This window comes from Megalobrama amblycephala, linkage group LG22 (assembly GCF_018812025.1).
Source record: "Megalobrama amblycephala isolate DHTTF-2021 linkage group LG22, ASM1881202v1, whole genome shotgun sequence".
In the NCBI taxonomy this organism is placed as follows: domain Eukaryota; kingdom Metazoa; phylum Chordata; class Actinopteri; order Cypriniformes; family Xenocyprididae; genus Megalobrama; species Megalobrama amblycephala.
In genome coordinates this window covers 22181817-22470174 of record NC_063065.1, presented here as the reverse complement: position 1 = coordinate 22470174, position 288358 = coordinate 22181817, and the positions used below count along the sequence as shown (strand labels likewise).

The 288358-nt window shown below is 37.7% G+C and overlaps 8 protein-coding genes across 17 annotated transcripts in view; 5 read left to right on the top strand and 3 right to left on the bottom strand.

The window, feature by feature from the left end:
* LOC125258304 overlaps nt 1-20949 on the top strand; it is a 725453-nt gene extending 704504 nt beyond the window's left edge. Inside the window, 6 exon segments of the mRNA XM_048175205.1 lie at nt 4682-4852; nt 9746-9916; nt 14043-14213; nt 17734-17904; nt 18438-18619; nt 20326-20949. Of these exon segments, the coding sequence (XP_048031162.1) occupies nt 4682-4852; nt 9746-9916; nt 14043-14213; nt 17734-17904; nt 18438-18619; nt 20326-20327 (868 nt within the window). The 3' untranslated portion in view covers nt 20328-20949.
* Nucleotides 20950-21952: 1003 nt separating this feature from the next.
* Nucleotides 21953-31512, top strand: pdss1 (prenyl (decaprenyl) diphosphate synthase, subunit 1). The gene is given in 14 exon segments (XM_048175211.1): nt 21953-22203; nt 22643-22698; nt 24216-24342; nt 24525-24655; nt 24745-24835; nt 24837-24887; nt 26873-26984; nt 27065-27174; nt 27263-27277; nt 27279-27344; nt 28401-28415; nt 28417-28515; nt 28691-28771; nt 30940-31512. Coding segments are annotated over 14 exon segments (1296 nt in total). The 5' UTR covers nt 21953-22002; the 3' UTR covers nt 31081-31512.
* Nucleotides 31513-42102: 10590 nt separating this feature from the next.
* ralaa (v-ral simian leukemia viral oncogene homolog Aa (ras related)) lies at nt 42103-53861 on the bottom strand. Its single transcript, XM_048174632.1, has 5 exons — nt 53587-53861; nt 51178-51442; nt 46409-46617; nt 45074-45248; nt 42103-42380 (listed from the first exon to the last, which is right to left on the bottom strand). Exons 2-5 carry the CDS (start codon nt 51289-51291, stop codon nt 42258-42260), a joined length of 621 nt encoding a protein of 206 aa, XP_048030589.1. The 5' UTR covers nt 51292-51442; nt 53587-53861; the 3' UTR covers nt 42103-42257.
* A 94-nt stretch (nt 53862-53955) lies between these two features.
* On the top strand, nt 53956-66664 carry zgc:111976 (uncharacterized protein LOC553663 homolog). 2 transcript variants are annotated; one of them, XM_048174630.1, is made up of 17 exons: nt 53956-54155; nt 54434-54534; nt 56718-56793; nt 56885-56939; nt 59811-59943; nt 60024-60052; nt 60152-60223; nt 60305-60379; nt 60461-60537; nt 60606-60671; nt 61475-61586; nt 63172-63296; nt 63402-63517; nt 63786-63984; nt 64105-64206; nt 64412-64514; nt 66225-66664. In XM_048174630.1, the coding sequence occupies exons 1-17, from the start codon at nt 54134-54136 to the stop codon at nt 66580-66582; spliced, it is 1821 nt and encodes a 606-aa protein (XP_048030587.1). In that variant the 5' UTR covers nt 53956-54133; the 3' UTR covers nt 66583-66664. The 2 variants fall into 2 exon arrangements, with proteins under 2 accessions (XP_048030587.1, XP_048030588.1); XM_048174631.1 differs by lacking the exon at nt 60606-60671.
* An 11945-nt stretch (nt 66665-78609) lies between these two features.
* Nucleotides 78610-133717, top strand: si:dkey-192l18.9 (F-box/LRR-repeat protein 7). Its single transcript, XM_048174636.1, has 4 exons — nt 78610-79109; nt 93012-93101; nt 129378-129983; nt 131323-133717. Exons 1-4 carry the CDS (start codon nt 79073-79075, stop codon nt 132057-132059), a joined length of 1470 nt encoding a protein of 489 aa, XP_048030593.1. The 5' UTR covers nt 78610-79072; the 3' UTR covers nt 132060-133717.
* A 5912-nt stretch (nt 133718-139629) lies between these two features.
* On the bottom strand, nt 139630-190720 carry itgb1a (integrin, beta 1a). 2 transcript variants are annotated; one of them, XM_048173991.1, is made up of 17 exons: nt 190441-190720; nt 163154-163220; nt 162778-162863; nt 161501-161720; nt 161177-161347; nt 153008-153246; nt 152365-152520; nt 151564-151659; nt 150804-150893; nt 147168-147308; nt 146877-147079; nt 144505-144743; nt 144128-144350; nt 143633-143865; nt 143384-143550; nt 141762-141839; nt 139630-140954 (listed from the first exon to the last, which is right to left on the bottom strand). In XM_048173991.1, the coding sequence occupies exons 2-16, from the start codon at nt 163218-163220 to the stop codon at nt 141762-141764; spliced, it is 2409 nt and encodes an 802-aa protein (XP_048029948.1). In that variant the 5' UTR covers nt 190441-190720; the 3' UTR covers nt 139630-140954. The 2 variants fall into 2 exon arrangements, with proteins under 2 accessions (XP_048029948.1, XP_048029949.1); XM_048173992.1 differs by lacking the exon at nt 141762-141839.
* Nucleotides 190721-195008: 4288 nt separating this feature from the next.
* On the top strand, nt 195009-204840 carry LOC125258476. Of its 4 annotated transcripts, none has more exons than XR_007182630.1 (6): nt 195009-195236; nt 199906-200220; nt 201985-202287; nt 202427-202732; nt 204420-204564; nt 204665-204840. XR_007182630.1 is itself a non-coding variant. In XM_048175431.1 (6 exons), the coding sequence occupies exons 1-6, from the start codon at nt 195234-195236 to the stop codon at nt 204679-204681; spliced, it is 915 nt and encodes a 304-aa protein (XP_048031388.1). In that variant the 5' UTR covers nt 195009-195233; the 3' UTR covers nt 204682-204840. The 4 variants fall into 4 exon arrangements, 3 of the variants coding, with proteins under 3 accessions (XP_048031388.1, XP_048031387.1, XP_048031386.1); XM_048175431.1 differs by having other exon boundaries at nt 200049-200220; nt 204451-204564; XM_048175430.1 differs by having other exon boundaries at nt 199928-200220; nt 204451-204564.
* A 7704-nt stretch (nt 204841-212544) lies between these two features.
* On the bottom strand, nt 212545-287056 carry nrp1a (neuropilin 1a). 5 transcript variants are annotated; one of them, XM_048173872.1, is made up of 18 exons: nt 286585-287056; nt 285212-285295; nt 283219-283393; nt 263583-263764; nt 252167-252394; nt 248213-248368; nt 243667-243833; nt 235569-235724; nt 231418-231562; nt 227525-227856; nt 226187-226331; nt 222660-222770; nt 220831-220887; nt 218136-218279; nt 217771-218048; nt 217255-217351; nt 215677-215730; nt 212545-215003 (listed from the first exon to the last, which is right to left on the bottom strand). In XM_048173872.1, exons 2-18 carry the CDS (start codon nt 285276-285278, stop codon nt 214717-214719), a joined length of 2781 nt encoding a protein of 926 aa, XP_048029829.1. In that variant the 5' UTR covers nt 285279-285295; nt 286585-287056; the 3' UTR covers nt 212545-214716. The 5 variants fall into 5 exon arrangements, with proteins under 5 accessions (XP_048029829.1, XP_048029828.1, XP_048029830.1 ...); XM_048173871.1 differs by lacking the exon at nt 286585-287056 and having other exon boundaries at nt 285212-285862; XM_048173873.1 differs by lacking the exon at nt 286585-287056 and having other exon boundaries at nt 220840-220887; nt 285212-285862.
* Nucleotides 287057-288358: the final 1302 nt, after the last annotated feature.

Here is a 288358-nt window from a genome sequence, read left to right as displayed (position 1 = left end):
AAGAGTTTATGAATGGACCCAATACTGTTACACAACATGCGTTCTCTTAGCTATTTAACGATCCAAAACTGACTGTGTTTATCTGAATAATTGCCAAGACGAGCATTTTGAAAGGGGTGAAGTTAGGCCAGTCACTCACTGTAAAACAGTTCCAGAAACTGCTGGGTCTGATGGCAGCTGTGTCCAACGTTATACCTTTTGGCCTTCTGCACATGAGACCCTTACAGTGGTGGCTCAGGACCAGGGGGTTTTCCCCGAGGGGAAATCCCTTTTGCATGATTTGCACATCTGGCCATGTGGAAAGATCCCTGGTTCCTGTCCCAGGGACCCGTGCTAGGGACTTCTGGTCGTCGTGTAATGCTTACGACAGATGCTTCCCTCACGGCTGGGGGGCGATCATGAGTGGTCGCCCAGCTCAGGGTCTATGGGAGGACCATCAGCTCTCCTGGCACATAAATTGGCTGGAGATGATGGCGGTGTTTCTGGCTTTAAAACACTTTCTCCCAGACCTGAGAGGCCACCATGTGTTGGCCCGCACGGACAACACTGCAGTGGTCGCATATATAAACCATCAGGGGGGTCTGTGGTCTCGCCAACTTTATTACTTGGCCCGTCGGATCCTCCTGTGGTCCCAAGGGAAGCTGCTCTCTCTGAGGGCAGCTTACATCCCAGGGTACCAAAATGTGGGAGCAGACGCCCTGTCGAGGCAGGGGCCGAGGCCCGGGGAGTGGAGGCTTCACCCAGAAGTGGTGGACCTCCTATGGAAAAATTTCGGTCGTGCAGAAGTTGACCTGTTTGCTTCGGGAGAGCCAACCCAGTGCCCGCTCTGGTACTCCCTAACACATCCAGCACCCTTGGGTCTGGATGCCATGGTACAGACGTGGCCAAGGCTGCGTCTGTACGCATTTCCCCCGATCGCTCTGCTCCCGGGAGTTCTGGACAAAGTACCCCGGGAAGGGGTCAGCCTAATATTGGTGGCCCCCTTCTGGCCAACCAGGATATGGTTCTCGGACTTAGTGTCCCTTCTAGACGGCTCCCCGATGGAGCTTCCCCTCAGACAGGACCTCCTGTCACAAGCGGGCGGTACGATAATACATCCCCGCCCAGAACTGTGGAAGCTATGGGCCTGGCCTCTGAGGGGACCAGGTTCATAGACGCCGGTCTCCCAACTGAGGTTGTGGAGACCATTCTTAACTCCAGAGCTCCCGCCACGAGGAAGCTGTATTCCTATAAATGGAACTTATTTGCTACTTGGTGTAGACAAAACAATACAGACCCTGTCCATTCCTCTATTAGCTCTGTGCTAAGATTTCTCCAAGAAAAGTTCTCGGAGGGTTTATCTCATTCAACCTTAAAGGTTTATGTTGCGGCTATATCAGCCTATCATGCTCCTCTTGAGGGGGATTCCTCGGTAGGACGAGACCCCCTCGTTACACGCTTCCTCCGTGGCACACTGAGGTTGAGGCCTCCAGTGCGCACAAGGGTTCCGGCCTGGGACTTGGCCGTGGTTTTACAAGGGTTGGCCGAGGCTCCCTTTGAACCACTAGAGGAGGTTCCTGAGAGGTTCCTCACTCTGAAAACTGTTCTGCTACTAGCTATCACTTCTTTGAAGAGGATAGGAGATTTACAAGCACTTTCAGTTGCTCCTTCATATCTTGAATTTGCCCCAGGAATGGTGAAGGCATTCCTGTATCCTAGAACAGGCTGTGTCCCAAAGGTCCCTACCCATGTTCCAGGTCCCATTGTGCTCCAGGCCTTTTATCCTCCTCCCTTTAAGTCTTCGGATCAGGAAAAACTGAATCTGCTCTGCCCAGTAAGGGCTTTGGATGCTTACGTCCACAGAGCTGCCCTGTGGTGTAAATCAGATCAGCTGCTTTGTCTGTTTGCCCAGCATTCAAGCAGAGGATGAGCAAGTGGGTGGTCGAGGCCATCTCACTTGCTTATGAAGTGGCCGGACAGCCTTCTCCATTAAATGTCCGTGCCCACTATATGTCAGGAGTATCCATCAATGATATATGTGATGCAGCTGGATGGTCATGCCAGCACACATTTGTTAGGTTTTACAACCTTGATGTTGGCTCCACTCCGGGGTCCTCTGTTCTGTCAAGATAACTTTGACAAGTATTTGAAGCTACGGCACAGTTGGGATAGCGTTCCCAATGCATTTCCACGCAGCGTCGACAGTTCCCACGAAAGGGAACGTCTCAGGTTACAGATGTAACCCTGGTTCCCTGAGTAGGGAACGAGACGCTGCGTCTCTTGCCGTACCCCCTGCATACTTGCGAGTGCTTGCTTCAGACTTATCCAGAAGCTAACGTTCTCTGCATCCGGGTATGCTTTATAGTTTCCTGGTCCGTGACGTCACCCGCCTCTGACGTCTCGCTACGCGATTGGTTAGATACATGAGTGCTTCAGTGACGACATCACGCAGAAGGTTCCCAATGCGTTTCCACGCAGCGTCTCGTTCCCTACTCAGGGAACCAGGGTTACTTTGAAAACAACAAAAATCATTTACAGTGTACAAAAACCAAATAAACTCAATATAACAGAGAACTGGAGAAGAGTAATGCAAGAGAACCAAGAAACATTTATACACCATTTTTGTTGTATAAACTGAATACAACAAGTTGAGAAAACACAAAAAAGTTTTCTCAACTTTTCATTTTTTACAGTGCATATGAACAGACAAAACATGACAACCTGATCCTCTCTTTGCTTATTTTGTCCTTGTTCTGAAATCATTGAAAAAAGTTGATTTTGCGTAACATTTGTTAGGTTTTACAACCTTGATGTTGGCTCCACTCCGGGGTCCTCTGTTCTGTCAAGATAACTTTGACAAGTATTTGAAGCTACGGCACAGTTGGGATAGCGTTCCCAATGCATTTCCATGCAGCGTCGACAGTTCCCACGAAAGGGAACGTCTCAGGTTACAGATGTAACCCTGGTTCCCTGAGTAGGGAACGAGACGCTGCGTCTCTTGCTGTACCCCCTGCATACTTGCAAGTGCTTGCTTCAGACTTATCCAGAAGCTAGCGTTCTCTGCATCCGGGTATGCTTTATAGTTTCCTGGTCCGTGACGTCACCCGCCTCTGACGTCTCGCTATGCGATTGGTTAGATACATGAGTGCTTCAGTGACGACATCACGCAGAAGGTTCCCAATGCGTTTCCACGCAGCGTCTCGTTCCCTACTCAGGGAACCAGGGTTACATCTGTAACCTGAGACGTTTTCTTTGTATATGCTCCCACTTGGAAATATACTTAGGAACTAGGGATGCACCGATACCAATAGTATCGGTATCAGGCCAGATACCAAACTTATGTACTTGTACTCATAAAAATACCGCCGATACCAAAGACCGATACCTCACGTGACGTCACTGACAAAATTGTCCGTGCACAGAGCTGTGGAAATACTTCAAAATTAATGATGACAACACAAACATTGCGAACTGCATGCTTTTCAATCACAATTCGTTATCGATTAGTGAAGGTGGAAATCGCGCTGAATGACACAGACCAGAAGCGCTCTCTCTCTTTCTTGCGCGCGATCCCAGTTCTCTCAGCGCGATTGGTTCTCCTTGCAGCCTGAATGGTCAAATGCACATATAGTTGTCAAAATGTCCATCATGTGGAGTATCTTACGTAAATACAGTTGGTTATGGCTTAAGTGGACGTAAACATTTGGGTGAAAACAGGATATGTGTCAGTATCCATGGATTCGGTCTTAAAGGAACCATAGCCTTTATTTGTCATTAATGTTAATAGAAACAACAAAATATGTTAAATAAATGTATACATGGTAAATAAACCTAGCCTACTGTATCTGAAAAACAAGTTTAATTTGTATCTCTATAGTATTTGCTGTATTGTTTGTAATTTGTTTCTAAATTTCTTTTTATATAACAACAGTTATATATATTGGTAATTATGCCCTTTGAAGGTTATTGGACACTGTGATATTTTTGTTCTTTAAGTTTGTTACAAGCACATAAAAATTATTACTTTTTTCATTAGAGTAATAATAAAGAAGCTGTCATTAGTCTCACTGTGTTGTGCTTGGAAAACTGCAAAAAAAAAAAGGCATCGGTATCGGCGAGTACTAGAAAAAAAGTACCCCTTTTTGCACCCCTAGTGATAATAAACAAAATGAATAAAACAAAATCTACATTAACATACTGTACACAGATTCTACAGTAAAGAACTGTTGAGAATACAGTAATATTACTTTGAAAACAACAAAAATCATTTACAGTGTACAAAAACCAAATAAACTCAATATAACAGAGAACTGGAGAAGAGTAATGCAAGAGAACCAAGAAACATTTATACACCATTTTTGTTGTATAAACTGAATACAACAAGTTGAGAAAACACAAAAAAGTTTTCTCAACTTTTCATTTTTTACAGTGCATATGAACAGACAAAACATGACAACCTGATCCTCTCTTTGCCTTATTTTGTCCTTGTTCTGAAATCATTGAAAAAAGTTGATTTTTTTTTTTTTTTTTTTTTTTTTTTTTAGCCTTCACCACAACATCAGTGGATCATACAATAATTAACAAACAACAAATTAGTATATTTAAGACATATATATTAGACATATTTAATGGTCTGTGTAGAATTGTGACTTAATCTGAATCTGAACTGAGAGAGTGAAGAGAGTGTCATTGTTCTCTACAGGTTGAGTGATTGTGGTATCACAGATGAAGGTTGTGCTGCTCTGACTTCAGCTCTGAGATCAAACCCCTCACACCTGAGAGTAATGGATCTGACTGGGAATAAACTAGGAGATTCAGTTCATCTGCTTTCTGCTGTACTGGAGGATCCTCACTGTAAACTGGAGAAACTGTGGTAAGATCATCTCTCTAATAGTCACACGTGTCTTTGTCTTTGTACTAATCTCATGATATGTTACCAGTGTTAATTTTTATATATTTTTTAAAAAATATCTTTTAAATTTAGTCAATATTTTGTCATTTTCATTTTCATTTGATGCACAGAAGCAAATACCGTATATCATGTGTCTATCTTGTTAATCTAAATCAGGGGTGTCCAATCCTGTTTTTGGAGATCTAAATAGAGGGTATGCACATATATCAATGTTATATCATCGTCCAGCCCTAAAATATATAGTTTTATAGTATAGTTTTTGTCAGTGTTTATTTTAAAACACACAATTATGCAGAATATAAGATGGAAAATATTTAATTGATGAGTTGTCAACATAATATATAACAATACAACATATACGGTATGATTTTATCTCAAAATCCAACAGTTTGACAGAAAAATGATAACTGCAAATCCATGTTTCTCTGCTGGAGTCCAGCTGTTTCTGTGAATTGCAGTGATCCATTTGCTTTTTTTTCTGTTGCTTTCTGCAGTTTTTAAATATATATCCTCAGGTTTTGTGTCAAAGCTATCTGTACAGTCAATCACAAAGCTGTGTTTTTCGCGGCATTCACGCTCAAAACCAATTCTGCAGCTCAGTCTTTTGCCACTCAGTGGGCGTGACCGCAGTCGTAAGCGGTCGACGGTGACGTCACGTGCATACCCTATTCGGTTGTTAAGTCTGACATCACGCGGCAGCGCTTCCGGGTCCTAACGCTCTATCTCATACCACAAGAAAACAACAAATGGTGCTAATATACACACACGATGTGGTGTAATACTTCCAAAAAAGTATAATCATAACCTTTATCTCCACACCAAAATTCCAGACGGCCAGACAATGATTCATCTTTTATAAATCGTTAAAATATTAATGTCTGTGACGCTGTGAGCACGGAAACTGTTGTGTAGACTGTAAGTATTTAAAATGTTTAACTTTTTAAAATGATTGATGTTTAATATGAATAAATAGCGCTCATAAACGGCCGTCGATGGCATTCTCAAGTGAAATGAGTCGAGGCTTGGACCCGGAAACGGCGTTCCTTACGTCATGACTTAACAAGCGGATATACCTGCAGAGTTCAGATTCAAACCTGATCAAACACACCTGAACCAGATAATTAAGTTCTTCAGGAGCACTTGATAATTTCAGACAGGTGTGTTGGATCAGGGTTGGATCTGAACTCTGCGGGAAAGTTGATCTCCAGGAACAGGATTGGACACCCCGATCTAAATAAATGACCTGAGCAGTGATTGTTACAGCAGTGTTTCCCAACCCTGTTCCTGGAGACACACCAACACTACACATTTTAAAACTATTACTGTCAAACACAGCATTGATTCAACTGTATATTTTCAACACATCTAACTCTCTCATTACACTTTACATATTGGCTAGATTGCACATTTTGGTCAAACGCTAGCATACAATTAGGTAGGATGTAGGGGAGAGCGGAGCACAACCTAACACTTTTTGACTTTCTCTTTGTGGAAATCTGTTTAGGGTTCAGGGAATTTATTTTTTCCACATTCATTTCACACATATCTGGTAGAAACATGTGGCTTTGTTTCAGTAGTACAGTGTATACTTTTTCTTTATTTAACCTGAAAGAAGGGAAGTGAAATGTGACAACATGCCCCATAGGTGTGGCACATTGTAACAAGACCAAATGATAGTTTGAAATGTTATCTGATTTCATTAAAAAATATACATGACAAACTAAAATATTTTGTCAATAAAAGACAACTGTTATTTTTTCAGAAAAAATAGCATTTTTTTTTTTTTAGAAATTCAAAATTACATAATTTTGGAGTTTGACAATGAACACACTGCAAAACAGCTATACTGTATTGGTCAAAAACAATACAGGCAAACGGATGAAGAAACACATTCAGACACTTTCATGTTGTTCTAATGTTTTATGTAGTAGATCAGGGTGTAGAGTTTAGCTTCAATCCTAATCAGACATGGAGTACTTAAAAATGACTCCTGTTGTAGAAAAATCAAACATTTGTTGACGTAATGAGTGCAGTAATTTTTAGGAACCGTTGTTGTCAAGTTTGATTGTTTTCCCTTTCAGTATAAAATACTGGTATCATCCCTCATAATATGGTATAACCGGTTTTCCATATCATGGTGAGCTTAGTTGTCACCCCTCATTCTGTGGATCATACAATAAATTAACTTTTCTCTGTGTCTCTCTTATTTTTAAACTTCCAATGTAAACTGGGATTTTTGAAGCTATATGCAGTGTATATGTACATATATGCTGCATATATGCACATATATGATAATATATATGCTGCATATATGCGCATATATACTGCATTTATGCTATATATATGCTGCATATATGCGTATATATGCTGCATATATGCGTATATATACTGCATATATGTGTATATATGCCACATATAGGCAAAATTGAGGTGCATATATGTGCATATACAGGAAATATAGGTCTCCTGTATTGCTTCTTCATATCCATATATATGCCCTATACATACAAGATATGTCTTCTATATAGCTAATGGCAGGATCTGGTCATTTTGTAGCTCATATCTCATTTTTGACTGTCATACATGATGCCTAGCTCATATTTTCTATTATCAAGGCAAAAACTAAGAATTAACGAAAAAAATTATGCAAGAACTTATGTATGTGCGAATGTAGCAGTTATGTATTTAGACAATTATTTTGTGATTCCACTTGCCATGACCATATTTGGGGTTTCCTGCCGCCATGCTGACTTGGGGTGTTGACGCACTTTGCTGCTTCCCAGTCTGCATGAGACATCACAGCGGTAGGTCGCACAAAGTTTTTGCGGTGATTCAATTAAGGCCATATTTCATGTAACAGCTGAATTCACATGATATATTTGTATGATTGTAATCCAAAACCCCTCTGTGATGTACATTCAGATGTTTCGTTGATTATTTTTCTTTACTTAAGTTACTTTTAATATCTCTCTTTCTCAGCGTTGTGCGTTGCTGCCGCATGCTGTTTGTATGCTGCACAAGTCCTCATATATTGCCATTTGTGTTATACAGAATAAAGTGAGGACCTGATGGCAAGATTTTTCGCAGTCTGTCTTTGATTACGACACAACGCAGAAAACACACCACTACACGAACACGTGAAATTGGTCCCACATGGAAAAAACCTATATAAACATATATGTTTCAATATAGGTTTGATATAGGTTTTTAATATATGTGACATATATAAATTGGCCGTTTTCCTATATTATGTGTACATATATGTACATATATGTGTATATATATATATATGTGTGCATATATGTGTGCATATATGTACATATATGTACATATAATATAGGAAAACGGCCAATTTTATATATGTCACATATATGTAAAACCTATATCAAACCTATATTGAAACATATATGTTTATATAGGTTTTTTCCATGTGGGGAGGCCTGTACCATGATGGAAGTTGAAGAAACTCAGTGTTACAGGATTAGTTTCGAGTTGACAAAACCAAACCACTCCAATCTGGCTTTGTTGGTACCATGATGCTGATCATCAACTTTCTCTGTCAACTCAGACTTTGATCCTGAGTTTGTGGAGCACGGGCACATGCATGTGTGACATCAGTGGCAAACAGCCAATCACATGCCTTACAACAGAGATAAACTATGATTTAGTGCTCGTGAGAGAGCCAGTGTGATTCAAAACTCTTTTGCTGAAGATTAAGAGATTGAAGAAAATGAAGAATTTAACTCATTTACACTGATGAAAATAAAAGAAATGATCTTGCTCAATCATTGCAAGTGAAACTTGTGAAGTTGGTTTATTTAGTTGATAATATATAGTGATAGAGACTCAGACATGTAAGGTCACATGAATTCATAGCTATTTAAAGTTTATTTACAGCTTATTTATATTACATATGATATGTATATATTAATATTCATTGAAACTAAATAATTAATAATAACTGTTAAACTAAAATCGCTTGTGTAATGGATTAAAAATAATTTGAATTATTATATAAATCATAACATCTAAGTAATTATCATTAAAGCCAGACAATTTCATTGTTAAATTTTTTTTTACTATATAGTGACCTTTAATTTGGAGGAAGAGAAACTGGGGGAGTGACTTTATTGCATTGGGTGTGTCAGTGTCAGTTTGCTCACATCTGATTGGCCCAAATTCGGTTTGAGATCTCTGAAACAGAACATAACCTGCCCCGGAGCAGGTCAGCCTTGGCGCGTTAGTTACTATGGTGATGAACATCGCTATCGGTCTTTTTTTTCAATTACCTATATTTATGTTTTAAAGTCATGCGCCCTCTAGCTGGCGGAAAATAATGACAGTGTCGTGTTACGTCTGTCGTCATGAAATGATGTATGACTATGGTCGTTACCAATTAAAATGTGTGTTCATTTAAATGAAATGTGTGGAGTTTTATATGGTCTCTTACCCACCATGTGTCCTATTTCCATTTACCAAAACTTTTTTTTTTTTTTTTTTTTTTTTATTAACTACTACATCAACCCTAAACCTACCCTTACAATAATGCAAATACAGTATTTATGTGCACGTGTGTTCCCTGGGATCAATCACATGATCGCACATTGTTGTTTATTGCAATGCTCTATCAATTGAGCTACATGAAACCCAAAATATGACACAGATAAAGGTTACAATGCATTAAAATGAAAGTGTCCTGTTGTCGATAGGGGTGCAACTTTAGTAAATGCTCCTATGGTCATATTTCAGTGAAGTGACAAACAACTATATGGGTGTAATAGTTGGAGAACATGTTGGACTTGAACCTGTTGATCTGAACTGAGAGAGTGAAGAGTGTGTCATTGTTCTCTACAGGTTGAGTGATTGTGGTATCACAGATGAAGGTTGTGCTGCTCTGACTTCAGCTCTGAGATCAAACCCCTCACACCTGAGAGAACTGAGTCTGTCTGGGAATAAACTAGGAGATTCAGTTCATCTGCTCTCTGCTGTACTGGAGGATCCTCACTGTAAACTGGAGAAACTGTGGTAAGATCATCTCTCTAATAGTCACACGTGTCTTTGTCTTTGTACTAATCTCATGATATGTTACCAGTGTTAATTTTTATATTTCTTTTAAAAAATATATTTTAAATTTAGTCAATATTTTGTCATTTTCATTTTCATTTGATGCACAGAAGCAAATACCGTATATCATGTGTCTATCTTGTTAATCTAAATCAGGGGCATCCAATCCTGTTTTTGGAGATCTAAATAGAGGGTATGCACATTTATCAATGTTATATCATCGTCCAGCCCTAAAATATATAGTTTTATAGTATAGTTTTTGACAGTGTTTATTTTAAAACACACAATTATGCAGAATATAAGATGGAAAATATTTAATTGATGAGTTGTCAACATAATATATAACAATACAACATATACGGTATGATTTTATCTCAAAATCCAACAGTTTGAGACAAAATGATAACTGCAAATCCATGTTTCTCTGCTGGAGTCCAGCTGTTTCTGTGAATTGCAGTGATCCATTTGCTTTTTTTTTTCTGTTGCTTTCTGCAGTTTTTAAATGTATACCTCAGGTTTTGTGTCAAAGCTATCTGTACAGTCAATCACAAAGCTCTTTCCCGTTTTGGATGTGTTTTGTGTGTTTTTTGCGGCATTCACGCTCAAAACCAATTCTGCAGCTCAGTCTTTTGCCACTCAGTGGGCGTGACCGCAGTCGTAAGGGTCGACGGTGACGTCACGTGCATACCCAATGCTATCTCACGACCAATTCGTACTTATTTTACGAGGTGGCTAATTCGTACGAATTCATACGATTTGTCTAAACCCCAGTGACGGTTAGGTTTAGGGGTGGGATTTGGGGTAGGTCACTCGTATGAAATCGTACGAATGTGTCAACTCGTAAAATACAAACGATTTAGCTAAAAACGTATGAATTCGTACGAGTGAGGTCGTATGAAATCGTACGAATTAGCCACCTCGTAAAATATGTACGAATTGCCGTGAGATCGGGTTGGCATACCCTATATACCTGCAGAGTTCAGATTCAAACCTGATCAAACACACCTGAACCAGATAATTAAGTTCTTCAGGAGCACTTGATAATTTCAGACAGGTATGTTGGATCAGGGTTGGATCTGAACTCTGCAGGAAGGTTGATCTCCAGGAACAGGATTGGACACCCCGATAAATAAATGACCTGAGCAGTGATTGTTACAGCAGTGTTTCCCAACCCTGTTCCTGGAGACACACCAACACTACACATTTTAAAACTATTACTGTCAAACACACCATTGATTCAACTGTATCTTTTCAACACAGCTAACTCTCTCATTACACTTTACATATTGGCTAGATTGCACATTTTGGTCAAACGCTAGCATACAATTAGGCACAACCGAACACTTTTTGACTTTCTCTTTGTGGAAATCTGTTTAGGGTTCAGGGAATTTATTTTTTCCACCATTCATTTCACACATATCTGGTAGAAACATGTGGATTTGTTTCAGTAGTACAGTGTATACTTTTTCTTTATTTAACCTGAAAGAAGGGAAGTGAAATGTGACAACATGCCCCATAGGTGTGGCACATTGTAACAAGACCATATGACTGTTTGAAATGTTATCTGATCTCATTAAAAAATATACATGACAAACTAAAATATTTTGTCAATAAAAGACAACTGTTACTTTTTCATAAAAAATAGCATTTTTTTTAGAAATTCAAAATTACATAATTTTGGAGTTTGACAATGAACACACTGCAAAACAGCTATACTGTATTGGTCAAAAACAATACAGGCAAACGGATGAAGAAACACATTCAGACACTTTCATGTTGTTCTAATGTTTTATGTAGTAGATCAGGGTGTAGAGTTTAGCTTCAATCCTAATCAGACATGGAGTACTTAAAAATGACTCCTGTTGTAGAAAAATCAAACATTTGTTGACGTAATGAGTGCAGTAATTTTTAGGAACCGTTGTTGTCAAGTTTGATTGTTTTCCCTGTCAGTATAAAATACTGGAATACTGGTATCATCCCTCATAATATGTTAAGTTGACAAAACCAAACCACTCCAATCCAGCTTTGTTGGTACCATGATGCTGATCATCAACTTTCTCTGTCAACTCAGACTTTGATCCTGAGTTTGTGGAGCACGGGCACATGAATGTGTGACATCAGTGGCAAACAGCCAATCACATGCTTTGCAATAGAGAGAAATGATTCACTTCTCGCGAGAGAGCCAGTGCGATTCAAAACTCTTTTGCTGAAGATTAAGAGATTGAGGAAAATGAAGAATTTAACTCATTTACACTGATGAAAATAAAAGAAATGATCTTGCTCAATCAGTGCAAGTGAAACTTGTGAAGTTGGTTTATTTAGTTGATAATATATAGTGATAGAGACTCAGACATGTAAGGTCACATGAATTCATATTTAAAGTTTATTTACAGCTTATTTATATTACATATTATCTGTATATATTAATATTCATTGAAACTAAATAATTAATAATAACTGTTAAACTAAAATCGCTTGTGTAATGGATTAATAATAATTTGAATTATTATATAAATCATAAAATCATTCTAAGTAATTATCATTAAAGCCAGACAATTTCATTGTTAAATATTTTTTTACTATATAGTGACCTTTAATTTGGAGGAAGAGAAACTGGGGGAGTGACTTTATTGCATTGGGTGTGTCAGTGTCAGTTTGCTCACATCTGATTGGCCCAAATTCGGTTTGAGATCTCTGAAACAGAACATAACCTGCCCCGGAGCAGGTTAGCCGTGGAGCGTTAGTCACTATGGTGATGAACACCGCTATCGGTCTTTTTTTTTTCAAGGACCTATATTTATGTTTTAAAGTCATGCGCCCTCTAGCTGGCGGAAAATAATGACAGTGTCGTGTTACGTCTGTCGTCATGAAATGACGTATGACTATGGTCGTTACCAATAAAGTGCCCCAGGGATGACGCGTTTTTGTAGGCCAACCCGGAAGTTAGCGGCGCACGGGTTCCCTCGGTTGAAAGCCTATGCATTTTTCCCATAGACTTTTGGAAAATCGCAGAAAAAAATCTCTGTGTTTAACAAAGGGTTATGACACTTACACATTTTGTCTATCAAGATAATCTTTACAAGTTAACACAACATTTATAGATTTTGAAGCCTAAATAAAGTCGTCAGATATAAAAGGCTAACAGTAGGCTATAAACGGACTACAGCACACCATAGTTGCGGATCAACGTCACCACCACCAAGCTTCCTCAAACTTTATTTAGAAAACAACTTTATTTAAAAACATGCTCGCTGATTATGATCTGCGCTGGTATGAATACTTATCCACTTTTTCATGAGAAATGCTGTCCAAATGTCCTGTTTTTAATGATGACGTCTAAAGTCCCCGCCAAAGGAAGTAGTCCCTTTTAGCAATTTGTTAGCAACCGCCGATTTTAAGACACAGTAAAAGTTTAAAAAATCACAAGCGGGTTATAACTGGTGTGTTTTATGTCATAGATCAAAACGTGAAAGTATTTAGAGGCTTTGTTAACCACAGACCTTATTTCAGGCGATTTAGCAAAAACCCATTCAAAAAACCCATAGACTTGACGGCATTGGAACCGGAAGTCCTAAAATGCTAACTCGCTTCCGGATTTTGCCTACAAAAATGCGTCATCCCTGAGGCACTCTATTAAAATGTGTGTTCATTTAAATGCAATGTGTGGAGTTTTATACGGTCTCTTACCCACCATTTGTCCTATTTCCATTTACCAAAACTTTTTTTTTTTATTATTATTAACTACTACACCAACCCTAAACCTACCCTTACAATAATGCAAATACAGTATTTATGAGCCCATGCGTTCCCTGAGATCGATCACATGATCACACATTGTTGTTGTTTATTGCAATGCTCTATCAATTGAGCTACATGAAACCCAAAATATGATGCAGATAAAGGTTACAATGCATTAAAATGAAAGTGTTCTGTTGTTGATAGGGGTGCAACTTTAGCAAACGCTCCTATGGTCATATTTCAGTGAAGTGACAAACATCTATATGGGCGTAATGGCTGGAGAACATGTTGGACTTGAACCTGTTGATCTGAACTGAGAGAGTGAAGAGTGTGTCATTGTTCTCTACAGGTTGAGGGATTGTGGAGTCACAGATGAAGGTTGTGCTGCTCTGGCTTCAGCTCTGAGATCAAACCCCTCACACCTGAGAGAACTGAGTCTGCCTGTGAATAAAGTAGGAGATTCAGTTCATCTGCTCTCTGCTGTACTGGAGGATCCTCGCTGTAAACTGGAGATACTGTGGTAAGATCATCTCTCTGATAGTCACAGTGTCTTTGTCCTCAGTAAGATGAATCATTTGATGAAAATTTTAAGCTAAAATATTCTGTAAACATTGAATCTCATACTCTTTATTTCGGACAGGGGCCATAGAACATCGTCTGGTCTGGATTTGTAAAATGTCCTGTGCTGGCAAACATGAACAGCAACATCTTCAGCAGATCTGAGAACAAGGACTCTGAAATGGAAGCGCTTCTTATTTCCCATTATTAATCATTAATCTGTCTCGATTTTAAGCAACGTTAAGTGTTTTCCTATAACGGTTTTATATGGGAGGAAAAGGCTTAACGTGTTATTAAACACTTTTCTGTACATAGTGTACTTTATTAAAATGATGTTTAGTGAGTTTGGTCTGTTAATATCACTGTCTCGGTACATTAAGCCACGTTAAGTGTTTTTCACGTTAAGCGTTTTGGAATATCCCCACGAGGGGAGACGCGGCACGACAAAATGTTCTACTGTAAACGATGCCTCGATCTATTTTGGATCTTTGAAATATGCATTACTGTTTTAAGCGTTTGTCACATGTTGTGCATGTAAAAATATGAATGTGAAGTAAATTTGTGGTGTCGTTTCAAATCAATATGTTTGTGTCACTTCACTGTAGCCTATATGTGCACTGGTTCGATCTTTTCCGTGTTCTGACCGGTGTCTGAATCTCAATCAAACACAAGTCCATTCATTCAAATGATTAATAATGGGAAATAAGAAGCGCTTCCATTTCAGAGTCCCTGTTCTCAGATCTGCTGAAGATGTTGCTGTTCATGTTTGCCAGCGCAGGACATTTTACAAATCCAGACCAAATGATGTTCTGCAGACCCTGTCCGAAATAAAGAGTAGCCTCCATGTCACACAGTACAGTTAGAGTGATATTCTTAACCATACTACCCATCCATATCATTCATCCCAGTATCAACGTCAGTAGGCTACACTATTTCAGGCACACCACAAGGTGTCACTGTGGCCTCAACGCTACGCTCTCGCCTACTCTGAGCTCGATTGCTATGTCTGAGGTAAACCACGCCCTCCTCATTACCCTACAGACAAAGAAATGCAAAAATACATAAATGTAAAAATAAAGAAATGTAGAAATGAATAAATGTGGAAATGAACAAATATGGAAATAAATACATAAAAAAATAAATGTGGAAAAAATAAAAATCAAAATGAATAAATGTATAAATAAATAAAAGAAAAAATAAATAAATGTGGAAAAAATAAATATATACATAAAATAAGGAAATGTATGAATAATTTTTTTTTGCTTTTCTATATATATATATATATATATATATATATATATTTATTTATTTTATTTTTTTACATTTCTTTGTATATTTATTTATGTATTTATTTATTTTTAATTTTGGCAGATTTGGGATTTCATAATCCACGAGCTGAAGTACACTAATATAAAGAAGGTGCACAGAGTCATTCACGCAAACACAAAACACCATCATGGTGACCCACAACACTTACATAATGCAATAAACATTCATTTAACAACAGAAGATGTATCACAAAACCCTAATGTACATAACTGATAACAAAAACTATTAAGAAACATGATTAAACAAAATGCTTTCAAATGTGGAGTGTCATTTGTTTGCGGGAATAGCAGTTTACTGTGAATACAGGAACTTACTGTTAACCTATTTTTTTTTTTTCTTTTTTTAATTATTTAAAAAAAAAAGTGTTTTTACAATATTTTACACATCTTACACATTCATTTTTACACAAATGACTGATCTCATGATCTGTTACCAGTGTTCATTTTCACATTTCTTTTAAATATCCTTTAAATTTTGTGAATATTTTGTCATATTAAATTATTTTAGTCTGAGAATCAAATACGGAAAAAAAATTAAAAATTATCTTAAGAAATTTTCTATTTTTTTGGTTTTGATATTGTTAAATAAATGCTCAGTAATATCTTCCAAAGATTTCTGAATTTCAGAGAATGTCTAAAAGTGTTTATGCATCAATTTCATTGTTTTAAATTATGCTCTATGATTGTTTTGTGTGCGGTAATTGTCAAACTCCAAAATTAATTTATTTTTAATTATTTAAAAAACACATTTTTATGTTATTAATGTAAATAGAGAAAAAAGTATATGCTGTAATAATGAAACAAAACTTTTACTATGCATACAAATGCAAATCTGAACAAATTATACTGAAATATACCTGCATAAATGCAATCTCCGAGAGAGAGTGAGACAGAGAAATATGTAACCTATCATGTCATACAAAGTTTAAAGCATTTTAGGCATATCAAGGCATATCAAGTATTGATTATTAGGCTACTCTTGACAGAGAGGTTTCTGAGAGACTCGCAGAGACGGAATGAGGCTGTTTGATTTGTGATCTTTCTGTGCTTATTACATTTGTGTATCATATTGTACAAGGTTTATATAATTTAAATGTACACATCAAACTAGGGCTGGGCGATATATCGCATGTGATTGTCACGCGCATTTCGTCAACGCAATATCGCGTTCATTATCGCAGATGAATCGCCTTCGATAATGAACGCGATATTGCGTAGCTTATCAGTGATCTACGGTTCTGTTTATTAAATGCCGCTCCATTTGAAAGCAGGTGATGGCGATTTAGCGGTAATCAGGGAACCGGCTTTACTGACGAAATGCGCGTGACAATCGCATGCGATGTATCGCCCAGCCCTACATCAAACAATAGAATGTGTATGATGTAGTATTTTAGTTGATTTACTTTTGCCAAGCAACACGGATAATTGATTTGTGCTCATTTCATTTATAGTGTTTACACTCATTCACTTCACTTCACTCATTCACTGTTATCCAGCAAACACGAGGAGTGACTGTGTCAGCCTCAGCTGAATATTATTCGCAGAATTATTCATTATTCGTTGTAAAGTGTTATTCGTGCCTTTCCGGGTAAGGTATTCGGCTTCGGGCACATCCCTGTACTATATAGCTCATTATTAATGTGAATAATTCATAATGTGTAATTAATTCTAAAGTGAAGATCATGGCAACCCACTAGTAATGACTTAATAGTGTTGCTAATTCTGTCAGAATGAATTACAAAACCTCACAAAAACCTCAAAAGCTTACAATGATTTCAGTCATTATTAGAGAGTTATTGTGTTTTTCACTTTAGAAATACTGATCCAAATAATTAGTAATTCCTTCTGAATGATTTGGGAATACTTGAGTCATTACTAGTGGGTTACCTTGATCTTCTCTTATAGTCTAGTTTTCACCCCTTATTCTGCCCCATCAGTGGATCATACAATAATATCAAACAACAAATGAAGATCATCTTTCCTCTGTGTCTCTCTTATTATTAAACTTCCAATGTAAACTGATTTTTGAAGCACAGGTGTTGAAAGCTTTTTGAATGTCTTTATTATTTTTTTATGAGTGATAAATCTCCAATGGAAATTTAAACCTGTTGATCTGAACTGAGAGAGTGAAGAGTGTGTCATTGTTCTCTACAGGTTGTGTGATTGTGGAGTCACAGATGAAGGTTGTGCTGCTCTGACTTCAGCTCTGAGATCAAACCCCTCACACCTGAGAGAACTAAATCTGTCTATGAATAAACTAGGAGATTCAGTTCATCTGCTCTCTGCTGTACTGGAGGATCCTCACTGTAAACTGGAGAAACTGTGGTAAGATCATTTATGACTCACACATGAAACTCAATGTAAAGTATGTTTAAGTGTTCACCCTTTTGTCTGCTGCTGTGAGTTCATCTGATTGAGCTGTGAATGACTGAACACATGAGCTGCTCCTCAGTCACATGATACTGCAGGACTGAGAGTCACTGAAATACACACTTTCACAATCAACATTTCAGTCTCTTGACTTTAAACAGACTCAATCTCAACACATTCAGAACTGAGGAATGAAGAACATGCTGGATTTATTCTCACAGTTCATCACATTCATCTTTCTGCAGGGACTGTTTTTAAAATATTGTTTACACAGTAATTTAAATAATTTACTTTAGATGTTCTTTAGATAAACTTTAGATGTTTTATGATCATGTTTTGAGATCTGTGACATTTTAGATCTCAGTCCAGTGATCCATCAAACACATTGATTTGTGCTTTTAAGTTTCTGTATTTTCTCTTTAATAATGTATTCACTGCTAAACTGATCTGAACTGAGAGAGTGAAGAGTGTGTCATTGTTCTCTACAGGTTGAGTGATTGTGGAGTCACAGATGAAGGTTGTGCTGCTCTGGCTTCAGCTCTGAGATCAAACCCCTCACACCTGAGACAACTGAGTCTGTCTGTGAATAAACTAGGAGATTCAGATGTGAAGCTTCTCTCTGATCTAAAGAATGATCCACATTATAAACTGGAGACACTATATTACAACTGTAAGTATATATATATATATATATATATATATATATATATATATATATAAAACAACTATAATAGAAATAAATGGAAATTAGCCTGGTGTTTTTAAATTGAACTAAGTCTAGTGTAACAGGCCTACTTGTGTGATGTGACTGATCTATGAATATATGAATATTTTCATCTCTTACAATGTCTCTGTGTGTAAGTCACAAAGTGAGAGTTGTTTAATATTTACTATTATTATTGATCTATCAGCAATGGAGAGTTTGTAGTCAATATAACACTTTTAACAAAACATCATTTCAAAGTTTAGAGAAAATGCATGTTTCAAATATTAAAATCAAGAAGCCAGAGGTGACTGTGTGAAAGAAAATTAAAATTAGGAATGAGAGAAAAACTCCAGACTCATCAGAGGAATCCATCCATCCTCTGAAAAAATTAATGTCTATATAGCAAAAATATACAGCTCTAAGGTAATACAAGACAGGGTTAGTTAAAGGTTAGTTTAGGGTTTATATACAGGTAGCAAAGGTAAAATTCAGATGATATGATCATATTTAGCTTGTTGGACAATCATCTAGTAGTACATATAATAATCTAGCCTTGAAGTCATGAATGCATGAAACAACTTCTCTGCATCAGAAACAATCATATGTTTCGTAACTCAATGTTTCTGAGGTGGAAGAAGGCTGTTTTTGTAACATGTGAAATATGATTTTCAAAATACAAGCAACTTTCTAATATTACATCCAGATCTGTAACTGTAGAGGATGGAGTAACAGTGCCTTACTTTATTGTTCTTCATTTAAACAATCAAAATGGCAGCAGTCAGACAGGTTTGATCTAAAACATCTTAAAGACTGATGCTGAATACCAATGGACTTTTGTAAGAGAATATCATGATCTATAGTGTCAAACGCAGCACTAAGTTCAAGTTAAACTCTCTGTTATGATGGGGCTTGAAAACTTACTGAAATTCTTCATAGATACAATTTTTCTTCAGAAAGGAGCATAATTGAGCAGACACAAAATGTTCTAATATTTTAGATAAAACTGAACATTTGAGATGGGACTGTAATTCATCAGGGTCTTATTGTGGTTTCTTAATATGAGGTTTAATAACTGCCAGCTTCAAGTGTCTCAGGATGTGATCTAGAGAAAAGGAGTTTATAATATTGAGAATAAACTCTCCTGCTACAGGGAGAAACACTTAGTTTAGTGGGGATGGGATCTAGTATACATGTGGATGGTTTTGATGCGACAATAAGTTTGATTAGCTCGTCCTTTATCAGTAAAAGAATGCAGTTGTTCCTGGAAGATGATCATTGAACCTGAAACCTGTGATGATGTCAAAACTTTTATGTTTTTAATTGTATTTCTTTACAACAGTTGTGATTTGTGTAAATTACATGATCTAGGACCTTTATACAGTACTTTCCATTGAAAAGACTAAATCTGTCCTTCACAGCCTCATTTTCACTGACGTTAATTCTAACCTGAGTATGAAACAGCTTCACAACCACAGACATGAATCTGTCTTTATTGGTAGGAATAATAGTTCTGCCCAGTCGACGTTCTGTACGATATGAATTCAGCTGCACACAGTGTGCACGAGATGAGATAGTGATCTGTGATATCGTCACTTTGACTTACTGATGTGACGTGACAGCAGTAATATCTCATTCTCCATATGTGACTGTCTGTGTGTTTTATTGTATAGGACTCTCAGTATTCAGACGTCAGTCCAGTTTCCTCAGGATCAGCTGATGGTGAATAAGGAGCCGCTACAGAGACGTCACAGTCACACAGTCAACAGAGACTGAAGACACAGAGACACACAGATCACTGTCATGTGTGTGACTTCACAGCAGTTTCTTGTTTGTATCTTTTTGTGGGTCTGATCTTTTGAATTGCAGTTGACATCAGATTTCCACAATGATCTAATAGAGTATTTGAACTCACTTATAAATAATATAAAATTCTTTTATTTGTGACCCATGAAAACAAGTGTTGAAAATTTATTTGGTTATTAGATAGTGTGCTACTTGATTACAATGTTTATTGTGTAACATCCAACACTGAAAGTGACATGAAATTACAAAATTACATTATTTTAATCAACAAGATATAGACACAGTGTATATAGTGTAAGTAATTTATTATTTAAGAAAAAATGTCAGAGTTTAGAGAGTTTATAGCTTTACAAGAGTGTAATTATAGAGTGATAGAAGTATTTTAAATATATCTGTTACCAGCAAAGAGTGACAAAGATGATTCCATCAAAAATTCATTTTTTTATTGTTTTATATGTTGATGACCTATTAAATTGTATCCTTAAATCTCATTATTTTACTGTTTTTTGTTATTTTTACTGTTTTTTTGTTGTTGTTTTTTGCTCATTGCTGTGTGACTGTTAGGATCTTTTTGGTGATTGTCGATGTTGTTGATGAGAACACTGAAGACATCAGCCTGTGGTCACTGAATGTGACACAATGACACTAGCAGCTCCATGATCTGCTTCAGCCTGAAGCAAGTAAATGAGCGGTGTTTAGTGTGAACAAACACTAACAATCTGAGCATCTTACTGTGACTAATATGCAGACTGTGTTTGGGCATGAAGAGACAAGAACAGTATTTTAACTGTAAGCAGGTAATAATGGCTGATAAATTAGTTTGTCCAGAACACTAACCACTGCCCATTTACTGACTCACATATTTCTATATTCTAGTAGTTCCATTGGTTCTGTCATAGGAAACTCCAGTGTTGTGTTTAATTCATAGTTTATAGCGCCTCCTTGTGAATACTTGTCATTAATGCAGCTGGATCTTCTTAGTGGCCTACTGTATTCTCCACTTATTTCAGTCATTTTTAGTTGGACAAATATTTTGTTAAATTTATTTAGTTAAATAAAATAGAATGATCAGGTTGGTCATAATGTCCTGTGTCTTTCACCTGGTCTGCTGTTATGACTTTGAAGGTCGTCTCCATGATTTTAGAAGATGGTTTTCGATCTTCTAAGTGGATTATATTTACATGTATTTATATTTATTGAAATTTAATATACTAATATTAATAAACATGTAACGACTCACATTATTTATTAACGTATTCAACTTTTTATAATAATTGAAATAATTATTAATAATACCAATAATAAAACTGAATATTATTATTCAGTTAATTTATGAACATATTACTTTATTTTCAGCATTTATGTATTAACATATGTAACTATAATAATTGAAAAAATAATAAACACCAATTAGAGACAAGTTGTGTAAAATACCACGCCCATTTTATAACTATTTATGTTCACTGCCTATTTTCCCCGTTTATTTTATTTCTAAAAAGGCCCTCTTCTACAGCAGCACATCACGTGACAATATCTTCCGGTTCATGCTGCGTTTGCGTAACGTGACGTCACTGTGCATGTGCCGCTCTTGTTTGGGCAGCATGGCGGTGCCGTGGAGTCGGTGCTGGAGGAGCAGTGTAGGAGCTGCTGTGTTTCTGGACTGGTGCTGTGGGTTCAGCAGAAGAGCCTTTACTCACGCGGCTTCAGCAGGCAGAAGAACAGCGTCTTCCACCGCGGCGACACAGGTAGCGCTGTCTCACCGGTGCAGAGATGATGAAGGTCACCGGTGCGAGCCAATGAATGACACATGACTGACTTATATTATCATCACAGTAGGGTTGAGATGAGTGCGAGTGTCGTGCGCTGTAATAGTGTAGAAGTCTTAGATCAGATGATTGCAGTCATGTTTGTGAAGAACTAACGTTACAGGAGTCTTGTCTTGAACTCTGTGTTAAAGGTCAAGAGCTCGTGCATTAGATAGGAGAGGTGAGACACTCACTGCTCAGTGTTGCCAATGAATGTCACTGGTGCTCAAGAATGTTGCACAGGAAGTCTTGTGTTGTGTACGTGTAAGTTGTGTAGGCAAATGTTAAGACACACTATGTCCTGAGCAAAGTTTGTACTATTGTTTTGATGGGTAGGACACCACTTTCGGCTTTATATGATCTGGTGTTTGTTTTTCAGGTTTTATTCCGGCAGGGCTCTGTACATAATTTTAACAAACCAATGATCCTTGCAAGGTATGTCATTTTCATGGATTTTTATACAAATCTGTATGGGTACACCGGGGCTAGTTGTCACACGCTAGTAGGAATTTTTAAATAGGTTTAGTTACAGTAAAGACATACAGTATTACAAAAGACTTCTGTTTCATAATGTTTCCACAAAATATGAAGCTGCACATCTGTTTTCAACATTGATAATAATAAAAAAATTCTTAAGCAGCAAATCAGCATATTAAAATGATTTCTGAAGGATCATGTGATTCTGAAGACTGGAGTAATGATGCTGAAAATTCAGCTTTGATCAAAGGAAAATATATTATAATTTATTTTAAATACATTTACATTCGAAATATATTAAAGTAGAATTAGGTTATTGTTATATACATTCAATTAACTTTATATTATTATATAAATTTTTAATAATTTTGTATAATTTTATATTTAAAAATTATAAAATGTAAGATAAAAAAATATTTGTACTATCCCTTCCAAAGTTGCAAAACTGTTAAAAAAAAAAAACAAGATGTAAAATAAATCTCTGGTGTCCCCAGAGTGTGTATGTGAAGTTTTAGCTCAAAATACCCCACAGAAATTTTTTATAGCATGCTAAATTTGTCACTTTTTGAGGGTGTGTCCCTTTAAATGCAAATGAGCTGCTGCTCTCAAGCAGAGGGCGGAGTTTCTAGAGCTGTTGTTAGCAGCTCCGAATACCTCACGCAAAACTCATTAAAAAATGTCAGAAACTGTTCAGCTTTTTATGTTCAAACCGGAGTTGGACAATGATGGAGAGACTCAAGAAGAAGTGACAACATGTAGAATGCAACAGGACGCTTCTAAACTGTTACTTGATGAATTTATGTAGCTGATGTGGAGTTAACTATCTTAAAGTCATTGATTAGCATATTCTGTCATGATAGTCTATAAATCACTCATGTGGGAACTGCTGTAAGATCCTACAGAGCCAGAGAATATATGCTGCATGAAGAATAGAACAGGTATAGTTTAGTTTAATTACGGTTATAATTTGTCATTTTGTCATCTTGCTTTTATGACATGCTATTGCATTTGTGTTACGTACAGTATTGCAATAACATGGCCTCACCCCCTTTATTATGTGTTCTCGGGGGCAGGGTTTATGTACATTTTGGGGTTTGTGATGTCACTAACCCGGGAAGAAGCTCGCTGTAGTCCCCACCAGCTGTTTGTTGTAGTAAAAGTAAATATCTCCCTTTGCAACTTTGAGCGTCATAACTTTGCAGATGTTGTTTATCAAACAGCAACATTACACACTAACTAAAGCTAAAAAGTGAAATCATAATTAACCACCCCTTTAAATACAGAATTTGAAATTGACTTTAAAAAATAAACCAAACCTAAGCATCAAGTTGTCAACTAGCCCTGATCTCCCTTATTTAGATTTATTCATACATGCACATTTTTTTTGTTAATATCTAAAAACATGTATTAATTTATAATTGTGCATATTTTTTTATTGTGTTTATTGAATATTTTTTTACATGTTTGTGTCTCAGGCACAGGTATAGATACCTGTACTCAACACCACGGGTCTGTTGCAGTATACACAGTGATGCAAAGTTAAAAGATCCTTTCTCACTTGCACAAAAGGACTTGCAAGATTTATATGAAGATATAAAAAAGGTACAGCAAAAATATTGTATAGTGTTCCATAGCATTTTACCACTTTTCTGGTTCACTGTTGTATTACATTGAGTAATTATTAATGCTCAAACACTTTCCACCTCTTTTCCAAAGAGATGCTTTATGTTATTTTATTTCCGTTATAAAGCACTGAAACTGACCTTCTCAAATTTCTGTTTCAGCAGCTGCTTGTCTCTAAAGCGGAGCTGAAAGCTCTGTGTGATTATTACTTTGATGGGAAGGGAAAAGCCTTTCGACCAATGATTGTGATCTTGATGGCTCGAGCTTGTAACGTCCACAGCAATAAAGAGGGGTGAGAAAGCACTTCAGTGCTGTGTATGTGTGTTTATTCATAATGTGCTGCATCAGTGAGTTTTAATAAGGCTCATCTGATGTTCTCAGGATTTTGCTGCCGGCCCAGCGCTCTATTGCTATGATCTCTGAGATGATCCACACTGCCAGCCTGGTGCACGATGACGTTATTGATGACTCAGGACACAAGACGTGGGAAAAACACCATTAATAAAGTGTGGGGAGAGAAAAAAGTGAGTAACTCATCTGATTATAAAACAGATCAGTGGTTTTTAGCTGGTGGGTCGCAAATTTGGTACTGTGTTGATGTTTAATTTGAAATCTGAAGGAAAATTAGTTGAGAACTATGGAAGCTTATTTCTGCCAGGCAATAAATGATAAAAAAAACAAAAAAACATTGCAGGTTTTTGACTTTCTCGCAATTGCAAGTTTATATCTCGCAATTCTGACTTTATATCTCACAGTTGCGAATTAATCTCACAATTCTCAGAAATAAAGTCGCAATTCTAAAAGTAAAAATTCTGTGATAGACTATTTTGTGATAGACTTCTGAGAAAATTAACAGAAATGCAGTTGCAGTTCTGAGAGGCGCAGTCGCAGTCCTGAGAGGCGTGGTCACAGTCCTGAGAGACACGGTTGCAATCGTGAGAGGCGCGGTCGCAGTCCTGAGAGACGCGGTTGCAAGACGCGGTCGCAATCGTGAGAGACGCAGTCGCAGTCCTCAGCAGATCGTGGTCACAGTCCTGAGACGCGGTCGCAGTCCTGAGAGACTCGGTCGCAATCGTGAGAGGCGCGGTCGCAGTCCTGAGAGACACGGTCGCAGTCCTGAGAGACACGGTCGCAGTCCTGAGAGACACGGTCGCAATCGTGAGAGACGCGGTCGCAATCGTGAGAGACGCTGTCGCAATCGTGAGAGGCGCTGTCGCAATCGTGAGAGACGCGGTCGCAATCGTGAGAGGCGCGGTCGCAGTCCTGAGAGACGCAGTCACAGTCCTGAGAGACGCGGTCGCAGTCCTGAGAGACTCGGTCGCAATCGTGAGAGGCGCGGTCAGAGACAAGTCGTGAGAAGCGCAGTCGCAGTGTCGCAATCGTGAGAGGCGCGGTCGCAGTCCTGAGAGACGCGGTTGCAATCCTGAGAGACGCGGTCGCAATTGTGAGAGACGTGAGAGGCGCGGTCGCAATCGTGAGAGACGCAGGTCGCAGTCCTGAGAGACTCGGTCGCAATCCTGAGAGACGCGGTTGCAGTCCTGAGAGACGCGGTCGCAATCGTGAGAGGTGCGGTCGCAGTCCTGAGAGACGCGGTCGCAATCGTGAGAGACGCGGTCGCAATCGTGAGAGGCGCGGTCGCAGTCCTGAGAGGTGCGGTTGCAGTCCTGAGAGGCGTGGTCGCAGTCCTGAGAGGCGTGGTCGCAGTCCTGAGAGACGCGGTCACAGTCCTGAGAAGCGTGGTCGCAATCCTGAGAGACGCGGTTGCAGTCCTGAGAGACGCGGTCGCAATCCTGAGAGGCGTGGTCGCAGTCCTGAGAGACGCGGTCACAGTCCTGAGAAGCGCGGTCACAATCCTGAGAGACGCGGTCACAGTCCTGAGAAGCGTGGTCGCAATCCTGAGAGACGCGGTTGCAGTCCTGAGAGACGCGGTCGCAATCCTGAGAGGCGCGGTCGCAGTCCTGAGAGACGCGGTCGCAATCGTGAGAGGCGCGGTCGCAGTCCTGAGAGACGCGGTCGCAATCGTGAGAGGCGCGGTCGCAGTCCTGAGAGACGCGGTCGCAATCGTGAGAGGCGCGGTCGCAGTCCTGAGAGGCGCGGTCGCAATCGTGAGAGGCGCTGTCGCAATCGTGAGAGACGCGGTCGCAATCGTGAGAGGCGCGGTCGCAGTCCTTAAAGGCGCGGTCGCAATCGTGAGAGGTGCGGTCACAGTCCTGAGAGACGCGGTTGCAGTCCTGATAGTAAAGTCAGCATTGTGAGATATAAACTTGCAATTTCTAACTTTTTTCTTGCAATTGCGAGTTGATGTCCTGCAATTCTGAATTTATATGTCGCAGCTGAATTTTTTACAATTTTGTGATTATAAGCTTGCAGTTGCGAGAAAAAGGTCAGAATTGTCTGAAAAAGTTGCGATTACCTTTACTTTCTTTCTTATACTTGGTGGAAACAAGCTTCCATAGAGAAATGATGAATGTTTTTGATATTAAATCTAATTGAAATCTGTAATTGTTAGGCTATCCTGGCTGGAGACTTCATTCTGTCTGCAGCATCCATGGCGTTAGCTCGTATTGGGAACAATACAGTAGTTTCTGTGTTGTCACAAGTTATAGAAGACCTTGTACGAGGTAAGTCACTCTAGATGTTTGTGTGACACTTGTTTTATAAAGTGGACCTGTTGTTTATATTTTTCATTGATAAATTCCAGGAGAATTCATGCAGCTGGGGTCTAAAGAGAATGAAAACGAGAGATTCAAGCACTACCTTGAGAAAACCTTTAAGAAGACTGCAAGTCTCATTGCAAACAGTTGTAAGGCAGTATGTACGTTCCGTCTTAACAATAATAAGATGAAGTTCAGAGCTGAAAGAAAAGTTGAACACCAGCATGGTTTCTTTTGAATTTTAGGTGTCAATTTTGGTGAAATTCTGATCCTGAGGTGCATGAGATAGCCTATCAATATGGACGAAACGTTGGTATTGCATTCCAGGTAATGTTTTCATTTATGTGTGAATAATTTATCTTGGGTTATATATTTAATATTGATTGTGAAATGTTGGACCTATTATTTGTATTCATTCATTCATTCATTCATTCATGCACAAACAAGTTAGTGCACAGTGGTCTATGATCACCAAGGTAATAATGGTTCTTTTGTTGCAGGTACAAATGGTTAGTAATTGTTGTTAGTTATAACCGAAATTTATACATCTGGTTAGTTATGCACCAAAATAAAAATTCTGGGCCAAAACCTAAAATTCAGGATGCAATTGTCAAAATTAAATTTTTAATTTATCCAAAAACATAATGGAAAATGAAAAATGTATTTTATTTTATAATTAATCAGGTTTATTTAATAAAAACACTCAAATAAAACTGATTTGTACAAACATTTAAATTAGGCAGTTTTTATATCAACTTTTAGGTTAAAGAATTTGTTTCTAATTCAGTTTGCGAGTGAAATATAAACATTTAAATGATGACTGTATTTTGTTCTCATGACATATTTATTCAAACATATAATAAAGACATTAGGTTATGTAAAAATATATTGAATATGTAAAGCAGTGCATATATCTCTAGAGTAAATTTTTTAGCTAACTCTTGAGCTGTGGCCAAAACATTTATTGTTTGAATTTCACTATAAAATTGACAGAATTTGAAAGTTGAGAAATAACTGTCTGGTTCTTCCAGTTAAAGCTGCATTGTGTCATTTCTCTCTCTAGCAACACTAAATAGAATTGCAGAAATAAAGGCAAATAAGTCTCAAACATTTCAGCCTAGCATTGCTCGGGCAAAAAGCTAGTCTTATAGATTTCTGTACCATTAACAGAACTACAATTATACGCTGCAACTTTAAGCAGTAAAAATATTGGCCAAACCTTTTGGTTGTGGCTGCATGTTTTACAGTAATTTGTGTTGTTATAGCTATATTCTTTCATTACAAATGATTTCTTATAGGTCACATTGGTTTTATCTTAAATTATTGTCAAATAAAAAAAAAAAAGAAAAGTCAAATAAAATTAAACTTGGTTGTCTTTTTCAGCTTGTGGATGACATTCTTGGATTTCACGTCCTGTGCAAACCGCCTGGGGAAGCCGTCAGCTGCAGATCTCAAACTGGGTCTGGCCACCGGACCCGTTCTGTTTGCCTGCCAACAGGTACGACAGCTGAACGCATCTGTTTTCTCACAATATAACGCCACTTCCCTGAAGTACAGAAAGGGAAATCATGTCTAATGGTTGACTTGGTTTATTACAGCCATAAACTTAATTGTAAACAGTTCCGATTTTCTAAAGACCTCCCAACCATATTCACTCTCCTTTCACTCTTTAGTTTCCTGAGCTGCATGCAATGATAATGAGGCGCTTCAGCTCTGATGGAGATGTGGATCGAGCCTGGCAATATGTCCTGAAGGTGAGGAGGATTTGTGTTGTATAAGGGTGAATCTCATGAAAACATGTCCAGGCTGGTTGCATAAATCACTAAGACTAGCCTTACAAGTTAGTCATCGAATTTTTTCTCTTTATGGCTGTTCATACATTTTTTTTGTCATATAAGTCATTTACATAAAAACGTAGATTGGTCTAATTTGAGACTGAAAGATTAGATTGATTACCCCTAATTAACTGCTAGTTCTTAAGACACAGTCTTAACTTAGTTAAAGGCTGTTTATGCAACTGGCCCAAGGTCACATTTCAACTCAATATTACAAGAAAAAAAGTAAATCAAACCTGTAAGAATTGTATAATATTTATTAGGGATGCACCGATACCAAGCTCATGTGCCTGTACTCGTACTCATAAAAATACCCCCGATACCAAAGACCGATACCTCACGTGACGTCACTGACAGAATTTTCCGTGCACAGAGACACCGACGGCAGCAGCAGAAACAATGTCAGCCTCCGAGGTGTGGAAATACTTCAAGATTAATGATGACGGCACACACATTGCGAACTGCATGCTTTCAATCACAATTCATTATCGATTAGTGAAGGAGGGATAGGTGGAATCACGCTGTATGACACAGACCAGAAGCGCTTTCTCTCGTGCGCGCTCTCTCTCTTTCTTGCGCGCAATCCCAGTTCTCTCAGACAGCGCGCATTCAGTTCTCCTTGCGCCTGAATGGTCAAATGCACACATAGTTGTCAAAATGTCCATCGTGTGTAGTATCTCACGTAAATACAGTCGGTTATGGCTTAAGTGGACGTGAAAACAGAATATGTGTTAGTAATCATGGATTCAGTCTTAAAGGGACCGTAGCCTATATTTGTCATTAATGTTAATAAAACAACAAAATATGTTAAATAAATGTATACATGGTAAATAAACCTACTGTATCTGAAAAACAAATTTATTTACTTTGTATCTCTATTGTATTTGTTGTATTGTTTGTAATTTGTTTGTAAATGTCTTTTTTAACAACAATTATATATATTGGTAATTATGCCCTTTAAGAATTTTTGTTCTTTAAGTTTGTGACAAGCACATAAAAATTATTACTTTTTTCATTAGAGTAATAATAAAGAAGCTGTCCTATATTCATTAGTCTCACTGTGTTGTGCTTGGAAAACTGCAACATCAAAAAAAAAAAAAAAAAGTGAGAGAAATTAATAAATGTATAGGCATTGGTATCGGTGAGTACTAGGAAAAAAAGTATCGGTACTCGTAATCGATCCTTAAAAAATGGTTTCGGTGCATTCCTAATATTTATAAATTGTGCCATTTTTGTATGACAGTTTCCCCCCAAAAGTCTCATTAATGCTAACAGATGTTTTACTTTAATGAGCTCAAAAAGAATAACAAAAACGCTAATGTAATACTGTCATTTTTACCATATTCAGAATCAGGGATGCAAACTTGTCACCGTGCCACCAAATAGGTCATTTGTGTGATTTGTGTAGATTTTTGTGTAGAAAAAAATGGGTGCTCTCTGGGGGGAAGGAATGGGTGCTCCATGAAGGGTCTGTGCCAAAGGAGAAGAGGCTTGGGGCTTCTGTTATATATTTCTTTGCATTACATCAGTGTGAATGAGATTTTCGTGCATGACATTAATACAATTTCTTTTGTATTATGGTATTGAGTTGGAAAGTTTTGGTGTGGAAATGTTCTAGGAAAGTAAAAATGTCATAATGTAAAAATAAATAAATAAAAATAATGATAATAGTAATGTTCCTGTAAAATAGGCTTCATTTTCTTTAAGTAAAATAGAATATCAATTTGATTTTTGGTGAAATATATGGATGAAGTAAAACATTTTAAATATGAATGAAATGTATTGTAAATGTCAATTTATGTTTCAATTTAGAAATACTTTTTATTAATTTAGTTTTCTTAAACAACATTTTAAAACATGAATTGAATAAGCTTTTCAAAAAGGATTTATTTCCAGATTTGTTTGAATTAATAAGTTGATGACTTATCTATTCATTTTATATTTAAGTGTTACTCCTAGTTGAAAAAAATCTGATCCAGTCAAGTTTCTTGTGATTCATACAAGCACAGTTCCAGAAAGCATTACAGAAGTTTCTATGACTAGATGGTAACACTCCTCACTCATCAATTTGTTTTCTGTGTTCTCAGAGTGACGGTGTGGAACAGACTAACTACCTCGCCCAACACTACTGCCAAGAGGCCATTCGGCAGATCAGCCGGCTGCGGCCGTCAACAGAGAGAGACGCGCTGATCCGACTGACCGAGCTGGTGCTGCGCAGAGACAAGTGAGGCTGGACGCAGAGCTCCACACTCAGGCAGCTACCACTCTGCAGGGCCCTGCTGACGCTCGGGGCTTCACAGAGATCAAAGAATACAATTTACGCTGTTGTCAATGTATGCTTTACCGTACTGTAATCGCAGAGCCCTGACCTCCGTTAACCTCTGTGTGAGGTGTTTCACTGGTACAGAAGGACAAACTCTGCAAAATCATTGTAATTCCAAGTGTAGCACAGATGGAGGTGCTACTGTCATGTGTGTGTGTGTGGATCCGTTAGACGCTCACTTAAACATCCGTCCACACTACAAAAGGCCAAACGTCTTTGATTTTACTGTAAGATGCTCTTGTTAATGTACTTTTGCAACAAGTGCTCAATAACAACCAAGGCCTTAAAACCTCACTGACTATTTACTCAAATTAAATAAGGTATTTTTTAAAGTAAACAGCCTGTTTGACTTTTTTCTCCCATCTTTTATTACATAAAATTTATATTGTACATGCTTATTTTATTGATCATTCATTTTAAAATGACAAATACAGTATAGTTCAGAAGTTTGTGGTCAGTGTGATATATATATATATATATATATATATATATATATATATATATATATATATATATATATATATCAAATGTTTTTGAATGAAGTCTCTCATGCTCATAAAGGCTGCATTTATTTGTTCAAAAATACAGTAAAAACAGTAATATTGTAAAATATTATTATAATTTAAAATAGCTATTTTTTTAATCCTTATTATAAAATGTAATTCATTCCTGTAATTAAAGCTGAATTTTCAGCATCATTATTCCAGTCTTCAGTGTCACATGATCCTTCAGAAATCATTCTAATATGCTGATTCACTGTTTAGAAAACATGTTCAAAACAATACTTTGTAACATTAAAAAAAGCTGTCACTTTTGATCAATTTAAAGTATCCTTGCTTGTTAATAGTATTAAAGTTCATTGCTATAGAAAATAAAACAGCATTGATCGAATACCTTCAAATCACATAAAAAAGCTCATACAGTAGATTTAGTTTGACCTCCTGTGGTCATGAACATTATTTGACTATTTTTGTTTGTTTTAAAGACGATTCTTGAGTTTTATTGTGTAGCTTTTTATGAAATTCTGCATGCGTAGTATGATGGTACAATGTAAATTCTAATCTGGCTCTACATTCTTCTAAAAAGTAACAAATAGCCAAAAAAAGAAAGAAATGAGCAGACTCGGGTTTTACATGGAATGATTTATTATAAAAGACTGTACAATTAAATTTCAGTGAACATTATAGATACAAATTCTGGGCTGAAACGAGCTTCAGTGCAGGTGGAATTCATTTGGAACACTTCAAATGTTTCAGTATGACAAAAAAAGTCTCAAGGCATTAGCTTTATAACTCCTGAAATGACTGACAGTGGTCAGACAGTTTAATTAAATCTCTGTAATCACATATCAGACAGTACAACTCCTAAAACAGCTCAAAGAATGGAAATAGATCAGTGTTGGGTAAATTTACATTCAAAAGTAATGTATTACAAAACTGCGTTACTCCCTAAAAAAAAAAAGGTAACTAATTGCATTACTTAGTTACTTTTTATGGAAAGTAATGTGTTAGATGGAAGCTAAATGGAATTTTATATTTATATATATATATATATATATATATATAAAATGTGTTGACTGTTGAAGATGTGTGATTGACATTCACTACTGAAACCCCACAGGCTAACTTTCATTTTATGTAAACCGACATCCTTCGAATAATCGGTCTATCCCATTTGCTCACATCCACCCATCACCACAAAGTTCATAGATTTTCATGATTGACCATCCCTTCAGTCGGCATAGTGCATGATCAACTCCACATAGTTTCCGGGAAACAGACCAGTGATGCCTTGCCTTGAGTCCCTCAAACCAGCCATCGTCATTCTTCTTGATGATGTAGATTATGGCTTCTTCCATAAAGGTCAGCTTATCATCCTTATCCTTGGTGTAGTCGTAGATGGTAATATTAGTTATTAAAACAATAAGCCACATCAGACTGTCACATCAAGGGGGTTATACAACAACAATATGATAAGACGCCAGTGTTTAATAAATAGCTGTATTGTCACTATTATTATGAACAATTGAAATATTATAAATGTTACATACATAAAATAAACAAAAAATGGTAAAAGTTAACAATTAACAATATAATAATATTAATAATAATAATTAAAATTATAAATGACATTAATATGTTAAATTATATATATATAAACTCAAAAGTTTACATACCCCTTGCAGAATCTCAAAAATGTTAATCATTTTAACAAAATAAGAAGAATCATAAAAATTGCATGTTATTTTTTAATTAGTACTGTCCTGAATAAACTATTTCACATAACAGATGTTTAGATAAAGTACACAAGACAAAAAAATAGCTGAATTTATTAAAATCATCCCATTCAAAAGTTTGCATACCCTTGATTCTTAATACTGTGTGTTTACCTGGATGATCCCCGACTGTTTTTTTGTTTTGTGATGGTTGTTCATGAGTCCCTTGTTTGTCCTGAGCAGTTAAACTGAGCTCTGTTCTTCAGAAAAATCCTCCAGGTCCTGCAGATTCTTTGATTTTCCAGCATCTTTTGCATATTTTATCCCTTTCCAGCAGTGACTGTATTTTGAGGTCCATCTTTTCACACGGAGGACAATTGAGGGACTCAAACACATCTATTGATGATGCACGATGACAACGCAGCCCTGAAGTGTCAGCAGAGATTGTGTCAACTAGATCATCCCCTGTGAAGGCCTCATCGATATGACAGCCAGTGGCACAGATCCTCAACAAACCGTCTCATATCGGCATGATGAATACGATCCTCAACTAGATGGAACTGGAATAAATACTTTGACTGTTACGATCCCAATCTGATGTACGAAAGCTGCCTGAATCATAATAAAGTTCACTGTTGTCCAGAGGAAAACTGGCCCCCCGACTGAACCTGGTTTCTCGCAAGGTTTTTTTCTCCATTTTAACACCTGTTTGCCCTGATGTCACCTGTTGGAGTTTGGGTTCCTTGCTGCTGTCGCCTTTGGCTTGCTTAGTTGGGGACACTTGATATTTAATTTGGGTTTAATTTGGATTTGTCTATGCACGTTTTTTCGACTCTTATTGTTAACTCCCATTATTTGACTGACAGACGGCAGCGGTTGGAGTTAAAAATCATCATTTGTGTTCTACTGAAGAAACAAAGTCACCTACATCTTGGATGCGCTGGGGGTAAGCAGATAAACATCAAATTTTCATTTTTGGGTGAACTATCCCTTTAAGCTGGACAATGACACAATTTTCTTTAAGAGCTGCTGTGCAGCCAAAATTATATACCAGTTATCACTGTAAAGCTGCTTTGACACAATCTTGCATTGTAAAAAGTGCTATATAAATAAAGGTGACTTGACTTGACTATTAAAAAAGGTTCAAAGATTCACTGATGCTCCAGAAGGAAACATGATGCATTAAGTTTTTTTGAATTGGATGAACAGGATAAATAGTACTTTTTTTGTTTTCTGGGAAACATGTATCTTTTGTAGCTTCCAGAGGGCAGTACTAAATGAAAAAAAAACATGATCTTTAAACAAAATAAGAAAAACTTGCACATCATCAAAAGTTTACACCCCTGACTCTTAATGCATTGTTTCCTTCTGATAATGTTTGAACCTTTTTTATTAGCTGTGTTGTCTCACATGCTCTCCCAACAAAATCAACTCTTGAAGTGCTTAGGGAAGTTTGGGAGTGTGTGTCTACAAGTGGAGTGGAACGCAGCCCAAATACCCTTGCCCTCATCAGGCTAGAGAGAAACCTCACACTCATAACTCATAACCTCGAGCGCAATATATTGAGTTCTATATTATTGCCATATGGAGATGATTTTGTCGTCACAGGATGACTTCAGGTTTTTCATCACACAGTCGCTTCTGGCTTCTTGATTGTTACATTGGAAACAAGCATTTTCCGTAAAGCTGCTTTGAAACTATGTATTGTGAAAAGTGCTATACAAATAAACATGACATGAAAAAAGGTGCATTGAAAAGCATCTTTCCCCTGAATGTTACAGAAACGACCCAAATTAGAGGAGTCTTTATTGAAACACAAAGAGAGACAGTTTTCTAGAGAATAAATCAAGATTTGGTTTAAAATAATAGGCCAGTAGGTGGTGATTGATCTCATACATATAGCTACTTAGTTGTTCTTTTATATAAAAAGCATCTTGGTGCATTTTATCTGTAGAATGCATTTGGTTGATCTGCTGGTGCATAAGGGTAAATAAATGCTTAGTTACTAATATTTGCTGATTAAATGTTTGACAAAACATTGATAACTATTGTCCACTTACTATGCAGGTTAATAAAAAATCTGTTTTCCAGTGTTTTTGCATAATAAGAAATTAATTTCAGTCAAAAGGAGTCATTTTTCAGTATGAAACTGAAACAACTACAAGATATGAGTTTAAAAAGGCATGATAGTGGTTATAACAGAAAATAATAGTTATAATAAAACAGCCTAGTAACAGATCATAATAAAAAGGAAACAAACAAAAAAAATTAGCAAGAGAAACATTTGAGAAATAGAATTAAGTTCTATAATTTAGACAAATTCCTCCTCAGAGACAGTTATACAAAATATAAATTTTGTTTTTATTTATTTATTTTGACAGTAGTGGCTAATGCCAAATTACCACAGATTTACAGAGGTTTTTTAACCATGTCATTTAGTGTTGTCCAAAGTACCGACTTCGGTACCTAGTTGGCACTGAAATTTTAAAAATGTGACGCTTTGAGCACTGTTGAGCAGATTCATAAACACCTGATTGGCCGCTGTGTTCACGCGCTCATCAGATATGTCTGTGATTGGCTACAATGATCAACGCTTCAAAAACATGTTGTAAATAGTCATCAACGAAACTCTTCACAGAGCACTTACAGAAACACACAGGAGCATTTGAAGGCAGGGTGTCTATCTGCTGATAGACGCCTGCTTTCAAACGCTCCCGCTTTCATAATGCTTTCAAATTCAAACGCTCTCATGTGTTGTTCATTGTAGCCAATCACAGACATATCTGATGAGCGTATGAACACAATGGCCAATCAGAGGTGTTTACGAATCTGCTCAACAGTGCTCAAAGCATCGCATTTTTAAAATTTCAGTACCGATTAGGACCGAAGTTGGTACTTTTGACAACTCTAAACGCCATATTTGCCAAATGAAACCAAAGCAACCTTACTTTAAGGACCACAAACTACTTATAAAAGCACAAATAATTTCAATTTATTTAAATCATTTGCTTTTCCATTGCGTCCAAATATTACTTTTACACTTTTTAAGGTTTATAGTTGACAGTGGCTAATACAAAATTACCACAGTTTTTCTGTAGTAAAACTATAGTATTTTGGCTATATGATTACCATTAAGGGTTGTTAGCAATAAAACCCAAGCAAACTGACCCCAGTTCTTAGGGAGAACAAACTATTATAAAAGCACAAATAATGCTGTCATTTTAATTTATTTAAATCATTCAATTCAGACAATTTAATTTCCATTGCTTCCAAATATTATCTTTACAGTTGGAAATGCCACTTTGGCCAGAATGCAGTTCATTTCTTTACAGTTTAGGTTCAGATATAAAACAAACCTTGAAATACTACAGACAACTGAAAATGAGCTCTACTGTATATTTTACTGTTTTACTGCACACTATTTTTTTAACAGAACACCCTGCCCTTTAAAATTTAAAACACACAAGTTCTCAACACACACAGCCCATGCTGCACACAAACACACACATACAAAGGACAAAGCCTTTGTGAGCAGAAATAGCACCATAACAGAAATGATTCATTAAAACAGGCAAGAAAACAGCTGCGTTTGCTACAAAAGTCTACCATGGGCACAGCGATACACCCTCGCATACGTTATACCGCACCTGGCCTTTGGTGTGACGTCATGTGTCAATCATAAGACAACTGCTCACAGTAAACTAGATGTTGGTTATCTTCAGAATCATTTTTCATGTTCATTACAGAACCATTGTGCTATGACAAACGGGAGAACTGATTACTTATCCCATTGCCGAAACTACCATAATGTTGTGGAAGTGTTGCAATTTAATTCAAATTTAATTTAAACCCCTCTAAAACACTAAGCCTTTACATCCACTTCACAAGAACACCTGCTTATGAATGACTTAAAGGTTGTTTACACAGTAAAGGTGGCACTGAAGCGCTATTTAAGTGGCATCTCTACACAGCCGAGTTAAGGCCATTCTGTGCCTGCTCAAAATTCAGTGAAAAGACATATTTTTGTGTGTAAATGTCTTTATGCCACCTCTGAGCAGCATTAAACTGTAAAAACATCTAAAATGCCACTTCAAAAGCGCCAACTTTGAAGTGTAAATTTGGCATAAGTGTCTTTACACAGACTGTTTAATGCTGCTCAGAGGTGGCATAAATGCATTTACACAGCAATTGCAACTGTATATTTTTAAACTAAGGCCTATGGGTGAGAGCTGGGATTATTTAGTCTAGCTTTTATGCTGCATTGCATCTTTACACTGAATTTTGAGCAGGCACTGAGCAGCCTTAACTCAGCTGTGTAAAGATGGTGTTAAGGCTGCTCTGTACCTGCTCAAAATTCAGTGTACTGACGCAATGCCACATAAAAGCCAGACTTAATTATGCCTGCTCTGACCCACCTCAACCCCTAGTATCAAAAATATATAAATGTAATTGCTGTAATGTCACATTTACATTGCAAAGGTGGCACAGAAGTGCTTCCGAAATGGCTTAACTTGGCTTGTAAAGATGCCTTAAATGCATTTATGCCACCTCTGAGCAGCATTAAACAGTAAATGCCACTTCTGAAGCACTTCTGTACCACCTTTGAAATGTAAATTTGACATAAGTTTCTTTACACAGACTGTTTAATGCTGCTCAGAGGTGGCATAAATGCATCTACACAGCAATTGCAACTGTATATTTTGAAACTAAGGCCTGAGGTGAGTCAGAGCTGGGATTATTTAGTCTAGCTTTTATGCTGCATTGCATCTTTACACTGAATTTTGTGCAGGCACTGAGCAGCCTTAACTCAGATGTGTAAAGATGCTGTTAAGGCTGCTCTGTACCTGCTCAAAATTCAGTGTACTGACGCAATGCCACATAAAAGCCAGACTTAATTATGCCTGCTCTGACCCACCTCAACCCCTAGTATCAAAAATATATAAATGTAAATGCTGTAATATCACATTCACATTGCAAAGGTGGCACAGAAGTGCTTCCGAAATGGCTTGACTTGTAAAGATGCCTTAAATGCATTCATGCCACCTCTGAGCAGCATTAAACAGTCTACGTAAAGCCGGTTCTGAAGCACTTCTGTGCCACCTTTGAAATGTAAATTTGACATAAGTGTCTTTACACAGACTGTTTAATGCTGCTCAGAGGTGGCATAAATGCATATACACAGCAATTGCAACTGTATATTTTGAAACTAAGGCCTGAGGTGAGTCAGAGCTGGGATTATTTAGTCCAGCTTTTATGCTGCATTGCATCTTTACACTGAATTTTGAGCAGGCACTGAGCAGCCTTAACTCAGCTGTGTAAAGATGCTGTTAAGTCTGCTCTGTACCTGCTCAAAATTCAGTGTACTGACGCAATGCCACATAAAAGCCAGACTTAATTATGCCTGCTCTGACCCACCTCAACCCCTAGTATCAAAAATATATAAATGTAATTGCTGTAATGTCACATTTACATTGCAAAGGTGGCACAGAAGTGCTTCCGAAATGGCTTAACTTGGCTTGTAAAGATGCCTTAAATGCATTTATGCCACCTCTGAGCAGCATTAAACAGTAAATGCCACTTCTGAAGCGCTTCTGTACCACCTTTGAAATGTAAATTTGCCATAAGTGTCTTTACACAGACTGCTCAGAGGTGGCATAAATGCATTTACACAGCAATTGCAACTGTATATTGTGAAATTAAGGTCTGAGGTGGGTCAGAGCTGGGATTATTTAGTCCAGCTTTTATGCTGCATTGCGACTTTACACTGAGTTTTGAGCAGGCACTGAGCAGCCTTAACTCAGCTTTGAAAATATGCTGTTAAGACTGCTCTGTACCTGCTCAAAATTCAACCCACCTCAACCCCAAATATAAAAATATATAGTATTGTTGTAATGTCACATTTACACTGCAAAGATGGCACAGAAGCGCTTCAAAAATGGCATTTAGGTGTTTTTACAGAGACTGTTTAATGGTGCTCAGTGGAGGCACAAATGCATTCACACAGCACTGTAACTGTACACTTTGATAATATATGATGAGGTGGACCAGAGCAGGCATAATCTAGTCTGACTTTCACGCAGCATTGCATCTTTACACTGAATTTTGAGCAGGCACTGAGCAGCCTTAACTTGGCTTGTAAAGATGCCTGTGTAAAGACACTTAAACGCCACTTCAGAAGCACTTCTGTGCCACCTTTGAAGTGTAAATTCAACATAACTGTCTTTACATAGACTGTTTAATGCTGCTCAGAGGTGGCATAAATGCATATACACAGTAATGGCAACTGCATATTTTGAAACTAAGGCCTGAGGTGGATCAGAGCTGGGATTATTGAGTCCAGCTTTTATGCAGCATTGCACCATTATACTGAATTTTGAGCAGGCACAGAGCAGCCTTAACTCAGCTGTGTAAAGAAGCCTTTAAGACTGCTCTGTGCCTGCTCAAAATTCAGTGAACAGATGCAATGCCACATAAAAGCCAGACTTAATAATGCCTGCTCGGACACAACCCCTAGTATCAAAAATATATAGTTGTAATTGCTGTAATGTCACATTTACGCTGCAAAGGTGGCACAGAACCGCTTCTGAAATGGCATTTAGGGGTCTTTACAGACTGTTTAATAATGCTCAGTGCAGGCATAAATGCATTTAAAAGGCAATTGTAACTGTGTACTTTGATAATATGGGATGAGGTGGGCCAGAGCAGGCATAATCTAGTCAGACTTTCATGCAGCATTGCATTTTCACACTGAATTTTGAGCAGGCACTGAGCAGCCTTAACTTGGCTGTGTAATGATGCTTTAAATGCATTTATGCCACCTCTGAGCAGCATTAAACAGTCTGTGTAAAGACACTTAAATCCCACTTCTGAAGCGCTTCTGTGCCACCTTTGCAGTGTAAATTTGGCTTATATCTGGCATTTACATATAACCATTTTCTTTTCACTAAAAGGCATACAGAGGTCTGGTGGAAATAGTACTGAATATAAATAAATTTCCCTGTGAATAATAAAGCACATATAAATTAGAAAAATTTATTTTTTTGAAACGGCCGAAATAAGCTTTCACATTAACAATACATATATAATAAAAGCAGAAAAGCAAAGGGGAAAAAACAACAATCACTGGACTAATTTACATTAAGATGACAATGTATGTCTCTGGTTATGACTGGAACCGTGAGTGCATGAGCTGTCCAAATCAACAAGTTTTGGATTTTCACATCACATATGAAAAGCATAAGATTGTCATCATACTCGCCCGAGCCACACCTATTTTGCATTTTCCAATAGCAAGGGTGCGAATCTCAAGTTCTAAACATGCTGCTGACGTACACTTCTTTCCTGTTCTTCTAGCTGCCTCTCTAATTCTGAAATGAACAGACACTAAAAGAAACTGGAGCTCAGTAAGTAAGGGTGCGTGTCACATTCACAACGGACATCAAGGCATCAGGAAGTCAAGTACACACGATCGCTGCAGCCAGGCTAACTTCCTGTTTGCAACTCATTTTGCCCACTGGTTCTGACAAGTTGCTTGGAATATTAAGTCATTTAAAAAAAAAAAAAAAAATTGGGTATAGCTGGTTACTAACACAAATCTCATCGCTTGTTAGTGTACTGCAATTTGTATGCATAACAATTACTAATTGCTCAGCCACAAACCAACAAATAATTGTTTTTAACAATGCATTTACCCATAAAGCTTTACATGTCTTCATTTTTTTTCAAAGCCCAATAATTAGCTCAGCTCCTGTATTTTCAGTTTTTAAGCCTCCTCAAGTCAAGACTCTTTAAATAGAGTTATGTAATGTAAATAAATGGGCTCATCCAGTGTTAAATTAATAACACTCAAACTCACTTTAGCTTTAAGGCCAGAGACCCTGTTCAAGACTATCTGACTTCAGGCTCTGTTTACACCTGCATTAACATCCTTTTCAGGTGATTCGAACCCTTGTTTTAGTGCAATGATTGATTGACATGTCAGTAGGTGGGGCTTACAAGTTGCAATGTTTTGACATGGATTTCTGACTTCACTAGCGCTCAAAAACTTTGGGTCAGTAAGATTTTATTTAATCTTTTATTAAGCAAAGATTCATTAATCTGATCAAAAATGACAGTAAAATGCTGTTCTTTTGAAATTTCTATTCATCAAAGAATCCTGAAAAATAAAATGCATGACCGTTTCCACACAAATCTGAAGCAGCACATCTGTTTTCAACATTGATAATAATCAGAAATGTTTCTTGAGCAGCAAATCCATCATATATTAGAATGATTTCTGAAGGATCATGTGACACTGAAGACTGGAGTAATGATGCTGACAATTCAGCTTTTGATCACAGAAAAAACAGCTGTTTTACATTGTAATATATATTTTTCAAAATATTACTGTATTTTTGATCAAATAAATGCAGGCTTGGTGAGCTGAACACACTTTAAACAATCTGACTGACCTCAAAGTGACTGAATCGCAACATTTCAGGCACCTTGTTCACCTGTATTTAGCGCTGTCCGTTTGAGATCGGATCACCCAAGACTGATGTTAAAACATGTGGTGGCCTGGGAACTCATAAAACAAACAAATGCTCTGAAATCGCTTAGACAGGAAGTTTTCAGAAGACCAATGTCGTCCTGTGCTTTTGGACAATATGACTGATATGACACTAAAGAGATTTCAGTTGGACACTACCGCATGAATCTAAGAAATCGACTGTATCAGACTGTCCTGGTCCTTTATCTAAGCAACAACCCCACATCTGACACACAATCACCAGGAAACATTGCAGATGAGGATTAGTTATCAACAGGGCAAAAATACAGAACATACAGGTACATATATGCAAAAGAGGAAGAGTAAGTGAACACAGAGACTATAAAATGCAACATCTTTCGCGGATTCGTTTGGCCAGACTTTTCCTCTTCTTCTTTCCGTTCTTTTCCTTGCTGTCCTCCATCTTCCTAGCACGAATTTCCCTCATGAGGTCAAAGAAAACCTGCAGTCAAGACAGCACAGCATCTTGGAAAATGTATCACTTAAAATAAATTCAAAATTGCTTGTATTATCAAAAAAATAAAAATAAAAAATCAATAAAAATAGTTTGAAGTCAACATAAAATGCTCTTCACAACCATCTACAACATGACAAATTTCAAAGTACAACGGAATATTTTACCAGAGTAAGACATTAATAATATTATATTAATAATATATTGTTTTATTAAATTTATAGCAATTGTAGCCCAAAAATTAGACAAGTAGGTTTAGAATACAACAGATTTGTGAGATTTGTATTGTCAACGATAATATTGTAATTATTGTTTTAATGATGTGCGATCTGACATTTGAGTATGTCACTCGCTTTACAAAACCAAACAAACGCACACCTTGAGAGAGTGAACGCTTTCACTGCATGATGTATTTTAGCCTATTTTAATGTCCCCAAATTCAATGTATAGGCTAACAGGGTCATTTCCCCCCATGAGTGTCATCTTATGTTTATATCAAATGATAAAGTTAAAGGGTTAGTTCACCCAAAATTGAAAATTACCCCATGATTTACTTACCTCAAGCCATCCAAGGTGTATATGACTTTATTCTTGTTCAAAAAATATCCTGGCTCTTCCAAGCTATGTATTATATATGAATGAGGGGCCCAATTTTGAAGATTAAAAAAGTGCATCCATCCATCATAAAAGTGCTCCACACAGCTCAAGGGGGTTAATAAAGGCCTTCTGAAGCAAAGCAATGGGTTTTGTAAGAAAAATATCCATATTTAAAACTTTATAATCTAAAATAACTAGCCTCTGGCAGACGACCGTACGCATACTGCGCAAGTCCACTTGCACCACAAGAGTAACCCGTGATGCGATGTATGACGCAGGATGTAGGAGTATCGTAAGCTTAGATGCCTCTCACGGTTAAAACAAATACGGCTGGGCAACAAACTCAAGCTCCTCTTCTCTTATATCGAAATCCTCCGGCATTTCTCTTTAAAATTTCTCATTTTAAACTTCTAATTCATGACCGGTGTTTTGTTTTGCTCTATCCTCTGAGCTTCCACGTTCGTCATTACGTGTGCATCAGGTCAGAGGTTACTCTTCCACTGTAAATCGATGAGTACAGCCGCCTGCCGGAAGTTAGTTATTATAGTAAATAATGTTTTAAATATGGCTATTTTTTTTTTTTTTTTTTTTACAAAAACCCATCGCTTCACTTCAGAAGGCCTTTATTAACCCCCTGGAGCAGTATAGACTACTTTTATGATGGATGGATGGACTTTTTTTGGCTTCAATCAATCTGGCCACCCATGTGCTCCCATTATAAAGTTTGGAAGAGCCAGGATATTTTATCTCTGATTGTGTTCGTCTGACACCTAGGATGGCTTGAGGGTGAGTAAATCATGGGACAATTTTAATTTTTGGGTGAACTATCTCTTTAAACAATATCATGCAAACAAGAGTGCTGTTATTCCTGAAACATCAGCACATTGCAAATGTCATATTGATTTTTAAAAAAAACAGTTTAATAAACAATAAGTTAACATTTTGAATTACATTTCAGACACAGTACTGTCAATATGTTATGTTTTTGGTTTATTTTGTCAAATTTCCAAATGAAACCACAGCAGAAATGTTTTGCGTCATAAATGTGCTTTGTTACTGAATGAATTTGCGTTTGGAATGAATCAGTTTAATGAATGATTCAATGAGCGAATGAATCAGCCGTTTGAACTAATCATTTGAATGAATGGCTCAACTCAGTAAGACAATCCCGGGTCTGAATATGCTAGTAGTCGAAAACTCTACGTGAGTCAAGTGGTATGTCCAAAATCACAGTAGGTGAAAAGTACCTGGATGACCTCTTACTTCTGGTGCGATTCTGAAGTGCACATTTACTACACCATGAGGCTACGGGACTAGATTTGTGAATGACAGTGAAGCAGTGCAACAGACACCACAGGTCACACGACAGTGAACACATGGCAGATGTAGTACGTCTGGATTTCATTCGAACTAAACACATTCATACTATGTTGAATGTACTTTATTAGCAACAGTGAAGCAAGTTTTATCTAAAGTATGATTTATATAATATCTAAAGTATTCATATTCATATTCATTTATTTTTTTTAAATTGTAAATACAGTATAAGTTCAAGCCACCTCTGAGCTGCATTAATCATTCTGTGTACATCTAAATGTACCACTGTGCCATTTCAGCAGTGCAAAGATTGATTTTGTTGATACTGATTTGATTTGATTGGTAACAGTGCTATTATTCTAATTGAATTTATTGATTAATGTAAGTCTGACATTAATGATGATGCATACATCTAATAAAGTTATAAAAAAAATTGCCATTATAAAAGTTGAAAATACCCTGGAAAACAGTTTAGGAGAAATATTATCTAAAAATGTATTTCTAACCACTGCACAGCATATGAAGAATATGAAATCAGAATATGAGTCAGCTGTCCATGACAGGCCTAAACCAGTCAAGATACCAGGACTCAGCAAAATAATGTCTAATTATTGTTTTCAACAAAATCCCTCTATTACTTTTTTGTCAATATCACACACCCTTGGTTTACAGGATGTTGTTTCAATAGCATTTACCCAGTAACTGCCCACCTCTACACTAGTACACCATCAATTTCAGATTTACAGAGCCTGTTTTGTAGCACTGACCTTGTCTACGTTGGCACGGGTCTTAGCAGACGTCTCCACGTAGCACACGCCCCACTGATCTGCTCTGGCTTTGGCCTCGTCGGCGCTAACCTGTCTCCGGTCCTCCAGATCCGACTTATTTCCCACCAACAGGAAGGGGACGTTCTCGTCTTCCTTCACCCGCAGAATCTGCTCTCTGAGTAGGGAGTATTTTTGCTATGTCAAATGTAACTCTAATGGAAATCAATATCCATAAAAGCAAAACAGGGAAATATCCATCAAACCAAAACAGGGAAATAAATATAAAAAATGGGAACAAGAAACTAAAACGAGAATACTTTTTGTGCACTACAAAAAAACAAAATAACGACTTTATTCCACAATATCTAGTGATGGGCGATTTCTAAACACAGCTTCATGAAGCTTCGAAGCTTTAAGAATCTTTCTTTTTGAATCAGTAGCTCGGAGTGTGAATCAAATTGCCAAAGTTTCGAAACTGACATTTCGAAAAACACATGACATAACGAAGCCTCATTTACTGAAATCACGTGATTTTGGCAGTTTGATTCACGCTCTGAACCACTGATTCGAAACAAAAGATTCATAAAGCTTCGAAGCTTCATGAAGCAATGTTTTGAAATCGTCCATCACTAGATATTGTTGAATTCATTTAGTTTTTTTTGGCACACAAAAAGTATTCTCGTCACTTCATAACATTAAGGTTGAACCACTGTAGTCACATGAACTGTTTTAAATACGTCTTTAGTTGCTTTCTGGGCACTGAAAGTGTTAATTATCTTGCTGGCAATGGAGGCCTCACTGAGCCATCAGATTTTATCAAAAATATCTTAATTTGTGTTCCGAAGATGAACAAAGGTCTTAAGGGTGTGGAATGACATGAGGGTGAGTAATTAATGACAGAATTGTCATTTCTGGGTGAACTAACCCTTTAATCTCAACATTTACTCAAACATTTTAGGGTAAAAAGTTGCATCCGTTAATATTAGTTAATGCACTGTGAACTAACATGAACATTTTTAACGAACATTAACAAAGGTTAATAAATGCTGAAAAAATATATTGCTCAGTGTTGGTTTATACAAGTTAATACATTAACTAATGTTAACAAATGAGACCTTATTGTAAAGTGTTACCATTAAACCTTATTGTAAAATGTTACAGATAAACTAGACTAGTCACTTGTTGGACAACTACCATAATCCACCACAGTGACCCAACCTTAATACAACCAGACAAAAAAGGTCAGTGCATAAACAAGATCATCAATTCAAGAGCAACAGTTTAAGTCTAAAATCAATACGGCTCTTTTAAATAAGCTCAAGAGCTGTAAATCACCTGAAATCAGCAGTCGCTGCAAACGATTCTAATTCAGTGATGGAGAAGACACAGAGGAACCCCTCCCCGCTGCGGAAGTAGTTATCCCGGATAGCCGCATAGTCCTCCTGACCGGCTGTGTCCAGAATATCTATCTGCACTTCCTCCCCATCCAGAACCACCTTCTTCCTGTAGCTGTCAGCTTTCGTGGGCTCATAGTCTTCCACAAACTAAGGAAAAGAAGGTGGGAGGTGCGTAAATGTGTTTACATTGGGACCGAAATCCAGGGCGATGGCCAAACATTGACCGGCATATGCCGATAGGGTTTTATTTAAAGAGTTTATGACTTTCAACCGATAAAAAAAAAAAAATTAAAAGGTCTCAGCAAACATTCAAGGAGGCCTGAAGTAGGGCTTGGCAATAAACTATATGTGACCCTGGACCACAAAACCAGTCATAAGTCACACAGGGTATATTTGTAGCAATAGCCAACAATACACTTGTATGGGTCAAAATGATCGATTTTTTTTTTTTTATGCCAAAAAATCATTAGGGTATTAGGTAAAGATCATGTTCCATATATTATATATATATATATATATATATATATATATATATATATACACATATATATTGTACATTTCCTAGCGTAAATATATCAAAAATGTATTTTTGTGAGTAGATATGCATTGATAAGCACTTAATTTGGACAACTTTAACAGCGATTTTCTCAATATTTTTTTGCACCCTCAGATTCCAGATTTTCAAATAGTTTTCTCGGCCAAATATTGTCCTATCCTAACAAACCATACATTCAATGGAAAGCTTATTTATTTAGATGATGTATAAATCTCAATTTCAAAAATTGACATTGATAACGATGATAAGTTGTGGACATTTTTACTTGATGTGTCAGTGCATGTCACTAATAAGTGATTTCTGCGCGATCTGTGTAAATGAACGCAGCAGTTTCGTCTGATCCATGAACTCACACACACATGTGACACTCATGGTGTTTTCAGTGTCTGCTGACTCATTATAATGAGGACATGAACACATGAACTTCATCTCCAGAGAGTCACTTCACAAGCTTTTCACTGTTCAATTTGAAAAAAAAAAAAAAAAACTTCGACAAATACACAATGAAACTGAAACTAAAACTGAAAGATCTTCATGACAAACCATTAAAATAAAAGTTTGGTTTATGATGACAGAAATATATCACTACTGTATACTAAAATGTATAATATTATTATTATTTCTAAGGAATATCATACAACCAAAATATTGTTTTCATCCATGTTTTAAATGTATACAGTTCTGTTGTGCAGCATCTTATTTGACAAAAAATAAAAATGTAATGTTTTTTTGTTGTCATTTGATTAGATTTTAAAAGCTTAATTGTTAAAGTTCATATATTAAATCATAAAACACAGAATCACAAAAAATAAAAAAGGAAAACAGGGGCCCTGTATTAAAAGTTTGCTACTCTGTGGAGTTAATATAGGTTTACATTCATTCTCAAGGTCTAACAAATATGTGGAAAGCATTTCCTTCCCCATTAATGGTAAATGAATACAGAGATAAATATCGATATCGTATGATATGGAAAAAAAACCTTAATATTTTTGGCCATATCGTCCAGCCCTAGCCTGAAGAAAACAACTAAAATTTTTAATATAATTAAATAACTTAACTGTAATTTTGCATTAAGAGCTGCCAGATTCTGTTCTCAAACTAACTAGAAACATGCAAGCTGTTCTGTTGCTGGTACCTGCTTTAACCAGTCTTAACCAAGATTAGGGTTGCAAAATCCCGGGAATTATCAAGGCTGGAAACTTTCCATGAGAATTAACGGGAATATACGGGAATTAACGGCAATATATGGGAATTAACGGGAATTAATGGGAATAAACAGGGAATTAATAACATGGGATTAGCCTATAACAGGGAATTTAAATATAGTTGAAAAAATATCTTGCAGCATAATCTTGGTTAAAACAATGAGATTTAATACAGTCATTTGAGTTTTTAATTTTTTACTCTGCACATTTCTCAATCACATTCACACAGCACACTACTTACTGCAGGGTTACTGAGGCCACACCCCCTGCATGCACTGTGCATTCCTCCATAACATGCATATTTGATCAAAAATACAGAGGGGAAAAAAAAAGTAATTTTTGTGAAATATTATTACAATTTAAAATAATGGTTTTCAATTTTAATATATATTAAAATATAATTTATTTCTGTGATGCAAAGCTGAATTTTCAGTGTCATTACTCCAGTCTTCAGTGTCACATGATCCTTCAGAAATCATTCTAATATGATGATTTGATATTCAATTAACAATGTTGGAAACAGTTGTGCTGCTTAACATTTTTTATAACCCGTGATATTTTTTTTTAGGATTATTTGATGAATAAAACCTTAAAGAATAGCATTTATTCAAAATAGAAATCTTTTGTAACAATATACACTACCGTTTGGGGTAAGTTTGGGGTCAGCAATTTTTGTTTCTTTCTTTTTTTTGAAAGAAATTAATACTTTTATTCAGCAAGGATGTGTGAAATTGATAAAAAGTTATATTAATGATATTAAGTGATATTAAACACTAAACTATTAAACTATTGTTAGAAAAGATTTCTATTTTGAATAAATGCTGTTCTTTTTTAATTTTTTTATTCATCCATGAATCCTGAAAAAAGTATAACAGGTACCAAAAAAATATTAAGCAACTGTTTCAATCATTGATAAATGAGTATCAAATCAGAATATTAGAATGATTTCTGAAGCATCATGTGACACTGAATAAATAACACAGGCATTAGTGTTGTCACGGTACCAAAATTCCAGTAGTCGGTACCGATACCATGAAAATTTTACGGTTCTCGGTACCAATTTCGGTACCACAGTAAAATCTATTGGAACTATTTTACTATTTTATATAGCCTATTTTAAAAACATTAAATATGATTTGGAGTGTGTGTGTTTGTGTGTGTATATATAGGCTACCTCAATGAAATAAATTTTGAAATATAAAAAAAATAAATAATTAATTAAATGCTCAAACATCCATTGTGTACTGTTGAAAAAACCAGCATATGCTGGTAAGGTAGGTGCTGCTGGTCCATACTAGTCCTAAGCTGGTCCTGGACCAGCATAAACCAGCTCAAACCAGCATACCAGCTTCAAAACCTACTTTACCAGCATATGCTCGTTTTTTCAACAGGGGTAACAGACGTGCGTGTTTATTTGAGCTATTCCGTCAGAGAAACAACACACTACAGCCTGTAAAACTATGAAATAAATATCGGTAAATAATGGTAACCTAAATAATAAGAAAGTTAAATATTATTTTAAAAAGCATTCGTTTTTTATTTCCACACAAAGACGCGTCATATAGCCAAAGTCCCGTTATTACTTTGATATAGCCGCTTTGCGCTTTGAGAGGGATGTGGGACACGAGCAGGAATGAGACCATTTCTCTTTAATAATATCTTCGTTATCTCCTGATGTTACAAACAACTGACACTTGTTGTAAAAGGTCTGAAGAGCGAGTTTTATCCTCCACAGGGGCAAGACATTCAGGCTATGTTTGATTTAGCGCTGCCAGAGAAAACGAAAGTAAAAATCACCAGCGTATGAAACGCGATATATACAAATAAACTTGACGCGCCTTATAAAGTCTAATAACAAGCACAAACTCTGTTAAATAGAAACTGACGTGCAAGCAAAAAGGTTTCTGCCCTACGGTGTTTTTTCTACTTTACCACAGTAAAGAATATAATAGGCCTAAATGCGAACGTTATAATCCCCTGCGTGAGTGAAGATTTGGGAAAAGAAACAGATTCCATGTTCAGTGGAATAACTAATGGAATATTGGTAAATTCTCTGCTAATCAGGTGACCAGATCGCGATTCGGAAAAGAGAATACGAAGCTTAAATGTATGGACTCATTACGCACCTCTCTTATTCGGCATTAACCAAAATGTTTCCATGGCTGCGACGTCACATTTAATTGCTAACCTATTATTTCTTTTGTAAACAAAGCTTTGTGCTTCGTGTCATATTCACGTAAATCTGCCAACAGCCTTATTAGCGGGTACCGAATATACACGGATTCTCGGTACTACCGGTACTACAGAAATGCTGGTATCGTCACATTTTCAAAATTTTAGTACCGACTTGGTACCGAAGTACCGGTACTTTTGACAACACTAACAGGCATAATTGCATAATTGCTTCAATAAAAATATATATTTACTAAATTAGAATTAATTGGATGTAAAAAAGAAGTAACTATGTTATTTCATGTTATGACCAAACAAAATGTTTATATTTATGTTTATATATGATACATTTTATATAAAATTTATATAGAAATGTATATAAATTTACCAAAATTTTCAATTAATTCCCATAAATTCTCATACATTTCTGTTAAGTTTCCAAATCGGAATATTTCCAAAATTCCACAGGTTCAGTTCACGTGGAAATTTTCAGAAAATTTACTGGAAACTTTCCGCCCCTTTGCAACCCTAACCAACATGCTCTACAAAAGGTCAAAACCAGATCATCCATCTGATACTGCCATCTGGACCAGCTATAAACTGTTTAAAACCAGCAAGCATCAGCATCAGATTTTTCATAAGGGCAAAATATAATGCCGAGTGCTGATTCATAATACATGAACAAAACAAAATAAACTAATTAAAATATAATTGCACTTTCATGATGTCTGTGGGGGGGGAAGCATTTTTGTAATATGCGGAAAGCATCCTCACCTCATCGTACATGAACTGCAAAGTTAAAGCAGACTTTCCCACACCGCCGCTCCCAACCATGATCACCTTGTGAAGCGCCAGCGAGTTCTGTCCTTTGGGCTTGGCTGCTGCCATGGTGAGGGTTGCTATGGGTTTGGACTGAGAGGAGATTCGTGAGGTTTATAGGATGGGTCGGGTCGGGTCAGGGAGGTGCTGAAGGTCACTGAAGTGAAGGGTCAGGGTGGGATTGTGTTCGAGAGACGACCATGTACCGCCCTGTGTGCACCTGGACGAGAACAAAAAGATTTACAGTTCTTTCTGTAATATTCTACTCACTGTCTAACCATGACAACTCATATAAAACCAGAAAAGAAGATGCTAATCTTACAGGCCTGTTTTAAGCATTTTAATATTATTCACATATTATTATAACAGAATGTAATGCATCACACCACGCATATCCTGAAATCATATCCTGTTGAACTTCCTCCTCCTGTAATCCAGAATGGCAGCACAGCTGAAAGGTTTGTTTGAGCTGCGCCCTCTACTGTACAGGTGTAAGTATGCATTTCCTTCAGCCTGAGGCTTATTCATTTCAATTTTGGTGTGAAAGGGCCTTTACATTTGCCAAAAATATAACTTTTTTTTGTTGTTTTAAAAACAAACAAACAAGCAAGCCCAGCCCAAAAGTAGTGTAACACATTACTTTTCATAAAAAGTAACTAAGTAATGCAATTAGTTACTTTTGTAGGGAGTATATTGTATATTGTAATGCAATATTTTAAAATTAACTTCCCCAACACTGCTAAATATATGGTCTGGGTTACTGACTGACGGCTGACATGTCAACATACATCAAAGCAAAACATCTCCTTAAAGTCGGCATGAAAGGGAAGTTGTGCTAGTCTTTTCTTCCCTATTGTGACGTATATATCCAAGCACAATGGCTTCAGGAAAAAGAACAAATGTAGGCTTGATTGGATGGTTGTGGTTTGCTATTGGTGGATCTCATGTGAGTGACAGGTTGCCCCGCCCTCGTCATCAGAGAATGATGTTGCTGCAAGAGGGAGGGGAAGGTTTTTTTTTTTTAAAGCATTTTGCATTGTGATGACTGCAGATCTAACTAAATTAAGGAGAAATACGCAATGGTGAAACTTCAATAAATCTGACCAACCGAGGGACATATTGACATTAGTGATGATGACTGCAAAGCTGATCTAAGTAAAGGAATGAATGATTCATAACACATGTGGTGTAATATGACTGTGAGCGTATGCATTGGTACATATGAGCACATTATATATGCGTAAGTATAGAGAGAGAGAGGCCAGGGTTGGGTCTGCTGAACACAACAACAGCTTCAACTCTCAGACAGACAGTCACAGTCTGCAGGCTTCAGTACAGTACATATACAAAGACATGGGAGATATGAAAGGATCTGTATGGCTGTCTGTGATTTTACCCCACTAATCACTGTTCTGCTGACAATTACCATGTTTTTTGAGACATTGCAATTTGATGGTTCTATTTAGCAGCATTTTATGCTATGGCAGGGGTTTTCAAACTGGGTAGTGTTGAGAAAAACAGCGTAAAAACATAGTAAAGATTGTTTAAAAAAATGCAAAAAAAAAGAATAAAAAAAAATGCAGTAAATAAATAAATAATAACATGATTAAAATGAATGAATATATTAAATATAATTAAATAAAATAAATAAAAAAATATGCTTAACCAAAAAAATAATAAAAATAAATACAAATTGGAAATAAATAATACAATTTATTAATAATACAAGAAATAATAAATACTAATTAGATTAATATAGATTAGATGAACAAGTAAACAATAAGAATGTTTAAAATAAATAAACAATTAGAGTAAACAATCAAAATTTGCTTTAAATAAATACATTTAACAGTACAGTACTATAGTGAGTAATAGAAAGAAACTTAAATGCAACTTAAACTAAATATTTTCCAAACAATACTTTAAATTGGCTTTAAATTAGTATAAATTGTACATGAACCTATATATCTGCCTTTTCAATTTTAGGATGATCATATTTGGTGGTCTGTGGCCTCTGAAATTTTGAAAACCACTGTGTTAATGTATCTTAGCCATGCAAATACTATGGTAATCATTCAATACCATGGTGTATATCAAAATACCATAGTATTACCATCTGTTACTATGGTATCACAGTGCTTTGGTAAGGGTCATTTGTATAGTCTGCTCTCACAGACAGACACACACACACACACACACACACACACACACACACACTAGCTGTCCGGCTAGCCATCACACACACACACACACAGAGACTCAAGGGTTCATTAGCTCTGATCTATTAGCACCAGTCTGGATTTGATATTATATTCATAACGACACTGGCTACAAATATGCCTTAATACCTGTGCTAGGTCTTACCTTTGTGTCTGCTCGTTCAGCTAAAGGTAATCCAGAGACACACGGACTCTTGGGAAGGGTAAGATTCCTCTTCCCTGGTCTCTCTGTCTGTCTCTCCTGTTACTGCAGCTTCCACATCCCGAATAATGCCATCAGAATCGGACCGGATCCCTCAAACTTCACTTCCGTCTGTATTTACAGCGAGTGCAAGCCGGTTGATGTGATCTTTGGTGTGGCAGCAGTCAGTCATGGGTGTGTAGCGCCGATGATGATCCCGATAGGCGGGTCACATGGATCCGCTTCAGTTTTCCATGCAGGGAAGCGCACGGCGGCTGTTTGCGCATGCGCATGCGCACGCAATCCCCCCTCCCTCCTTCGACGCCCGCCTCCAGATTCGGCGCTGATTAGAGTCGCGCGGGAACTTAATTAGCAGCCAGAAGACTAGTAGAAAGTCTTTTTGAAGTTTGAACGTTCATGTTTATACTTATCTTGGAGTAATATGTTCTTAATTTTGAGACTAATCTGTTGAACAGCAGTGTAAACGTAATTAACAAGTGTCCTGGCCAAAATGGAGTCCAAGAGCGAACGTGGTAAAGTGAAATCTCATATATTCGTTTAGACACAATCTTAAACCAGCATAAATTGCCTTGCTGGTCATAGTTGGTTTAAGCCGCTCTAAACTATTACTATTCAGCTGACAAGTTCCCAAATCCATAAACAAGCTGAAAGACCAGAAAACAAACGGCTTAGGCTGGTTTAGGATATGTTGTTGTTTGTTGTTGTTTCTTATGAAGAAGGCTATACAACAACAATTCTCAGAATAATCTCAATTAAAAACATGAAGTTGTTCACTGCTGGTCTTTCATAGGTCCTGCAAGTATGAAGACCAGAACCTTAATGTCTAACTTGAAGTCCAAATATGCTGATAAATCTTGGAATGAGACCATTCAACTGGTCCGAAGATGCATGGTAAGACATTTTGAGAAATACTACATCCAAGAATGAAAATTCTGTAATACATTCATTCGTCATTTCAGACCCATATGTCTTTTTTTCTGTGGAGCAGAAAAGGAGATATTTGTCAGAGCTGCTCTTTTCCATTCAGAATTTTCAGTCATGTGACTGGTGTGGAGACCTTGAGGACAAACCATTCATAGAACTGCAGCACGGGTTATTAAAGGATTGGTTTACTTTCAAATGAAGATTAGTCCAAGCTTTACTCACCCACAAGCTTTACTCACCCTCACTCACCTTAAACACAATCAGAGAAATATTAATAAATATCCTGACGCATCCAAGCTTTATAATGGCAGTGAATGGGACAAATGAGTATGAACTGTGCTTCCATCCACATCCATCCATCATAAACATACTCCATATGACTCTGGGGGGGTTAAAGGATTAGTTAACTTTTAAATAAAATTTTCCTGATAATTTACTCACCCCCATGTCATCCAAGATGTTCATGTCTGTCTGTCTTCGGTCAAAAAGAAATTAAGGTTTTTGATGAAATCATTTCAGGGTTATTCTCCTTACAGTGGACTTCAATGGCCTCCAGACGGTTGAAGGTCAAAATTACGGTTTCAGTGCAGCTTCAATAAGCTTTCAATGATGGCAGACGAGGAATAAGGGTATATGCTTTATAAACACAAAATATCGCCTTGCACGTACTTCCACTTTCCGTACTCTTCAAAAAGCTAATACTGTACTTCCTACACCTTTCCTATTCTACTTATGGAAAAAAACTAAACTGGCATCACGTTCGTTCCATAAGTAGAATAGGGAAGGCGTAGGACATACAGCGCAAGCGTTTTGAAGAATGCGGAAAGCGGAAGTACGTGAAAGGCGATATTTTGTGTTTATAAAGCGTATAGTTGTATTTTTTACGAAAGATAAAAGACCCTTATTCCTTGTCTGGTATCGTTTAAAGTCCTTTAAAGCTGCACTGAAACTGTAATTTTGACCTTCAACCATCTGGAGGCCATTGAAGTCCACTATATGGAGAAAAATCCTGGAATGTTTTCATCAAAAACTTTAATTTATTTTCGATTGATGAAAGAAAGACATGAACATCTTGGATGACATGGGGTGAGTAAATTATCAGGAAAATTTTATTTAAAAGTGGACTAATCCTTTAATAAAGGCCTTCTGAAATGATGCATTTGTGTTTTAAAAGTTATGAAGTAAAATAACTAGCTTCTGCCAGACCACCTTCCATATTTAATGTATGAAAAAAGTGTAAAACAGTTCAAAAAAACTTATGCTACGTCCTACACCTTCCCTATTTAACTTACGGAAAAAGTGTAACTGACGCAAAGCCAGTTTACACTTTCTTCATAACTTGAATACAGAAGGTATGACGGAAGCTAGATATTTTACTTCATAACTTGTTAAATATGGATTTATTTTTATTTTTTTTACACAAACCCATTGCTTCACTTCAGAAGGCCTTTAATAATATAAAAAAGGATAAAGAATATTAAGATTTCTCCAATTGTGTTCATCAGAAAGAAGAAAGTCCTATACATTTGAAAGTGAGCTAATCCTTTAAGGTTATTACGCTAATTGGTGCTTGCATTGTAAATGACCATCCAGCAGCTTTGACATTCTTCAAAACATCTCTTTTTGTGTTTCATGAAAGAAAGACAATCAAACAAGTTTGGAATGATGTGAGTGAGTAAATTAAGTCAGAAATTGTTTATATTACTTAAGTTCACATTACCCATCAAGCCAGATAACATGTATGCATGTTAAAGCAGAATGATGTCATGTGGAAGAGGTCGAGGTTGGGTCATTTATTGCGCATTAGCCAAATAGAGTCCTATCTTGGGTCTCGCAGTCATCACCCTCAGACGTTTGCCATTATGTGTGCACACAACCTTCCAAATCCATTCCAGATGTGGAGCTTAAGACTATTGTGGGTTGCCAAAATACTATGCTAACAGCAGGTCCCGCTCCAGAAATATGATTTAATCTGCGTTCTCTCTGAGCAGCTGTAAGGTGCATAATGGTATTTGTTGGTTGGAAAGTCGCTGCGTGTTACACTTGGGGTTGTATATTTGTCTGAGAAGGTCATTCCTTTAGGGCTTTTCAACATTTCTCAGTTTTTCTGTGGTGAGCAACAAGCAGCTGAGGAATATTTTTCATTGTAGGAAAAAACAAAAGGAGATGGGAGAGTTTGTGAGCCAATCGCAAAATGTCTTGAGAAGATCAATGAGGCACTCAATGGTGAGGATGTCCTTGAATTAAATTAATATAGTTCTTTGAATAACAAAAATTTATTTTTCTCTTTATGATTGTTTGTGTGTTTTGTCTGCAGTGTCTTCCTTGACAGCCATGGTGTCCAGACTAGAAATGATTGCCAAACAAAAAGGGTTTGAACTTTTCCTGGACATATTGCACTCAGATTACAACATTTTTATGCATTAACTCAGATAATTTGCAGGGAAAATGTTGCAGCGATATACTGTTTTCGAACATCTGACGCTGCCCCCACACTGCTGAGAGCAACGTTTAGATGAATATGTAAATATGTGCTGTGTGCTTTCCACTCAGTAACGAAATAAACACAACAAAAATGAGAGAACAGCAAGTCTTTTTCATAGAAAGCATAAAAGCAACAGATCATAATATCATGGGTATGTTAGTGCAAGCTAATTAGCACTCCGCTAAGTCACTTCTTGTTAATTTATATGGCATTTTATTCAATATATTGCCTACTGCCTTACGATCTCAAACATGAAATGAGTGCCTCATTTCAACAGAAATACAACTTCATTTTTTACTATAAAGCGGCTATCCAGTGTATTTGTTTTCACCCGTGGAGATCTTACCTCAACGGATGGATTTCCTCGTGAAAGGCGGAGCCTCAGCGCACTCCTCCTGTTACGTTATTGTTATGGACCAATGGTAGTACGAAGGTGTTTTGCAGCTGGTGCGAACTTTTCTTGTGAGTTCGCTTTGGCAAACCGTTTCGAACTTCCAAAACGAACTTCGTTTTGGCCTGATTTTGTTTGAAATTACATCACATCAGTTCGTTCTTCAATTTCATTTGAAGTATATCGACGTCTTTAAGCTGCAAATTTTGAGTTTGAGGCAGTATTTGTGTAAAACTATTGGTAGGAGGAAGGAATATTCGGGAAAACCTGTTTGAATACGATAATTTTCGCGATATGTTGATATAGAACATACACCTTTAAAGAATTGGTTCACTTCAGAATTAAAATTTCCTGATAATTTACTCACCCCCATGTCATCCAAGATGTTTGTTTTTCTTTGGGGATTTAGAGGAAAACATTCCAAGATTTTTCTCCATATAGTGGACTTCACCAGTTTCAGTGCAGCTTCAAATGGCTCTACACGATCCCAGCCAAGGAATAAGGGTCTTATCTAGTGAAACGATCGGTAATTTTCAAAAAAAAAAATAAATAAATAAATTATATCGATTTAACCACAAATGCTTATCTTGCACTAGTTGTGTGATACACCACGCATTACGTAATCACGTTGGAAAGTCACGCGTGATGTAGGTGGAAGTACCGATCCAATGTCTACAAAGCGAACATGCAAAGACTAGGTGAAACACCCTTTCCAAAAAAAAAAAAAAATAGGTAAAACAACAATATCGGACGATTTTGAAGTTGGAGGAAAAAATAAGATGGAGTTTTTCTTTCTGGTACTTTCCAGTAGTGATGGGAAGTTCGGATAATTTTACCGACTCGGACTTTTGAGTCTCGTTCAGCAAAATGAGCGAATCTTTTTTGTCATTTCGTTCATTGTTCATTTTAGCAAAATGTAATTAAAATGTTACGTGTTACTTCCCCAACACATCTACTACTTACGCAAACGTTGATCACACTACAAACAATACAAAACTACAATGCTATAAGATACAGAAAAGATTAATTCATTCTTTACCTGGGTCTTCAGTTTATGATAAGCTCACCTCACCTCTTCTCTGACAAGTCTTCGTGTTTAAGTCATTCCTTAATCACGTGGCAGACCCATAAGCTAAACCAATGCAGTCTGAGCCGGAAAGAGAATTGACTAGTTCTTTTCATGAGTCTTTCGGGTTTTGAGTCATTCCTTAATCACGTGACAGACCCATAAGCTATTTCTGACATTTTTGTCACTATGTTTTTGTTACTGTTTCTTGAAGATCTGTGGTGTTATTATTTTATAAATAAATATAACCCTGTTATAAATAAAATATTGATTAATTTGTCTTTTTGACTGTCTATTTGTACATAAACACTAGGCTATATAATAATTCAAGCCTACAATACAAAGTATATATAGCCTAGTTTGTTCATTTTTACTCCTATTTTGAGTTTGCTGGTGTAATAATTGCTTTTCCTAGGCAGTCTTGACATATTGGTCTAATATATGTATAAGAAGATTGCTCAAAAAGGACATAATGACACATTAAATGACATTGGTTTAGCGTATGGGTCTGTCACGTGATTAAGGAACGACTCAAAAACCCGAAAGACTCATGAGATGAACTAATCAATTCTCTTTCTGGCTCAGACTGCATTGACTGAAACAGGTGAACTACTACTAGCAGTACAGAACCTATAGAATATTGTGCATGCGCGACTGAACGAATCACCCCTCTAGACAACTCGTTCTTCCAGAGTTACATTAAAGATTTGTTCAAAATGAACGAATCATTTAAGAACTACACATCACTACTTTCCAGCGTGATTACGTAATGTGTGGTGCATCGCAGAGCTGTGCGAGACAAGCATTTGTGGTTAAAAAAATATATATATACACAATTTTTTTTTTTTCCCCCCCTTATTTCTTGGCTGGGATTGTGTAGAGTCCTTTGAAGCTGCACTGAAACTGCAGTTTGGACTTTCAACCCATTGCACCATAGAGAAGTCCACTATATGGAGAAAAATCCTGGAATGTTTTCCTCAAAAACCCTAATATCTTTTCGAGTGAAGAAAGAAAGACAAACATCTTGGATGACATGGGGGTGAGTAAATCATCAGGAAATTTGAATTCTGAAGTGAACTAATCCTTTAAGCTGTGTTGAATTGATTGTTCATATTAAGTTTCAGTGTTTGATTGTTTTTCAGACTGTATTGGCATAATCATCTTTGTTTCCATGCCTCCCAGTTTGATACTTTGTCAATATTGAATTAGATCACTATCATATTTCATTGCTTTTACTTCCTTAAAACTCGTTGTGCAGCTGGTTCTTGTCATTGAAGCTGACAGACTCCTGGTCTTTGTAGATTGGGGTCACATTTGAGCCCCACAGAGACGGTGTGTTATCTGACAGCAGACATGTTTTACATCGAGGTGGTGCTGCTGCCGGGAGGAAGGGTGGAAGATGTGAGGGCAGCACATCACGGTGAAGCTCCTGTGGTGAGACAAAGTGCTTTTAAATGTGTGGAAAAGATTCTGTGAGCTGCATTAATTTGTTTTGTATGTGTTTTTTTTTTAAGTCCAGCCCATCACTCCTTCAGTTGCTAAGGTAAATAGAAATGTTCTTTATTTCATAAGAAACATGCAGTATATTAAAATAAAGTTAGCCTATTTAGAATTGGAGAAAAAAGTAATCGTATTCCAACAGGATGAAGAAATTTCAAGAGTTCTCTCTAAAGTTGGATGACCTTGTCTCCTTTTACAACATCCAAGGAGAAAGGTATTGCCTTCTGCTATCTGATCAAGAGGTAACAATTGATATTATTTGTATATTTCTCTAAACATGAGTGTGCTCTGGCAGTGATGTCAAGGTTAAAGTCTACACTGCTCTTCGGCACCTGGAAACTGATCTCTTCAAAATATCCCATTTACCAAGGTGTGGGAAACTAGCATTAACAAGTTACATGTTTCAAGATGAATGTATCATATAATGTGATAATGCCTCTTATACTTGCAGATCTTTGAGAGAAAGTGACCTTCACATTGACCTCATTATGAATGGCAGGATTGGGAACGTCCAGCCTGGCAGAGATGGTACGTGAGGGAAAAACAGTGCTGTATCATGTTTTATGTATCATTCTTTCACGCCACTTTTCTCACAGGAAGTCCAATGACAATCGAGTACTACATAAGTCCATTAGATGTTCTCATGGGGTTGTCGGGCACAGGTATTAAAACATTACTTGTAACTTCTAATGCAGTGTTTATTATTATTTATATACTGTTATAGTACTTATTAACTTTTCAAAGTAGCTTATATTTTAACATTTTCATTATTATAAATCAATTCGCATAAAGGTGCTCTAAGTGATCCTGGGTGGAGTAACTTCCTGTTGACGTTCGAAGTGTTGTCAAACAAAACAGAGGCTAGCTAGACCCTCCCTCCTCCTCCTCCTCCTCCTCCCCCTCCCCTCTGTGCTTCCTGAAACAGTCATGAACGTGCATTTAAAATCATTCTTGTCGGTTATTGGCTGGAGCATGTTTATGTTTCGTGGTCCAGGCTGCACCAGTTTGTTTTTATTGCCGTTTTCGGAGCTTGTGGCGACTACAGAGACCGCGTTTTTTTTTTTTTTTTTTTTTACAGTGTGTTCAGGGGACAGGCAGCTAGCAGATAGTGAGATGTTTGCTGTATGTGACAACAAATGTTTTGGCCTAAAAACGCATGACATCACTTAGAGCACCTTTAAAGAGTTAGTTCACCCAAAAATGAAAATTCTGTCATTAAGAACTCACCATCATTTCTCACAGATTTCATCAAAAATGTCTTAATTTGTGTTCTGAAGATGAACAAAGGTCTTACAGATTTGGAACATGAGGGTGAGTAATAACAGAAATAACATTTTTGGGTGAACTAACCCTTTAATGTAATGTTCAGATGAAATGCAGAGCAACAAGTAAAATAATTTCCATGCTACTCTTACGATTCCAGTGTGGAAGCCTTGTGCTCATATTGTTATTGTATTCAATATAGGTGAGGTTAGTGGTGGCCGGGTGGCTTTGGTAACGGTGGGAAGCAGTGACGTCTCACACAGGCTGCAGATGCAATCGCTGATCTCTTCTCCACCCCAGGTCGACTCTTTTGGGTGAGTAGTGGAGTGTTTCTCACCAATCAGAAATGAGAGCCAGCAGCACTACAGATCATGTAAATAAGTAGTAAGCCATTATCACTTAATGCTTAGAGATTTTGCTGCTAACACAAGGGTTGCAGTTTCAAGTAGAGTCTGCCAAGGAACTGGTAAGTTGAAGTCAGGGTCCTGTTTACATCTGGTCACCTCATGTGTTTTTACTGTTTGGATAGCTATTCAATTTGTTAAAATGGTTTTTACACTTGGCCACATGAACGTGTGAAATCTAATCTTCAGTTCACATGTTATATGCAAATTCAACAGAATTCACGTCAACGAAAGCAACAGATAGGAGATTTTGTCATCAGCTAATTTCAAGGTTAAAGACCGCAATAGGAGAGAGCGCGGCATCAGCAATGCTAAGATCATTATCACTAATTTTAAAGGCACAATATGTAAGAGTTTTGGAATAAAATATCCAGAAACCACTAGAACAATGTTATATATTTTGTTGACTTGTGTATTTACATTATCCCAAATGTTTCAAAGAATGTTTAAATCCAGAGAAATAAGCATTTTTAACCAGGACACGGACCGTGTCCGTGCGTCGCCTATCAATCACATCATACCTGCATTACCCTCGGTTTCCGGTTTTATTTTGTAGAAACCATAGAAACACCAAAGACGCTTTTATATATTGTTTTATTAGACAGGTGAGCAACTGTTTGGATACATTCATTGACAGAAAACTAACCATGTTATATAACTCAACACAGTAAGTCTTATTGTTTAAATCTAGTTTTCTTTATTTACAGCGAGTACCATGTTTTACCATGGCTAATATTGATCTAGCTTACTGACGCCGAGCGAACGCACAGAGTAGCATTATAACAACTTTCAACACACAAATGTATCTAAAATGATCAACAGCACTGCTTTACCCCACATACGCTTGACCGGAAGAAGTGGAAGCGGTCGGCGGCGGCATAATAAAAGCTCCACTGCTCTTGAGCCATGTGTCACACTCGTTTCTTATTAGCAGTCGCACCAGCGGCCTTGTTCAGCTCCAGCAGCTTTCAGCCACACCCTGCTTCCTACTACAGTAATGTTAATTCTTTAATATATTTGCTCATCCATTAATGATTTCTGCCCGTGTCCTGTCAGATTCTTCTCCACTGGCTGTCGACGTAGTAAAAACACCTCCCATGATTCTTGAAATCAAGGCGTCATCAATCTATGCCTTTGTTTTGAATAAGCGACCTCTAGCGGCGAATATTACATATTGTGCCTTTAATGAAGATGATTGTGTATTGAGCATCTACGACACCAAACTTTCGGTTTAATTTATGACAGTTTGCACGGCGGCTCGGATTTAAATCCATCCCGAAAGCATTTTGGGTTTTTTTTACTCATGGACTTTTCATGATCAGATAGTTATCCAATCAGAGAAAACGCATGAAGTGACCAGGTGTAAAGAGGCCTCACTCTTTTAAACCTTCCCAGTTCTCTTTAACTGTAGTTTAACTCTATAGAGAGAAGAACGAATGGTACAATATTGTTTTTCTGACCCTTTATATCAGCCGAAATCTTTATTTTTCTGTAGGTTTCCAGTGTTTCAGCCGCTCACTGAATCCTGCTCAGAATTTCTCCCTGCTACCTTTCTTCTCAAACTACAGCCACCGTTACCCATGCTTAATTCCTTCATAGAGAAAATGGGCAAAATCACAGGTGCATTATACACTGGGACACTTAAAGATTTGTTCTATAAAAAAAATAGTTTTTGAACAATATCATGTATCTTTGCCAAGTAACCAGTCTCCTAACATTACTCAGATGGCGTTATGTCTGAGAAACACCTGCAGGTGGAGCCTCTACCCCAACTTCTCCTGAAGACCAACAAAAAGCAGAACTCCAAGATATCCTGGACAGACTGGGTTCAGTTTGTTGTGGTCTGTTTGCAACCCGAGCCACTATACTTTACATAAACAACTATGTTAGCCATGATATAACTATTTATTACACAGAGACATATTCAGAGCTGTTGTTTTGTTCATTACTGGCTACTGTTGCAGAGCGTTGTTTGCATTGAATTGTACTTGTCATTCTTTGATGCTAGAAGAGTGTTTACTTTGGGACAGCAGAAGCAGCCCTTCATTGATTTTGCTCTTCTCCGTTTCGGTCTTATTTTCCTTGGTTACCGTCTTTCACATTTCTCAGCCATTGCCTGCCTCTGAGTACCACAGTTATGTGTTCCCTGGGGCCGAATGGGGCCGCGAGTCATGCAAAGGAGCCTTAATTCACACAGTCCCCTTCGATCACCCCGGCCACGTCCCTGCCTTACTGGATGTCCTTCGCCATCAGGCTGCCATCAATGTCCTACTGGCAAGCTGTTTCAGTAACCACAACCAACTCATAGGTTATTAATACAACTTATTCATGCATTCAGCTGGCAGTGGCCAGGCAACATGTTCTCTTGCCAATCGGTCTCATTTGCCATAATATAAGCTTTTCCCTTCTCACTTTTCTTATACTGTAGATGCTGGCTTACAGTATGACCTGAGATGTGAGGTCCTTCCAGAATCAGACCACTGCCTTTCTGTTACATTCAGCCTTGATGATGGCAACCACCTGGCTGTTCGTAAGGACCCATTCACACTCTGTGCTATATTGGGGGGTTATGCATGATGTACAATGGATTCGCTATACAGTATAGTCTATAATATTAAAACTTTAAGGGAATTCATTGCATGCTAACTGAACTGTTTTGCATCATATTTTGGCACATCTGTGGAAACTATCAGCATATGTTCAGTACTGAAAATGTCATGTTTCCTGTACTATAGTTCAGGTGATGGTGGTGGACTCTAATCAGGTGAGCTGCAGACTTCTGATGCCTGATTTTGTGGATCATAAATTGGATGACTATATATCCAGAGTCCTTATGCGGTACGTCCAACATTTTGCTGTTTGCAACACCACTCCACATGCTCACAGATTATGGTAATGTCATTTTGCATTTGGAGATGGTTAAAATGAATGTGAAAAACTTACTTGATACTTAAAGAGTTAGTTCACCAAAAAATCAAAATTATTCCATAATTTACTCACCCTCAAGCCATCCTAGGTGTATATGACTTTCTTCTGTCAGCCAAACACAATCTGAGTTATTTAAAAAAAAAAAAATATCCTGGCTCTTCCAAGCTTTATAATGGGAGTGAATAGTAACTTAGATTTTGAAGCCCAAAAAAGAGCAACCGTCCATCATAAAAGTAACCCATACGACTCGAGGGACTTAATAAAGGCCTTCTGGTGCGAAGCGATGCATTTTTGTAAGAAAAATATCCATATTTATAACTTTATAAACTATAATGACCATATGAAAGTCTAGTTCCGGCGGAAGAGTGGACGTATTGACGAACACAGAAGCGCAGAGGATGAATTAGAAGTCTAAAATGAGAATTTTAATTTTATCGATACACCGGAACTCGACTCTCTCAGATGGCTGTTACCAAAAAGCTAGTGATTTACAAGTTGTTTATATGGATTTTAAATGAATTAAATTATATGGATTTTTCTTACAAAAATGCATTGCTTCAGAAGGCCTTTATTAACCCCCTGGAGTCATAAGGATGACTTTTATGATGGATGGAGGTACTTTTTTGGGCTTCAAAATCTTAAGTTACTATTCACTCCCATTATAAAGCTTGGAAGAGCCAGGATATTTTTTTAAAATAACTCTTATTGTGTTTGGCTGACAGAAGAAAGTCATATACACCTAGGGTGGCTTGAGGGTGAGTAAATGATGGGATAATTTGAACCCTTTACAGGGATAGTTCACCCAAAAATGAAAATTGTCATCAGGTACTTAGAGCGAGGCGTCAAGGGGCATGTTTTATTCATATACACGTTATGTAGGTAGCTATAAAGTTCATTCTATTCTTCTCCTAGTTCAACAGCGACTTATGTATTTCGGGAGAAATTTGTGGATTTACGTAATGTTGATCCAAAGATCCGATTGTTTTTTTTTCAAAAAGTTCATAAAGAAATCCATACGAGTGGAGCAGTTTAATACCATCTTCTGAAGAGACACGATCACTGTTTTTTTTTTTATATATGATGAACACATTTATTTTAGGATTTTTTTTTGCACATACAGTAAACATTGATAAGTGCACATAAATGGAGCACATCAGAAATGATCAATGGAAGCACAAAAGAGTTTGGGGACAGAAATCTCAGGATTGATTAAAAATATTTTTGTGTTTTGAAGATGAACAAAGTCTTAATGGTTTAATGGCAGAATCATTTCTGAGGGGGAATCTATTCCTTTATAGCAAAATGAGATGCTTTCCAAAATGAAGCTTATGGACAGACCCACATGTAATCCTCAGAAAGATTAAACACCCTCTTATTCAAAACTTTCTTTACATCCTGACCGTCCAGACCTTCCATGTTTACTAAATATTTGGGCTAATTTGATTGCTTTCACCTACCTGTAATGGTGTAGTTGTCACAGATTTTGATGTTTGAAACAAACTACAACAAAAAACAGTGCTTTTAAAATTGAGCCTTGTCCTGAACTGCAGCTTGTAGAAACTTTCTCTGTTAATGAATCCTCATTCATCCAAGTTTGAATTTTTTTTTTTTTTTCTACAGATGCATGTCCATCCCCATCACAATGAGGGCCATACGCAGGAAAGTGTCCAGCCTGACAACCCATCCCTTACCTGCAGCTGACCCAGAGCTCACCACTGCAATGGAGAGCACATCAACTCCTCACTCGGGCGAATCTGTTCCAGAGATCATCAGTGCTGTCTATCCATCTGCCTCAGTCTCCCGTGAGGCCGTTGAGGAGGAGAGGATGGCCTCTTCTCCAGGCTACTATGTTATGTCTGTTGCTTCCCCAGTGGCTGATAATGTGAATACAGATGCTGTTGCTAACCCTTCCCCCTGTGCCTCTCTGGGTGTCTATTCACACTGGGTGACTAGTGGACTTCCTGCAGAGCTTCTATAGTAGGAGCGATTTTACTAAAGAGAATATTTTAAGAGATTTCTATTTTAGACAAATCTTAAATAAAGGTGTTATTTTAAAGTCACCATGAAATCAAAATTAACTTTTTATTTTTTTGGAATACTGCAGTATTCATTATAAATTATCTATACACATCATTGTTTTTAAGTCATGTGCCTCATAATATTTCATCAAAATAACTTCCCCTCCCTTTTGCAGTGACTTATCTTCTGTAAAGAAAAGGGTGGGGCAACCTGTCACTCACACCCAAATCCACCAATAGCAAACCACAACCATCCGATCAATCCCCGCCCTACATTCTTATTTCAGAAGCCGTTTCACCTGGATATACATCACAAAAAGGGAGAAAAGAATAAGAGCTTATAGACCTTATGCGGCCGAGAAACAAGCGCGCAGCCATCTTTAAAATTTGGTCTTTGAACTTCTGTATTTGCGGTAGCTCTGTGTAATTCTATTGCATTGCTGTTGAAGAGTAATTAGCTGGTGAAGTGGGTTTATTTATTGTAATGTTAACGAAAGTCGTCATGAGCATTGTAATGTTTGTCATAACAAATGTCAGTAGACTGGGAAGATTTTAAAATGAGTAGTTCATTCATAAATCTGTAAGACCTTACCTTCATGCTGTGGAAATACAAACTAGAGGACAGAACATATGTTGCTCAGCCCATTTTCAGTGCTGCACTTAAGCTCTACAAAATGTGGTTTTCTATCATGAATTGAGGTCTGAATTTCTTTAGTCAACAAGAAATCATAGCTGTTCCTGGTCATATTGTATAAGCGGCTGTGTATGGGACACCCTTAGTATTTCAGCAAGGGTCTGAAATTAACACTTGCCAAGTAGCAAATGTGAGTAAAGATTGTGTGAATTTGAAAACACAACATGTGCCAAACCATCTTCTCAAATTGTAATGAGAATAGTTTATAAATCTGTGGTCAACAAGAGAAGCTTTGCAAGGAAATTGCAAGGAAAAATGTGCAATTTTTTATGTCAGAAATAAGCTTCCATAAATATTAGAACTGTAATGTTCTGTACAATTTTTCAACCACTGCTGAGGAAACAAAGTCAAACTGCCATATATTTAAGAGAGTCATGTGTGAAGCCATTTTATATTTTGAGCCTAACCAAAGTTTAAGTAAAATCTCCTTGTTTTAATTTATGTTAGCGATTGTAACTTAACTAAATTAAAGTGCACAAGTTACCAAATTTTATTTGGGAACTGCAATATTAAAACACGTCTGCTTGTAGGCTGCTATGTGGTCCTGAATATCTTGCTCCAGGAATTTTAGAGCCATATGCCTACATTTCAACATTTAAGCATACTTAAAAATGAGTGTAACTACGCCTACACTATATTTTTTTACCTAAGAATTGTATTTAAAAAAATAAAAGTAGTTTCAAAGAATATTTTCTGTATGATAATGTGAAGCACATGCAGAACATCCAAAGTTCAGTTAATACAGGCACACAACCAATACAATAATCCACATCCTGCTTCAAATGTCACATCTGTGGTGAGATTAAAATTCAAGGCCATGGAAAAGTATTTGACAGCATGAGACCCTCTGCTTGACAAAATCATAAGTGGTCACATTTATTGTTAAAAGCATTGCATATAGCCTAGTATTGTTGCTTTTTTGACAGCTGTATTACTGCATCATACTATGCTAATAAATAGGGACACATTAAGTATTGTTTGGCAGTGATACAGTCTACTTCAAAACAACTAACGTTATGAAATACTGTTAAATAGAAATTATTTGACAGCATTCATGTTTTTGTATGATATAGGCTATTCAGTGAATGAACAAACTATATGAGATCATATAAACGCGATTGTAACACTTTTACGAAGAAGAGCTTGATTAATAGTTCATGCAATGTTTAAATGATCTTTTAATAAGCCTACCCATGTGTACACGTTAATTCATGCTATTCATCTCACATTTATACCGCAAATTAAGCCACTCTTACCGGGAAAGAACGTGAATCGACACCGTGGATGACAAGGCATTGATTCGTCAACCAGAGATCACGATACGACGCTTTCCCGAATGCTAAAAGTACAGTAAAAAACCGCATACGCAGAAGCCACGCCCACAGACCGAAATCACCCCAAGCAGCAGACGCCGTGACGTCACAGTTCGATTTTAGAACGCGACGCCACACTGTTATAAAGCTCTATAATGATTCAGTTTGCTCATTCTGCATCACTTTGCCTTTGTTCACATTTCACCGATTCTGGATTTCAGTTACCTTCAGCATGGGACAACACATTTCTTGTTGTTGTACAGTTGACACTGTCAGTGTGAACAGTTTACAGGACTGTACACTGCAACAATCAAACACTAATACAGTGGAAACCCATCCACATCCAATTGGTGGCGAAAAAGTGAAAGAGAGGAAAACGAGATCTTGTAAGTTTCTCTCTTTACTTCGGAGAGCTGGAAAAAAATTCAAGACCAGCTCAGGTCAGGGTGAAAAAGAGGAGAAGGATGCTGATGCGACTGTCGTACCAGCTGCAAGAAGTACTGATGGTAAATGTCATGTCCATGTGGCAGGGCTCTACACTTTTTTGTATGTTTTTGGGGGTACATCAAAGTCTGTAACTTAAAATGTGTTGCAATACAACAGGGGTGCCCAATCCTGTTCCTGGAGATCTACCTACCTGCAAAGTTTAGCTCCAACGCTGATAAAACACACCTGAATCAGTTAATTAAGATCTTCAGGAGCACTTGATAATTACAGACAGGTGTGTTGAGCAAGGCTGGACCTAAACTTTGCCGGTAGGTAGATCTCCAGGAACAGGATTGGGCACTCCTGCAATACAAGATAGATATATGCTTTTATATAAATGTAGCATGGTGGCATGAGACTTGGCAACCTTGATTGAGAAATGGGCATTATAATTGATGAACTTTAATTAAATATTTTCATCAATAAATAGATGTATTTAGAAATAAATTTTTAATTTTTACCTCACATTTTTATTGGTGTTATGTGCTGCCATTTGTGAATTTAACATTAATGATGTTCTCCTTTAGATCAGACTTCTCAGCATATCACTAACAGTGACCCCGAGGACGATGATTACTGGTGTGACACCGGCTTCCAAGACTTAGTCGGCGATTTGTCCGAATGTAGTCATGCCGTTCAAGTTACAGACCGTACCACGTCCGACTGTGGTGTCACCAGCAGTGTTGCCGCAATGAAGTCATTTACTGGTCACTCTGAAGACGATGATTACTGGTGTGATGGCAGCTTCCAAGATTTATTGGGCGATTACTTGCCCGAATGGAGTGCTGCCAACCTCCAGGATTTTCATCTGTCCAGCCCTCTACAACCTTTATTTTGCACCTGACTCCAGTCCTCAACCTCCATGTTGCAACTGACTCCAGTGCGGTGACTTGTGAAGTGGGGCTGTTGAAGTAAACAATAGGGCGCCTGACTCCCATGTTGGAGACCACGGTTCGAATCCCGCTCTGGGGTGCGTTTCCCAAAGCGAACTATGGTCGCAAGTTCCGTCGTTACCAATAGAGTTCAATGGGACTTACGACCATGGTTCACCAACGATGCTTTCGGGAAACGCACCCCTGAGCGGGACCTGGATGGGAGTGAGGTTCAGGGGGGTGAGTGTAACAGACGTAAGCTAGTAATAGCTGTGCATGGAAACCTCACTCCCCTGAACTCAAGAGGCGCTCTGGCGACGGATGCTAGAGGCTGCTGTCTTTAGCTTCCTTATAGAGCGTCCGACTCCCATACCAGAGACCACGCTCGGAGCGGGTCCAGTAGAACCGGTTACACACTGGCATATCTTATCAGTGCCATTGTTTTGTCTCAAAATGCCCACCAGTAATATTTAAAAGGCATGTTAAAAAGCTACTTAAATGTCCATATTGAACTACGGCCTAATCCTGGCTTAATATAAGCCCTGTTTGTGAAACCAGGCCATAATGTAGTCATTTAGAGTGTACTTGGTGAAGTTTTCCTCATTATCTTCACTTGGAATGTTTTCATGACCACACTCCGTGGTGTCCACCAGCTCATTAGCTGTTTTCTTAATAAGTTCTTATTATTGCTATATAATTAATATAATATAATTAATATAATTGTTACAAATAAATATAATTTTTTTAATAATTGTTTGTGTTTGTGTGTGTGTTTCCTTTCTGCTATCAACTGTCTTGTTTGGACACTTTAAGTAGCCAGAGTAATAACTGATTACATGTAATCTGGATTATGTAATCAAATTAAGTACTTGTAATTAAAGTATATTATATTTTAAAATACTCGTATTCAGACTACAGTTATTTTTTATTGATTACATGGTTACAACAATGGCAGTTAAATATTCATAATTCATTGATTCTCCATACTACTACTTTTTTATCTATTAAAATTTCCTTTCTAAAACGTCTACTGCTTAAATACGTTCAGAAGGTTGTCCAGGTTTGTGGAATTGACCCTTCGCTGGGAGTCTGATTGACAAGTAATCTAACCAATCATAACACCTAATCCGCCATTTTGTCTGACAAAGCAATCAGGAGTTAGAAGATTAACCTCGGTGGACTTGAACTTGAAAAATGGTTTGTACTGACGTCTTTCTGTGTTTGAAACAACATTCCTTCTGATGTCCATTCATGTTTATTTGATGCTATAAATTGAGATGATCGGTTCACGAGCTGCTTGAGCTGAGGCGCTACAGCGATCTGTCACGACACATTAAAGAGCCACAAAACGTTTTTTATTGTTTGAATTTCTTAAAAAAGCTGGGACTTTGTTTAATATCATAAGTAACCTGCTCTGTCTTGTCTGTCGACATGTTGTCAGTGTCCTCTTTGCTCCACAATGTATTTTTCACTGTTTGTGGCATGACAGCACCATGGCTTGTTGGACAAAGCAACAGTAACTAATCGGGGTGGGTCTTTGCGAAGGGTCAATTGCACCCACAGACCAGCCACTAGTCATGTGACTATCAATGAATACTGAGACCCACACAGCATTTGATCACTGGGTTTACAGAAAGCATTTCACTTTTAACAAATGTTTTCCCAACATCGCAACACTGCATATCTAATCAATTTCTGATTAACACATTAATTAATATTTGAATTATCACTCAGTGTCATTGAGTCATTTAACCATGCATTAATGTCTTTGGAAGGCTTTTGTCTTTCAAACACATTAAAATGTACAAATTCACGTCATTTCATATTTACATGCAATGCAGGGATTCCCCAACTTTTTTTGTCAGCTAAATTTTTTTGACCCAAATATATGTACTTGTACCCCCTGAGATTTTACTTGGTAAGTCAGATCAATAAATAATAAAACTGTCAATAAAAATAATAATAATAAAAAATAATAATAAAATTAAGTTACTGGTTCTCTGGTGGTATCAACAAAATAACGACTTATTTAGTGATGGCCGATTTCAAAACACTGCTTCAGGAAGCATCGGATCATAAATGAATCAGTGTATCGAATCTGCTGTTCGGAGCGCCAAAGTCACATGATTTCAGCCGTTGGCAGTTTGACACGCAATCTGAATCATGATTCGATACACTGATTCATTGCTCCGATGCTTCATGAAGCAGTGTTTTATCACTATATAAGTCGTTATTTTGTTTTTTTTGGTGCACCAAAAATATTCTCGTCGCTTTATAATATTAATATTGAGCCACTGTACTCACATGAACCGATTTAAATATGTTCTTAGTACCTTTATGGATCTTGAGAGAGGAAATGTCATTGCTCCCTATGAAGGCCTCACGGAGCCACAAAAAATATCTTAATTTGTGTTCCGAAGATTAACGAAGATCTTACGGGTGTGGAACGGCATGAGGGTGAACTAACCCTTTAAAGTAATCCAAAAGTAGTCAGAATATATTACCTTAAATATGTAATGTAATGGATTACGTTACTAACTACATTTTTTGTCATGTAATTTCCAATCAGTAACCGATTACAATTTGTAAGTAATCTACCCAACTCTGCTAGTCACTTACTCAATGTATCTACTATTAAACACATTTCTTACCAATAAAAAACATAAAAAACAAACTTTATGAAATGTATGAAAACAATGCGTGTTTACACGTTAACTCAAAACTCTCCTGCCATCTAGCTTTAAAATGAATCACGAGGACTCAATTTTGTTAAATTTTATTTGGAATGCCCCTACAAAAGACTTCACCTTCCAAACTGCAGATGCTGCGTTTTAAAATACACATTTTTGTGCATAGATTGCTTCTAACAGCACTGCAAGAGGTCTGAAATAACAGTAACTCGCTGAGCGCCAAATGCAAGTAAAAGTACTGGCGAGAATATGAAACTCTTACTCGCCAGTTGTTGTACCTAAATGGCAAACGCTGCGATTTAATTATAATGACGTGTTGAGCGTTTCAGAGTGAAGAGCGGCACTGTGTTCATTTACACACTAGCAGCTCATGATCTAGTGTTTTCAGTGTCTCAGGTATATAAGAGGTCATCATACTATAAGAATATCCTGTTAAGTTTCAGAACTGAAAACTTCCATGTTAGTCCAATAAAAGCTTTTATTGACACCAGGCCCAGCGAACAAATCGTCCTGGAATGTGCTTATATAGGTGAAACGCCGCCTCCGCAGAACAAATCAACGCCTACTTCATCATTGTGATGTAAGCCCTGCCCACTGCCATGTTAGTGAGATGAGGAGGAGAGAAGAGAGGTAAAGGACTAAAAATAACATTACCTTTCAAAGAATTCTAATACTAGGAATATGGTTATGTGAATGTCTCTTAAGCTTTATTTATTTGTATTTAGTATTTCACTGTGGATTATTTGGTAAATCAATCGCATTTCGGCGCAGGCTTTGCAAACAGACTTTTACGATATGGACTCGACAGTAATGCAACAACATGTAAGTAACTGTGTTAATTCTAATGCCTGATCTGATATGTTATGTTTGACATACAGTCAGATGTTCTTTGTCTATTTAATTAAATTAAATATAGAAAGCGAATCAAAGAACACTCCCTTTACAATCACTGGAGCTGTCAATCAAACACAGCGAGTTTATCAGTGATTGAGTTCTGGACTCGTGCCAGAACTCCCGTTTTATTCAACAAACTCTTAGTTACATCGCGTTTGCACTGTTAGTTATGATGAAAGCATTCGTTAGTGTGCAGAAATTGAGTTGCAATGATTTGCGTTGAGTTGTACATTATAAAACAATAAAACAACGCAGTTCATGACCCCTTTAATAAATACTTATTTTTTACAGTACAATATTGTCATTGAAATTGTAATATATTTATTAGAAAAATGTAGTCCATTAACGCTACTTGCAGTAAAGGTTTCAGAAATCACAACTGAATTGTTACAAATGTTACCTTTGGGAACCTGGGTGTCAAAACAGTGGGTGTTTTTGTTGACTGCAATGTTTTGCATCTCATTGTACAAAAGGAACATATAACTAAACCTCAAATTTCGCAACTTTAATATCTGACCTTTAATCGCTGCAAGTTCTCTCCAAGTCTCAAGTTTCACAGCCATTTTCAAAACCACATATTAAGCAGCTGGCTCAAGGTTTTCTTCCTGTTGTTTTGGTATCACATCTGCACATGTGTGTCTGTGTGTGCCAGCCTGCATCAACAGAGCCCCAGAGACAGGAAGTAGATAGCGTTCTTGGGCTGCATACCGTCGAGGCAGAGCGTTTGGCTGTAAAGGCTTTCTCTGGCTTGGCATTTGACCCTCGTCCAGACAGCCAACAGACCGCTGATTGGTACCATGAAAGCCAAACAGACCAGTCAAAAATGGACGCTAAAAGTTCTCAAACTCAGTTCCAAGAAAAATAACTTTTGTGCAATTCAACATGTTTTACAGACTCTGCTCAGATCTGTGTTTGATAGATGGATAATAAATGAATACATAATTAACAACAAGAAAGGTATTTAGAAAGACCTTTTTAAAAATGTGTGGTCCGGACATTTGGGCATGTTTATTGTCCAAGAATGAAGTAGTAAGATCTTGTGATAATTTGGCATCAGTCTATTCGCCTTTGTCATAATAGGAATTTGATAAAGAGAGAGATGTTGACTTCTAAAACAATAAATGTCCACCCAGCACAAAAAGGAACCCAGGCCTTGCAAACAATAAGGAACTTTGTATCGTCGCTACAATATAAAGGTCAAGGGCATTTACTGATTTATGGGAGCTTCATGGAAGTAATTCCTAGACAAAAATACCCTTGTGTATGATTCCTGTTTTGTTCAGAGTAAAAGGCTTCCGTTAATAGTCCTAAATGGCTTTATTCTGCACAGGAAGTCTCTAACTAACAATAGAACACACAGTAAGGATGCATTTTGGTACAGAGACGAGGAAACAGGTCCAGCCACTGATATTAATATTTATATTATTAATGGCCCCACATTTAAAACACAATTCTGAAATGTAACAATACTCAATTCAGTTTATATTAATCAAAATACTGTACATTGCCGTGTCCATTGGATTCCTTTGTCTCATCATTACTCTTCATTTTCACAGAACTAGCTTCACTTTTCTGAGCTATTTTTGCATTGTTTTTTTCATCAGCCTGTGTGGCTGTGATTTTTAGTGGACGTGAAGTCAGTTTCCCACAAAATCACACATGTTACTACTATAGGAACTATGAACATGCTCACTAGAATTTGACAACCACAAAGTGGTTATGATAATGCAATGGCATTCATACATTTTAAAGTTCTTTTTTAAGAGTCTGTAACACAGTTCGTATATACGGGAAGAAGGAGGCGGGAACCGGCGAATTCAACAAAACTTTAATACCAAAATAAACAAAACGAAAGTAATGCCGGCAGACCCTCACGGACGTCTGCCGGCCACACAAACATAATAAAACATAAAATAATATCCAGGCCTGGTCTTCTCTCGTCCTTCACTGTCGTCGCTCCTCCTTTTATGCTCCCGGAGCTCCTCCGTGAGAGACTCAAGGCCGGTGCGCCTCCCAGGTGGGGCTCATTAACTCTCGCGCCGTTCCCTCATGGCTCTCGCCCGCCCTGGTCGCCACAGAGTCCAATACACTTTATATTTATTTTATTATATTATATTATATTATATTATCCCTTTCATGCATAGAGTGGACAGCTTTTCAAAAAGCATTTTCTTGCATATGCATGGGTTTTGATGGCATCATCCTATACATTGCCACCAAGTAGCATCAAGCAATATATAATGAGTCATATAACAGTTCAATTTTCCAAATATTGATTTTAGGATTGGGAGAAAATTCTGATTAATCATCTGTCCACTATAGTGGACATCATGCATCAATAGCTATATTTCAGCTACAATTCATACTATTATTGTGTCTGTTGTTTTTGAAAATACTTAATCTACAGTAACTTTTTTTTAATGTAAATAAATGTATTTGTGTTATTAGAATGTAATTTGCATTAACATAAAAAGGTAATCTAATTATGTAATGTATGTGACTTGTAATGCATTATTTTACTCATTACATCAAAAAAGTAATCTGATTACGCAATGCAAGTTACTAATGCATTACTTTACTCGTAACATCAAAAAGTAATCTGATTACGTAATGCACGTAACTTGTAATGCATGACTTTACTTGTAACATCAGAAAGTAATCTGATTATGTAATACACATTACTTGTAATGTGTTACTTTACTCATAACTTCAGAGAGCAATCTGATTATGTAATGCATGTTACTTGTAATGTGTTACTTTGCTTGTTAGAACAAAAAGTAATCTGATTACATAATGCACATTACTTTTAATGTATTACTTTACTAGTAAGATCAAAAAGTAATCTGATTATGTAATGCACATTACTTGTAATGTGTTACTTTACTCATAACTTCAGAGAGTAATCTGATTATGTAATGCATGTTACTTGTAATGCGTTACTTTGCTTGTTAGAACAAAAAGTAATCTGATTACATAATGCACATTACTTTTAATGTATTACTTTACTAGTAAGATCAAAAAGTAATCTGATTATGTAATGCACATTACTTGTAATGTGTTACTTTACTCATAACTTCAGAGAGTAATCTGATTATGTAATGCATGTTACTTGTAATGCGTTACTTTGCTTGTTAGAACAAAAAGTAATCTGATTACATAATGCACATTACTTTTAATGCATTACTTTACTAGTAAGATCAAAAAGTAATCTGATTATGTAATGCACATTTCTTGTAATGCGTTACTTTACTCATAACTTCAGAGAGTAATCTGATTATGTAATGCATGTTACTTGTAATGCGTTACTTTGCTTGTTAGAACAAAAAGTAATCTGATTACATAATGCACATTACTTTTAATGCATTACTTTACTAGTAAGATCAAAAAGTAATCTGATTATGTAATGCGCATTACTTGTAATGCGTTACTTTACTCATAACTTCAGAGAGTAATCTGATTATGTAATGCATGTTACTTGTAATGCGTTACTTTGCTTGTTAGAACAAAAAGTAATCTGATTACATAATGCACATTACTTTTAATGCATTACTTTACTAGTAAGATCAAAAAGTAATCTGATTATGTAATGCACATTACTTATAATGCGTTACTTTACTCATAACTTCAGAGAGTAATCTGATTATGTAATGAATGTTACTTGTAATGCGTTACTTTGCTTGTTAGAACAAAAAGTAATCTGATTATATAATGCACATTACTTTTAATGCATTACTTTACTAGTAAGATCAAAAAGTAATCTGATTATGTATTGCATATTACTTGTAATGCGTTACTTTACTCATAACTTCAGAGAGTAATCTGATTATGTAATGCATGTTACTTGTAATGCGTTACTTTGCTTGTTAGAACAAAAAGTAATCGGATTATGTAATGCACATTACTTGTAATGCGTTACTTTACTCATAACTTCAGAGAGTAATCTGATTATGTAATGCATGTTACTTGTAATGCGTTACTTTGCTTGTTAGAACAAAAAGTAATCTGATTACATAATGCACATTACTTTTAATGCATTACTTTACTAGTAAGATCAAAAAGTAATCTGATTATGTAATACACATTACTTGTAATGCGTTACTTTACTCATAACTTCAGAGAGTAATCTGATTATGTAATGCATGTTACTTGTAATGCGTTACTTTGCTTGTTAGAACAAAAAGTAATCTGATTACATAATGCACATTACTTTTAATGCATTACTTTACTAGCAAGATCAAAAAGTAATCTGATTACGTAATGCATGTTACTTGTAATGCATTACTTTACTTGGTAGAACCAAAAGTAATATGATTACGTAATGTATGTTACTTTTAATGCATTACTGTTAGATCAAAAAGTAATGATTATGTAATACTTGTTACTTGTAATGCATTACTTTACCCAACATCAAAAAAAATCATCTGATTACATAATGCACATAATGTGTTACTTTACTCCTTATCAAAAAGTAATCTGATTACATTATGCATGTTACTTGTAATGTGTTACCCTCAACACTGCTCATTTCAGATGAGATTGAAATACCTAATCGCTATAGGTTTTTTCAGAGGAGAGCTACCGTATGTTAGAAATATGTCCCTCTTGAACATAATCAGAATTATCAGCTAATAAGGGTAAATTGACATCTGGTACACTGGAGGGAACATCTGAATTGGGTTTCCACAGTTTTTCCTATGACAGGTTGTAAAGATCTCTGAAATTAGAACATGAGGATGTGATTCCATCAAAGATACCCGAACTTCAACTTGTATAAATTCAATTGCGTTTGCAATATTCCACATTTATTTATTTTTTGCTTATATTTTATAGTTTTCACATGATTTTATATCAATTTTATTGATTGGTTTGTTAAATACACACAAAATTGCTGTGTTATGTTTAATAGCCTACCTATCGTTTATGTTTAGACCATAAACACATGCTTTCCACGCAAGTCACTCATCTGGAAATCTCTTTGAAAAAACGAAAAAACATTTCAAATCTTGCTTTTCATGCTCCAAGAGCAATATAAACTCATAGGGGAAAACAAACAAAATCCTGACTGAGGTTGTCATAATTCATGCATGAAAAGGGTTAAATTATATTTATAGCCTATTATATACCCCAAACACTACTTTAGGTCTGTGGCATTTTAAATTGAGGGTCTCTTTAAAGATGGTTCAGCCCCTCCATCACATTCTCGTATGCTCATAGTGGAAGTGAGTTCATGTGGTTAGTTTCTCTTCACACATCTGTCGGAACCGCCCGCTCGAGACCAGCGCAACTTCTTTCCGATAATGGACATTTTTCTCCGCGAGAAAGATTGTCAACCTTTGCCAGGACAGCTGGAAACAGCGCTGCGCACGTTCTGCTTTCTGAATACTGTATTATAAAGAAGACTTTGACCGTTCCCATAATGGAGCTATATTGTGTCTGCTCGAGGACTTTCCCCGTGTAATCTTAGAGATGTCATTGTGAGGAGAGACTATGTGTTCTTCAGGATGGGTGCAAACAATGGCAAACAGTATGGAAGTGAAGGTATGTGATCTTTTAAGGGCTAAAACATTATTTTTTTCTGAGAACTTTTATGCGATAAATACAGATCTGTTCTATGTGAACTGAAATTGAGTATTTCAAATCGTTATTTTTTTTAGCAACTGTCATGAACTGGTGTCTTTTGGCGATAGCCATAGCCTAATTTATTTATAAAATTAGAAATATCCATGAAAGATACTGCTTCTGATGAAATTAAGACAATTTTGATCGTTGGATGTCTAATTTCTCTCAACTAAAATGGAGCAGGATTGTGCAGCTTTGTTCATTTTTGTATTATTATTTTGTAACGGTCAAAAGTAAAATTCATGAATGCTACAAGGTGTAGCCTATTATAACACGGCTAAATTCATGAGATGTGGCTAGTGGTTGAAGCTGCATATGTAATTTTAGTAACACCCTTAAAATGTGGTAGCCTATTTAAAAAAAATAATAATCCTATAATATAGCCTACTACCTAACAGATACCACAGAAGTCATCCTGAATGTGACACCTGTCTCCGAGAGCAGCTGTAAAACAGCCAAAAACAAGCTGTAGTCCGCGGCTGCGCATGTGTGTGAGTGTTAGGGGGCGGTGTTACCTGCTAAATATACCTGCGTATAACTTAAGCCACGCCCACAACAAGTTATATCTACTACCAACCACGCCCACCACCACTGGAAAGAACGCCTGATACAGACCACACCCACTATTACATGAAATACAACCGCGACACAGGATTGCCCTATTTCTTGGAGTCAAGTCAATAATTTAATTATTAAACTCTTCAGTACTTGTTGAAGCCTCTTAAACATTGTTCTTCCAACAAGCCTCTTATTATAAAATGTCATATCCTGAAGTTTGCTAAAGGTTAGGCAGTGATATTTTTGTACCATTGAGATATTATAGTTTTAATTCATATTTTTGAATTAGTTTTTATTTTTATATTCTCCATTTTCATTTTGGTTAAAATTTTAGTTATTTTGTTTTGTTTGTGACATTTTGTATTCGTTTTTATTTCAGTTTTAGTTATTTTAGTAAATAAAATGAAACTAAATGAAAATGAGAAATGTTATGTTGGCAACTAGCTGAAATAAAATAAGTTTTAAATTTTATTTTTATTTCCGTTAATGTTAGATATTGTATTTCAAGTAACGAAAATGTTTTTATGATTTCAGTTATAGGGCACGCTTAAACGACAATGATTTACTAAAAATGGAAAAGATTTTCCTTTGCATTCACGTACAGACGTCAAAACGATCTTTGTTTCACATGGTTCAGCAAAAATAACTAAAATCGCTGTATTCTGCTGCCAGGCCAGTAGATGGCGATGTCACTTTGTAAAGAAACACTACGCGCTTATAGAATGAACATGTAATACGCATGTGAATGATGTCACCGGTTTCACATGTTTACATGGAGACTATAATAGTATTGTTTTCAAAAAAATTTGCACTTTGTTTTCAAAAGTTTGCATTTTCAGGCCTCCCAATTCGCCTACGTCTACTACTCTCTAAAAGTATGTACTCTTTTTGTGAACTAAAAGTATATACTTTTGAGTGTGTAGCAAAATATTAGACAAGCTTTGGGACATATCACGTCATACAACTGTGTCTTTCCTCTCTGTCGCATCCTGTCACCGTAAACTGGCCTGTCAATCATCTTACATCCTCCACCACATTTCATTTAGTTAATTTCCTACCGTATCGGAGAGAAATGCAGTAGCACATTGATCTGCAGTCACGGGTCTTTCATGTGGAGAACTCTCTTCATATGCATAATGATGCATTTAAAAGTTAATGGCCAATCGGATCTTTATAAAAGTCCACATTGGTATTTGCAGATTAAATATAACACGGATAACATTAAATAAATATTTTCTATCAGTTTAAACTGATTATTAGTCACTCAAACCTCTCACCATCGGTCGTGCATATCCACCATGTTTTGTAGTTTTTTAACACTTTTTACTCATGTTTGTAGTTCTAAACTGAATCCTCATCCAAAGCGCAATGGGTTGTGGGCAATATTAGCCTTTATAGTTTGCACAGATCCACACTTCGAAAATCTACCAGAAATAATAGACCATCCCTGGGACTTTTGGCATACTCTTTTCAACATACTATGCTTTGGGACACACTTATTTTAAAGGGTTAGTTCACCCAAAAATGAAAATTCTGTCATTTATTACTCACCCTCATGCCGTTCCACACCCGTAAGACCTTTGTTAATCTTCAGAACACAAATTAAGATATTTTAGATGAAATCCGATGGCTCCATGAGGCCTGCATAGGGAGCAATGACATTTCCTCTCTCAAGATCCATAAAGGTACTAAAAACATATTTAAATCAGTTCATGTGAGTACAGTGGTTCAATATTAATATTATAAAGCGACGAGAATATTTTTGGTGCGCCAAAAAAAACTAAATAATGACTTATATAGTGATGGCCGATTTTAAAACACTGCTTCAGGAAGCTTTGGAGCGTTATGCTGATTGCATGTCGAATCAGTGGTTCGGAGTGCCAAAGTCACGTGATTTCAGCAGTTTGGCGGTTTGACACGCGATCCGAATCATGATTCGACACGCTGATTCATAATGGTCCGAAGCTTCATGAAGCAGTGTTTTGAAATCGGCCATCAATAAATAAGTCGTTATTTTGTTTTTTTGGCACACCAAAAATATTCTCGTCGCTTTATAATATTAATATTGAGCCACTGTACTCACATGAACTGATTTAAATATGTTTTTAGTACATTTATGGATCTTGAGAGAGGAAATGTCATTGCTGGCTATGGAGGCCTCACTGAGTCATCGGATTTCAACAAAAATATCTTAATTTGTGTTCCGAAGATTAACAAAGGTCTTACAGGTGTGGAACGACATGAGGGTGAGTTTTAAATGACAGAATTTTCATTTTTGGGTGAACTAACCCTTTAATCTCACATACTATTTAGGATGGATAGTATGGACATTGGGAGAGTCTCTGATTCAGTTTCCAGTAGGTGGCGGTAATGTACTATATAGTATGCAACCCGCCATTTAATAAAGAAAGAAGAAGAAGCAAAGATGGCATCTGGGTCGCAACTGCCCCTGAGATGAATGGAAATGCTAATGGATAACTTTTTCCAGGTAGAATATAGACTTCCTTGGTCTGAACCATGGGAAATAAGGGGAGAGTTTGGGAAACCTGTTTGGAAACAGTAATTATTTGTGCAATTTCATATGGTGTGTTTTTGTGCAGTTCTGATCCCAGAAGTAACAGCGGATATTTACAAACAGTCAGGTTTTTGAGCTCCGCCGCCCCTGTATGATGCAGATGTTTATGCAGCTTTAAAAACTCAACACATGTGGGTGTGTGAAAAGGTTCACAGTCAGGTCTTTCTGGCCTCGTTTACATCTGCCATTAGCATCTCTCTTGAGGGATTTGATCATTGCTTACCTGATCATGTGTCTCCTGTGAACAACTTGTAATTGGATTTATTGGAGAGGATGTCTCACTACTGCACATCAGTGTTGGGAAAAAAAAAAGAAATATGTTTTAAATTTTACCTCACCATGAACATGATGATTCAAGCTGAATATAATTTGAATCAAGCTCTTGTATTAACTGAGAGCAGTACCTGTTTTTCTCTGATTTTAATAGACCATTTAATTGATCTACTTGTGGTTCACTATACAAGTGCTTGTGTGTTCACCCAACATGTTGGCATTTCCTTTTAAAGAGTGTGAAGCAATTACAGAATTTTGGGACAGAGTTTGAATCCACAGATTTTTTTTTTTTTCTTTTTTCTTCAGGACCACCATGATCTAAGCAGGTGCAAAGTATTTTTTGGAAAACAGATGCATGTTTAAGCTTCGAAATTCACTTCTCGCTCATTGCAGCTGTTTAAATGCAATACCACACTCTCTTTCCTGTAAGTGTACTGAATGTTATATGGTATTTAGTGCACAAAAGTGAAGTTGAGAGTGCTTAATTGTCTAAACAAACGGCAAATGAAACTTTTCGGCTTTGTAACACTATTTACCGCATATGAAATTCATAAATATATTTGCATCGAGGACTCTGTTCTTGAGTTCGATCTTGATTTTGAATTTCTCTTCAGGCCTAGCAAAATTCTCCTTGTGCTTTGCATAAGCACAGGACAGGAAACATATGAAAGCTTTTGAGAAGTTGTTTTCCAGACCAGAAAACAATTATGTCTCCCCTCAGCCTTGGCTCTTTTGATAACTCAATTTCTACTGCAAGGCTCAGCAGCTCATGGTGATTTGAGCTCAGTGGAGGGTCAAGTAATGTGTTCATTAAACTCCCTGCCCTTCTGTTTCTCCCTCTGGAATCAACAAGTGCATATGTACTGAAGGTTTAGGATAAGGACATGGATCCTTGGGAAAGTATGACGTTCCGATGAAGACACATCTGGACATCAAGAACAATGAAACAGAACAACTAAAATATTGGACCCATAGTTGCCGCCATTCCAAACAGTATTTTGCAATGTTAAAATAGTAAAAACAAGCACCTGTTATTTGATTCTTTCTACACGCTTTAGGTTCCAAAAGGTTTTTTTCACAGCAACCATTTAGAACCTTTCAGTAAACAGTTCTTAAAAGAACCATTTTTTTCTACATGTGAAGAACATATAAATAATCTAAATAACCTTTTTTGCCCACTATAAAGAAACTTTTGTGCAGTGGAAAGGTTCACTGTAAAACTCAATAAGTTCAGAATACTCAAAACATTTGAGGAAACTATTACCTCAAAACAGTTAAAGGTGCCCTCGAATGAAAAATTGAATTTATCTTGGCATAGTTGAAATAACAAGAGTTCAGTACATGGAAATGACATACAGTGAGTCTCAAACTCCATTGTTTCCTCCTTTTTATATAAATCTCATTTGTTTAAAAGACCCCCGAAGAACAGGCGAATCTCAACATAACACCGACTGTTACGTAACAGTCGGGGTGTACGCCCCCAATATTTGCATATGCCAGCCCACGTTTCCAACATTATAAAAGGCATTACACAAGGGCAGCCAGTATTAACGTCTGGATGTGCACAACCAAATCATCAGACTAGGTAAGCAAGCAAGAACAATAGTGAAAAATGGCAGATGGAGCAATAATAACTGACATGATCCATGATAACATGATATTTTTAGTGATATTTGTAAATTGTCTTTCTAAATGTTTCGTTAGCATGTTTGCTAATGTACTGTTAAATGTGGTTAAAGTTACCATCGGTTATTACTGTATTCACGGAGACAAGAGAGCCGTCGCTATTTTCATTTTTAAACACTTGCAGTCTGTATAATGCATAAACACAACTTCATTCTTTATAAATCTCTCCAACAGTGTAGCATTAGCCGTTAGCCACGGAGCACTATCAAACTCATTCAAAATCAGAAGTAAACAATATAACAGTATACAATACTCACATAATCCGCCGCATGCATGCCGCATGCATGACGAACACTTTGTAAAGATCCATTTTGAGGGTTATATTAGCTGTGTAAACTTTGTTAAGACACTGTTCAAGGCAAGCGCGAGCTCTGTGGGCGGAGAGCACGGGATTTAAAGGGGCCGCAGCTAGGGCTGGGCGATATATCGCATGCGATTCTCACGCGCATTTCGTCAGTAAAGCCGGTTCCCTGATTACCGCTAAATCGCCATCACCTGCTTTCAAATGGAGTGCCATTTAACAGACAGAGCCGTAGTTCACTGATAAGCCACGCAAATATCGCGTTCATTATCGAAGGCGATTCATCTGCGATATGAACGTGATATTGCGTGGCTTATCAGTGAACTACGGCTCTGTCTGTTAAATGGCGCTCCATTTGAAAGCAGGTGATGGCGATTTAGCGGTAATCAGGGAACCGGCTTTACTGACGAAATGCGCGTGAGAATCGCATGCGATATATCGCCCAGCCCTAGCCGCAGCATTTATAATGATGCCCCAAAATAGGCAGTTAAAAAAATTAATTAAAAAAAATCTATGGGGTATTTTGAGCTGAAACTTCACAGACACATTCAGGGGACACCTTAGACTTATATTACATCTTTTAAAAACATAATCTAGGGCACCTTTAAGTAAACCAACTATTTTTTTAAAGTTAGTAGAACTTAAAATTGTTGTGACAAGTGGGGCAGGGCCAAGAGCCGTGGAAGCGGAGCACAGGTGTCTCTCATTAACAATCTCATCCCCCTTCACTCCCACAGTTCTCAGCCTCTCCCAAATCATCATAATGTTAATTGCATACAATTTATTTACATAAATATCACATTCAGATCTTGGTTAAATGTTAGTTAGCAAATAACACATGTTATTATAACAATCAAAGAGACTGTCATTATATACTTGCATGTATATAATCAAACAACCTACAGTATATGTGGTCTTAAAAGTTTTGCAGCCCATCCTCAACCTAACCACAGACTCTACTCTTCACCACAATGGTGATCTTACTAAACTAACATTACAGAACCCCTTGTAAATCCCAACATAACACAACTTTAAACACTAACTTATGTCTCCCTATGTTAATCTTGTGCAAGAATAACACTTAAAGGATTAGTTCACTTTCAAATAAAATGTTCCTGATAATTTACTCACCCCCATGTCATCCAAGATGTCCATGTCCTTCTTTCTTCAGTCGTTTTTGATGAAAACATTCCAGGATTATTCTCCTTATAGTGGACTTCAATGGACTCCACTGTTGAAGGTCAAAATTACAGTTTCAGTGCAGCTTCAAAGGGCTTTAAACGATACCAGACGAGGAATAAGGGCCTTGTCTAGCGAAACAATCGGTCATTTTCGAAAAAAATGTTATATGTATATGCTTTACATAAACAAATGATCGTCTTCCAAGTGGTTCTGCCAAAACTTCGTATGCTTCAAAAAGCTTATGATGTACTTCCTATGCGTTCCCTATTCTACTTACGGAAAAAACAGAACTGGCGCTGCGTTTGTTCCGTAAGTAGAATAGGGAAGGCGTAGGAAGTACAGCATAAGCTTTTTGAAGAATACGAAAGTGCGGTTTTGGCGGAACCACTTGGAAGGCGATCATTTGTTTATATAAAGCATATACATTTACATTTTTTTTATTTTTTTTCGAAAATGACCGATTGTTTCGCTTTAAAGCCCTTTGAAGCTGCACTGAAACTGTAATTTTGACTGTTTTCAACTGTTTGGAGGCCATTGAAGTCCATTATAAGGAGAACGATCCTGGAATGTTTTCATCAAAAGCCTTAATTTCTTTTTGACTGAAGAAAGAAAGACATGGACATCTTGGATGACATGGGGGTGAGTAAATTATCAGGAAAATTTTATTTGAAAGTGAACTAATCCTTTAATTTCAACATTTATTTTCCTTATACAGTCTGACGCAAAGAATGCTGGGAATTAGAAATCTGCTGCAACTCAATCATTTTAAGTTCGCTTACTACAATCAAATTTTGAGTTCACACAACTTTTTGCTATTAAGTACAATTAACTTTCATTATTATTTGAGTGAAACAAACTCATTTCATTTATTAATTTCACTGTTTGGTTTTACAGTGTTTCAAGGATGTTAAAAGTTCTTCATGGAACCATCAGTAAAGGAGCTTTATTTTTAAGAGTGTCGACTCCCTCAGACTCCTCCAAAAAAATATTTGGACAAAATCACTTGCATCATTACTATCATTTGCTTTGCAGATGCTACTTTTGTTTGATATCTTTTCTGTGCATTGACACTCACTTAAGAGTCCAAATACATGTTGTGGCCACTGGGTAGATTGTCTTTTATAAATTTAGAGTCTGTACTGTACTTGAATGGGTATAAATCAAGACAAATGTGGGAATGTTTACTTAGGATAGTCCTACTCATTTAGTCTCCATCTGGAATACTTAAAAAGAGGGTTTTTTTAAAATCTCCATCAAGGTGGAAAAGAGCTCTTATATGACTTATGGAATAGGGTCATTGGATCAAAAGCAGAAATGGCCACTCCGTTTGTGAACATTGGAAGGAAATCTCCTTTGCAGTGCTTTGTAATTTCTCCCTTTACGTGATGGGAAATGGCTGCATTCGGGATGGCAAAGGACTGACAGCTTAATGATTCAAATTTATTTTCAAAGTCGGGCGGAGCACTTTTGTTCCTAGTTTAGTAGGAGAGAATGGAGACTTTTGGATTTTCCAGTCGTCATTTTTACAGGTCAGAGTTCAGTCGTAGTTCAGAACCGGTCTAAGAGCAAAGAAGGATCTCAAAGCAAAGGTCTATTCATCTACATCAGGCACTCTTAAAGGATGTTCACACTGACAGATCGACAAAGTTGCTCTGCTGTTGGTTGCTATTTGGAGTTCCAGCTGAATCTCATTGTATCAGGTGATGCATTTTGAGAATGACCCATCTCTGTGTTCACGCCTATTTTAAAGAAAGTGTGTTAATTGGCACAATAAACGTGATTGTTGACTACTTCATTTTCCTGTATTTTGTCACGCTTATATCATACATTTTAGGCCACATTTGTTTGCCATACGTCATTATTTGGTATTGAGTTGAGAAAATTGGCAGTAAAACTGTACAAAAGCAGATCTTTCAGCAAATATCTGTGGTTTGAGCTCTTGATTCTGACTAAGAACAGTGCTGCGTCTCTTTTAGCAGCAAAGTAATACAGTTTCCTCATCCATTTTGATTAAGCTGAAGACTTTAAGCTTTGTGAAAGCTTTCCCTAGCAACATAATAATAACAGCGTTCGTATCTGGTCGTAAGTTAAGGCGTGCGAAGCACATGGGGTCCACTTGACTGATGAGTCACATTCTGCGGACTACAATAGGAACTGAAGCAGATGTTCTGGCTCAGTGATGTCACTGCAACATGTCGTCGCAGTGGTAACAATGCGTTCAGTGTGGGTCACGTCATTCTGCTTTGGAAATCGTTGTTTTTCCGTTATGACCGAGGTGATAAGAGTTCATTGGGTCATTCAATGCATCAGCTGTAATCTGACAGCTTGTTTGAAAGATCTTCACACAACAGCTTTCCTGCGGCAGCAGGGTGGACGTATGTTGGCAACATTTCACCAGAGACGTGTAAAGGGGCGCTCAGACTTATAGCAACATATATGATCAACAATACTGCAACTGTGACCTGTGAACAGTGTTTCTAAGTGTTTATTCCTGCATAGATGCATGATAAGAGCGAGAAGGGGAACTTGTTTACAGAGAAAATGTGTTTGTGGGATGAATGCTGAGCTGTACTCACATGGAGCCACTTGTGGTTCAAGTTTATGACCTGACAGAGGATGAAGTGCCATAAACGAACCTTTCCAAATTAACACGCATGCACACACTCACATCTCCTCCTACAGAAAGTAAGACATTATCCAAGGGCCTTGGCTTCATTATGGTCTGTTTCATCTTGTCAAGTGAAATATAGGTAAAAATAAAATTAAATCAGTTCATGTGAGTACAGTGGTTCAATATTAATATTATAAAGCGACAAGAATATTTTTGGTGCACCAAAAAAAACTAAATAACGACTTATATAGTGATGGGCGATTTCAAAACACTGCTTCAGGAAGCATCGGAGCGTTATGAATCAGCGTGTCAGATCAGCTGTTCAGAGCGCCAAAGTCACGTGATTTCAGCAGTTTGGCTGTTTGACACGCGATCTGAATCATGATTCGACACCGAAGAATCATAACGGTCCGAAGCTTCCTGAAGCAGTGTTTTGAAATCAGCCATCACTATATAAGTCATTATTTTTTTTTTTTTTGGCGCACCAGAAAAATTCTCGTGTTTTTTTAATACTGAACCACTGCTCACATGAACTGATTTAAATATGTTTTTAGTAGGGATGTCCAGATCCGATCACGTGATCAAATCGGGCCCGATCTGGTTTCAGACCGATCAGACTCGGATATATATGTATTAGGGGTGCAACGGTTCTCAAAAAAATCGAACCCTACGGTTCTCCAACGGTTAGCAGGAGGTACGACTTGCACCGCGGTCCATCTCGAATGACGACGCATCTATTGGTTAATATGGTTTGTTTAAAATAGCAACGTGGAAAACAAAACAGAGTCATAATGATGTTTCAACGCAAAACGTTACAACAACGTAATCAGGCGTGGACATGAGACCAACAGCACACGTCTGTCTGTGTTTAACTTCATTTAAGCCTTGCTGAACCTTCAAGAACAAGACGCGAAAGAGAACTCGCACGCGCTGGAGAAGATTCGCTCATCCGACGCGCAGTATAGGCGCGCAACTGTTCTCTTTCAAGTTTGCGCTTCAATTCATTCAAAATTATGATAGCGAGTCAGCAAACATGTCGGTTAGGTGGAGTAAAAGACAGCGCATAACTTCTGCGAAGGGAAAAAAAAAAATTTCCTGCTGCCTGTTTTTAATTTAAATCAAACAACAAATAACAAAGGTTTGAGATTGAATTCAGAGAGAATTGCTTTATCCATTTTCTGTAAAAACGATAACCTGAAAAACCTAAAAGACTGTTCCTGGATCTGTTTTTTTCGCTCTTCTGTATTCTTTTTCATTATCGGATCGGGACTCGGTATCGGTAGATACTCAAAATCAAATGACTGACTCGGACTCGAGGGCAAAAAAACGTGATCGGGACATCCCTAGTTTTTAGTACTTTTGGATCTTGAGAGAGGAAATTCTTGCTGGCTATGCAGGCCTCACTGAGCCACGGATTTCAACTAAAATATCTTAATTTGTGTTCCAAAGATTAACAAAGTCTTACGGGTGTGGAACGGCATGAGGGTGAGTAATAAATGACAGAATTTTCATTTTTGGGTGAACTAACCCTTTAACTTGCTAGACACGACTTTTTCCCAAAATCATAGAAACTTAGTCGCACATCCATCATTCGAACCACATTGGTTCAACAGTATAGGAACTGTTGTTAATGATATCATGTAGGTGGAGTAATAACTTCTGCCAATTAATTGGTTTGAGATTGAATTCAGAGAGAATTGCTGTAAATAACAAAATAGAGGTATTCATTCAGAGCACTTTTGAAATTTTTCTTTTCATTCTCTTGACAAACTAAAAGACAATGACATTTGTATAGAATGAAAGATATATATTAGCTTGATTATTTTGCTCAAGAGGATGATCAGATTGAGAACAAGTTTGATTTAAAGGGGTCATGAATTGAGAAATCAAATTTTCCTTGAGCTTTAGGCATGTAAGAGGTCATCATACTATAAGAATATCCTGTAAGTTTCAGAACTTAAAACTTCTTTATTAGTCCAAAAACAGCCTTTGAGAAAGCCTATAATGACTTGTTGAGGAATGTGCTTCTTTATTATGTAATAGTGCGACAAAAGACACCTCTGCATATAAAAATCAACGTCTACTTCATTATTGCAACATTAGCTCCACTCACTGGCGTGTTAGTGAGATGACAAGGGAGAGAAGAGTGATACAGGACTAAAAATAACATTACATTTCAAAGGATCCTAATGCTAGGAATATGATTATTTATTTTCAACAATGTTAATGTCTCAATTGAGCATTATTTATTTGTATTCGGTACATTTCACTGTGGATTCTTTGGTAAATCAATTGCATTTCAGCCCAGGCTTTGTCGAGTGATATGGACTTGACAGTAATGCAACAACATGTAAGTAACTGTGTTCATTCTAATGCCTGATCTGTGACCAGTTGATTTCTGAAATGTAATGATTCATGAATAGTCAGATGTTCTTTGTCTATGTGTCAGTAAATCAAACCAGTGTCTAAACGGTCAACTTCACATTGTTTCTAAACTGTGATTAAATTATATATAGAAAGTGATCAAAGAACGCTCCCTTCACAGTTGCTGGAGCTGTCAATCAAACAGCACAAGTTAATCAGTCACTCTTGCAAAAAAACTCCTGTTTTATTTAACGAATCTCTTATTTACATTGTGTTTGCACTGTAATGATGAAAGCATACGTTAGTGTGCAGATGAGATCACTGCTTTCATGAGCTCAACATCATGTCTGTGATCAGCTACAATGTTCATCACTGCAACCTTTCATGCCACAATCTAAATATATAATGCCATAGATTCAAATGTAATGCTATAATCAACACTTTTCATGATTAGTTAACCTTGAAAGCTGTAATAGTAAAAACATGCTAAAAGTTTTTGAGAGAGTTCCACATAGAGAGTAATCCTTAACTATTTCATATGCAAAGATGTCAGCCAATCACAGTAGTGGGCATTTACACTGAAGTCTCACAGCAGACACGCCCCTTAAAACAGAGCGTTCAAATCAGAGGGCTGAAATCAGGGTAGGAAAAAGGCCTTTTATTTCTAAATTATAACACTTTTTAATGTAAAAATCATACTAACATAAGTGCACCTCAGGAAACTTTATAAAACAATAAAACATTGCAGTTTTATGACCCCTTTAAGTCAACGTCAAACTAACAAGAAACTATGCTGCTATTCACAGGTCAAGAGCTGTTGCGATACTGTTTGCGAATGTTAATTGGAACTATGGTTTCAGGGGTCATTAAATTATGTTGATAACAATGGAACTTGAGACCTAGGGCCAGATTTACTAAACAATCCCATAAAAGCACCTATGGGAGAGGAAATTTCTGTGTGTTATCTACTGACGATGCGCACATTAAAGAACACAGACGCAGCCGGATCATTTCCATAATGACCAACACAATGTACTAAGAGCAGCGCAAATTAGCGTCTGGTTTAAGACATGCTTTTTTGGGGCGGTAAATAATGGCGCAAATACCAGTAAATTGACTAGCGCAAACCTTAGTAAATGACCTTGTATGATTCATTTAAATACTCTCTCCTCCCATAAATGTTGTGCCTGAAAGGGAAACTCCTACAAATGCATATGCAATAAGGTTAGCCACAAAAATAACTGTGTCCACACCTTTTCAGCACTGATTTTTCACTGCGTGTAAAACAGTAGTTTTTATCGCCAAAAGAGTGTTTGCGTTGGTGTAAGCTGTTAGTAAATCTGGCCCCTAGTTGGCTAACAATGCTTTTGGGTAACACACCCCTGGTTGGTTAAGCTTTACTGGTGAGCAGCATGGCTATTGTGATCTACCAGCTAAGCACTTTACCAAATAAACCAGCATGGAAATTCATGCTTTTCGTCAATGAAAATCAGGCTCTTAACACTGGCTTGTCCCTGCGAGTGGGGGACAATAATTTTGAGGGTTGTGGTGGTGTCGCTGATTTATGTCTGAAGCACTGCATCTCCGTTCCAGGCAATGAATGACCACATTTTTATTACAACACCAATCCAACATTCAAATACACAAATGTGAACTAATGTGCATGTATTGAACTTATTCACCCTCTTATAAATCCTCAACCAAATGCAGGAAACAGAACGTCATGATTGGTGCACAGTGGCCAAATAATGTCCTAATGTATGATAGATAAATCTGTCTTGGAGGATCATAGCGAAACTGCAAACTCTGCCAGTATTGGAGATACTAATACTTCTTCCATCTATTGTTCCAGTCACGGATATTGTCTTTTTCTTTACTTGGCAGGAAGGCATAAACCGAAGGGTTTTGCTCAGCTTCAGCGCATTCCTGATGAGTACTGAGTAATGAGTTCCTCTCAAAATCTTTAATCATGAAAACCTCAGACCTCTCTTTGGATTAGGAACAAGAGGAGTTTCCTTGCTTTCAGTAATGGTTGAGCGAGTGAATGAGTGATGGGGCCAAAATGTTCGATCGTACTTTTATTGCATCTGTTATAATATTGACTTACAGTGGGAAGCGTTGCACCCCACCCTTCTGTGAAACTGCACACCAGCGTTCCCACAGCTGGCCAATGGGGCTAAATGCATGCAGTCAAGTATGATCTCAGAAACAAGCTCAAGAAGGTGTGAGTGCCCTCACAAAATGTTGTTTCCTTCTTTCCTTTTGTCCCAGGCAAGGGTAGTTCCAGTCTCTCCTCCGATGTGAGCTCCAGCACTGATCATACACCCACCAAAGCTCCCAAGAATGTGGCAACCAGTGAAGGTAAACCATCTGGTCTTCATTATGAGCCAAAACGCCTGCTTAACTCCCATTGGCTCTTCCTCTTTGCCCTCTCTCTCTTTATGAAATGCTTAACATTTTGGAGCAAACTTATTTGCTTGTAGGATAACCTGGAAATTGAAAACAAACTCGATGTTCCCATCAGAACTAACCACAGTGTGTGTGGTTGTTTTTCTTAGAGGTTCTCTTGAAATTAGGAAAACATCATCTAGATGTTTTTACATTACAGTGGTGTGGACATTACCCATCGCATCTCCGCACTGTACTGTAAAAACAGCTAATAAAAAAAGACAGTAAATCTGGTAATCCCTGTGTGAGTTTCCCTTGGCCTTATGCATCATAGATTCTCATATACTACGATCTGTGCTGGTCCAGGACCTCCCCAGTAGACATATTCCACATATTAGATTACTCTATATTAGAGATGTTTTGTAACATGATAGGACTAACACTTACAACGTTCTTTTGCATTCCTTTCCATTACGGCTAACCCATTTTACCCAAGTTATTATATTTATCAGTACATGTTTAAACAAACTTGTTCATTTATTGGTTCCATAGACTTTTTGGTTTCATTACTGTAAATCTTGTCTGCAAAAAGCTTGTAAATATTTTTATTGTGAATTTGGCATGGGATCTCCATCTGCTGGGTGCTGAGAACTGAGCTAAACCATCACCTCGTCGCCAATCGCATGCGTATACTGACGAAACGATTATGCAATGCTTTAGACCAGTGGTTCTCAAACTTTTTTCCCAGTGGGCCGCACAATGGTCCAAGTGCAAGTCTCACGGTCCGCATATAATTTACATATGACGTCACCAATGCAAACCAATCAGATTTAATGTTATGGTATTAGCAGATAATACTATTATTATACCAAGATGTTGCACACAATAAATAACAAATAAAAACTAACTTACTGACATTAGCTTAACAATAATAATCAGTAATGCTCAATGAACACACAAACTGTATATACAATCACTTTAAGTTGCTATTTAATTCTGTATGACTTTATGACTCTCTTCTTCAACATCATCGCAATAGTCACCAAACAATCACATAAATGCCTTAATAAGCAAATGTTACTCAGCTCTTTTTACAAACAACACTGAGCGCACTGTAGGCTAATTACAATCTCTGACGATATCAAGCATTCTGTCATGTCGCAATCCCTCGCGCAGCATCGGAGAGTTGGGCTCATCCAGCCGCGGGTGCGCTGATGCGGTTATTTTACTGATTTAAAATACATCAAACAAACACATCGAATTCACAGTTCAGTCTTTTGAAATTGTAGGTTTTGCTTGTCAAGTACTTTGCTACAGAGCAAACAGGAAGGCTGCCCATCTCGCTCATTAACAGCAAACTGATTCTTCCATTCTTCTTACCTTTGCTGCTTGATGCTGCGACTCTTCTTGTTTGCATGTGTTCCTTCATTTTATCTTCCACACATTTAGTTTTTCTCCTTTAATAACAAATTTGACCATTTTGAGGCTTAAATTTACAAAATTAATGGCTACTGTTTGAATTCTTCCTAAGCGCACACTTGTGTTTATTTCGTTAACTGAGTGATTGCGTCATTAGCCTACATTGCCTGATGTCTGAAAATAATAAATGAATAAATCAATTATTTTATATGACAAATAAAGCATTATAGCTCATTTATATTTTTTTAATTCACTTTAATTTAAATTTTAAAACAAAAATAAATTGTATGCTAATTTTTTTTTATTATTAGGCTATTATTATTATTGTGGTCGGCATATCGCGGGCCGCATTTACATTTGTGACGGGCCGCAGGTTGAGAACCACTGCTCCACACCCATTCAAACGCTTACTGCGCGTGAAGTGTCGCGTCGCGCGACTCGCGCCCAATTACATCAAAAGTATATGCTCACTGGATGTCATGGCAACTGAATCACGAAGGAAAACTTTAAATATCTCGCCTTCGCTTTAATTTCGGACCATCTCCAAAAAGACATAAAACACTAAACAAATGATTTTGACATGCGTTTATCAAAGTAGGAAATCCAGATTTTTAATCCCTTACACACAATTACTGCTGTTGAAATACGAAATGGAGGCGGGTCCGGATTGAATTCCCTCTGGGTCCGGATCCGGACCGGAGTCCGGACTTTGAGAAGTGCTGCTTTAGACCAAGTATGTGACACAGATGCTTCTTGCTTCTTATTTCAAGTCATTGCATTACAAAATGTGTCAGAGCAGAATCTAATTGATAATGCAATGCAAATACATAAGAGGTGCATTAGTGGTCATTAGCATAAGCCGTCTTCATCTATGGTCTGTTTTCACTTGCATGCCAACTACTGCCATATAGCAACAGTTTGCAAATAATGCTGTTACTAAAAGTTAAACTGTCAACATTTTTATAGCTAGTTAAACTTAATTAAACTGTTGACATGTTAAAGGTACTTACACTGTCTACATGCTTATAGCTAGATAAAGTTAATTAAACTACATGTTTATAGCAAAAAGTTAAGTTCTAAGTTAAACTGTCGACATTTTTATAGCTAGTTATAGTTAACTGTTGAGATGTTTATAGTTAAAGTTCAACCATCAACAGGAAGTTTCTTGTTAGTTAAACTGTCTTCATGTTTACAGCTAGTTAGTTAGTTAAAATGTTAGCATGTTTATAGCTAAACTTAGTTTAACTGTTGACATGTGATAGCTAAAGTTAGCTGTTAACATAGTTAAAGTTAGTCCAACTGTCAACAAGTGTGAAGTTAAAGTTAAAATGTTGACATGTTTATAGCTAACTAATGTTAGTTAAACTTTTGATGTTTACAGCTAAAGTTATCCAAATGTTGATTTGTTATACCTAAAGTTAGTTAAATTGTAAACAAGTTTATAGTTAGTTATTTAAACTGTCTTCATATCTATAAATGGTTAAAGTTTGTTAAACTGTCTTCATGTTTACAGCTAGTTAAAGTTAAACTGTTAGCATGTTTATAGCTAAACTTAGTTTAACTGCTGACATGTTAACTAAAGTTAGATAATGTTATCATGTTTATAGTTAAATTTAATTCAACTGTCAAAAAGTGTATAGTTAAATTTAAACTGTTGACATGCTTATAGCTAGTTAACTTAAACTGTTGACATTTTATAACTAGTTAAGTTAGTTAAACTGTCAACATTTTTATAACTAGTTATAGTTATCTGTTGACATGTTTATAGTGAAAGTTATTCAAATGTTGATTTGTTATAGCTAAAGTTAGTTAAACTTTCAAAAGGTTATAGCTAGTTCAGGTTAGTTAAACTGTCTTCATGTTTACAGCTATTTAAAGTCAGTTAAACTGTTAGCATGTTTATAAGAAAAAAATATTTAAACTGTTGACATGTTATAGCTAATGTTAGTTTAACTGTTAACATGTTTATAAAGTTAAACTGTTGACATGTTTACAGCTGGTTAAAGTTATCCAAATGTTGATTTGTTAAAGTTAGTTAAATTGTAAACATGTTTATACTGTACATTAGTTAGTTTAACTGTCTTTGTTTATAGCTAGTTAAAGTTAGTTAAATTGTCTTTATGTTTACAGCTAAAGTTTGTTAAACTGTTAGCATGTTTATGGCTAAACATGTTTATAGTTAAATTTAGTTCAACTGTCAACAAGTTTATAGTTAAAGTTAAACTGTTGACATGTTTATAGTTAGTTAAACTGTTGACGTGTTTATAGTTAGTTAAACTGTTGACATGTCAACAGTTAAACTGTTAAATGCTTTGCATGTTTATAGGTAGTTAGCAGTACTCAGATAAACTAAAAATAGCTATCTTAATAACATGTGGCACAGTGTTTGTTAATGGCACAAACATTTCAAAGTATCTCTATCGCCCTCTTGAGTACTGGAGGCTTCTTACAGGTTTTTGCAATACGTCATGAAGATATCTAAACTTTAGAAATTACATACATTTCCATGAATCCATTCTATTTAACTTATCTTTATACTGCATTGATTTGCATGTTTAAATCTGACTGTTTCAGTTTAAAGTCAGTATGTGGTTGGGCACCACCACAGCTCCCTGGGAAACTGTTTTCCAGGTTGGCACGGTTCTTGTTACACTGTGGTACCCACCCTACTCGGGCTTTATGCCAGAGAAGTCGGGTCCAACTCCATATTGTCCCCAAAATGGGGCATCTGGTGTGTGTGTGTGTGTGTGTGTGTGTGTGTGTGTGTGTGTGTGTGTGTGTGTGTGTGAAAAAGAGCGAGCCAGGTGCTAATTGAGTGTGACCTGCGATTATGGTCGTAGTTGTAGTATTTCATAGTTTTCTTGGCTCAGACAGGGGGAACAATGAATATCAACAGACATTTCACTAAGCAACGCCCAGCATTAATGAGGGCAACATAGTGTGCGTGTAAAGCAGCCAATATGTGTGGTTCAGTAAGGGTAGCTCAAAACATTAGGTAAATGAAAATGAGGTTAAAGTCAATATTAAAGCTATGATTAGATGTTTAAGCTGTGTGAAGAACTTGGAAACTCTTCCCCCCTAAATTTAACAAAGACATAATGTGATCACATAAAAGTTTAAATGTTAAACACACTGTACTGGCCTTTATAAATGACAGGGATCCAGTAAGGGAGTTGAGCTAGTTGCTAAGAAACAATAGCCGCTGTTTAAAGTCAATATGAAGCAGCGTTCGCAACCCATTTTAATTCCATAATGTAAAGTTTTTACACGTGAAACGGAATATTCAAAGGGGAAAAGTTGGGACTTTTATTCTTCAGGAATTGATTGGATTGTAAAAGATGCGTGTTGAGCTAGACCTATATGTTAAAGTCGGCATGAAACGGAAGTTGCAAAAGTCTTTTCTTCTCTATTGTGTCATATATCTGGCTTCTGGAACAAGAACAAATGTAGGGTGGGGCTTGATTTTGTCCATTAGGAATTGATTGGATGGTTGTGGTTTGCTATTGGTGGATCTCATGTGAGTGACAGGTTGCCCCGCCCTCGTCATCAGAGAAGAGATGTTGCGGCAAAAGAGGGAGGGGAAGTTATTCTGATTCAAGATTACGAGTCACATGAATGTAAAACAATAATGATGTGCACAGATAAATCGTTTATAATAAATACTGAAATTTTCCATTAAAAAAAAAAACAAGATTTTGTTCAAATCCATTTTGATTTCATGGTGACTTTAAAGGGTTAGTTCACCCAAAAAAAACAAAAATACAGTCATTAATTACTCACCCTCAAGTCGTTCCACACCCGCAAGACCTTCGGAACACAAATTAAGATATTTTTGATCAAATCTGATGGCTCAGTGAGGCCTACATTACCAGCAAGATAATTAACACTTTAAAATGCCCCGAAAGCTACTAAAGACATATTTAAAACAGTTCATGTGACTACAGTGGTTCAACCTTAATGTTATGAAGCAATGAGAATACTTTTTGTGCGCCAAAAAAACAAAATAACGACTTTATTCAACAATATCTAGTGATGGGCGATTTCAAAGTTTTACAAATCTTTTGTTTCGAATCAGTGGTTCGGAGTGTGTATCAAACTGCCAAAGTCATGTGATTTCAGTAAATGAGGCTTCGTTACGTCATAAGTTTTTTTTAAATTTCAATGATTCACCACTGGGGGGCGTGACTTTGGAAGTTTGACAGATTGTTAAAATAGAGCCCCCTCTCTCTCTCACACACACACACACACACACACACACACACACACACACACACACACACACACACACACACACACACACACACATAATGTAAAGACCTTGATTCCCTCTATATTTATGCCTTCAGGGAAGGATGAAATCCACTTGTGTGGGACGGCGCTTCCCACAGGATAAACACATGCGAGTGTGTCTGAAATGTCAGGATAATTCATATTGTCAGTCAGGAGACTGTTTGACCACAGTGATGTGTACTTTCTCCAAGTATGGATATGCCACAAACACACACAATGCCTGGAGGACTGACAAAGGCTTGGCATTGTGAATGTCCAATTCTGTAAGAAATCATATACAGTATGCGTAAATTGTGGAGGCAGTTCACCATATTTTTGGGTGTGGTAATTTTAGCAAAACATATGTCTTCATTAATTGAGACAGGACTTACTTTTATGGGTTTTACTTTAAACATAATAAACATAAATCATATGATTGCTTTATGTTTAAACATGATCCTACAGGGTCCAAAATTAACACTCACACACATAAAAATCTCAATAGCAACAAAATGGGAATACAAGAAAATAAAATGTAGGCCGATTGGTAAAGTAAATAACATGGAGCAACTAGCCCTATAAAAGTCAGAAGTTTATAGCCAGAGTATGGGAAAGTCTTGAACCAAACCATAAAATGCCCAAAGACAACCATTAAATTGCTCTAAATGCCTTCTGCCAACCATCTTACCGTCATTCATGTAATTCTGGATTTGTGATACATCAATTTTTTTTTTACTTCTTGTCGAATGTAAAAATGCTCCTAATGAGAGATGATGCTCCTCTCTATGATATTGGTTGATTTTGAAAGACACAGCGCTTCTCAGATCCAGCGCTGTAGAGGTTTTCTAGCGAACACACATTTCGAACACCTGCAGCCTTCGTCTGTTTTCCACAATCTCTGAGGCATCTGGTTGTTCAGCTGGAAAAAGGAACAGTAGATAGACCACCCTCGTTCATCTAAACTTCAGGGGATATTTGAGAGTTTATTTCAAAGAACACCATGACGCTAATAAAACCTCTTTAAGCCTAAAAGATAATGCTCAGTGGAACATCTCAAATATCTTCCCATTATATGGAAAACATCTAAAAGTGGGACAATTTTCAAGTGGAGCATGAAAGCCACTGCTTTGCCATCTTAAAAAGAATCGTCTGTCTCTCTTTTTCGAGACAAATACAACACAGATTTCTCAGCTTATGAATAGCTAAATTTAGCTCTACTTCATCCTTACAAATGGCCATACAATATAAGAGAGAATATCATGAGGTGCTTAGCTAAAGCAGTTAAAATGCTCACAGTCTCCCTTATTTGGGATGTGGTTCAAAATATACACTATAAGTTCAGGCCTGGCCTAGAAATGGTTGTCCCTGGATAGTTTTCTTTGGCTACCCTTGTGTTTGAGGTGTGGTTTCACTACAAATTGTTCAAGGGCGAATAACAAATTATGAGACCAGAGCTGTTAGCACAGGAGGATTATTAACCCTGTTTGTGGTACTACTTGGTCAGTTCTTATGTAAAAAATATTAAATATTTTCCTCAATTTTTAAAGGTTTAGTCAAACTTGTAGGGTCATTAAAAACAAATAAAACTTTTGGCCAATACTGTATATTGATTGGTCCAGAGTACTTTTATAATGGTCCAATTGTTTCCATTTCCAAGTTCCAAGGTCATCTTAAAAGGGGACCTATTATGCCCCTTTTCACAAGATGTAATATTGGTTTCTGGTGTCCCCAGAATGTGTCTGTGAAGTTTCAGCTCAAAATACCTCACAGATCATTTATTATTATATCTTGTCAAATTTGGATGTGAGCAAAAACATGACGTTTTTGTTTGTCCCTTTAAATACAAATGAGCTGCTGCTTTCCAAAAGAGGGTGGAGCTTTAACAGCTTGAGCTTCAGTTGCTCAACAACAACAAAACTGGAGAATCTCATGCAGCCAAAATGAGAATTGTGTAACGGTGTTCAGCCTTACATTGTTCAAACCGGAGTCGGACACTGATGGAGAGACTAAGTTACAACTTTTAGAATGAAACTGGATGTTTCTGAACAGTTAGTGGATAAATTTATGTAGTTGCTGTGGAGTTGATTCAACTCATCAACTAGCATGTGCCGTCATGTTAATCTTTTGTGCAAATCCAGTGTTGAATTGACCCTTGTTTGTGAAGCAGTCCGGTGTAAAATGACGGCATGGTAACATCACTGTACTACAACAACTCTTCCTCTTCTCTAAAGCAGCCCAACATGGCCACACCCCCTTTGTTGCGTGTTCCTGGGGGTGGGGTTTATGTAAATTTTGGGGTTTGTGATGTCACCAACTTGGGAAGAAGCTAACCATTTGCTGTAGTCCTTAAAAATCGATTTCGGTAAAATAAAACATCTCCCTTTGCATTGAACTTTGAGCGCCGTAACTTTGCAGATGTTTATGCTCAAACAGCAACATTACACACTAACTAAAATAATAAAAAAAAAAATGAAACCATAATCAAGGACCTCTTTAATGCATTAGAACCACCATTACACAGAGGGAGTAAAGTGTAAATCTATTTTGTAAATCATATATTGGAGTTTATTTTAACAAATGCATGGGAGAATTCCCAGCAGGAGTTATCCTCACCCTCCTACTGTCTTGCTTCTGCAAGAGTGTTATGTGAACTCGTGTTTCTATCTCACTGCCCACGCTGTGAGGTCAGTGGAGGTGAAGTTTAACAGTCTAAGCACGGCAATGCAGTCAGCCTTTGCTGTATTCAAGCTTTCCCTCTCCTCATGGGTGGACAAGTGCTCCTGTCATTAACAGTTGTTTGTAAACTTCTTGATTACTAACATTCCCTCTTCATATTTGTTTTCATCATTCAGATTTGCACAATGTGTGGGGTGTCAGTGTGGATCGTCTCTTGTGTGAGTACGAGTGGAAGTTTGTTATACTGGGCCTCAGAGACCTGCACTAAGGAGTAATGGGGTTTTAAGTAAGGCCAAGTGACAGTACTGATTACTTATGGTGAGCACTAAATAACAGCAGATTGGACAGTTCAGCCCTAGTAAAACCTATTAATCAACTTCTCCCGATTCAGACCGATTGTGTTGCCAAAGACTTTCAGCTTCAGTAAATAGCCTATTGCATAAACAGAGATGTGGGGGAGTATACAGCAGATTTATTTTGTTATGGATTAAACTGTACAATACCAAAGTCAAATGTCATAATTTAAACATGGCATGCTGGAGTGTGCGGTTTCTGCAGATGCAGTTTGATCCGTTTCTTTGTGACATTTCCATATTATTTCATTGGGAAACTGTGTTCTATGAAGCAAAAATTTACAGAAACTACCCTCGATGGTTTACTGCTTATCTTTCAAATACTAATGAATGATTTCAGTGTCTTCAAAACAGTTAAATGAATTAGTGAACTGAGGGAACGAAATAATAAATTGTCTTCACAAATTAACGAATCGAGGGAACGAAATAGTAAAGCGTCCACACAGATTAGTGAATTGAGGGACGAAATAGTAAATCGTCCGCACGGATTAGCGAGTCGAGGGAACGAAATAGTAAATCGTCCGCATGGATTAGTGAATCGAGGGAACAAAAATAGTAAATCGTCCTCATGATTTAACAATTCGAGGGAACGAATTAGTAAATCGCCCTCACGAATTAGCGAATTGAGGGAACAAAATAGTAAATCGTCCACATGATTTAACGATTCGAGGGAACAAATTAGTAAATCGGCCTCACAAATTAGCGAATCGAGGGAATGAAATAGTAAATCGCCCTCACGAATTAGCGAATCGAGGGAACAGAATAGTAAATCATCAGCGCAAAGTAGCGAATCGAGGGAACTAAATAGTAAATTGTGTGCACGACTTAGTGAATCGAGGGAACGAAATAGTAAATCCTGTGCTTGATATAGGAAATCGAGGGAACTTGGTCATGGTTTACTTTATGTAGGAGCTCTGTAAGAATCAGCTGTTCTGAATGAATATCTGAATTTTTTTGTTTCAAACTAATCAAGCAAATTATTCAGTGACTTGCTCACAGAGACAGTCACTCAATTAATTCCTGAATGAACCAGTGGTTTTGAACAAATTGGTTGAGTCAATGATTCAATAACTCATTCGTAAAGACACTTGTCCCCACCTACTGGTGTGATGTTCCAAAATGCCATGCACAGATTGAAGACACCCTGCCAATACTGTCAAATGTAAAATCAGGCTTGAATGGAGTGCTTAGCATGCAGCCTTACTAGCCTAACTTCTAACGTCTAATGTTTCTTGTTTAAATCTCATTTGTTCAGATGAAAAGAACAACAATTAGCCATATATTTAATTATACCCTTATGTTTGTAGTATACGATTTTTTTTTTTTTTGTAGAATAATTTCTGTGCATTCTTAAATTCTCTTTCTGCTGAATTTACCCTGACAAACTCGACGTCATAATTCAAATTCTGCAAACATGTTCACTGAAGTTGATGGAAAACAGATATTGAGGTTTCAGTCATGTTTACGTAAGACAGTGAAAGACCACTCAATTATGGCTTCTTTTTTCAGAAAATGTTGAGCTGGATGTATTAGATTATGTACATGGATGAATGAGCCATAAATGCAATATGACTAATTACTCTGGAGCTGCAGGAAAATGATGTCATAGCAATGCTGAGTGGCTGATGTTACTACAAAAACAGCATGTTCTTAAACCATTCACTAGTGACTATCCCTAGCAGTGACATGGAAGGCAGTAGATGGAAAGAAATATTCAGTTTCATTGTTTTAAGAGTCTATCAAAATCTGTCACTGGCAAAACATCTACTATACTATAAAGAAATATTAGCTCACCATGCTGCAGCTTAAGCACCACTTTTGTAGTCTCCTTAATTTGTTTCTTATGGGCTGCAGGTGTTGCCGATTCAATTACTCCACCCAGACTCATGACCAAGATGTTTTCATTTCCCAGGGCAATGCTGACATGTGTGCAGAGGGTAAACCTGACATAGTATTGCACAATAACATATTATTGGGTTGAGCAGCCCCATTTTTAAACACCACCCAGAACATGACAACAAAGACTCATTGGAATAACATAAAAAAAAAACCTACCTACAATTTTACAGATCTCAAAAAACATACCAATACACAAGTTTCCAGCTGAAATGAACCCTAGATGAAGTATAAAACAGCAAAAACTTTTATTCCTTTTTTACACAAAATTATGATTACACAGGCAGTTTATTATATGTTTGGCTTTTTTGATGTAGTAAACTTGCTTGGTAGCTCATTGATACAGCACTGCCCTTGTGTTGTGAAGTGCTTGTTTAGGAGTTCCGTGGAACACGAGTTACAATAAAAGAACTCAAAGACTTGTAGAAGCAGCTAAAAAAAGCATGGTTGCTTCAGCATGTGTTTTTATGTCACGTTTGTTTTTGTTCAGTATGGTGACCAGGGGTGTATTCCAGAAAGCAGGGTTAACTTACTGTCACATATACCCTGAACTCTCGGTTGATTAACCCAAACCTTGCTTACTCGTGGTATGCTGGTTCCAGAAATGCGTCCGGGATTAAGTTCAGCCAACCCAGAGTATGTTCCCGGTTAACACACAAGACATTCTCAACAGAGCGACGAATTGATGATTCACCATAGAAACAGATGCTAAGAAAAAGCACGCCATTCTACTTCATTCTTCTTCTTTTGTTTAATGGCGATTTACATAACCTACTTGGTGCACATCACCACCTATTGGGTGGTTATGCAATCATTTTTTATTCTTAATATTGTTTGATGCTAATTATTAAATAAGATATCACATATATGATATGTATTTTATTATAGAAATTATAGCATAGAAAATGTCCTGTTATAAAGGATAAAAAGCAGATCCATGTCTGAGATGACAATAAAATACATTCATATATTAGAATTGAATAAACAGTGATATATTGTATAATATAACATTGTGTATATAACTGTAACTCTGTAACTATATAACAAATTTAGATACATTAATATAACCATATTGATAATATAACATGCGACAAAATTAAGTGAACCGAACATGTCCCTTCCCAGTCACCATAGTTCAGAACTGCCATACGTAACAACAAATGTAATAAAATGTTGCCATTCATGTTCATCTGTTTTGGATAAAACTACGCTTTTAGTGCCACTCACACAAGTGTCATAAAATGTGCAAGACTCAACATAATTCTGATTTAATGACATTCAGTGCAAACAACACAGCAAAATCAACTTAAATCAACTCTGCTCAGAGAACATATGGTCCCTCTCTACATAGAGTTAAAATATCACTGAAGCATAGTTAAAGTTAATGAAATAATATGCTGTTTGTGGAGTTGTTTAATCAGATCTTCAGAGATTTAATGTCTTTCATCTTCAGTTGATTTCATCTAAGGCTGTGGCTGGAAGTCCTTTGTAGTTATTGTGTTTTTCTTCAGTGATTATGCTTGTTAACAGCAGGTGTTCATCACTAATGCTCAATCATAACTTAATCACTTAATTATCTCATTAACTTTAACTCTGCTTCAGTGTTACTTTAACACTATATAGAGAGGGACCATATGTAATCTGAGCAGAGTTTATTTAACTCTGGGGATTTTGCTGTGAACCATTGATAATAGATAGTGTTTTTCTAGTAACAAGTTAACACTGTTGAGGCTTGATTTCATGGAGAAATCAAAACAAATGAGTGTAATAGCACACATACTGTAAAAGAAACATACTGAGGTAAAAATTCAAAATGTTGAGTTTTTTTATTTATAACATAAAATATAGTTAATTAAGCTACGCAGCTCTTCACTAAATCCCGCCTGTAACACACCTCTCTGGAACAATGTCACACATACCCATCATTTCACCAACAAATGGAAGTGTTATCAGAAAACTAACCAGAAAGAAATCACTGGAAACTAGCGATATCACAAAATGAACATGATAAATGCGGCCGTTTGTTGGGATTTTTGTTGTTTACTTAAAGATTTACAATCCAAGAATCAATGTTTTACCACAGTTTTACAAAAATAAGTGATACATTGATCATAATGAATTAATTTGTGTCAAGATTGCACATTACCCTAGTGAAAAAATAGTATACTTAAGCACAATTTATTTCTATGTACTTTAGTATAACTAAATGTATTTGTGGCACGCTATAAATTGGTATACTTAAAGTCTGCTAAATTGGAACAACTAATTTTGTACTAAATGCATTTTAGTTGTCCAAAAGCAGTGCTGAAGTTCAACTAAAGTTGTATTAAATATACTTGTTTTGCTAAAGTGGAACTATTCCAAGTATAATTTAGTACACTTTAAATATACTCTTGTATTTAAGTTTTGAAATGCAGAATTCACTCAGCATAAGCTTCAGATGTATTTTGGTGACATTAGAATTGCAATTCAATTACACTGTAAGAGTTCTGAACATATTAATAGTATACTGATAACAAACTTTTAGTGATTTTAAAACACATTGCAATGGCATTCCAAGTTAACTTGAAGTGTGCTAATGGCATCATTATAGTTAGCATCGAATAGACTACAATAAAGTAATCTTTATAAATAAAGTCACAGCTTAAGAATTTGCCTTTTACAGACGCCCCTAGTATACCAGTAACTTACTTAACCAGTGAAGATCAGTGAGATAATGGGAACAGATATATATATTTGTATATTGAATGTAGGAACCAGTACAGGCTGGATTCAAACTTGGGTCGCTGTCGCACAAGAGCACTCACTTTACCTGTTGCGCCACAACGCAAAACTGGGTGTACTTTGTGTTCTCTCTATACTGTTACAAGTACAGCTATAAGTAAACAGATTTTCAGATTATCAGATTAATGACAGCACAAATTATATGGATTAAAAGACTGCGAATTGCTGAGAAAAGTCTCAATAAAGGCACAGTAAGTGGTGCGTGAAAATAAACGTGAAACAGCCTGTATATAACACGAAAGCTGTTGAAGAAATAAAACCAGCAAATGCAACATTAAATATCAAGAATGTTTTGCTTCCCTTTTACTTGACATGATCTGTCATTAATGCAACATGAAGCAATTGCTTAAACCGGCATAACATTAGTTTTATTCTTGTGTGCGCACTAAAACACAGACAGTTCCGTATTATATTAAAGTAGCATTAATGGAAAAAGGGTATTACACTAAAGTAATAAAACTTCTGATCAGGTAGGTGAATTTCTTTCACCATTTCAAACTGACTGATGTTGTTTTCTTTATTTGTCATAATTACAAATATTTACTTTTGTAACTACTTTTTATATGTATATTTGCTTTATAACCATACAAAATTGTGAAAAGTGCTATAGAAATAAATTTGAATTGAATGAAACAATAGCCTACCTAATATTCAAAGTGTGGGCAAAGGTAAAGGTCATAATTATAAAACTTACTTCATGATTATTTTTTTGCAACTCAAAACACATTTCCTGTCAACTTTTATCTAGACCAATACTTTTTTTACACTCAACAAGTAGAACTCAAATACAGTTAATTGAATTGTACATTAATCATAACAGGTCAACATAGGATTCAACAAAAATAAATTACTGAAGTAGTACTTAAATATTTAACAAATTAAATCATTTTATTTGCAAATTGCTTGTTACATTTGAGCTGTAGGCAAAAGTTTGAAAATTCTGCCTTTACAGCACCTGTTTGCAGAACAAACTAGATGTTTCACTTCATACCTCACGTTTTCTTTGGTTTGCACAAAAAGAATGTCTCATCTAAAAAATGACATAGCATCATCTAAAAATAATTTCTTCTCAGATTTGAGATACATGGTGAGACTTGTGTCTTTAGCTACAATGAGATTCTAGACTCTAAATGTTTCCTTCAGACAAATGTGCCAAAATCTGCAATACAGATTTCCAATACTGTGCATTCCACAGAGTTCTGTTTTTTAGCAAAAGTACAGCAAAACTGATTGTTGGTGAGTGTGTTGGCATTGGCTTTATGGCGTGTTTGAAACATGATCAATCAATGCGGTCTATATGTGTCAACTTCTGGTTCAACCAATGGTAGGGACGATTGGGGCAGGCCAATGGGGTCAAGGTTTAGCTTCAGCAGTTACGGTGTTTTCAAGTCATGTCAGAAAGAGTGTATTTATGAGATAAAACTCATTTTCTCAAGTTTTGGTAACTTTGAATTTTCGTAAGAGTTTCCGAGTTAGGTGCATGACCGGTGAGAAAACGTCAGAGGCAATGGATGCAAAGTCTGCCCTAGAGAAAAAAAACCTACCAAAATGTATTTAAAATAGGCCTACATTCATACTAACTACAAACCCATTAATATATTTACTGACATACTGACATAAATATTCCAATTAAACTTTATTTGGAGTTCTTCTTTATATTGCACAATATCAACTCTGCTCATATTACATATGGTTCCTCTCTATATAGTGTTAAAGTAACACTGAAGCAGAGTTAAAGTTAATGAGATAATTAAGTGATTAAGTTATAATTGAGCATTAGTGATGAACACCTGCTGTTAACAAGCATAACCACTGAAGAGAAACACAACAACTACAAAGGACTTCCAGCCACAGCCTTAGATGAAATCAACTGAAGATAAAATACATCAAATCTCTCAAGTTCTGATTAAACAACTCCACAAACAGCATATTATCTCGTTAACTTTAACTCTGCTTCAGTGTTATTTTAATTCTATGTAGAGAGGGACCATGTGTTCTCTGAGCAGAGTTGATTTAACTCTGGGGATTTTGCTGTGTATTTCTTAATATTAAGCCTAAAATATTTAATATCACTATTAGTAAGTATAGTATGATCACTGTATAATTTGAATGCAAGATATTTAAAGTGTACCTAAAGTATACTTGCAATAGTTCCACTTTAACACAATGAAAAAGTATATCTTTAGTTGGACCTCAACACAAAAATACTTGTTCCAATTTAGCAGACTTTAAGTATACCAATTCAGCATACTAAAAGTACAATTGCAGGGTATTTATATTAAGTACATAAATATGTAAATGCATTTGTAGTATACTTAGCATAAAATAAATCTATTTAAAATACATTTTAGTATATTTATTTTTCACTAGGGTAGTCACTGATATAAAGTAGTATTTACAGTTATTTCACAAAAGAAAGAGGGCACGTACTCAGTCACGTCTGTTTCTGTTTGTTTGCATCACATTTAGAAAGAATTATCCTTTCTACATATTTTCCACCAAAAATATGACCTGAGGAACTTTAGCACTCTCTCCAGTGACATTCCCAATGCAGTTATATTTTCCTGTCAGAGAAACTGAGGAAGCTCCCGAAAAAACAGAGTTGCTTTATTTTATGACACATGTGGAGCTAAATATGAATATCAGACAGTCTGGTAAGAGACGAGACGTACTGACAGATAAAATAAATACCTACTGTATATGATTTGTCTGATTTCTTCAAGCGGTCGTATTTACCATGTTACTATGGTAATGGTTAGTGCACATAGTCTTTTGAATCGCATATAAATATTTCTGTCTTCTACGGTGATCAGAATCCACATCGGATCACAAACAGAAGTTATTTCAAACGATCGCTGCTGTCTGAAAGTGAGTTTTGAGCTAAAATATTTTTAAAAGTCTTTAATGTTGTTGTTGATGTTATCTTCTGCGGTGCTGCCGTTTCCAGACTCAGATAAACTCCGCCTTTGTTCGTAATCACTCCCTCAAGCCCGCTTTGGACCAAGGAATTCGGCAGGCCCAAAAACCCTGGCCGTTGGAAGCCCCGACGATGCCTGATCAAGCCCCGGAAGTGGAAACGCGAATGACCCTGGCACACACTAGCACGCCCGCTTTTGGCCTGACAGTGGAAACGCGGCTATTGACTTTCATTGTATGGACAAAAAAAACAAAAATTGGGTGAACTATTCCTCTACCTGTCTCCAGACAGCTTTACCCCCAACTGTCAAATTTGACATATTTGTATTATAAATGCACTGGGCAAGGAAAAGTAAAGGCTTCATTCAGTCAAAATTGTGGTTTGGCTCTTGTGCACCTGGTTCAGTCGAGAATGGTTGCCTTAATGTTTCTCCTAGACCTGTCTCATCACGTTAGATGGAGTTGCGTTTGGGCTCTCCTCAAAGGAGGCACCCTGTTGGTATGAACTTCTCAATCATTAAAAACACAACTGTGAAAATATGCAAGTCCTTACCCTCTGACTGAACCATTACACGAGCCGGAGCTGGGTTTTGATGGAGCCAAAGTTTTGGTAGAACCTCGCAGCTCCTAACCCCTTCACGACGTATGATCCGACACCTCTCCATAGAGGGACGCAATTTAAACAGCGAGGTTCCTAAACAACAAACTTTTATGATGTGCTTGGGGATAATAGTTCATGGAATGTTGGAGCATGGCTTTCTTTCTGGTTAAAGCTGAATATGGACTGAATCTGGACAGCATAACATTACCTCATGAATGGCTCTCTTTCCAGATCAGGGGGTTAGTCAGTCAGCTCTCCAGATGTCCATGACCACATTACAGCAGTTACCACAATTTGCTTCTTGTCATAACTATATAGTGCAGGGGGCCTTCCCAGAACATCTTGCAACCCATTATGACTGTTTGTCTGTGATTTGTGTGATCTGCGAGAGTTTGAGCATGTCTGCTGTGCACATGTTTGGGTAGATATCATTAAGTTTCAATCTTTGATATTCCAGGCAAGATTCCACAGGAACTTTTGATAGCCGTATTTCAAGGTGCTAAATGATACTGCAGTGCCATGATGGAAATCGGATGGTGTCTGAGGTGTTAAGCCAATGATTAGGTGTAAAACAGAGCTGATCTGCGGGAATGGGTGTTGACTGGTGAAATACTGCTTGGGAGGGAAGTAAAACACAATAGTCTGCCTGTAGTGTTGCTTTTGCCCTTATATCTCTGCAGCATGTTAAGATCTATGAGCTGTGGAGAGCAGAAGGGGACGGATCGTATGTCCTTGCAGCAGGTTTTGTAGGCCTTGGAGGGGGTCCTTTGGGTATTTTTGTTTTTCTTGGTGAACTCTCCAGAAGGAGGACAAGCCCTGGTTGCACATGCTCAGTAAAGACCCATTTCCCCTTGAGTCTCCTCCAATGAGGATGTGAAGGGAGATGTTTTACTATATTGTGCTTCAGTGAAGACCTGGGTGGTGGGCAACTGCTTTTCTATGTTCTTGTCTGAGTGTCCAATAATTAGCTCATACTTATGGTTAGCAGTTTAAAGGATTAGTTCACTTTAAAATGAAACTCATATATACCTAGGATGGCTTGAGGGTGAGTAAAGCTTGGGGTAGATTTACTCACCCTCAACCCTCACCATCAAGCCATCCTAGGTGTATATGACTTTCTTCTTTCAGATGAACACAATCAGAGTTATATTAATAAATATCCTGATGCATCCAAGCTTAATAATTCCACATCAGCAGTACCTATCCTTTAAGCCCTGTTGAGGTGAGGGTTGCTATATCTTCTTACCAATTTTGCCAGGTGTACCATATAATAGGCAGAAAAATCCCATAGACTTACACTGAAGAAGGTACCCAAGCCATAAAGACCAGAATATCCTAGGGAATTGGTGTAGACCAAAACACAACCTCATAGCAACACACTAAATAACATTCAGAACACCTTAGAAACTGCATTGGTGTGAGAATTCTTTGAGATACACATTTTAATTTGAATGAAAAGCTACGTAGAACGTAGAAGAGTTCTAATCTCTTTTACATTGTACTGCGAAGAAACTGGCCAACCAGTAAGATTTGCGCTTTTGGACATTATGCCACAAATGCTGTTGATTTAAGTTTAACTTACTATAAAAACAATTTGTTCTGAACCTGTAATTTTCCTTTAATGAGTTCATTATCTGTAAAAAAGATTTTCAATCACTGCTACACCTTCCATTTATGTCCCAGACAATGTACTTCCCATTTTTTGAATAAGTGGTGTGTCATTGCCAATGTCAATTGAGTAAAGAATAGTAGAGTGTTTCTCACATTCTCCCAGCAGTTTTCATTTGGAAGCACTGCACATGTGGAAAGATCTGATGGAAAGGAACTCATCAAAAGGGCACTTGAACGGTACTGCTGATGTGGACTATAAAGCCAAGCACCGTTGCATTAAGCTACTGGCAGGAATAACACTGACTGCTCTTCACACACTTGAGTCATCTTGGCTCAAAAGGTTTAACTCATCACCAGACTCCCTGAAGAATAACTTAACAGATTTTTTACTGCTGCCTGGACCTTGGGAAAATTAGTTTTGTAGTGCCAAATTTAACCTCCCCCACTCTCTCTCCTTCATCATCTGTGTTTCTTAATAATTACCACTGACTTATTCTATTCCCTGCTCTATCATTCAATTTCGCCCTCCCTGTATTTCCTCACAGCATGTGCAGTAAGTTTCACAGAGTATATTTAGTGGTGTTTGCAAAGGCAGAATCACTATTATTATTGCTCATATTTAAGGTTAGGGGTTTGTTATAAACCTTAATCTTAGGTATTAAACCTCAACTTATCCTGCCCACAATGTTTGTGATACTGACATGAATGATATGAGAAGTCTGCAATTGCTTTTCTAAACAGTCAGACCAATAGTTTTTGCCTGGACAATGATAAAATGGCTGAAAGATCCATAGAGGTACTCTTAAAATATTAGTTCACTTCAGAATTCAAATTTTCTGATAGTTTACTCACCCCCGTGTCATCCAAGATGTTCATGTCTTTCTTTCTTCAGTTGAAAAGAAATGAAGGTTTTTGAGGAAAACATTCCAGGATTTTTCTCCATACTGTATAGTGGACTTCAGTGGGGTACAATGGGTGAAAGGTCCAAATTGCAGATTCAATGCAGCTTCAAAGAGCTCTACACGATTCCAGCTGAGTAATAAGGGTCTTGTCTAGCGAAACGATTGTTCATTTTCTAAAAAAAATAAAAATGTATATACTTTTTAACCACAAATGCTCATCTTGAACTGCTATGCGATGCGCCACGCATGACGTAATCATGTTAGAAAGGTCATGTGTGACGTAGATGAAAGTACCGATCTAGTGTCTACAAAGCGAACGTGCAAAGACTAAGTCAAACGCCCTTTATGATGATTTTGAAGTTTGAGGAGAAAAAGAGATGGAGTTTTTTTGGCCTACCGTGGTACTTCCGCCTACGTCACGCGTGACCTTTCCAACTTGATTACGTCATGCGTGGCGCAGAGCTAGTGCAAGATGAGCATTTGTGGGTTTTTTTTTTATAAAATGAACAATCATTTCACTAGATAAGACCCTTATTTCTTGTCTGGGATTGTGTAGAGCTCTTTGAAGCTGCACTGAAACTGCAATTTGGACCTTACACCCGTTGAACCCCAGTGAAGTCCACTATATGGAGAAAAATCCTGGAATGTTTTCCTCAAAAACCTTAATTTCATTTCTGAAATTTCATCAACTGAAGAAAGAAAGACATGAACATCTTGGTGAGTAAATTATCAGGAAATTTGAATTCTGAAGTGAACTAAGGGTTAGTTCACCCAAAAATGAAAATGATCCCATAATTTGCACCCTCAAGCCATTTTATAGCCCAAAAAAGTGCATCCATTGATCATAAAACATACTCCACGTGGCTCCGTGGGGTTAACAAAGGCCTTCTGAAGCGGGAGATCATAGCATTGTACGTCATGTCATTGTGTGCTATGTCGTGGAAGTTAACGCTTTTTAGACGTAAATCCAAAGCGTTTAGCTGTCGCGCTGGAAGCTCGCTATTTTACTTTATAAAGTTTAAAAATAAGGATATTTGTCTTGCACAAATGCATCGATTTGCTTCAGAAGGCCTTTATTAATCCCCCAGAGCCATGTGGAGTATGTTTTATGAGCAATGGATGCACTTTTTTAGGCTTCTCATCCTCCAATCACTCCCATTATAAAGCTTGGACAAGCCAGGATATTTTTAATATAACTCTGAGTGTGTTGCATTTTTTCAAAGTCTTGATTTTGTTTTGGGCTCTACTAGAACAGGTTTTCATGCTTGAATGATCCTTATCTTCCCCATATTCCCTATTGTTGCATTGAGGCAGCTCCTGTCTTCCCAGTCTGTCAGTAATACTGTTTAGTTCCTGTGTCTATGAAGCCCCTCCTTCTGAAAAGCACAAAGTGCTCTGATTGGTCGGCTGGACCAGTGTGTTATGATTGGTCAAGCGCTTCAAGTGTGTTTGGCAAATGTCCCGCCTTTTACCATAACCGCTAGTTTTAAGACACTACTAACTAACTCAACCAGACCAATTATTCTGCGTATGCCTTGGGCAGGACTTATTTAAATGAAGAATATTGTGACATGTTCGTTTTTGGAAGAAAACTCAAAACTACAATGTAGGCGTTTCAGGGAGTTCAGAAACAGTGTGCACTGATATAACTCCTGCTGGAGGGACTTTGTGTTTTGGAACTATCCCATTGCTGTTCAGTGGATGTTCTATTCAAGAACACGCAAAAGCACAGATGTTCATTATCTTCAGTGCTGTATGGCACGTCAAAGCATTGCCTTGCATCCAGTGATTAGCTAATGACTGATCACTTCTTTTTGATCAGTCCTGTTTTGTCCATCACTGGGAAATATCTTCAGCCAAAAGGCCTCGCTGTGGTTTCCCACTTGAAATGCGCATGCTTTGCTTTCATATGCTTTGTCCAAGTTGAAGAGCAGATGTTTAACCTGTTTCTCTGATATCTCAAGCCTGTGGATTCCTCCACCATATGCAGACTTTGGCAGTTCACGTCAGGGTCAGGCAGCTGGAAGAGATACAAGTCTAATTATACATTCAAAAACAGATTGGAAAAAGTGGAGAAATTCGCCAAATATGAAACATCACACATGCTTCCGAAAACTCACCTACAGAGGAGAAAAGTTTATGGTCAGATAGCATTGCACCAACTTACTTCCCGTAATGTTTTGACTGTGCAAATCACTAGCTAAATATATAACACTTTTTCCGAGCCTGAAATATGTTTTGTCTGAATTGTTTTGGCTGTTCCTCTGTGTTTTGTCTAGCGAGTGTGTATTTGTTTTAGTTCAAAGTTTGGTCTACGGTTCACAGTCGGAATTAAACAGATAGTTCAGCTTTGATTCCGATTCCAAATCCACTACATGAGCCCACAAGTGATCTTAGTTTCTTGCCTCTAGGCCTTGGATCAAACAGGCAAAAGAATGTAAGGGCAACCACAATTCAATTGAAATTCACTTGAGAAATGGAAGTTAATTAACTCTGTCTGTTTTGATTTATACGGAACATTCCCTTGATCAGTGACACATGTAGTTATAGCTTATTAACTGCTTATTGGCAATCAACAGCTAGCAGTGGGTCTTGTATTCAGATGCTTTGTGCTCATTAAGAAATGTGAGAAACATTGCAAAACTTTTTTTTTCTTCTTTGTTCGAGTGTAGCTAGTGTACCTTCTTATTAAGCTTTATAAATTTTGGGAAGTTGAAAGTAGTGATGCTAAGACAAAACTAACCAACTAAGCAGTTTTTACTAGGGCTGGGACAATATATATATATATATATATATATATATGCATCATGATTCGTGGATCGATTCTGATATTAACCCAAATGCATCGTGATTCTGAGCTTACTTTTTAACAGCAGATGGCACTATAACATGTTCACTCAAATGTTCACGAAGAAGACTGCTTGTGCGTTCGGCTGATGCTGACAAAGTATTTGCACCTCAGAATGCTTTTATGACACGAGATTAATGTAAACAGCCCACTGCAAACACGCTGTAATTCTCTTCAGCCTTTTCAAACTTTATGAATGAGTATTTTATAGAAGGTTCAAGTGGTGTGTGTAAGGAAGCAGAGTACGAACAGAATCATTTCTCGATTCGCGATGCATCGATATATTGTCCCAGCCCTAGTTTTTACTCTCTCTTGATGTCTGTCTCTTCCTCTCAAATGTAGTGTTGAAAAGACAGATTCTAGTGAATCAGTTCTTTTGGATGATTCATGTAATGATTTAGCTACCTTCTAAAGTCCCAGCACTGCATTTTAGGTGTTATTTATCTTGTTTTTATAGAAAAATATTTAGTTTTGCTCTTTATTACTGTTTTGTCTAGTTAATGGTCCTTTCTTTTATCTGAAGCATTAGAATGAATGATTCATTCTAGCGAATCAGTTAGTTTAGGATGGTTCATTTAAATGAACTGATTAAAAAAATGTTCACGGAATCAAGTTTCTGAGCTGCATTTTAGGTATTATTTTTTATAGCAAAATATTTAGTTAAATGCTCTGTTTATTACGGTGTTTTTTTGTTGTTGTTTTTTTTTGTTGTTGTTTTTACTATTTATTACAATTTAGATATACAGTATATTGGGTTAATTTATAAAATAAGCTCAATTAAATTATTCTAGTTTCTATTTAAAAAATATTTCTATTAGTATACCATACATTTTATAAAAGTTTAATGCTCTCACCTTAATTGACATAGTTGTAAGTAGTGTACTTTACTGTCCTTTATTGCATTTAAAAAAATATATATATTATTATTATTATTATTTTGGGGGAATAGACACTAATATTATATATTTTGCATATTGTTTATTGAAATAAAGCTGAAATAAAATAAAATACAATTTTAGATGAACAAATAACTTTAAAAAAATAAATAAATACTGAAAATGTTTGTTGAAGTACTAAAAAAATTGCTAAAACTGAAATTAAAAATAAATAAAAGCTAATTAGAAATATAAAAATGTCAAAACCATAACATAATTACTTAAAGTAAAATTAAAGTAAAATATAAATATAAAAGCTAATTCACTAATACAGGGTTATTGAAGTGAACTAAAACTGAAACTAAAACCATAAAAATACAGTTTTGTTTGATATATCCTGCCTTGTCGTCCTGTTTCAGTTGAAATTTCATTGAATAATGCTGCGCGTTCCAAGACACTTCAGTGGGTCTTTAAAAATGACAAAAACACAATACAGAATAACTGATTGAGCTGATTCACTGACAAAATTCAAAATGATTCATAAAAACTACATTAGTGTATCAGTGATACTAAAATAACACTGATTCAAATATGAATAACTACTGTAGTAGTATATAAATAATACTAAAGTAACACTGGAACAGATTGTTGTACTAGTGAAGGCATTAAAATATAGAAATACCTGTTAATAGTTAGATACCTTTTAAAACTAATATACCAAATTATTGCCAACTTTAAAGATCAAAATGTCTAGTAAACAAAACATTCAATCATATATGATGAATCGTGATGTAAAGCTCATTGCGACATGCTTCTGTGACAGACCTGGGTTGAATTGCCCAAATGGCCCGTGGCATAAGAGCACTGGAAGGCTGTGCATTGTGTCTTATATGCTGGTTTTATAAAGAGCAGTTCATTTAGGATCAGCGGTCCATGGTCAGGCCAAATAAGCTAGGGGTCGATATATTGCCTAAACAAAAGACACATCCATAAACACTGGATATTAGCCAAAGTCTGCTCCATTATTTACGGAGTGCTTGAATAAACACAAGGGCCTCAGGGATCAATGGTCATCATCATGTTTCTTGCCCAGGAATCTCAAGTATGAAAGCCAATGTTCTGCAATGAGTCCCAGTCCCTTGAGCGGTAGTGATATTTGATGGGTAGTTTGGTAATGACCCAGGAACAAAACCTCCCGGGACTCATTCCAGCTGTGCGCACCAAATCCATAGATACTGAGTGTATTGCACGCTACGTGTCCTCGGGGAACCACAATATGAATGGACCACCCACAATTTGACGGTTTGTTGCAGAGGCTAGACTAGCTGTGGCGCAAAGCAGGGGATCTAGCGAATTCCCTTGGTGCCGTTCTTGAATCCTTAATCTTTCATGGTGTTTTCCTCTTTAAGCCTGGAGCTGATTGAATCTGTAAGCCACTGCTGCTCAGAAAGCTTGTATTGAAGGTCACAGGAGAAGTAATTCAGAACCCCTTCTGTAAAATTTGTTTACTTGGTCTGTCAACTTGTCCTGGCAGTGGATATTTAATGCAGTTAGACAGCCAGCAGTTGCACAATCAAAACAGGCTATGTTTTAATATATTGATATTATGCAAACAGCTCCGTCTGAGTGTATTTATAGAGCAAAAGTGGGAGCCGTTCCACAAATACCACAGTTGTCACAGACACAGTACTGGAATAATAATCATAAGAAATGAATACATCAGTATCATTGTGCCAGATGCTATAGTCACCATTTATTTAGCCTTTCCAAAGGAACGTTAATATGAACTAATAGATGAGACAATTATTTCCATCGGAAAAGATTGTGATGGTCAGCATGTTAAAACTGGGCCTAGATTAGGACATTTTTAAGGTTTAGTTTGTGCTGCATTCTCAGTATTGCCACAGGGGGTGTTGTAGTGAACATTAGTGTTTACTGACTTCTTCTATGGTCAATGGGAATTGATATTTGATTATAATTGTGTATAGAGTACCTCAGTGATGATGTGTTTTTGTAGGCCAACATGGAAGTTAGCGGCGCACGGGTTCCCTCGATCGAAAGCCTATGCATTTTTCCCATAGACTTTTGGAAAGTCGCAAAAAATAAGCTCTGTGTTTAACAAAGGGTTATGATACTTACACATTTTGTCTATCAAGATAATCTTTACAAGTTAACACAACATTTATACATTTTGAAGCTTAAATAAAGTCATCAGATATAAAAAGCTAACAGTAGGCTATAAACGGACTACAGCACACCATGGTCATGAATCAACGTCACCACCACCAAGCTTCCTCAAACTTTATTTAAAAAACAACTTTATTTAAAAACATGCTCGCTGATTATGATCTGCGCTGTGTATCAATACTTATCCACTTTTTCATAAGAAATGCTGTCCAAATGTCCTGTTTGTCATGATGACGTCTAAAGTCCACGCCAAAGGAAGTAGTCCCTTTTAGCAACTTGTTAGCAACCGCCGTTTTTAAGACACAATAAAGGTTTAAAAGATCACAAGCAGGTTATAACTGGTGTGTTTTATGTCATAGATCAAAATGTAAAAATATTTAGAGGCTTTGTTAACCACAGACCTTATTTCAGGCAATTTTAGGAAAAAAAACATTCAAAAAACCCATAGACTTTAGGGCGATGGAACCGGAAGTCCTAAAATGCTAACTCGCTTCCAGGTTTTGCCTACAAAAACACGTCATCTCTGAGGTACTCTATTTCTTTCTAATAAAAATACCCTTAAAGTGATGAAAAAGAAAAATGCAATAAAACTTTTTAAAGGTGCCATCGAATTGAAAATTGAATTTATCTTGGCATAGTTGAATAACAAGAGTTCAGTACATGGAAATTACATACAGTGAGTCTCAAACTCCATTGTTTCCTCCTTATTATATAAATCTCATTTGTTTAAAAGACCTCTGAAGAACAGGCGAATCTCAACATAACACCGACTGTTACGTAACAGTCGGGATCATTAATACATTAATATGTACGCCCCCAATATTTGCATATGCCAGCCCATATGGCGTTATTTTACTGTCAATTGTCGAGAGCACATTATTGTGACGCGAGAGTATATCAATGTATGTTGTATCAGCTGTTTGTTGGTTGTTTACTTCACAGTGCATTTAATAATGTTAACAAATACAACATTTGATTTTAATAACGTATTAGTAAATGTTGAAATTAACATTAACAAATTTTAATAAATGCTGAAGAAGAGCAATTCATTATTAGTTAATGTTAACTAATGCAGTTAAATAATGTTAACGCAACCTTATTGTAAAGTATTACCAACAAATATCTTCTGATTTAAGACCGAACAAGATCAGGGTCAAATCGTCATTCCCTTAATACTTAATGTGGAGATCACATACCACCATAGTCAATTTCTTTTGAGGTCTGGAATTAATGATTCTGATACATCAAATACATTCTGATACATCAAATACATTTTAACAGTCACTGGTCACCACCTACTGGCAGAACAGTGTAACAACATTAGTTTCAACATTCATTTAGCTACTTATTTTAATTGCTGAAATCAGTGTATATTCAGACTATAAATTGTTATTGCAATACTTGCATTATTATTTAATGTTTGCAACACAGATGTAGCAATAGTATGTTGTTGAAAACACTTTGTGAAGCTGTTTAAAACATATAGCTTACATGACCACTGCTTTCAGCAGCAATGCAAAAGCAGGTTTAAATATTCTGGTATGATTGTAATTTCAAAAGGTTTAATAGACATAACCGAATCGTTGTCATTTAGGAATAAGATCGCGTTCTTTTGCTTAATCGTGCATACACAAGAGCTTAGGTATTTTTGTATGTCATGTTTTATACCAGACCTCAAAAGAAATTGACTATGGTGGTATGTGATCTCCACATTAAGTATTAAGGGAATGACGATTTGACCCTGATCTTGTTCGGTCTTAAATCAGAAGATGTTTGTTGGTAATACTTTACAATAAGGTTGCGTTAACATTATTTAACTGCATTAGTTAACATTAACTAATAATGAATTGCTCTTCTTCAGCATTTATTAATATTTGTTAATGTTAATTTCAACATTTACTAATACGTTATTAAAATCAAATGTTGTATTTGTTAACATTATTAAATGCACTGTGAAGTAAACAACCAACAAACAGCTGTATTTTTAATGTTAACAAAGATTAATAATTACAGTAATGTATTGCACATTGTTAGTTCATATTAGATAATACATTAACTAATGTTAACAAATAAAAACCTTATTGTAAAATGTTACCTTTTTTTTTTTTTTTTAATTTCAACACAAAACGTATGACCACAATAACTTTAAGAAACATTTTTTGTTTGTTTGTTTAGATAAATAGGGGTTTGACCTGTAATGTGATGCAGTTAGACTAGGTTACATTTGATAAATATTATTAAATTGTAAAGAAATAAAATATATATTTTTGTCGAAAGAATTCCAGGCGCAGTTCACTCTCAGCCAATAAGATTCCACGTAGCATTTTCATGGATCAGTCGTCTCTTCTGATTGGTTTATAACTTTTGACAGCGTTTAATCCAAAAGCAAATTAATTTCTGCAAGAGCACGGAGAGATTCGTGAGCGCACATGTGCAGTTTGAGCGCGCAGGACACGTTTGAGCACGCAGGAAACAGTTTGAGCGTGCACACGCAATATCTGAGCGAGAGGAGAGGCAGTTCATAAGAGAGCACTGTATATTTGAGTGCGCGCGTCCAGATTTGCGCGAGAGCAAAGGAAATCCGCGCGCGAGCGGACAGATTTGCGCTCGCGCATTACATTGATATGCTCTCGCGTCACAATAATGTGCTCTCGACAATTGACAGTAAAATAACGCCATAAGCCCATGTTCAAGGCATTACACAAGGGCAGCCAGTAATAACGTCTGGATGTGCACAGCTGAATCATCAGACTAGGTAAGCAAGCAAGGACAACAGAGGAAAATGGCAGATGGAGCAATAATAACTGACATGATCCATGATAACATGATATTTTTAGTGATATTTGTAAATTGTCTTTCTAAATGTTTTGTTAGCATGTTGCTAATGTACTGTTAAATGTGGTTAAAGTTACCATCGTTTCTTACTGTATTCACGGAGACAAGAGCCGTCGCTATTTTCATTATTAAACACTTGCAGTCTGTATAATGCATAAACACAACTTCATTCTTTATAAATCTCTCCAACAGTGTAGCATTAGCCGTTAGCCACGGAGCACTATCAAACTCATTCAGAATCAAATGTAAACATTCAAATAAATACTATACTTACGCGATTAGACATGCTGCATGATGAACACTTTGTAAAGATCCATTTTGAGGGTTATATTAGCTGTGTGAACTTTGTTTATGCAATGATAGAGTCGAGAGCTCGGGAGGGGGCAGAAAGCGTGAGCAATTAAAGGGGCCGCAGCCTGAATCGGCGCATTTCTAATTATGCCTCCAAATAGGCAGTTAAAAAAATTTATCAAAAAAATCTATGGGGTATTTTGAGCTGCAACTTCACAGACACATTCAGGGGACACCTTAGACTTATATTACATCTTGTAAAAAAACGTTCGATGGCACCTTTAATATAATAGAAAAACATACAAGAAAAGCCCTTGCCTTGTAATCTTAGCTTATTTTTTGTATTCTTGTATTTCTATTTTATGCACTTGATACCACTGTTCTAATGCAGATATGTATTGTTGTTGTTTGTACATGACAAGCTGTTCAAAATAATTTTTTTTTAAAGGGTTACTTCACCAAAAAAAACCAAAATAACGGCTTTATTCAACAATATCTAGTGATGGACGATTTCAAAACACTGCTTCATAAAGCTTCGAAGCTTTACAAATCTTTTGTTTCGAATCAGTGGTTCGGAGCGTGTATCAAACTGCCAAAATCACGCCCCCCAGTGGTGAATCATTGAAATTTAAAAACACTTATCTCGTAACAAAGCCTCGTTTATTGAAATCACATGACTTTGGCAGTTTGATACATGCTCCGAACCACTGATTCGAAACAAATGATTCGTAAAGCTTCGAAGCTTCATGAAGCAGTGTTTTGAAATCGCCCATCACTAGATATTGTTGAATAAAGTCTTATTTTGTTTTTTGGCATACAAAAAAGTATTCTCGTCACTTAATAACATTAAGGTTGAACCACTGTAGTCACACAAGTTGTTTTAAATACGTCTTTAGTAGCTTTCTGGGCACTGAAAGTGTTAATTATCTTGCTGGCAATGGAGGCCTCACTGAGCCATCAGAACTTCATCAAAATATCTTAATTTGTGTTCCGGAGATGAACAAAGGTATTATGAGTGTGGAACGACATGAGGGTGAGTAATGACAGAATTGTCATTTTTGGGTGAACTAACCCTTTAAGTAAATGAGGTCTTAAATTCATTGTTCTCCACTCCAATATTGTATGACTCAAAATATAGAAATATGGAAAGTGTTGTTTTTAGTTATTTGAATTATAACACATCTACTTTAATGACAGACATTTAAAATTAATTTTATCAACCCTTTAGAAGGTCCAGTGTGTAATATTTAGGAGGATCTATTGACAGAAATGCAATATAATATACATGACTACGTTTTCAATGGTGTATAAAGACCTTACATGTGAACCATCATGTTTTTATTACCTTAGAATGAGTCATTTCTATCTACATACACCATGGGTCCCCTTACATCGAAGTTGCCATTTTGCACCACAGTAGAAACTGTAGAAATGCTGTGGTTATTTTGTTCTTAAGAGGAAAGCATGCAGCACATATTTACAAATTCATCTAAACGTCGCTCCTATCAGCGTGGGCACCGTCGGAATGTTTGCTAACAGTATATCGCTGCAAAAGTATTTCAAACTTCTTTTTATCCCTAAGCAAAGAAGAAAAAGAACTTTGTTGTGAGTATATAAATAGATTGGCAATAGATTATACCGTGATTGTGTACAGAATGCAACAACGTTGCCTTGTTGAACTGGCAGAGAAGAACGCATTAACCTTGACGAGGCTTAATGGATTGATTCTGTCACTTGAACCCAAATTGTTTTTATTTGTCTTGGATCATTCTCGTAATGGTGAATGTCTCTGAGCGGTCTGGAGGGGTTTCATGTAGCTGTATACTGTTATGAGAAGACATTTTTCTCCCTTGAGAGGCAGTGTCTGTGTCTGTGTATGTCATCATGACCTGGCCATGAGTCAATCTGATCTCAGGTCAAGCCTGGAATACAAATCTCCTTGACTTACTGCACTTGCACATACACACACACATACACACATGTAAAAAACAGTAACGCACAAATCTACACAGCAGAGGGCTTTGTGTGTCATTCATTCTCACATGAAGAAGAAGGGAAGGAGTCTGTCGGTCCCTACTGTCATGTAGACGGCATGTAGACGGCCAATGTCTCACTGTCTGGAGCAAAAGCATATAGAGTGAATTACAGTCATACTGTAATTGATCTGAAGACCAGCCCTGGGTACACTAAACTCACCTTTTATTATTACAGATGCATCTGATTGGCTGAACCAAAGCCAATAAGTTAATAGATCCGGACAAAATAATATGAAGGTCATGCCATTGACTGGTAATTTATTATCAACTTGTGTGTGTGTGTGTGTGTGTGTGTGTACACATATGTTTTCATTTTTGTAAGGGGAAAAAAAGTTATTTCTTTTTACATTTCTTTTAACTTAATGAATATTGAACAGTGGGTTCTTTCATCATATTTCTGTTGATGCTATTTTGCAAATAAACCATTTTGCTGGTGGCTACCTACCCTTACAAAACATAAGTATACTTCAGTTTCATATTTTTAAGTATACTTTATATAGTAAGTATACTAATATCAATGTACTAGAAGTATACTTGTAAGTGTACTGTTTCAATACTACTTGAGACTAAATTGGCCCACTTTTTAGTGTAAAAAGTATACTTTAAGTGTAACAGTAGTAAACTTTGAGTACACAACTAGTTTACAACTAAGTTTTTCTTTTGCACTGCAACTATACTACAAGTTAACTTATTGGTATACTGATAATTTACTAGTCAAATACTTGTAGCGCATTTTTTTGTTTATGAAAGTACACTTTGAAGTGTACTCTCAGTAAACTACTTGTTTAGTAGTTTTATACTGCAAGTATACTTGTAAGTTTTCTTTAAATGATGTTTTATAAACGTAGTTCAGGAGGAACAAGTCAAATAAGATACCCAATCATTACAACATCTTAATCATTACGTCATCTCAACCAGCTGTCAACAATCTGTAATCAACATGTCTACCCAATCGGCATGAGTTCAGGCCTGTATATAATCACAGTCAAACTCACCCAAGGATCCTCGACAGTTTCCAGAATCCCTCCACCACCCCGTCTCCTCACACTCTCTGGATTACTTCATATAATCTAAAAGGAGGGGGGGGGTACTCTGTGTTCGGGCCGATTACCGAGCTCGGAGCCCTCTCCCCGGACAGCACGCCAAATACGTTTACCAATTAATTTACTTGACTTATTTGTAAGTGTGAACTCGTGAAGTGAACATAAAATCATACTTATTGTTAGTGTTGGGGGTAATGCCTTTCAAGTAACTTGAGTTACGTAATCAGATTACTTTATTCAAGTAACTAGTAAAGTAACTAATTGCTTTTTCAATTTACAGCAAAATATCCAAGTTACTTTTTCAAATAAGTAATGCAAGTTACTGACTGACAGCTCTCCTGTCCCCATCTTGAGAGAAATAAAGTGCAGAGGTGTTGTGTGTGCTGTGTGAACATGATGGGTATTGTAGTTAAATGTGAACATGCATTTACTCATCTCACTTGCACGAAAACATTCAGTATTCCTCAAAATGAATAAAAACAGTGAAATGCAATCCTGTAATTTACACAAACCTGTAATAATTAACTATATTAAATTACACAAATATACTTTGTTTTTAATCTCACTTTATTAACCAATGTCTTTGCTGCTGACCTTCAATGATCCAATTCAAAAAATACTAACAAGCAAAAATAACTTTAAATTAGATTTAGAAATAAGAGTGTTGAACTTCCTCCTCCTGTATCCTCTTCTTCAATCCAGAATGGCAGCACAGCTGAAAGGCTTGTTTGAGCTGCGCCCTCTGCTGTACAGGCAGAAATATGCATTTCCTTCAGCCTGAGGCTTATTCATTTCACTTTTGGTGTGAAAGGGCCTTAACATTTGCCAAAGATAGGACTTTTTTTGTTTATTTAAAAAAAAAACACAATAAAGCAAACCCAGCCATGTGAGAAAAAGTTACGCAAAGGAAATGTAACTCATTACTTTTCATAAAAAGTAACTAACGCAATTAGTTTCTTTTTTAGGGAGTAACGCAATATTGTAATGCAATAACTCTCCCCAGCACTTCTTGTAGTTTACCATTTATATATTATTTTTGCACTTTAAGTATACTAGTTCCTATTTAGGTATTCATTGTTTTATATGCTACTTGAAATATACCTTTTAAGTGTACTCGAAAAAAAAAAAAAAAATTCTAGCTTCATGCATCCCTTTTATGAACACTTGAATGTGGGTAAGTTTGATAAAAAAGCAACATTTTAAACAAAAAGCTGAGAAAATTGCATTTTTGTCAAAGACTTCATCCGGATTGGATTCGGAGCGATTATCAAAACACAGATGCAGTAGATCGAGTCCATCAACACCCCAAAGCTTCACAGTCAGACACCTCTTGCTGGGTCGACATTTCCTTTGGTAAAGTTAGGTTTTGAACTTCTATGCTGTTTAATATTTGATGATCACATAATTTTACACTCTTCTATCGCTTGTTTCTGCTTCTTCTTCACCTGTGTGTTGATTTGGAGATTCTGTACTCTTTCAGTATCAGATGCGTAATAGCGCCCCCTACCATATAACAGTGAAAACATGGATTGCTGGAAAATTCAGTCAGTGGTCGGGAAAGAGTAATGTAAACTTGAAGTAAATTCCTATGTACAAGTGGACTACACAAAAATTCAGATACTCAGAATTAGGAACATATCTGTTTTATTTATAAATCAATATTTTAATTAAGACAGTATGTAAAACTATGTGAAAAAAGTATTTAAAGGCGCTAAAGAGGATGTTTTGTTTTATATATTTTTGCAATATTACTTGAAACTGTCTTTACTAACTGATAAAAGACTATTTATTAGGTGCACTGAAAGGAATAATATTAATATACATCATCTGTGCACGAAGTAGGGCCTTAAAAACATCAGCCAATCGTTTACGAGATCATTGCGTAAACGATTGGCCCTCTGGCTTGTCAATCACTGCCATGATGTTCCTTGTGCGAGACGTGTGCGGCTGCGCGCTCCAGTAACTTTCCACACTCTACAGGCGCTGCATGCAATGTTGTTGTCAGGAGACAGGAGTAACAACTGCAGATTATGAGTTACCTGTGGTGAGTCCGACATAATGAATCCACTAACACGACACAGCGGATGCCGGTGGTAAACACTCGTGTTCCAATACTCATGCACGAGTTTTGGGAGGCGTTCCCTCGAAATGAGCTGTGAAGGAGGGGGGTTGTTCTTACGCATGCGCTCATTTCAAAAACTCAGTAACAGTCTTCGGTTTCTCAGTCAACGAAATGATCCTCTTTAATATTAGACTGGGTAAACCCAGCCTGATCTGCCGGCGATTTGATTTCGCCCGGCAACTCAGTCTGGAAACCCGTACATTCATTTCTACTGCTTCTGTTACACTTTTGCGGGAACCAATCACAGACTGGCTTATCCACATTGCTCGCTATTGGTGGGTATAACACGATGACGATAGAGAAGCGACAGCAAGCACGACTGTCAATCCAATTCCTTTTAACCTCTCGACGATGCTGAAAGACTTCTTTAGTTTAGCAAACAAATCGATTGGTTGAAGGACTATCCAATTGCGTGAATAATGCTCATTGATCATGCCTTTTGTGCAGTAGAAAATACATACAGACTCCCCAGACCAATGTTCAATTTTAAATTGAGCTTGGTCTGGTGATAGCTACTCAATCAAAAGTGTAAACACAATTACAAGCCAAGTATACTTAGGAATACTTAATTATAGCAAGCCAAGTATACTTAGAGTACTTAAGTATATCTCCATCAAAAGATGAGTATAGGCCAAATATACTTAGACTTTTCTGTCAGTATAAGTCAAATACACTTAAGTGCAATTTTAAGTATAATTTTGAGAAGTACATAAAAAGTACACTGAAGGTATTGTTTAAAAGAAGTATACCAATAGCACACTTGAATAAGCTTCTTTTTCGTAAGGGTAGTGCTGCATTGGTAGTCACTGATCTACAGTAGATGTTTGTGTAAGGAGACTGTGTGGCTCTATGCTTGATTTTATGCACCTGTTGGTAATAGGTGTAGCTAAAGCCAAACCCGTAAATTAGAAGGGGTTGTCCACATACTTTTGGCCATATTGTGTATATTAAATTCTTCTTGCAGCGCTTCATTTGGAATGAAAAATATACACCGAAGACTGTTAATGTAGCGTTTGTAAATGCAATTTCACATGCAAAAAGTGGCTTGCAGAGGAAAATTCTGCCTAAGCTTATCCATCATGTCAGAGGCATCTGAGCCGCCCAAGTTCCTTGCTAAAGAAAATTTCCTGTACAGAAAGCATCATTGCACATAAACCCTCACTTCCTCAGCAGGACCATTTTGAAGCTTAGCAAAGAGCTATTAATCGAGAGTTTAGGGATGGAATCCATGAATCCAACAGGCAGACTTTGGAAATGTTTTGCTCTCGTTCTCTCATCCTTTGAGCTCATTTTTGTGGAGGAGGCTTGACAAGGACATGAAATAGAGAGGAAGGGAAGACAAGAGCTCATTATAAACTGTTTTTCCCCTAAATATTTCTCCTCATTATCTTTCAGTTTATGACTGGCTTATGAACCAGTTTCCTAAACGGAAATCTAGACAGTAAAACTGTTCGTCACCTCACTAACCTATAGGGAAAAACTGGAATTAAAGTCAGTGGCAACTGTAACTGTTGCTGTATGATTTTTTAGGTTTAACAACTGATGTAATATATTTTATTCCAATGGAAATGACTGGATTTTGTTCATGAAAATTCACCAAACAATGATAAATTTGATAATCTTGTAAGTAAAAACTATCATTTTGTATACTGGAAGTGTAATGTTTAATTTGTGAATATAAGTTAAGAAATTGTGGTTGAAATAGAATTGGGAATGGAAGGTTGCATTGTGGGATATATTAAATCTTGCAGACTCTTTCATACAAAACAGTTGCAGCACATTCAATTTATGTGTTCCTTAGGAATCAAACCCATAACCTTGGTGTTGGTTGTGTCTTGCTTGGTGAAGCTACAAGAACAAATCAGAAACGTTTTGAGCTAAAGATTTTTGCAACATTTTGTGTGAAATAGAAAACAAAACTACAGGAAAGGAGTTCTGTAGTGGCAAGCCACTGTTTTGATGAGATCTAGAACTCTCAAACTATCTGTACCACCCAGTCTATTTCTTGATCTAAATCAGCGAACCATCTGTGAAGAATGAAAACTTCACCATTAATGGAGACTCAAGCATGGCAAGCACTTCAAGTGCATTTGAGATAAACTTGACACTTTTATCAGCGTCCAATAACAAGATATCAAAAACACATCTCTGCAGTTTTGAGATCAAAGAACCCAAGAGCGTCGGTTGAGTTAACACCATTTGTGCTAAATGTGTTTCTTAAAGAAACTGATGGCTTCCATATTTGAGGTCCTTTGTGCTTCTTGACGTTTAATGTGATATCAGATTCTCTCCAAATGAGAATCAGGTTCTGTTTTCTTATTAATACAGTAAATCATATTATGTTCATTTTTTATTTTGGATTTCATTGGGAATACTCTAGTGGGGACATACATATGCTAAATGTTTGAATAATATCAATCCACAAATCTGACTTGTGATGCAGCCTGGATTCAAAAATAACACCATGTTCATTTATTTAGCCAAAGGTAAACTGAGCCTGGTTTCTGCTTAGGTTTTTCCTTCATTTCAGGAGTTTGGGTTCCTTCCTTTCCTCTATGTAATTCTGTCTCTCTCTTCTCTTTCAGATTCAGACCTGAGCATGAGGACACTTAGTACTCCCAGTCCCGCCCTCCTTCTGAACCCAAACCCTTCCTGTGTGTCCCCTCAAACCGTCCCCAATGGCCATGAAACGTCTTCCACTTCCTTTAATGTCCCGGGGGAAACAGTCGCTATGGTTCACCCACCTCCAGGCATTCGCTCACGGCCTTTAAAAGTCCCTCACACCGCCCTCATTGATATCCTGCCCGATCCCGTTTTACTGCACGTCCTGTCTTACCTGTCCACCCCTCAGCTGTGCCGCTGCGCTCGAGTGTGTCGCCGCTGGTATAACCTGGCCTGGGACCCACGGCTCTGGAGTAGCATTCGTCTAACTGGAGAGCTGCTGAACGCTGACCGGGCCCTCAAAGTGCTCACTCATCGGTTATGTCAGGACACTCCCAATGTCTGTCTGACCCTGGAGACGGTCGTGGCCAGTGGCTGCCGGAGGCTGTCTGATCGCGGGCTACATGTGATAGCACAGTGCTGTCCAGAACTGCGGTGTTTGGAGGTTGCAGGCTGCTATAATGTGTCCAATGATGCAGTGTTTGATGTGGTATCCAAGTGTCCCAATCTGGAGCATTTAGACGTATCAGGTAATATTGGCGGAAATTGCAATTGGTGATGCCATATGCCATTGGGTGAATCTCATGAAACCTGTCAAGAACCTACGAGAAAAGAAAATAATTACTCCAGTTTTAAAAGAGAAAATGAGAAATTATATTTTTAAAGAAATTTAGCCAATTTGGGTGTCAATTGGAATGAAAAAAAAAAAAAATGGCACAAACAAATAACAAAAATTACTTAATGGTCTTTAATGGTCTTAAAATGACCTCTGAACATTTCTTCATAAAATTCCCCTAATTGCAATATTTATTTATTTTTAATAAATTACAAATTATATACCACTATGTGATGCATTGTTGTGGATTTTTATCAGATTTTCAAAATTCTATTGCGCCACAGGTGTGCTGCAAACATATTTATTTGTATGACACATCCATTATGCATGAGATCTGGGCAACAAGTAAAACATATTAAGTCTTGATTATTTTTAAGAGCTCTTGTGATGGATTAGCCGACTTTATGCATCAGAATAGCATGTTTGGTTGTGGATTTATTCAGGGAGTAATTCATAGTGGTGAAGTTTTTCTGGGAAGGCTGGGAAAAACATTATGGGATCTAGGAATCACTGCCAGTCTTTCAGTCTTTCTCTGGGGGAAGGTGAGGTCTGCTCGGTTTTGAAAGATGGACTGCTAACCTCAACCAAAGTGTAAGAGTCCGTCTGCTGAGTTCATTGTACAAGTCACACACTGTACAGTTATTCATCATGCAGAGGGCACAGCATGCGTTCTGCTATCCACAAGTAATACGCCCTTTGTTGCAAAAGTATCCTAAATTTCTTGTGGTTACATTTACTTTTAAAAGCAGGTAGTATAACTGTAACAGGAGCAAAAACAGATACTGCCTGGATTTGGTTCCATATGGGGTTTCTGGATTTTATTTCTTTATTATTTTTCACTGTTTTGCCTTATTTTCTCTGGCCTTTATTCACACACATTTCATTCATTCACCTCGATCTGAAAACCAGATGTAGACTTTAAATTTTAGAATTTTAAAGTAATTTAAAAAGTAATTTCCATAAAAATCACGAAATAATCGCAGTATACACTACAGCCTCCATGCTTACAGTGTCCCAGACATCAGTATTTTAACTACTTAGAAACGATGAATCGCTGTTTTCCAGTAGTACTAGTAATTGTATATTAGCACCGTTTGTTGTTTGCTTTTAGAATCTTATAGAATCGTTTGGACCTGTAATCGGTGGCGTGTGACGCCAGACTTAACAACTAGATATTTAAAGTTAGTTGTGATGAAATTGACTTCTCTATTCATAAACCACAATAATGATAATATTCACTCCCTTTCCCTCAGGCTGCCCTAAAGTGACCTGTATCAGCCTGACAGAGGAGGCATCTCTCCAGCTTACACCACTACATGGACAGCAGATTGGCCTGCGATACCTGGACATGACGGACTGTGTATCACTAGAGGATGAAGGCTTAAGGACCATTGCATTTCATTGTCCACGCCTCACACACCTCTACCTGCGGCGCTGCAGCCGCCTAACAGATGAGTCCCTAAGACAACTAGCACTGCGCTGCACCGCTTTACGTGAGCTTAGCCTTAGCGATTGCCATCTGGTGGGAGACTTTGGCTTGCGTGAGGTGGCTCGTCTGGAGGGCCGCCTACGCTATCTAAGTGTAGCACATTGTATGCGCATAACAGACGTTGGACTGCGTTATGTAGCACGTTACTGTCCGCGGCTCCGCTACCTGAATGCGCGGGGCTGCGAGGGGCTAACGGACCAGGGTTTGAGCCATTTAGCTCGCAACTGCCCCCGACTGCGGTCTGTTGATGTTGGTCGCTGCCCGCTGGTGTCAGACGCTGGGCTGGAAGTGTTAGCACGCTGTTGTGAAGGGCTACGAAGGCTGAGTTTGAGGGGCTGTGAGAGTTTGACAGGGAGAGGGCTAATGGCGCTAGCAGCGGGATGCCCCGAGCTGCAGTTACTAAACGTACAAGAGTGCGATGTGCCACCTGAGGCGCTTCGACTAGTCCGACAGCACTGCAGACGCTGTGTGATCGAGCACACCATACCTGCTTTCTACTGAGGGGACAGGTTGGGGACACAAGGGGTATTGACCTCTGAAAAACAGATGTTTATATTTTGTGCATTCCTACGACTGCCTGAGAAGATGCAACATGGTGGATGTGTCTCAAAACCTAGTGCAGGGGTGCTCAGTCCTGATCTTGGAGAGCCACTGTCCTGCAGAGTTTAGCTCAAAGACCTTCATTGGCTGGTTCAAATGTGTTTAATTGAGGATGAAGCTAAAATTTGCAGGGCAGGATTGGACGCCCTTGGCCTAGTGAGTCGATTCGATGTCTACTGCAGTGTTTCTCTACCCTGTTCCTGGAGGCACACCAACAGTATTCATTTAGGATGTCTACCTTATTTGACCCATCCATTTCAGGTTTAGGAGTCTCTAATGAGCTGTTGAGTTGAATCAGGTGTGTTTGATTAGGAAGAATTTGAAAATGTATATTGTGTCTCCAGGAACAGGCTTGGGAAACACTGGTTTCTGCATTCTGCAGGGGTTCTGAACTCTGGCCTTCGAGAGACACTTTCCTGCAGAGTTTAGCTCCAACTCTAAACCTAATTAAACCCATCTGAACCAGGTCTTCAGGATTACTGGGAATTTCTGGGCAAGCATGTTGCAGCAGTTTGGAACTAAAGGCCTGCAGGATGGAGGCCTTCTAAGACTAGTTTTGACATTAACATCTTAAAGCAAAATTGTAACTGATTTGAGATGGCCTTCATAGACAACAACATCAGTAACAGTTATGTGTCAAGCAAATAATGCTCTGCACATTAGACTCAACACTCACAATTTTGACATTTATAGGCAGTTCCTTTTTGAGGTTTTGAGACACATCGGGTGAGTCATTTTGCTTCTTACAGAGCTGTACCATTTGCCAATTAAAGAACTATATGACATATATCATAATATTTATCACATGAAAAAGATGGATTATTGCTACTGTAACAACAGTAATCTGGTGTTTTACTAGGTGTCTGAAAGATGTTTGTTTAGGTTGATTTATGTTTTATTTCTACAAAAGCTCTTTAGCTGGTTGTCTATGTCTAGAGTTTGTCCATTACATGGTTACATTTAAAACATTTGAACTTTGAATGATATACTGGTTGCTTTTTTCCACAGAAGTAAGAAAAGGGGCTTTCGCACTGGGTAGTTCTAGGAACTTAGTTCTTGGAACTAGCCACCAGGGTGGTTCCCCGGGAACTTAAAGTTCCCCTAGGGCCGTTTTCTGGCTGCATTCGCACCATCAGTAGGAACTAAGCAGTGACATAAGCTGCGCTTGTTGTTGTTGTGACTTTTATTTTGACAGGGCTGAGAACACCAGAGCCTTATCACATGGCGCTCACATTCTGCATCTTCATTAGTTTACGATTTGTTTAACAACCTATCTAATATGTTATTAGATAGAACTGTTATACAAAAAAAGACAGTATATGAAAAAGTATTAGCGTTTGCCGTGTGGTTGGTGGTTGATGTCCAATGTCACTACCTGAGAAGAAATACATAATCATGTTTTGCCTGGTCCAATGTTGCGTTGGATTTTCTCCTTAACTCGAGAGGTCCATCTAGCATTGTCTTTCATGTTTGTAGAGATACACTATATTGCCAAAAGTATTGGGACACCCCTCCAAATCATTGAATTCAAGTGTTCCAATCAGTTCCATGGCCACAGGTATGTAAAATCAAGCACCTAGGCATGCAGACTGCTTCTACAAACATTTGTGAAAGAATGGGTCGCTCTGAGGAGCTCAGTGAATTCAAGCGTGGTACCGTGATAGGTTGCCACCTGTGCAATAAGTCCATTCGTGAAATTTCCTCACTTCTAAATATTCCACAGTCAACTGTTAGTGGTATCAAAACAAAGTGGAAGCAATTGGGAACAACAGCAACTCAGCCACAAAGTGGTAGGCCACACAAAATCATAGAGCGGGGTCAGCGCATGCTGAGGCGCACAGTGCACAGAAGTCACCTACTTTCTGCAGAGTCAATAGCTACAGACCTCCAAACTTCGTGTGGCCTTCAGATTAGCTCAAGAACAGTGCGTAGAGAGCTTCATGGAATGGGTTTCCATGGCCGAGCAGCTGCATCCAAGCCTTACATCACCAAGTGCAATGCAAAACGTCGGATGCAGTGGTGTAAAGCACGCCGCCACCGGACTCTAGAGCAGTGGAGACGTGTTCTCTGGAGTGACCAATCACGCTTCTCTGTCTGGTAATCCGATGGACGAGTCTCGGTTTGGCTGTTGCCAGGAGAATGGTACTTGCCTGACTGCATTGTGCCAAGTGTAAAGTTTGGTGGAGGGGGGATTATGGTGTGGGGTTGTTTTTCAGGGGTTGGGCTTGGCCCCTTAGTTCCAGTGAAAGGAACTCTTAATGCTTCAGCATACCAAGACATTTCATGCTCCCAACTTTGTGGGAACATTTTGGGGATGGCCCATGGATGAGCGAGTTTGGTGTGGAGGAACTTGACTGGCCTGCACAGAGTCCTGACCTCAACCCCATAGAACACCTTTGGGATGAATTAGAGCGGAGACTGTGAGCCAGGCCTTCTCGTCCAACATCAGTGCCTGACCTCACAAATGTGCTTCTAGAAGAATGGTCAAAAAATTCCCATAAACATACTCTTAAACCTTGTGGAAAGCCTTCCCAGAAAAGTTGAAGCTGTTATAGCTGCAAAGGGTGGGCCAACTCCATATTAAACCCTACGGATTAAGAATGAGATGTCATTAAATTTCATGTGCACATAAAGGCAGGTGTCCCAAAACATTTGGCAATATAGTGTAGTTTGTGGAGTAAAAATATAGGCTATAAACTGTGTGTGTACACAGCTTTTTTGAAAAATGGCGGGTGCTGGTGTTTCGCGTATGTTCGGCCAATCAATGTACACTTATGTCACTAGTAGTTTCTATACTGGTTTAGACCCTACTCTGAAGTAGGCGCTAATTTAGTTCCCCCAAAAGAAGTTCCTAGAACTAAAATTGTTCCTAGTTCCTGTGATGTGAATGCGGCAAAATCCAGGTACTTCGGCCAATAGTTCTAGGAACTATGAAAAGGTTCCTCAGGTACGAAAGCCCCTAAAGTCATACAGGTTTGAAAGAAGATGATGGTGAATAAGGTGACACAATTTTCTTTGTGGGTGAACTGTCCTTGTAAATATATAAAATTGACCCAGTCTCCTTCAGAAAACCGACATCTGATTTCAAGAGACCATCTTGGTTCAATAAAACTACGAAAAGTATGGGCATTTGCACTTTAAAGGGCATTAATGACAATCACAGAATGACTTCTCAAGATCTAAAAGTCTTTAACCCCTGATTTCACAGACAAGGCTAGTCCCAGACTAAAATGCATGTTTAAGCTGTTTTAACTGAAAGCAACTTGCACTGACATTTCTTAAAATATGTCTGTGCCATTCTTTTGTCCCAAGATGCACACCAGTAAAATGTTTTTTCTAGGCCACGTTTATAAAATCTACTTAAATGCCCTAATTGAACTAAGGCCTAATCCTAGCTTAGTCTAAACCCTGTCTGTGAAACCGGGCCTAAGTCTTTTATTTGATATCCCAGATAATGCTATTCAAGGATTAAAAGATTTGTAAAGGTTTCATTTTGTGAAAGCAATATGTTGCTGCTAAAAACACTCAATAAAGGGCTACTTATTTAAAATGAAATGTTTTCTGTAATTTGTTGTATCTGTGAACAATTGGAAATTAATTGCAGAGTGACAAGTGTGCATACAGACCTGTAAACATGCAAAGGAAAGCTACTTTGTTCAGTGTAGTATAGTAGATAGTAAGATTATCCATAGGGGAAGATAACTACTTCCAGCAAGGAAGGTGAAGGGCCTGTGGCAGGCATCCAGTTGTCAGTTAGAACCTCCTTTGCACTTCTTTTTAGAGATGACCTATATTTGAATAAGATACACCTTTTAAATTGATCCAAACTCTTGCTTGTTCACACCAGTGCTCTTGGGACACTTATGGATTCCCCCCTATAAATCCTTAGTAAGAACCATCAACAGCTGAACCTAAGAACATCTTGAGTCACATGTGCATTACCCTCATGATAACCATAATCATAACTTATTTCAATTGTTAGTGCATGAATCACGACTATACAAACAATTGAGCACAAAATAGCAAAGATGAAATCAATTACTCAGCAAGATGGATGGTAAATATGTGGTTGTTGTTGCAGCTGAGTCATTTGAGGCACTTGTCCTCTACACGTGACATCAGCTGAACACACATTTTCATTTTGCTTGCATGGGTAAGAAAGAACAAACAATCTGTATGTAAAAAAAAAAGTAATTGCTGAATGCTGACATAACATGTAATACAACGCATATACCGCTTGTTCATTGAGGATTAGTATGATTACTATTGTAAAGCTAATAAATTTGATGTAATGTTGCTACCAGCAAGTTTGGGCAAAAATACATCAAAATGTATTTTAAAATAAAATACCAAATACCTTAATTTTAAGTGTATCAAAATAAACTACTGTATTTTTGTATTTTAAAAATACTAAAAAATACTTTTACAAGGGAGCATGAAATTTCCTGGCAAACCTTCCATCAATAGGCCTATTTGACCGATCCCTTCACCATTACACTGACTCAGTTGATTAAGTAAACAATGTTTGATAGCTTTTCTCTGCCTGAGTCATGCAATAAATCTGACATATGCAAACCAGTTAAAGACACAATATGTACAGCAGGATTTTTGGATTAAAATATCTAAAAACCACTAGAACAATATATTTTGTTGACTTGTGTACTTACATTATCCCAAATGTTTCCAAGAATGTTTAAATCCAGAGAAATAAGCACTTTTAACCAGGACACGGGCTGTGCCCGTGCATCGCTTATCAATGACATCATACCAGCGTTACCCTCAGTTTCTGGTTTTATTTTATAGAAACAACACCAAAGACATATTATATTCCTCATCTGTCTAATAAAATATATTATATGTAATATATTATATGTTTTATCAGACAGATGAGGAACTGTTTGGATTCATTCATCAACAGAAAACTGTTATATAGCTTCTTGTGTAAATCTCGTTTTCTTGATTTACCGCGAGTACCATGTTTTACCATGACTAATGTCGATCTAGCTTACTGCAGTGTGCAAAAAGTGTCTCATAGCAGCCGCCAAGCAAACGCAGAATAGCATTATAACAACTGTCAACTCAAATGTATCTAATATGATAAACAGCGCTGCGTTACCCCACATTCGTTAGACCGAAAAAAGCAGAAGCGACAACTGTGGCATAATAAAAGTTCCGCTGCTCTCGAGACGTGTCGCATTTGTCTCTCATTAGCAATCACTCCAGCGGTCTCGTTCAACTCCAACATCACTCGGCCCTGCTCTGCTTCATACTAGAGTAACATTAAAGGATTAGTCCACTTTCAAATAAAAATATTCCTGATAATTTACTCACCCCCATGTCATCTGTATTCTTCAAAATTCTTCATACAACTTATGCTGTATGTCCTATGCCTTCCCTATTCAACTTACGGAAAAAACAGAACTGGCGTCGCGTTCGTTCCGTAAGTTGAATAGTGAAGGCGTAGGACATACAGCGTAAGCTTTTTGAAGAATACGGAAGGCGGAATGGCAAAGCACTTGCAAAGCGATCATTTGTGTTTATAAATCATATACATTTGAAACTGTAATTTTGACCTTCAACCGTTTGGAGTCCACTGAAGTCCACTATAAGGAGAATAATCCTGGAATGTTTTCATCAAAAACCTTAATTTCTTTTCGACTGAAGAAAGAAGGACATGGACATATTGGATGACATGGGGGTGAGTATCAGGAAAATTTTATTTGAAATAATACTCACTTAAATCTCTCATTCATAAACATGATTTCTGACCGAGTCCTGTCCCGATTCTTTTCCACTGGCTGTAGACATAAAGACAACACATCCCATGATTCCACAAAATCAAGGATAAGCGACTGAATAAGTAACCTCTAGTGGCAAAAATTTACATATTGTGGCTTTAACAGATCAAATATTCACATATCCCTGTGATCTCCCAGATGAAGGTTAGTTTTAAAAGTAACCAACAGTTTAATGTTTAACAGTTTACAAATGACTCATAATTGTATCCTAATTTAGTTATTTGGTGTTTGGTAACAAAGGGCCTACTTTGCATCAGCAACACTGACTCAATGACAAACAAGTCATTCATAAGAAGACAACTGATGGCTCCTGTATTCAAAGCAACTAGTTTATAACTAATTAATTGATTGTTAATAATAAATATAGGGGGCTGCTGCTCGGTATAATAGTTTTCAAGAACATTATGTAAATTGGTAAACTATTTAGCCTAAGCTATTAAAACGAACACCAAAACTTAACATCTGTTCTGATCTCAACAAGTCTGGGCAAACCACTGAGCAGGCACTTCTTACAAAGTATTTTACAGTATTTTAAAACTACAAAAATACAAAACACTAAAGTATTTTGATACAAAATACAAAGCCATTTTCATCAACCCTATCAAATACAAATTACAAAATACTATTTTGTATTTGAAATACATGTATCATAAATACTGCCCATCCCTGGCTATCAGGGCAAATCTGTAAATGATGAGCCATCACAATGTTATCTGTAAATAAATAGAACAAACTTACACTTCTCAGTGTGTTGTGGACGTTAGCTGTCAGTCACTGTTCTGTGGCCATAGTCTACAATGTATTATAAATGAATCTGTGCAATAAGCCCAAGTGAGTCAGTGGTGTTTAAACTGTCCACTGGCTCGTGGTGTTGTTTCTGTGAGAAACGAGTCTTTATTTTCTTTCTCTCTACGACTGCAATTGATTATCTCCAACAAAATAAACATATATTGTGTCCCCTTAACAACACTCACTTTATTTAGATATTCAGTTTAAATTCGCTTTTGTAGGAAACTATAGGCTTGTTATCTTCTGCCCTCTGGTGGTTAACGGCTGTTTCTGCACTTAATTTACAGAACGTTTTGAATCGAGTATTCTACAAATATGTTACTATTTTGCTTGTAAAACGGCCTACAGCATGGAGTGATAAACGTAAAAATAATATTATGATACATTGTAGCCATTAAACCTCTTTATGTTGCAGTTTCATGCAAGTGGTTATAATCTCAGAAATTGAATATTGATATTTTGTATTTTAATTCCAAATTGAAATCAAAATGTAAAAATGTCTTGAAACTGTGAATCTAGTCCAAAAATGAGTCGGGAAGGAGATGTTTGATATTTCTTCAGGTTCATTCATAACACTGGAAATGCAAAGTTGTGATCATGTGTGGGAGATGGAGTAGTAAGCAGTTTGCATACTGAAAAAAATAGTATAGAATGACAGTATTATATTCTGGAGTTATACTGTATTAGAGAATAAACTAACATAATGATAATAAAACATAGCAGTCATGTTTTTTTCATAAATATAAGGGTTTATTTAGACATCACGTGTCTCAAAGATTATGATTCTTGATAGTATTGTTATAAGCGCATATATCAGTAACCCTAAAATAATGCTGAAATGTGTTTACCACTTTGAAAGATTTGAAAAGAAAGACACGATCACAATCACTTAGATTTTGTTTTAATAAATAAATTCAAAATTGCAATATTGAGAAAACCAGAAAAAGGCACTTAAAAAAACAAGCTGCATTGGGTGTTGTGGCAGTAACTATCTGGTTATCATCCTTCAGCTTAATATTTATTATTTTGTCAAGCATTCCAGTAGCTTTAAATGACTGAAACTGCTTATTATATCCAAATAAAATAAGTAAAAATACAGGGTTGTTGTACCTTTGAGCATATGATATAAACTTTTGAAAACAAAACTATACACTCTAATTCATTTTCTCCATGTAACTCTCATTTTTTTTTTTGTATGTAGCAAAGAGCTTTATCTATTATTATTATTCTAATGTGTGAATTACAACTTTTTTTATTTTAAATATACTATCTGAAAACATTTGAAATTTCAATTGTAGGTATCAATAATTATACTCATTTGTAATGAGCGGTTTAAGGACATTTGGCTTTCTACACCGATTGACTACAAACTACAAGATTTCACCTGAATATGCAGATACTCGTCAAGAGCCACATGATAATTCAACATAATCCTTCATAACACATAAAATACACAGACATTTCCAGCTGACCACAAGACACGTGTCATAATGAGTTTCTAAGAGCAAGAATAAGTGGGAAATAATTGTTTTCACTTTCTAAAAACAAAGACATGAAATGCAAGATGTAAATGAATATGCATAGATTATCAGCATATCAAACCAAACTTTCATCACCGCACAACCCAAAAAAAAAAAAAAAAAAAAAAAAATCACATATACACCGGTCACATATTTTTCTTATGCCAACATATGACTTATAGCATCAATGATAAAGCAGTATGAATGCAGATAGAATATATATGTAAAAATAAAATCATATGTTTTAAAATGGCATTTGATGAGTTTTTGCAATCTTTTGGGTGGGATTCATGGTTCCCTTTACACCGCAATTTAAAGTGAAACACTTAAAACTTTATGCAAAAGCAACAAAGATCTGTTCTGTTTGAAAAGGGAGAATGTGTGAATGTACACAGGGTTAAAAAAGAAGAAACACTGGTGTAAATAAAAAGACTATACAACCTGTACACGTTTGCAAGGGACGAGAGGCAGTCAGTTCTTAATAAAATATTACTTCCTTAAAACATCGCTACAATACTGATCTAAAAGAATGACATTACAATGAGACAATAAATCAAAGGAAAATTGAGGAATTCTGCACAATCATCCCTTCCAAAACATTCTTGCATGTGAAACCAATGTCATTATTTGCCTTCATATTTAGGGTTGATCACAGTTGTGACAGCGCTCTTGTAGATGGGGTTCTCGCCCTGTGAAACAAACAAAATTATATTTTACAAACATACAGAGCAATTCAACCTCAAAATGTCATCTAAATTCATTTACACCCCAAGAAAGTGCAATAATTCTTTGATTAAAAAGATAAAACTTTAAAACAATGCATGCATCTACTGTATATAACATTTAGTTACAGCATTTTTTGATGAACATTAAAATCCAGTGAAAATATTAAGTCAAACTGATTAAATATTGCACAACACTGCTCATGCTGTAGTTGATTAGTGATTTTTACCCAATGCTTAAACCTTTTGTATCAAGATTGGAAAATAATGACAACTCTCAAAATAGTTTTAGCATGTTATTGATATGGCAATGTCAATGTATTTGGTCTTGGCAGACTAGATCTGCTGCTGCTGCAGAGTAAGTATGGACTTGCTACTGCTAATAGATCCACAGGCACACTGCTGTGAGCATGTAAGATAAGCTGCTGCATTAACAGACATACATAAATCCTGTAGCAGATCTAGGCAGGTGGAGCTGGGGGAGGTGGAGGGTTTCAGAGGAACTCTGATAGCGCACTACAGGAAACACTGAACCAGACTATTTAAATGTTGAGTAAGCAATCTCATTGGCTGCAGGATCAATCAGCTTGTGCCATGCCGTAATGTTGTGACCACTTGCAGACGGCATGCAAAGGACCGATCAGTCTGTGCCATCTAGAGTTTCATGACTGAACTGGATATAAATAATATACGGACAAATGGTGATCTGGTACAGAAACTCACACACGCACACTGAAAAAAGGCCATGCAGAAAGAGGATTGAGATATACAAACTTATAGAGCCACAGCTTTACGTCCATAGTTTGGGTTGCTGAATTTATTAATAGGGCTCTTGTAAATTGGATTCTCTGTCTGAGAGTGGAAAGGGACAGACAACAGATCAAGGACAGATGAAGCAACAGAAGAGCTGAAATGATAGACAACATATGGAGAGAGTACAAAGGATGGTGATCATAGGGAGAAAAGAAAGAAGATTTCATGACAGATTTTATGAGCATGAATAAAAAAGGAGGAAAGCATGCATGATGACCTCAGCAACAGAATGCAGTATAAATAAAGATGCAATGAAAAGATGGTAAAAGCATAAAACATGAAAAGGTCTTTTATCCAATTATTTGCTCTTAAATCTAAGTCTGAAGCTCCATTTCACTTTGTTTAACTTAATACTGAAAGTAACATTAAGTTAACATTTTAATTTTTTTTTTTTTTTTTTTTGTGAATGTGAATCTAATGAATAAATAAATTAGAGCTGTTAAACAATTAATTGCGATTAATTGCATCCAAAATAAAAGTTTACATAATATTATATATATATATATATATATATATATATATATATATATATATATATATATATATATATATATATAATACACACATGTATATATTTAGGAAATATATACATGTATACGTGTGTGTGTGTGTGTGTGATTTATGTTATGTTATATATATTTTTGTTAAATATACATGTGCATGTACATATGCATATGTGTGTATTTACATAATAAATATACATAGTACACACATTGGATGTGATTAATTGCAATTAATTGTTTGACAGCACTAAAATAGATATATAAATAAATGCATATTTACATGAATTAGACTATTTCTAATTCTAAAGATTTTTCCCAAATACTAAAACACACTTTTAAAGAAATTTCTGTTGAAATTTGAATGTATTTGTAATGAAGAAGATGCAATTTAGTACATTTAATATATATATATATATATATATATATATATATATATATATACTTTCAAAAGTAATATAGAAAAAAACACTTTAGTTAAAATTATAATCAAGTACTTTACATGTTCTTTAGCATGTTAGTCAAAATAAATGTATTTCTTTAAAGCATGACAAAAGATTATTAAAAAATAATAATTTAAAATGTCTTTAATTTGACATTATCACAGTGTTAAGAAACAAAGCCATGAAAGTGTACTCTATTTAATTGCACTTAAGTGGTATATTATTTAATATTATATTATCTGCAAGTACAGATAATACTTGCAGATAATACAGATTTTTAAAAATAAACTTCCAAGTACTCATTCTACAAGTGCACACTCAATTCAGTGAAGCGCACTTCTGTTTCACAAGGGTGATGCATATTCACAGTGAACCAGCAGAGGGCAGCAGTGAAACATCCACACTGACCTCAACTGGCCTCGACACACCCAGAAAAATGAGGCCTTGAAAATACAAAGCCTTTCCTTTCAGTTCCACAGCTGCCTTAAAGTCAGGACAGCTTTCGTAAAAACGGCACGTTCTTGAAGAGGAAACCGACACTGATGAAATGGTCTCGGAATTTTGGACAGATTAAAAACTTGAAGGAACTTGAAGCATCTTGGTCCAGTTTTAAGAGAGTTAAAACGTATTTTTTTCCTACCGTGTCCCACTTGGCGTTCATCTTCTCCTTCTCAAACTTGGCGAACTCGCGGCGGTCGTGAATGATCATGAGCAGCTTCCAGATCAGCAGCAGGGCTAGACCAATCAGAACGATGCCTGCGACCACACCCGCCACGATGGGAATGATGTCAGGACCTGCCGGACACTCTGCCAAACAAAGCACACATTGGTACTGAATGATAAAGTAACAATACAAGTTAGGTGTTAAACCTTCAATATAGAGCCTTACCTAAAGTCTCCACCACATGGACCTCCTTCTCTGTGTTGTTGTTGACGGCGTAAGTGTAGTAGAACCAGCAGTCGTTGGCGTCTCTCTCCTTACAGTGCATGAGAGGGAAGGCCTGCACCGGCTGAGGGAGTTTATCTCTGTCCTTCACCTTGATGAGGTTAAAGTAGCTACAGTCTCTTTCGCACGTGTCTTTCTTCTCTCCTGTGCCAAACGCCCGGCACTGCACACACTCCCTGTGACAGAAAAAGAGTCATGAGCGTGTTCAGTTGGCAACCTTTTACGGACACCAAAGGAGAAAGCAAATATATTTATCACTGAGAGTTTTGCTTTGCTTACAGTCTCTGCAAAGAAATAGAGCTAATCTTGACATTTTGTCATATTGATATTTTTTGGTCACCAGCATATGTTGTGCTACACTTCAGCATTTAAATTGTACATGTACCGAATGAAGCATGTCACAGATTCATGTACACAGATGTCATGTGTTTCACTGACTTGTGCTCAGTACAGACTCCAGGGCAGGTGGGGCAGATCTCACAGGTGGGCCCCTGGAACTTGGGGTCGGTGCACCTGCAGGTCCCGCACTCGCAATTCCCTCTGCCGTTACAGATCTGCTTGTTGGAGGCTAAGCAGGTGGAGGTGTCCAGAGAGCAGTCGCACGCGCTTCCGGTGTAGTTAGCGTCACAGATGCACACCCTACATTCACAGCGGCCGTGTCCTACAGGAAAAAGATCATCAACTACCTTTATCTGCTGATTTTGTCTGTCTGAGCTCTTCCTCTACTACCCTTTTACAACTCCTTTTCCTCTATTAATAGTCTGCTGAGTGATGCATTGGTGATCTAAAAAGGATAAAGCTTCCTGTTTCAGTACCTCCACAGAGTTTATTATTGGAGCGGTCGCAGTTGAAGTTGTCACACTCGCAGAATTTTCCGCTGTAGCGTTCTTCAGGATTTTCCCTCTTCTTGCACTCACAAGTGCCACACACGCACTCGCCGTTATTGCTGCAGATGTCTGTGCCGTTGTCCTTGCGGCAGTTCTTGTCCAGGTCCTCGGTGGACACCTCATCTTTCCGGCATTCACACTGCCTGCCAACACGTCCCTTATTGCACCTAAAGGGCACAATGAGAACTTAGAAGATGTAGAGATTAAAGCTCACACTCATATAGATAGACCTTTCTGACTTACATGTTTATGCACTTAATATCCAAACAAATACATGTCATATTTAACCCTAAAATAAAAAAAAATTCTCAACTTATATTTGTTTTGCATTGACATTATTTTCTCTGACTTTGTCTTGTATTTAATGTATGCTGATTAAAATAAATCACTGTACTATATTTTTACAGTAAAACAGTAAATTATGGTATTGTGTGAATAATGAGAATTGCAACAAAACTCAATAATAAAATTATCTGGACTGTCATGATCATGTTTTTTTTATGTAATGCGATTTATTCACGATATAGCACTAGCCTCGAGTGCTTTATTGCTTTTATAAAACGGTTACCACACAATACAAATATTAAAGCCAGAAATATGTATCAATGCAACTTTCATGAAGTAAACTTTCAGTAAAAGCCTTCCTTCCACCAGAAAAAAATAGTCCCTGACCGTGAACAGCAACAGAAGTTACATTTTCACGCCATTAGATGGCGGCAAAGACTGCCTTTATGAGTGTGTCAGTCAGTAGCGAAGACTTTTACATTGAAAAGACTGAATTGTTGTGAACACGGAACAAGACACAACTGACAAATGCTTTGACTAGGGCTGTTAGTCATGTGAAAACCCCTTAACTGTTAAAAGGACAAGATGATGCATCGGACATTTAAACTGATTTTTTTAGGCAAGAATGTAGTTGTTTAGACCTAAAATATGTGACTCATATTTAATCATAATGCCTATTTTACAATTTGTTTAGACATTTTCTGGAGAAGCGAGCTCCAGGCCGGCGGCGGCCATTCAGTGCTCGTGTACCCGCCGAGAACAGCTTTATCTCGGCCAGTGCTTTGGGGGTTTGCCGTTGGCTCTTATAGTGGTTAAACATGAGATATAATTCATTTTGGGTACATAAAACGGGCAATCTTTGGTCTTATTAATCTGTTACTTGTTCCTTAGCAAATTGAATTGGGCTGTGTTGAATTTAATAATTTAATATTAAGGCTATATTTAACTTACATCCTGGAGAGCAGTGGTTCACAACCACGTTCCTGGAGCCCCCACAACACTTGCACATTTTGCATGTCTCCTTTGTCTGGCACACCCATATCAGGTCTTGGAATCTTGACTAATAAGCTGATGATCTGAATCAGGTGTGTTTAATCAAGAAGACATCGAAAATATGCAGTGTTAGGGGGGCTCCTGCTTTTGAACATTTGACTGAATTGTACAATTTCTGTCATTTATAGGCTATTGTTGTTAATTTAAAATTTTGTTGTTCAATACATTTTTTTTTATATACATAATATGTTGTGTTTGTTATTGAGAAGGGGTCCATTAGTGCGCAATATCGATTGAGTGAAATTTATAAGAATACGCAGTTAGGTGGTCACTTTTACGAGTGAGTCGCAAGAGACTTTTAAATTTAAATTGAAAGACATTTTTTGTAAACAAAGGACATTGTTTTAGCGCTGTTATGGAAAATTCCCTGTAAAAAGGACAAATACAAAGATCGCTTTCCTCAGCGGACATTCAAATGGATTTTTATAATGGATATAATATTATGGACATCGACCTGAAGAATGAATGTTATATCAGACACAGGTAATGCTCGCTCAGGCGATCTCTCTCTCTTTCTCTCTCTAATACGGCACAAAATACAATTGAGTTTCAATGGAGGGACTCAACATTCATTCTTTACTAGTTCTAAAATTATGTTTTAGAAGTAGTAATGGAGGCTTGGTCAAACTGTCAACTTGAGATTTGTGTCCGTGGCGGAAGTAGTTCTGCACAAAAGAGGGTTTTAAACACTGCTCGTAGCCGAGCGATATGGCTGTATATCAGCACGCTGCGATTACCTGCGGCCTCGTACCTACGGCCGAATCACAGCGCGCTGATATATAGCCATATTGCACAGCTACGAGTGTGATATTGCTCATATATAAGCATAGCATTTGCAGTTTGCTTCACCTTCCAGGAAACATCGTTATCAATTTAACAATTAAACACATTTAACAATTAAAAAAGACATGCATTTTTATAAGCCTAAGCAAATCCAGGATAGTTATTTGAGGACGTCTCACCTGCAGGCTCCGCACTCAAACGTTCCATTGCCGTTATGGCACAAGTCACTGTTCTTGATGCCGTGTTTGTGACATTCACACTCGCAAATAAAGTTGAGTACGATCTCGACCTCCTCAGTAAAGCCCAAGGGCTTGATCTTAATGGTTTCCGATTTCCCTTGCTTGGGGCAGCCTTGAGCTGTGATATTAATGTTGAACGACACCTGGGAATTTATTCCAAACAGAAAAAGACTCAGAAACAACAGGCTACAGGTTTCTAATGCATATTACATCATGCTGATTTGACCTTACCTCGTCTCCGATTGAGATGTTAGAGCACCTGCGCCCATTTTCTCCCTCATTCACAATTCCATTTTTACAGTGTGATTGATAGGTGATAGTCACTCCCTCAGGAAGCTTACTGTTCTCAAGGATCACCTCGGAGGAAAGAGACTGAGAGGGACAAAGAAAACATAAATCAGTCCAGTTCTTTTATAGACTGTAGATGTTAACAGTAGTGGCCATAAGTGAGAAAATTAACATCTCAACCTTTCATTCAAATATTATTAAAGATTTGTTAAAGACATTGTAGGGCTGTGCGATTCAACATAATTGATTTTCCAACGATTATAAAAACAAGATAACTGAGGTAAAACAATTATTTTGCCGCTGCTGCATTCCGTCTTTTCCTTCACAGCGGTGCGCTTTGGTTTCTCCCTAAAATCCCAAACTTAACATCCAACTCAGCCAATTAAGTGAATGTTGTAAAATGCAGTCTACTGTTGCTAAACTGCAGGATGAGTTTGATATTAAACAGTAATATTAAAGGTGCATTAAGCCGCAAAAGAGACAAAAGTTCCCCAGGCGGCTTTCTGTGTGCATGCTCCGAGTCGAAGCCGAGCACGGATAGGCAAATGGGCTTCACACAAAAATGTCAAAATGCCTTTTTGGAGAGTATTTATGTTATGCCTTAAGTAAAAGTTTACAGTTGAGAAAGGAAATGCATGTGTAATTAGGGCTCGAGCACCGATGGTGTGAGGACCCTATTGGAATTGCTCAGCCAAAATTTTCTTCTTCTCCAAAATGAATCACATTTTTGAGGGCCTAAATGTTCTCAAAAACTCATGAAACTTTGCACATGCGTCAGAAGTGGTGAAAATTTACATCTGATATGGGTTTCAGAATTAGGTGTGGCAAAATGGCTCGATAGCGCCACCTACAAAATTTCAATTAAGCGCCCTTCGTGCTACGTTTCACGTACAGTTATGAAATTCGGTAGACAGATGTAACAGCCCAATACCTACAAAAAAGCCCCTGGGTGCAAAGTTTGTAAACCCAACAGGAAGTGAGATATTTTGAATTTTCTCTACAAAATTTTGGCAGTTTTTGCCATTTCCACATGTTGTACTTTAACGAACTCCTCCTAGAGCTTTAATCAGATCAACATCATATTTGGTCAGTCTAATCTAAAGGCCTTTGAGACGTTAAATTGCGAAGATCTAGAGTTTTCGCTGAAGGGCGTGTTTGTGGCGGCCTGGCAAAGTTCGATGTTTCGCCATTGAAACAGGAAGTTGTTGTAACTCGGGCATACAATGTCTGATCTGCCCCAAACTTCACATGTTTTATTAGAGTCCTGACCTGAAGACATCTATATGACAATATTCAGTTACAGTCATAGCGCCACCTGGGGCCAACAGGAAATGACGTTTTACATTGTGATTAACTCCACATAGAGATTGAACCAGATCAACATCATATATGGCCAGTCTAATCTTAAGGCCTTTGAGATGTTAAATTGCAAAGATCTTGAGTTTTTCGTTGAAGGGCGTGTCCGTGGTGACCGACAAAGTCTGATGTTTCGCCATGTAAGGTGAATCACTTTTTTGAGGGCCGAAACATACTCGAAAACTCATGAAACTTTGCAGATACGTCAGAAGTGGTGAAAATTTACGTCTGATATGGGTTTCAGAATTAAGTGTGGCAAAATGGCTCGATAGCGCCACCTAAAAAATTTCAACGAAGTGCCCCTGACACTACGTTTCACGTACAGGTATGAAATTTGGTACACACATCTAACAGCCCAATACTTACAAAAAAAGTCTCTTGGAGTGAAATCTGAAAACCAACAGGAAGTGAGATATTTTGAATTTTCTTTGCAAAATTTGTGCAGTTTTTGCCATTTCCAGGCGTTGTACTTTAATGAACTCCTCCTAGAGCTTTAATCAGATCAACATCATATTTGGTCAGTCTAATCTAAAGGCCTTTGAGACGTTAAATTGCGAAGATCTAGAGTTTTCGCTGAAGGGCGTGTTTGTGGCGGCCTGGCAAAGTTCGATGTTTCGCCATTGAAACAGGAAGTTGTTGTAACTCGGGCATACAATGTCTGATCTGCCCCAAACTTCACATGTTTTATTAGAGTCCTGACCTGAAGACATCTTCATAACAATATTCAGTTACAGTCATAGCGCCACCTGGGGGCAACAGGAAATGACATGTTTTACACTGTGATTAACTCCTCCTAGAGATTTAATCAGATCAATGTCATTTTTTGTCAGTCTAATCTAAAGGCCTTTGTGACGTTAAATTGCGAAGATCTAGAGTTTTCGTTGAAGGGCGTGCCCGTGGCGGCATGACAAAGTCTGTTGTTCCGCCATGGAAAAGGAAGCCGTTGTAACTCAGGCATACAATGTCTGATCTGCCCCAAACTTCACATGTGTGATAAGAGTCCTGGCCTGAACATATCTATATGCCAATATTCAGTTAGTCATAGCGCCACCTGCTGGCAACAGGAAATGGCATGCTTTACACTGTAATTCCCTCCCAGAACCACATTTCAATATGCCACAAAGTACCAAACATACTAGAAACACGTTAAATCATGCAACATTTGGCTAAGTGCTAATGTATGCGATTAACGCCATGAAACAGGAAGTTGTTGTAACTCAGGCATATGATGTCCGATCTGCTCCAAGCTTCACGTGTTTGATAACAGTCCTGGCCTGAACACATCTATATTGCAATATTTGGTTATGGTCAAAGCGCCACCTGTTGGCAGCAGGAAGTGTGGCAATTCGAAATGACTTAATGGCATAATTCTCCTGTATTAATTTGCTTACATGCATGTCGACCACTGTTCACTGTTTTCCTAAGGCCAACGGGTGGCGGTGAGCCCGGGTGCGAGGGCCCTTTCATCGCTGCTTGCAGCTTTAATTGTATATTGGATCCATGCAGTAGCTCTTAAAGTGACAGCAGCCTAATAAACCTGCTGCTGTCCATCATTAATGATAACCAAACAACAACTGACAAAGGAAAATCACTCACTGATCTTGACTGAATAACTTAAGTAGCTTTAATAAGGTTACTTACAGTAAGACTATGCAGTGTTATTTTACATTTGATTATTCATTTTTTTTTTTGTTGTAGGCTATTACTTATCTGAATACCATTAAATTACAACACTGTTTATTGCATTTGTATTTTCGCTCTGTTGTATTTATTTGTCCATTTTTTGTAATTAGTTTTTTTGTTCTTGATTGTCTTGGTTATGATTTTTGCCATAATCAAACAGCCCTAAGATTTTGTAAGAATTGCGTAGCTGTGCTTGGAGTCGATTGTTTTATTTGTGATAATAACGCAATAAAACATGCCAAATTGTACGGCATCATTTCCAGCCAGGCTATGAAGAAATTATGAACACATGCAAAAACAAGAGAGAACCAATGAAATGAATTACTGATTACTGATTGGTTTTAAATGCACATAGAAACCTGTAGTTTGAGCTTTTTTTTTTTTTTTTTTTTTGACTAAGAGTAGTGTTTTGTTCTTCCCTAAAGAATATTTTCCTTATATTTTGATGGTTTAATCAAACTTGTGGGGTCATTAAAAACAAATATCCCCTCCGGACATGACATTTGGCCACTACTGTATAAAGAAACTTTATCTACTCACGTTGTAGGCATCAACAATAAGATTGATAACATTGCTGGAGTTTGCTGAGAGCGTTCCCACTGCAGACTTTGGAATCAGATTTTTAAGTTCCTGTGGAAAGGGGAAAAAACAGAAAAAAACATCCATGGATCTTAAGCACAGGGACACAGGGTGTTTGTTTTACAACAGAGCATTTAAACAGCAGACAGGAACTCTGAATTATGACTTTGGCGTCTGGATCCAAGCCGGGAAACTGAGGTTGTGGCTTTCCAAATACAGAGAATACAGAGAAGTTGGATTCAAACTGTTCAGATGCTTGAGAGTTTCAGGCTCTTGGTAGTGATATATTTGAGATGGTATTACAATTCATCCATCTGTAACACAGTCTTGTCTCTAGATATAGCTTTTTTTATCTGTTTTATCATTCAACAGTTGAATATTGTAAGTCTGATCACTTAGAAAAGTAATAACATGCCTCCCCTCAACAAGCCACATGATTTGAGGAATAATTCTTGCAACAATGGCATGTTATGTGCTTAAATTTAACCCTTAGCATTTAGTGTTTAATCAAATCCAGCAAGCACCACAAAGTTTTGACTAGTGTGAAAAGAGACTACAGACCAAGTGAAAACATTAAGATATCAAAAAGTTGGCTTCTCTTTGACAAAGTACAAAAAAATTCGATCAGGGAAAGAAACGACAAGCTCCAGACAGACAAAAATACAAGTGTTCCTGTTCATGCTTTCATACACATCATTAAGATAATCAACTATGGACCTACTTTGTAAACAGGCTGAAACTCCTCTGTAACTGCAAAGATGGTCTGGATGTTATTTTCGCTCAGTTTTTGAACCAAGTGGGCGATGGAGGGGTAATCCTAGTCAGGAAAGGAAGGAAAGAAATCAGTCAACATCAAAATCTGTCAAACATCAAATAGTCTGGTCTGAAAATCACCAGAAAACAGGGCTGTAACCACTATAGACATTGAGGGGGACAAGCTCACCCCAATTATCACACAAAGTCAAACTATTAAATTTTTTTTGCCAAATCTCACCATTTTGAATTGAAAATTGACCATTTAATTTAACTTTCATACATTTTATATGAAATATACTGTATCCTTTATAGATATTATAGATTTGTTAATCATTACATATATATTACACATATATAACAATGTTATTACATGTTTAATCATTTGATATGCAAAATGATATCAATGTGATCCAAACTTTGCTGAAAAACCTGCCGCACACAATCTACTACATGTCTACTGTCATCTGATTGATAGTTTAGAATTTTTTTAGCAAGTAAAAGCCCTTTTAGTATAATTGTACAAACGTCCACCTTCAGCTTGTGGTTCATCAGGAAACAGGGCCGTAAGTTCTTTTACTACTATCGTTCTTTTTTTTTGTTTATTCCCTTTAAATCCTTTATTTCTTAAATTTCTTTTAAACAAAAGGACTGTTACATTTGTGACAGCAGCTCCCTCCAATCCCCAAAAAATCTAGCAAAATTTCATTTGTCCACCCCAATGTTTAAGACATGGTTACGGCCTTGCCAGAAAATGTGATATGCATACATAATAATGGCTCATGGTGTACATGTTGTTTTCTAAGTGGCATTTCCCATCATTGGGAAGCACGATTCCACCGAGTTTGCCATCTCCGGCAAAATGAAAACCTGCGTCAGTAGAGAACACCAACAAACGGGTGACGTTTCTCCAGCCAATGTGGTCCTGGGAGAGAGAAAAAAAAAAAAAAAAAAAACACAGGAAGAAGGAGAGAAATGAGGCCAAGGGATACAAAGAGTGAGCTGAAAGTACAAAAACAGATTGGGAACACAATTGAATTAAAGATGCCATATTACTGTAGCATTTCGATTTTTCCACTAATAAAGGAAGTCAGAAAATAATCAAATTAGGACATATAATACTGCCAGTTGCATAAACTTAGCCTCTATGTTAAGACTGTTTCTTAAGAACTAGTTTGACCAACTAGCAGTTAGACAAGAGGTAATCAGTCTTACTTTTCCTATTCAAATTAGAACAATCTACCTTTTTTATGTAACTGACTTTACATTAAAAAGGTTAGGACCAGTCTTGAACAAAATTAGATGACTAACAGCAGATTGTGCAACTGGCCAAGCTTCTCGGTGCATAGTAAATCAACTTTATATATAATGTAAAAACAGAGCAAACCCTCCCCAAGCTGTTTTATACTCACTCCACAGACAGCAACCTGCATGATAGCATCAAATCCTCCCTCAGGCGAGTCGAGGTTGCCAGATATCTGCTGTTGCCCCACCAGACTGTTGAACTGCTGCCCATTGCTGGTGAGTTTCAGCACATTTTTGTAGCTGAAGGGGCTGGTGCAGTTTTGGTCCCCTGTGCAGGGGTTCAGGAGCTTGGCTGGAGTTGTGCTGATATACGGCATAACTGTCTTCTCCACAAAAGAGCCAAAACCTGTCAGAAAATGAGCGAAGCAGCATCTTAGCTTTAAATTCATGCCTACTCGTGTCTCTAATGGTTTAGGCAGTGCAATGAAAGTTTTGAATTAGGTCTTATTTTACCATTCAATTATTTTTATAGTAATTATTATTAATCTGTTTTAATAATAATATTAACAAACTTAAGTGTAATTAATTTAACTTTCATACATATATATTATATGAAATATACTGTATTCTTGATAGATATTATAGGTTTGTTAATCATTACATATATATTACACATATATGATTGTTGTTATTACATGTTTAATCCTATAATGCTTTCTGTATCATATTTGATAGACAAAATTTACATCAACGTGATCCAAACTTTGCTGAAAAACCTGTCGCACACAATCTACTACATGCCTTCTGTTGTATGATTGATAGTTTAGACTTTTTTTTAGCAAGTAAAAGGCCTTTTAGTATAATTGTACAAACATCCACCTTAAGCTTGTGGTTCACCAATCTTTTTGCTGTGAAATCTTTACTGATTTTTATAAAGGTAAGAATCACTTTTATACTGGACTGAAGCAACTTAGGTTCAATTGATTATCCATACATCATTTTATAGAAAAATTGGTAACACTTTAGGATAGGGAACACACATAAACTATTAACTGACTTTTCCCTAAATAAAATGTTCTGCTTATTAATAGTTAAGGTAGTTGTTAAGTTTAGGTATTGGGTAGGATTAGGAATGTAGAATAAGGTCATACAGAATAATGCATTAATATGTGCTTAATAAGTACTAATAAATAGCCAATATTCTAGTTATATGCATGCTAATAAGCAACTAAAAAACCCTAAAATAAAGTGTTACCGATAAATCATGTTAAAATGCGATCAAATATAATCCATCAGGCTTTTGAGGAACGTTTATTTGCTCATAGTCAGTTTATATTTCATGCTCATTTAATTATTTTTTAAATGTTTGTTAAAGATCTTTTAATTTGAAACTACTTGGTAAAGAGCAGTTTTAATGGGTGACTTTTATTATGAAAGCACAGAGTGAATCAGGAAAAAAAAAGATGTCTGCACCACATGGAAAGATGAAGCATTTTCCACATTTGTAAATGTTTATATCTATTCATCTGGAGTTAAAAGGACATCAGATGCAAGATTAAGTTCTCCTTTGGTAATAAGCAGCCAATGAAGTAAGTTTTTCATGTCATTTTTTCATTTCATTTATGTGATTGATGTGGATTGTGTTGCTAAGTGGAAAAAAGCAATATCTGTGCAAAGACTATAGTTATGCTGTTAAAGTGAATTTAACTCTGTTTAAAAGGTTTACAAAGACAATGTTTATTTATTTTATTTATGTATGTCCTTTATATTCTTTATTTTAACTTTATTTTTGTGTATTTAGTTCTCACGGCATCTTAAGTTGGAAGCAGTCAATAAATCGCCAGTCATCAGAGAATCCTTGTGCTCGTGAAATTACTGGGGGGAGCTACAGTGAGAATTCATCTGCTCTTCACGGGTAGAAGAAGGAACGTTTCCAACCAGCAGTCTACAGAGGTTCAAGTTTGTCTTCTGCTAAGAAACAAGAGGCTGCTGCAGAAATTGCTGCAACTGAAGCAACTTTAGAAATATTAAAGCAACAAGAGCATGAACTTGAAGAACTTCAAAGACTTGAGGCTGAAGATAAAAAGAGAATAGCAGAACAAGAAGCTGAAGCATTGAAGCGACAACTAGAAAGAGAAGAAGAAGCTCGGCTACGTGTTAAGATTGAAACTGAGAATGCTGCTAGATGGAAAGCATTGGAAGATAAGCGCAGAGAGCTTGAGCGCTTGGAGACTCTAAAAAGGTTAAATGCTGCAAAGGCGCGAATGCAGGTTTACGAGCAGAACGAAGACTCAAAGGAAAAAACAAGAGAACTACTTCGTGACTGCACATCTGTAAAAAAGAAGCATGTACCAAAGTTAAGCAGCTCCATGTTACAGAGTATACCACCACAGGAAAGTGTGACAAAATCGCACCAAGAAGACAGCACTGCAGACCTTGTTAGGGTGTTAGCAGAATCTATTAGTTCAAGTCGTCTTCCTATACCCAAGCCTGCAACATTCTATGGAGACCCTCTCAGATTTAGTGATTGGAAAATCTCGTTTCAAACTTTGATCGACAGAAAAAACATACCAGCGAATGAGAAGCTCTACTACTTATGCAAGTATGTGGAAGGACCAGCAAAGAAGGCCATTGCAAGTTACTTCCTGCTAGGCACAGAGTTGGCATATCATGCAGCATGGGGCATACTAGAAGAAAGGTATGGAAACCCTTTGGTCATTGCTAAAGCCTTCAGAGACAAGCTTAATTCATGGCCAAAGATTGGTTCCAAGGATTGTTCCAGTGTTGAGCTGAGAGAAACTTCCTCAGAGGCTGTGAAGCAGCTATGTCTCAGATAAAAGGTCTTGAAGTCCTTAATGATTGTAACAAGAACCAGAAAATCCTTTCCAAGCTTCCTGATTGGTTGGCCTCGATGTGGAATCGTCAGGTCATAGAAATTGAAGAAGAAACTAAGACATTTTCTACCTTCGGTCAGTTTGTAAAGTTTCTAACACGAGAAGCTAAAATTGCTTGCAACCCAGTTACATCACTTTATTCACTGAAGTCTAATGAGGTTGGAAAAGAAAAGGTATCAAGAAATCAAGACACTCTAGCAAAGGTGTTAGCAGTACAGTCCAGTGAGAAAGCAGATGCAGCTAAATGTGCCTTCTGTGAGAGAAACAGGACATGGTATTCACAAATGTCGTAAGTTTATAGAGAAGAATGTTGCAGAGCGAATCAAATTTGTTCAAATGAACAAGTTATGTTTTGGATGTTTAAAACCTGGTCATCGCTCAAAGAACTGTGAAGATAGAAGTGTATGTGACAAGTGTCAGAAGAAACACCCATCATGTCTACATGAGGATCGTACCAAAGAAGCAAAGAGGACTCTACAATTGGATCAGTCAAGGGACAAGTTGAAGGAAAGAAAACCAGAGTTGATGCGGAATAAAGAGACCACAAGTGGAGCAACATCCAACCGAGTAATACAGGATGAGAATAATACTCAAACCTCTACAATTGTACCAGTATGGGTCTCAACTATCAGTAAACCAAATCATGAAGTTCTGGTATACGCACATCTTGACACCCAGAGCAATACTACCTTCATCCTGGAAGAGATAGCTGAAGCTCTTGACACGAAGAAGGAATCTATGCAGCTGAAGCTCTCAACGATGGTATCCAAAAGTACAATTGTTCCCTGCCAGAAGGTAACTGGTTTAATGGTAAGAGGATTTTATTCAGATAAGAAAATCTCTCTGCCAGTAACCTATTAAAGAGAGTTCATCCCTGCAAACAGAACTCACATTCCTACACCCAAAGGTGCAAGAGCGTGGCCTCATCTAATGCATATAGCTGAGAAGATTGCTCCTCAACAAGTTTGTGATATTGGCCTTCTGATTGGCTACAACTGCCCTCAAGCTCTTCTTCCTAGAGAAATTGTTTCTGGTAAAGAAAATCAGCCTTTTGCTCAAAGAACGGATCTAGGCTGGAGCATTGTTGGCTGTGGAAATTCATCTGTTGACTACGGAGATGCCATTGGAGTGAGTCATCGCATCATAGTGAAACAAGTAATGCCAAGTCTGCCGTATTCTTTCAATCTCACAAGTGAAGTTCAGTACATCTGTAGAACACAGATCAAGGAAATCATCACTCCACCAAATGTCATCAAACTCTTGAGTCTGACTTCAATGAAAAGACAACAGAGGACAGTCGAATTTCCCAAGAAGACCTACGTTTTCTGTCAAAAATGGAAACGGCCATCAGACACAAAGAAGATGGTCATTATGAAATGCCTTTGCCTTTCAAAGAAGACAGACCAAACTTGACCAATAATAAGGGATGTGCTTTTCATCGTCTCTCAAATGCTTAGAAAAAAGACTTAAAAGAGATGAGAAATACTATAGCGACTATGTGGACTTTATGAATGAGACAATTACTTGAGGAGATGCTGAGAAGGTCCCAGCTGAAGAAACTGACAAGAACCCTGCTTGGTACATTCCCCATCATGGGGTTTATCATCCTCAAAAACCTGGGAAGATCCGTGTAGTCTTTGATTGCTCAGCAAAGTTCCAAGGTACATCCCTTAATGACCATTTGCTAATTGGTCCAGAGTTAACAAACACCCTTGTAGGTGTTCTCTATCGTTTTCGCAAGGGTCCGGTGGCAATCATGTGTGACAAAGAGTGCATGTTTCACCAATTCCATATGAAGGAAGAAGATCAAGACTACTTACGGTTCCTCTGGTGGGAGAAAGGAAATCTAGAATCCCAGCCACAGGTCTATAGGATGAAAGTACACCTCTTCGGTGCAGCCTCATCACCTGGGTGTGCCAACTACGGCCTCAAGCATATCGCCGCTCAAGGTCATGGTTGCTTCAGTGAAACCTCCATTCGATTCATAGAAAGGAATTTCTATGTCGATGATGGGTTAACAAGTGTCTCAACTGTAGATGAAGCTATCAAGCTGATAAAGGAAGCAAGAGAACTTTGTAGCACAGGAAAGCTTTGTTTGCATAAATTTGTATCAAACAGTCAAGAAGTGAAAGCATCGATTCCTCATGAAGAATGTGCTCAGAGTGCTGTAGATCATGACTTAGCTTTGGGTGAGCTTCACATGGAAAGAGCACTTGGTGTGAAATGGTGCATCAAATCTGACAGCTTCCAGTTCAGAGTATTCGTTAAGGAACAACCACTCACTAGAAGAGGTGTCCTGTCCACGGTGGCTTCTATATATGACCCACTTGGTATTGCAGCACCCTTCATTCTTGTTGGTAAGCAAATACTACAGCAGATGTGTCAAGATAAAGCTGGTTGGGATGAACCACTTAAAGATGAATTGCGACCAAAGTGGGAAGCATGGCTTTCAGATCTGCGACACTTGGCTGATGTGAAGATTCTGCGATGTTATCTCCCGTCGACCTTTAAGGAAGTTTAGCGTTATGAGCTTCATCATTTCTCTGACACTAGTGCATCAGGATATGGAGAATGCACATATCTCAGAGCCATTGACGCATCAGGAGATGTTCATTGTTCCTTGGTTATGGGCAAAGCCAGAGTTGCTCCTACTAAGGTTACAACCATACCAAGGCTGGAGTTATCAACGGCAGTAGTTGCTGTACAAACAAGTGACTTGCTCAGAAAAGAGCTAGAGATAGAGGACCTAGATGAGTACTTCTGGACAGACTCAAAGGTTGTCCTTGGGTACATTAATAATGATGCAAAGAGATTTCATGTCTTTGTAGCAAACCATGTTCAACGCATCAAACAAAGTACAGATGCTAAACAATGGAGATATGTGACCTCTGAAGAGAACCCTGCTGATTATGCATCCAGAGGCCTTACAGCAGAAGAGCTCATATCCTCCAACTGGTTTACAGGACCAAAGTTTCTGTGGCAGGATGAACTGCCCAGAGATGTTAAGGTGGGAGAGATCATAGACAATGACCCAGAGTTGCGAAAAGCTCAAGTTCATAAAACTCAAACGAAGGAAGAAAACTCATTGCTTGATTGACTTCACAAGTTTTCAGATTGGTCAAGAGTGGTAAAAGCCATTGCAAGACTTCAGCGACGTGCCAAGGAAGTCAAAGATCTAAGTCCAAGGGTCAATGAAGCCACTAGCATTGAAGAAAGAAAGGATGCTGAACTTACCATTATCAAAATGATCCAACAATCGGCTTTTTGTGATGAGATCCAGAGACTCCAGCAACAGAAGGAGATTGAGTCCAACAACAGCTCAAATAAACTGCATTGCCTGAATCCCTTCTTAGATGAGCATGGTATCCTCAGGGTGGGACGTCACTTAGTACATGCTGCATTACACACTCATGTGAAACATCCAGCAATTCTCCCACAACATAGTCATGTATCATTGTTACTCATCAAACATTATCATGAACAAGTATATCACCAAGGGAGAGGAATGACTATAAATGAGCTGCAATCAAATGGTTTCTGGATTTTGGGATGTAGCAAAGCAGTGTCTTCATATATCTACACATGCACTAGGTGCAGGAAACTCAGAAGATGCACGGAAGAGCAAAGGATGGCAAATCTTCCTCAGGAACGCATGGAAACAACCCCTCATTTCACATATTGTGGGATGGACTGTTTTGGTCCTTTCTACGTCAAAGAAGGAAGAAAGGAGTTGAAGCCGCATCAGCCAGTCACGTGGGTGGCATTTGGGAGAGGCAAATTCGAACAATAAGAAGCGTCTCGACATCCATTTTGGATCAATCAACTCAAAGACTTGATAGTGCCTCTCTAAGAACATTTCTCTATGAAGTCATGGCTATCGTGAATAGCAGACCTTTAACCACAGAGCACCTGAATGATCCATCTGGTCCAGAGCCACTTACACCTAACCATATCTTGACGATGAAGTCTTCAATAATTTTGCCACCACCTGTAGAGTTTGTCAAGGAAGACCTTTATCTTCGCAAGAGATGGCGTAAGGTGCAATATTTAGCAAATGTGTTCTGGTCACAATGGAGAAAAGAATATCTTCTAAACCTGCAACACAGGCAGAAATGGCACAAACGTTGTAGAAATGCAAAGGTCAATGACATTGTCATTCTGAAAGATGACACTGCTCCACGCAGTCAATGGAAGTTAGCAAAGGTAACGGAAGTACACAGTGGTAAGGATGGCTGTGTGAGAACAGTGAAGTTATTGATCAGTGATTCGACTCTGGATAAAAAGTGCAAACGTGTTACTAAACCAACTTACCTCGAAAGGCCCATCCAGGAAGTAGTTACCCTGATTGAAGCAGATTGAGAGCTTACCTTGTGTCTACCATTCCTTGGGTTAGTTCATAATAATTTGATAGTTATGTTACTGAGTTAAAAAAAAAAAAAAAAAAAAAAAAAAATCACTAGAAAGTGCTTTGGTGGGAGTGTAACTGACAGAGAAGTCAGTTTATATTTCATGCTCATTTAATTATTTTTTTAAATGTTTGTTAAAGATCTTTTAATTTGAAACTACTTGGTAAAGAGCGGTTTTAAGGGAGACTTTTATTATGAAAGCACAGAGTGAATCAGGAAAAAAAAGATGTCTGCACCGCATGGAAAGATGAAGCGTTTTCCACATTTGTAAATGTTTATATCCATCATACTATATAAGAAATAAATGCCTGATGTATCAAATATGATACTCAACTAAAAACAAATATGTTGTACACATCATACTTTTTTTCAACATTAAACTGTTTTCTGACTTATTATGTCAGGCTTTACAGGGTTAAAGGTGCCATCGAATTGAAAATTTAATTTACCTCGGCATAGTTGAATAACAAGAGTTCAGTACATGGAAATTACATACAGTGAGTCTCAAACTCCATTGTTTCCTCCTCCTTATATATATCTCAAGACCTACGGAAAACAGACGAATCTCAATATAACACCGACTGTTACATAAGCCGTTAGCCACGGAGCACTATCAAACTCATTCAGAATCAAATGTAAACATCCAAATAAATACCATACTTACGCGATTAGACATGCTGCATGACGAACACTTTGTAAAGATCCATTTTGAGGGTTATATTAGCTGTGTGAACGTTTATGCAGTGATAGAGTCAAGAGCTCGGGAGGGGGCGGAGAGCGCGCGATTTAAAGGGGCCGCAGCATGAATCGGCGCATTTCTAATTATGCCTCAAAATAGGCAGTTAAAAAAATTAATTAAAAAACATCTATGGGGTATTTTGAGCTGCAACTTCACAGACACATTCAGGGGACACCTTAGACTTATATTACATCTTATAAAAAAAACGTTTGATGGCACCTTTAAAACTAGTATATAGTAGAACCAAGGTTTCAAAGCAAAACTACTGAGACCAGTATGATTTTATAAGACTCTCACCTATCCTGAAATCTGAGGTGATCTTGGACATTTCCTTCATCAAACTAGTCCCTAGATTCTTGACATTCTCCAAGTCATCCTTCATGGAGTAGGACAGGTCCATCAGGTAGTACAGGTCTATGGGATAGTCTTCAGCCCTCTTGAACTTTAGCTTGATATTTTGAGGTTCCCCTACAGAAATAATTCATTCACACAAACACACACACACACACACACACACACACACACACACACACACACACACAAAAAAAAAAAACTGTGTTAGTATTCCCACAATTACTTGAGCAGATCAATAAAAACCAATGATTTTAAGTTTGCAGGCACCAGATCTAAGGTTGAGGCTGAGTTTCTGAGGCTGGATCTGTGTTATGTCCTCGGGTCGAAGTTTATCTGCGCCTTTCTTGCGGTTGGTCACTGGTTTGTTCTTGAGGGTCCTTTGGCTCCCGTGAGGGTTTTCGATCTTGGTTGCCGAACAGCCTCTTTTCTTGAGTGACTCGAGCTCATCGCAGCGCGCTGATGTCGGTTCTCCCTGTTTTAGAAAATCCTGTTGGGGAGAAAATATTAAGGCTGTTGCTGTTGTTTGTGATTGTGTTGTGTGAATTTAGCTTGTCAGATTATTTAAATTTGCTCAAAAGTATGGGGTCTGTAAGATTATTTAAATGTTTTTGAAAGAAGTCTATTCTGCTCACCAAAGCTGCATTTATTTGATCAAAAATACAGTAAAAACAGTGAAATATTGTTACAGTTTAAAATAACTGTTTTCTATGAGAATACACAGTAAAATGTAATTTATTACTGTGATCAAAGCTGAATTTTCAGCATAATTTCTCCAGGCTTCAGTGTCACATGATCCTTCAGAAATCATTCTAATATGCTGATATTTGCTGCTCAAGAAACATTTCTGATTATTATCAATGTTGAAAATAGTTGTGCTGCTTCACATTTTTGTGGAAACTGTCATTCATTTTATTTTTTAGGATTCATTAATGAAAATGAAGTTCAAAAGAACAGCAGAAGAACATTTCAAAAGAACATTTATTTAAAACATTTGAAAATGTAAATGTCTTTACTGCCATTGTTGATTAATTGAATGCATCCTTGCTGAATAAAAGTATTAATTTCTTAAAAAAGCAAAAACATTTTAATGGTAGTGTACATTTCTCATACAAAACATGAAATTAAGCATACAGTACTAAAAATAATAATAAAAAGAACATTTTAGAAAAGAAAATCCTCTTATAAGACTCCTTATAAGCACAAACTCAAGCATCACCACAATGTTTCCATGTGGAATGAGATTTCCTAGCATGAATGGAATGACAACACTTATCCGCCATTACTGTTCCTGGCAAATCTGCCATAGCTATTAATATCAAATGGCTTAGTTTGAGTCATTTTGTTTGCCATTATGTCTGTTTGGTCCAGCAGCACTGGCAAGTTTCTCAATATTAACCTCTCATTTATTGAACTGTTGTATAAAAGCAATGTCATAATCATGCTGGTCTGAATATCAGGCTGTGATTATAAGTGTAATGAATGTGTTTATTTCAACAATGGAGAGTTAAAGAAAAGAACGAGCATGGCATTTGAACGCTACTCACGGTATCAGTGCACCATCCACATTTAGCCCCCACTTGTATGCACTCGCCACAGGATAAAGCATTGGCTTTGATGCACTCGTTGCCCTCTGCAGAACACAAGAGACAGAGAGCGTTTCAAATCTGTCCAAAGAGTCGATTCATTTACATCGCTCTGGCTTACTGTAATTGGAGCCAGAGATGACTACTCTATGTTTTCCATTATGGATAATGCTCCGACCGTGCTGGGTGGAGCGACCTCTGAGTAATGACAGCAGTATTTAACTGCTGAACGAGAACCCCAGTTAGTTATCCTCAATAGAAACGCAGCAGTTATTAATTCTTATGGAGTCGGACAGAGTTACAGTACACTGGACAGAATGAGCAAAGTTCACATTACCTTGCTGTGCACGGCTGCAACAAATGATCCCTAATAATGTTGATATGAAAAGTAGCTTCAGGTCCATCTACAACAAAAAGACAAAAACCATAAGCAGTGGATTCACTTTCAAAACAAGCACCAGTGGGAAAACAATGAATGTGGTAACATCCAAGCTATTTATTTCAATATATTATATCAATTATAATATATACATATCTGGTTATAAAAATATTATTTAATATGACTGAATGAAACTGTCATCATTGGGCTATGACAATAAAACTCATATTTTAAGGGTTAAAATAGAAAAAAAGGTATAAATGACAGTTTCACTTTTTACAGTGACCATGGTCTTTGAAATAACTTTGACTACCATATTAATAGCATATATCAATCAATGCCATGTTATATATAAGGGACACTGGAAAGAGTAAAAATGTGCAATTTTAAAAGTGATAGTTCACTCAAAAATGAAAATTATCCCATGATTTACTCACCCTTTAATCCATCCTACATGGGTCTATGACTATCTTCTTTCAGACTAACACAATCAGAGATATATTTAAAAATATCCTGGCTCTACCAAGCTTTATAATAATAGTGAACAGGGGGGCTGTTTTGAAGCCCCCCAAAAATGCATCCACCAACATTTCTCTTTAAAATTTCTCATTTAGACGTATAATTCATGACCGGTGTTTTGTTTTGCTCTATCCTCTAAGCTTCCGGTTTGTCATTACAAACTGGCTTCAAAACTGGCCACCCATTCACTCCCATTAAAACTTGGGAGAGCCAGGATTTTTTTAAATATATCTCAGATTGTATTAGTCTATAAGAAGATAGACATAAACACCTAGGATGGCTTGAAGGTGAGTAAATAAAGAGACAATTTTCATTTTTGGGTGAACTATCCCTTTAAATAAAAAAAAAAAAAAGGTTTCAAAGGGGGGGTTTCACAGCATACCATAGAAGAACCATTTTTGGATTCCCAAATGAACTTTTCAGTGACCAGTTTTTAAAAAGAACCATTTAATCAAAAATTATACAGTGTAAAGGTTATTTAAGAACATACAAGAAATGCAAAGAGTGCTACTGGGGTAAAAATCCAAAGGTTCTTTATTGGCATCTATGGTTCCATGAAGAACATACATCACTCTTAAAAATAAAGATTTCAAATTCTTTATAGTGGAAAAGGTTCTTTAGATTTTGAAATGAAGAATTCTTCAAACTAAGAAGAAAAAAAAGGTTCTTTCAAGAACTGTTCACTGAAAGTTTATTTGGGGAACCAAAAATGGTTCTTCTATGGCATCGCAGCAAAAAAAAACAAAAAAAAAACTTTAAACTTTTAAGAGTTTAAAGAACCTTGTGTCCAATTGAAAGGATGTTAAAGGTTTTTCATGGAATGGTAAATGTCAATAAAGAACCTATTTTTAAGAGTGCATCTCTACTTGATCTGACCTTGAAATGTTGAAAAAGATGTTTTATTGCTCATATTTTCAGAGTGATGACCTTGAGTTCACTGGAGGTCATAAACCTTCATTACCCAACAGAGCTCATCTATTCTCAGCTCCTGAAAGAGGAACCACTGGGCTAATATAAATACCACCTCTCAGATGCCATTCTCGGGTAGAAGTAACCATAATTCACCGGTCGAACCCTTTCCTAGTGGCTCCTTCGCCTGCCAGAAATAGTGCCGACTTCTTTTGGCAAAGGGTGTTTCTCGAGTGGACAAACAATATCCTCAACAGTATACTAGAGGAGTGCACTATAAAAAAATATTAGGAAAAATCCAACATAATGTGTAATAGCTGTAGAAAAACACACACACACACAAAATAACTTTGTTTTGTTTTAATATTTGTTCATTCTGATTTATGCATTTTAACCATATAGGCCTATCTTTTTATTCAAAGTTCATGGTGCAACACTATATGTTGATCACAAAATGACTCGTTATGGGATTGTATCAGGCATAACATTATGACCACCTTTCTAATATTGTGTTGGTCCCCCTTTAGCTGCCAAAACAGCCCTGAGCCGGAGGCATGGACTCCACTAGACCCCTGAAGGTGTGCTGTGGTATCTGGCACCAAGATGTTAGCAGCAGATCCTTTAAATAATGTAAGTTGTGAGGTGGAGCCTCCATGGATCGGACATGTTTGTTCAGCACATCCCACAGATGCTCGATTGGATTGAGATCTGGGGAATTTGGAGGCCAAGTCAACACCTCAAACCCGTTGTTGTGCTCCTCAAACCATTCCTGAACCATTTTTGCTTTGTGGCAGGAGCATTATCCTGCTGAAAGAGGCCACAGCCACCAGGGAATACCGTTTCCATGAAAGGGTGTACATGGTCTGCAACAATGCTTAGGTATGTGGGACATATCAAAGTAACATCCACATGGACGGCAGGACCCTAGGTTTCCCAGCAGAACATTGCCCAAAACATCACACTGTCTCCCCCAGATTGCCTTCTTCCCATAGTGCATCCTGGTGCCATGTGTTCCCCAGGTAAGTGGCACACACGCACCCGGCCATCCATGTGATGTAAAAGAAAACATGATTCATTAGACCAGGCCACCTTTTTCCATTGCTCCGTGGTCCAGCTCTGATGCTCACGTGTCCACTGTTGGTTCTTTCAGCGGTGGACAGGGGTCAGCATGGGCACCCTGACTGGTCTGCAGCTATGCAGCCCCATACGCAACAAACTGAGATGCACTGTGTATTCTGACACCTTTCTATCAGAACAAGCATTAACTTCTTGTGCAATTTGAGCTACAGTAGCTTGCCTGTTGGATCGGACCATACGCGCCAGCCTTTGCTCCCCACGTTAATCAGTGAGCTTTGGCCGCCCATGACCCTGTCGCCAGTTCACCACTGGTTCTTCCTTGGAGCACTTTTAATAGATACTGACCACTGCAGACCAGGAACACCCCACAAGAGTTTTGGAGATGCTCTGACGTAATCGTCTAACCATCACAATTCGGCCCTTGTCAAACTCGCTCAAATTCTTACACTCGCCCATTTTTCCTGCTTCTAACACATCAACTTTGAGGACAAAATGTTCGCTTGCTGCTTAATATATCCCACCCGCTAGTGTTATTCACTTCACCTGTCAGTGCTCATAATGTTTGGCCTGATCAGTGTATATATTATGATTATAAAAATTCAGGTGCATGTGTACCCTAGTCATCTGTTCAATAGTCTCTTTATTTCCTGTAACACTGGCTCACATTGATCTCTCATTAGATTCAGAGCACTTCTGCCTGCTGAAAGCATAAATGGCTGTTGTCTGCAGGTAAAGCATTATTGATTAGTGTGTCCCATGAGACTTTGTGTTGAGTCTGGTTAATAAATGATTCTCTGTTTGGCTCCACGTCGGTGAAGGGCTCAAAAGCGCATTGCATGTCTTCAGTAGAGTGAAATCTATTAAAAAGTATGAGTGGTTAACTATATTGTGTGATAAAAGAATTTTCCTTAATTTGAAGTCAAAGGTTTGACAAATGCTGTTTTCTTTCCTGCTCTGACATATCTCTTAACAAAACAGGATATTAAATTATTAAATAAAAACTTCCTGCAGCGGGACGTACCAACCTTGTGAAAAAACAAGCACACTTTAGCATACTTTTATTACAGAAATAATATACTTTAAAAGAATATACTGAATGCAAAATTGTCAGACACATTAACTGCAATGAAAAGAAAATGTTTTATAGTTTAAATTTATATTAAATGCAATAAGTTGAACTTTAGAGTGTTTTTGACCATGCACGTGAGTAGAACGTAAGCACATCTTTATATGTCATTTCATAATTACTTCTACATCATTTAAATATGGTACTGCCGAATGTACTCACAAGCATTTATGGTAAACTAAAATATACTTTAATGTCATTTCTACTGAAACTTGTATGTCATGTATTTAAATCCATTTGAAATTACACAATTGTAATGATGAAGCTGCAATTTACATATTTACAATATATGAACTTTAAATGTAATATCGTATTTAACACACTACAGTTAAAATTAAGTTAGTCAACACATCAAAATAAGCATACTTATTTAAAACATGACAAAATACTAAAATGTAATGATATAATGAATATAATGTAATAAAAAGATAAAATATAATCATTTAAAATGTACTTTGAAGTAAAAATTTTACTATGACTTTTACAAAGTGCATTTTTTTTAAAGTATACTTAACACAATTAAGAAACAGTCATGAAAGTGTACTCGTTTTAAGTGCACTTGTGTGCTAAGAAACATTCATGAGTGTACTCGCTTTAAGTGCACTTAAGTGTTTTAAGAAACAGTCATGAAAGTGTACTAGCTTTATGTGCACTTATGGGTGCTAAGAAACATTTGCTTTAAGTGCACTTAAGTGTGCTAAGAAACAGTCGCTTAAAGTGCACTTAAGTGTGCTAAGAAACAGTTGCTTTAAGTGCACTTAAGTGTGCTAAGAAACAGTTGCTTTAAGTGCACTTAAGTGTGCTAAGAAACAATCATGAAAGTGTACTTGCTTTAAGTGCACTTAAGTGTGCTAAGAAGCAGTTGCTTTAAGTGCACTTAAGTGTGCTAAGAAGCAGTCGCTTTAAGTGCACTTAAGTGTGCTAAGAAACAGTCAAGAAAGTGTACTTGCTTTAAGTACACTTAAGTGTGCTAAGAAACAGTTGCTTTAAGTGCACTTGAATGTGCTAAGAAACAGTCATGAAAGTGTACTTGCTTTAAGTGCACTTAAGTGTGCTAAGAAGCAGTTGCTTTAAGTGCACTTAAGTGTGCTAAGAAGCAGTCGCTTTAAGTGCACTTAAGTGTGCTAAGAAACAGTTGCTTTAAGTGCACTTAAATGTGCTAAGAAACAGTCATGAAAGTGTACTCGCTTTAAGTGCACTTCAGTGTGCTAAGAAACAGTCTCTTTAAGTGCACTTAAGTGTGCTAAGATACAATCACTTTAGGTTCACTTAAGTGTGCAAAGAAACAGTAATGAAAGTGTCCTCGCTTTAAGTGCACTTCATTGAGCTAAGAAACAGTCGCTTTAAGTGCACTTAAATGTGCTAACAGTCATGAAAGTGTACTCACTTTAAGTGCACTTAAGTGTGCTAAGAAACAGTTTTTTTTTTAAAATACATATAACAATACAATACATTTAAGATTTGAAGTACACAACAAGTGCACATTGAAAACAATAGAGCACACTTCTTTTTCACAAGGGAAAGGGATCATCTCTTTTTATTAAGCTAGCCAGTAGTATCTAGTTTACGCCACAGTCGCCAACCTTCTTTGACAGCTTATATCATAGATAATAACAATTAAAACACTTTGTCCTCCAGTTCAAACATTTGGTCAGGTTTTAGATGTATCCTAGCATAACTTCCTTAAAGGGATAGTTCACCCAAAAATGAAAATTTGATGTTTATCTGCTTACCCCCAAAGCATCCGAGATGTAGGTGTCTTTGTTTCTTCAGTAGAACACAAATGATGATTTTTAACTGCAACCGCTGCCGTCTGTCAGTGGTATAATGCAAGTCAGCGGGAACTTGGACTATAAGAGTAAATAAAACATTTTTTAAAAAATCATTTTTTTACCTCTAATACACCACTATGTCCAACTGCATTCATCACTCGATTCGTTTGGTCTGATCATGCTCTGACAATGGCAGTGATGTCTTGCGCTCATTGAAGTATATATGCGAGACATCACTGTCGTTGTCAGAGCGCGATCAGACCTCACGAATCGAGTGATGAATGCAGTTGGACATAGTGGTGTATTAGAGGTAAAAAAAATATAACTACTGTTCAGTTTCTCGCACAAACCGATCGTTTCATGTCTAAGGACATCTATGTGTCGTCACGAGCCGCAGGGTTTAATTTGGATTTGTCTGTCGTGTTTTATTTACTCTTATAGTCCAAGTTCCCGCTGACTTGCATTATACCACTGACAGACAGCAGCGGTTGCAGTTAAAAATCATCATTTGTGTTCTACTGAAGAAACAAAGTCACCTACATCTTGGATGCGCTGGGGGTAAGCAGATAAACATCAAATTTTCATTTTTGGGTGAACTATCCCTTTAATATCCTCATAATCATTAGCTTTAGCATTACAAAATTCCCCCACAAAAAGCTTCATGAGTTCATTAATATATGGCCAAATGAGTGACTTATGCAAGAGTTTAACATACACAACCAATGATTTTGAAATGATTTGAAAGACGTTCTGGCTGCCACCATAATCTACAAATAGTATATCATTATCCAAAAGTGTTGACAGATACACTTAACGTGATACTGGCTTGATGTAAGAAATGTCTGATGCAAGTACGCTGCCTCTAAATTACATAGGACGTCAATGATAGTTCCAAAGAAATCTCAAAATATAACCAGTGCTGTTACGACATGACTGGAAACAAAAACAGCCTCAGCCCATGTGGGGCGTCCAGGGTGAAGCTGAAAATGCCTTTTACTTCCCTGCTGAATGTAATGCATGTGGTTTCCATTAAACTCAATGGGCAGCGATGAGGTGGCTTAGAAGAATTCCACCCTTTAAACGCTCAAGCGAGCCACTGTGGGACCTGCGGTGGCCGAGATTAAATCATAAGTAACTTGGTAACACCTCTGAAAGTTGTTATGCTGTGAGTCTTTTCTATAGTAAAGTAAACTAAGTACTGGGTAATTCAGTCAGTGTGAGTAAGCGTGTGTGTGTGTGCTAAAAACTGTTCCTCTCAGTGTGCCTTTTATACACACAGTGTGCAGACAGCATGTCGGGCAGAGCGACCAGATTAGACTGTGTGTCACTTTGAGTTTAACGCTGTGAAGTCACACCAAAGCTTCTCATTACAATGACTGAAAAAATGCTTTAAAAGGTATTTCATACCTCAAAAAAAAACCAACAACAACAAAACATTATTCTCAAATCAGCTTCAATAAACAGCAGATTCCAATTGTGACAACATTGAAAAAAATTATACTTTGGAACTTTTTTTTTTTTACAGCCAAATGTATTAGTTTTTCTCAAATTATATTTATTGATTAAATTTCATTTTATTGAAGGGTTACATCTTAAATTTTTATATTAATCAAACTGCTACAGTCACGTGATTTCAGTAAACAAGGCTTTGTTCCATCATAAGTGTTTCGAAATTTCAATGGTTCACCACTGGGGGGCGTGACTTTGGCAGTTTGATACATGAACCACTGATTCGAAACAAATGATTTATAAAGCTTCGAAGCTTCATGAAGCATAGATATTGTTGAATAAAGCCTTTATTTAGATTTTTTTGGCGCACAAAAGTATTCTCGTTGCTTCATAACATTAAGGTTGAACCACTGTAGTCACATGAACTGTTCTGGCCCTCGAAAAATTTAATATTTTTAAATGTTAAAAATCATAATTCATTGGAATGAGATGACACTTGGTGACTTTTGTCGCATTAGCAATATGAACACAAAAAAATCAAGGATATGATTCGGACATGTTAAAGGGTCAAAAAAAAAAAAAAAAAGAAAAAAAAAAAAGTCGCACTTACCTTCTTTGTGGTCAAAAATGACTGACATAGGAAATGAATGGGAAATACGAAAAAAAAAAATTGAAAATTTAGAGAATCTTTTGTTGGTACAAACTACAAATCAGCCACTGTGCAGAAAAAAAGTGCACAGCAATGAAGGGGTGACACACTCGTAAATGCCAAGAGTGAAAAACAGACACAACCAACCCCCCTCCCCCCTCCCCACACACACATATATATGAACTAGCACGACTATAACACAGAGCAAGTTTATACAAATATGTGAAATAAAATCCATAATTCAGCCATAAAGCAGTAAAAGAATGAGCAGTAAAAAAGACATTACATTAAAAAACATCAAAAGTACAAAACAAAAACACCCACTCAAACACACACTCACTTACACACATTCACAGACACACACACACAACACACCATTATACACACACAAATGAACCGGTGTGGCTGTAACAATATGGTAAAATTGTTATATTTTTTTATTTTTGTTATATTTTTTTATTGAATTTTACTAAATGTCCTCCTCTGTGTTCAGGTTTGACTGTAGTAAAATTAATGCAAAAACCGACACTTCAAATCAACATTTCAAACCAAAAAAATCTAAACCTTGACAAATAGTCTTTGAGAATGTCTAAATATAAATCTTAATAAAAAAGTACTTGTGTCTAAAAACCAATAGAGAATTTATAAGCCACTTTATATAGAACTATATAGTAATCTAGTGGTTGCATAATGGCATTACATAAGTTTCTTTTTTTACTCCCACCAGATGGCACTACTCTACCTTCAAAAAAAAAAAAAAAAAAAAAAAAAATTTTTTAAATGCCTTGTCTCTATTTTAACATAGAATACTGCTTTAATTGAAAAATATTTTTAAAAAATATTAGAAAAAAAGTTTATTTTTTCAATGGGAAAAAATAGCTAATAAAAATTGCATAAATATTGCATAGTATCATAATATACCCTCAAAATTTTACATAATAATCAAATAATATTTTAGAACAAAAATATATTACTTTGGTTTTCCTGAAAAGCAAAAAAGTTAAATTTCAAGGCTTTGGTCACTTTTGACCGTAAAGAAAGCAAGTGTGATTCCTTAAAGAAGAGAACCACTGGTTCTGAACCAGAGGGTTAAAATATGTCTTTAGTACCTTTCTGGGCATCTGAAAGTGTTAATTATCTTGCTAGCAATGGAGGCCTCACTGAGCCATCGGATTTTATCAAAAATATCTTAATTTGTGTTTCGAAGATGAACGAAGGTCTTATAGGTTTGGAACGACATGATGATTAATTAATTAATGACAGAATTTTCATTTTTGGGTGAACTAACACTTGAAAGCCAGCCAGTAATGTGTTCTGCACATCAAGCGAAAATACTATTTATAAAAAAAAAAAAAAATCAAAAAAAAAAAAATCTTTTAATTAGTTTTCTATGGGGAGTTAAGACAAACTCGTCAAAAAAGGTTTAAACCGAAAACCATGATTATGATTATTGATTAAACCAATATAAAAATGACTTTTTCAGTGTAGCCCCATTGTCCTTTAATACAAAAATAATGTGCACATAAGCATTATTCTGTACTTTTTTGACTTGTTAAATTCAATGGAAACAAATGCATTCACTCATTTTTTAATTAATCTAGCCAAGAAAAACATATTTTTAGGCCCTAATTAAGAGTGTGAATGTAAACCATCTTGATAAACACCATTAAGGTGTCAAACCCTAAAAAAACAACAAAAACAAACAACCAACATGGCTGTTGCTGTGTTTCTGTTCAGTGAGGTTTCACAGCTGGACTCAGGAACGCTGGGGAGAGGCTGAACAGAAAACATCATCGGAATGATATCTCTATCTATACAATGCTGTGGTAAAAAGCCTGGTACAACTCTGAGACCGATAGTTTCACAACAAAACTCAGCAGTTGGTGAAAGTTTGTTCTTTTTCATAATTTACTTTCTTCTGATCCCAGTGTAATTTTCTTCAGCACATTAAGATAACACAAAGATAAATGCAAATGCAAATACAAATGCAAAAGAAATGAAGGGAAAAAAAAAAAAAAGGGAGCAAAGAGAAAAACAGGGAAGGACAACCCTTCTCTCCAGGACACTGAAATCCAGACAGAAACTTCAAACCCTTCGACTGCTGCATGGAAAGACCACCTCTCTCTTCTCTGGTCTCTCTTTTCCATTCTGGACTGGGAAAGAGGGATCAGAATAAATGCCCACAAATGCCTCGTCCTGAAATGAAGGCCAAACACAACCATGACATAATATCCCTTTAAATGGGGGAGCGTGTAATGAGGTCCAGCTTTAACAATCCGCCAGAAGAAAGTCTCTCTTGACTCCTTCTGTTGCTCATTTAAAGACATATATATTTTTTTGGTTTTCTCAAGCACTCAACAACCTCAAAATGCTTTTTCCATCAGAAGGTTTCGTTTGTGTTCTTTACTGTTTTAGTCTGTATGTCCACAGGGAATAAAACTCATAATCGCTGGTTCTGAAAATCAACAGATTAGTATTTTTCCCTGAAAGAAGTAGCTTGATTAAAAAGAGCACTTATTACACAAATTATATACTTTAAAAGAATGCTTAAGTGCAAACTGAATGTAATGTTTTCAGACACTTAATTGCATGTTATCTTAAATGTATTATGAATTAACTTTTAAGTGCTTTTTTTATCCACTTAAGTGCATCTTTATATGCATCTTAAGTGCATCTTTATTACTTCTACCCCCAGTTTAACAGACAAGGCTTAGACTAAAATGCATGTTTGAGCTGTTTTAACTGAAAGTAACATATCTTAAAATATGCCATTGTTTTGTGTGAAGATGCACATCAGTAATGTGTTTTTACTTAAATGCCCTAATTGAACTAAGGCATAATCCTGGCTTAGTCTAAGCCCTGTCTGTGAAACCGGGCCCTACTGTCTTTAAAATCTGGTTAAAGTGCCAAATGTACTTTATTGGTAAACTAATTTCTGTTGAAACTTGAGTTACATGCCATTTTAAGATGTTATTGATACAGTGTAATTATACAATTAAGAACTGATTAATAAGTAAGGGATAACGTACATCCAACCGGTTGTTATCTCAGAATAAACCCAGACAAGGTAATCAGGCTGAAGGGGTTTATTCTGAGATAACAACCGGCTGGATGTACATTATCCCACTTATTACACATCTACTTGCCACATAAGTAAATAATTAGATGTGAAATATTGATCTAAGTCAAAATATTTTATTAGCTCTTTAAATGCAAAGCTTCCGTGGAGAGCGCAGTTGCTAATGCGGCAAGTTCAAACTAGATGGACATTTAAGGGATATGGTACAGTCACACCACTTATTAAACGGCATTTAGCCACTTAAATAATTATGGGGATAAGAGATACTGATCTGAGATGAAACTGTTTGAAAATCGTACCTGTTTGTTATCTTATAATTCAACAGTGTACAAAAAAAAGTCACAAAATGGCAGCAGACCTTTGTCAAATGGTGCTATAGAACGCATAAGAGGTGCCATATCGCATTTTATTTCTTCAACAAAAATGGTGCTAAACAGCACCAACAGTGGTTCTTTGGCTCTTAAAGAACCTTTAAAGGGGCTTAACAGGTTCTTTGTATGGCAGTGGTGCTATATAGCACCTTAACCACCCCAAAGAACCACTGAAGAACCATACAGGGGCTTAACAGATTCTGTATATGGAAGCGGTGCTATATAGCACCTCAGTCATCTCAAAGAACCAGTGAAGAGCACTGAAGCACCAAGATTTGGTGCTATAGAGCACTTAAAGGGGTTCCCCTATGATTATGAGCCAAAGAACTACTTTTAGTATTATATAGCACCATTTCTTTTTCTTTTAGGTCAAAGAAGTTCGTCTGACAAAAACTTTTCTGTAAACAATGCATTTGCAAAAAAAATATATATATTTTTTTCTTGACTTTCAAACTACAAAATCAAATTGTGAATATGGCTAAATATCAAAGAGTAATGCTCTTTCTATGAAATGGACCTTTAGGGAAATATTGACCATGCTAATGCTTGAGTTCAACCCCATCCTTCACAGTCATACTGGATCAATACCACTTTCTGCTGTACTGGACATTACTTAGCCAACCACAATTCAACAACGACACAAATAGAACAAGATGCATGTAATCACCAAGCAGCAGAGAAAAAGTCAATGCCATGACACTATAGGGAGATTTGGGCGTTGCTAAAAGTGTTCTGAGTTATTTAGTATGTTGCTATATGGTTACTAGGGTGTTTTGAGTGCTACTGGCACAAGTCTGTTAAGTCTTTAGAAAAGGCTTGGGTTCCTCCCTCAATGCAAGACTTTTCGGTCCTACTTTATATTACACTGTTGACCCAACCCTTACACCCACCTTTAAACCTAAGTGGCCTTAACTACTGTGTACTTACATCAAAAATATGTACAACATACTTATTTTGTTCATATTGTATTGCAAAACACTTTTGCTGCTATTGAGGTGGTATACGGGTAAGGTTAGGGACCTGGAAACTGAACTATATACATTTTTGAAGTTTTGCAAAAATGTAGGTAGAAGCACATTTTCCAGTGAGCCTGTGTTGAATATATGGCTAAACTCATCTATCTTGGTTCCACCCTAAGGCCAACCCCTTCATTTCATCTTCTCCACCCTCTGTAGTCAACCACAAACTCTACCATCCTCTTTAAAAGCATCCCAGGAATCCCTGAGATGTGTTTTCCCTATGGCCAGAACAAAGGCTTTTATACCCTATTCCCAGCATCTCCTCTAGTATCAGTCAAATGCAACCCAAATGAATCAAACTGAAGGCTGGGTGAGAGTTCAATAAAAGCTAGCACACATATAATGCATAGACTACACTGAGCAAGATATATTACGCCTCTGAGACCCGTAGCTGACATTACAGGGTTCAGGACGTCATAATGTTACTGCTTCTGCCTGACTAGTCCTTTTTAACCGTTGAGTTGGCTTTCTCTCCCTCGCTTTACAGGAATCTCCCCCTATCACACAGGAAACCTGCAGGCAGTCTGGCCAACAGCCAGAAACCCCTCGCTGTGAACCTCTGGCCATAAAAACGAGAACCCAACAGTTTGTTCAAGACCTTTCATCCAATGTAAGGCCTATATGTTTGTGATACCTAACATTTAGATGACGAGATGGTGGTTTGTATTGAACATATATGAGCCTGTTAATGGGACTATTAAGAAATGTACAATAAAATAATAAATGTCCAATAATTCTAGATCTGCTGTTTAAAGTCACCATGAAATCAAAATAGACAATTCTTATTTTTTTTTATTATAAATGATTTATGGGTGCACATCATATTTTTGTAAATTCATGTGCCTTGTAATCTTGAATCAAAATAACTCCCCCTCCCTCTTGCAGCGACTTCTCTTCTCTTTTCTGATGACGAGGGCGGGGCAACCTGTCACTCGCTTGAGATCCACCAATAGCAAACCACAACCATCCAATCAATTCCCCACGTGCAAAATCAAGCCCCACCCAATATTTGCTCCACTTGTATCTTTTTATGATCTGATTCATATTCTTCCTGGTGTAACTGTGGCTGATGCATCACTGAAGTCTTCTGTATGATTTAAGATAGAAAAATGACACAGTCACATGCTCATCTATCACTTTTATTATTGGACCTAACTGATTCATTCACTGTAATGGAGGGGCTGACTCAGAGGACAATAACACTGTTGAACAAGACTCCTCAGTCTCGCAAGGGTAAACCAGCTCAACAGCAGGCCGATATGTTACAGCGCTAATGTAACTCGGGTTGATTCAGAGAACACATAGAATAGGATCCAAATGTAGCATTAAAGGTGCCGTAGAACGCGTTTTCCAAAGATGTAATATAAGTCTAAGGTGTCCCCTGAATGTGTCTGTGAAGTTTCAGCTCATAATACTCCATAGGTTTTTTTTTAATTAATTTTTTTTTGGGGCATCATTAAATATGCGCCGATTCAAGCTGCGGCCCCTTTAAATTCTCGTGCTCCCCGCCCCCGAGCTTGCGACTGCCTTAAACAGCATAAACAAAGTTCACACAGCTAATATAACCCTCAAAATGGATCTTTACAAAGTGTTCGTCATGCAGCATGTCTAATCGTGTAAGTACAGTATTTATTTGGATGTTTACATTTGATTCTGAATGAGTTTGATAGTGCTCCGTGGCTAAAGCTAACATTACACACTGTTGGAGAGATTTATGAAGAATGAAGTTGCATTTATGAATTATACAGACTGCAAGTGTTTAATAATGAAAATAATGACGGCTCTTGTCTCCGTGAATACAGTAAGAAACTATGGTAACTTTAACCACATTTAACAGTACATTAGCAACATGCTAACGAAACATTTAGAAAGACAATTTACAAATATCACTAAAAATATCATGATATCATGGATCATGTCAGTTATTTTTGCTCCATCTGCCATTTTTCGCTATTGTTCTTGCTTGCTTACCTAGTCTGATGATTCAGCTGTGCACAGATCCAGACGTTAATACTGGCTGCCCTTGTGTAATGCCTTGAACATGCGCTGGCATATGCAAATATTGGGGGCATACATATTAATGATCCCGACTGTTACGTAACAGTCAGTGTTATGTTGAGATTTGCCTGTTCTTCTGAGGTCTTTTAAACAAATGAGATTTATATAAGAAGGAGGAAACAATGGTGTTTGAGACTCACTGTATGTAATTTCCATGTACTGAACTCTTGTTATTCAACTATGCCAAGAAAAATCAATTTTCCATTCTACGGCACCTTTAAACTTTTAATAAATAACAAAAGTAAATCCATACACAGAGAAACAGAGACAAAAAATAGGTTAAATCCAGGCAAAAACCAAACTGAAAACAACAACACACATGATACATCCACAAAGCACCACACCAAACGGAACAGAAACCAAGGAGTAAATACTACAAACTGACTACAAACAGAAACAGGGAACTATGGTATCAAGAAAACAAGCTTACTATCTGGCCTCCATTACACTCACCCCCCATACCTCACTCCCACCTGGGTCACGGCACCAATGTAGCTCCTCCAGTTCTCCTTGCACTGCTCTGAGTGGGACTCGAACCAGCGTTAATGGCATGAGAGGCAGGAGCACTAACAAGGACGCTAAAGACCACAGCCAACAGCATCAGTCACTAGTGTGCCTCTTGAGGCCAGTGGAGTGAGGTTTACACATATAGCTCTTACTAGCTGGCAACCGTTACATGAGTGTAACAGCTAATTTAAGGTTCAGTTTGTTAACATTCATTTAAGAAATTAAGTATCAGAATTTATTAATGGAGGTTAATGTTTATTTCTAAATATACTACTGTTCATTGTACATTTATGTTGGTACACAAATTTACTGTTAATTTATACAACTTGAAATGTTAATGTATACATTAGGCAAAAGGTCAATAAATGGTGTAAAAGTGTTGTTGAGGTTAGTTCTTTTTATCTGAGCAATAATTAATGTTAGCGCAATGTTGAAGTCTTTGTAGATAAGGAGGGCTGTAACAGTTTTGAGGAAATGAAAGATTTTATCTGAGATTTGTGTTGGTCTCTTGGTTGGACCTATTTTTGGCAGAGAACCAAAACAAGAACAAGTAAGGGTGGAGTCAGCTGGTCATTATCACAAAATAAACCCAACAGGGAGATCAGGAATGTGACATGACATATATACACGTTATCTATATTTTAGCACAAATAAACAGGATACAAGATGCGATAACAAACTAGAACTATAGGGAAATGCTTCCCTGGGACAACAGCAATAACTATATTTATTTATTTAGATCAATATTCAACATATTCCAAAAACTGAAACCACAAGTGCATTTACTTATGTTAGCATAGACACTAAAACATACAATATTGACATTTTGAAATAATCTAAAATGTAAATCATTTATGTATAAACAACTTTACACATGTACAAATGATGTGCATCCTTTATTTGAATTCATGCAATAAATCACTTGATGCTATTGTATTTATGATAACTGAGATTATGTTTTCAATCACATTTATTGAACGCAGTTGAATAATTTGTGTGGCGAGCAGGGCAGGCGAGAGCCGTGAGGGAACGGCACGAGGCCGGTGACGCGAGAAATAATGAGCTCCACCTGCGAGGCGCACCAGCCTTGAGTCTCTCACGGAGGAGCTCCGGAAGCATAAAAGGATGAGCGACGACAGTGAAGGATGAGAGAGGATTGGATATTATTTTATGTTTTATTATGTTTGTGTGGCCGGCAGACGTTCGCAAGGGTCTGCCGGCATTACTTTCATTTTGTATCTGTTTATTTTGAATCAAAGTTATGTTTAACGTTCGCCGGTTCCCGCCTCCTTCTTCCTTATCTACGAACTTTGTTACATTGGTGCCGAAACCCGGGAGGAAGGAGGGACATGCTGTCGAAGAACCCTCGCTGCTGAGGGGGATCGCGGTGCTGCGGAGGTCGGGCAGCGCGGGAGTGAAGACCGTGAGAGGCTGCCCGAGGCAGTGGTGCTGGAGCCTAGTGAAAGGTGGGACGGAGAGCTCGATGCCGTGCTCCTGGGACGAGGTGGGGTGGCTGCCGTCCAGGAGGGAGTGGAGGAGTCGCCGCCGTCCGCCGTGGGCCGGAGCCTACTACCATCTGCCATGAAAGGGAGGAGCAGGGGACGGCGGACTCGCTGCCGGCTGCCCTCAGCCGGAGGAGCCATCGCCGGCCGCCAGGAGGCGGAGGAGGATCGAGCCGTCCACCGAGCGTCCAGTACCATCGCATGGCACCGCGAGGAAGAGCCTCTCGGCTGGCTGAGGACCGAGTGGCAGTGTGTCTGGGAACCGGACCAAGAATTTTTTTTTCTCTCTTTTTCCTCTCTTCCCTCTCTCGTTCTGTTGCTCCCTGTGTTTCCGTTTACTTTCTCTCGTCTCATCTGTCCTTACCCCCAGGTGCTGCGGCTGCCGAGACAGGCCCCGGGGGGGAGTAAGCACCGTCTCAGGGGTACCCCCCCGGCCTGCGATGGGGGTATGTGACGAGCAGGGCGGGCGAGAGCCATGAGGGAATGGCGCGAGGCCGGTGATGCGAGAGATAATGAGCTCCACCTGCGAGGTGCACCGGCCTTGAGTTTCTCACGGAGGAGCTCCGTAAGCATAAAAGGAGGAGCGATGACAGTGAAGGACAAGAGAGGACCAGGCCTGGATATTATTTTATGTTTTATTATGTTTGTGTAGCCAGCAGACGTCCATGAGGGTCTGCCGGTATTACTTTCACTTTGTATTTGTTTATTTTGAATTAAAGTTATGTTTACACTGAAAAAAATGCTGTTCTTACTTAGAGTTTTTGTCTTGTTTCTAGTCAAATTTTGATTTATTTTTCCTGAAAACAAGAAAATAATTTGTTCTTGTCAAGAAAATGCTTCTTGATTTAAGAACTTTAAGATATTTTGACTAAAAACAAGACAAAAATTCTAAGTAAGAACAGCGTTTTTTGCAGTGTAATGTTCACCGGTTCCCGTCTCCTCCTTCCTTATCTAAGAACTTTGTTACAATTTGTAAGTTACTATAATATTTAAAGGTGCCCTAGAACTTTTTAAAAAAAGATGTAATATAAGTCTAAGGTGTCCCCTGAATGTGTCTGTGAAGTTTCAGCTCAAAATACCCCATAGATTTTTTTAAATTCATTTTTTTAACTGCCTATTTTGGGGCATCGTTATAAATGAGCCGATTCAGGGTACGTGGCCCCTTTAAATCTGGTGCTCCACGACCCAAGAGCTCGCACTTGCCTTAACATAAAAAAAGTTCAAACAGCTAATATAACCCTCAAAATGGATCTTTACAAAGTGTTCGTCATGCAGCATGTCTAATCGCGTAAGTACAGTGTTTATTTGAATGTTTACATTTGGTTATGAATGAGTTTGATAGTGCACCGTGGCTAACGGCTAATTCTACACTGTTGGATTGATTTATAAAGAATTAAGTTGTGTTTATGCATTATACAGACTGCAAGTGTTTAAAAATGAAAATAGCGACGGTTCTTGTCTCCGCGAATACAGTCAGAAATGATGGTAACTTTAACCACATTTAACAGTACATTAGCAACATGCTAACGAAACATTTAGAAAGACAATTTACAAATATCACTAAAAATATCATGATATCATGGATCATGTCAGTTATTATTGCTCCATCTGCCATTTTTCGCTATTGTCCTTGCTTGCTTACCTAGTCTGATGTTTCAGCTGTGCAGATCCAGACGTGTAATCCCTTTCATAATGTTGGGAACATGGGCTGGCATATGCAAATATTGGGGGCGTACACCCCAACTGTTACGTAACAGTCGGTGTTATGTTGAGATTCGCCTGTTCTTCGGAGGTCTTTTAAACAAATGAGATTTATATAAGAAGGAGGAAACAATGGAGTTTGAGACTCACTGTATGTCTTTTCCATGTACTGAACTATTGTTATTTAACTATGCCGAGGTAAATTCAATTTTTGAATCAAGGGCACCTTTAATTTTGTTCTGTATGACTTCTGATGCAAGTTTGTTTAAAGGATTACATAACTTTAAATAAGACACAACTTTAAAATCGTTAAAATGAATACAGTTTCTGTAATAATTTAACCATTCTTTATTATGTTATATTTATTTTATTATTCACAGAAGTGAATCAGAGTCTGAATGTGCTTTAACTAAAAAAAGGCCATAAAATACACCAAAAACTCAACATAAGACAATAAACGTAATCCATTTATTGAGCTGCAATCCAAATTTTCAGAATCCACATCAAGTCTTTATTCAACGAACTTCAAGTCAGTAGTGACCGTAACCATCAAATTGCGTACTTATTCAAAATTTAATTTTTGCCGCCTTAAGAAGTGTTACGACAAAGGTTTTGTGTCAGTGATACCAAATGCTCATTGGCTCTCGTCTGCTTTGTCACTGATTGCAATATGCCATGTTTTGGGTGATGAGGGTGCATTTGAATGAGATTTGCATCATGGAGTGGATCAAGACAAGATGTTCAGTGATTAACAACTAAAATTATACTCTGTACCTCACACAAAACTATTAGCGGCTCAAAAATATTGATATAATGATATATTGTAACTAAAATGGTCATTTTTTGTACTCTATAAGGATCTGATGTTTCTGGTTTGTATTCATTTTTTTTTTTGACAGATCAGTTCTGCATTTCTAACTACAGCTGCACAACACCAGCTGTTCACTGTGCAGAATTGATTCAAAACTTTCCCAAACTGACAACACTACAGGCAAATTAACAAATTAATTCATGCTCAAGTATGAAGCAAGTACAAGGTGAATAATATAGCTGTTAACAGAAATCATTTGCATCTGCATTTAATGCATTAGATTTATGGCAAGCATTAAATATTAACTGCATTTTTCTGGTATAACAGCAGCTTTCTCTTCACTTTTTTTTTTTTTCATGTATAACAACAACTGTTTGTTTTCAGCACTTTTAGTCAGGTTCCTCTATGACAGATTGGCAAGAAAAACACTTAAAACAGATGAGAGACCAGCTACACAATACTGCACTGACTACATGCCATTCCAGGTCAATTTCAAGCTAATTTACTGTGTGACCTTCGTTGGCTAACACGAATACTGCTTACATTGTACACCGGCAAAAAAAAAAGGATCTTTCTCATGGGCTGACCAGTAAGAGCAATGAGAACTGAGATCAGAAAAGAGTGGACTGCTCCAAGAAAATAGGGAGGGGACAAAACAAAGATCAGATTAGACAGACGCCTGTTTTCCAGACCAACATCAAACAAGAGATATTACCAGAGCAACAGAGATATATACACATACATCCTTTATCGCAACATGAAAACATAAAAGGGTTTAGAGTCTAAAGGGAGTTTACAGCCTTACATTTTGAAAAAAAGAAAGAAAGATTAAATTAAAAAAGATTCAATGCTTTATAAGCCAAATTTTGAATATTGAAGGGTAATTCTTTTGAGAAGAAAAGTTGGGACATTTAGCGAATCAAGTTCCTCCAGACACGTGTTATATGCTTTAAAGGGATAGTTCACCCAAAAATGAAAAAAATTGTCATAAATGACTCACCCTCACGCCGTTCCGAACCCGGAAGACTTTCGTTCATCTTCGGAACACAAATGAAGATCTTTTTAATAAAATCTGAGAGCTTTCTGTCCCTCCATTGACAGTCTATGCAACTACCACTTTGACACTTCAAAAAGTTCATAAAGAGATTGTAATAATAATCCATATGAATCAAGCGGTTTAATCCAAATTTTCTGAAGAGAATCGATCATTTTTTATGATGAAAAGATTGAATTTAGGCTTTTATTCACATATAAACATTGATGAGCGAGAAGCTCAATCATGCTTGATGCATAAGAACAAACCTCATTGGTTCAAATGTGCTGCGACACACGAGAATGAACCTCATTGGTTCTAATTAGCTTCCATAATATGGATTATTTTTACGATCTCTTTATGAACTTTTTGAAATGTCAAAGTGGTAGTTGCGTGGACTGTCAACAGAGGGACAGAAAGCTCTCAGATTTCATTAAAAATATCTTTATTTGTGTTTCGAAGATGAACAATAGTCTTATGGGTTTGGAACAACAAGGGTGAGTAAATGATGACAGAATTTTCATTTTTGGTTCAACTAACCCTTTAAGTCTGACAGCTTCACAACAACCTAATAATAAATAAAAAGACACTCAGAACAACATGATGTGGAAAAAACACAGCATAATATGATCTTCAAGACAAATCCATTAAAAAAAAGTGGGTAGAGATGCTAAAATACCTCCAAAATGTCCAGTTTGCTTCCATAAAAGGATGGTGATCTGGATGTCAAAAATGTCCAAAATTACAAAAAGTAACACAAATATGATTTTGTGGGAAACTTAAGAAATGTATCACTGATCATCTCCCCCACTATTGTTCTCAAATCTCAAATCTCATTCACATTTTTGTTTATTCTAATAAGAAGCTTTAAGAACGTAACACCAGGTTTGATGTCATGATGCCAAATGTCATTAATTACTTTGTGTCTTGTAACTAACTGTAGTGTGTCGAATTTGAATATGAGCGTATTTATTCAATAATATTTTTGAGCTACAATGGAAGGGAAGATTTACAGTGGCTTAAACCAAAGTCCCTTTAAGACAAGTCATTTTCACTCGGCGGCCATCTTTGAAACGCCTCTCGGGCATCCTGGGCATCATGCAGCTACTATCTCTTTGAATGGGGAAACATCAGATTCTCCAAAACTGTTCGCCAACCTTACGATTAAATTTCAGATTTGAAATCACCAATGAAATCTAACAACAACCAACTTATACATTTAGTTTCTAAACGCTCAAATCATGACAAAAAAACTGTATTTTTTCAGGCTGGATCAAGCTAATGCGCATGCGCAGACCTAAATGCGCGTCTCTTCGGAGGCGCGCGTCTGTTTCTATAAAAACCGGTGATTCTAACGGCCGCTGAAGTGACGCGATGACTTTACCAGTCGGTGATTGGCACTTGGCTTTAGAAGGCAGGACTTATTCCGCCATATTGCGCGTTACACTTTCTCCCATTCAAAACAATACGAGTGACACGTCTTGTGTTATTCTATAGTCTTTGCTTAAACTTACATTTCGGTGTGTTGCTCACTCACAGCTTCTGTATGAAACTTGTATTACAGTGCACGGGTCATATGGACTACTTTTATGGTCCTTTTTTTTTTTTTTTTTTGGGCAGCCATTCACTTTCACTGAATAGAACAGAGCAACATGAAAATTCTTTTTAAAAAAAAAAATTAAAAAATAAAAGGACGAATGATGATAGAATTTGCATTTTAGTCTGGATTTTACAATTTTAGACTTCTTTGTGATGAGATCTCGCAAAATTAAAATGTGATGAGATTTCTTGTCGAGGTGAAAAGCTGTCTTGTGATATTGCCATGATGGAGTGTGAAGGGTGAAATTAGAATAGAATATGCCACCGCTATGTTTATATTATGCCTCCACTTGTTGTGTTTGCATTTTATAGAGAATAAAAATCCAATTTTAATTCAGTTGGATAACAGTCACTTCAATCCCATCCAGCTCATCCAACATTAGCAGCAGAGTAGTTGTACGTAGTGCAGCAGGAATCAGAGTTCACTGATCACGTGACGAAGAGTAGGTGAACGAGATGACTGACAAGACCATAGCGGAGGATTCGTTGCACAACAGAGCCTAAGCGTCTGACAAACGTCTTATCTGGCAGAATGCGCACTCAGCACCGCCGTTCCCTATTCACAGAATATGCATGATTGTGAAATCAAAAGCGAAACAAAAAAATGTGAGTGCTCATTCAAACACAATTTCAATACCCCGCATTTTGAAAGCGGCTCCCTGATGCATGCAAATATCTCCCAATATGAAAGCTATCTTAGGCTGGGCTGTGTAATTGTAATCATCTCTTAGCTCTGTATCATGCTTGAAGAAAAATGTGGTCTCTATTTGCACTTTGAATATTGAGAGAGTATTTCATTTGTGTTATTCATTTTTATTTATACTGTTTTTATTTCTATGATTAATTTGTGGAAAGAAGAATTTAGTTAGGAGGTCAAAAGTTGTAGAAGCTCATAAATCATGTACAGTAAGGTCTGAAGAGACTCATATGAAATCCATACAGGAGAGAAGCCAGTCAGTTGAGTTTGAGCAAAACCTTTAACAGCGCTTGAGTATTGCTGTCTTTCACTGCATATGATAATTCATACTCAGAAAGCAGAACTGAAATGACATTCATTACAAGATGATTAGTTAAAACATTTCAAATGCAACTGCACATAGACTTGTGCCGATATTCGGTAATGCGATAAATCGCGATAATGAATATGCACGATATTGTAGTCGTGGGCACTTCAGAATACCGTAAATAATCATTTATTACCAATTATTATTTTTTTATAAGGCAATTAAGAATACTTTACCCATCAATCGTATAAAATGCACAACACCGCTGTATTCTGCGTCAAAAGGATACGCGCTCAGATGTAAACAATCCCAACGTGCATGTGGCACATGGCGGGGACGAGTGAAGGAGACGAGCTGAATGAAAGTGCGCGTTCACTCTCTGACAGCAGAGGGCGCTGATGGAACAGCAGCATGCAGCGGTTACCACGGAAACCGTGCAAACAAAGTAACTGCGCTAGTGAAGTTTTTAAAATGCTTCAAACAGCCATTCATTTTTTGTAATCGTGTTGTTCATCACAGCACCAAATACTGAATACTTAAAAAAGACTTAAAAGGATATTTATTTTCAAACCTAAACATTTTTATATTTTAATCTGGACTACAACATGCCCTAATGATTAGAAATGTTCTGATTATTTGTTATTGTTCAGTAAAACTTTGAAAACATACAGCTTCATTAGTTCACATGTTCATTCATTATCACTAAACTGACAATAAAAATACTTATAAAGTATTAATTATTATTAATTAATGTTAATTTCTTAGTTACTGTTTAATAACATTACTAAAATCAAAATAACTTATTTAATGGACCTGAGATAAAACTAACAATGATCAGTTGTGTTTCTAAACTAACGTTAACAAAAAATAACACTTTCTGTAACAAATGTAGCTATTGCTCAATCTTAGTTAATGCATTAAATAGAGTAAAGTGTTATCTGTTGTTCTTTATAATAAAATTTCAGTCAGTTGTTTTTGTTTTATTACAAAAAGAGTTCTTAAACCTGTTAAACTATGGCAAAAATTGTTTTTAATATCGTGATAATACCGTACACCGTGATAAAAGTTTCATCAATTAATCGCAACATGAAAATTTGATACCGTCACATGCCTAACTGCACTATTTTTCATGTATTTTGTCATTGAGAATTTTTTTTTTTTAAATACTGTGAAAAAAATCTCATCTCGTGAACCCAATATCGTGTCTCATCTCATGAGCTAACAGTTTCATCACAACCCTACTGAATATATTAGGAATGCATAGACGTACAGAGAATCAAACTGTCAAAGGTATGGAGTTAATATTGTGCCATAATTAAACAAACAAATCCAGCATATTGCAAACAAACATGATCTGCTTTGCAAAGGAAAACTCGACTCGCAAACAAACAGAAAGTGATGTGCAAATACAAAGGTCAGTTTGAGCGAAAACGCAGAGGAGTAACACATATATGTATTGTTTTACAAATATAAATAAATGTGCCTACTTCATATTTCACAAATACAAACCATCCTACAAATGGCATGTAACCTTTGAACAAATACCAAATCTAGTGCATGCAAACACACAACTGTCTGTTACAATTGTAAGACGCTTGCTTTTTTATGAGATCTCTTCGCTTGATTTTGTCACAAATGTGTGCAGGCAGTTTTTCTCACAAATGCAGTTGAGCAACTTCCTCTTCCAAAACAGCAGATGGCACTTTGCGCTAGTCTCTCTCAGGACACATTTAATATATTTTCATTTAAACATATTAATAATAGCCATACAAATTTGGTTCAGGCAACACTTACTTTGATTATCTTCGCTGCATGTACAGTATTGGTCAAAAGTTTGTAAACATTATGGTTTTTTGAATGTTTTGAAAGTAGTCTTTCAAAACATTCAAAATTTAAAGAAAACCAGTTTTTTTTAAAATTGGTAATACTTCACAGTATTAGTTTTTATTGTATTTTTGATCAAATAAATACAGCATTGGTAAGATTAAGAGACTACTTTCAAAACATTCAAAAAACCTTAATGTTTATAAACTTTTGACCAATACTGTACATGCAGTGAAGATAATCAAAGTAAGTGTTGCATGAACCAAATTTGTATGGCTATTATTAATATGTTTAAATGAAAATGAAAAGAGGCAGACTGGTGTTTTGTACAACATGTTGCTGGCGGTTATACATACAGAGATAAGCGGAGTAGCCAGAGAGAGCCGAGTGATGTTATCAAGATTGCTGCTGTTGCATTTTGCAGATAATGTAGAATTACCAAACTTTGCGTACTTGGTATTGAGAAACGCCCAACTCACCTGTTCACCACTCATTTTCGCCAGCTGTAAACTCCCTGTAAAGCGCTTTAAGGTGCAACTTTTAAAGGTCCCGTTTTTCGTGGTTTTTTGAAGCTTTGATTGTGTTTATAGTGTGCAATATAACATGTGTTCATGTTTCGTGTGTAAAAAAACACAGTATTTTTCACATAATTTACTTATCTGTATACCGCTGTTTCCACTGTCATAAAAACGGGCTGATGACTTCCGTGTTCTATGAAGTCCCTCCTTCAGAAATACGTAACGAAGTTCTGATTGTGCCAGCGGTTCCTGTGTTGTGATTCGACAGCAGCTTTAGCGCATCTTGCCCGGAAAGGTCACGCCTCTTACCATAACGTGGAGATGCACGCGCTCAGTGTTATTGTAAACATGTCTTTAATTTTACCCTATCAATTTGAGCCGGAATCAGACCCAGTGATTGGACTGCGGGATGAAAATAACAGCGTTTCGACGACATGGCGACAAACACACTCTACAAACGCAACTCTTGTGTATTCCTGTGGGCGGAGGTTAGTCAAAAAACTGTTTTAGTGACGTCATTAAAGAAGGAAGTAGAGGGATGTAGTCCAAACTGGCCGTTCGATGTAGGCGACTTCTGTTAAATAAAATATCTCGCTTGGCATTGAACTTTGAGCTTTAATATTTTACAGATTTTATTTATACTCTAACAACAACATTACACACTAACTAAAGTTTGAAACATGGGATCACGAAGAACATGGACCTTTAAAGGTGCTATAAAATAACGTTTATTATTATTATTATTATTATTATTATTATTATAAACGCATGTTTCGGGGGGGCTTCTCTCGGGAGACTAGCGTATAATTTTTGTGAAATATGAAGTAGGCTAATTTATTTATATTAACAATACATATATTTGTTACTCCTCTGCGTTTTCGCTCAAACTGAACTTTGTATTTGCACATCACTTTCTGTTTGTTTGCGAGTCGAAGTTTTCCTTTGCACGGCAGATCGCGTTTGTTTGCAAAATGCTGTATTTGTTTGTTTAATTATGGCACAACATAGAAAGTGGACCCTCCTCTTCTTGATGCAGAATCAAAGCCCAGTTCTGAATGACTTGCCAAACAAGGTCTGGAAAACAATGACTGGATTCGCTTCCTATAAATATTTTTGCTAAGATTTCAATTGACAAGAGTGCATAGAAAATAAATAAAGCACATGTAGAGTACCAATAAGTTTGGACACACTTGACTAACTTTATGTTTTGCATGATCTTCAAAGAGCTTTTGATCCAAAGGCTTATACTTAAATACTTGAAATTAGTTTTTTGTGGAAAAATATTAAGTGTATATATGCATTTTAATGTGTTGGACAAGAGATAAATGGGATAAATGGGAACTCTTTTCTTTGCAGTCGCACAAACAAATTATAATCATTACTGATAGGCTACCTTATATATAAAACTCTTTTAAGCTAACCAACAAAGCAGAAACACACCACAGGATTGTGACACACCTGCTTGAAAGACAGCACTTATCTGTCAAAAGATGTCGCTTTTAAAGGTTCCAACAACAAGTTTTTTTTCTGTCCAGCAGCTGTTGCGAAGGTTAGAGGTCATGTACTGTCAGCGAACAGATGCAACTGACCACACACACGATTTATACTGGAATTGTACATTTCCTTGATTAAAAAAGCTCCTCTGCTGTCAGGCGCAAGGTTGTTCTAAAGGACAGAAGAGCCAGACGTCCTCTTCAGATTAAAATGGGTACAAGGGTGTCACTGCATCCAATTAATCAATGTAGTCTTTTTCCTACTGTATTGACATTTCAAAGGAACATGTCAGCTTTAGGAAGCAGACTTGCTCTTGGTCATATTTGAGAAATTGATTGTAAACAGAAACCAACAAAGATGTTTTTTTCCCCTCTCTCTCTCACTCATGTTTTCCATTTGTGTCCAATATGTACTGAATCCTATTACTAGTAATACAGTAAAAGGAGAAACATCTGTAGACATGTCATTCTGTACTGTAGGCTATAGTTAGTCCAGACCAATAGGTGTGTTTAAACACTGGATAGCGGTTAGTTGCATTTACCTAGGAAAACAGATGAGCAAATTCATTATGAAAGCAATTTATTACAATTCATTGTTTATTTCTTATTCAATTGCTTATTATATGATTTGAATTTGTTTTTTTTTTTGAAGAATCATATTTTCCACAGAAACCTGCAGCCTGAAATAAGCGAATGTCAAATGACATCATACACTTCGAACATTCTATACGTCATCGTTCCATTCTTTCTTTAAGAAATACAACTGTGAAAAATACATAAATGTTGATTAATAATAATAATATTCCACTTTAAACGAAAAGCTTTGCCAGTTAAATAAACATAGGTGCTCAGAAAAATGATTCTCCCTAGCAACAAGTGTAGATGTGCTGCATTTATATTGATAGAGAAAACAGATGGAATATGGGGTCAAACCTTTTTTTTTCCCTGTTGTGTGCTAAAAATCACACACAAAAACAAGTAAACTGCCAACGAGGCGTCTGTGAGAGGCTTTACTTCTAAACTAACAGAAGTAAACAACATCTTTTTATAAACCACCCAAAATATCAGCGAGAGAAGGACCGTTACTCAAACCGCACAAGCAACTTTACCACACATTTCTCACTTTACATCACACTCACATCTGATTTAAAAACCACTTCACCATTTTCTAAAATAAAACCAGTGTCCCTTCATGCGGCGGACAGCATATGCACGGTAACTTTACCTTATGGCTTTTATTACTAGTTTTCTCTCCTCACTTTCGAAGCCTCATAGGGGTCTTTTGTCAACGTGTATCCTTCTGTGTCTCTTTTAACCCTTAAAAAGCTTCTCTTAAATCCTTCTGTCAAAACAAATCACACAAAACAATCCATTCCGCGTCCGTTCGCTGTGAAATAAAGTATTCCACAAAGTCCACCGGTCGCGTTTATCGTCTACGCGTTTGCGTCGGAAAGAAGAGCTGATGAACGTTTCATGAAAAAGTATGAGGTCAGCAGACCCTCCGACAGACCCCGCCCCTACAGGAAATACCTCTCGACGTCATCAGAGCTGCCTTATGACGCCATAAACCGTCTTAGTCCAACACTAAATAGAAAAGATGGGTTTGCCTCAGTAATTTTGTCTTTAAATATTGAATAACAAAAACTGTAAGCCTACGGTTAAAACCTTTATATTAGGAATTAGAGGTATTCTTTTCTGTATTGATTGATTGATTAATTGATTGTGTAATCTCTCTATATTGTATATGTACTGTTATTATTTTATTTATTTTATTTATTTATTATTTTATTATTTTATTAAAACTCATAATTTATCTAAAAGTAACAAGACAGCATGCTATGAGAAGGTAAATCTAATTTAATTGTCATTAGCCATATGTTCCTAACTTTCATAAAGGTCATATACTAAAATATTTTTAAAATATATATATAAAAAAAAAAAAAAGCACAATAGTTATTTATGTATTTAGTTTTATTTTTAATTTTTTTGCTCTGGCTCTTGCCAAGCAAACGTTTAAATCTCTAAAATCTAAAAAAAAAAAAAAAAAAAAAAAAAAAAGAGCTATAATTAAACTATACATTGCAAAGAGGAACACTTAAGAGAAATGAAAGACAAAGAGAAATGACGCAGATAGACATTTAAATAAGAATTACATCAGATCCGGTGCTAAATCAGAAACTATATATATTTTAAAGGGGGAAACCAGGCTATGTTGAAAGTATTGGGTGGGTTCATACAAAAAGGAATGATGGAAAAAGATCCTGTATCATGTGCAAAAAAAAGACCAAGAAAACCTCAGTTGCTATGATTACATAAACACAAGAAAATGAGACGCCCAAAAGAGGCAATGCAGCTTTCGAAATGAATTCCTGCCTGAATACTGAAATACTTCAGCATCTGGTATGAAGGAGTAACTCTAGAAACAGTGTAAAAATGTTGAAACACCATAATGTTGGTGTTTATTATTTGGGCTGATATATATATATATATATATATATATATATATATATATATATATATATATATATATATATATATATATATATATATATATATATATATATATACATACATACATACATACATACATACACATACACACACACTGATCAGGCATAACATTTTGACCACCTTCCTAATATTGTGTCGGTCCCCCTTTTGACCCATCGAGGCATGGACTCCACTAGACCCCTGAAGGTGTGCTGTGGTATCTGGCACCAAGATGTTAGCAGCAGATCCTTTATGTCCTGTAAGTTGTGAGGTGGATCCTCCATGGATCAGACTTGTTTGTTCAGCACATCCCACAGATGCTCGATTGGATTGAGATCTGGGGAATTTGGAGGCCAAGTCAACACCTCAAACTCGTTGTTGTGCTCCTCAAACCATTCCTGAACCATTTTTGCTTTGTGGCAGGAGCATTAACCTGCTGAAAGAGGCCACAGCCACCAGGGAATACCGTTTCAATGAAAGGGTGTACATGGTCTGCAACAATGCTTAGGTAGGTGGTACGTGTCAAAGTAACATCCACATGGATGGCAGGACCCAAGGTTTCACAGCAGAACATTGTCCAAAGCATCACGCTGCCTCCGACGGCTTGCATTCATCCCATAGTGCATCCTGGTGTCATGTGTTCCCCAGGTAAGCGCCGCACCCACACCTGGCCATCCACGTGATGTAAAAGAAAACATGATTCATCACCGTGGTCCAGTTCTGATGCTCACGTGTTCACTGTTGGTTCTTTCAGCAGGTAGACAAGGGTCAGCATGGGCACCCTGACTGGTCTGCAGCTATGCAGCTCCATACGCAACAAACTGTGATGCACTGTGTATTCTGACACCTTTCTATCAGAACCAGCATTAACTTCTTGAGCAATCTTGAGCTACAGTAGCTCGTCTGTTGGATTGGACCACATGGGCCAGCCTTCGCTCACCACGTGCAACAAAGAGCTTTGGCCGCCCATGACCCTGTCGCCGGTTCACCACTGTTCCTTCCTTGGAGCACTTTTGATAGATACTGACCACTGTAGACCGGGAACACCCAACAAGAGCTGCAGTTTTGGAGATGCTCTGACCCAGTCGTCAAGCCATCACAATTTGGTCCCTTGTCAAACTCGCTCAAATCCTAAACGCTTTCCCAATTTTCCTGCTTCAAACACAAAATGTTCACTTCCTGCCTAATATATCCCACCCACTAACAGGTGCCTGTGATGAAGAGATAATCAGTGTTATTCACTTCACCTGTCAGTGCTCATATATAGATATTCACTTTTTTATATTTATATTTACCTTTATTCATATTATAAAAGCGCTCTTTTCAGGGTTAGTACCTCCTAGTTTCAGATCATTCATGTAGTTTGATTGTAATGTTATTGCATATACAACACTGCCCTCTTGTGATCCTTTATATGCACTACATAGGCTGATAAAAGCAGTTCCATAAGGAGCTGCCATATGTGACTTAACCCTCCACAGCACAGAAAGTTTTCTTAAGCCCTATGTTTTGTACATTTTTCTTTAAATGATTACAACCAATTAGAAAGGTTGAGAAAGTAACAAAGAATAGTTCAGTAAAGTGTGGGACTCACTATTAAGCAACCATTTAAAGGGTTAGTTCACTAGTTGGTTAAAATTCTGTCATTTATTACTTACCCTCATGTTGTTCCACACCCGTAAGACCTTCGTTAATCTTCAGAACACAAATTAAGATATTTTAGTTGAAATCCGATGGCTCAGTGAGGCCTCCATAGGGAGCAATGACATTTCCTCTCTCAAGATCCATAAAGGTACTAAAAACATATTTAAATCGGTTCATGTGAGTACAGTGGTTCAATATTAATATTATAAAGCGACGAGAATATTTTTTGGAGCGCCCAAAAAACAAAATAACGACTTATTTAGTGATGGCAGATTTCAAAACACTGCTTCATAAGCATCGGAGCATAAATGAATCAGTGTGTCGAATCATGATTCAGATCGCGTGTCTGCCAACGGCTGAAATCACGTGACTTTAGCGCTCCGAACAGCAGATTCGATACACTGATTCACTGTGCTCCGATGCTTCCTGAAGCAGTGTTTTGAAATCGGCCATCAATAAATAAGTCGTTATTTAGTTTTTTTTTGGCGCTCCAAAAATATTCTCGTCACTTTATAATATTTTTTATTTTGATGATAATTTTCTGTATGATTCTGTACCATTGTTGCACAACGTTGTCCTGAGGCAACGAAAACATATTTTGGGGTTGGTGGAGGGTGGGGGGCAAACTTTTTTTTTTTTTTTTTTTAATCAATAAAATGTTCCCAAATGAACCAAGAAATGATGTGGAATATTTTTTTTTCATGTGCCATTAACATGTGTGCAGTAGAGGGTTAAAATATAATACTTATTTTGACTGATAGAAAAAAAACCTTTCACATTTCTTCTGTAGATAAGGAATTCAGCAGCACTTGTAATAATCAGTCTGGCATATCATCTGGAATAAATGAAATGATTGATAATAAGTTTCACTTTATAGCTAGTCACTTTATAACTAAAGCTTCCCATGATTTTTCTGTTGGAGAATCAACTCAGCAAGTCTTTTGTGTAATTTTGTGTAGTTACCCAGTAGTTTTATGTTTAGTCGATCTGTACATGGCCTGTTCCCAGTCGAGTCAATCCATCTGAGCTACTTGTACTGTAAGTGTTTTAATATGGGCACATCACATCACCTCACCTTTCGCCTGTGACCATTTTGGTGATTCCTTCACATGTAGAATGACATTTGCTTCAGAGAACTGTTGAAACTGATCAGATATGAACTGTGCACCTGATCTGATGGTAAGGGTCAGACCATGACAACTGAAAACTTCCTCCAAGCTGACAATGACTTGATCAGCTGTAGTGGATTTGAGTATTGCATACTCATTATAGCGGCTGTAAGGACTAATGCGGTGTTCACTTTGAACAAAGTAAGCCTTTAGAGCGTAACATCGGTTGAATATCAATCCTATGAAAATATGAGAAAACATTTTCATACACACAGTTATAGCAGGTGATCTGTTCCTGCTCCATAAAGTCATTAGAGAAACTCTGAAATGAGTCTTGAGAGGAGAAACTATTGAGAAATTTGATAAGAAATGAACAACAAATGACCTGAAGACAGTTACAGGAGAGAGCAGAGCCAAACACTCGCAGGATCTCATGACAAGATGAAACAGTTGCTTTAAGATATTTTTAACATGTTATGGGTTGGTTAATTTCTGTTGAAAATTACATCATTGTTCTACAGGAAGTTGAGGCCTACAAAAGCTCAAACTGACCAAAGAGCTAGATGGTCACATGCATTAACACTTAAAGATGTGCAGTTAGTTTAAGGTTAAGGTAAAGTTTCGCTTTACTTTACTACAGAGCAGCTTCACATCAGCTTCATCTGACATTTTATTACTGAAGCAGTTTTGAAAAGTTTGTCTTTTCATATTTGTGGACTGAAACTGTTGAAGATGTTTTGGACTGTTTTTTTCTGTTTGTGTTTGTGGCGTCTGGATGGTGAGTTTTATATGTGTTTTTATGGCTTCAGTTGCTTCTGTTCTGGTACCATGTAATAATGTTTAAATTAGTTGGAGAGGATCAGCATTCACTGTTACAGGGCAGTACTGATGAGGGGCATTCAAACCATTTCTCCACTCAAAGCCTCAACCACGCTTTTTTTAACTCAATCATCTGCGCTATTTACAATCTTAATGGCTGGAAGTAAATCAGTGTTTTTTGCTTAAAGTATTTGCACACTGTAAAACATTTGCTGTAAAAAATGACCAAATTCTGACCATAACATACCATTTTCAATTAAAACAGTAATATACCTTAAAAAACAATGCATTATTGATAATATTTGTTGTTTTCAAGTAAGTAGCCTACAGGAATATACTGTGAATTAACATCGTTCAAAGTCGACATTCAGAGGCTGTGTTCCAAATCACAACCTAGATCCTTATTCATTATTCCCTACTTTAGTTCACTAATACAGTCCACTGATGAACACCCAATAAGCAGAATCACTGAAGGACAGAGAAACAAAACCAGAAAAAAGAGAAGAGATGAGCAGAAACACAAGAACTACCACTGACTTCCAGCCACACTGAGTGTGAAAGTTAAAGGGTTAGTTCACCCAAAAATGAAAATAATGCCATTAATTACTCACCGTCATGTCATTCTACACCCGTAAGATCTTTGTTAATCTTTGTAACACAAATTAAGATATTTCTGATGAAATCCGATGGCTCAGTGAGGCCTTTATTGAGAGCAAAGCCACTGAATTTCTCAAGGTCCATAAAGGTACTAACAACATTTTTAAAACAGTTTATTTGAGTGCAGTGGTTCTACCTTAATATTATAAAGCGACGAGAATAATTTTTGCGTGCAAAAAAACCCAAAATAACGACTTCTCAACAAAATAGTGATGGTTAGTCACTAAAAATAATTAGTTTTCTCTGACTGCTGTAACTGAGTGTTTATAAAGCACATTTGTTATGGCAAGAAAAAGCCAAGAAGAAGCTGGTCAGGTGTTTTTGGTTGTTGTGATGATGCCATAATCATTTTGGACATGTCTGATTCACAGATCTCTTTCTGTTTCTAATCTTTGATTTTATGGGTATTTTAATTTTATATTTATTGATTATAGTATCTCTGAGATTCAAAAGCATGAGATCCAGCAATGTTTCAAGAATCAGTTATTTTGAAGAATATTGAAGTCATATAGTGCATAAAACATTTTAAGCTCCTGCATAACTTAGACAGTCATCAACATTCAGCATATGAATCACAACAATGGTGACATTCAAAAGTTTAATGTCGCAATGCATGATGGGTGCCAGCATAGTACAAAACTCCCAGTATGCACTGCAGCATGAATAAATTATGCAGCTGAATGGTCTTTTTTATTGCCATCACTGTTGAGATTCATGTGCTGATTTTTGATATCTGTGTGTGTCTAAATGATGCTGTAGCTGTTTTTGTTTTGTTTTTTTTTTGAGCATGATCTGTTTAAAAAAATCTTCATAGTAACTGATTGTTGTTAGAACTCTTGCTGTAGTTTCACAGTGGATGTAATGTAAAATTTAAGTCTGCTAATAATGTAACACAAGGGATTAAACACAGTATAAGATCAGTGAATCAAGAGACTATATGATGATTATATCATCATCAGTACATAACTATCAGCATTCAATGATCTTTTTTCCATTAAAAATGTGGCTTGCAAAAACAGTTAAAGCAGCCAGAGAAAAAGAAAAGTGATGATAAAAAGAGCTAGACTAAAGCAAATCTATGATGGTGACCAAAAACCAAACTTTAACACAGTTCGTAAATACGGGAAGAAGGAGGCGGAAACAAAGAACAAAACGAAAGTAATGCCGGCAGACCCTCATGGACGTCTGCCGGCAACACAAACATAACCAAACATAAAATAAAGTCCAGGCCTGGTCCTCTCTCGTCCTTCACTATCGTCGTTCCTCCTTTTATGCTTCCGGAGCTCCTCCGTGAGAGACTGCCGCTCGGTCCTCAACCAGCTGAGAGGCTATTCCTCGCGGTGCCATGCGATGGTACTGGATGCTCGGTGGACAGCTCGATCCTCCTCCGCCCCCTGGAGGACGGCAATGGCTCCTCCGACTGAGGGCAGCCGGCAGCGAGTCCGCCGTTCCCTGCTCGTCCCCTTCATGGCGGACGGCAGCAGGCTCCGGCCCACGGCAAACAGCAGCGACTCCTCCGCTCCCTCTTGGACGGCAGCCACCCCACCCCGTCACCAGGAGCACGGCAGCGAGCTCTCCGTCCCACCTGTTGATAGGCTCCAGCACCACCGACCTCCACAGCACTGCGATCCCCCTCAGCAGCGAGGGCTCTCCGACAGCATGTCCCTCCTTCCTCCCGGGTTTTGGCACCAATGTAACACAGTTCGTAAATACGGTAAGAAGGAGGCGGGAACCAGCGAACGTTTAAACAAAACTTTAATCCAAAATAAACAAAGAACAAAACGAAAGAAAACACAAACATAACCAAACATAAAATAAAGTCCAGGCCTGGTCCTCTCTCGTCCGTCACTGTCATCGCTCCTCCTTTTATGCTTCCAGAGCTCCTCCGTGAGAGACTTGAGGCCGGTGCGACTCGCAGGTGAAGATCGTTAACACTTGCGCCTCGCGCTGTTCCCTCACGGCTCTCGCCTGCCCTGCTCGTCACATACTCCCATCGCCCCTCGCAGGCTGGGGGGTACTCCCGAGACTGCACTCTACTCCCCCCCCCGGGGAGTACCCCCTGTCTCGGCGGCCGCAGCACCTGGGGGTAAGGACAGACGAGACGGGAGAAAAGGAGACAGAAGCACAGGGAGCGACAGAACGAGAGTGGGAAGAGAGGAAAAAAAATTCTTTGTCCGGTTCCCAGACACACTGCTGCTCGGACCTCAACCAGCCGAGAGGCTCTTCCTTGTGGTGCCATGCGATGGTACTGGATGCTCGGTGGATGGTTCGATCCTCCTCCACCCCCTGGAGGACGGCAATGGCTCCTCCGACTGAGGGCAGCTGGCAGCGAGTCCGGCGTTCCCTGCTCGTCCCCTTCATGGCGGACGGCAGCAGGCTCCGGCCCACGGCAAAACAGCAGCGACTCCTCCGCTCCCTCTTGGACGGCAGCCACCCCACCCCATCCCAGGAGCACGGCAGCGAGCTCTCCGTCCCACCTGTTGATAGGCTCCAGCACCACCGACCTCCGCAGCACCGCAATCCCCCTCAGCAGCGAGGGCTCTCCGACAGCATGTCCCTCCTTCCTCCCGGGTTTTGGCACCAATGTAACACAGTTCGTAAATACGAACACAGTTCGTAAATACTGTGTTACATTTTGGCACCAATGTAACACAGTTCGTAAATACGCAGTAAATCGTAAATAGGAGGCGGGAACCGGCGAACGTTTAAACAAAACTTTAATCCAAAATAAACAAAGAACAAAACGAAAGAACACACAAACATAACCAAACATAAAATAAAGTCTAGGCCTGGTCCTCTCTCATCCTTCACTGTCGTCGCTCCTCCTTTTATGCTTCCGGAGCTCCTCCGTGAGAGACTCGAGGCCGGTGCAACTCGCAGGTGAAGATCATTAACACTCGCGTCACCGGCCTCGCGCCGTTCCCTCACGGCTCTCGCCCACCCTGCTCGTCACACAAACATTTTCAATTAAACATCAACATCTTCTGTTAATTCTCAATAAGATCTTCTGTAGAAATAAAGTCAATCTGGTTAGTAATAAGTGTAATATGGAATGGCTGGAAATCAGTTGTAGTTCTTGTGTTTCTGCTCATCTTGTCTCTTTAGTTGTTGTTGTTCCTCTTCCCTTCAGTGATTCTGCTTGTTAACAGCAGGTGTTCATCACTAAAGCTCAATCATCACTTACATATTCACTTATTTATCTCACTACAACACAGTGTTAATGTTACTTTTACTCTTTGTAGTGTGGACACTAGAGGATGTCCCTGTGGGGTTGAAAGGGTTAAAGGTGAAAGATAAAAAGACACACCCACGAAATGTATTTTAACAGTAACAAACTGTAAGTTAAAAAGCAATTATATGCTGGCAAACACTGTTGCCAGTAGTTTACAGTAAAAGTGAGTTTTGCGTGTCACCATTGTGCTGAAGTGTAGAGCCTGTGCTTCAGTCCAGGAAAAGATCAAGAAACATTGATGATATGCTGCATGTTGCTTTATATAAGAGGTGGTGACTGTGTAGTTGCTGATCCAGTGAAAATCTCTTTATTTAAAATATTTTTAGTGGACTCAAATTAAATAAATTCACAGTAATAATATGCACACATTATTGGCATATTATAAATATTAGTTTATAAATTTAAATGGAAGTCGGAGAATTTAGTCTGAGTCGGTTAACTCAAGTTTTAATTTAGTGCATGGTATCTTGACAGTAACATACTGTAGATTACAGTAAAAAAAAAACTACAATCAGCAGTAAATTACTGGTGACAATGTTGCCAGTATTTTACTGTAAAAAAGCCTGGTAAGGTCTAATAGTGTAGTTTCTTTTTATTTAGTTTCTTTTTATTTACCATCTTTGTATTGTTGCTGAATATTATAAACATTACATTAAAATAATTAAAAGTATTTTAGTGAAGCTTCATCAAACCAACATCAAGTGATTTTTTTAATCTGTGAATAATTTCTGTTCTTCAGATGCGTTTGGTGATGAATTAAGGTCAGTGATTGAGGGATTTTCAGTCACTTTAAACTCTGGTCTTACTGAAATTAAGGATGATGATGTAATTCAGTGGATGTTGGTAAATGAAAACACTGTAATAGCTGAAATCAACAAACAGGCTGACAGAATCACTGTATATGATGATGTTCTTGATGGGAGATTCAGAGACAGACTGAAGCTAAACAAACAAACTGGATCTCTGACCATCACAAACACCACAATGAAACATGCTGAACATTATGAACTACAGATCAACAGTAGGAGACAGTATTTCTTTCTTACTGTTTGTGGTGAGTTAAATATTTGTTTAATCTGTTTTATATTTTAATCAACACAAAGATACAATTAATAATCCAAACTCCATCTTGCTTCTGTTGTTTGATGATATTTATTTAAAATTTAAATTTCAAACTACAACCCGAATTCTGGAAATGTAGGGACGTTCTTTTTAAATTTGAATAAAATGAAAAATTTCAAATCACATAAGCCTATATTTTATTCACAATAGAACATAGACAACATAACAAATGTTTAAACAGAGAAATTTTACACTTTTATCCACTAAATGAGTTCATTTCAAATTTAATGCCTGCTACAGGTCTCAAAAAAGTTGGCACGGGGGTAACAAATGGCTGAAAAAGCAAGAATTTTTTAAAAGATTCTGGTGTGAGAACATCTAGCAACTAATTAAGTTAATTGATATCAGGTCTGTAACATGATTAGCTATAAAAGGGATGTCTTAGAGAGGTAGAGACTCTCAGAAGTCAAAATGGGCAGAGCTATGAAAGAGTGCGTAAAAAGATTGTGGAATACTTTAAAAACAATGTTCCGCAACGTCAAATTCCAAAGGCTTTGCAAATCTCATCATCTACAGTGCATAACATCATCAAAAGATTCAGAGAAACTGGAGAAATCTCTGTGCATAAAGGACAAGGCCGAAGACCTTTATTGGATGCCCGTGGTCTTCAGGCACCCAGACAACACTGCATCACTTATCGGCATGATTGTGTCAATGACATTACTAAATGGGCCCAGGAGTACTTCAAGAAACTACTGTCGGTAAACACAATCTGCCGTGCCATCTGCAGATGCCAACTAAAGCTCTATCATGCAAAAAGGAAGCCATATGTGAACATGGTCCAGAAGCGCCGTCGTGTCCTGTGGGCCAGGGCTCATTTAAAATGGACTGTTTCAAAGTGGAAAAGTGTTCTATGGCCAAATTTGACATTCTTGTTGGAAATCATGGACGGCGTGTCCTCCGGGCTAAAGAGGAGGGAGACCTTCAGCGTGTCATCAGCGTTCAGTTGAAAAGCCAACATCTCTAAAGGAATGGGGGTGCATAAGTGCATATGGTATGGGCAGCTTGCATGTTTTGGAAGGCACCATGAATGCTGAAAGGTATATAAAGGTTTTAGAGCAACATATGCTCCCCTCCAGATGACGTCTATTTCAGGGAAGGCCTTGTGTATTTCAGCAGGACAATGCAAAACCACTTACTGCAGCTATTACAACAACATGGATTCGTCGTAGAAGAGTCCGGGAGCTGAATGGGCCTGCCTGCAGTCCAGACCTTTCACCTATAGAGAAAAATATGTCATATCTCTTCAGCAGCTGGAAACCTATATCAGGCAAGAATGGGACCAAATTTCAACACCAAAACTCCAGAAACTCATAACCTCGATGCCCAGTTGTCTTCACACTGTTTTGAAAAGAAGAGGAGATGCTACACCATGATAAACATGCCCCGTCCCAACTATTTTGACACCCCATCAAATTTCAAATGAGCTCATTTTGTGCATAAAATTGTAAAATTTCTCAGTTTAAACATTTGTTATGTTATCTATGTTCTGTTGGGAATAAAATATTGGCTCATGTGATTTTAAAGTCTTTTAGTTAGTCTTAGTTTAGTTTTCATTTTATTCATATTTAAAAAACGTCCCAACATTTCCGGAATTCGGGTTGTATTGACTTTTTTGTAAACCATCAATTGACTACCAGTATTAATCTGTGATAAACCCTGATTCTGTTTGTTCACTCTATGTTTAATGATACAGTTGAAATATCAGTGAAGGAGGGAGATTCAGTCACGCTAAACTCTCGTCTTACTGAAATGAAGGATGATGATGTGATTCAATGGAAGTTTGGAAATTATAAAAACAGTTTAATAGCTGAAATCAATAAATGGGCCAACAACATCACTGTATATGATGATGTTCTTGATGGGAGATTCAGAGACAGACTGAAGCTGGACAAACAAACTGGATCTCTGACCATCACAAACATCACAGCTGAACATACTGGACGTTATACAATATATAAGAAGTATATGGGCATGACTTTCATTCTTGCTCTCTATGGTGAATTAAACATTTTCTGATATATTGCTTTATTCATTTTTAAACTTAAAAATGTTTATTCATAAACAAAAAAAGTTATATGAAAATATTAATTTGTGTTGAACCCTGTTTCTGTTTCTTCTCTGTGTGTTTGATACAGATGAAATATCAGTGAAGGAGGGAGATTCAGTCACTCTAAACTCTGCTCTTACTGAAATGAAGTTGGATCGGATTCTCTGGACGTTTGGACCTGAAATCACTAAAATAGCTGAAATCAACAAACAGGCTGACAGAATCACTGTATATGATGATGTTCTTGATGGGAGATTCATAGACAGACTGAAGCTGGACAATCAAACTGGATCTCTGACCATCACAAACATCACAGCTGAACATACTGGATATTATCTACTACACATAACTGGAGCAAAAGAATCGTTAAAAGCGATCAGAGTTTCTATCTATGGTGAGTAGAAATAATTTTTTCTTTAAATATTCTTGATGTTAGCGTTTATTGACTGAGCTGGGTGGTAACTTACCGTCTCATACCCTGAACTCTCGGTTGATTAACTTACCGTCACATCGAGTGTGCCTGAAAAAAAAACACATCTGGGAGTAAGTTCAGCCAACTCAGAGTATGTTCCCGGTTAAAGGATTAGTTCCACTTTCAAATAAAATTTTCCTTGATATTTTACTCACCCCCATGTCATCCAAGATGTTCATGTCCTTCTTTCTTCAGTCAAAAAGAAATTAAGGTTTTTGATGAAAACATTCCAGGATTATTCTCCTTATAGTGGACTTCAATGCACTCCACTGTTGAAGGTCAAAATTACAGTTTCAGTGCAGCTTCAAAGGGCTAAACGATACCAGATGAGGAATAAGGGTCTTATCTAGCGAAATGTTTGGTCATTTTCTAAAAAAATACTGTAAAAAACTGTATATGCTTTAACTATATATGACCTTCAACAGTGGATTCCATTGAAGTCCACTATAAGGAGATTAATCCTGGAATGTTTTCATCAAAAACTTTAATTTCTTTTCAGCTGAAGAAAGAAGGACATGGACATCTTGGATGACATGGGGGTGAGTAAATTATCAGGAAAATTTTATTTGAAAGTGGACTCATCGTTTAACACATAAGACATTCTCAACAGAGCGATGAATCGATGATTGACCATGGAAACAGACACTAAAAGAAAAAGCGCGCCATTCTACTTCCCTCTTCTTTTGTTTAATGGTGATTTAAAAAACCTGCTTAGTGCACATTGCCACCTATGGGTGTTTGTGCAATAATTTTTTTTTTAAAACTTTTTATTTAATAAGTAATCTTTATTCACTGAGAATAAGAATTATATAGTTTTTTTAGATGATAATTTTTTAATAAGATATCACATATTTATTTTATTATAGAAATTTTTGTATAGAAAACGTCCTGTTATAAAAAGGGAAAAAAGCAGATCCATGTGTAAGATGACAATAAAATAAATACATATTAGAAGTGAATAAACATTTAAACATTATTGCTTTATAATAGTGCATTATTATATATAATTGTGGCGACCAGGGCGGGCGAGAGCCGTGAGGGAACGGCGCGAGGCCGGTGGCGCGAGTGTTAATGAGCTTCACCTGGGAGGCGCACCGGCCTTGAGTCCCTCACGGAGGAGCTCCGGGAGCATAAAAGGAGGAGCGACTACAGTGAAGGACGAGAGAGGACCAGGCCTGGACTTTATTTGACGTTTTATTATGTTTGTGTGGCCGGCAGACGTCCGCGAGGGTCTGCCGGCATTACTTTCGTTTTGTTCTTTGTTTATTTTATATTAAAGTTTGGTTGAATGTTCGCCGGTTCCCGCCTCCTTCTTCCCACATCTATGAACCACGTTACAATAATATTATATGTTGCACATATAATTGTAACTATATAGCTATATATATTAATATAACTATATTAATTATATAACACGCATCTGAATACCTCTTAAGCAAACTAACCCTGACCCCGCCGGAGCAGGTTATATTTAGAGAGCAAGTTGCTATGGCTACTTACATACCCTGAAAGTTACCTCCGCTTTTGGAACCAAACGTTGAGGTTATTTTACATAACATGCTTTCTTGAAATACCTTCCTGATCTCAGTTTGATGTTTTTATTCCTCAGACTCTGTCCACTGTTGTTGTTCTACTGCAAGCTGTGATCCGATTGGTCCTCTCTGCTCTGGTGGGCGTGGCTACTGTCATTATTCTGGTTTATGACATCAGATCCAGAAGAGCTGAACAAGATCGAGCACATATTCACACATCAGGTACATGATTGATGATGTCATTTCTCACAAAACTGATTTTGCATATATTAATATTTGTGAGATTTATTAATTTATGGCTGTATATGTTCATCTTTTTCAGGAAGTATTGAAATCTAAAGCAGAACGCTTTAAGTCTGTTAAAGTTCTTCAAGGTGCCGTAGAACGACTTTTCAAAAGATGTAATATAAGTCTAAGGTGTCCCCTGAATGTGTCTGTGAAGTTTCAGCTCAAAATACCCCATAGATTTTTTTTTAATAATTAATTTTTTTTAACTGCCTATTTTGGAGCATCATTAACTATGCACCGATTCAGGCTGCGCGGCCCCTTTAAATCTCTCGCTCCCTGCCCTCCGAGCTCTCGACTATAAGTGCAGTTATATAGTGCATAAACAAAGTTCACACAGCTAATATAACCCTCAAATGGATCTTTACAAGATGTCCGTCATTCATGCTGCATGCATGCATCGATTCCTGTGAGTATAGTATTTATTTGGATGTTTACATTTGATTCTGAATGAGTTTGAGGCTATATGCTCTGTGGCTAACGGGCTAATGCTACACTGTTGGAGAGATTTATAAAGAATGAAGTTGTGTTTATGAATTATACAGACTGCAAGTGTTTAACAAATGAAAATAGCGAGAGAATACAGTAAGAAATGATGGTAACTTTAACCACATTTAACAGTACATTAGCAACATGCTAACGAAACATTTAGAAAGACAATTTACAAATATCACAAAAAATATCATGATATCATGGATCATGTCAGTCATTATCGCTCCATCTGCCGTTTTTCGCTATAGACCTTTTTCACAAGAATCGGAAATCACGTGACGCAGGGTAAAGTTAGTTCCGCTATGCGTCTACGGCTATTAGATTGATATGCTCTTTTCTCAAATATCGCTTCTTACCTTTTCTGTTTTGTCTGTTTTCCAAATAGCTTTTCTATAATCTACAAAGAAATTATTTTCTACTTGTTTGTAGCTTATACAGCCACTCAGACCGTTGATCGAATTTACCGGCAGGTGGATTTATTACGAGCCGTAAGCTACTGTAAAGGCTACGCAGCTACTCATTCAGCAATTTCCCAGATCGTATTACGTACGACGAACATTATTTATATAATTTATTAATTTAAAAAAAAAATTAACTCCCAATATATACTTTAATGTGGGATATAAAGTCGTGAGATACATATATTGTCGTGAGTTTAATACGTTTTAAAAATATATAGTATGTTAATCTCATATGGTATCACATCCCACATTCAAGCATGTTATAATTAATCCTGATCGATTAAAATGATTAAACTAAGACAATTTCCAACACCACACTGTACACAACTATCAGTCTTTGCATGTTGCAACAGCACAACAATACTGTGCATAATACACACTTTAAGATGATGACGACAGGAAAATGAGTGAGAGATGACTTAAGTGTTTATATCCAGAAATATCCAGGGTGCGAGCGGTCCTGCTTCATGAATCAGAGGATCAGGCTTGTGTGATAAGGATCTGCCAGTCGATCATTTCCCCAGCACGTCGCTAAAAACACTCTATACATCCCAATATGTGCATACTATCCACCCTAAATAGTACTGAATATTACTAATGTCACATAGTATGCACGTTGAACGCAGACACTGTCTTTACAGACATGGAGCGCGATAATGCACAGCCGCGCCAAACAGACACAAAGAATATAACCAGTTTAACCGCCATCACTTCGAATGATTTATTAAATGTAGCTCTTAATGAGAGCGCTGTAGTCTCACCAATAATTCACCAAGACCGTTCAAACATTTTCATGACATTTAATTCGTAAAACGACTTTGATTCCCGAACTGGTTCTGATCGAGGCTATCTATCACTGTAACCGGAAAAACTTTTACACTGCGTGGCTCATTCCAGAAGCCAAAAACCCGGAAGTGTGAAAAAGGTCTATTGTTCTTGCTTGCTTACCTAGTCTGATGATTCAGCTGTGCACAGATCCAGACGTTAATACTGGCTGCCCTTGTCTAATGCCTTGAACATGGGCTGGCAATGTAAATTTGGGGGCGTACATTTAATGATCCTGACTGTTACGTAACAGTCGGTGTTATGTTGAGATTCACCTTTCTTCAAGTTTTTAAACAAGTGAGATTTATATAAGAAGGAGGAAACATGGTTTTGAGACTCACTGTATGTCATTTCCATGTACTGAACTCTTGTTATTCAACTATGCCGAGGTAAATTCAATTTTTGATTCTATGGCACTTTCAAGTTTGCATTTGTTCTACTAGTGTTTTTTTTTTAATAAATACTGATGATTTTTTTATAAATACTGATGATTATTTGAGTTTGCGCTTGCAGTGTCAGATTTTTAAAAATCTTATTTCTAAGGCTTTGTTTATTTTTCTCTCAGATAAAAAAAAAATGAATAAAGAGACACACAGATCTCACTTTACTACTACTACTGTATATTTGCTGTATGTATTTGCTTGCCTTTATCAATAAAGTTTTCTCACTCTTGAGATTCATCTCTCTCCATGTTTTATTATGTCACATTTATTATGTCGAGCACCTTAGGAATACTAACTTTGTGTATTTTAACAATTTCAGCAGTGTGGCACATATAAAACTTATCATATTAAAACGCTATTTGTAAATGTTTACATATAATTAAGCTCATTAGTTTTCCTTTTGTTTTTCTATCCACAATAAGAAACAAACAGCCTATGCATTTTTCCCATAGACTTTTGGAAAATCGCAAAAAATAAGCTCTGTGTTTAACAAAGGGTTATGACACTTACACATTTTGTCTATCAAGATAATCTTTAAAGTTAACACAACATTTATAGATTTTGAAGCCTAAATAAAGTCATCAGATATAAAAAGCTAACAGTAGGCTATAAACGGACTACAGCCCACCATGGTCATGAATCAACGTCACCACCACCAAGCTTCCTCAAACTTTATTTAGAAAACGACTTTATTTAAAAACATGCTCGCTGATTATGATCTGCGCTGTGTATCAATACTTATCCACTTTTTCATAAGAAATGCTGTCCAAATGTCCTGTTTGTCATGATGATGTCTAAAGTCCCCGCCAAAGGAAGTAGTCCCTTTTAGCAACTTGTTAGCAACCGCCGTTTTTTAGATAAAGGTTTAAAAGATCACAAGCGGGTTATAACTGGTGTGTTTTATGTCATAGATCAAAACGTGAAAATATTTAGAGGCTTTGTTAACCACAGACATTATTTCAGGCGAATTAGCAAAAACCCATTCAAAAAACCCATTGACTTTAAGGCGATGGAACCTGAAGTCCTAAAATGCTAACTCGCTTCCAGGGTTTGCATACAAAAACACATCATCTCTGAGGTACTCTATTTCAGATCAAGCTTACTGAACACAGTTGAGCCATTTATATCTTGAAGGAGCTCAAATTGGGCACCAGCCCCGAATTATTGCTTTATTTGTCCGTCTCATACCCAAATATCACAGTCTTTAGCAGCTTGTCTAAAACATGTGATAATTTGTTGCACAGTCTCACAGTGCTTTTGAATGACCGTCTCACTAATGCGTTGTTCACTCTGAATAATGTTAGCATTTAGAGCAGTGGTTCTCCACTAGGGGGCTCGATAGATAATGAATATTTATTAATTTATTTTATCACAGGTACAAAGTTTTGTTTGGATTGATGCTGAAATGTACAACATACACAGCAATATCCTCAGTGAACATGATTAGTGAAGTATAACACACCCACCATACCACATAAAATAGACATAAACAATGTTAGTTTTCTACTACTTTATGGAAGAGTCACATGATAGACCTTTATATGCTAACGCTGACCTTGATAACAGGGTGATCGGCAGCCATTTCGGTTTGAGATGTTCAGCTGCATCACTGTCACAGAATGCTGTTTATTAGCATGTGAAGTCATTCTTTGTCTGTTGAAAATCTTACAGTAATGTCTTCAAAACTCTCCTTTTCAAAATAATTATTTTGCTAAATGTTATATTTGCAATGTTGTACTTGAAACAGCTTATAATTTGAGGAGATTTCTTATAATATCCATGTATTTCCCATCCTTCTGTGCGTGTGTCTGTTGGTTTGGTTTGGTTTGTCACCCTTGAGAAAAGAACTAATAGATTTTAAAGCAAAGCAGTCCTTTGAGACAGAGGTGGTTTATATATGTTTTTTGTTGATTAAAGCTGTTTTAACTGAAAGATTGCATTGATTTTCAGCTCAACCCTCTTCATGTTGTATATTCTGGGAATTGGTTTTGTTTTGATCGATAAACTCGAGCCTTGAGGAGTAGAAGGTAATGAAAGAAAGCTTGCGTTACTCTTTCCTGGTGTTTTAATGCTGGACTCAGCGGCACATGAGCAAACATTCACCTGCAGGCGTCGCAGTCAGAGAAAGATAACGAAATATATTTGCTTTTTTAAATAAGACCAATATCACATTTTCTGTCTGTTTTCAAATGTTTAAAGAGTTTAAATACAGAGACTGGGCTAGTTGTCACAAAGACTATATCTCAGTAACTATAAAAGTTTGAGATCAATCAAAGTCCCTTTAAGGCAAGCCATTTCACTCGGCGGCCAATTTTTGTTTTGTGCATCTCCAATTTTATTTGAAACATCAAATTCTCCAAAGCTTATGATTAAATTTCATATTTGAAACCACCAATGAAATCTGAACAACAACTGTCTCAAAAACTTTGTTTCTAAATGCTCAAATCATGACTGCATTTATAGTAGAGAAGTATAGTAGTATAGTACTATAGTACTATATATAAGTATGTACAAATTCAAAGTACTTATAAAAGAGTAGGCAAAAAGTACCCGGATGACCTACTTCTGGCAAGGTTCTGAAGTGTGCATACGATGGACACTTTACTATCCCATTAGGATAGGCCACGGGAGAGGATTTGTAAATGGTAGTGAAGTGACGAAACTGGCGCTGGTAGGTCACATGATAATGACAATATGGCGAATTCAAAAGTACCTATTTATGACATTTCGGACACAGCCATCATCTCAGAACACTGACTGAAGCACACTTTAGCATATTTAAAAATAAGAGTATGCCTACTCATAACAGAAATAATATAGCTACTTGTAATGTTTATTATGGAAGCTTGTTTACGCCACTAAAATAATAATTGCAACTAATAATAATAATTGATAATAAAAAATAATAATTGCAACTTATCTCAAAATCCTGACAATTGCGAGTTTAAATCTAGCAATTCTGAGAAATAAAGTCTTTAATAAAGAATTCAAAGTCAGAATTGCATGATATAAATTATCAGTTAAAGTCCAAATTGCGTGATATAGTCGCAATTCTGACTTTTTTTCTTGCATTTGCGAATTTTTATTATGCAGTTCTGACTATATCTTCCAATTCTGACTTCATATCACACAATTCTGACTTTATATCTCCCAATTCTGACTTCATATCTCCCAATTCTGACTTTATATCACACAATTCTGACTTTATATCACGCAATTCTGACTTTGTAACTCGAAATTCTGACTTTATATCACACAATTCTGACTTTATATCACGCAATTCTGACTTTGTAACTCGAAATTCTGACTTTATATCACACAATTCTGACTTTATATCACACAATTCTGACTTCATATCTCCCAATTCTGACTTTATATCTCCCAATTCTGACTTTATATCACACAATTCTGACTTTATATCACGCAATTCTGACTTTATAACTCGAAATTCTGACTTTATATCACACAATTCTGACTTTATATCAAACAATTCTGACTTCATATCTCCCAATTCTGACTTTATATCACACAATTCTGACTTTATATCTCGCAATTCTGACTTTATAACTTGAAATTTCGACTTTATATCACACAATTCTGACTTTATATCTCTCAATTCTGACTTTATATCACACAATTCTGACTTTATATCACACAATTCTGACTTATATCTCGCAATTCTGACTTTATAACTTGAAATTCTGACTTTATATCTCTCAATTCTGACTTTATATCACACAATTCTGACTTTATATCTCTCAATTCTGACTTTATATCACACAATTCTGACTTTATATCTCGCAATTCTGACTTTACATCACGCAATTCTGACTTTATAACTTGAAATTCTGACTTTATATCACACAATTCTGACTTCATATCTCCCAATTCTGACTTTATATCACACAATTCTGACTTTATATCACACAATTCTGACTTCATATCTCCCAATTCTGACTTTATAACTCGAAATTCTGACTTTATATCAAACAATTCTGACTTCATATCTCCCAATTCTGACTTTATATCACACAATTCTGACTTTATATCACACAATTCTGACTTTATATCTCGCAATTCTGACTTTATAACTTGAAATTCTGACTTTATATCACACAATTCTGACTTTATATCTCTCAATTCTGACTTTATATCACACAATTCTGACTTTATATCTCGCAATTCTGACTTTACATCATGCAATTCTGACTTTATAACTTGAAATTCTGACTTTATATCACACAATTCTGACTTCATATCTCCCAATTCTGACTTTATATCACACAATTCTGACTTTATATCACACAATTCTGACTTCATATCTCCCAATTCTGACTTTATATCTCCCAATTCTGGCTTTATATCACACAATTCTGACTTTATATCACGCAATTCTGACTTTATAACTCGAAATTCTGACTTTATATCACACAATTCTGACTTTATATCAAACAATTCTGACTTCATATCTCCCAATTCTGACTTTATATCACACAATTCTGACTTTATATCTCGCAATTCTGACTTTATAACTTGAAATTTCGACTTTATATCACACAATTCTGACTTTATATCTCTCAATTCTGACTTTATATCACACAATTCTGACTTTATATCACACAATTCTGACTTTATATCTCGCAATTCTGACTTTATATCTCGCAATTCTGACTTTATATCACTCAATTCTGACTTTATATCACACAATTCTGACTTTATATCATTAAATTCTGACTTTATATCACAATTCTGACTTTATATCTCGCAATTCTGACTTTATAACTTGAAATTCTGACTTTATATCACACAATTCTGACTTTATATCTCTCAATTCTGACTTTATATCACACAATTCTGACTTCATATCTCCCAATTCTGACTTTATATCTCCCAATTCTGACTTTATATCTCGCAATTCTGACTTTATAACTTGATTTCGACTTATATCACACAATTCTGACTTTATATCTCTCAATTCTGACTTTATATCACACAATTCTGACTTTATATCACACAATTCTGACTTTATATCTCGCAATTCTGACTTTATAACTTAAAATTCTGACTTTATATCACACAATTCTGACTTTATATCTCTCAATTCTGACTTTATATCTCACAATTCTGACTTTACATCACGCAATTCTGACTTTATAACTCGAAATTCTGATTTTATATCACACAATTCTGACTTTATAACTCCCAACTCTGACTTTATTTCTCACAATTCAGACTTTATAACTCACAATTCTGACTTTATGTCACGTGATTCTGACTTTATATCACACAATTCTGACTTTATATCACACAATTCTGATGTTATAACTCCCAATTCTGACTTTGTGGAACAAACTATGGAATATGGAATATGGAAAATATGGAAATATTATTGACACTAAATTGTATGTTAATTACTTAATTACTTATTCTGTTGTCAGTGAAATACAGTCGAAGAGTACTGCCGAATTTATTGACAAACATTTGTGGTAAACTAAAACATATGTAATTTCTATTGAAACTGTTTGCAATAACACATTTGAAAACACTTCTCGTCACCAAGTTGCTCAACAGCACCCTCTGCCGTCCAGCATGCATATCTTTCTGCTTCCAATGTTTTAAATTATTAAAACTAAAAAAAATAAAAATAAATAAATAAATAAATTAAAGAAAGAAAAATAAACTATAAAAGAGAAAAATAGTTTCAGAAACATTTATTGGAGATGAATCTTTGGAATGTCAGTTGATCTGATTTGATCAGAGACAGTTTTTTCTTTTGTGATGCAGATGTTCAAATACAAAACATTGAAATCCATTTTAAGGCCTTGCTGTTTTTATTCATTTTTTTCCTTCCTACAACAGCAAATTACAGAGGCAGTATTGAAAATAAAAGATTTTTCTTTGCTTCCGCATCTTCTCGTAAAAAAAGAAAAGAAAAGAAAATCAGCACAAAATTTAAACGACAGTACAAAAACGAAAAGATAATCGGGTCAGGTAAATGGGAACTTTACTATAGGAAATCTGTATACCTTTTTCAATAATGAAAACATCTCGATAATTGACCATTTCAGAATCGTATTACATATTCTGAAACTATATTAAAAAAAATGAACACTGTCTTTTTTCATTTCCGTTGTCTTTTGTACAAATGAATGCTATAAACACATAAACTTCATCAAATATATTGATCAGTGCAACATTGTTTCTTTTTAGTTAATGCTACAGTATGCTTTCTCACAGAATCCCGACTGAAGCCAGTCACCGTTAACACACACGTAGCACGTGGATTCAGGTCATCGGAAAGAGATGGGAAAAGAAGTGTTTGCCACAGTATACAACACATTACATGAACATACCAAGAAACCTGTAGAAAACATTAGTATTGTCAGCAGTGAAGCCCTGTTATAGGTTAAACCATATGTGGGTGTCATTGCTAAAGTCAGATTCCATCCGCCAGTCCAGAACGGAATGATAATGAGCGACGAAACCAGCATCGTAAGAACCAATGAGATGACGCCTTAGCCGAGGTCTCGAGATGCCACGTGACAATGGGTTGTTGTGATTGGACCCTGCAGTTTGAGGCAACAGTCCTTTGGTACAGACACAAGGCCAATGACAGAACTCCACTATGACATCATCACGCAACCAGGATGTGACATCAAACTTTAATAGCACCACTCTTAAAATGACAGTTCCCCCTGATAAGAGAGTTTTATTCAAGACCACATGCATTCAAGCTCGACGGATGGTGAAATAAGCACTTTTGGGGCCGCACACTTCAAATCAAAGCAAGGCAATGATGATCATTCTTTTTTTTTTTTTTTTTTTTTTTTTGGTATGCTGGATAGACAGACATTCTGAATGTGATATGATGATGTAATAACCCAAACTCAACCGAGCCACTGCGGATGCCCATGATGAAATGTGCACTGGATTTGTATGAACATCTGTTCTGAACAAGGGCTGCATCTTTTGGGAGCGTAGCAAAATAACCAAACAGGAGGGAAAAAGCACACGTTTCACTTTCACAATACAGTCAGACGATTGTATTTACAACATACAACCCAAGAAAAAAGGGATACTGCAGCTTTCTTTTTTGTCCTTTTACTTGTTTCTTTGAAAAGGGCATTAAAATATATTAAAACTTATGTACAATATGCAGGATTTCAACATTAAAGCGCTATGAATTCACCGGGTTTTGTTTTGCAGATTCGACCGACAGCCTTTTTTGAGAACTAAAGGGTTGAAAACAACAGAGGAGGCCAAAAAAGATGTACCAAAGGCACTGACTGAACCATACCCAGAATGCAACAGGGCTGGATGATATTCCACCCCCTTTGATCTTTTGCCGTATCGTGGGGTAATTACCTTCCCTTGGTCGTATATGGTTCACTTGGGTTTTTATTTTTTTTTACACATCTCCTTAAAGCGCAAAACAATCTGTTAAAATAAAAATAAATGATTTTTTCCTCCTAGAAAAAAAAAAAAAGATAAATACTTTATAACATTATTATATATTGGTCTCAACACCAGCATCCGATTGTAAAAATGATCAACTAAAAATAATACAAAACAATAAAATAAAAAATTAAAATAATAATTTCAATCATCTGTACATATTCTTATTTTTCATTTTGTTTTGTTTTTTTGTTTTGTTTCTTTTAAATCCTTGTATTCAATGTTTTGTACACAGTGTCCCCTACTGGTAGGTTCCTTTCACTGCAGCTCCTGAGAAAAGCATGGCTCAGTCCCTCGTCCTCCCATTGGTTCACTGAACCACAGAGCCTTGTCCTCCTCCAACCGGATGGCATAGGCAGTCCGTTTTAGCCCCGCCCTCCCTGAGGAGAGGTTCCCTCTCATTGGTTGGCGCCTCACGCTTCTGAGTACGAGTTCTGTGAGCTGAGCTTGTCCTTCTTTAACTTGACACCGTCCACTAGCTCAAAGTTATAGTTTTCCAGGGCGGATAAGTTCCTGTCGGACATGCCGCTGTGGGAGCAGGCGCAGTAGAGAACCACACCGCAGATGGCGCCGAGGAAGACTCCCAGCGCGCTCATGGCGATGATGGTGATGAGGATGGGGTCCAGCGTCTTCAGCATGTTTCCGGCTCCGCTGATCTCATGGTTCTCCACAATCTCAGGGAAGTCTGTGATGTCCACAACTACAAAGAACAGGGAAGCCATGATGTATTAAAACAAGCCTGTTTGAGAGTGTTTTTGGATTGCATGTGCACTGTAAAAAGTGATCACCTGCAATTGTTATCTTAAAGAGCTATTTCTACCTGATTTAACCCATAAGAATTAGTTTGGGTGGTGTAAATTTTAATGTATATAGGTTGGCAGTGTTGAGGGTAACACATTACAATTAACTTGAGTTACAAAATCAGATTACTTTTTCAAGTAACTAGTAAAGTAACGCATTACTTTTTCAATTTACAACAAAATATCTAAGTTACTTTTTCACATTTATTGACTGACAGCTCTCCTGTCCTCATGTTGAGAGAAATAAAGTGCAGAGGTGTTGTGTGCGCTGTGTGAACATGATGGTTATTGTAGTTCTAGATTAAATGTAATCATGCATTTGCTCATCTCACTTTCACAAACACAACGCAAATGTAATCTAACGCAATTAGTTACTTTTTTAGGGATTAATGCAATATTGTAATGCATTACTTTTAAAAGTAACTTTCCCCAACACTGTAGGTTGGTTCAGAGATGTTAAATAACATTATTTTACTACATACTGTAACATAAGCTTTCTTTAGTCACTAATATTGAGAGTGATCCAACATTTATTCAGCATTTGTGTGCCTCAGATTTAAAAAAGCCACTTACTGATTTCATTGAAGTTGTCCTCAGGTAGAATCGGCTCTGCTGGGACATCTGGGTCTGCAAAAGGGCGACATAAAACAGTCAGGAAATGTATATAGTCCAATATTGTCATCTAAGTCAGCAGTTCTCAACTGCACAATGGCTTAAAATAATTTAAAATAAGATCTTGTTTTTAGCTTTAAAAGCTACAAAAGCTAAAAATATCAAGGTGTAAGCAGATTTTTTTTTATTTTTTTATTTGTTCCCTCAACAATTGCCATTTTTATTTAAGAACCATGGTTTTCACTATCTTGGAAAACCTGGATATATAAAGGAATTTTAAAAGTGCAATTTCTGGACCTGGAAATGTATTTAATCAGGTTAAAATTGCTATTTATGAGTGTGTGGTGTGTGTGTGTGTGTATATATATATATATATATATATATATATATATATATATATAAATAATGTATGTAAACTGTAATCACAATCGACTAGAAAAAATATTTTAAGGATTAGTTCACTTTCAAAAAATGTTTTCCTGATAATTTACTCACCTCCATGTCATCCAAGATGTTCATGTCTTTTTTTCTTCAGTCGAAAAGAAAACATTTTTGATGAAAACATTCCAGGATTATTCTCCTTATAGTGGACTTCAATGGCCTCCAATGTTGAAGGTCAAAATTACAGTTTCAGTGCAGCTTCAAAGGGCTTTAAATGATACCAGACGAGGAATAAGGGTCTTATCTAGTGAAACAATTGGTCATTTTCTAAAAAAAAAATGTAAATGTATATGCTTTATATAAACAAATGATCGCCTTACGAGTGCTTCCGCCAAAACCACACTTTTGTATTCTTCAAAAAGCTTACGCTGTATGTCCTACGCCTTTCCTATTCTACTTACGGAACGAACGCAGCGGCAGTTCTGTTTTTTCCATAAGTAGAATAGGAAAGGCGTAGGACATACAGCGTAAACTTTTTGAAGAATATGAAAATGCGGTTTTGGCGGAAGCATGTGCAAGGCGATCATTTGTTTATATAAAGCATATACAGTTGTATTTTTTTTTTAAACGACCGATCGTTTCACTAGATAAGACCCTTATTCTTCGTCTGGTATCGTTTAAAGCCCTTTGAAGCTGCACTGAAACTGTAATTTTGACCTTCAACCGTTTGGTGCCCATTGAAGTCCACTATAAGGAGAATAATCCTGGAATGTTTTCATTAAAAACCTTAATTTCTTTTCGACTGAAGAAAGAAAGACATGAACATCTTGGATGACATGGGGGTGAGTAAATTATCAGGAAATTTTTTTGAAAGTGAACTAATCCTTTAATCAATCTTGATTTGTCTCAGCTTTGGGTTACACTTTATTTTAAGTGTCTTTGTTACAGTGTAATTACACATTTACGTAGTGAGTAATATTAAGCAACTACATGTACTTACTATAAGGTTGAGGACTAGAGTTATGGTTTGGTTTAGGGTTAGCTGCATGTACTGTAATTATGCATAATTTATAGTTATTACTATAGTAACTACATGTAACGTGTAACAAGGACACTTTAAAATAAAGTGTTTGTACTGTAATGGGCTTATTGACTCACCCTTGCAGTCAGCCATGTTCAGATTGTCTAAGATTTTGATGTCGTCCACCGCAATGTCTCCCCAACTTTTTCTCTCCACTACGCTTTCAATTACCACCTGAAGTAAATAAAAACACAAAAATAGTTTTTAAATCTGTTTAAAATGCAATTAGTTTAAAAAATAACAGCATACAGGTTTGGAGCAACATGAGGGTGACTAAATAACAACAGTATTTTCAACAAGCTACTAACCAGCCAATCATCTTTTACATTCACTAATGACATACAGGGCTTGACATTAACTTTTTTGCTCACCAGCCACTGTGGTTAGTAGTTTTCCAAAATAACTAGCCACTCAGAATTTTCACTCAATACCATGGGGAAAATCTGCCATATAAATATTTTTAATATTATCTCATAAATTGGCAGCAGGTGTATTAGGCTGCTGTCACTTTAAGATCTGATGCACTGATCCATTATACTGTTACACATGTTTTCTTTCTCAACTGTTTACGTTCACTTTTATCATTTTAATACCTGGTAGGGTTTGTTGGAGTGTGGTATCAGCACACGACCCTCCCTCCACCGGTTGCCTTGATGACCGCTGACAGTCCAGAGCAGGACATCAGCTGAGCCCTGGCTGCTCTCCCTGCGCTGTTTGATGTGTAGCGTGCCGATGTGGGAGCCAAACATGTGGTACCAGAAAGACAAGCACAGGTCAGAGTCCTGCCCCGACACTGACGGACTCACTAACCGAGCCACTTCTGTCTCCTGAGCACCTGTCGCCAGTGTGTAGATGAAGTTCCCTGATCCACCTACGGCAGAAGGAAACACAGGATGTGAGGTTTGGAAGATTCACACTTTCTGTGCTGTAAGACCTATGCGTACATTTGTTCTCTTACCAGTGTGGTCCATGTTTGGGCCGGTGTTTAGAGTGGGGGTGCCGCTGGACTGGATCTGCCACCTGAAACCACTGTCCTCTGACATCCAGCCGCAGAATGAAGGATCACTGGCCCAGCCGAAGTCACAGGCAAACCACAGGAACGCTAAACACAGAATACACACACACATAGGGAAAAATTATTAACATTTGTGTTTTATGTGAAGATTGTTTTAGGTTCGCTTAAATTTAAAGTTTATATTATTTAAAGCCTAATAAATGTGTAGCTTTCAGTTATACTGTAATGCTGAATGCCTACAATTAATGGCTAAAATTGAGGGGGAAAAAATCTATTTCATATAGACAAAAGTAAAAAGATGCCATTGAACAAATATTAAAAATATAGGCTACTGTCTGTATGTTGTTTCTACATTAATTTGGAGATTAAATGTGAAATTATTACAGCATAATAATACATTAAAAACTTTAATGTTAGGTTTTATTAATTGACACCACTAGAATAAATATGATCAAAAATAACATTTATGTACAGTTAGGGTTCGTTAGGAAGTCTCTTCTGCTCACCAAGGCTGCATTTATTTGATCAAAAATACCAATATTGTGAAATATTATTACAGTTTAAAATGACATATTCTAAGTGAATATATAATAAAACATAATTTATTCATGTGATCAAATCTGAATTTTCAGCATCATTACTCCAGTCTTCAGTGTCACATGATCCTTCAGAAATCATTCTAATATGCTGATTTGCTGCTCAAGAAACATTTCTGATTATTATCAATGTTGGAAACATTTGTGCTGCATCAGATTTTTTGTGGAAACTGTGATACATTTTTTTTTTTCAGGATTCTTTGATGAATAGGAAGTTCAAAAGAACAGTATTTATTTGAAATAGAATCTTTTGTAATAACTTTACTGTCACTTTTGATCAATTTAATGCATCCTTGCTTAATAAAAGTATTAATTTTTTGAAAATATATAATAATAATAATAATAATAATAATGAAAGTTGTGTATATAACAAAATTATAATTTTTTGAAAAACACCAGAGTGTGGTTGATTAGGCTCTACACTGTAAAAAAGATTTGTTAGTTAAAAAAAGTAAGTATGATTGCCTTAAAATTTTAAGTTCATTGAAATTAAAAATTTGAGTTAATACAATGAAGGTGATTGGTTTAATCAACAGAAACTCAAAATATTATGTTATCTGAACCACATTAATTATCAAAGTTGATTTGACAAAAGATGTTGCAATAACAAATTATGAAAATATTTTTTTTTTTACAGTGCATAGAGGGACACAACAACAAGTTTTATATCTATTGTCCACTTGATGGCAATAGAGAGTTATTTTACAATTAGAAAATCCCAAGATTTAAGCATGAACATTTTCAAATCCATTACAATTTATTTTATGCCTAAGCCAAATCCACATTTATACAGCAAATATATCTAGATCTTGAGCAAGAAAACAGACCATACGAAACAATGAAGCTTTGAAATTGAGATTGACGTGACAAAACGAGGGAGGGATTTAACGATGCAAGATTGAGTGAGAGATACAGAGCCAAAGAGAGAGAGAGAGAGCCTGAGAAGCAGAGAGAATTGAGACAGAAGCACGTCTAGGATGTCAGCTCTGCCGGTGCCTGCACAGCCTCAGTGCTGCTTTTCTAGACAGTTTAATAAAGCCAAGCGCTCCGCTCCCTTAATAATGCCAGGATTCTCTGCGAGTTTCGGAGGGTATTTGCTCACTGCATGCGGAGGAAAGAATTTCCCATTAAAAGCCGCAGCTCAGGCACGCAGCCACTGCCGCTACAAAAAATGCCAGTTTCCAATTAAAAGTTATTTCTTCTTTTCCATCTTTAAATGGACTGGGGCTGTAGCAGTGGAGGACAGTGCACCGTTTTCACCGCAGTCCAGAACGTTCTACCAGTTTTGAATGCTTGTCATAGCAAATAAACCACATCCAATAATAGAAAGCGCACACATCTACTCAATGTTAACCAAACCAAGACCACACACACACACATACACTCACGCACAAGGACACATGCTTATTAGGACCTTCATTCTATTCAGTTGTTTTGCTGTTGTGATGAGGCTCAGACAGGGCCAAACAGACACACACACAAATACTGGCTAATTAGGCAAGGTCAGTTAAGGGGCATTTCTCATTTGCCCATTAGTGAGGAGTCTTGAATGGCTAATCAGTCATTATGCTGAATGAGCAAATCAAAGGGGCTCTTTATAGATTTTTTCACAAGAACACTTCAGAAACAAGATTACGTACTCATCTTTGAGTTTACGCACTTATAATCAAATAGCCTAAACAACCAAACAGAACAAAGAAAACATACGATAAGAATTTTCTTTCTTAAAGGTGCGGTGTGTAATTTCTGTTCTGCTGGCGACAAGTGTTTTTTGTTATGTTACCATCTCAAACTCATGCTGGACCACATACATAATTAATCATTTTAAATAGTGTCGTTTACACTATTCATGGAAGTGAGCTACGATTGGCTTACTTATAGTGTGGTCTCTGCAAATTGGACTGGGATTTAAGGAAGTTTGCTAACATAGCAAAAATGGTACGCCGCACCTTTAAGGGAGTTTGCATTAGCAAAATCCAGGATAATTAAAGAAATTATAGATAGCAATTGCACAGAGAAGGAAAGTACTATAAGATAAGTACCTTTCTCACCTGGAATGGTGGTCATCTCTGTGGTTGTCTCTGGCGCAGCGGTTATACCTGTAGTGTGAACACAGTAAAGGCCATTAGATGAAATTTAAAGGGAGATGATTTAAAGTAATGTTTTATTTGGGTATTATCTGGAGGTACGGATCTGACTGTGCTAATTCCCCTCTTTGTGTGTGCTTAGCATTTTTAAAATGAGCTTTGCCGGATGAGACATGCAAATACATTTTTGTTCATGTGGAACCTTTACTTTTAGCATTTAGCAGAGGGGAATGTAATTCTGTGCAACACACACTCTGTGAGACTGCACTGATGTGAACACAGAGGAGATTAGAGGCAGAATTTTAAATCTAGTGTTAGTATTAGCAGCTGGAGAGCAGAAGGAAATTTAGTAGTCAAACATGGGCACCGAGGATAAGTGCGGACTATTGCTGAATTCAGAACCGCATACTAGTATACTACTCGTACTAATTTTACCACATCATTCTATGGCAAAAATACGTGTACGTGAGGGTCAGCGTACAGTGCGATTACATCATCAGAAGAGTATGTGTATGCTCAGGTTGCACATGTGCATATTTTTTTTTTTTGCAGTAATTAGTTTATCCACAAGGTGGCAACCGTGCCCTTGGGCCGTCGGTTCACAAGGTAGTTGAAGAAAAGCTGCATAAACAGAACACACCCGATCACATGCAAGCTACAGCGACGATGGAGGCTAGATTGTGCGAAGAGGTTAGAAAGTACCCTCATTTTTGCAACTCTAGCATGAAAGAATACAAAGATGTTTACATGGGTTGTAACTCGTTGTGAGTGATTGCTCAAAACTGCGCATGCGTCGAACATCTGTGTATGTGTGCTAGTCAACCGAAGTATACTTTCCAAGGCTGTGTGTTCAACTGTTTGTGTACACTAGCGTACGTGTAAAAAAAACAAAGTATACCCAGGGCTTTAAGAGTAGTATGCGGTTCTAAATTCAGCATATGGCTATGTTGGAATGGAATACTATCGTAGTGTATACTGCATACTGTTTTATGTTTTATTTTATGAGAAACAGTATTAATTATGAATGGAATGAATTGGAATGGAATTATAACGTACTGAAAGCTACCTACTACACTGTATACTGCATACTGTTTCCTTAATATTAAATAAAGCAGTATGTACGAACAGACAGTAAATTTTGCATTTTAAGAAGCAGTATGCTCAATTGATGTTATGTACATGACTTTAGTATGTACATGTTATTCTACATACTACAAAGTATATATATTGTATACTGTTTTTAAACATACATGAAGCAGTACAAACCATTTAAACTGAGAATGCTACATTGTTGTGAAATAACTAGTGAAACATGTGATAATAAATGCAGTGAATTTGCATTTTTAATCCAATTTTGTATAAAACAGTCCTAACTTTTGGCAGTCCATGAAGTCACAAAGTAGAAGTTGAGATTGCATTTGATATCGCTCGCCATTCATTCATCACTGTCTGGATTTTATAATGTAATGGAAGGTCAAGTGGAGTGCATTTGGCAAATGTAGTAGGATATTTCAATATTAGATGCATACAGAAAATTTGCATACCATGCACAGTATACTTAATTTCTAGTAGGAGTAGTATGGTAAGTTTGGTTATGGGGGAAGCGATGATTAGGGTCGCTGGTGTGAAGAGTGATTAGTGCAGAAGCATTCCCAAAAAAGGCTGATGCTTGCAGAAGCAAGGTGGACAATTAGTCTAGTGGGATTAGCATAGTGTTATTAGCATAGAAAAAGGTGCAAGATGCAGTAAGTAAGGGTGCAGTCTCTGCAGGCGGGTGTTAGCACCTGTCTGGTCGTAGTCATCACCTGTTCCGCTATGGCAGTTGGCCTGGTCATCATCACACTCGTCTGATGGTGTGGTGGAGGAAGCGGGCGTAGTAGGAATCACTGTAGGCACTACAGAGAGAAAGAGAGATAAAGATACTCATGATATTACACAGGGCCAAATGCATGATTTCATAATTACCAAGGTTATAAAATGTAGTTGGCTAAGGGGCAAGCTTTAAAATCACGTAAGTAACATACATTATTTGTCAAGCACAGCCTGATAAATGATACTTAAACATGAGAATCAGGTTAAATGTTGCAATGAATGATACACAATGCAAAATGGAAATACAGAAGAGACTACGTTTAATGCTACTGATAATGTTGAAATATCAGCATTCTTGGAACTATAATGACCAATTGGTTACACTTTACAATAAGGTCCCTTTAGTTTATGTATTAACTAACATTAACAGTGAGCAATACATTTTTTACATTGTTAGCTGAGGTCCATTAAATAGCCTAATATTAACAGGTACAACTTTTGATTTTAATAATATATTAGTAAATGTTGAAATGAACATAAACTAAGATTAACAAATGCTTTAGAAGTATTGTTGTGGAGAAAAAAATAAATAAATAGCCTATTAAGTATTTGGTGCTGTGATGAACACCAAAGCGAATACAAAAACTTTAATGGCGGTTTGAATAATACTGTTCCATAAGCGCCATCTACTGTCAGAAAGTGAATGTGCATTTTGCTTATCCGTGTTGGGCTTTGTTTTAGAGTGTGCATTCATTATTACGCATTACTTTTTCAAGTAACTACACTGTAAAAAAGAATTGTTGGTTTAACTTAAAGTTACCTGGTTGCCTTAAAATTTTGAGTTAATTGAAATTAAAAATTTGAGTTAATACAATAAAGGCGATTTGTTTAATCAACATAAACTCAAAATATTATGTTATCTGAACCACATTAATTATTTAAGTTGATTTGACAAAGGAAAAAAAAAATTGTGATCAATTTCATTTCACTTTTGGTGTGAAAGGGCCTTAACATTTGCCAAAAAATATTTTTTTTTTGTTATTTAAAAAACAAATAAGCAAGCCGAGCCCAGGTGAGAAAAAGTAACACAAAAGTACTTTTCATAAAAAGTTAATAGTAATGCAATTAGTTACTTTTTTAGGGAGTAACGCAATATTGTAATGCATTATTTTTAAAAGTAACTTTTCCCAACACTGGCTATGAATTACAATGAAAAGTGTAAAATATAGCCTATATATTTCAATACAAATAGCGAAATTAAACAAAAGTTTATTAGTTTGCATCCCTAAATATTTTTGTCAGTCGTTTATCATTTCTATTGTAAAACAACTGACAAATATTAAATCTTGATTTTAGCTACTTACATCTTATCTTGCACTTTACTACCGTTTACTGAAGTGATCCAGCTGGAATTCATGATCAACATTCAGCAGATTATGTGAGATTATGTGGATTTGATTGGTCATGTCAAACATTTTGACATTGATGAGCATTGTCTGACCGCTGACAGCTCAGATGAGAAGGTCAGTTATCGTGCTGTTTGGCAATATCTGTGCAGTTAATACTAGGCATTTATTACACAACCTTCATTATATACACCGCAGAAAATCGGGGACCTCAATGGTGGGTATAGCCCTGCTCTTACACAAGTGTCACACAAAGCGACAAGTGATGAATCACCTCTCATCCCAAAAACCATGGCATATCAGTGATTACTGAATGCCCAAAAAGCATTTAAAACCATGGTATTTTTTGTAGGTCACTCCACAAATCATCTTAATGATTATGCTCCTTCTGTAGTCTTTCCAAGTCTTTAGCCCTTTGATGGAGTCCTGTGCGTGACTCTGGCTGCTGGGGTTTAGGCTGCAGGGTTGAGGATGTTATGCTCCACCCTGGGCCTGTACAGCTCCCTGAAACTGCTGTGTCCTCTCATTATGGCTGCCTGTGCCCCTTTGGATGTGGCCTTTGCCTACATCTGCCTAAAGCCCTGTGTTTACTCTCAGCTTGTAATGAGCTGCCCATAAGCCTGTAGGGCTTTCCCGGGATAGAAGGAGGAAAAAAATGAGCAGGGAGGGAGAGGGGGAAACGAAGCTGTAGTGTAAGTTGTGTGGGTGAACTGAGGGCATTTTAAAGATAGTTTCTAAAGCCAAGGGGTCGCAGAGAGGTCATCATGCTGGCTCTGGACAGCATTGTTGATCGCACACTCCTGCTAGGACTTGGCGCCCTGCTGTTAGGAGAGTGTATGTGTATGTGTGGGGTCACTTGTTTGAGTGTGAGAGTTTTAGCTAAGACACTGGGTAAATTTATATACAGAGTGTTGGACTGCATGCACATGTGCTGGCATTAAAAGTGAAAACAAGCATTATCATCTGACTAAAGCTCCCGGTGGGATGCTGTGGCTTACACAAGCAAGTCTCACAGTCTCTCAGAAATCCAATATGTAAATCCACTTAACGCTGCCTCAACAGAAAACACACACACACACACCCCATCAGAGCTAAGCTAATTCAGAAAGAAAGACAGAGGGAAAGACATCAAGGACCTTTCCGTAATCCTTCAAGGCAGGTGGACCAAAGATTATCTCCAGCTGTGAGGGGCCCTGTTATTTAGGAGTGTCACAGGCCCCTGCTTTTCTGGGTAGGAGACATCCTTTGATGCCGCATCGAAGGGACAAGTAATTATGCAGAAAGCTAAACCATAGCCTATCCTGTTCTCCTGAGTGGATAAGTCCAAATTTAATGAAATAGCATCTGTACTATAAGACCACATACTCGAGGACCTTCAAAACTCTATAATTTTGTCTTTTGTTCACTTGCTTAAGACAGTATGTCTTCTCAGTGCAGCGGGTCTGTCCATTATGTGTATGAATCACTGTTGAGGAAGCTATTTGGAAAATGCTACATATAAAGCTACGCATAATTGCCGTTAGTTAAGCTAGTCATGCTAAAAGCAGCAAGTTATACAAAATCACCAGCAAACTGGGTTTCTCAGCAGGATATAAGGTATTAGCAAAGAGTAGCTAAAGCCCTATTTGGACAGTAGTTGTTTCTCATGGGGACGTAAGGTATTTTCAGCATTTACAGGGGCTAGTCTGTGATTTCATTGCTGTCGGAATCCAGAATGTCAATGTTTTTTAATACGGTTTAGGGAAACAGCTGTGACCAACTAGTTGATGCATCATACTATGGTAGTTAAGCAGCGAGTTACAGTGTTGTACAGGAAATGCACCCCAAATTATGATTCACTTCCTAATGGTATAAACGAGATTATTGTCTTGGCTTGCTTCACTACAAAGCTGCGTGTGCAATGCAATGAGACAAAAAAAATTTGCTGTGCAAAGTGCTACAAATAATTAACTCACTACACTATCTTGAAAACAACTGAGCAACTGTTATGCGAGTGAAAAATGTACTTAAGTTAGTAGCGTCACTACTATTACTCAGCAGTGGTATGAATGAGTGGTTATGTGTGTGTGTCTGTGAATGAGTTTTCAACTTACCTTCCATTTCACAGCCCAGGAGTTCCAGTCTAAGTCCCATCCCAGCAGGAGTGGCTCTGTCTGGGTACACCCTAACAAAGCGTGTCAATATAGGCTCCACCGTCCTCAATGCTGGTGTGTCATAGTTCAAATTCCCCTCAAAAATCTGCCAAGAACAATGACAGAGTCCAAGACAATAGTAAGCAGTCAAGCAGAGAATGAGAACTTGGAAAGATAAAAATGGAAAAAGATAAAGGGGAAAGATTTATTAAGAGTAGTCTGACAGGGAAAGCAAAGAACAGAGATTTAATGAAAGAGAACGAGTGAGAGGGCACACAGCTCACACCTCTCTTAACTTTAGCACTGCTGTATGTCTAATTCAACAAAGCACTAGAGAAAAGAAACTCTTCAACTTTACTTCTGACACTGTACGGCTGAGCTAGCTCAAAAAATAAAGGCTGCAGGCTAACACTGCAGTCTACGACAGCAAGATGCACAGCCTTTCAAAAGCATCCGCCTTTGACTTCACACTTCTGAAGTCTTACAACCCAGACACAAAGTACCACAGGAGATAGACAGAAAAAAAGGAAGGAAAGACAGAAAGACACTCGCCAGAGGTAACAAAGGTACAGAACAAGATGAGGAGTCATGAAAGAACATTAATGGCCATCATGTCTCCTTTTGTCCTTCAAGCTAAAGAAGAGATATAAGGGTTTTGAAAGGGGCCTTCTAAGACTGATACTGGGGATAAGGCACATAGTCCATGCTCCACAAAAAAGACAAATTTTATGTGATTCATGCTGTCAATTCTTTTCCGAAATTTGCCGGTTTCATGCATGATGACCATGATTGTTAATATGCACTATACTATATACTTAATCATTGTTCTAGTTATCTGATTTCCTACTAGTTTTCTGCTAGTTTTTATGATTCTAATATCACTCCATGCTCTCTTCTTCTCGTTTAATAACTTTAACTTGTTTATTTGTGGTTTAAAACCAAACAGGATAATGTACAGTTGCCTGATGGTACATTATCCGTTACATACAGTAACATTATTTTGTGTTGTTTTATGACTGTTGTTAGGGTTAAATGTATTGGTAGTATTGTTGAATGCATTTGGGACGTTTCCCCAATATTGTGCTCACAGCATTAGTCTAATAATTGTCATTCTCTCCTCGGTCCATCTAAAGGCTTTGGGAAGAATGGAAAGAATACATTATAGCTCCACATTCAACTTTCTTAAACTTTCTTATTTCCTAAAAGTCAATCTCAGTCTAGCACCCATAGTGATTCACAACCATTCTAAATGAGCATCCAGTTTATGTCCAACTACCTTCCAGCTTCCTCATATCTTACCTTGGGCTTGTTGCCAGTAGCATCCATCACCATTTTCCAGTCGGATCCATTGTTGCTGTAGCCCAGCCGAAACTTCTTCATGAAGACCTTGTTATCACGATGTTTGCCACCCTGGATGATCAAACCTCTGACCAGTTTTTCCTCGCTCAAATCAATCTGTAGCCACTCGTCCACGTACGGCTGGGACTGTGACAACAACGTCCATCCCGAACGGCTGGTCAGCAGACGAGCATTCTCTGACACCCAGGTGCGCTCGGTGTGAGAGGAGACTGTGATCTGAGAGTCTGCGATGAGGCCTGAGACCATTCCCAACATTCCTGAACATGGGTACTCTGTTGAGGGAAAAAGAGAGTGTTAGATTGAAGAAAGTTTTAAACCCTTCACTAGTGACTATCCCAAGTACATTTCATGTTTTTAAGAGCCTTAAAAAACCTTTGAATAGCGATCAATGGAGATGCATTTGGACCCAGATTGTGTAGTTATGGCACCGACCAGCAGGGGCTAACAGAGCCAAGCTAACCAGCCATATCCTGATCCCTTGGTTAGGCTGTTTTCTAACCTGCCACTGCTGTGGCAAAACAAATGTACCATTATTTGTCATGCCAATAAATCACATGGGCACGGAGAAAGAGAGAGTTGTTTGAGAACACATAGAGTGGAATACTTGAATGATAATTGAGGGAAGTATCTATGAAAGATTCGATTAGCTGTGAGTGGATGAGTATGAGTGGAAGAGAAAGAAAAGAGAAGAAAAAATGACGTTGGCTGATAAACATGGTAGAAATGGTCACGTCTCAGTGAACTTGAAAACATTCTTACCAACAACCTAAAGAGGTCACAGGCCATAAAGAGGCCGAACAAAGAGAGAAGGAAAGACATTCATTGCACAGGAAAGACAGATGAAGTGGACAGAAGAGATAAGAAACCTCTTGTTCTCTTTGTTTCTCTCTCTCCATCTTCCTTTCACCAATGACCTTGTGCATTCACTCTTCTGCCTCTTTTTTTCTCAAGCTACCTAATTAAAACCTTTCTCTCGAGCTTCTACCTTTCATTTCTGAACAGTTTCTTGCTCTCATCCTTAGTCCTGCTCCACTCCTACCTTCCTTTTCTTTTGTTTTTCACCTGCTTTCTAATTCAAACCTACCCCTTCATCTCTCTTGCAATCTGTCTTCATCTCTCCAAACTGACTTTCTTTGTTCCTGCGTTGATAATAAGATTTTTCACGCATTGCTACTTTTAGGTAAAGGCATGTTGAGTTTGAGGAAAATTATCAGACACGCAGCGCCGACCGACTGACTGTCTGTGAGTTGCCTGTCACGACTTTCATACCTTCTCTGACGCTGTGGGATTTGTGACCTGCCAGCGATACCATAATCTACGATCAGCACCCGTGGAGCAGGAAAGCGTCAGAGACAATCTTGGACTAGTCACAGATGGACCTAATGTCCCGTGAAATACCATCAGAACAGAGTTTTCATTCACAACACTGCCTTTGTACTGATGTAGGGAAGTTCCTCTGTAGTTCTGGAACGGAAAGAGCACTTGTCTGTGACCCCTTCAGGAGTTGCACAGAGTCCAAATGTAAGTTCCAGGCTCCTAAAACAACAAATGCATGGGACTTTGATTTTCCTTTTGTTTGTTTGTGGATGTACAGCCAGGGTTGGGTTTCTCATACCCTTGCCAGATTTTGAAGATGTCTCTGTGAATAATTTCTGATATATGCGTGCCAAATTGTTTCGGGACCTGAATGAAAAAGATCTGCACTGGCGTGGTTGGACTTCAAAGTTTGGAAGACAACCAAGTTTATTTTCTATCTGCAGGCTGGCACTATTTTCCGGACCAGTTTATGGATCTCAGATGGGGATGCTTGGTAGGTCCTGGTGTGGTAGACCCTGACAGACACACCCTGAGGGTGGACTGGTTCATATGTATCACGTGTATCATCTGTTGGTTTGGTCTGTGCACAGCGCATAAAGGCTGGATGACCACACACACAGATGGTTTTATTTACAAACAGCGGGAGGAAGTTTATTAATGGCTGTGTGGATGTGGAAAGCCCATCAGACCTGAACTGTGCACAAGACCACCTTCTAACTGCCAGCCGGCATCCTCCATGGGTACCGTCAAGGTACAGAGTTTACAATCATAGTGCCCAGGAGTAGTGTCTGCGAGGGTAAAGTGAAGGTAATACCATGGTACTTTAATACTTACTATGGTAATGAATGGTTATCATATTGGTATATATTAATCTAACAAGTACATTTCCTTGGTATATGCCCAGCTAATGGTTAGAGAATCGGGCTGGTAACCCAGCCGGGTTTGAGCCTCAGTACCAGCAGGAAATGCCTGAGGTGCCCTTGAGCAAGGCACCTAACCCCCAATTGCTCCCTGGGCACCACAGCAAAAATGGCCCCTTGAGCCCCTGCCCCTTTGGTCGTGAAAGTGAAAGTGCCCTTTGCGGTCATATCACAGAGCCCCAGCGTTCCCATTCCCGGAATGCAATTTCTACCGAGGGTGAACACTTTTGCAACCGAGGGCCCCCTCCCCCTGCAGCCCCCCGAGTTGTTTACTACTTATTACTGCTAATGCGTGTGCACTAACTAGATGGGTTACATGCAGAGGACAAATTCTGAGTATGGATTACCATACTTGGCCTTCATATGTCATGTACTTACTTACTTCAAATAATGGCATCACATAGTAATACTATGGTATTTTGACCTGTTTACCTTGGTACTAAAATAATGGTGTTTATATGGTACTCTAGGGTACTTTCATGGCTTTTGGACATGCACCATGGTATTCTTGGCATATCCTGGTAAATATCCAAAAACATGGTATTTTTAAAGTATATCTTCAAAAAATACACTTTTAACATAGTACCTTGAACTAGTAATACCATGGTTCTTGATAGTAAGTGAAACTAGGGGAACATTCTTTTCTAATCAGTCACCCAGCTTGGCCGCATCATAACAAGGGAGCCCGATGCTCACTGATGATGTCACTGGGAGGCCTCCGCTCTTGTGATGTGTTTAGAATGCGGTCTGTTCACCCATCCAAAACATGACTGCAACAGCTGCGCTCCAGAACTGTGGTGAACCGCACACATACAGTACACGCACAAATATACAACCAGTGCGAAATCTGTGTACACACACACAGTCTAAAAATAAGCCCCCCATGCATGTTGAATGTAAAGCTGATAGACGTTGCATGATGGCAAACACACTCGCCCTCCTCCTACACATATGAGGAAATGTTCTCAGCAGGGAGGCACTGATGATATGAAAGCCTTTGCAATCAAGGCTCTGTAGGGTGGAGCCATGCCAAAACATGCAGATGAGTATGCAAATGAGGCCAGGGCCAGCTGGGCCTGACTGTGGCTGGTGGGTGTAGATCTCGGCGTGCACAATTGCATGTGCAATATGTACATCTGTGTGTGTGAGAGGCTGAGAGGTTAAAGCTCAGGGGAGGAGGGTAGAGGCAGAATTGGGGTAGAAGTGAAGAGGCTGCAACAGCAGCCGTGCATGCTGTGCACGCCATTCATTTTGAATGAAGTACATCCAAACGTGGGGAAACATGAATACACGGTCCTTTTCGTTGACGTGAACACTTGTCTTTAATGCAATAGCTCATTGACTATTGCACACGCGCGGTTCACACATGGCTTTCAGAGGCATGAATAAACACTTTTCTGTATGCCTGCCTCTAAAGCAAGCAAAATGTAAACCATCTAATTGAAAGATCATGATGGAGTGGTGTGTTGACAAAACACTGCTTCTAAATCTGAATTAACACTCTGCTTCTAAACAGAATTTTTGATATATCCCAGTTGTGCTGTTGACAGTTTGTTTTGAGGCCTGTGAAAAGAACCAGATTCTTTTGGAACCAACCTGAAATTTTGCATCCATACACCTCGAACCGCAGGGCGATGCCGGTCTCCCATGAGTAAGGTCGAATCCGGAGGTATCGCGTCAACGTGGGCTTGGGGAACGCGGCTTTCGCTACGTCGGTAGGGTTGGTGTTACCCTGGAAAATCTGACAAACGAAGAACAAACACATTAATTATTAACATTGTTTGTTTAAGGGAACCACCAAGGACAGACCGTTGTGGCCTGGGACTCACCTAACATTCTGCCCCAGAAACAGAGAGAAATGATAGGAATGCGTTTAGATCAGCATCTTCAAATGTGACAACCTAAATAGAGCCTGAATTGAATTATCTCTGGAGCCAACTGTGTAGCAATACAAAAGCTACTTTGTGATGTCAGAGTCTGGGTTACAACTAGCGCTGAATGTTTTGGACGCTTCAGTTACACAATGGTCTCTGTTGTTGTTTCAACAGACATAGCGATGAATCAAATTGTGTTTTGTTTATGGGCACTGATACTTGCTGACAGCTAGCACATGTTCTCTGTGAAGGGAGGATCTGGACATTGTGTTACAAGAAAGACAAATGAAAGCAAAGGCGACTTTGTTGGACATAGCATCTTGGCACTGTATAAAGGTCAGCAGATTTTTTTAAGTACATCTTGAAGTTTCTCTCTTTCACTTCCTCAAATCACGACTTTTTGCTTTCAAGATGAGACAAACTCAGAGGAGAGTTAAGAGTGAAATGCAATTGCTGATGTCTTCACACCTGATTACCTAAAGGGAATATGGAAATTTGACTAAAGCCACTGACCTGTAAAAAAGTTTTATAGCTGACAAAAATGATAAAGCTGATTTTCCAGTAATCCTGTAATTAAATTTCTAAAAATTACATTTAAGTTATCTGTGGGAACTCTATTCATAATGCTGTTGCCACCATTTTCTATGCAAGAAGTCAATCTAGGCAACCTTAAAGGATTAGTCCACTTTCAAATAAAATTTTCCTGATAATTTACTCACCCCCATGCCATCCAAGATGTTCATGTCTTTCTTTCTTCAGTAGAAAAGAAATTAAGGATTATTCTCCTTATAGTGGACTTCATTGGCCTCCAGACGGCTGAAGGTCAAAATTACAGTTTCAGTGCAGCTTCAAAGGGCTTTAAACGATACCAGATGAGGAATAAGCGTCTTATCTAGCGAAACGATTGGTCATTTTTTAAAAAAAAAATACAACTGTATATGCTTTATAAACACAAATGATCGCCTTGTACGTGCTTCTGCTTTCCGTATTCTTCAAAAAGCTTATGCTGTATGTCCTACGCCTTCCCTATTCTACTTATGGAAAAAAACTAAACTGGTGCCGTTCGTTCCGTAAGTTGAATATGGAAAGCGGAAGCACGTACAAGGCGATCATTTGTGTTTAAACATATACAGTTGTATTTTTTTCGAAAATGACCAGTTTCACTAGATAGACCCTTATTCCTCGTCTGGTATCGTTTAAAGCCATTTGAAGCTGCACTGAAACTGTAATTTTGACCTTCAACCTGGAGGCCATTGAAGTCCACTATAAGGAGAATAATCCAGGAATGTTTTCATCAAAAACCTTAATTTCGAAATGACGAAAGAAAGACATTTTGGATGACATGGGGGTGAGTAAATTATAAGGAACACTTTATTTGAAAGTGGAATAATCCTTGTGCAGTGTGCAACCTCTCTCTCTCTCAGTGTATTGCTTTAATATCAGTACATTCAACACAATTCTAAACAAGACAAGGTCAAATAGGCCTTACAGGATAGCCAAGTCAGGGTATACAGCCAATCCGTCTATCCCAGAATCCATGCTGCTAATCGTGTCCCTGGGCACTGCTTTTCAAAACGTGTGTCTGGGAGGGAGACACATGAGGAGCCATCCGCTATCTTTAAATGTCACGCCAATGCTCTGCCCTACTGCTCTAAGTAGTAAAAAGGCTTTCCTTTGTGCAACAACCCCACAGTCGAACTGCTGTTTCAGCAGTCTGTAAATGGGCCCTCACCTCACAAAAGCACTTTAGAGCCAAGCAGACAGAAACAAGGCACCGCACCTTAAAAATGCACACTCTAAAAAGAGAACAGTGTACTTTAGTTGAGGGTCGACATAGAAATTGGGCCTTTGGGTATATTTAAGCTCACTGTTACTTCCAAGCATGAAGATGTATACGCACACACACGCACACACACACACACACACTCACACGTACGTAACCATCTAATTGGTTTGCTGAGCTTGACAGGTCTATTTCAAAACTTGTATTGTTAGAGCAAGTCTGCCAAGCAGACATAAACATGCATATGAACACGTCCTGCACTCACAAATGAGTAAAACAAACTGCACACACTGTGTCTCAAAACCTACAAAGCTGCATACAGAGGCCGAATCTTTGGATCATTCAGCAGCCAAATCTAGTTATATACACTTAAAATTTAAACATATGTAATAGGCTACATCATGTTTTCACATTACACTTGAGTTGTTTGGTTTAAGGTAAAATTTGATTCTGGGGAAAACATGTTTTTGACAATAATATGCGTTTTCTTGTTCTATCTGAACCTGTCTTAGATCTAGATCTATGATCCCCAAAATGATGTCTAGGTTGGTAGCTCACAAGGTTTCGAGAGTCAGCCAATGTGTCAAATGTAATAGGCATGTCTTCCTGTAGTTAACTGTTCTGTGTTGAGGGACACATTAGAGTCAGCTCACCCGATGGCTAATCGATCAGCCTCTCCTTGGCCCTCATTCTATGAGTCACATGCTCAATTGCATCCAACCAGCTGTTCAAACACTCTAAACCTGGTAAACCTTCCCAGAATGCCTCCTCCTCTCACGCTCTCAATTAGCCACTGTGTTTATTAACTCTTTTGTTCTTTCCTTTCAAAGAAAAAAAAAAAAAAGCCCTACCACAAATGTTGACATCATTCCTTTAAGGGAAAAAGAAAAGTAGTCAGACTACTGTGGTGGCTTTGGAGTTGGAGTTTTTACAGTGCTTGCAAGTTCAGTCTTTTAAGAGGGCGGATTAACATACCACACTGGGCACATAATGGAGTCAGAGAAACACAACCCCTGCAGAACACATGAGCGTGGCATTCCCGTCTAGAGCTGGAGCATGGATTGGTGTAACGAATGCACACGGTGACAGCGCTACAATGCAAGAAGATGTTTACAGGGCTTCCTGCCAGGGAGCTCTGGAAACATACCTAGTTACGGATTACTTCCATGTTAGGCTGAGAAAATAAAAGACCTCTTTATCGTTTAGTGGAAAATGAGCTGTACGGAACCAAACCTGAGCTCTTACCAGGACATTCTAACACTATTTCATTGTTATATGAATATGTTTAACGGTCACGGAATGTTCTAGGTTCAAAATGAGTAAAGCGTTATCGACCGCTCTATTACCACAGAAGAAAATCCTTTTGACCTTTTGCTTAGTTTCTAAAAACAAACAGTAACAAATTTACAGTGGAAGTCAGTGTAGATAGTTTAAAAGCAGAAACTGTTCATCGTGGATAGTTTAAGAGCAGAAACTATATTTCATATAGTAGTTCTTACATAAAACTTTTTGTTTCTGTGGCCCGAGAGATTTTTCTCCATATAATGGCCCTATTGGGGTAAAAACGGGTTGAAGGCCCAAATTGCAGTTTCAATGGGGTTCAACACGATCTCAGATGAGGAATAAGGGACTTGTCTAGTGAAATGATTGGTATTTTCTAAAAAAATAAAATAAAATTTATATACTTTTTAACCACAAATGCTTGTACTTCTGCCTACATCAGGCGTGACCTTTCCAACGTGATTACATAATGCGTGGTGCATAGCAGAGCAGTGCAAGATTTTTTTAATTTTTAATTTTTTTTTTTTAAATGACCAATCGTTTCACTAGACAAGACCCTCATTCCTCAGCTGGGATCGTGTAGAGCCCTTTGAAGCTACATTGAAACTGCAATTTGGACCTTTGTACACCAGTGAAGTCCACTATATGGAGAAAAATCCTGGAATGTTTTCCTTTCTTTTCTTTTTGACTGAAGAAAGAAAGACATAAACATCTTGGATGACATGGGGGTGACTAAATAATCAGGAAATTTTAATTCTGAAGTGAAATAATCCTTTAAGAATGAGCATGAAAATAATCAAATAAGTCACCTTCTGTTTTGGGCCATCCTTAATAGTTATCCAGTCTTCTCCGTTTGAGCTCACATCCACCTTGTAGGACTTCACATAGTACTTCTTCCTGGTCTCTTGAGAGATGGCTCCCTGCATGCCGATTGCCGAGACAAAGCGCAGGAATCCAAGATCAACCTGAGGAGAGAGAACCATATTACTTCTATATTGCTCAGAACAGAGGGAGTATCACTTTAAAAGTGGCTTATCGTGTGTCACATATTGAGCTCATAAGACCCCAGGTGAATATTAGAATGAAAGATTAATTTTAATGAATCCCAATTTAATAAAGCAAAGTCAATGTGACGATTTAATTTCCTGAACGGGAGACAAGAGCTTATTGGATGAGGAAGGATATTTAACTTCATAGAGTCTGTGCAGGGGAAAAAAATCATTTGAAAGGAAACGTGTATTTCAGACGTGTGCTGTACTGAAAAATGAATGCTTCATAAAGAAGTCATGAGTTCTGATGTCATTCCCGTGAGCTTGCGGAGAGTGTGCCTGAGAGGTGGTCAGGAGGAAGGATGGGAGAAAGCGGTCAGGGGTTACTGGAAGAGAAAACAATGGACAGAGCTGTTTGTGATTTGGTCACATCCAGGAATATCAGAGCTGTAATAAACATGATGGGATGTAGAAGCACTAACATAATGGTTGTCTCAAACTCATTTAGCATAGAAAGAGCTCATTGCAAACTCAGTCTGTTCCCTATTGTGCAGCATTTATAAGACATAGTCCTCACTCAGTTTAATGGTATTAAAAAATATGGTCTTTGTTTCTGAGGTCTGCTGAATGAGTGCGGATCTGATTTTCTGGCTATGCTAAAATATACATGGCAGGAAGATAAGAGAGCTGTGGAGCAGCCAGCGAACTGAGATCAGAAAGCTTGGCTGGAGAAAAGACAGTCTGGATCAGTTTCCCTCACACCAGCTGATCACAGATCAGAACTAATGAGCACCTCGTGGGTTTATTAACCTTTTTTTTTTTTTTTTTTTCAAAAATGGAAAAATGATGATTGTTTTCCAATAGGTTTCCTGAATACACTCCCTGGCTGCCATTGGTCAGCCAATCAGTTAGTTCCGCCTCAAAGTGACATCATGGTTGAGTTGTTGCTGTGTCAGGCTGGTCAGGATTCTTAAATTGAGCAATGTTTTTTAAAACCACAACAGAATAGCAGAGTGTATACTCTCCAGGGAAATCAAACTACAAATGGTTTGCTTATTGATGTCTCTGCTTATTAAGCTGGTATAGGAGACGATATTTTAACATCAAGAAACAAATACACACTTCACCTCTAAAAGCAATACAGTGCAAACAGGAGATTAAGGGAAAACCCCAGTTGCTCATGGGAATTCCCTGGCTGAGAAACTCCACTTTCTGGCTTCCAGAAAAAAACCTGTTCCAAAATTGAATTACATTTCCTTATAAGGAAACAAGCCGGACTCGACTGTAGCCATTTCATTTGAAATATCATGACCACAGAAGAAAAAACAATGATGAATTAAATAATTTTTGGTAACAGTTGAAACCACACAGACATTTGAAGACAAACCAGGCCAGCTGAGTACTTGTCACTAGTGTGAATATGCAGTTTTATAACGGTCAATCCAATTTGAAGTCTGTGAGAAAGAGTCCGAACTTGTATCCAAATGTCTCTGGAGGAAAATGTGTCCTCAAGCCAGCTGACTCTGCAAATCATATTGTTTTATATTTCTTCACTATTTCTACTCTGTTTGTTTGGATGTTGTGGGTTATGTAAGAGGATGGGTCTACAGAGATCCCACTCAATACACAAATCAAATAATGCTTTTCTCATGATATCACGCCCAATGATCTAAAATGTGAAATTGAATAAAAACATATCATTAATATATCTTGCTGGCAAGAACCCAAGTGTAACTACTTCTTATAATTCAGTCATGGGAAAGTCCTGGCATGTTAAAACCTGCTCGTTTTGCCCAGAGTCCATCTGTGAAGTATGGACCTCAGCTTAGATTTTTCACAGCTAATTAAATTTACAAAGAGTGTGTGTTTTATTACATCAGAGCCTGAGTGTGTGTGTAGTGGAAGGGACAGTTCTTGTCTTGGCCTCGACCTGCATCTAAGGAAGCGGCAGAAATCTAATCTGCCTAAACCCAGCTCACACTCACTGAAGCTTCCAATGCTAATTGCGTTGAATTAAACAAGCGTCAAACATGTCTGCTCGCTTCCTAAAGCTGTGACAGTTGTGCTCATCCTGGCATGGGCTCATAATGGTGTTTATTTTGTTCAGCGTGCTTGTAGGAAGTTGATTACATGCGATTTTTTCAATGTTTTTCCCATTTGAGGTTCTTCAAATTCTGCTCTGTAAAAAAAAAAGTGACGAATAAGAATATTTTTCTTCATTCTGTCTATTTTTTTTGTGTCTTTCACCCTTGTCTTGCATGTTAGAGGACAACAAAAATCCACAAATTGGTCAATCATTAAAAGCACAACTGCTCTTGTGTATTTAAGGCTCAAGCACCATCTGGTGTGGGTTAGCCAGGAGGAACTAAGACGTTGAGCAGACAGATGCGCGATGGCCCAGTCAAAGCAAACACAAATGTGGGACGGCAGGTTTCGCAGGGCAAAGTTCTACTTCATCCATCAAATCACGGCTTCCTCCCACCATCCCATCCCACGACACCTGGTTGCTCCGAAAGCTCCTCTAAAATTCCATTAACCACAGGTATAATTAATTCACATTTTCATGAAAATTGTATTACTGCCAGCTGAGAGATCTATAGGCTCCTCGAAGACCTCACATTCATCACCCAATTTACCTGGCAGAATTAGCTAGCGTTATTTTTAGAACTTCAAGATTTTTTTAATTTTTAAAATTATGCATGTGCCTGAGTGGTGATCATCTACTTCTCTTCAAGAGAAAAAATGACCCAAACCAGTCTAATGGGGAGGATGGTATGTAAGTGGAGCGAATATATTAAAAACAAAAGACACAAAAATTAATATAATTTTCCCACAGTTGAGAAGATTAAAGGATTAGTTCACTTTTAAATAAAATTTTCCTGATAATTTACTCACCCCTATGTCATCCAAGATGTTCATGTCTTTCTTTCTTCAGTCGAAAAGAAATTAAGGTTTCTGATGAAAACATTCCAGGATTATTCTCCTTATAGTGGACTTCAATGGCCTCCAGATGGTTGAAGGTCAAAATGACAGTTTCAGTGCAGCTTCAAAGGGCTTTAAACGATACCAGATGAGGAATAAGGGTCTTATCTAGCGAAATGATCAGTCATTTTAAAAAAAAATGTAAATGTATATGCTTTATATTAACAAATGATCGCCTTCCAAGTGCTTCCGCCAAAACGGCACTTTCGTATTCTTCAAAAAGTTTACGCTGCATGTCCTACGCCTTCCCTATTCAACTTACGGAACAAACGCGGCGCCAGTTCCATTTTTTCCGTAAGTAGAATAGGAAAGGCGTAGGACATACAGCGTAAACTTTTTGAAGAATACAAAATGCGGTTTTGGTGGAAGCACTTGGAAGGTGATCGTTTGTTTATTCCTCGTCTGGTATCATTTAAAGCCCTTTGAAGCTGCACTGAAACTGTAATTTTGACCTTCAACCGTTTGGAGGCAATTGATGTCCATTACAAGTTTTCATCAAAAACCTTAATTTCTTTTCGACTGAAGTAAGAAGGACATGGACATCTTGGATGACATGGGGGTGAGTAAATTATCAAGAAAATTTAATTTGAAAGTGAACTAATCCTTTAACCCTAACCTAATAACTCATCTAAAAAAGTCTAAAAAGAGCTCCTTTCCTTCAAACACCTGTGATATATTGGTCACTTTTAACAATCCAATCAATTGCAAATGGATAAAACTAACACTCTTGCAATATGTAACATTATGCAAATAAAATAGTTTCCAAAAGTTGTTTCATCTGTTGCACTGTGTGACTGGATTTTGGACTATATTTCCAGTATGAGTCAGGCTAGAGGTCTGTTATCATAAAGTTCATGGTCATTGTTGTTATTACAAACCCAACACAATAAGACAACAATAAGCTCACTGATGACAATAGAATATCCTGCCTGTCTTAGAAATGAACTTCCTCTGACATGAATTTATTATGAATGCAATGTTGCTTGGGCCTTTTTCACAGTAGCAGAAGAGCTTATGTATCTAGCATCCACCTGGATTCATATTTAATTGCTAGAAAATTATATCAAAGATGATATTTTAAGCGCTTCAAGCTAATTACATGTAGGCACTGAAGATGGTTTAAAATCTAAACCATAAGAATGTACCTAGCGCAGGTGTGATGCTAGCAGGGTGGCCTAGCTTGACACCAGCTCTGCAGGCTTTGTCAGTAGAGACTCTCATGTTAATTACAGTCCCACTGTCTAATTACTCATCAGCTGGCAGGAGAACAGCACCCGTCTCAAAATAGCAGCAGCTAATCCTTTAATTGAAGAGAGAAAAAAAATCTAAGCAAAACAATGGAGAGCGGACATAGCTGCGTCTACATGACCATCGCTAATAGAAAACACATGTAGATGACATGCGAAGCCAAACAGGATACGGCCGAACGCGTTGATTCGGGAGTGACATTTCGCCCCTAATTCTCCCTCTTTCATGCCATTTCCTTCGTTACATTCAACCTTCCTAGAAAATCGTACACTCGAGAGCCTGAGAGGAATGTTTTTCTCAGAGGAAGTCTGTAATTAGTGCCTACTTGATGGGAATTCCGACCTGTTTTTGTGACAAAATGGGTCGGCGACTCAAGGCTTTGGCACAGCGGATAAGAATAAGAGGTTGGGGTGGTGTCTCAATCATTGTTTCCATCTACGGACCTGGCACATTCCCTCCTCACCTCCATCAATCAAGCTGACGGCTTCCTCTTGAACTGGCTGACACAAAACTAGGTTGGCATTCTACAGTTCCAGACTCGAAAACATCGCTTTGTTGTTTTGAACGCTCTGCCCTCTTGTCAGAGATGCTTTAATGAACAAGATGAAGGTACACATCCTCTCCAGTGACGCTAAGGAGAAAAGCCTTCGCATCCCTGTGAATCAAGCCCTGATCAAACCATTTAGCTGAACAGCAGGACAGGCGTATGCAGCAGGTTCATAAATGAACAACTGTGTATTCAAAGCATAAATGCAACAGCTGACGCGTTTCGGCAGACCTGTGGATGAGAATGAATGCGAGGCTAAGATTAATGAAACAGAACATGATCTATAATGAGCAACTTCTATTCAACCATTAGCAGAGCTAGACAGGAGCTTTCAACTATTGACAGTTGACTTTTTCCCAGATCAAAATGCATAATTCATATAAGTGCTTTGATGCTGCTGGAGTGGATGAGCGTGCATTTATTGCATCACTTGCAGTACGCCGCATTGATGTTCAAATATCTCAGTCTGTCTATAAAACAGGATCTGTTTTTTGTTGTGCCAGGCTCTCCACGGGATTGAAAATCTGCCATCCATAAGACCCTTCAGAGTGTCTTTGTTTTAGGTTACGGTATTCTATAAATCGGAAGTCTTTCCCTGTGAGAGTCAAAATGTGTTGTACAGATGTAGGTATCTTGGCTTGTCACGCTTTAACGTAGTCTTCCGATTGAAACCAGGCTGTATCCATAAACATAGCACACTGGAAGTCTTCAGTGCCAGAATCCCATGTTCTGGAAGACTTTGCCCCATGTTTCATCCATCAAATCTGATAAAGACCTTAACAGACATTTGTTTGTCAGCATGGCACAAACCATTGTAAATGGACATAAAGAATAGTAGCCTCTGTAGCTTACTGGCTTAGCTGAAGATCTCCTGACCCTTGACTAATTATCAGGAGTGGCAAGCTGGGAGCATTAGACCCCGAATCTAATTTGAAGCTGCATTAAGATGCATGACAATCGCTGTCTTTTTGACACCTTCTGGGTGGAAAAAAAAAAACCTGCTAGAATTGGGGATTTTTTAACAAGGAAGAACAGGGCTTCTATGAATAATATAAGTGTCTGCTGTAAATTACATTTGAGAGTGTAAATGTAATAAATAATGAACTGATAACATGCGTTGGAGGATACAGGAGTGAGAGAGTTGTTGGACTGCACTATTAGACTGAGAAATACTGTTGTGGTGGGTCGTTTTGCTTAATGGAAGCGAAATGAAGAATTCCACTCTTTTAATAACGCTTGTTATAATTAAACTCCTCCACAAGTGCTGGGCACGAGAGAGAGAGAATGAGCGCAGGACGTCTCCAAATTATAAATCATTCATCCTCGGCAGGGTTCCGCCTTTGTTCCCTTGGAAACAGATGTGCGGGGTTCAACTTTGACATCTGATTGGCGGAAAGGGATTTACAGGGCACTGCACACGAGGGCTGAAACAGAATACGTTTGATTTGCTGAAATTTCTCCTACCGAAAAGAGTACCCTTCCTCTAATCAATACCCTTTAGAGAATTCCAAGCGCCTGCAAAATTGTGCTCTCTTCAGCTCGATACTGCACTGTGGGAGGCGAGTCATTTAGGGTTTCATTAATATCTGAAATGACTAAACAAGTTTAGCAAGCCAAGAGGGCGAACATTTGCAAAGTCTACTTAATTATCCTGAATAAAATATGAAGTGGCAACTGTGAAATGATGTGGAACCGATTGGTTTAGGAGCTAGAATATACATTTTCTCTTCATTTGATCTTTGAGACTCATTTGAGTCACAAATGGAGAATGTTTCACTTTTTTTTTAAGACTTCCCATTGGTTTGATGCAAAATAAAGCTCAGTGGTGCAACAGCACGTCAAAACCACATACCAAACAATGACAAATATACTGTCATCTGACGAACATGAGAATCCTTCAGTTGAAGTGATGGTCTGTAAAACGAGTAGAGGCTAATTATCGACTGCTTCTCAGAGAACATCCTGGTAGAGTGTTAGTATAGTTCATTGTGCTTAGTACAAGGGTCCCAAATCAATACCATATTGACAGAGACCGGTAATCTATAAGCATAATGAGGCCATCTAAACAAAGAAGAACTTTGAAATATCATGATGATCAACAACACAGATAAAACGGCAACAATCACAATCCTCATATTGATCAGTCTCAACATTGTATCCTCAGGGCTCTGCTCTGCTAAGCTATGGAACTTCTTCCTAAAAATATGGGGCAAAATTTGCAGCCACAGGGGGAGTACCTTGGGACATCCATACGTCTTGCTTCCGCAATTAAATGAATTAAACATCACAGTTCCTCTTCTCTGATACACTGAGGTACCTTCCCCTTAATTCAATTAGTCTCTAGTTCAGAACAAGGGTTTTCATAGACAATATTTTGATAGCAATAAGGAAAATCTGCTTAACAGACCTCCCCTAGCAAATATTTGGCCGCGGGTCACGTCTGTTATTAGCCTCCTGAGGAGTTTCTTTGGCCCAAACTTTCCAGTCAGGCAAACAAGTCTGGGATTTCAGGGTACCCTTGGGGTTTGGGTCACAGAAAAGCTCCTAAGTGCAAGAAAAGGCCTGTAATCAACACAATAACTGCTGCCAATTTTTTTTTTTTTTTACTACAGATTCATGTGTCCAAAATAGACATGCAGAAATAATCTGTTGTCTAAGAACGTGTAACTGTCCTTGTGTGTGGCCACATTCCTTAGAACAAGTTTCAGGTTTCTTATTGCCTCTCGGACATTAAGATTATGTTAGATACCAAATGCATCTCATAGACAGATTTTGTTGAGGTTACAAGCATTTGTTGGCTGGGAGCAAACCAGTACATTTGGGTTTTAACATTCCATGGCTGTTGACCAAAGGGCAGAATTCAACAGATGTTGCTGTTGGTCTTCAATAGACAGCAGCAAGCCAGTGGCAAATGCATCTGCAAGGCTGCCTGTTAGAGCTGAAGTTGAATTCAGCTAGACTCAAAAATCATAAAAGTGTGGGGGAGTTTCAGAGTTTCAAACTTTTCTTCTGTAGACTCAGCTTCTCTATTCTTCAAAAAATCACAGCAGTGTCTATTCTCTGCCAAGGACAAATCCCTCCTCCATTACTCATTCATAATAGACTGCTATCTACAGTATATGCATGTGAATCGTGCACTACCTGAATCCATTCTTTGTTTGAGTCCTCTGCAGGGGTCCAACCATTCTCTGGGTTGTTGAGTCTAGAGCGTTCCGGAGACCAGCTGGGGTTGTACTGGGATGAGGCCGTGATTTGGTCAGAATGGATTTCCCCAGTTTCCATACCCAAAGGCTCGGTACAGTCAAAGTCTGAAGAAACAGAGAGAAAGAGGGGCGGGGGAGTTGTTAAAATGTCATTTCACGATCTAAATAAAGAATACATCAGATCACGACCCAAACTAAGGCCTGCCTCTTGGGAATGGGCCACTCAGCAGCAAAGTACCATAGGTTTTCATCTCTTTGCACCAGAATAAAACATACGCACTCCTCTTTCCCTCTCACTCCTTGCTAAAAAAGCACAATTTAATGGAAGCACGGTGGGAAGCATACCACATTAAGACGCAAACCTTTATTCATAAAACATTCAGTTTAAGCTCTTAAGTCCAGCAACAAGTCATGAGGTCCATAAAAGAAAAGCCTCTGGAAGGTGCACAGTTAAATGGCACATGGGAAGGCCATTTCCCCAGCGTCAGCGTTTGGAGGAATGGAAAGTCACAGACGGCCCTAGTGTGTCTGTGTTTTTAGATGCCAGGAGAGCAGGTTGTATATCACTCCACATGCCATGCCACCCAGGATAAGGGCATTGCTGATTGTTTTTTGATGTTATGGTGCATGCTGACCGTGTGTTGGAGACAAGCAAAGTTCATGCTTTGACCCCTGAGGGTCTTTATCCAGACACATCGGCCCAGAATTTAGGACTGCGGAGGATGGGGAAATGTTGAGGCTGAGGTGGGAGACACGCTAATTTATTTACGAGAGGTCACAGACACCAAACAAACACATATTGGAGTCCTCAATGTAGGGAAATACATGTTGAGCTCATGTTCCCTAATATAACAGCGAAAGGTGCAAGCAGGTCAGATACACACATACTCAAACAACACAGGCCTAAACACATGTAGCAGATGGAGAAGGCATGTGTGTTAAATGGACAGTAGTTTTATTTGTTCACTCACACTGAGCCACTAGCCCTGCTTTGAAAACACAGTGAGTCGCCTGCTCAGACAGCACTTGAAGGCATCAAATTTATGCAACTATACCTATACCAAATTGTAAGCATCAAATTTATTCTTTGTAAATTAGCCAACCCGAGAGTGCCTTTTGAAAAGCTCGGTGAAAAAACCTGTCCAAGGTGGCAGCTGCATGGGGTTGAGAGAAATGTTAATATACTATATATAACTATAAATTTAATTCAATACGGTATCATGGAAAAATGCTTAATATCTAAATAACAGACAATTTTATCCATACAATCTCAAAAAAAAAATGGTACAAAAGCTGTCACCGGGCCATCAACCTTTAAAGAGGTTCTAATATGTACTATTTAGGTACTTATATGTACACTTTTGGTACCAATACGTACCTCTGAGGTACTAATATCCACTCTTTAGGTACAATGGTTAGTAACTGAAAAGGTACCATCCAGTGACAGCTTCTGTAGCTTTTTTTCTGAAAGTGTAGAAAAATATACCATAGTAATCATAGATTTTGTCTTAATATTAACTTACTGTAGCAACTATGATTATCATTGTCAATTTGTAGAAGTGTGCTATGTATTATTACAGAATAACATTATTAGCTTAGCAACGTGTTAGCGCCAAACTCTATTAAAATCAAAAGGGAGTCTTTTATGTGCTTCTCATGAATTTCTCTCTTTTACCCTTGAAACTACAGCTCAACTTAATCTTAACATGATTACTCATTCTCTTGTGCTCTGTTTTATCTCTCTATCTCTTCAAGCCATCTATTCTCTTTCCACCCTTTCATTCTTTAGAACAATGACTGAAAACAACCAGATCGCTCGTCTGATTACATCTAGCATCCGTCACTGTTTGGTCCCACTTGGCAGAGACCATAAATCTATGACGGTTCTCTGACAAAATCTTCACATAAAGACTTATTGCCAATGGCGATCTCCTTCCTTCCTGCAAAGCACAATATACTGGTAAACATGTCGAACTGCGAGAGAAGCTGCCACAGAATGTAAATTTATGGAGCCAATAAATAATTGATAGACTGCGACTGTTCAGCAAAGCCCCTGCTGAGAACACACCGAATGTATTCTTGAGCATGAGCCGGGATGGTTTAGATGTAGCAAGCTGAAATATAACATGGTACATCAGTTCACAGCATTAATGAAGATATGTACTTTATAACACATACTATATGTATAAATAACAGCTTGACAATCTGGTATGACCTGTGATTAGCTTTACTGTTCATGTTGATTCACAAGCATCACTATACTGTGGTAATGTTGAAAAGGTATATTCTCAAGAGAAGGTGACAAAAAGACAGATAGTGAAGGAGTAAGAGAGAAAAGTGCCTAGGGATAGATTTGCATGCATAGCATGATGAGGGTTGAGGGTTGATGGTGTGTTCTGAAATTAAATGTTTAGTCGGAGCATTTCTCAAATTGGGGTGAAGAGGTGAACCCTCTGGGTGAGCTGGTTTGGGGGAAAAAAAAAAAAAAAAGAAAGAAGAGTAATCCAACCTCCAAAAAGCAGGGCAGATGGGTCATGACTCTTAACACAATCACTTAATGAAAGAGGGCCACAGCTGAGCGGGACATGGTGATTTAATAGCTTCCCATGTTACATCATGTTGAATGTGTGTGTGGGTGCTTCTCAATATCCCTCCTCGTTTCCTCGCTCCTCCATCCTATGACCCGGAAACCGATCGAGCTCAGCCATCTTGAAGGACATCTCAATTCTCTAATTGCACAGCAAGGAGGTGAGGAACGAGGAGTGAGGAGGCTTTCCCAGGAGTTATGAGCGAGGATACACAGGTGCATCCTTTGCGGAAGTCCGAGAAACCTGATGCATGCATAAATTCTCCTCCCCTTTCATATATGTCACAATAATTTAAATGTATGCATGCTTTAATTTATGCAGTTTAAATAAACTTTACATCTCATATATTTTAACGGGGCATCTTGCTTTATTAATATTTATTATATTTTTTTTAAATAACCAAACTTTAATAACGTGTGGGTAGATCCCTTGAGTGCAACTGATGACGCTTTGAAGTGACGCTAAAGGGAGCGAGGATATCTCATTTCACTTGATTCAATTCCTCTGTTCTCGCTTCTTTTCCTTGTGTCCTTCCCTCGCATCCTGAAGGGGTGGAGCTAAGACGCGAGGAAAGGAAGCGAGGAAAGGAAACAGGGATGCACAAATAAGAATTGAGAAGCACCCTGTGAATGCGTGTAACGCTCTCTATCCAAACCAACAGGAAATGTTTCAATAACTTTGGCTAACGTTATGTAAAGGCTGTGCAAACGTTAGGAACAAACATTCTCATAATAAAGTTCTCATGTTTTTTTTTGTTTTTTTTTAAATAGTATTTTCTACATTCTAATAAATGCTGGGTTGTTTCAACCCTTGTTTGGGTCAGATATGGACAAACCAAACTGTTGGGTTTAAAATTTTATTTAAAAATTTAAACCAACGGTTGGGTTTGTCCATATTTGACCCAAACATGGGTTGAAACAACCCGGCATTTTTTAGTGTAGAGTCAGATTTTTCAGGTTATGCTAACTTCATTTTTGCTAAATATATATTCCAAACATGGTTAAGAAAACTGGACATTTTGACTGTTTGTAAAAAATAATGTTTTTATTAATATTTTTGTCAATTCTAGAGGTTCTCTAAGTACACTAAAAAATACTGGGTTAAAAACAACTCAAGCTGGGCTGAAAATGGACAAACCCAGCAACCCAGTTGCTTTAACCCAGCGTATGGGTTAAATGTTTGCCCAACTTGCTGGGTAGTTTTATTTAACTCAACTATTGTTTAAAATTACTGTATTGCTTGCTTAAAATTAACCCAAAATATGTTGGAAATTAACATTTATTAATATGTTTAATAATTGGACATTTCTTAACAAGTTCAACGAATAATAAAACAATAAACATTTATCATATTAATTGCTTATTAATAAATGCTCACCTTTTGATTATTATTGTTGCCTCTAGTAATTATGTGTATGATTTCCAACCTATTTGGGGTTCATTTTAAGCCAGCATGAAGTAATTTTTAAACAGCAGCATGTTGGGCAAACATTTAACCCAACTGCTGAGTTAAAGCAACCCAATTGCTGGGTTTGTCCATTTTCAACCCAACTTGTTTTTAATCCAGCACTTTTTAGAGTGTAATTACATGTTTTGCTTGCCCTCTTCGATGTACTGCCCCACCAGCTCTGGTGTTTATGTGCAAATTGAAAAGTTTGCAGTATAACAATTTGACGTTCTATGTGAGATAAGTCTATATGAAATTTGTGTTTATTAACTATTAAATCTTAAATATTGAACATAAGCCTGACATACTTTATTCGCAAAACAAGACTGATTGTGTGATCTCAACATGGCGACCACCATATGACTGAAGACTTCATCTCATGAGTGTAAAAAATGTATATTAATTTCATGAACTACTTTGTGCACTTTAAACATTACAGTATTGACTTACCATCTGGGACTGTCCTTTCCAGCACAGTAAAATTAGCTGAGAATCCCTCTTTTGCAATAGCACTATCAGTGTTGATTGTCAAAGCCAAGATTCCAGTGTAGGATATGATCCGTCCTGGAGTATTCTGTCCACAGTATCTGCCAATGTATGGACCAACTGTAAAAAGAAATGAGAAGGCTTGATTAGAAGCATTCAATAATCCACTATTCAAGCCATTCTATCACAGCTGATACTGTATTGTGTCAACGTCAAGGACAGTGACATTGGTTGACTGTGTTGATTGAACAAAACATTCTCTCTAAACCTTACTCTTGATGGAAATGAAAAGGGCAGTGTCTGTTTTGTAAGTGCCTATGACCTTGGTTTTCTGTTTTCAGTGGCGATCATAAATTCCTGCACGTATTGTTCGTTCCAGGGCCACTCTGATGTGACTTCCCAGAAGCCACTTTAAAAGAAAAAAATGTGTAGGAGTTGGAGGGGACAGGAAAAAAGGAACTGAACACAACTGAGGCTGTAAATGGAGAGGTATGCAGTACATTCAGTTGCGAGAAGTAAATATTTTGAAGCTCTACTGGAAAATAAGAAACAAAAGGCTCTCCAGGTTAAGGCCACTTTTAAACTCTAGGCTAAGCAACATTTCAAACTTGCTAGACTGTGGTGCTAGAATGTAACGGTAAGTTGTTTGACAACAGGCAACCAATCATAAATGGTCCCATTGCTTGCCTTATTAATTATTCATCAGCCTTGTACAGCCACAGAAACTTACTGGAATGTCTAATCAAAAATATTAACTTTGTAAAATTGTAAATAGCACAATTAACTCTGTGTTTAAAATTATACAGTGTCAAATCTAAAATCGCAAATAAAAGGACTAATTATGGACTATGAAAGATCAAGGATTATGTTAATCCAGGGTTAAAATTTACTACTGGCTTTAGTTATGACACAGGAGGAGCAATAAAAATATCTAAAAGAGGAAGAAGTGAAAGAAATCAAATAGTTCCTTGGTCAAGGTTTGCAGTTTCTCTCAAGCCTTGTGATTGGCTCTAAGAAGATGCCCATTACAGTCCAACAGAGATTAAACAGAACTGCCAGCTTTGTGTGTGTGTGATTACATAAAACAGATCTAGGGGTTTAACATTGCTCTTAATCTTCATAAGAATTCATAGAATGGAGAAACAGGTGCATCCAAGTGTGTATAAATGTGTGTGTGCGCTTTGTGTGTGTTGAGATGACTCTGGGTGTGGTGAAGCATCCGGATTATCTGCATGACTCAACAGGGCTATGAAATTTTAAAGAGCTTCTCCATGAATCCATCCAGCATGTCTGCTCTGGTGGAGGAGGAGGGGGTTTCGTACACCCTCTGCCACTGCCTCAAAGTGGGCGGCCAGTGGGTGATGAAGGGGTGGGCCGGGGGCTTGAAGTCATAGAAGCTTCTGTCTCATGCCTTGCAGTCTTTCCACACTAATGCACATATTGATTGGTGTGGCTCCACAGGTAATGCAGCTTGTGTCTGAACTGTAGAGAGGAGTTACACTGAGGCCCTAAGGCACCAGGGACTCCCCTTTAAAGTCTTGTCTTCAACCTCCCTCTTGGCTCTTTCTCTGCGACTGTGCACTTGTGGGACACCGTTTTATTGTAGATTTTTCAACAGAGGCTGTCGAGTCTAAAATAAAGCATGCAACCTTTGTCTCAGGTTCTACACTTCCCTCAGGCCTACATGGAATTTACACTCACAAAAAGCTCTGAAGATCTTTACAGAAGTAGTGTAACCTTTCAAAAACACTTCATTTTTTCATAATTGTTGAGCTATAGGTTCACAACCTATCCTTGGATAAGATGCTGAAACTAATTTAAAAAAAAATATAACTCATGAGAAATCTCAAAAGGCTCGGCCTCAGATCAAAGGTGCCATTTGTTCACGGCTTCTCTCTTCCGTTAAGATGGAAAAAAGTCAATAATGAAGTGGAAACTGAATAAGACCTCTGGTCCTCACAGACTTCCTTCCCGCTTTGAGCTGGAATCTTCCTGTTGGGCTTCTGGGTGTGTTTATGCAGTTCAAATACACACAAATAAAAACTGTAATTATCTAGAAGAACAAAATATTTTTGGTGTTATGACAACAGTCTACATTCCAGAGTCCCTCACCCCGAACTGCCCGAGACAAACCACAGTCTAATGTCCAGAGAGACAGCTATTAACGTTATAAAGAGATCTTACTGACATGTTCTCAGATACAGCAAATTGTGAATGTAAGATTATGTGTGCAGATCCAAATATCTATCTAGACAATTGGCCATGCTTATGAGAGTTTTGTTTAGCTTGTGAAACATAGCAAATGGATCAGGGCCAGGCATCTGTTCTCACCTAGAGATCTATGGCATCTGACTTCTCTGTTAAAGGTCAAAGATGAGACCCTTCCATTGACCACTACTTAGTTTAATTTTCCAGACCCCCTTATTAAGTATTGAACTTCAGCACTGTTTGAAGATGTATGATATCTCAAATCATATGGCTTGTTGAAGCAAGGTCTGCTAATACTTTCAACATATACAGTTTTCACCTGGCAGATAAAACTGCTGCAATCTCAGAAAAATGTGGAGAAATTTTACGTTTAGTTGTACAACACTTAAAGGGACAACTTTTTACCTTATTTACCCATAAAAGGTTAGTACCCATAGTAGTACCTTAAAGGGTTAATTCACCCAAAAATGAAATTGCTGTCATTGAGTACTCACCCTCATGTCGTTCCAAACCCGCAAGACCTTTGTTCATCTTCGGAACACAAATTAAGATATTTTTGATGAAATCTAAGAGGTTTTTTATCTCCCATGGAAAGCAACAAAATTACCACATTCAAGGTCCAGAGAAGTAGTAAAGATATCATTAAAACAGTTCATGTGACTACAGTGGTTCAACCTTAATGTTATGACGAGACGAGAATACTTTTTGTGTGCAAAAACAAAACAAAAATAACGACTTTATTCAACAATTTCTTCTCTACCCTGTCAGTCTCCTATGCAGTTGACGCAGTTCAGAATTCCGTGTTTACATACGAACACCAGCTCAGTATTGGCTGATGTTGTTCTCGTGAGCACCACAACGGATGCGTGTGATGCTGACGCAGGGGCCGGGCCAATAGTCAGTTGGCGTTCTGACGTAGAACACGGAAGCTCTGCAATGTGTCTTCAGCGTAAACTGCGTAGGAGAATGATAGTGTAGAGAAGAAATTGTTGAATGAAGTCGTTATTTTTGTTTTGTTTTGGCACATAAAAAGTATTTTCGTAGTCATGTTGACTGTTTTAACCATATCTTTACCACTTTTATGGACCTTGAATGTGGTAGTTTCATTGCTTTCTATGGGAGATAAAAAAAAAAAACTCTCGGATTTCATCAAAAATATCTTAATTTGTGTTCTGAAGATGAACAGAAGAAGGTCTTACGGGTTTGAAACGACACAAGGGTGAGTACTTAATGACAGAAATTTCATTTTTGGGTGAACTAACCCTTTGAGGTACATAGTACATACTACTCTAAGGTACAAACATGCACCTTTTAGAGATAAATAAGGTACAAAGTTGTCCCTTTAACTTGCTCCACTGCTCCAGTGGAAAGCTGTTGTACCCCTAAAGGTAAATATTTTGCACATTTTTTTGACAGTGTGAAAAATCACTGAAGGAGGGAGCCGAGCCCACACCCTCCCAATGCGTTTTGCATAGGCCACTCACATTTTCCTTATAAAATGTAAAATATATTTTACATTGTAAATATAGTATACATTCTTGTTATTTGATGTCATGTCCTTCTATATTGATTTATCCAAGTTTATTATTGCCGGTCCATTGAAGTGTGAGTGTGTGACATAAATGGGCAAACCTAATCCAACTAAATCATATTTTGTTTCAAACATTCTGATTGTCCTGTTTGGAGCAACAGATCTCTCCAATGACTCACCTCCAGGGAAACCGTCCCAAATCTCCAGGCGGTCGTAACGGCAGAACACTCCAGTGGGTGGCTGCGTGTCTGGCTCCAGTTCAAAGCTCTCGAACTCCAGAACGATCTCCGACATTTTAGGAGCAAAGATCATGAATGTGCAGTCCAGGTTGTTGGGGTACTTCTCTGGAAATCCAGGTGACTTGATGACTCCGCTGCTGGAGGTGAAGTTCCTGGAGCATTCTGGACCTTAGGTGGACACAGAGAGGAAGGAAAAAGTTGGGATTTTTTGTTTGTTCACTGAGGCAGATGGAGTAGGGGGAAAAAAACAAACATCGAAGGAGGAACACGGTGGTCTATGTTGTTTTGCTCGATGATTGCATGGTTTATGGGCCGTGGTGGAGGCCCACCCTGCTCGGGATATGGCTGCTGCCTCATTTCTTGGGTGTGTGGGCTAATGATGAAGACGAAACGAGACCAAAAAGAAAGTACAAGCACATATGAGCCTGTACTTATTAAATGTTTCATAGGCAGTACGGTTGGTGCTTACATCAGCACAATTAAGAAATAGCAAAATATGTCCATCATGCTTTATAAAACCACCCTTTAGAAATGTGCACACACACTTTTATATCGGCAAGTCAAAACAGTTTTCCCAGAACTCCCTAGTGGACTAGCTTTGTTGATGCAGTGTGTTGTTGAAGTTCACACATACATCACTACTTTGCACTTACATGACGGCCGCTCGACTAAAGCTGTTGTGTGATGAATAAGCTCAGAGCTCTAAGAGTAAATACACTCTTGTTACAGAGTGATGCATATCGGATCACCTCTGGATCATCAACATCGAAATGTCAACATTACGTTAGCACTGTACCTAATGTAGTGTGGAATCTTATGATTATGACTGCGGGTGCAAAAGTTTAAAGATCCTGAACCAGAACAGAGATGACAAATAATGATGTCACTGTGGCTAATAACCCTCATGTGCTTCCAAACTCATATTACTTAGTTTCTTAAAGGGGACCTATTATGCCCCTTTTCACAAGATGTAATATAAGCCTCTGGTGTCCCCAGAATGTGTCTGTGAAGATTCAGCTAAAACTACACCACAGATCATTTTTTTATAGCTTGTCAAATTTGCCCCTATTGGGTGTGAGCAAAAACACGCAATTTGTGTGATCACTTTCAGGTCTCCCTTTAGTGCAAACAAACCCAGCAAAGTGTCATAGATTTAATCCTCATGTTCTGTTGAGATTAACTGTTACTGTTGTTACGGTTTGGTTCCCAGAGACCCCAATGATGAAGGCTATATCTAACAATAACAAAACAATGTCTAAACAGTACTGTCATTTTGAAATGAGCCTTTTATTTTCAGTTTCAATAACAAGTTCTTCTCAGCTAAACAAATTCAGATATTATGCCCCTTTTCACAAGATGTAAAATAAGTTTCTGGTGTCCCCAGAATGTGTCTGTGAAGTTTCAGGTCAAAATACCCCACAGATCATTTATTATAGCTTGTCAAATTTGCCCCTATTTGGGTGTGAGCAAAAACATGCCGTTTTTTGTATGTTCCTTTTAAATGCAAATGAGTTGCTGCTCCCAGCCCCCTTTCCAAAAGAGGTGGAGCTTTAACAGTTCGCGTTTCGGTTGCTCAACAACAACAAAGCTGGAGAATCTCACGCAGCCAAAATGAGGATTGTCAGTAACGGTGTTCAGCCTTACATTGTTCAAACCGGAGTCGACACGGATGGAGAGACTCAGGAAGAAGTTACAACTTTTAGAATGAAACTGGACGTTTCTGAACGGTTAGTGGATAAATATATGTAGTTGCTGTGGAGATGATTCAACTCATCGACTAGCATGTGCCGTCATGTTAATCTTTTGTGCAAAACCCATATTCTACTATACATAGCGTACCTGTTTGCCAAACGTAGCCATACACAACAACAGGCTAACGTTTTAACAGATCAAGGGCCGGTAATATTATAAATATTATAATAAGATCCTCTTCCTACGTCACAAGGGGAGATAAATCTGAGCGGCTCATTTTTTCACATGCTAGCAGAGAAAGGCTTACCAAAACAAAATTACTTGGATTGTCCTTGTTCACATTTTCCAGGTTTGTAGATGCACCGGGAACCCGATTATAGCACTTAAACATGGAAAAAGTCAGATTTTCATGATATGTCCCCTTTAAGTGGAAGCACAAAAGGATAAGATGAAGCTGCTTTCTTGCATAAAAACTGAATGGGGGCCAGGACTGCATCATAAAAGTGGTTCACACAAGTTGTGCACTATATTCTTCTGAAGCCATAGATCCAAATGTCACTGTTTGGGCAGATCACCAAGATAACCTCTTACTTCCATTAGCCTGTTTAAAAGAGCAGCATGGACATTCTAATACATATCTCCTAAATTGTTCTATAAGTCAAATGGGTTTTGGCATGATGGTATGTACTAAATGATAACAGAATTTTTCGACGTGAAGAACTTTTTCTGTTATTTTGTATCTGTGAACATTATTGGGTGCAATTTAATCTCATCAAAACCTCTCTTCACTACCACATTCTACCAAAAAAAATGTTAACTGCTTCTTTTTTCATTCTTTTTATTTCTTTTCCATTTTTCCTGAAAGTGCTCTAAAGAAAATGACCAGCACGGGAATTTGAAGCTAAAGTGAGTTGACATTTAGTGAACTACTTGGTTGGTTTTTAAACAGCAGGACATAAATTCCACACTTTTAGTCCTTTCATTACACAGAGCTTTAAAATTCCAGACATTTAATATTACATTTTTTTTTTTTTTTTTCAAAAATAAAAATAAAGCTTGATGTGGCCTTCAGAACTCTACAGGACTCTAATCTATTGAAAACTGAGGTGTCAGCAATTACTCATGGGGAGAAGGTGTCACACGAATAGGACAGAGTAATTGCACAAAAACTTTGGGGTTTGGAGTTGAAAGCTGTCAGCTGAATGGTCAGCAATCAGTGTCTCTAAAATTTTCCAACTTGAAATAAAAGTTACTAGGCTTAACAGGCTTGCAGAGAAATTCAAAGGAACTATTTGATGATGGAGCCAAAAACGTTCAACTTTCATCTTTATTTTCTGATAGTTCCAGCACTAGCAGATAGACACACAAAACACTGTAGACTATTCTTAAGATAATCTTCTGACAGAGGAAAAAGTTCTGTGGCTGTTCCACGGGCAAGAAGGAATTACATTTTCCTCTCGTAAGATAAGAACACATTTCTTCAGCACTACATATAAAGTGCATATTATATATATATATATTTTTTTTAGTAAAACAACCCAGAGCATACTCAAAGCAAGGACATGAAAGCAAAAGTTCTACATTGATTTCACGCATTGCTGATTTACGAAATGTATCAGAATAAAATTCATGTTACATTCTTAGCATTGCCAAAAAGGGGCGCTATAATGGGAATTAGTCCTAACTGTCGTCTTTATGAAAATTTTTCTTGTTTAGGTTTCTGAAGCCCAAAGTATAGTTCACTTTTTACGCATATGTGAGGTTCACCATCAGAAGAGTATGTGCGTACTGTATGCGCACCGCAGGATTTTTGTAACCACGCGTACTTGTACGCACAGGTCGCATATGCACATTGAGTTTTTTTTTTTTGCAGTTATTAGTTTATCCACAAGGTGGCAACCATGCCCTGGGGGCGTTGATTCACAAGGTAGTCAAAAAGAAAAACAGCGAAAACAGAACTGATTGCTGCAGCGGTGATTGAGGCCTACATAGACAAGATTATGCGAAGAGGTTAGAAAGTACCCTCATTTGTACAACTCTAGCATGAAAGAATACAAAGGGTTGTAACTCGTGGCGAGAGATTGCTTAAAATGGCACATATGTTGAATGCCTGTGTATGTGTATGAGTCAAATATACTTTCCAAGCAACAATTTAAAATAATCTGGCTGAGTAAATTGGTTAAAGTTAGCTAAATTGTCAACATGTACCTCTATGTAGATGTCTAGAATATAGAGTGCAAAATATAGAGAATTGTGGGTCCGCTAGTATATTTATCCATCTAGCTGGAACTGTGTATCTTCGCTGCTCTTCACTGTGACTGGCTTTGTAACGCACCACTGCTGTTTACAGATTGCTGTGGGATTCTAGGATTTGTGTAATACAGTATGTGTGCCCGCGTTTGTGATTATGCGTGTCTCATAAGCATACAGAGACATGTCGGTATTGTCGCTAACCACAAATGCTCAAAACCTCCACACATTCCCATGTCTCTTGGTTTGTTTCTGCAGTTATTTGCAAATAGTTGGGAAAACCTTTACAAGAGAAAGACTGGGGAAAGCTGAGATGAGAAACGGGAGGCTATAAACTCAAGCCAAACAAATAAAGCTTTGTGAGAGCCGTCCAGCTTTCTCTCTCTCTCTCTCTCCCCTCTTGGTTTCTTTCCCTCTCACAGCCACAAATACTTTCAAGTCGTTTTGAACTAAATTTACACTTAAACACCAGAATTTATGGGAGACTAGTGAAGTGGTATTGAAATAACAACACAGGGTTGATTCATAGCAGCTAAGCGCTAATCTTGACATTAACGGTTAGCTTTTGTACGATTTATTTTGCTTTTCCGCACTAACGTATATACACAGGGCTTATCTATTCAATGTGGTGAAGTGGCCGAAGCCTTCGGCCTCTGTGGAATATGCTCAGTTTATTTAACAAGCCAGAGGCAATGCTTGCTAAAAGATCACTTTCAGGTCTCCCTTTAGTGCAAACAAACCCAGCAAAGTGTCATAGATTTAATCCTCATGTTCTGTTGAGATTAACTGTTACTGTTGTTACGGTTTGGTTCCCAGAGACCCCAATGATGAAGGCTATATCTAACAATAACAAAACAATGTCTAAACAGTACTGTCATTTTGAAATGAGCCTTTTATTTTCAGTTTCAATAATAAGTTCTTCTCAGCTAAACAAATTCAGATATTATGCCCCTTTTCACAAGATGTAAAATAAGTCTCTGGTGTCCCCAGAATGTGTCTGTGAAGTTTCAGGTCAAAATACCCCACAGATCATTTATTATAGCTTGTCAAATTTGCCCCTATTTGGGTGTGAGCAAAAACATGCCGTTTTTTGTATGTTCCTTTTAAATGCAAATGAGCTGCTGCTCTCGGCCCCCTTTCCAGAAGAGGGCGGAGCTTTAACAGCTCGCGCTTCGGTTGCTCAACAACAACAAAGCTGGAGACTCTCACGCAGACAAAATCACGATTGCAAAAACAGCATGGACGCCTACTATACATAGCGTACCTGTTTCCAAACAAAGCCATACACACCAGGCTAATGTTTCTGATTGCTATGAAATGCTGTGAAAGGTCTAATACTTTTTTTTCCAAAATATCAGACAGAAAAGCTCTTTTTTTAGCAATCAAGCTTGCCAGGGTCAACTTGCATGCTATCCAAGCTAATAAGACTCTAAATAGTGTTCTGTGCTCAAACTTTTGCCATGGCCTTAGAACTAATACACAGTTTTCACTTGCGAAAACAAAATGACGGTGCCATGGGTGGAAACCTGCAGATTAATGGTCGGTAATATTATAATAAGATCCCCTTCCTACATCATGAGGGGAATGAAATCTGAGCTTATTGTAACTGTTTTCTATGGGTTCTCTGTAAATGTTAAAGGCCTGGTTTCACAGACAGGGTTCACATCAAGCCAGGATTAGGCCTTAGTTCAATTAGGACATTTAAGTAGCTTTTATAAACGTGCCCTAGAAAGAAAAAAAAAAACATTACTGGTGTGCATCTTGAGACAAAACAACTATTTTAAAATATGCCAATGCAAGTTGCTTTCGGTTAAAACAGCTTAAACATGCATTTTAGTTTGGGACTAGGCTTACACCTCGTCTTTGAAACCAGGGGAAAGTTTTGTTTGTTAGCTACACGGCATACAGTTTGGGAAAACCTGAGCTGACACAGCTATGCTAACGCGAAGACATTTGTGTCACTAGATCCCTGTGCATATGACAAAGTTTATGTAACGCTGAAGCAGAAATGAAATGGCTTAAGGTGTTCTGGGTCTAGTGAACTAATCGCTGTTGTTTATATTCCATATATCTGCAGGGAGAATAATTAATCTGGACACACATACATTTCCTTGCCGTTTACCCCCGTGGCTACACTAAGACAGGTTAATGGGCGCGATGAGAGTTTGAGAAGCAAAATTCAGCCACACTTTCCAACAAACATTAATCTGGAGTCACAGCTGTGGGGTTACCCAGAACACACAAACACACATACACTTACAATCTACAGTTGCTGACACATAATTTAGCCAGCCAGCCAGCACTGCTGATGGGTCCCCTTGAGAACCAGAATGGGCAACACACAGAAAGACAGTTTCTGCCTTGGATTTCATTAGCTCTGTGTGTTAATGTAGGGGGGTTTATTTAAAAGACGGGCTCGTAGAAAGATATGCTTGCTGTGCCAGATGTGACCTATGCCACTGGCCTGTAAAAAGCAACTAAACTTGTAAAAGACAACTAAACTGGACACAATGAACAAGCTGCCCTCCTCACGCAATCCTTGTCCTACTATGTTGACACAGGTGCCATCGTAAAGACGTTCAGATAGCATCTCCGTGATGAATGGCCTAGCTAGATGTGATGATGACGCAGATTTTCGCATTACTTTAAGGCACTCGGTGGCCTTCTTGGTAAAGACCATGCAGCTATTTAAGAACACACAACATTTTTGCAAAACTCTAAAAACATACATATACATACAATTCACTGCAGTTTTCAGCTGAAATGACCACTAGTGGTAGTAAAACCACAACAAATTTGATTCATTTTCAGACAAATCAGGATTACAGGGAAAGATTATTGAATAATAAAAACTTTTTTCATGCAATTCCTTTCATGCAATTTCACAACACTATGTTATGACCTTGAAACACTTTTACCATAGTAAATGATTTGTAAACTAATGCATTTTGAGGTTTGCATCACATAACCAGCTCTATACGTTTGGCTTTTCTGATGTAGTAAACTTGCTCATTAGCTCACCTGATACAGCATTGCACTTGTGACGTGAAGCGCTCAGGTACGAGTCCCGTGAAACACGTGTCACGATAAAAGAGCTTTAATAAGTGGCTAAAATGGCACGGTTGTTTCAGCAAATGTGTTTTTCTCTCACGTTTGTTTTTGTGAATAAATTCGGTTAGTATAACCGGTACGTTATTTTCTAATGTGATAGAGCATTATCCCTTAGCTCCAATACAAACTATAACCAGCATTATTCATAGTCAGTAGAATTTATCAAAATAAAGTGTTAGCAAATATTAAGCAGACAGTCTATTAATACTCTAATGACTGCTAGTTGACAAGTAGTTGCAAAGTTACTTATAGTTAGTAGAATGTCTAAAGTGTACTTAACAATTAGTTCAAACTTTGACCAGTGGAGGGCAGTAATAAGTTAGCAGTGTCTACACTGCCGGAATTCTAATAGAGAAGAAGAAGAAGAGAGCTAGTTCAAGATGAGCATTTATGGTTAAAATGTATATAATTATTATTATTTTATTTTTTTTAGAAAATGAGCGATGGTTTCTTTAGATAAGACCCTTATTCCTCGTCTGGGATCATGTAGAGCCCTTTGAAGCTGCACTGAAACTGTAATTTTGACCTTCAACCGTTTGGGGTCCATTGAAGTCCACTATATGGAGAAAAATCCTGGAATGTTTTCATCAAAACCCTTCATGACTGAAGAAAGAAGGACATGAACATCTTGGATGACATGGGGGTGAGTAAATTATCAGAAAATTTTAATTTGAAAGTGAACTAATCCTTTAATGTGTTACCACAGCTGCCATTTTGAACGTTACAATTTCTCCCATTCCTCTTTCTATAAGTAGTCCATCTCACACAGAAGCCCATTTGTCACAAGGTAATCGTGACTTTATCTCTCAAAATTGTGAATTTAATCCTAGCAATTGCGATTTTGTATCTCATAATGTCACTTTATTTCTCGCAATTTGAGTCAATTTACTATTGCACAATTACCTTTTTTTGTACTCTGATTTGGAATGAGACTACCATAGTCCCATACTACTACTCTGAGCGAATGTAACTTACTTATCCATGCTTCTATCCCACACCCACGCCTTCCACTCCACCGGCCTCTCTTCACACTTGCTGTGGCTCTGAAAATTGCAGAGCTGTTAACTAAAAACGTATGTCCCCTTCCACCCTAAGAAAGGCCTTTTTGGGGATGCCACGGCAAGGCAGGGTGACATGATAACTACAGACTCCTCTTTTTTTACGGAAGTTTCTAAAAATCATCTAAAAGCCCCTTGTTAAGGATGGTTTTGAGGGAACTCTGAGAGAAAGAACATGGTGCCTGTGAAACCATAGCGGTCTGAAAGCCCCTGAGGACAGCTCTTCGTTAGATATCCATGCTGTCCAGTGTGGGTTAGTGCTTGGGTCAGGCTTGATTGCATTCATAGATAGCTGCGGCGGAGAGATTCTCATCTCTTATCTTTCCTGTGTGTGTGTGTGTGTGTGTGTGTGTGTAGCTCCCAGCTTTTCTCGCCCTCTCTTCACATCATCTTCTCTCCCTCGCTTTCTTTGTCACCTTCACACTTTTTTCCTGAATAGATTCTTCTCTCCTTGTGTGTTCTCTGTTTATTCTCTCCTTCTTTTATAGTCTATCTATCTATCTATCTATCTATCTATCTATCTATCTATCTATCCATCCATCCATCCATCGCTACACTAATGCTTGCCAGAAATATAGTTTATTTAGTCAGTACTGCGGTCTTTTATCATATTGCTGTTGCTGACATTTTACAAAAGCAATAAGCCACTTGAAATACCTGTTAAAGTGCTTTAACCATGGTTAAGTGGTGTTCTTAAGGACAGGGTGGAGTAAAATCCCTGTAAAGCACATTCTCTCATGGCTAATTGCTTTAAAAACATATAGAAGTAGCTGAAGTTGAAGATACCTGTTCTAAAATCATTTTAGCCATCTGAGAGCACACAAAATACATTGTGTACCTTTAATTAGATATTCTGCTGTACTGCTGCTTCAAGCAATGCAGCCCACACACTGTGGATGTGTGTGAAACCTGCTCTAATCCACAGCTTACCTCTCTAAATGTAGCGGCAGCAGCTTGAAATGAGTATAATCTTATTTTAAATGGTTACATTCTTATAATCATCTCTCATTTCAATACCTGCACACCTGTTTCAACACCTGTGCATAATCACTGAGTTTACTTGTATGTCATACACACAGAGATCAGATGTTGTTGACAAGGCTTTCAAATCAATTTCCCTTTGTTTATTCACTGTCCGTCACTTTTTTCACATTCTTTCCTTTACTTTCTCGCTGCCCTTCTCTGTCTTTAATTGATAAGGTTGCTGTACGCTTTGTAGAGTTGCGTAGTCACAACAAATTCCCATGCCCTGGACTGCAAACATAACAGTATTTGTTGTTCACACAGGATCTCGTGGCCCACCCATGCTGATAAACTAAGAGGGTTTTCTGGAGGAACACACCCAGCACTGGCCGAGAGCGTCTGGTAGAACCCTTGACTGCACAGAGTCGATATGTTTCAGACGTCTTTGGTCTCTCCAGAGGAACCTGATTTCCAATCAGACACATCAAGAAGATGAGTTTAAGAAAACCAGCACTGAGATAATGGAATACTGTGGGAGACTTATTGATGTTATTGATGAGCCAAAGTGTGTGGGGGTGCTATGGGGGATGGCAAGCCAGAAGAAAATGTATTGCTCCGAGGTTGCTCTTTTAGCTCAGAAGAATCCGTTTTGTGAAGTATCAACTTTGTCTCAAATGTTTCATCTGAAATTCCTTAAGGGATTTTTTTTTTTTTTTTTTTTTTTTTTTTAATATTTATATAAATTAAGTAGATCAAAACCTAATATATATACACACACAAACACAAACACACACACACACACACACACACACACACATATATATATATATATATATATAAGGTTTAGAGAAGAAGAAGAGTTGTTGTTATAGAGTGTTATTGCCATGCCGTCATTTTACGCCGGACTGCTTCACAAACGAGGGTCAATTCAATGCTGGATTTGCACAAAAGATTAACATGACGGCACATGTCGATGAGTTGAATCAACTCCACAGCAACTACATAAATTTATCCACTAACCATTCAGAAATGTTCAAATGCAATCTAAAAGTTGTAACTTCTTCCTGAGTCTCTCCATCAGTGTCGACTCCGGTTTGAACAATGTAAGGCTGAACACCGTTACTGACAATCCTCATTTTGGCTGCGTGAGATTCTCCAGCTTTGTTGTTGTTGAGCAACTGAAGCACGAGTTGTTAAAGCTCCGCCCTCCTCTGGAAAGCGGGCCGGGAGCTGCAGCTTATTTGCATTTAAAGAGACACACACAAAAACGGAGTGTTTTTGCTCACGCAAATAGGGCAAATTTGCTTATTGCTTTTGTAAAATGTCAGCAACAGCAATATGATAAAAGACCGCAGTATTGACTAAATTAACTATATTTCTGGCAAGCATTAGTGTAGCGATGGATGGATGGATGTGAAAGACTGGAGTAATGATGCTAAAAATTCAGCTTTGATCACAGGAATAAAATATATTACAATAGAAAACAGTTCATTTAAATTGTAATAATATATTACAAAATTAATGTTTTTACTGTATTTTTTGATCAAATAAATGCAGTCTTGGCAAGCAGAAATATAAGAAAAAATGAAGCAGATTTTTCTATCTTCACTTCTACAAAATTATCCATTTGCTCTCCTTATAATCTCATTGCTAGGAATAGCAATTGTGACAGATCTTTTCTATGGGAATGACTCCACAAAAACAGACAATAAAGATGAAAATAACCCCCCGAGGAACATCCATCTCATCCTGAGGTCACGATCGGGGCAACCCAGGGTCAATATTCGGCCATGATGTGTACCGCACCTGTTGTTACGCATACACACATTCTCTTTCGCTTCTCTGAGTCTCTAGCTCTACCTCAAACACAGGAAACAGATTTGAACAACAGGAAATTTCTGCCTATTGCCATGACATCTCCAGATAAGACCATCGGTCCCTTATTGTGTATCTGTGTGTCTCTGTGGGCCAGACAATGTCAGAGAGACCCTGAAGGTCTGCGTTAACTGATCTCTTCTCCTCAGGCAACTCTCCCACTGGGACTGACAATGAGAAAACAGAAAGTGGTCTCCCTTGCTTACATCTGTCCTTATAAGGTTGTTGTATTCAGCTACTGTAAATTCCTTCCTTGTACGCATCTTTCTTAAATACTTATTTATTAAACAAACAGTTATGGATGTTGAACTAATATGGTAAATCTGATCAGATGATCCACTGTGGGGCTGTTGAAGCTGACATTCACCTAGGAGTTCTCATCCCTTTCTTATTTTCCTTCTACTCACCCGTTTTGAAGATCTCGTAGCGGATGGAGAAGCCAGCGCCATGAGTCTCGTAGTCAGACACAAACTTGATGAAGAGCTGGTTCCCAGAGGAGACCACTGGAGAGGGGGCGATCTTCCCGCAATACTTCCCGACCAGCTGCCCGCTCTCATCCACTCCATCTCTCACTTCCACATAGTCATATCTGCACAGAGAGAAAAACACAAAGATTTGTTAATCTAAGCTGTTAACAATATACACTTTTTGTATATATTTTAGCAAGTCGGTTCATTTAGACAGTTTTTCATTTATCTGGTTATGAATTTTTACTTACGTTTATAAAGATATTTACTTTCAAAAATTTGAAAAACACAGTTAAAAACAATGACTAGGTAGAGAGAGAAAGAGTGTGTGTGAGAGAGTGTGTATGTGTGTGAGAGAGTGTGTATGTGTGTGTGTGTGTGTGTGTGTGTGTTAGAAAGCTAAAAAGTGGCATATAAATTGCTGCATATGAATGATAGAAGACAGTCATACTCTTAGTTGACTTTGCATGTCGGTTTCACATATACATGAGTGGGACAACAGTTATAGTATGAGAAGACACAGGTGTCGCCTACACACACACGCTCCAGTTGTCCTCAAAATAGAATTTCAACCCTAAAGCTATTGGTTTGTGCCGCCACATAATTGAGTCGGCGACAGTTTGGAAGACTGTTGCACAAATGGCAGCACGTGCACACACACAAACCCACGTGCACACACATACGCACGCTAATATTGTGTCTGTAATACAAGATGAGTGAGAGTGGGTGGGTGGTCCTGCCTCAAGTAGCGAGTGAGCGAGAAGGGATGAAAAACTAAAGCTGATGTGAATTCTCTCTTGTTTTAAGTCTGTTTGTACAATACACTCTGCATACTGATATAATCATGGCGAATTTCAATTGGGGGAAGGCTCAGCGTGGAATATGATTGACAGCAGGGTCTTGTTTCCATGGCGTTTAATCACCCCTGACACCCGTAACCGCGGGAACGGCGGGAGGAAAGGAGAGCAAAGCATCATGGGGAGTAGAACGGTCTATTTCTTTTCAAAGAATTTCAGTTTGGTTTCTCAAAGCATATTAGGGATGCAGAACCAAAATCTTGCCTGTGCATAATATCATTTCATTATGTGAAGAGGAGTATTAAAATACTGATACATACATATATATTATTCATGTGCATAATAGCCTAGATATGCAACAGAAGATCTCCCTGCTCAAGAAAATGGTCTAATCCACCTGCCACACATTACGGGAGGAAATGTGTGAAAATTTAACGAAGGTATCGCAGACAGCAGAATGTGTGTCTGTGTGTTAGTGTGTCCAGGGGGGTTACGGGAGGCGTAAAAATCGGGGCGCGTCTCATACTGTGCGTTCAGTGATATAAAGGTTGGTTTGTTTCACACCGTTGGGGGTGGCATGATACCGTATGTGTGCGAATGGAAGGGACGGAATATGAGAAGCGTGCCGCTCTCTGAAATTGGGTCCCCTGAGGGGGCAGTAATGTAGAGATGACTTCACCCGTGTCTCTCCGCTTGGCTGGCCTGATGGAAGAGGCCTAGAACTCCATCAGTCACAGCAGAAGAGAGTGCCACGGCTCTAATGCTACATATACAATGAAAACGCATTTAAACTGGCAGGTAAAGAAAGTCCACCTTCTCTGCAAAAATGCCACACAACGTACAATACATTCTTGCAAATAGGAGAATGACATAACTTGTACAAAAATACTATTTATTAACAAATGGGACAATATATAGAGACCCCTATGGACCCTCATGAGTGTTTGTGTAGGTAATTAAGTAAAAAAAAAAAAAAGCTTTTTAAAGGGAAATTAAAAATAAAAATTAAGTTCCAAACCTGTAAGACATTTGTTCATCTTTGAAACAAAAATGAACATCTTTCTGTCTCTCCATTGTCCATGCAACTACTGCTTTGACGCTTCAGAAAGTTCATAAAGAGATCGTAAAACGAATCCGTCTGAATTGAGTGGTTTAGTCTAAATTTTCTGAAAAGACACGATCGCTTTGTGTTATGTCTCATGTTACGCAGCACGTTTGAGCTTCAGTGAGAACCAATGAGATTCATTCTTGTGTTACGCAGCACATTTGAGCTTCTGCAAGAACTAGTGAGGTTCAATCTCATGTTAGGGGCCGTTCACATATCTTTTCCGCGCGCAAATTTCAAATGTAACCGCGCGGTAGGCGTGCTCATAATGAAAGCAACGCGGTAGCGATGCACATGCAGTGTGTTTTCCAGGTGCATCGAGATAAAAAATTCTCAACTTTTCAGAATGCCGCAAGTGCACCGCAGGTCATGTGACAAGAACCAACCAATCAGCTTCAGTCTTTCCATAACAAAACATCAAAAGCTCAGCCGAACAGCTGATCATAGCTGTACAGGGTGGTTTTTATATCTCATCTCCATAAATATATCTAGTAGTAAAGCTAATGCAAGGGCTAGAAATCAATTTTTCCATTGCGAAACTTCCTACTCCTCGTGGAGAGTGCAGTTCATGGTTGCATAGCAATGACAGACGCCACAGGAGCGCAAGCACTTTTGAAAGGAGGAGAAAGCGGTGCGGCCATGCTTTCCACGCGTTTTTAGATGCAATATGTGAACGGCCCCTTACGCAACATGCTTAAATTTCCGCAAGAACCAATGAGGTTCGTTCTTGTGGTACGCAGCACGTTTGAACTTCCGCGAGAACCAATGAGATTCATTCTGGTGTTACGCAGAACGTTTGAACTTCCGCGAGAACCAATGAGGTTCGTTCTTGTGTTACGCAGCACGTTTGAACTTCCGCGAGAACCAATGAGATTCATTCTGGTGTTACGCAGCATGTTTGAGCTTCAGCAAGAGTTTTGTTCTCACGTGTCAAGCAAGTTCAGTTGACCTTCTGTTTATGTTCACTGATCAATGTTTATATGTGAATAAAAGTCTAAATTAAATCTGTTCATCGTATAATGTGATTGAGTCTCTTCAGAAAATTTGGATTAAACCCCTCGATTCATATGGATTATTTTTACGATCTCGACATGAGGGTAAGTAATTAATGACAGAATTTAAATTTTTGGGTGAAGCAAAAGAACTTGATGTGTGAATTTTCTTTGATTTTTAAAGTATTTTCCCTTTCTTATTGTGCAAACAGACTGCTCTTTTCAGACAGCTTTACCCAAGCCTTTGCTGCTCACATGACGTTTGCAGAGCTATGACCTCACTCTGTTTGGCTTGGGTCTACTGTTTTGTGCTTGCTGCCATTTTTTAGCACGCTGTTCTGTTTTTCAATCCCTGCCCTCTTCCTCTTAAGGCCAGCTGTGGAAACAGCACTCCTGCACCCACACAAACAAGCTCTGTTCTCCTCTTCTCCTTTATCAGTCTGAGCAGGAGAACTCAGTCTACCTTTAGCCCCATCATGGTACATTTACACAGGAATTCAGCCAATGCACTTATGCTTTTACTCACTGCCTTTACGGCACAGTGGCCATAAAAAGCAGTCATTAACTTTCCCAAAGACTTCTTTTGTTTTCTCTCATCATTCTGGCTTGCCATTCTGGTGAGCCTGACTTATAAGTAAGGTCAAATGATTCAGAGCTCTGAGTAAATGATAAGAGAAGATGAAGAGAAGGAAAGCTTAGATTGATGGTTATGTTGATCATCAACATCATTATTTTAGTGCGGACGTAGATCCCTGTATTCAAGTCTAAACATGTCCCTGGAGCAATATTTGTCCTCAAACAAACATAGACCTACCCGGTCACTAAAACCAGAAGGGAATCATTGTTTGGTAAGAAACTTGTCCAAGGCTCTAGCCCTAACTCTAACCCAAGAATCTGATTGGTGGATTGGACTACTTTCCTTGTTGGTGCCAGAACAAAATTCCAAACCGATCTGAGAATTAGGTTTAATGAGCTTGATTTTTAGGCCCTGTCATAAATGGTGCATTTCATTGTACCTGTGATCTTGTGAATTTGTGATGACCTTGAGAATGTAAGGTGTCGCATTTGTCATAGGTTTCATTTCACTCTCTTAACAGCCACCACAAGACATTGCAGTCTTTTGCAGAGACAACACAAATCTGCACTGCCCAAAGTGTGGATATAAAAGACTACTGAAAGGGCTTAAGCAAATGGCCTTTGTTTGGGATAGGTTGGGTTAAGACTAGGATTTGGGGCTTCAACATTTTTATCAACTAAACTGTTGAGCCCTACCAAATTATTACCCCCTTTGTTGAAGTCGCTACCTGATTGCCTAATCTTAACCCCACCCCAATCCTAACCCCTCCCCCACACCTACTCCTAAACCTACCAATAAGGGGTAATTATCTGGCAAGGGGTAGAGGTAGCTTATTGCTAGGGTAAGTTTGGCTTATATTTGTTTGATAGGGATGTTGTTCCAGCTCCAACAAGTATATTGATTCAGGAGCATGTCTTACTTGACTAATTTGCATTGCGACTGCAAGCACATGCAAGAATGCACACCAAGTTGCTGTAAAATCCTAACCAAATTCACTCATTGAAAAGTGCATCAGAGATTGGTCTGAATACAGCTTGGGAAGAGTTTTAGTGCAGTAATGTGTGAAGATCTTTGACAGTATGTCCTAGCTCAAGATAGAGAGCATCAGTCTTGTTCAGATCTGTCTGTTCTGCTCTCTACTTCCTCTTTCAACCGGTAATTTCTCCCTGCTCTTATGGCTAGCTGAATGATACCTCTACCTTGATGTATCATTCAGCTATGCATGCACACACAGATTTTCTTTTTACTTTAAATCCCAACCAGGTAAACTCGAGCGTGACCAGACCTTTGAAAAATTGATGCAGGCGTTATCCAGCAAAAGATTTTGGGGTTTAAGAAGTCGTTTCTTCCTCAGTGGTGCTGTGTGAATCAAAGGTGTGTTATCGGATTTCAGCAGTCTGTCACAGAATCACAGTCACCGTTGCACAACCGTAGTCACAGCAGAGGTAACATTATACTGTACTACAAGCTCTCCTCAACACATCCTTTTTGCTATGGCTTTGAAAAACAGCAGGCTTCTCCTGCTTGCCTGCATGTAAAGTCTTAGCACCTTCAGAAATCTTGTTTATGGCATTTTTTAGTCAGGCGCGGCACTTGTTCCCTAACACAGATGGACCTTGTAAAGCTGGAGTGGGAGGTATTAGAATAAGATGCAGATGGAACTGCAGTAGTCGCCTCAAGGCCAGTGCTGCTTATGAAAAAAAAAAAAGAAGAAATGTCTATAAGCATTCTAACCACATTCTCATTTCTGTTTTTAAAGACTACTCGGCACAGGCTGCACACAGTTTCTTCCCATTCCGCAAGCTCAGTGGATCCGGAGTGCCAACTTGGCCCTGCTAATCATATGCAGGGCATTATGGGATTGACTGCAGAGGCCATTTTACATTCAGAGAAAGACTTTTTCCAAGAGTGGTCTGTGTAGAACAGTATTTGCTAATCTATTTCTTCTGGAACGTGCAGGGGTCTGAGGCTACAAGATGGAGTTTGCCGTTAACAGAGCAAGAAAAAACAGCAGGGACCGATTTTAAAATGAAGTTTTGCCCCTGAAGCTAAGAAGAGAGGTGTAAAGCATTCTCATCAAGTACAGAGACCCAATTTCTCAGACCAGACACCTCTCCACCTGCCCCAGGTCTTAAACCACCCCCTCGCTCCACCCGGTCTCCGCCTGCTTCATTTTTACGACCCCAGAATAGACAGCAGACAGATTCTTTTTAATGCATTTCCCCTCTCTATATCTTGCTGCTCTACCTTTGCCCTTTTTGATTGTTCAAAATCTTTGGGCATATACCACTGGACTGTTGTTAGGATTGTGATCCAGTCTCTAAAGCCTCTTCATACACACACACATTCAACCATAATAGTAGGTGAAAATAGCCTGCCAATCCAAAGGGGAAATTAAAACAAAAAGGATGAACCTATATCTCAGAGACATTCACTTTGCTGCCTTGCAATACTAGCAGACAATCCTGTCTACAGGGATAGTAATGGCTAGGCAATCCAGAGCAGTCAGATGGGAAAAGTAGCAAGCCTAAATTTTGCACGCCTAGGGTTAAGACGATCAACCACAACCTAACAATTTTTCATTGACTCAAAGACTTAGGGCTGTTACCTTCACCCCCCATAAGCATTCACAGAAACAAAATATGACCAGCATGATCTTACAATACAGCGGAACATTTTATCCATCACCTTAGGGAAAGATTAGGCTCGACGTGCCCTTTTCAAAACAATCACTCTTTTCTCACATTTTCTTTTGGCTTGGAGAAGGCTGAGGGGATGTACAAGTCGTCATTGTCCTAAAGAAAGTGTAAACATCTAGGCCCAGTTTCACAGACAGGGCTTAGGCTAAACCAGGATTAGGCCTTAGTTAAATTAGGATATTTAAGTAGTTTTTATAAACATACCCTAGAAAAAGACATTGCTGGTGTGTATCTTAAGACAAAACAGTGGCAGTGACATATTTTAAGATATGTCAGTACAAGTTGCTTTCAGTTAAAACAGCTTAAACATGCATTTTAGTCTAGGACTAGCTTAAGCCTTGTCTGTGAAACCGGGGGGTAGAGCTGTAAACTGTTGAGGGACTCTGACCGAAACATCATGTGCAAAAAAAACAAAACAAAAAAACACCAACATGCAACTGTCACTTAGACACCCATGCTGAACAAGGTTAACATTTCAACGAAGCAAGCTGGACTTTTCTTTCTGTTTTAACAGCTAAAGCCTTTAGGGGACAAGGTAGCAGCTCGCTCACCAAAACTGTCTACCATTCTCCATAGTATGTGACAAGTGTTAACCAAGCCTACTGTAATAGGCTCCTGCAGCTGCAAGCTGTATTTGGAACGATAATAACCTCTCCGCTGTCACTCAAAATGTTGGCAAAACAGGCAAAAAAAGGAGTTGGGGTTGGGACCAGAGTCCGTTACAACAGTACAGAGAATGAAAACACTCCCTGATGGAGTTATTAGCTTACATGCGACTGCTGAAGAGTGTAGAGGGAGGGGCCATGACTTGAGGCTATGGCTATGAAGTTAGACCTGTGTTTTCATGATAACTGAGTAACGGCTTAGGGGTGCTTTATTTTGTTTATGTTTTTTTTTACTATACCTTTTGAAATGACTGGTTGAGACTGGTTGGTTCTATAAGGTAAAGGGACATTCTTTTTGTCTCAAGAGGATTGAATATTGTTTATTCAAAGGAAAATTAGAAATTCAAGTTTGGGTGTGAAAGTACCTTTACACACTGCATGTGTGCTGTTGACCTCAAATAGACTTTCTTGCCAACATCAGAAAATAATTTAAAAATGGGTGCAAATCATGTTTCATGTTGCCCATTGAGTGATGTGTCTATCCAAACGACCACCCAGTGGTTTAACCATCCTTCCTAAACACAAATGATTAGAGCAGTACCATTTAGAAATGGGTGGCACAGAGCAAATGTGGTGCAGGGCTGGCGAAGGGTGTGGACATGTCAAGTGGTTCAATACTTTTCAATTCCGTGAGAGTAAATTACATCAACCCAGCCCCAGTAGCCACAATCGCAGAGAGGTCTTGAGCATCATGCTTAATCTTTGAGACATATTTTTAGATGCTAATTTATTTTGAATGGGCGCGGTGCAGGAGACCACGCCACACGCTTTCATAAATGGCAATTATGATTAACATTGATGGATTTAGCGTGTCCGCTTTCATTAGCACTGCTAATTAGGCTGTTCAGAGAGACACGGATTCCCAACAATCACATTAATGAATTCCAGTATTTTGAGGGAATTATTGCGTACTGCACTACTAACAGTTTATAGTCTTTAATAGGCAAATAACCCAATGAAAGAGGTAGCAGTAAAAGCTGAGAAAGAATGCAAAAGAGAAAATGTGCAATCACATGTGAAACACTGATAGCAAGCAATCCATTTTTTGGTTTACACCTCTGAGACAACTCCTTGTCCTTCCTCTTAACCACATCCAAACTTGTTGGATGTTAATTTTTGTCAAGGGAAAAGCAGAGAGGGCCACAAGACAAAGAGGGCACTGTGCTACCACTACAATATTAATTCCCCTCTACAATGGTGCACGTCAGCAAACGATTCTGTTTCTCCTCAATCCATCATCTGTCATTATCCATTAAAGCAATTTTGTTGTAAAACAGAAAGCATTATAGTTTGGAATTCGAAGAAACACAGACTATATTAGACCACAAAATGCCCTTATTTATAAATCTAACATCCTGTTCTAGTTGGAGGAAGGAGCAAGAGCAATTAATTAGAGTTCTGCCCAGGGGGCAAAATGGCTAATATGCATTTACTGATTAAGTGAAACGCGTACACTAAGTGAGCTATGGCATAGAGCTCGGTTAGGCCATTTTAGAGTGCCACACTTCTTCGCTAATGTACAATTCCCAAATGATCCAATATAAACACAGCTGAAGGAACTTGAGGAAGTTCTGTCATCAGCCAGCAGGGCAGGATGGATATCTGTGTATCATCCACTGACAGGATATGAATGAGGAACTGCACTAAATTGGCTTAACTTTACCTCAGAGATTTAGTCTCAGTGTAGCAATGACATGAAGGAAGCTGCTGCAAACTTGCTGCAATTTAGGAAAAAAAATATGTTATGAACTGGGCAAGAGTTAAACCCTGTGGACTTTCACAAAAATGTGCAAAATGTATAAACATACAGCAAGAAAAACACAGAGACAATGGTTATGTTGTGTGTTGGTTCGCCACTTGAGTTCTCAAGTTGATGTCCAATGTGAAGCTAAACCATTAGAGTGCAATACGATATTAAATGTTAATATAGGATTCAGCTAAAAATACATTTTATAGGCCTATAAGTAATATATATTCACTGTTGTTGTACATAAGAGAGAAAGAGAGAACAAAAATCCATTTTAGTCCACGAATAGGACAATGGAAAAAGAAATTGCACTATATGGTGTATAAGGGACACAGGTCTTCATTCGGTCTCTGTCAGGAGCCCATTTCACTGGCTATTACTAAGAGAATAGCCACCATTTGTCCCACCTTGACATCTGATAGGGGGTATTATTACTGAGCCAGAGTGGCCACTGCCCTTTGGAGAAGGGTGCATGGTTAAGAAGATGAAAAGTCAAGCTATAGAAAAGAACGTGGATTGAGTATGAGGGAAGGAGGTGGCTGACTGGGGTCAGAGGGTAGATGTGCACGGTCTTCCATTAAAAATTCTATGCATCCCCCCTACCACCCAGTAACCCCGGTGTGTCCCACCCTTGGGCTGACACTGATTCTGCAGTGGTAGAAGGTGGCATGTGAGCCTCTCCTCTAATGAGGACTAAATTCATTCCTACTATGCGCAGAGAGAAATAGGGTCAGCTTAAAGGTAATACCTTTTGCTATGCTAATTACAGTACTAATTATTTGGAGATACTGTATATAAAAAGATCCCACAGGCTAGAATGTCTGACACTGCACTAGTCCGACAACAAAAAAGGAAAAGACAGTTATTATAGATGTGTATCTAAGTGCATTATTAAATAAAACAAACCCACAAATCCAATTTAGCATTGCCAGGACAAGCTGATGATGAAGATATGACCTACTGACTTTCTGAGAATGGTTAAAAGTAGACCCAAATGATGACTGTTAATGTACAGTATGAGACAACGAGCTTGCATAAAGAAAACAAGACCACTGCTTAACTATCTGGCCCATCTACATACTGCAGTCTAATAAGTGCTCTCTTGTTGATAATGAACAGAATGCTTAGGGAGGTCAACTAGAGGTAAACCAATGGGTGGCGTCCATGAGGAAAGAGAGAGGTAGACAGAAAGAGAAAGATTGAGAGAGAATGTGCATGGATGAGAGCATGAGGTCCCTCTGGGCTATGTCCTGGGTCACTTGAAGTTTCCCCATAATGTCTCATGTCCAGCTTATTCTTTCTTTCAACTGCACTGAGAGTAATTCAATTAACTTGCTTTCCTTGCGTGCCTTGCCCCCTCTCCTTCCTTTCACTCCCTCGCCTTCCTCCTCATCCAGGCTAGTACAATGACGGCGGCAAATGGGGGTAGGGAAGGGATAGAAATTGATGCCTTTGACCAAGTCTGCATCATATCTCATGGGAACAGTGTCATGGTCAACAGTGACACACGGAATTGGGACACTCACACCCTTCAGATGCTGATTTTTTATTACATAAGCGGAAGATGGAGAACAAAAGAGAAATGTTTGCTTTGTCAATTCTCTGACATTCGTTTCAACATCTTGGCATTTGACTAGTTTCCTTATTCTTCGTGTGTCCTTATTTCATTATCATGTACATTCTCACTTTATCTCTTTCCTTTCCCAACAGGTTATCCTTTCACTTCAAAAAAGAAATCAAGTTCCTGGAATTACGCACTTTAGAGGGCACACACTGAGACAACCAGGTGGTGTGTTGTTTTCTTTCTATCGCAATTCCGGTGCATTCTGTTGTGGCCCGGGCAATGTGCTCGTGTCAAAGTGTGTGCACACATATGTGTGGTGTCTTGTCGTGCAGCAGTTTGATCAAAGCACCGATGCCAAAGATGATGCCAAAGTTTGGAGGGCAAAATGACCTCTCCATTCACAAACCCACACTGCTGCTGCCAACTTGGAGATGTCGTGAAAGATAATTAGCTCATGCTATGACCAGCAGACCTGCTGGAAACTGGAGGAAAGGATAGGAGAGGAGGGGCTGACAGACTTAAGCTGGCATTGAGTCTGAAACATTACAAGACCACGAACATCCCACCAAGGGGTTGATTTACTCACAGGTCAGTTTGCAGCTTTTGAGACGTGCTATTTAATGGCAAATTATAGTGTGAGAAAAATGCCACATTCACACACAATCAAACCGCCCAAAACGAACACCAATCCTCTGAAAGACAAGTCTAAGAGAAAAGCAAACAAAGGGGTGGGCGAGCGGAGTGTGAACTGCTTCAACTCAATCAGAGAGCCTTTGCCCCATTCATCACTGTCTCTTTCCAGCCATCAAACTTACTACCAACACTGTCGCAGAGAAAACAAAGAAGGACAGCCCTCGGCTACACTCAATCTAGAGCGAACGAATGAGAATGAGATGAAAGTTAAGTTCTCAACAAACAGATCTCACAGCCTTAAATTTACAAGAAAAAAAAAAAAAAAACATTCAAAAATGCAACCTGAAAAATTCAATTTGCCATCTTAGCAAGGGGCCCAAGTGGAGCTGAACCTTATCAAACCCAAATCCCCATCCAACTGGTCCCTTAAGCTCAGAGCAGTGTGGGCTGAACCATAGCTGGGCAGGAGCCCCATCAATCAAAAATAAAGGGCCATTTGCAGCTCTGGCGGCAAACTAAACAAGGCCAGCATGTGCAGACATGGTGCATTAGCTCTCCAACAGGACCACATCAATTAAAGCTTAGGCACTTCTGATGTTCTCCAGGGGAGTTTAAAAACCAGGTTGGCTTGAATCAGATCTTTAACCAATCTTGCTGAGAACCTTAACTCTTGGTTCCTAAGCAGTGGTAAATTCCCCCCATTCATCTCTCTCTTTCTCTCTCTTTCTCTCTCTGTGTTCTCGTAAGTTCTCGGATTCCATATTTGGGCCTCTACATGGAAACACTGTTGCTAATGAGCTTCATCTAAACAAACTCAGAGATTTATGTTCCACTGCATTTTTACATGCATAATTAAATTACAGCAGTTTAGACAACGAGAACTTTTACTTTTTGTAGATGACCCTGTTTTCCTGTGCTGATTTCATATTGCTATTGCTAGACGCCAGGGACATTTCAGACTTTATGGTACATTTTATTAGACAAAATATATATGCCTATGTAAGCAAGATAAGTCCTATTTTTGGTCTTCCTAAAAGATAAAGACTTTACATTTAAATTTTTAGGTGTAGATTAGCACATAGATGGCTTCAAAGCTAATCAACATGGACTAAATGCCAAGGGATATCTTAACAACAGTTTTCCTATGACAACAATGTTGGTAATACTTTACAATAAGGTTCATTAGTTAACATTAGTTATCTACATTAGTTAACATGAACTAATAATGAACTGCACTTCTACAGCATTTATTAGTATTTGTTAATGTTAATTTCAACATTTGCTAATACATTATTAAAATATTGTTAACATTAGTTAATGCACTGTGAACTAACATGAACAAGCAATGAACAACTGCATTTTTATTAACTTACGTTAACGCAGATTTGTAAATACAGTAACAAATGTAATGCTCATGGTTAGTTCATGTTAGTTAATACATTAACTAATGAACCTTAACAATTTTTTATACACTTTTTTATCATTTCACTAAGTCATATCTTTAAATCGGTAACACTTTACTTGAAGGGGTGTGCATAAGACTGACATGACACCTTCATAATCTTGACATGACACGTGTCATGAATATGAAGGAGGTTTTATGCATGTTTATGACAACTGTCATTAAATGTCATTCGCTCAATTATGTCATTTTTAATGCAAAGATGACATTGTTTGAGATGTCTTTGTTACGACAACTTGACATAAACCAACACATCATAACCTGTCAGTGTCTTTGTCATGACAACGTGACATTAGCAAAACATCATAACCTGTCATAAACATGACATAGCAGATTAATTATCAAACTTAAAAAACTACTTAGCTTTATGGGTTAACATTACATTACATTATTTTGGTAACACTTCAGTATAGGGAACACATATATAAACGATTAACTATGACTTTTCCCTCAATAAACTCTGAATTTACTGCTTATTATAGTTAATTGTTAAGTTTAGGTATTGGGTAGGATTAAGAATGTAGAATAAGATCATGCAGAATAAGGCATTAATATGTGCTTTATAAGTACTAATAAACAGCCAATATTTTAGCCATATGAATGCTAATAGTAATAAGCAACTAGTTAAAAGACCCTAAAATAAAGTGTTACCATTATTTTATAACAGTGTCATCTTTTTTACGAAATTTGAAATTGTCTATTATCTGACCTTCTGTTGGAGGAAACTTAAAAAAACAAAAAACAAAAACAAAAAAAAACATGAAATGAAAAATAGTCATGACGCTGTTATAAAATTATTTGTCAGAGTATTGTCACTTAATGACATTTTAATGACAAGTTCAATTTGTACCACTGTACTTGAGCTCAAGATACATATTTATGACACTATTATAATGGCCTCATGTCAAAACCAACCACATGACAGTTTAATGCAATGTTAACCCATAAAGCTAAATGATGTCAAGTTGTCATGACAAAGACACTGACAGGTTACGATGTATTGGTTTATGTCAAGTTGTCATAACTCGGACATCTCAAACAATGTCATCTTTGCATTAAAAATGACATAATTGAGCGAATGACACTTAATGACAGTTGTCATAAACATTCATAAAACCTCCTTCATATTCATGACACGTGTCATGTCATGATTATGAAGGTGTCATGTCAGTCTTATGCACACCCCTTCAAGTAAAGTGTTACCTTTAAATCTTAATCCAGTGGTGAGATAAACAAATTGTTCTTTAATCACGCAACTAAAGGTATTCTTAAGAACATCTGAGCTGGAACATAAAGGAAATGAGCAACAGGATTTTCTCAGCTGTGACGGCTCACAGCGGAGAACAGAAACTTCCATATTGGGAAACCTGTTCTGTGTGGAAAGCTGGAGAGGCCTTTGCCAAATTCTCTTTAGAAGCTTCATCATTCTTTTGTCAGAGGTGGAATTTTGAGATTTCTAATGTCTTCTGTGCTCTACTGGGACAAGGGAGGAGGTTTGCTACTACTTTGTTAAATCCTAATTGATTTTTCTCACTCCTCACTCCCTTCTCTCTCATTTATCCAACTATAACTTGTATATCCTGTAGGGTTTTGTATTTGAATCTTTCCCTTTTTTCATCCTATCTGCCTTCTGCCTCCTCCTCTTCATCTACTCACTTTCTAACACTCTCTTCCTTTTCTTCCCCACTTCCCTACTTCATCACTCTCTCCTCCCCTCATAGATAAGCTCACGCTGAGTGGCGAAGTGCCTAGGCTTTCTGAGAGAGAGACAGAGAGCGAGAGAACGAGGAGGACATGAATCAAGCCAGTGACAGAACAGCAGGGAGGACAGCAGATGTCACAGAGAGAGAGAGCTTTTCAATCAGCCTGTCCTTCCAACACACAGGCCAAGGTGAAGCGCTTTAGCGGCGGAAACCCCTTGCCCTGACACACACATACCGAAAGATACACACAATTTAATCTTTCTCATTAGTCAGACCGCTTTACAACCTCAAGTTGCCCAGTGTCATGTGAGGGGGTTAAAGGGCCAAAGAGTAAATGTGGTGATGAAATGAATACCATAGAGTGAAAAAGGCATGACTGTGGAAAATAAAGAACAAACTAGTGTTGTCAAAAGTACTGACTTCGATACCAAGTCAGTAGTGAAATTTTAAAAAATGTGATGCTTTGAGCACTGTTGAGCAGATTTGCAAACACCTCTGATTGGCCATTGTGTTCACGCGCTCAACATATATGTCTGAAAGCGCTTTGAAAGCGTTTGAAAGAGCGGTCCACTGAGAGAGGCCTGCTTTCAAACTCTCCCGTGTATATCCGTGTAAGCACTCGGTGAAGAGAGTCAAAGTCTATTTACAACATGTTTTGAAGTGTTGATCATTGTAGCCAATCACAGACATATCTGATGAGCGTGTGAACACAATGGCCAATCAGAGGTGTTTACAAATCGGCTCAACAGCGCTCAAAGCGTCACATTTTTAAAATTTTATTTCACTTCGATACTAAGTCGGTACTTTTGACAACACTACAACAAACAACAATCGTTTTAGAGCTATGAAATGAATCTGGCTAGCGTAGCTCAGATAACATGCTACTGGATGAATTTGTTAGAAAAGTTTGAGTTCACACTTGAAAGTCTTATTGTATCTCTGAGCACACTATGAAACATTGTTAAGACCTAATAATGATTGTTTTTAAACACGTTTTACAGAAATACTCCCCCTGGCTTTCACTGGTCGAACAGACAAATAGCCACACCCCAGACTCATGCCATTGCTTGAACTGTTACTGTGTTAGGCTGGTCACGATTCTCAAACAAACAACAATGGTTTGAAAGCACCACAGAGTTTAAACTTTTCAGGGGAATCAACCTCCTGTTCTGAACAGCCTATGTGGGCACTTTTGTGTATGTTTTTTTCCTATGTTTATGCCTCATTTTCCATCTGGACTGGCTTTAGTAACACCACCTCGCTCTTGCTCCATATGACAGCTGCTGCCTCCTTTCCCTGTACCCAGAATTCAGTGCAGAGCCAGAACAAATGTGATTTAGAGGCAGTCTAGGGACAAGAAACAACCTCCCAACACAGCAAAAGGCTCAGCGCAGTAGCAAAAATCCTTGCTTTGCGGTCTGCTTTCTGTCTGCTCTGCGACACAAAGCACATCAACCGTAAAGAGAAAAAATGGCATCTTCGTGAAATGAAACAGGAGTGGTACACCTGTTTTAGGAGCTCGGATGGAGTCAGGCACGGATCTCTGCCTTTCATCAACAGCTCACGAATGGCCCGGTACTGCTTTTGATCCTACGATTGCTTCCCTGACCCTCCCTGAGAATAGATCGCTGTGCTCATGTTTGTTAACAGGGGCCATAAGTATTTAAAACAATCTCTGTCAGGCCAAGCCTCCTCCACTGCCCAGAGGTCAAAGCATTCCCTGCCTTTAAAAACCTTCATCATTGAGGATGAAAGGAGGTCCGTTGCATTCCATACTTCTTTGGTTTTCCCTTCCGTGACAACCGCTGATGAATGTTCATGCCATACGTCTCCCTCACTGTGTTTATTCGTTGTGGAGGAGTGGAGAGGGCCAGTGTTAGGTGTCTGGAGGAAGCAGGGAGAGTTACGGCCATTCCCAGCCTGGCTATGGTGCCTCTCAGTGGGGGAGAGGAGACTCACGGGGCCCCTACTGCACTGGAGCACACAAACAATGGATCGAGACCCTGCCTGAGTGGAAGAGCTGTGTTGATATTTAAACACCAGTGAGATCTACTGTTTTACCCTTTCTCTTCTCAGCCACAACACTAATTCACATCAACAGCAGGGCATCTGAGCAACTGAATGAGTGTGTTTCTATATGAATTAAACCTAAAACTTCTTTATGAAACAAACCATCACTAAATCAAAGGCATCTACTGTTAGTGTCTCCATGACTAATCAGCTTTATCCAAGTCTCCGAGCAACACAGATACAGGATGTGTGGTTTGTTTGGCAAGCCAAAAGTGTATTTGCTTTCTCTGCAGGACATGTGGCACTTTGCGGGCTGACCCAGCAGGGCGGCGCTGAAGGTTGGTCACTGTAAAGCTGCGCTTTCAGGCTTAAGTTTACTGCGGAGACATAGGGCCTTTTAGCGACCTCCTTTGGGACCATTCTTGAGCAAGCATTCTCTGAATGCCATCTTGACTATTCGCAAGTGCACACACATGCACAAATCCAAACCGACCGGCCATTGTTGCACATTCTCTGACTAAGTACAAAGAATACTGCTTTAAGCAGCAAAGCTTTCGAGAGCAAAGCTACACTCTGTCCTTTACCACGTTTCAACAATTCCGCCATCCAACACATCCCCTCACGGCTTCAAGACAGGAATCTAACAATCGGGAGGAAATGTTTCCAGTTTTTGTTGGGTCAGCGGATTGGGGCGCATCAATGATTCATAATGCTGTCAGAGGAATGTGTTATCTGCAGAGGGCGGCCTCTGACACAACACAGTACAGACACAGAGACACACTATGACCTCACTGAAGTCCATCTGCTTTAAGAACACTAAATACACCCGTGTGACACATATTCAACAACGCTGTCAGCCTTTTTTCTTCAAAAATGTTCTTGCAGTAAAACCAGTTTATTTTATCATAAAATAAAATGTTAAACATATAAGTTTAAATAATAAAGAATTCAAATATATACAAATATAATTAAAAAAATGTTCATATGAATATATCCATTGGCTCCAATCACAAACAAAACATGCCTGACATCATTCTCGTGCAACACCCAGTGTCGACTCTGATCCGGCAGCTGTTTTTTGTTCACAAGTGGACATGAAGCATTTCTTGTTTGCTTTGTTGATAACGGACATGTTATGCTGAGCATGTGCGTTCCATTTGTTGCTAATTAGATTGCGAGCGGCGCACTGAAGCGTGTGTTGTAGTTTCCCTCGCTCGGCAGTCCATCTGATAAAGAAGCCATTTCGGCCATCAACAGTTTCCATTATGCAAGAGGCCCTTAATGTGTGTCCAGCTGAATCTGGGAGTCAAGAAAACACCGCCTAATCTATAGAAACCAGATCCACCAAACAGATGTCTATCTGGTCATAGAATTGAATTAGAGATAGAGGTAGTGGTGGTGGTGGGGGGTGTCAGTCTCTGTCGCTCATAACTTTCAGCCAGTCACAACGAAAATTACTAAACAACTTCGAATTTGTTTGAATGGCTGTCCTCTACAGCAATTTAAAATGATAGATTGAAGTGGAAAGATTATAGAGCGGTACTGAACCCCAGTGAACGGCATATGTTGCCTTGGAGGGGAAATACAACCGCAGCACGCTTTAGGATTGGGAAAAAAGCCCTGGAGCAGAGTTCCCGCAGAAAACGCAGCACGGAGGGCATGAGTGTGTCTTCAAGTTAGCACTTAAATGGTTCTGCTATTTTATGAACCGCGACCACATGCAAAGGCATAATGCAAAACCAAGCATGGACATTTGGCATATGGTACAAAGAGCATTTTTGAGTAACGGATGAAGCAAGGCCATAATCATGTATTGAACATTGGGGGGCACCATATTTTGTGTTAAGAACGGAAAAAAGTTCCAGGTCTATTGTAATTATTAAATAATCAATTTAAACATATATATATATATATATATATATATATATATATATATATATATATATATATATCATAAAAATGTTGAGTAGTTTGCATCATTGGATATTACCTTCGGTCGCTGAATTTTTAAATCATAAACAGTCGTCAAATATTAAATGTTTAGCTACTTGCCACATACTCTTTCACTGCTAAAACGAAAGTGTCAAATTGAAATTCGCGAAGTTCATCTTTTGCGAACCGTAAGCCCCGCCTTCTTTGTTTTGATTGGCCATCTCAGTCATTCTGACAGTGATGTTAGACCGCTGAGGCAGACCAGTCTATAAATGTAACTTTTAAAACCTTTTTTGTCATCCTAACAACAAACAGAGCGGTGAATAATGGAGTACAGCAGAGCAGCATCAGTCATAGTAAATATTGGGGGGGACAATTTGGCCATTTCTAATTATTGGGGTGGACTTGTCCCCCTCAATGTCTATGGTGGTTACAGCACTGCAATGAAGCCAATCAGATTAAAAAAAAATAAAATAAATGACTTCTGAACAATTTACTGTAAACACGAAATGACGTCCGCAATCCACTGCTGTTTTGAATTAGGCGATTTGATGGGAGGGGCTAAAAAAGAGTGGTATTGATGATGTCAGCTGAAAAGGACATTTGTTTTAGAGGCGGAGAAAGTTATACTTTGATAGATTTTGAAGTCTTTTGGAATAAAGCACTTGTGTATCATGGACAAAAAGAAAACAATTAAGCTACTATCCAGTTTGTGTGCAAATTACATAAAATCAGAAAGCACTAATCCTAAATTTTGATTATGAAGTCTATTTCGAACGACTTCATAATCCTAAATAGTTCCATAAAAAAATCCCAGCACACTTTAAAGAGCTCACGTTAAACTCATTTATATCCACTGACTGCCTCGGGAGCTAAACTTGCAATTCTTTAACTTGGCTTGTTCGAACACAGGCTGGATAATTTCATTAGGAGGGCTCATTATGTCCTCACCATGTGTGTATCCACACTCCATTCACTCTAAGTATCCCCTGGTTGGAGATTTGTGTGTGTGTGTGTGTGACTGGAGGGGGGTCTGGTCGTTTCTGGGCAGCGAAACCTGAACTCTCAGAAGAGACGGACCCCCTATGAGCAGACAGTGCGGGGTCATCTGGGGCTGTAAATCTCTGTAGGTTTACAGAGCCATAAAAAGGTAAAGATCCTGATAAACGGTGCCATTAATACAAGGCATTCAGTGAAAACAAAGGACTCCAGGCGGAAGACTATCTGGGTGGAGGGGATACAGTAACAGAGTCGGTCACACTCTGACAGTACAATGACGTCCCTCAGACCCGCCAGCGCAAACAAAGGAAACAGACGGAATGAGAAGGAGAAAGAGTGAGAGAAGACGGTGGAAACAAGCTACACCAACCAAACCACATGTGAACTATTGAATCATGATGTAAAAAAAAAAAAAAAAAAAAAAAAGCTTTCAATACCTTATTGTTTTACCTTTTGGCACGACAAAAGACAGTGTGTAAAAAGAAACTCCAACACACAAGTATACACAATATGTGTTATTTTTAACACATTTACAGAAAAAAAAAATGGTTTTGGAAAATCTTAGTGAAATCAGCACTAAAAGAAGCCAAGCACACGTGTGGCCCTCTGCTCTACACCAGATGAACGTCTTGCACATACTCAAACAGCACCAGCAGGTGGCGCACCTCCACACCAAATACTGAACACTTACTTGCACTCTCTGTCTTCCAGGTCAAAGTGAGGGTTGAAGTTGATCAAAATCCTCTGGTTCGGTCCTGGAGCTGTAATCACCCATATGCATTTCTGAGATGGGTAGTAAGACACCGGATAACCGGGTGAAGTGAGGTAATTTGCGCTACTGATTTTGATATTGTCCCCACATTTGTCTGAAAGAACAGAAAAAAAAAGAAAAAAAAAAAATCATTCATACTGAAAATACATTGCTGGTCACCAACATTCAATATCGCATGTTGTGTTTTGGATGCTGCGAACCAAACTTTTTAACTAGCTAAACCAGGTTTATCAGAGAGATCATACTGATCGACCAGCTTCACCTTTTCTGTTGGTTTACCAACCAATAATCCATACGTAAAATAAAGAATATCTACAGTAATATGAAATAAAAAATGAGTTTTAACAGTGCCTTTTGTTTCAGTAACGCTTTCCATACTACGAACACATTCTTTATTCAGTGTGACGTTGCTTTATTTTAGAATATCTAATACAATAACACCACTGTAGTTTGACATAAGAATGACTATGCCGTTTCACTCCAAATATTCAGAGAAAATCTCCTCTAGTCATTTCTGACCTATTTCTATGCACTAAATAAAGGCTTGATATTTTCGCCTACATTTAATGTCATTATGTGGGAGGGGAAGCATGACCTTTGTCTCTTCCATAATTTATTTATTTGCTCTTTCAACAACTCTACAACTGATCAACACTGAATTTCATCATATCCATCAACAACAAACAAACTCATGGAGCACCACATGGTTTAACAGAGATGTTTACCTATAAACACTAACTTTTTATTGAACAAAACAGGGTTTTAATGTAAAATTGTTTACATAGGAATACAAGTAAGTATACAAAAACAACTTAAGATATTTGAGCATGCTTCATGTTTTAAATAAGGTCCAGTAAAGTTTAATGCATAATAATGTAAATTCAAAGAAGAAAATGTATCTTTATCATGCCTTTTGATATTGTTAAAATACAACAAGAGTGAATGAACACCATGTAATCTCTCTTAAAAGTCTAGAATTTGTACTATTTAATCGTTATTTTAATTTACGGAAGTATACGCATAACTTTTTAACCCATGTTCTCTATAAGTGACTGAAGAATACATGCAAGTGACCCCAGGAAATTTCGCTAGAATCCTTCAAGACTTTATTCCGGACAGATTTAGCAATACACGCGCATAAGTGAAAAATACAGGACTTCTTACAATAATGGCCTAGTCAATATACCATAATAACCTAAGTTTATAAATAATATTAGCCTATAGCTATATTTCCCTACGACTAATGGGACCGAATTATTATTTATAATTCTATAGTTCGCAATATCAGGGCAGTCAGTTAGGCGTCATGTTTTCAGGAATAATTTTAACTTTGTTATAAAGTTGTTTCCTTAATTTGGCCGAGATTAGGATAATTTATTAATAAGTTATTAGACGAACAGAAAACTTACGTAGCACTTTTGTTTCTTTTTTAAAATTTTTATTAGTTATTAGCAAACATAATATAATGGTAATGAGTCAATCTACATCCAAATCTTAAACTGGTATATGAAAATTAGTTTCGTGACATTTTGAAATATTAGAACGCACATTAACTTCATTTACGAAATATAAAGGCATAAGCCTGTTTAAATTATAATGAAAAATGAATAATACAAATGTAAAATAAATTTTGTAAACATTAATATTATTAATAGAAGTTATTATGAAATATCATGTGAACGCATTTGACCACAGTCAGACAGTGCGTTTATTGCACAGTCGAAAAACAAAAATAAGAACTGAGTATGAGAGCGGATAAAACGCATGGTTTTGACTGGCCATCCAGTGTCAGAAACAGGCGGCAGGTGAGAGCAGGTGACCAGACTGAAGTCGCAACCCCTCATTACAGCTTTCCTCATCTAGTCCCCCACAAAAGTCATTAAAACACCCCGGTTACTCAGTTGACACTCACCATTTTTGAAAGCACTGACGATGAGAAAGATTCCCGTAAAGAGGATCAACACTAATCCACAATGCATCCTCGATTCCTAGAGTTCTGTGTGTGAAAATGATACAAATTTGAAAAATGAAGAAAAAAGAAAATCCTTAAATGGTCGTTTAGTGATAATTCCTCTCATTCGCAAGGAAGGAAACCAAAAGAACGCGCAAAAACGGCTGTGAGCTGTAGAAACGCGGGTTTTGTGCGTCTTCAGGTCGCTTGCATCCTGCCATTCAGCTCTGGTTTCCTTTGCGCTCTCCCAGACGCGCTCCTCTCTCCTTTGCCATTTCCTTCAGCCTGTTAAAGAATGACAGAAAAAAAACGTTGCAGTTCCGCGAAACAGCCGTAATCCTGTGCGTAAAGCGGGTGAGATATATCGCGTGTAGCTATACTTTGGCTAAAAGTGGTTTGGATACGCGAATCAGCCTCCGCGTAGTAACCCGGCGTTCTGCTTAGTCTCAAAATCTGAGTGAGGAACACAAACATCTGGCGATTGGCTTTGCCATAACAGCGTCTTAAACAAGGGATACACCCCCTAAATTACGCTTCTCTTCTTCCTAGAGTTTGTTGCTCTGCCGTGTGCCAGACGCGCAGGGGATTCTCATTGGTTTGATTACACATATGCAAAGCCCGACCTATATGGAGCCCAACCTCTCCTATAAAAGAGCCAAGAGACCCCTTGCTCTCTGTGAGACACTGTCCAGCGCTGTGGAAGCGCGGCACGGGTGCTTTCCTTTATGTCAAGCGACGATGGAACTTGCTGATCAAAATAAAGAACTAGCTTCAATAATATTAGTTCTCGCTGTATGCTGGATTCTGTACTGATTTATACGGAAACCGTTTCAAACATGAAAATGCTTAAAATCTGCCATTTATTTCATTATAGCTATTGTTTCATATTTGCATTGCATATATCGTAGGCTATCTATATTATTTTAGTGCATTTTTTCCATACTTCACGTGAGATTTATTATTTTTGCTATTATTATTAATCTAGAACTTCGTTCAATATTGCACAATCCTGATCATTAGAAGGATGGACATATTACAAATATGGAAATGTGTCCATGTGCATTTTCTTTAAAGGTTTATCACACTGAAATCTGTTGCAACCTTGTCTCATTACACTGCATGGTGACTTAAATCGCGTGTTTCATCCATAAATACAAAGAGGAGCATTAAACGAGTGTGATTTGCGCGCGTTACGCAGCAGTATGGATGAATAAGTTGGTCGTGCAAGAGCGCATCGATTTCGCTTTCGTGCGCGACGGTGTCCTTATTATAAACAGAATATTTTTGTCACTTCAACCGAATCCTTTCTGCTTAGACAAACAATCAGCACTTGCCTACAAGCTGTTAAACCCGTTAACATCCAGTACAGTATACGATCCGGCGATCGCCGTTATCTTCTGCAGCTAAACAGCCTCCTCAAATCCGTAAACATCAGACTCGGAGCTGATCGCGTCTCCCTCTCCAAATAAGAGTCAGTCTCCGCTTGTATCCTTCATTTGGCTCTGCGTTTGGTTTTGCGCAACAGCCACCGCCGCACTCAACGCGAGGAATCACAGGGTCCTGTCGTACTGAGTCAGGCTGAAATCTTCCAGTGACCGTGGGCTCGCTCATGCAGCCATTCAAAGAGGTCGAAACCAGACGGGTCCGGAGAGAAGGCAGAAAGCGCGCTTCATTCTTAAGGATTCTGAGAGAAGTTCTGCACTCCGCTGCGCGCCACGGGCTCAGCGAGAACGCGAGCCCATCCAGAATGCCTCACGCCCTGTTCCATGATGCTGCCCCGGCAAGCCGCCTACACCATCCACTACACTGAAACAAAGCATTTGTTGAATGAACACTACAATCAGATTGTTGAAATCATTCTAAAATCATTTTCACAATAGAGTTTGTATATCACAACCTATTCTTAATAAAGCTTAAAGTTGATATTAAAATGTATTTTGTGCATGGATGGTTGATTCAGCACAAGCGGGCCATCAGTTAAAGTGGGACAAATAGGTTTTATGACCGATTGCCCTTATCAGGAGACAATCAGATATAACAGTCATTAATAAATGTCACAAGACTCTTTGTCATTCTCATTCTGAACGAGCACATGATGGAAGATCCGCCCTGCAAATGACTTTATGGTGGTTTTTCATTGATCATTGGATAGTCAATACAAAAGGTTTGTATTGTTGAATACGTGAATTTAGGTATACTTTTTAGAGTTTGTTTTAACCAATATCTCACTTTTGCTTAGACTGGGACACCTTTAAAAGTTGGAAAAAAGCTGGAAATTTCCTGCAAACAGACACGTTTTCATGCTGTATGAGTTCCATGTTTTCTATCTCGACTCGAATTGATCTAGATGATGATCAAATGGACTTCATGTGGACTTTGAAGCAGCGGTTTAGACCTTGGATCTGTAACGTTACGTCATTTTTGTAAATCTTTATTTTTGTACAGACAGTCTAGCTACAGTACAACTTCCACTGGTACCTCAGGATTGTGGTAGACATTTAGGCTATTATTTTATCACATAACCGTTTAAACTGATGGAAAGGAAAGCATTTTTTTTCCCCCTTTGGTAAACTACAAACTTTCTGTGACTGACAAGTCAATTTAAACTTCTCTCTTCCGAGTAGTATTTTAAATGCCATGCTATAAAAATTCATCCAATGCTAAATCATTGAATCGGATTTTATATTTGTCAGGTAAGCCTATAACCTCAATGAGAGTTTTTAAACGCAGGGAAAAAACACCTGCATTATGTGGTGCTTGTTCTTCGCACTTCGTTGTTTTCATTTGAGATGTCTGCGCCTTCCTGACGGCCCCCAACCGCTACATATAACACATAGGCGGGCTTCCGAATCTAATACCTCGCTGAGGGAAACCGCACTGCTGGACAGAGGCTCAAGCCGCTCGACTGTGTGCTTTGTGTCCGCGCGCCGGGCTTCTAACAGACCGCCAGAGGACCAACACAAGCTGCAATACTGAGGGGAAGGGCTTAGCTTATGAATATTAACTAGGCCACGCTGACGTTGCTTGGTAACCGCTCTGGAGCGTCCAGTCACGTAAGCTAATTAATATTCATAAGTCGAGACCTTCAACACTGCATGGCTATGGTCG

Bases quoted from the DNA above. Each gene is read 5' to 3' on its own strand.
- ralaa (XM_048174632.1), bottom strand. From the start codon at position 51,291: ATGGCAGCAGCCAAGCCCAAAGGACAGAACTCGCTGGCGCTTCACAAG. The intron at 46,618-51,177 runs GTGAGGATGCTT...TCTTTTCCTTAG, and splicing joins TGCAGTTCATGTACGATGAG to TTTGTGGAAGACTATGAGCC. The intron at 45,249-46,408 runs GTGATTTACAGC...CTCCCTACTCAG, and splicing joins GCAGCGACTGCTGATTTCAG to AGAGCAGATTCTGCGGGTGA.
- zgc:111976 (XM_048174630.1), top strand. From the start codon at position 54,134: ATGGAGTCCAAGAGCGAACGTG. The intron at 54,535-56,717 runs GTAAGACATTTT...TTTTCATTGTAG, and splicing joins AACTGGTCCGAAGATGCATG to GAAAAAACAAAAGGAGATGG. The intron at 63,985-64,104 runs GTTATTAATACA...CTTATACTGTAG, and splicing joins TAACCACAACCAACTCATAG to ATGCTGGCTTACAGTATGAC.
- si:dkey-192l18.9 (XM_048174636.1), top strand. From the start codon at position 79,073: ATGGGTGCAAACAATGGCAAACAGTATGGAAGTGAAG. The intron at 79,110-93,011 runs GTATGTGATCTT...CTTTTGTCCCAG, and splicing joins CAAACAGTATGGAAGTGAAG to GCAAGGGTAGTTCCAGTCTC. The intron at 129,984-131,322 runs GTAATATTGGCG...CCTTTCCCTCAG, and splicing joins GGAGCATTTAGACGTATCAG to GCTGCCCTAAAGTGACCTGT.
- itgb1a (XM_048173991.1), bottom strand. From the start codon at position 163,220: ATGGACCTGAAGCTACTTTTCATATCAACATTATTAGGGATCATTTGT. The intron at 151,660-152,364 runs GTATGCATATCA...TTTCCTGACTAG, and splicing joins ACACCATGAGCCATTATTAT to GATTACCCCTCCATCGCCCA. The intron at 147,309-150,803 runs GTGAGTAGATAA...TGTCCCTCTCAG, and splicing joins TTATTGTTGATGCCTACAAC to TCTCTTTCCTCCGAGGTGAT.
- LOC125258476 (XM_048175429.1), top strand. From the start codon at position 195,191: ATGTTTTGGACTGTTTTTTTCTGTTTGTGTTTGTGGCGTCTGGATG. The intron at 202,288-202,426 runs GTGAATTAAACA...TGTTTGATACAG, and splicing joins TTTCATTCTTGCTCTCTATG to ATGAAATATCAGTGAAGGAG. The intron at 202,733-204,450 runs GTGAGTAGAAAT...TTCTACTGCAAG, and splicing joins GATCAGAGTTTCTATCTATG to CTGTGATCCGATTGGTCCTC.
- nrp1a (XM_048173872.1), bottom strand. From the start codon at position 285,278: ATGCATTGTGGATTAGTGTTGATCCTCTTTACGGGAATCTTTCTCATC. The intron at 227,857-231,417 runs GTTGGTTCCAAA...TTCCCTCAACAG, and splicing joins GTATGGATGCAAAATTTCAG to AGTACCCATGTTCAGGAATG. The intron at 222,771-226,186 runs GTAAGTTGAAAA...TTCTCTCTGTAG, and splicing joins CCTGGGCTGTGAAATGGAAG to TGCCTACAGTGATTCCTACT.